This window comes from Calypte anna, chromosome 1 (genome assembly GCF_003957555.1).
Source record: "Calypte anna isolate BGI_N300 chromosome 1, bCalAnn1_v1.p, whole genome shotgun sequence".
Lineage (NCBI taxonomy): Eukaryota > Metazoa > Chordata > Aves > Apodiformes > Trochilidae > Calypte > Calypte anna.
Window position 1 is genome coordinate 182875345 of NC_044244.1, and position 288358 is coordinate 183163702.

The 288358-nt window shown below is 38.2% G+C and overlaps 1 protein-coding gene across 3 annotated transcripts; it reads right to left on the reverse strand.

The window, feature by feature from the left end:
* Positions 1-17158: 17158 nt before the first annotated feature.
* GRIA4 (glutamate ionotropic receptor AMPA type subunit 4) lies at positions 17159-234326 on the reverse strand. Of its 3 annotated transcripts, none has more exons than XM_008502357.2 (16): positions 234233-234326; positions 232943-233101; positions 160161-160400; positions 108823-109007; positions 91806-91859; positions 89719-89877; positions 87793-87960; positions 86068-86172; positions 79590-79700; positions 70878-71084; positions 64842-65212; positions 63351-63549; positions 57803-58050; positions 26995-27109; positions 24619-24753; positions 17159-18293 (listed from the first exon to the last, which is right to left on the reverse strand). In XM_008502357.2, the coding sequence occupies exons 1-16, from the start codon at positions 234318-234320 to the stop codon at positions 18129-18131; spliced, it is 2709 nt and encodes a 902-aa protein (XP_008500579.2). In that variant the 5' UTR covers positions 234321-234326; the 3' UTR covers positions 17159-18128. The 3 variants fall into 3 exon arrangements, with proteins under 3 accessions (XP_008500579.2, XP_008500580.1, XP_008500581.1); XM_008502358.2 differs by lacking the exon at positions 26995-27109 and adding an exon at positions 34015-34129; XM_008502359.2 differs by lacking the exons at positions 17159-18293; positions 24619-24753; positions 26995-27109; ... (2 more) ...; positions 64842-65212; positions 70878-71084 and adding an exon at positions 78239-78271 and having other exon boundaries at positions 234233-234320.
* Between the last annotated feature and the right edge of the window lie 54032 nt (positions 234327-288358).

A 288358-nucleotide genomic window follows, 5' to 3' on the forward strand; every position in this document is an offset into this window, starting at 1 on the left:
CAGACATTGGAATGGGCTGCCCAGGAAGGTGGTGGATTCTCCCTTCCTGGAGGATTTTAAGAAAAGACTGATGTGGCACTCAGTGCCGTGGTCTGGTAACCACAGTGGTAGTGGATTAAAGGTTGCACTTGATGATCTCAGGCCCTTTCCAGCTCGTCTGATTCTGTGATTCTGTGAATGTTGAGATGGCTATAGCCCTTATGGGTAAGTGAAACCCTAGTATTCTGAGGCTGCAACAGAGGAAAGTTTTATCCTAGTAGGATGTATTTACACTTTTCTCAAAAACATCTGCTGGGAACTAATGGAAGGGACAGAATTTCTGGCTAGAGGGATGATTTCTTTGGTTCGGTAAGTAGAGATTTATGTTCTTGTGTATCTTCACAACTGTACAGTATGAAAGCAAAATCTATAGGTGAAATATCCCTAACAAAATTCTCTTAATTTCATTGCTCTTTGACTTTGGCACAGTGCTGCATCTCAGATTTTTCCATCTTACCGCTTATCTGCCATCCTTTTAGTGTCTTATCCTTCCTCCAAAGGCTAGCAGTGAGATTTCACCAGTCAGAGATGACTGAATTAAAAACGCTTCAGAAATTCTGAGTTCAGGTACTTGGAATGGCAGTTGTCCATCTCACCATACATAATGGCAAAGAAAGATAAAATGGACATGTCCACAAAATGAATTAGTAACGTCCAGGTTGATTTATACTCAAAATAATGGAAAAGGTACGAGTTTCTGTGTTCAGTTGCAGAGTTGCAGAGGGTAGAAGTTCAAGAGACAGAGGACAGCAGGAGGACTAGAGTAGTCAAGCAGGTGCTACACACTCTGCTATGACAATGGAATTTAAAAAGCTGAAAGCAGTTAACTACAATACTTTAAAAAAATAGAGAGTGATGGAAGTGCAAAGCAGGACCAGGGAAGTGATCTTACCCTCTTAACCTTGTACTCAGCCTTGGTGAGGCCACACCTTGAATACTGTGGGAATTTTGGGTGCAGCAGTGTAGGGAGGACATCGAGGTACTGGTGAGGGTGTAGAGAAAGGCAACAAGGTTTATTAGGGGTCTGGAGAACACGTCTTATGAGGAGAGGCTGAAGGAGCTGGGGTTGTTCAGCCTGGAGAAGAAAAAGCTGAAGGGAGAGCTTATTGTTGGTTTCTTCTCCCTAGTGATTAGTGATAGGACAAGAGGAAATGGGTTCAAGTTGCGCCAGGGGAGGTTCAGATTAGATATTAGGAAAAATTTCTTCACCAAAAGAGTGGTGAAGTGTAGTGAAGTGAGGCAACCAGGTGCCACTAATTGCCAGGGAGTGAGCATGAGCTTGTGTCAAGCCCACCTGTGCCTAATTAGGGTGGGCCCCCACTGCACATGAGCAGGACCAGGGGGCCAATAAAAGGTAAGGCCTGAAGCACATGCTCAGCTCAGTCCTGAGCACACTTTGCAGAGAGGTCAGTCGCTCTTGGAGCACTGTATTACCTTCATTGCGCCACTAGTGCTCATCACCCTCAGGGTGAGGGTCTGAGGAGTCTTGAACATGGGGCCTACGGCATTGCAGTACTGTGTCTTAGCCAGCTGTGCCACCAGAGCCTCACCCTGTGGGCGACGAGCGCTAGTGGCACAATGAAGGTAATACAGTGCTCCAAGAGCAACTGACCTCTCTGCAGACTTGCTCAGGACTGAGCTGAGCGTGTGCTTCAGGACTCACCTTTTATTGGCCCCCGGTCCTGCTCATGTGCAGTGGGGGCCCACCCTAATTAGGCACAGGTGGGCTTGACACAAGCTCATGCTTACTCCCTGGCAATTAGTGGCACCTGGTTGCCTCATTTCACTACAGTGAAGCATTGGAATTGGTTGCTCAGGGAGGTGGTAGAGTCACCATCCCTGGGGGTATTAAAAAACAGATAGATGTGGCTCTTCAGGAGATGATTTAATGATTGAGGTGGTCTAGAACTGATAGTTGGACTTCATGATCTGTCAACTATGATGATTCTATGATTCTATGAAATGGGGAAACTGGACAGCAAGCAAGAGGATCCCAGGTCCTAGCTCCAAAGGCCTAGCTCCTTTACCTCCTCCTCCTCAAAAAAAACCCAATACAGAATCACTTTGGAAACAATACAGAATCACCTGGTGGATGAGTACAACCAACATGCAGGGCCAGCTGTAATGGTAAAAGACCAACAACAGAAAAGCAATGATTAGGAATCAGAGAATACAAGAGGAATCAGTCAATGAATACCAGGTGAAGGGAGAGAAGGACAGTGAGTACAGAATTTATAACATTCATAGCATCTTATGTGTCTTCTGTCTTCAGGACCAACACAATTTTATGTCTACTCAGGTGTTAACTGACTTTTAAGTGGACAAGGCACTACTGTTTTATACACATATTATTAACACAAAGGTCTTATATTTGAAAGACTCCAGATTGTTTATAAGGACAGAAAAGTGTTCCACTAAAGAGGATTCAGAGAAATAGTGTCAAGACAGATCAATTGATTATAGAACCATAGCATAATTTGGGTTGGAAGGGGCCTTTAATGGTATCTAGTCCAACCCTTTTGCAGTGAACAGGTACATCTTCAACTAGATCAGGTTGATTAGAGCTCCATCCACTCTGACCTTGAATGTTTGTGGTGATGGAGCATCTACCACCTCTTTGGGCAACCTGTTCTGGTGTTTCACCACCCTTATAAAAAAAAAAAATCTTCCTTCTATCTCATCTAAATCTTCCCTCCTTCAGTTTAAAACCATTGCCCTTTGCCATATCACTACAGGACCTACTAAAAAGTCTGTTTCCTGCTCCCATCTTTCTTATAAGCCCCCTTTAATCAGTCATTCCATTTCTGGTAGATATTTTTTGCACTATAGCAGCAAAATAACAATTAAGAAAGCAAAAAAAACAAAAAAACCCACCCTGAAACAAAACAAAACAAAACAAAAAACCCAAAAACCCAAACAATCCCAAACAAATCAACCATCAGATATAAAAGATATTATTCTTTCATATTAATTTTAACAGACAAAAAATCTCCGAGCAAAGGGCAGGAGACAAAAATGGACCAATCTAATGAGAGCATTAAAAAAATCTGCTTTTGATTTTATGGGTGTTTCTGTTGTCTTTAAAGACCTGCTCAGGCAGTAGGCAGCAGTACAACTGCTTTTAGGTGTGTGCAGACCTCCCTGTAGGTATCTCATAGACTGCTGGCACACCACCTGCTCTGGAGCTGTGCACTAATGGCTTTTTGAATCACTCAGACCAGACTATAAAGAAACTAGCACTGGTCATTTTACAGGCTGGGACTGGAAAGAGTTTTTGGCCTGGGAATATAGAAATTGTGGGCTAATCCAGAATGGTATCCAGGAAAGCTCTTACTGTTAATGACCAAGCTAAGGGTTATCCCTTGAGCTGCCACAGAGAAAAATGCATTTCTGTTGTGTCAAATATGCCTTATTTCATTCCCCTATAAGAAATTATTTGTATTTAACCTTATATATAAGATCTATAAATAGATCTATAATCTATATTTTTGGCCATAGATCACCTAGGTAATTAAATATTTTCCGGAAATGATTCTTTCAGAGTCAGAACTGAACACAAATACTTGCCCTACTTATTTTTTATCACAAAAGGACCCTTCCTGTGATTCAAAGTGCACGTCAGCTCTCCTCCTTCCTGGAGCCTGCCAGCTTCCTTTCCTTCAAATTCTTTTTCCATCTGCAGTATTTACAATAATTGCAATGTTTCTGCAAGAAGGAGAAAAGACTTTATTTAGGAGACTGTGCTTAGAAGCTTGTCCATTTAGCTGGACTGTTACTCTAGTAAAGAAAATTCTGTCTATTAGATGATGCCAGCTTTTATTCAGGATGAGCAAACCCATTCAGAAATAAGTTGTTCATGCCCTCTTCACACTGTCCCTTTTGTTATGTGAGTATTGTTAAGCCAGAGTAGTTCATATGTTTTTGTTGTTGTTGGTTGGTTGGTTGGTTGGTTTTTGGGTTTGTTTTTTTTTCGTAAAACAGAGTTATTTCCTGTAGGAAAAAAGTCTCTGTAGGAAAGACACAAATCAAGCTGTGGGAGCTCAGTTCACAGCTTTTCATCCAAGAGTTCAGATAGAGACTGTGGAAATGCAGAAACAGTAAAAGTAGGGCAGCCTTTGAAAAGCCTCCTCTGGACACCCCTCTGCCACTGCCAAGGAGAAGGGAGCAACCTACAGACAGGCAGGACCTGTCCCCTTCCTTAGGGTCAGCAGGACCCTCTACAGGCATGCACAGATGGTCCTAGTCCTGACTATCACTGTGATCACGTCCTCACTGTTGCCTGCATCAAGGGGAAGACCAGAGGACTCAGTTTCTACTGCCCCTCTGGCAGAGAGCTGGCCAGGAAAGTGTAAGTGTGTATGTGTGCAACCCAAATATAGGTTCTGATGGAGATGGACCCTGTGGTCTCCAGGATAAGAACTACCTCAAGCCCTCAGGTGATGCAGGTGAACACTTCTGCAGCATGTTGACACCATCTTATCCAGGTGCATACTATACACACGACAGTTTTGGTTGGGTGATTAGCAGGAAGGAAGGAAGTGGTTGTTTTTCTTAATTAGTCTTGTTTGTTTGGCACAAGAAATTAGGGTCCTGTGGCAGGGGTCCCCTCACCTGCTGCACAGCCTTGCCACCATCTCTGTGCTTCTCTAATGTTGTAATCTGGAACCAGAGAAGAAGAAAGACATGGAGAGCAATGACAGCCAGAAAATTCTGAGATACTCTCAAGAAGAGATGAAATTAACAATACTCACAGCTTCTGAGGAAATCTAAAGTGCTTAATCCTATCTAGTAACCAAGAAGACAGAATGAGAACTGGTTTAAAGTATCCTAAGGAAAAAAAAAATTATATACAGGATAGAAGGATATTTTAATCTTCAGAAAAACATTTAGGAAAAAGATGGAGCCAAAAAGAATGGAAAGCAGTTATACCAAAATCCCAACAGAGAAAAGGAGATATGGATACACACAGTGCTGGGGTGTTTATCCTTGCTGGTGGGAGCAAACACTTATAGCAGAATAAATTCAAACTGTTGCAAATGAAAATTAGAATCATTTAGGGTGGAAAAGACCTTCAAGATCATTGAATCCAACCGTACACCTAACACTGCCAAATCCACCACTAAATCATGAAACCCAAAGCTTTCTGGGTGTTTATTTTGGAAAAACACAAAAAATGTCAAGATTACAAGGAGAAAAGGAGCATCTATCAGCATATGCTATCATTTATATCATACAAAGATGACAGAGAAAATACTGATGGCAATGGGTACACCTACACTGGGGTGTGGGCTGGTCCTTTTTTTTCACAAGCTAATCTTTGTATGGTGCATCCTGACTCCCATATCACAATATCCACCTACCACCTGAGGTCTTTATTTTCTTGAGGAGCACAGACTGTGTTGTTTTATTATCACAGATAATTTGGGCAATCCATTGATCTTTTCAGAGGTTCATAGGTCTACATCTCAGGAGCCAAAATTACAAGAATCTGACTGGAGTGCACACACACCACAGCTGCCAGCACTTCCCGTGCTGGTGCTGGGTTTCAAACACCACTGAGAAATGACTTAAAGGTGTTGAATGAAATGAAATCCAGATCCCTCAGTGTTCAGTTGCAAGTTCTCAGAGGCAGAAAGTGTCTTTTTGAAGGTTCAACAAGGCTATTTTCTTCATTAAGGAATCTGACTGTGTTGATTTGCCTTTAACTATTAAAACACCCACAGACCTCTCCCATGTAGGTATTTCTAGATTTTACTCAAGCTCTGTCACCATCACTTGTTCTCTCAGATAAATTCAATTGAGGTATTACTTAAATTCTCAGTCTACAAGCATCTTTTTCCAACCTGTAGTCATTCCTGATCTGTGTATCTTGGGGCTGTGACAGCACAACCCTTCAGTCAGTCATATTTCTTACTCCTGAAAGTTTTGTCAAGCTAAGACCACTTTGGCACCAGTGACAGAAACCTCACCACAGCCCTACAAGATCCAGTCAGATGTGTGCAGGTGAAAAAAGAAAGATTTTCTGCCTTTGTTCAGCTGCAGATTTGTGTTTCCCTGTTTGGGGAACTGGCAGGTTTGCTGTCCCATATGTAACTCAAGGGAAAGGATCTGCCTCTACCCTTCCCTCAGCAGTCAGTGAGGGCACCTCCCAGGCCCTACCTGGCCAGTAGTCTTCAATGGAGAAGGATGAAGCCAAGACTGGTGGCCCAGACAGCTGCTTTCAAGCCAAGTTCCCCAGAGCTGATCCTGGAGCAACACAGCCACCCAAATCCAGGGAAGCTACACGCTGTTGGATGGAAGACAAGGTGGGATGAGAGATCGACCACGTTTGGCAGTGAGTTAATATCACATGCTGCAGCAAACATGTGCTGGCTTTTTCCCAGCCTACTCCTTGTGGGCATATGACCTTATTCTGTTCATTTCAGTGGGAACTGTGATGAGTAGGTGAGTATGTCCTCTGAGCTGGTATTTGAGCAAAAAAGATTATGTTTATTCGATAATTTGTGATGCATTTCTTAATTTGATTTCTTTTGGATGATTTCCCATATACCCACACAAAAAGATCAAAAAAAAAAAAAAAAAAAAAAAAGACAAAAAGTTTTTTGGCTGCTGTACTTTGTATGTATCAACAGCATGGTCCATTGGAGTTGGTGGGTGGTTTTCTCTGCAAAATATGTGAGAGCTGCTGAAACTTATCAAACAATCTCTTTGAAACTGAAATTTCATGTGTAACCCTGGGAAAAATATTGCACAGACAACAACAACGCTGGCTACACCTGGATCACACGAGTAAAGTTGTGGCATCAGCCTTTGTTTGCAGGGAAAAGCACATCCCAGTTCTCATTTTGCTTCAGTCTTTGCATCCTCTATTGTGTTTCCAGAGATGAACTGCCTGGTTTTTGTTTGATGAGGTTGCTTGTCCACTTGTAACCCTGTTGAGTCATCTTGGCCATGCTGACTTGGGTGCAGATGAATAGGAAGGGGAGTGTCCTGGGAACTGACTGGAGCCATTTTTTCTGCTGCTAACATAAATATGCTGAGCTCTTCAAAACCTGTTTGTCCCAGAAGATTCCTACCACATATGAAAAAGTATCTCACAGGGTTGCAGAGGTTCACAGGAACACAATTGAAGGTTAGTTTTCAATAAAGAACAAGCCAAAATGCTAAAATTGCATATCTGGGCTTTTGGATTTAGTTTACACAAATCTCTAGCTATTATTTCTTTAAAACATGTTTAAAACATGTTCCTACAATTTTTCCTCCTTTTGTTCAGTCCCTATTATTTCCCTTCCATCTCCATCTGTATATTTGGCAGAAATTATCCAGGCAGCCATTGTACCTGAGGTTTGGAAAACTGAGCAGGACACCTCAGTTGTACTCTGTCTCACTACACTGGTTTAAAAAAGAATTTAAAACTCTCAAAATGTTACAGTAAATGGGATTTCATCAGGGTGGCAAACAGACACCAGTATTGTTGCCCAGAGCTCAGTTTAAGGGCCAGTGCTCTGGACAGGAAGAGAAGGGCCAGTGAGAGAAGGAGAGAAGGAGATCCTTGATCATCTTCAGGGGCTGCAGCTCCCTGTTTGACACCCCTGAGAGGGACCCCGGGGTGTCAGCAGAGCTGAACCTCTTAATGTGAGGCAGGTAGAGAAGGAGGTCCTTGGATGTCTGCAGGGCCTGAAGGTCCCTGTTTGACATCTCTTTGCTGGCCCTGCACAGGAGGAGAGAAGTGACCATCCTGCACCCAGCCCCTCTCTTGGGACTGCCAGGCAGCCCCCCCTTCTCAGCTGGCAGGCAGAGATGTCCAGTGTGGGCTGGTTCAGGGCATGGGGTGAGGGTCTGGGTTAGTATCTGGGCTCTCACCCAGAATTCACCACATCTACATTGTCACCAGTGGTTCCTAAATTGCTCCATCTGCCTGGGGAGAAGCTGGTAAGGGAGGGAGGAGACAAAGTGAGCGGCTGGCAGCCCCCAGCGCATCTCCAGGTCAGGGCTGTTGTGGGGTGCTGACCATCTGTGGGCACTGGTCATGAAGTGTTTGCAAGTCAGAAAATTACACTCATCAAATGTACTTTTAGGGCCCTGAAGTCTCATATTGGACAGTCATGCCTCCTGTTTCTCTTTAACTTACCAAGCAGAAGCTGCTTGGTCACTAGACAGCTCTTTCTATTTCTCTCTAGGTTTTCCAGTGTAGTAACAGTACTGTTTTGTGTTGCAGAGACAGTATCAGGAAGGAAGCAATCCTCTACTGAGTAACATTTTCAGAATAGCGTCTAATTCTGGAGAAGCTCAAGGCCATTTCAAGTTTCTCTACCAGCTCCCACTCAAAGCTGGGACATTCCACCTCAGTGTTACAGCAGGTTGCTCAGGATAGTGTTCAGCAGGTTTTAAAAATATCTCCAAGAATGGAGACTTCACACCCTCCCTTGAGAAACCTGTATCCATGCTTGACCAGCATCTCTGAAAAAAATTGTTTACAAGTATCTAACTTTAATTTCTGCTTTTGGACCTTCTGCCTGCTGTGCCTTTCCCTTACACTGCCTGTGTGTTCCCTTCAGATTTTCGTACACAACTTTTGACTTGGTGTTTCCGGAGATGCTCTCTATGTTCTTGGAACAGTCTTCCATTGGATTTGGTTTAATGCAATATTTGGATTTCTGCTTCACCACTAGTAACAGCTTGGTATAAAAGATTTGGCCTTCCTACATCTCTCTGATTCCAAGGACTTTCTCCAAGTACTGTCCACTTCTGTGAATAGTCCTGTAGTTCTTTCTTTGTTCATGTCTCACTTGCCCATCTTTCTCTTTGACATTAATGGTAGCTGGAACTGTGGAGTTTGGCATTTTTTCATTATTTCATTATATTTATCGTGGGCTGACACCAGTTTTCACATTGACTGAGGTGTTGCTCAGCAGCATTTATTCAAGTATTGATTCCCTATATAAATTTTGAATACCACAGTTGGAAAACATACAAATGTTTTTCTTTCCCCTTCTTTCTTCTGACTAAGAGCATAAGAAAAGATGTTCTAGAAAGAGACATCTTTTGTCTTAGCATAATTTTACTGAATAATATATTTTTAAAAAAATTAATTTTAGCATTTCTCCAAGAGGGCTGATTAAAAAACACAAGAGGAAGTTTTCTGATCGATTACTTCATACCTAATCAGAAATTAAAAGCATGTTATTCTGCCTAGAAATTGTTTCTTTCTCTTCCCACCTACTGGGAAACCATTCAGATGTGTCACCTTTACTGACCTGTGGTGTTTATCCCATATTATAAACTACATGTGTGAGTATAGATCTTATTATCCTAATGGAAATTATAGCAAATATACCTGAAGACATACTGTTGAGATATTTATCTACTGTAGATGTAGTCACAGGGAAGTTATTTGACATTTTATACACAGAGAACTTTAGGTTTACAAATCTTCATCTGTCTTTTTTGTTCAAGGCCAACATCATAAATGAAGCAAGAGTTCCCAAACTGTCACTGTAATGTCACTTCCATGAAATCGTGCTATCAATTTTGTCACTAATGCTGTCTCTTGCTAATGTCACTTAAGCATTGAATTACCAAATTACCATTATTTTGAAAATAACTTTGAAGGGGTGACTTTAAATGCATCCCTTCTGCAATACTTTTTGCAGGAAATCACTATTTTAAAAAGAAAAATTTTGAAACTTAATTAACTGTATATGAATATTAATTGCACTGCAGCTGTAATAAAGCTGTAATAAAGTAATAATATTTCTCAGCACTAAGACATGTTCTGTTCTTCCTTTTCCCCCTTAATCTTTTCCAAACAGTATGAACTGTTGAAAATTTTTCTATGTTGCTAACACAGTGGATCAATAGAATAGAAAAATACTGAAAACAGATTCAGATGGACAACTGTAAAAGTGTTCCATAAAATAGGACTCATCTACTACAGAAACAATGAATGAAGGGCAAGTGGCTCTGCAGCTCTACTGCAAAAAGTCAGAAAGGAATTGCACTGACATCCTCATACTCTTGTAGATAAAACAAGTATCAAATTTAGGAATACACATGAAAGAATTCCTGTGCTTTAATTGTGCCTGCTCATCAGGCCTGAGATGGAGGCAGCTTTCAGTATGGGTCTCCACAATGGATGTGGTTTGGTTGGGAAGAGAACAGAGGACAACAGTAACCAGTTCAAGTTAGTCTGAGGTTGGCTGTCAGGGCTGCCTGGATATACTGTGTTGTATCAAAAGAGTGGGTTGGGTGGTGACAAGATCACAATCTTTTATGGGGAACAGAGGAGCTATTAGCTTAGAAAAGCTATTAGCACAGAGGAGCTACTCAGAACAGCTGCAACAGTGAAAGAAACCACAATGGGTGGGAGAAATCTCTGGGATTTGGTATGGAAGAGCATAACTTGGAGCAGGGGAGAAAATTTGTGACAGAGGGGCAAGCTGGGCTTTGATGGAGGGAGCTCTGGCAGGAAAATACCAGCCACTGGAGCTGTTGTGGAGTTTGAAATAAAGAAAGATAGCTGAGACGGTGTGTGGGACACCAGAAATGCTGCAAATAGGAAAGGCAGTCAGAGAGTGTTCATCAGATTAAATTCACGTGTGCCCATTTACATTTTCATTTTCATTAATCCCTTTCCTCCTCACACAGAGCCCCTGACAGGGAAGAGTGCTATTCTGTAGTCCCACAGATGGGGATAAGGGGCAGGGTAGCCCAGCAGGGTGCAGGGAGGAGAAAGGAAGCAGAAGCAGAAGCTGGAGCAAACCACCAGAGAAAAGGGATTTCTTCTCTTCTGTTTTGCTGATCCACAACTGGTCAGAGGAAATGCACACCAAGCGACTTGGGTGTGGATTGTGTGACCATTACTACAACTTGTAAGGTGATGAGATAATTTGACTCTGGTTTGAGAGGACTTCACTTTCACGGTGTTTACTGGTCTCTGTTTCCTCATGAGAATGTCAAATCTCTAGAGACCTTTCTTCAAGCTGACCAGAAATTGCTGGTGCTGTACTACCACAGAGTCTCAAAGAGCATTGGTGGTCTACACAAAATGACACAGTGACAAAAATGCTGAGGGAAAGTGTCAGCCTATGTCCTCTTTGGGCCTGGATTCCTATGATTTACATGTGTAAACATGTCACAAAATTTGCCAAAAGTAGAAGGAAAAGGTTAACATTTTTTCAATTTTTTAACTTGGTTAATTTAATGTTATGGTTACTTCTCATTTTCAAGAGCTGATAGTTGATGTGACAACTAGGTGGTCAGCTCTGAGTGGAGAAGGCAATAGATAAACATGGTAGACCAGATTCCATAATCTCTATGTGCTAATGGTTCAGAGGTCTTGCAGCCTTCTTTCAGGTTTGCATGTCCCCTGTGACCAAATAAAATAAGAGGAGAAGGAAGCAACAGAATTTCCACATAATCTCCTGTCTTGTGAGCACTAAGAAATCTGTCAAAAAGCAGTGACCTTAACTGCACCCACTCTCCTGAGCCTGAATTTGTCTGATAAAAAGTAAGAGAACATGGGCTAGAAATTGTGCCCACATATTTAAGAAAGAAACCTCCGCCTCTGCTCAGGAGCTCTGTGAGAATTTCAGACTCAATTGCATCACATTTGCCACTTCAAAGCCTTCAGCAACTGATCAGACACTTGGAAAATATCAAACCTGACTTGATCTGACATGGTTACCACTGTAACTCAACCTGTATGACAGCCTTCTTCCTGCGGGCTGCTACAGCTCCCTTTTGCTCAGAAATATCTCTAGAGAAACATCGAGCATTCCTTCTTCATATTATTCAGAGGGAAAATTGCTTGTTTTAAAGTGAAACTTTCTTGGTACATTTCCTTTTGGAATAGTTTCATACATTGACTTTTTTGTTGTTTCATATTAGGGTTAGTTTTAAACATTCCATATATTAAGAACTGAGGTGAACTCTTACACCTAGTCTTCTTATAAATGATCTAATTTGAATGTATTTTCAATGTATTTGATCTTTAATCTGATCCATGGTCTAGTTCCAGTGATGAGGATAGGAACTGTCCTGGCACAGGCTCAGGTTCCTTCTGCACACATTCTACTTAGTGTGAAGAATTAAGAATTAATAGAGTAACATGGAAACAGAAATTTCTGTACTGCCAATAGATGGTTAACTCATTTAAGATGTAGGAGACACAGGTTCAAGGTCCAGTTGTAAAGAAAATGTACCTGGTTAAATGTACAGAGACTGTTACTTTGTACCTCCAGGGATCCTCAAATTTGCTGTACCTCAGTCATCTTGATCCATCTTGGCCTGGCATTAGCCCTCTCAATTCAAAGCATCATGCTTTGTTTGAAGTGTGCTGGAGATACATTTATCATCAGGCCCAGAAGGAAGATATGCTCTCACACACCCCACACATACCTCTGCACTTAGAGAATTCTGATTTCAGGACATTCAGTCGCTGCTCTGACAAGAATTCCCACCAGCTCACCAGTGCTTTCTATCTATTAAATGGTAATTTTAATTAAATGGGTAGCAACCAACATAAGCTTTTGGAGTTAAGGGAAGCAGTCATCTCTATAAGAACAGCAGGGCGTCCAAAGTAGCACATCACATATAAAGTGGCAAATGAGACCTCCAGGCATCACATACTGTGAAGTTGAAGGTCATAAATATACATTTTGGAGGTGATGGCAGCAACTCTGTCCTTGTCTCCTTGGCTGAGTGATGTGACAATCAGAGCTACTCTCCCTCTATTTCACAATGTGGGCACTGGTTTTAGGATACATCTGCCCAAGTGTAAACATGTGTAGTGTAATTGTCAACATTTGAATTAGTCACCCTTGGTTGTCTTCACTAGCAAATCCCAGAACAGATTGGCAGGGCATGACTGTCACACATACAGTCATCTAAAATCTGTCAGATATGCTGTGTGCTGCAAGTTCCTAGAAACAATGGAGACTGTTAAAGTTAGAAATACCATCGGAAGTTTTTAGAGTGCCATTGAATATTCTGCTTTCCAGCAATTATTTCTTATCTTTTGGATGGAGCTTTTAACAGATGATTTTTTAAAAAAAACTACTGATTTTGTTTTGTTTTTTTTTTTCCTTATAATTGTTTTAGAATTAAATGTTAGGGAAATTCTAGCAATTGACTATTGCTGGTAACCAGAATATGTGTGTTAATTTTAAAATACAGGCAAACCCACATTTTTTTACAGTCTTGCAATCCTCTTACCAAAGTGATGTAACCTCTGTTACATTATTCTGGGCTTGATGACTACTGTAACGTGTAAGAAGGCTCTTTTAATGGAGTAACTGGATTTAAACTTCCACAGTCTCATGCCTTCCAAACTTTCTGAAACTTCTACATAGTTAGACCAAAATAGATTTTAAAATTGCATCTAGTGTATGTATCAATTTAAACAATGAAAGGTAAAGTTGTAAGGTTGGGTAGAGTCCTTAGTAGACAAGTCCTTAGAGGAATAGCTAAAATTCACAATAACTTGAAAAGTCATGATTTTTTCCAAGGTCTTAGGAAAATATACAATTCATTTCATAGTACTTTAAGGTCCACCTTAACAGTTTAGCCCTGTTGAAGATCTTCAGACATATTAGAGATGCATCACTCTAAAAAGAAATTTGGGGTATGGTCTTTATAACTTTTTTGTGTGTGGTGCTAATGGAAGATGGTGGATTGATGAGCTAGGAGATTGAATCTTATTTCTAGCCATAAGGAAAGGCTGATAGCAGTGTATGCTACTCTGGAGCATGTTGACAGTGTGCCTTAGATTCTTTGTTACACAAATAATAATACACATTTTAATTTAAGTAAGCACCATAAAATACATGTTGCTGCATTTTAATCCACTCTCAATGCATAGAAAAGAAAATTAGGCAAATTTGGAATTTAGGAAAATATTGAGGGTTGTCAGAACTTGGAAGAGGCTTCCCAGAGAGGTTATTCAATCTTAGCATTGGAGATACTAAAATTCTGGTAGGCCTAATCTTGAGAACCTTCAAAACTCAAGTTTTGAAGTTGGATCTAAATTCAAAGCTGAACCAGCTTTAAATGGAAGTTTGAAGCAGATGACCTCCAGAAGTCCCTTCCTTTCAAAGTTAGCTTATGATTCTTATTTATTAGTTTCAGCTTGCCTTGCCTTACATTCAATACAATTGTTATGAAATCAGTAAATTATTTGGAATATGTGATGCTTCTCTCATTTAGAAAAGGAAGTGACTGTAAATTTCTATTTATAATTCTACTGGTGAGTCTGGAGGCATTCCAGCTGAAGTTTAACTGGCTGCCTCATGCCAATTACATGTTTTCTTGTAACAGTGTTAATTAATCCACATTCCAACAAATCTGCAGCTTCATGCAGGCTGCCCTTCTATTCCTGCTTTTGACACTAGTGTAGTCAGTACATTCTGTCATCTGTGAGCTTTAGGAGCTTCCTCCTTCTGTAATTACCTAGGCATGGATGAAGGTCGGCTTATACTTTGAGATTACAGAAAAATAATGGAATTTCTACCCCAAATTAAATAATATTTGCTCTTCATTCTGGCAACCTATCAGAGCAGAAGCCAGTACAGAATTCTTAATGAACAGAGGAGAACAAGTACTACTCTCCTCTTTCAACATGCACAATAATACAACCAGTTACAGTTGTGCTTCTTTCTGCAAGCTCTTTTCCCAACTGCACTGAGACAAATTCAACTCAAAACATGTGCACTCATCTCCTAGGAAAGCCTCTAGATGAAATTCAGAAATAACAAGTGGTTGTGTAAGACTAATTTTGCATGTGAGGTCCTCTGAAAACCAAGAAAATCTGTGCTGATTTTTGATTTAATAGGTGTTTAATAGAACACACTACCAGTGTGGGGCGTTTGAATTTGTAGAATGAAAACTAATATAACAGTGAACATCAAAGCAAGCTTTTCCTATTTGCTATTTTGTTTATAGAGAAACAGCCCTTGAGTGTTGTTTCACCTTAATCTGATCAAGGGGTATTTGGACAGACCAAGAGGGCCCTCATCGTTTGGTTACCCTCAAAGGGTAACTTTTCCCTCAAAGGGAAATCCTGTCCTGGGAGATGGAATCTCTTTTGGCTGTTGTCTGGGTTGGGTCACAGGGCATGACAAAGGGGGAAAAGCAAAAGCAAAAGTGTCTGAGAAGCAGCTAAAACAGATTAGTGAAGGTGGTTGTAGCAGTCATGCAGCAGTTACCCCCTTGGAATAAGACAACAGTGACAGCAGGTTTAATTTTATGTCTGTAGTGTACTAGGATAGGCATTGGGCAAAGTCACAATCTCCTCTTCACCTCATCTGACCATGAATTCTTTGAGCAAAATAGTCCCTTGAAAAGGACAAGACTTGGAAGAGGTGACTGCTGGCTGCATGCCCTCGGCGGGTCACGCTGCTGGGCGGCTGCACTGCTCATGCTGCTCAACTCTGAGTCCTCTCAGTGGGGATTCTCAGTAGTTACTGACACTGGATAAAACATCTCAAAGAACTTGGGGGTCTTGTTGCCAAGTGGGAACCCAATTATGGAACCTTAGAATGGGCTCCATGGAGTGACATTCCTAACTGAAGTGATGGGTGATTTACTGAAGATGAAAAATAAATGTAATGCATTAAAGAGACAGGGTTGCATGTAAGAGGAGTAACATTGAAAGATGGTAAAATATCCCAGGACACTGGCACTGCTCACAGTCCTGAACAATGAAAGGATGAAGATGAGTTCCTGAAAAAACAGACATACATAGCGGAACAAAATAGACAACAGTCTTCACACTCTCTCTTCCAACATGTTGCTGTTTTCTTTTTTTTTTTTTTTTTTTTTTTTTTTAGAAAAAAACAAACTAAAAGAAATACAACAAACTAGAAGTTGATTTTTAAAGTCAGTTGTAAAAAGAAGTCTGAGAGGGAGCTCATAGCTGTACTCAGACAGGAGAAAAAGCGGATAGCTCACCATTCCAGCCACAGAAACATGAACAGTTTTCAGTAATTCATGAACTAGCTAATTCCAACAAAACAAGGAGCTAAAGTTTAGTAACAGCAATTCACTTCAGCGTTATGTGCCTTTTTCTCTAAGACCCTGCACACTTTACAATCATTGCACCTTAGGGGTATGCATCATCTTATTTTCACCTTTGCCTATACTGTCAAGCTCTGAATAAGAACAGGTTGCCTCAGCCTAGACTGTAGTCAGTGGAAAGATACAGACTTACCCTGCTGTGATTCAGTGGTTTGATGTTTTAATACCTACTTTAAGATAAAGTCATTCAGTCTCATTGATTATTTCTACTGTACTGCCAAAACCTCTTTTGAAGCTGTCACCTGCTTTGCTACTTCATATCACCCCAGTAGTGCTTCTTTCTCCTTTTGCAGTTGCTGAGGGTTGGTCACTGGCAGCATCAGGCTCCACTTCTCTTTGTGAGGGTCTGGGGGAGAGAAGTGCCAGCTACAGAGGCCTTGATGAAATTTCAGCCATCTGAACATGACCCTTCATGGGCCTGGAAAAATTATGAGGGCATTAGAAGCTATGAGTAATCCAACTTTAATCTGATTTGTGGTATGGGCTCTGCCATGGAGCTGCTATGCTGGCGGATACTTTAGATTTGGAGACCACTGCAATATCCAGTGTGGCTGGGAATGACCATCCCAGAAGAAATGACTTGCTTGTTGCAGCCACAGAAAAGCCTGCTCCTGTCAATATTTGGCTCTTATTCAAACAGTGCCTGCTAGCAGCATATAACTGCTGAAAAAAATCTAGCTGCAGCCTGGCTGAAGAAAATCTAGGTATCTGCTATATCATCCTGAAACATGGTAATTTTTGCTTTCCTGCTTCCTAGTATCTTGTCCCTTGAACTATTTGGAGAACAAATCGTACCACTAAAAGATTCTCTAACCTCTCAGAAAGCGTTTTACTGACTAGCACAAAAATAGCCAGTGAATAATCATGACAATACAGCCACATCTTTGAGTCCCTCCTCTCTAAGGCGTTAAAAGCACTTCACAAGAGTACAGGGACTCAGACTGTGTCTGATAAGGTCCTGAGTACTGTGGTAAGAAACAAACCACCTTATTCTATTTTGTAGGTGACATCCCTAATGACCAGAAAACAACTCGAGCTCTGTCAATATTATAAGAACGTTTGTTGTTTTATTCTTTTTGGTGGGTACAAAAACCACAGTTTCTTACACAGAACAAGATTATAAATAATATCTGTAACATGAGTGACCCGTAGTCTCTTTTGATTCTACACTGCAGACTGATGACGTACTCTAAACATTTTATCATTTTGTTTCTTGTATTAGACAGATGCAAATCTGCAGAACACGGAATAATGGAACAGAATGAAGGTAACGGCAAACAAGAGGATGACCAACAACTTTTATAAAAAAAAGTCTCTGAATTTTATTACAGTGATGGCATTTTATATCAATTATTGCAATGAATTGTTCCCTAAGATGGTTAGAAAAAAGAATTGTGTTGTCCTCTACCGAATTTACATCAGTTAAAAAGCAAGCATGTTTCAATATTCCTCTTTTTTTTTTTCAAACAAAATGTAAATAATTTCTTTATTTTTCACAGGATTTACATATTTATTATTTTCTTATCACAGTTTAGTGATTCATTTCTACAGCTGAGCAGCTGAGTATTCTTCCATTGTATATATTGATGTTCTGGAGACACAGGTTAGCATGTTCATTGACTTCTATAGCTATTTTTCTCTCTTTGTCAAGACAGAGACCAAAATGTTGTCCTTTCTGAGCATGTTCTTCACAGTTTAATGCGCTAAATTGGCAAGTCTTATTAGTTTTAAGTCCACTCAAGTGAAATTTGTTGCTGTTAATATACCCTACCCGGCCCCCTCCCCCCAACAAAACTAAATTATGAATTTTCCTGATATAAAATCTGAGTTTGGGTTTCCGAGCTGAGCTCATGCACACATTGTTGCTGATGATGTCTGGCGCATTTGGACGTACTTCCCTTTCTCAGCCAAATTAGTAGTTCATCAATGACACTCCCATGTCGTTACAGTCTGTGCTGTGTTCCCATCAGTCACCAACACAGTTTGATTAAGGCACTCAATTTTTTTTTTGGTTTTTATGGTAGGTCCGATGCAATTACAGCTAATCCTGAACTTTGTCTAATTGCAGTTCCAGTATGCATGGCCTTCGGGCAGTCGGGAGTCAATACGCGTCCATTTTCTCCAACACTCCCTGTGATGGATAATCTGGCTTTGTTTCTTATGGCTTCAGAAAAGGTAAGCTAGGTTGGAAAAGAAAGGAGAAAAGAGGAGAGTGTTACTTTGTTTCTGTCCTTCAATAAACCAGGACACAGCAAACACAAAAATATTAAATTTTAGACATCTGCATTTTTTCATGTTAACATTAAATGTAATCATAGTAATCATAATAAATATAATACATAGCATTTATGTCTATTGGAAGAAAATTAATGGCAATTCTTTGGGCACATTCTATTAAAATAAATCACTATTGATTTAAATATAAAATCCAAATTTGATCAAGTAATTAACAGAAAAGGCAATACCTTCATCTAAACTGCTTCAAACTACATTTATACACAGTGAAATGAGAATCAAGACTTTTGTAATCTGAGAGCATTACCATCTGTGAATAGAGTCATGCACAGGTGTTTATAGGCTTAGACCTCCAACTAGGAATGTCAGGATAAAATCTAACTACTGAAAATTGTTTATAAACGGCAATAGCAGCATCAGCTATCTTTGTGGTAATGACATAGATCAAATATAAAGAATTTATTACTTCTTTTCACAATGCACATTTTTAGTATCAGTAAAGCTGATAGCTGAGAGCTATCCTCAAATATGGATTTCCCTACAATCAGAGAAGGTGAAAACTTTCAAAGGAAATGTAATTTACTGAGATAAAAGACAGTTAAGTATTTTACATTAGGTTTAAATTGTCCATAAGATGTTTTATAATTTTGTTACTTTAAAATATTTACTTTCAGGTAAATGAGAACAAAATATCTTGTTTAGAGACTAACTGATTCAAGGAAAAAAATGAAGTTATTAAAAAGAAATTAAAAAAAAAATAATTCTGCCATCTAACTTTAGGCATCCAAAAATCAGTGACCGAATCTAAAAGAGCTCTCTCATGTGATGACAGAACAAGCCAAAGGGACTAATTTAGACTAAATGAATTCCCAGTGACTAAAGTTAGGGGAGATGTCTAGGCTCAACCCATGCAGCAAGAACACCTGGAACAATAGGTGCCCAAATGACAAATTTCAAAGTTTCTATGATAAGATATTTATTAATGGGGAAATCTGATTTCTAGTCAGCAGAAGCTATGGTATCTGCATCAGCAGAAGCTGGGGTATCTGCAACTAACTCATATAATTGGTGTGCAGGGATGCAATCTGAAATACCAGTTGGAGACAAGAGGTTGCATTGACATAGGAGCAAAGGGATGACAAACACAATAAAAAAATTTTATTTGACTTATTACTGATCTCTGCATTTAAAACTTTGTCCCTCTGAGCCTGCTTTCTCCTGGGGTAGCAGTAGAAAACTGAGCTGGTATTTAAAATACTGAGGTTAATTTTGTATGTGTGTGTGTGTAGGGAGGGGGGAGACTTTTTAGAACTCCCTGATGCTTCCAGTGCTTCTGGATGCATTTCTGTGAAAATGCACTGGTCTAATACTGCACTGCTGTCAGTAGCTCCTCCAAAAAAGAACTCTCAAAGTGCAGCTGCTGTTGTGTCACAGCTGGAGTTTGGATATAAAAGCAACTTTCCAAATCAATTACTCTAAAAACCTCAGACCCCACAAGCAGCTGAATTCAGGAAAAGGCCTCAGCTTACAGAGGATGCTACAGCATTCCCCTGGTGCTGAAAAACGTTGGCTTTGATAATCACCAACTGCAGTCTCCAAAGCCTCTCTGAAAAGTTTCCCTCCTATACTCTGTTGCAGCGACTGTTACCAAACATATCTTGACCTAACTCAACTGATGGATATAAAGAGAGAGACGACCTGGGCCTATACAGTACAAAAAATTTCAACTACTCCCCATCAGCAAACCAAAATCTAGGTAAGGAACAGACACAATGCATTGTGGTGTAGCTCCACACAGTGCATGTCCTGAGTCCCATTGCAAAGGGTTGTTGAGGACAGGTTACTCTCTGCAGAAATGCATAGAACATCTTTTGGGCAATGGCAAGAAAAAAAAAGGTGCTTTCCTTTTTGGGATGGTTGAGACTCCAAACCATATCAGGATGCAAACTTAGGTGAAAAAGGGACAGTTCACTCCAGATGCACTAAATTTCCCAGCAAGCTGTCATGATGTACCAGCACCTCTCCATCATTTTGATCAGCTATCTGTTCATGGTCATTCAGGGTTTGCCACTGGGATATCTGAGAACTCAGATTTATATGGGATATACAAGCTATGACAGAAGCTATGGTTTTGTAGCTGTCTGTAGAGCTTTCTGGCCATTGACAACACACTCAGGACAGAAAGACAGTAAAAAGGGATCCACCAGGAAAAAACAAAATCAAATGAGGATAACACACAATTTCTCAGCAGCCTTTCACAGAATAACAGAGAAAGCTGCAGTGAAACAACTCCTCTCTTCTCACAGCACAGATCAACAACAGCTCAGCAGCACACCATGGAAACAACCCAGACAGTTAACAAACCAGGAGGAGCAGGTCAAATTGTAATTGGGAAGGTGCTAGAAATCCAAATAACCTTCTGTGCTATGTTTGAAAGTATGCTATAGGTAATAAGCCAGGCTAATACTCTGCTTAACTCTAGTGTTGCCATTTCAGATCTATGGCCTGGCTGCAGAAACACTTTCAGGAGAGGGTGGGATTAGAGGGAAAAGTTTTGGTACTTACTGTGAATATTACAAAAACTGTGAAGGTCTTTGTGTGGTTAAGTGAGTGCAATTAATTCTGGTACTGTATTTTCAAATTCGCCATTAGTTTTGATTATATTAGTTGTGGAATTAGTCATGTGAAAACACTGACTGCCCTGTTCCTATCGGGAAATGGGAATTAAGGAAATTTATATCCTCAGACTAGATAATAAAATATTCTCACCTGTGCTGGTTGTTGTTCAGACTCCTTGAGTACCTATGTCACATGGAGCTGTCTGCCACAAATATTCAAGATGATTTTTAAATTATTTTTTCTATCTTGAATATAAAATTGGAAATATACAAGTCTAAGTAAATTATGTATCTACTGAGCCATCTATAGCATTTCACCTTTTTTGTAAATTATTTCATAATTTTTCATTGCTTTTTATAGATAGTTGTTAATCATAAATGACAGCCTGGGGTGGAAGAGCAAGAGAAGGCAGATGAACTGGAAGCTGGCACATGAGGTTCATGACCCACTGAGAGTGGCCATGGAGTGGGGGTGGTGCTGGCTGGCTGGACACTGGGAGAGTCTTTTTGAAAGGCTCTGGTTTGGTGTGAGGAACTCAGGAGGGCTCTTCCTTTGAAGGCTCCAAGGCTCCCTAATGTCCTCAGGGCATCAGCTCAAGTCATACACTAAAGCCTCACTACTCATACACAAAAAGGGAAAACTGCTGCCTCAAAGGAAGGTGAATTTCCCAGTGGCTTCTGGAAATCCCAAGTCACTTTTAACTGGATTAAATTTAAAGAAAACACACGATAATGAATGCTAATTGTCAGTCAGGTTATTTTAACTATTTTATATCAGTTTAAAATGTACTATTAAAACTATTTGGTATTAGCTTAAAAAGGAGACGTGTTGGTTACTCATGCAAGTTAGAACCACAAAGCACCTTTCCATATTAGTGAATTTTAGTCCAATACAATCCCTTTACTCCTTGGATAAATAAACATATAAAAGGTTTTAAAATGCATTAGAGAGACATATTTCTGCAGAAATATGTGTTACCAGTGTTGTGGGCTCTGTACTTCCCACAGAGGTTTATGACTAGCATGGGTATGAACAGACAGCATCACCACCCTGTGCAGAGCATGGCACACAGGCTGCCTGCTTAGCAAGGGATGGACAAGAGTTGCCAGAAAAGGATGACTGAACCTTGGCAGTCTTCCACATACAAGTATAAACATTTTTATAAGAAGTTCACATGCTAAAATTTATTAGGCAAAAAAGTAGAATGAAAGTCCATAAAAATATGCTCAAAATCCTAATTACTTCATTTTTTTGGTGAATTTTTAAATGTCTGCACCATAGAATATTTTTATGAGATTATCAGAAATTTTGGCTGACCCAAACATGAATTTTCAATACAATAAAATGTAAAGTCAACATTTTTTCTACTTGTTTTCCTATAAGAATTCATGTCTGTATTGCAATAAGTACCTACAAGGTACTTATGATTTTTTTTTTAAAAAAACCTCACTTATCCCTAGCTTTTATTTATGAAAACAGTAAGGCTAAAATAAGCTCTACAAGTATAGTCAGAGGTTTTTTTGTACTAGAATCAAAGAGCTGGGTGAGAACTCAGGTGATCATTGAGTCATGTGTGTTTATCATGCTAAGCCAGTTTGGGTCAGGTCAGTATTTGAATCAAAGCTTTGGGGTTTTTGGTTTGCTTTTTTTTAAGACCATATTTTGGATGCATTGCACCCTTTAAACTTTATAAGGAATATGTTTTCTGAGACTCTTATTAGGGACACTCTCAGCTGTGGGCACATCACTAAAGAATTTAAAGGAAAAATATCTCTGCATTTTGCACAAATACTTGCACAGGCTTATTGGTTTTTAAGGCCCTTATTACCAACAGCAGTGAACTTGGGAGATTAATACTAGCTTTTGTATGCTTTGGTTGCCTGTTCACATTAATGAACACTGGACTATACTGTCCAAGGCCCCCAACACTTACTATGCCTCACATTTTCACTGAGCACATCAAGACTTTTTTTTTTTTTTTTTATGTGGGGAGTTTGGTAGCTTTTTTACAATTAAAATATACCCAGGGTCATGACTTCTTGTACAAGAGGGGGACAAAATAAAACTACACAGCGACAGTATGTTTGGAACAGCTTCCCAGCCAGCGTATGCCAAGCCCCCACCCTTTCCCCCCCGAGAACCCACCTATTCCTTGCAGTGCTCCAGCTATCATGCTCAAACACCATTCTCTGCTCACTCTGTGTCTGCTCTGTACTGTATGGTTCGGTACTGTACCGGCTGGGCCTTTAGACTGTAAGCTCCTCGGGATAGGGACCTGCTATGTGTTTGGCACACTTCACCTACAGTACAGCGCCTGGTACTCCAGCGCTATATAAATAATAAATAGAAAGATAATAATTGTATCTCCAGTTCTTTCCTTCAATTTTTTTTTCAAGGTGGCAACATAAAAATTGTATTATTCCCCATTTTTTCCCTAAATTTTTGCTTCTTACTTCCGCTACTGGGATGGCTCAGGAAAACATAGGTCAAGGTTTTGTTAACAGAGGAGACACGTGGCTTGCTATTTGCAAGGAAAATCTAGGTAAGATGAAAGAGCAGGGTCCTAACTGCACTTTCACTTACATAGCAGCCAGTATATCTTGGGATCTATGTAAGAGTTATATTTAGAAGCTCAGTTTGCTGCTACGTGCCCTTTCTAAAGGTCAGAGAGTTGATTTGACTAATGATTAGTTGGCAAGATGCCCACTGAATGGATGAAAGGAAATACATTAGTAAGCCATCCCTGCATGCCTGCTCAGGGGAACTCTGCAGGATGCAGGTGGGTAACATCAGTGGTCCAGTCTCTTGCATCACTGCTGGAACATCTAAAATAGACCAGACCTGACCTAGGTAAGGTGGTTTGTTACTGAAAGCTGAGGATGATAATCAAGCTCTGTTCACTGTTTAGTGAATTTTTGTGGTTATTATAATGAGTAAAAGTTGACCTGAAGCAGGATATTGTGAAAAAGATGCCACACAATTAGCATAAAACATGTATCAAAGGGAGGGTGAAATAACATGTGGGGAGGAGGAAGAGAGGGTAAGACAACATTTAGACTTCTTGTAACAGTGCCTTGTCTTCTGTTAGGTTAACTATGGTTCAGTGACATTGCCTATCCTAAATCTTGATTATAAAGAAGACCCAGTTAGGGCCAACATTGAATAATAAAGGCTTAGAGAAATTTGTCACTAGTAGAGTGCAAACCTTTAGGAAAATCAACAGACTGGCCAATCAGATAATTAAACACTTGCGCTCTGAATATATATTTTACAAATAGTTGTCATATCTCAACTGATTCAACAAAAAGAGATGTTAAAAAATTTACTTTCATGTTAAAAATTCCTTGCAATGCAGATGTCTATTAGCAACATAGAATAGTATACTGTACATCTGCAGCCAAAAAAACTGAACCACTTTGCACTGAAGTTTTCCAAAATATAAAGCTCTGTTCAGAAGCAAGCAGCACTAGACAGACATGTCACAACACTGCGTTACAAGATGCATCACCCACTCACTGTAGATGGCCCTAAGTCCTACCCCTAAATTTTAATACTTTCGGTTCCATATACGTTGTAACCTTCTCTATAAGTTGCTAAATTCTGGGTATTCTGCGAGGAAGTTGGGTTAAAAGTCTGTGCACTCTTTGCCACCTTCATTCGTTTCGCCTCTGCCCTGGACTTGTAACAGAACTCTATCAAAGCCACCAGCATTGCCAAGCCCAAGCCTCCAACCAGAATGTAGAAGACTCCAGCAACGTTGCTGAGACTCAAGGCACTCGTCTTGTCCTGGGGAAACAGAAGTGACACAGTTAACCCTGGAAACCAGACCCCCAGGAGCACACATTAAAGCATTGGAAGTAGAAATAAGTAACAACATTCAGCTGAAACTAAATGACAGTCATTTACATACTTCTCACAAAATTTTACCTATCTGGATCTGTAAAATGTATTTTAAGCACCTCATTCTCCTGGTTGGCATAAAAAATATTATAAATATATTGCCAACATATCAGGATGTAATTGCTTGCTTACTGCAAAGCATTACTTCCACTAACTGGAGCATTAAGCAATGACATGTCTAGCCCACTTTAGGTGACATTTTAGCAATGATATGAAACTGTATTTACATAAAGCTCTTTAAAAGCTTTGGAATCCAGAAACCCATTTACATCAGACAAGACTCTTCTTGATCTTTATGAAAACAGTGATTGTACTTGCAGTAGGCATGGCCATTATTGTAAAAGATCCAGACTGAGTTTCTGATACTTAAGCAACAGGTGAAAATAACATGTGAGGCTTAAGTTATTTATTTGAACAAACACTTCCTTTGAAAGTGCACACTGTATCATACACATCAAGATATATTTGCCTCTTACCGATTATTTAATTTTGTTTCTGTCATATTATAGATACAGTTCTGGAACATGCCCATGGACTACTAAGGCTCAGTAATAGTACTATTTTATAATAGCAATTTATGAAATCTTACACGTTATACATAATTTAGCAGTGAGATCTTCCTTTAGCAAATTGTTAAATATACATAGTTTTACAAATGATTGCCTTCTTGGGCATAGTAAATAACTATTCTACTTTTTTCTGTACTTCACTGTTTGGTTATGAAACATGTATTTTTTTAAATTTGAAATCCATGTGCATTTCTTGCACAGTTCTCAAGGAACTCACTCAAGATGGACTTCCAGATACTACATTATGCACCTTAAGATATTTATAAAGATTTATTCTTATCAGACTATATGATCTTTACCTAAATTAAGAAAAGCACTTAATTTCCAATTGCAATGTCTATAAAATTTTAATTTATGAAGAACAAAAAACCACTTGGACCTTTAATTTAAAGAGGCACTATTTATTATATATGGTAGATTAGCACAGTAACAGGGTCAGATAAAGGTGTTTGGGGCTTATAGACAGGTTCTGCTTTGACTGTCTCTTTTTAGCTGGTTAAAGCACTCTGAATATCTTGGAGGTGATTGTGGTCCTACAGTGGCTATTCCTTACTGGGTACTTGCAAACAAGGAGGAGGCAGGAATGAGGAAAACCTGACCTGAGGTGGTACATGGTGGCTTGAGGCTTTCTCAGCTGTCATGTGCAGGTACTCTGCCATCCTCTTAACTGATTTTCACTGCTTTCTCCAAATCACTTGCCAAAAAATGTGTTGGAAACTTGTTTCCCAGGTTAATTTTACCTGCTATCCAGCAGGGTAACTCTCAGGATGCAGCAGCAAGCAGCTGTTGCCCATCACCCATTCCTTTTAGCTCTGGTCAGCAGAGCCTGGCAAAGAGACAGGCACTCTAAAGAAATTTCAGACTCCCCAAGTACAGTGCTGGCACTGGTTGTGGGGCTTCCCAGCCATCTGAAAATGTTCTTTTCTGTGTTTGTCCCCAGACAGAGAGAAATAGAGAAGCTTCCACTCCCTGGAGCTGTCAGGATTACTCTTTGAGAATGGACTAGGGTAAACACTGGCAGCAGTAGAAAGCTATTAATTATCAAAGCCTTTCACTTCAAAGCAAAAGTTAAGTATTCCTTGGCTCTTCAAGGAGCCAGGGGCCTTCCCAGAGGGAGACAGGCACAGCCACCCTGGGCAGCAGTGAAAGGCAATCCTTCCTGCTAGTCTTCCCTTTTCAGAAAGCCAGTGAGGGAGGCCAGCTGTGAAAAGAGAAGGCATGAAGGCACATTTCCTAAGTAGTCAATGAGAAAAGTTCACCCCCTCTAGGCAGGAAGGAAACAACTAACCCAACCTGCCTCCCCCAAAACCAAAAAACTGCCTTGTAACTCTTCACTAGATGCCCTGAATATGTAGGACGATGTTTGGGGATTTGTACCACTGAAGGCTTAAAAAAAAATAGTGCTTCTTTAAATTAAAGTGTGACCCTCACCAAGATGGGAGGAAGCTGTTTTTGCTCTGTATCTACAGCTGCTTATTTTATTTCTAAAGCATTTTGTTTATTACTTCCTTTACTGCTTTGTGAACACAACAGTAGGTCCCGAACTGCAGCGACTGACCTTACTTCCAGAGTCCTTGGGTCCACATTCACCTTTATCGTACCACCATTTGTTTTTCAGCTTGTCTAAGACGCCTGCCTCACTGAGTTTCAAAACGGCAAGGTTTACAGGAGTTCTTCACGTGGAAAATAACATAAATAACATTATATATGTTATTTTATGTTATTCAAGTAAAACTACATAGAATCGCATTGCAAAGTGACAGAGCAGAGGCCACAGTGGGTGCTATGTCATGTACTGTTGGCCCAGGTTTAGAGACAGACATACGACCGGGACCTGCTCCATCGCTTTAGGTAACAGGCACATACTGCTGGGGAAGATTTGTAAATAAATAGTATGCAATTACTGTGAACCCAAAACTATTGGCTTAGATATATTAATAACATGCTCTTCAGAAACATATATTAAACAACTGGATACATGACTTAGGAAACATATTCATTTGTATTCCTTGCCTTCAATCTGTTTTTAGTTTGTTGGCAACTAATAATATATGACTTGGCTATAGCTATTTCATTTACTGCCCTCAAAATTATCCTGGCAAAAAAAAAGGAGCTGTTCTGTGCACTTTGCTGCCTATAACCAGTTGGCACAGACACAAAATCACCCTCTGTGCAGAACACTGAAGGCATCAGGAGTTCTATGAGCAAAGAACTTAGGGGGAGAGCTGCAGTGTCCTTATCCCCAGATAAGGGAACTTGACATTCAGTCCTTAATTTTTATTTTCTGTTTCAGCATTATTTTCAAATTCAGTTTTTCCTTAAATCTCACTGATCCACATAAGTCTTTCAGGGGTCCCAGACATGATAAATTACCACTAAGAATCTTGTGATATTAGCTGTGGGTGACATAATGGAGTTTTAATATTGAGATGAAACCCAGTCTGATGCCTCAGTTATGAACCACTATGGGTTTACACTGAAGTAACTCTAACTCAGTGAGTAATCTCAGAGTATTATGGTAATGGCCTACTTCATGCAGTCATAACAGTTAATTTTCTAAAAGCCTATGGAATGTTTAAAGACTTATTTTAGGTATTTTTCACTTCAAATCAGTGACCAAATTCTAAAGGTGGTAGGCATATGGATATCTATTTATGTGCAGGTGTGTATGAAAATACAATATATATCTGAGGAGTAGATAAACAGAGATGGTGTGTGATAGATGGCCCTCTGATGATGTCATGAGGCCAAAACTGATCCTGGGTGTGACAGCAGATTCCTGTGGGAAAATTAATCTCTCATAATACACTGTAAGCCATACATTGCTAAAATGTTAAGTCATAAATTCAAGGTTTAAAAAATAACTAAATAAACAAACCAGTACAAGCATTAATTAGTATAGTGAAACTGAACCTATTAGAATAACTACTATGGAAGATAAAAGGAGGGTGTAGCAACACTCACTCTGTGATTGGTTTAACTGGATATCCCCAAATGTTTATGTATGAATATAGATGTACAGACTTGTACATCTATGTTTAACATATAGATAACAGCTCCTGAATCTCATATGCTACGATTAACTTTGGGGATTCTGTCTTTTTATATATTCTTCTTATTCTTTGTATATATAAATAAAAATACATATTCACCCTCCTCATTTTTTTTCATTCATTCACCTTCCCTCAGTTTTTCCACCCAGAAGTTATGCTCTAAGCTTGGATGCCTGTCTAGGCTTCCCTGCAGTTAAGAGAAGTTAGGTATCTCCAAAAGGTGGGCTTAGATACCTTTTACAAAGGATGAAGCAACACCTCCTACTATACCAGCTTGCTCAGAGCCCCATCCAAACTGGCCTTGAACACTTCCAGGGAGAGGGCATACACAAGTTTCTCTGGACAACCTATACCAGTGTTTCACCATCTTCACAGGAAAGAATTTATTCCTAATATCTCTTCATTTACTACTGAGGAAGACTTGGTGCCTTGCTGAAATGACAATCTTTTACAAGCTACAGTTGGGTGAGAGACCTTTTTTGGTATTGAAACTTAGATTTTGTCTCCAGGCTTTCTGGGAAGAGGTTGTGCAGGTTAATGGTGGAATATGAGTCGCACATTTGTGGAATATGTGGGTAGTAGTTTGGGATAATGGCAAGTAGCCTGTCAATATGATTTTCTGCTTGCTTCTAGTACAAGTATGAAATAATTCATGCTAGTTGGGTAGGCAGCATCTATAACATACCATGTGTTGGCACTCAGCCACTTTTCAGTGGTCCTAAATCCCAGCAGCGAAACAGGGCTGGTTATGACAAAGATACAAAGTCATAAGCCTGTGGAGTTTTTAAATATTAAACTGATTAAAATGATTATTAGAACTGTATATAACTATTAAGACCAGCAGCAATCTGGGACAAGTCAGTAAACAGATGTACCCCAGAGTTTTGCTTATTTTTCAGCAGTAAAAGTTTAGATACACAAAGCCTGCTACAGGCAGGGATTTCTTCTCCTTTGCAGTACTAATTCTTTTCATGTCATTCTTTCTGCATTGTCTCTGTCTCAAGTTTTCCTCTGGGAAAAGCAATCAATTTCATGCTTACAATTGGCATGCTGTCCTCAAGATATAACCAAACACAATGGCAATGGCCAGCTGAGATGAGGCAATTCCCACTTTTCACTGAAATGCAGCCACTGATGTGTCTGAGATCAGGCCCTTGTTCTCCACCCCACTATTGCCCTTTGCATCTCCCCTCAGGCAGTCCTAGGCACCCGAGGCACATTTAAACTAAATTTAGATATACTTTACACTTTCTGGACAGGATTTTCATCACACTTCAGATCAGCCATCTGTGATGGGAAATGCATAGACCAATATGAGAATCCCAGACTGAGGGGGTCAAAAGTTGAAAAGAAACACTTTTGCTTAAGCTTTTCAGAATAACAGCATATATATCTGTTTGCAGTCACAGTGAGTGACTGCAGGTGTAGTGACTTTCTGTGTATTCTAGATTTTGTTTTGTTTATTTTGTTCGTTTTAGTAGCTTTCTAACATCTCCCACGGGAGATAAGTGCCTAAATGACCTTGTCTTTCAGGGCAAGATGCAAATTGCAGCGTCTTTCCTTTCTTTGAAAATATCCTCTCCAAATAAGCATAATTTGACCATGTCAGTCACATATTCAGAGACTACAACTTGTTACTACACTGCCTACACAACCGGTTGGCAGTCAGTCCCATTCATTTCAGGGGATAGGAACTAAAAATCTGTATGGTCTGATGTACATGAGCATGAGCCATGTACTTAAGTCATGTGCAGAGGATAAATCCAGCACTGAGAATTAGATTTCCCATCAAATTCAGTCTTGTATACTCAATATTACAATGGAAACTTACTACAGATTTTTCTATATTCCTGAATTCCTAATATTGGGCTAAATCTTCTACTGGAGTAAATGGCCAGAGTCTGTGTAAATCAGTGTAGTTTTTCCAGTGAACAGATGCTGAGAATCTCCCTATTACAGGCTCCATTTGCCTTGAATGCAGACAGGGATAATATGTGAAAAATAATGTTATCCTTTATATATGGAGAAGAATCTAACCGCAGTGCAAAGCTGCTATGTGACAGCACAGGACACTCTGCTCTCCACCCATGTGCTGGTCACTGGTGGCACAGCTCAACCTGAGTGCAGGAACACTGCTTTCCTACTTTTTTATTGTGTTCTCAGCCCTTCTACCTCCCCTCTTGGCTTCTTACTGATTTCCTCCTCTCTTGTCATCAATCACTTGCTGTTGGAAGGGTTGGTTTTAAGGGCCTCAGGCCTGATCGTGCAGCAGCAGCATCAGGGAAATCACAGTGCTTTAAAATGGTGTTAATGAAGTTCTGATTTAGTTGTGCTCAGGACAACAAATGGGCAGTTATAACATTTAAATTACAATACTGAGCAATTCTGAAACCAATACAGAATTTTGGTGGGCAGAGATTTTAAAACTGCAATCATGAATATGCTTCAGGAGCATTTTTATTACCCACTTATGACTGAGCCATTAATTAAATGTAAGAGCAGCCTCATCTGCTGAATGAAATACAAAGGCCATTGTATTCTCCTGAGGGCTGCCACCAGAGACTGAAGGAGAGCTCCAGCAGCACAGCTTCTTTCCACTAACACTTTTAAAAAAACAATGGAGCAAAGTGGCAGAAGCTGTGTTTAAATACCTTCCCATGCATCACATGAAATGATGACATACAGTCAAATTCTGGGATAATACTTTCAAAAGTTCTCAAATTACTTGGGGACATTGAGGGGCCACCAAACCATGGGTGGTTCACAGAGGGCAACACTCTGAACCATCTTTCTGAATTTTGGAAGAGTGTTCCTAAAAGGGAACCATAAATGGGGAAGCTAGAGATGACCTTTTAAGAGTGCAGAAAGGAGGTAGAAGAAAACTTGTTTTAAAGAGCAACACAAAGCTTTGGAGAACTGCTGAGCTCTCCCTGATTTCTATAGGCCTCTGTTCTATCATGAAGGGATATTCTGTGTCTAGACTCACATTTTTTGACTAGTGAATCTCAAATAGTAACAGCACAGTTATCAGTGAAGTCTCAGGTGCTGTGTTTCTTTCAGCAAAAGAGAGATGTTATTATTCTTGCTCATGACAGTAGGAAGCCAGGTAATTTGGGCTGGAGCTGCTAACAAAGCTCAGAGCTTGTTCTTTTTAAATTCATAAAATGAAAAAGAGTATTAGCTAGGAATGCTTAAGAGCTTAACTCAGGACTTATTGGTAGCTGTCACATTTACAACAGTAGTGCATGGCATCTCTCTTATTCCACTAATTATCATTTGCTAGCATATAAATATTTAGAACTCCATTAATTCAACAGAAATGGTCTCACTGACTTTAATTGCTCACATTCTACAAGGCTGTTTCTGAACAAGAAAATGGATTTTGTAGATGGTAAATGACTAACATTTTGGGGAGCCAGAGTAACTCTAGTTTGGAAAAAACAAGCCCAGATGCTGATGCAATGCAGAATTTGAGAGGCAAGGTAATGCCTGTTCATCTCCACAATGTGCCTGGTGCTACTGAACAGGGGCAGTGTTGGGGCATGAGAGAGCTGGGGCTTCCCAGGAGCACTGAGCTTCTTCTCTACATACCCAGCCCTTATGAACAGATACTGCTTACTTATTTTGCTATGCTTGGGAAAAAGTGTGGCAAGAGACAGGCCTGAGATCAGGTGAATGCTCCTGGCAGGCTATTTATAGTCCTATAGACCATAAACTGAGGTCTATCACGTTCCACATCCTCTGCTAATGCTGCCTTGCCGATCATTATTTTCTATTCATCCTTAATGCCCTGTGTCATCTATTTTCAGTTTCCATTGGCAGTGTGTTCCTATCTCTCCCCTGCGTTCACAGATCCTCCTTGGTTCTCTACAGACTGCGCTACTTGCCTTTCTTTTACCATTCCCCCCCACAATCCTTTTTTCTGTCCTCTACCATCACACAAAACTTACTCCTTCAGTGCCTTCCTGATTTCTTTCCCTGCTGAAGCCCTCCCTACCTTTCCCTCTACCATAAGCTGCTGTCCTTTCCTTCCTTTGAAACTCAAAGTACCTGTGGTTGATAATCAGGGAAACTGAAAAGCATCCTTATCTTGCTAACTAGCTTTTATCTCATCTTTCAACCACAGCAGGTTTGTGAGGACTTTTTCCTAAGAAAACAGGTATTTTAAACAGGTTTTAATGATGTGAAAAAATTAAATAAACACCTGGCTCCCAGTAATGCAAAAGTTCAGGCATAGGTGGAGTATATAATAGTAGCAACGTGAGAGATTTATGGTTTTCATTTCCACTTTCTTACAAGATTTTGGTGTCTGCTCCACTTGCAGGTAAGTGCTATCAGGCCAACTATGCCTGAGCACTTTGAGCAAGCAAATAGAGACCACTTTTGAAACTGTGACTGCTGGCGAGCAGAGCGGTGGGGAGAAAATAGGTAGAGCAGCAGGACTGAAGGCAAAATGAAGAGGATTAGGACATCAGTTCTGGGTGAGTGCAGAACAGCCCGAGGAATGGTCCCTGCAGCCAGGACACAGCATGGAAGAGGAGAAGGAAGACTAAAGCAGGAGAGAAAATAGTAAGAAAAAAATATATGTAGGCAACTGTAAAGAGAGCTGCATGAACTGTGTATGACATATTGGTCAGTTTGATCATCTGCATCTGACTGGCTCTGGGGTTGCTCAGTTATCTGTGCAGAATTCTTTTACATATTGTTCACACACAAGCACATAAATAAATATTATTACATGCTGCCTGGCAGAGAAGGGGCATTGTTAGTATCCCCATCCTCCTCCACTTCAATATCTTCCACATCTTTGCTTCTTTTCAGCACAAAGAAGTTTCCCAAAAGTAATATGTGAGGAGCCACTGGCTGTGTGGAAGCTATGGAAATGCAGGAAGAATAAGCAGCTAAATTCAGCCTAAAAATCCTGAATGATAAATGCTGCCAATGTAACCATTGTGGATTTCAGTTAACTGGTAAGAGATCACAAAATGTCAGCATGAAGACAATCTAGCTGAAATTTGCCCTCTTATTTTGGATACTCCTGTGAAAATTGTAATTTGTACCAGTATTATTTGTGTCAATAGTGGATCCCTGAGTCTGGACCATGCTAGGAATCGTCACACTGATTTCCACCTCTTTCCTTTACTGTCACTGAAAAATTCTTTTGGATAGTACAATATAGCAGAAAAGAAGTCTGTGCTGGTAATGGCTCCTGAAGGTTTTAAACTACTTCTTCACAAGATCAAGCTTGGAAAAGGCCCATCATGATTTCAGAAGATGCAGTTTGCTGAAAGCTGGTGAAAGATCTCACACTTGAGACTTTTTGCGAGTTTGAAAGTTCCCCTTGGGACACTTAAATAAATGCAAATATTTTTGCTTTGACAGTAATTGCATACACCTAGATTTCAGCTACAGGTACCAGCAGTGTTGTCTTACTGGTGAAGCTGTTGTGTCGCAGGTAAAATCCCAGCAGATGCACCAATTACTTTACATACTGTTTACCCGCTTTTGGTGACATTGAGGCTAACCTTGGAGTCACCTCCCCCGCTGCCACATTCTCCTTTGTCGTACCACCATTTGTTTTTCAATTTGTCCAAGAGGCCTTGTTCATTCAGTTTTAAAACTGCGAGGTTAACAGCATTTCTTGAAACGATAAAACATATTTTGTAAGAAACTGCACAGCTGTTAAGATGTTAGAAGGAATGAGGACTTAAGCTGTTTATAAGCTTGATCCCCACACTAAATAAACCTCTCATTTCCATATTTCAAAGCCTGTGGCAGGACAAATAATTGTAGTTGCTTTCAAATGCGAAAAATGTGTTTCCAGTGTAGAAATGATTTTCATAATGGCTTGGATTTTAACAAGAAAATTCTATCAACCAACCAAAAAAATTTTTGCAAAATGATAGTAAAGCTCTGCCTGGAATTATATATTATTTACATGGATTTATTTGAATCTGTATTTAGAACACTTGTGTAGTGTGGGCTGAGGCTGACTTCTCAAGTAGATGGGAAAATGTACTCCCATATACTAAAGAGATGAGATCCAGACAGCCTACACTGTGTCATGTGTTTTTAATAACAGAATCATTGAATGCTTTGGGTTGGAAGGGACCTTAAAGATCATCTGGTCCTAACCCGCATGGTGCAGACATCTGCCACTGCACCAGGTTGCTCAAAGCCGCAGGTATAGATTTTTGGAGGTACAGAACACCAGTGACCCCATAGAAGCTGGGGCCTGAGGCTCCAGGAACAGGCGGTGTGAGACAGGATGCTCACAGCTTCCATGCTGCCTACAGCAGCCAACAGCCAACAATGCATAGAGAGGTGCTGGGAGTCCTGCCTGTTGGAATCTTCATCACCTGCAGGAGGCACACCTGTACAGGTAGGATGCAGGCTCTAAAGTCCTTTGCACAGAAGAGGCTTAGATGAAATGCAAGCCCTGGGGTCTGGTGTTGTGCCATGACTCCAGGCACTGCCTGGCTGTCCTGGGAATCACCCTGTCTCTCAGTGTGAGGGAGGAAGGTGTTGCTTGAGGGCGTCCTCTCTGGGGAAAATTGGGGAAAGGGCAGCCAAACAGAATCTCAGGTGCTGGGAACCGCAGCACATTTTGTGGGTGCTGAGGTACAAACAGGTAGTCAGGACATCCTGAAGACTTTTCACTGCAGGGTTTATACGTGTTATGCAAGCATTGAGTGAAAGACAAACCCTGCACTGCTAGCAGCACAGTGGCATGGGCAGAACAGATTGAGTAGGGCTCGGGAATCTGTTGTCCTCCATCTCATATTTAAGTGCTATTTTTTCAAATGAGAGAAATAGCTGAGAGAGACTTTGGATATGTGCAGTCAGAGGGAGGGTGCCAATACAAAGGCTCAAGCACAGAATCACTGCTTCTGGATGAAATCAAGGCTGCTGGAAGTGCAGCCCAGGCAAGCAAGGGACACAGCTGGTCCTAGGATGACATTGCTCCTGTGCATGCTCAGGGGTTTTCCTTTAGGTGCCCAGAGACCACTAAGACTGGATGGCAGGGGATAGACAGTATAGACTACCATACAACCCTAAATGTAAGGTTCTTGGATTTATGATAGGAACTACAGTCACTATATGACATTCTAAAATCAATTGATAACTCATCTGCTGAGGCATTTATGCAGCCTCCCAAGGATCATTTATGCTTGTTTAAGTTTACAGCTTCCTATTTTTATTACTAAGAGCCTCAGCAGTCACATATTCTAATGGTACACAACTACATTAATATCTACTCATAATAATATTTTATTATTATATAATTTTTTTATATTCCAAGGTCCCTAGTGCATCCATGCCTCTCAGACAAATCCACTCTTTCTTCTAGTGTGTGTCTGCTTAGGCTCGCTTGCTGATCTGCAGAGGCATGTGGAGCATCAGCATCTTTCCTTGAAGCACAATTCATCTGCAAAGAGTGAGGTGTCAATAGCTTAACTGCTGCTCCTCAGGAACAGTATGTGTCTCAGAAAGATAAAGCTTCTCTCTGGATTTCTTTAATGATGTCAGGATCTGTCTGGCATGGCTGAGGGGAATCTGTTGAGAGCTTTGTCTGTCAGTGGCAGTTTCCCACCATCAATCATGAGAGGATGAAACACCTTCAAAGCATTCAGAGAAGGGTTGGAGAACAGAAATCCTATACTGGCAGGGCTCCATCAGATCTTATGGCATCAGAAGCCACGGGGACTTGTGATTCACCCTCTCTATAGACAGTTGGTCTCTGGTCCCTGGAGGGTCCCTTCTGGAAATTTTTCTCTCACTCATTAGGAAAGAAAATGTACCTGGAAAACAGGTACAGTCAATGGTATCTCACAGCTTATGGAGGATTCCTTACAGCATTGACCCATTTGTGGGACAAATGCCAGCTTTAGAACACACCTTACTGTCTGGTAACAGCTTTTCATAGTTTCTGCTGGACCAGGAGAGGTCTTTGCTGGATGGTCATGAAGTTTGGGAACTGTCTATCTAGATCTGAGTTTACTCAGTCTCACTGGAGTTCCATTTAGATGAGATCTTCAATACAGATACAGTAGTTGCTTATCTGCCCCTCAAAGTGAAAATGAGAACTGTAGGCTGTAGTGGGAATGATAACAGACTACTCTTTGTGGCTAAAGTTTTGAGGGGAATTTAGCAGCCAGGTTGACAAATGCGATTCTGTTTAAGTGCTCTAATTAAGGTTCACATTCCAGAGGGAAAGGAGAATCACAAAATTGGAATGAAATTGCTCATTTGTCCCTTTTGGTCTTGGAAGCAGCTGCTTTTGAACCAGGCATAGTCACTACAAGTTTTTCCTGCTCAGCTTTTTCTGCTCAAAGCCCATACTTTTGGCCTGGTTGCCCTGTTCAGAAAAGTAACTATGTGGCCAGCCTTGCCACTTTATAGCCAAATTTCCAACCCACTAACTGTAGATTTTACATTGGTACTGGCCCATAGATCTTAGAAACACTATGGCTTTGATGCTGAGAAACATTATTCTGAAAATGGCTTAGATACATAGCTTGAGCCTGCTGACTACAAAGTCAATGCCAAACTCTTTCTCCCTTCAACAGGAACCAGAACAAGGTCTGATTTAGTGCTGCTATGTCTAATTGTCACACTGGGTAGCAAAAATGTAAACAGCTGCTTTGACAGTGATACAGATGTGGGCAGGAGTGATCACTCCCATGAAAAATTAGATTTATCTCAAGGAACAACACTAACTCTCAATTCAATGAGCCTTATTTTAAAGCAGTCTTATTTTAAAGCAGATGAGAAGCCCTATCAATCAGTCTGTCCGTAATACTTCATACTATTTCCTCCAAATTGTAGTCTCTCAAGTATGAACAACATTGAAACTCACTGAATTAGAAAAAGTCCTTATGCTAAAGTCCCTAGAGAGTTTTTTTCCAATCTCTATTTTAGGTGAAGATGTTACCTCATAAATTACAACTTTTTTTTTTCTTGAGCTTTTCAAGTGTCTACTTAGACCTTTTATCTGGCTATTCTAAGATGAATAAAAAAAACTAAGTGATTGTTTTGAGCTGATATGTTCTCATGTTTCCTACCCATGCTGAAAGAGCTTCTTCACTTGCCAAATATTCAAATTTGTCTTTCAAAGTATTAAAGACTATCAAGGAAAATTTTCACACAGTCATTTAGAAAAGCTGCAGCTGGTTGATAGTAATCCTAGAGTAATAAATAAACACATGAAACCCATTCATGAGAGGGTTATTTAGCTGGGGTTTTAGCCATATCCACAGACAGTTTCACAGCACAATCAAGAAATGAAAATAAAAAGGATGAAGAAGTAAATGTGGATTTAAGCTGCAATCGTTGCTCTGAAATTAAACTATTGTTTGTAAATGTAACACGGTATTGTCCTCATCATGTTTGATAGGCCATGTAAAACCAGGTTAGTCTCACACTGCTTTCTCTGTTGCTTTGTTATCCAGGTTCACCTCAACATGTGGAAATAAAGTTTCCTTCTGGTCAGCAAAAGATAGAGAACCTTTGATCAACACTGCTCTGTCTCCCACAGAAATGTAACTGAGATCTTGATAGGTGCAGGGGTGACTGCATTGAAAATCATAGACCTGGGACCTCAGAGCCAGGCTAGATCACTCATGTTCATCCAAGACAGTGATTCATTCTGCCACAGAGGAAGGAATTTTGAGAGTTGAGTATCTGTGGCAGAAAGCGTTCGTTCATCATTTAAAAATAGGGTTGTATACTCAATACCACACACAATCAAAACTCCTGCTGAAGAGCAATGTGTTCCTCAATAAAAGAATTGAAATATTTGCAAGAGTAAGCATACAAGGGCTTTAATATTTGACAGTTTTGCTGTCACTGCACCATCCTGCCTTTTCCATTACTCAGAAGAAAATGGAGTCCTCACATGAATTAGTCAAGCCAATCCATCCAGAACTACAGCCCTTGTGTTGCAGTGATTCTTCCCTTCATGATTACTTGAGTGCATGGACAGTGATTTCAATATATGGATCACAGATTTTTTTTTAAACTGCCTATAGAGTTACAGTGTGAAAAACGATGAGAATTAAATCATTCTCACTCATTTAAAATCACCTTCCATCTCCCCATAAATAAATAGTAATAAGCAGTTTAAAATGTTAATCAGTGTCACTTCTTTTTTTAAAAGAGCCTGTTTGTGCCCATTGCAGATAAGCCTTACACAGTTATCAAAAGATAAAACAGCAAAGACAGAAGGCAGTGCAAGTGCCTAGTCCTTTGCAAAACAACATCTGTGGCTTCAGACAGGGGTAACTCATCTGCCCCCCAAACAGAATCAGAGTAGGGTGCTTGCCCTAAGCACAGAGAAGCTGTCAGAGAGATCTGCTTTGACTTCCAGTGAGCCTGAGTCACTGCTTCATAGATGACCCATCCCTCGCACTTCAGTCCATACAAAGCACTGAGGCAGGCATTCAACAAATGACCTGAATGCTATGGCATACACCACCATGGTACGTAGTGACTACATAATAAACCAGAGGAGAGGCATTCCAAGGTTGGTAAACCCACACAAAGATCCCTGCACCATGAGGGAATGAGAAAGAGGTACAGGCTAGCGATCACAGCAGCCAAACTCATGGGCACTGCTGAGAAACCCCTAGGGGAACAGCATGGGACAGAGCACCACATTCTGCCTTGTACACCACTTCAAACATCTGTTTCAGAATAGAAATGCAGAATCTCTAAGAAACCAGAAACTAAAGCAAGAAATTTATCCTTCATGGTAAGATCAAGCCTGTTTTCAACAGCCTAATGCCTAGAGCATGAATGCTTGCAACAGGTAGAAAAAGTTTTTCCCAGCATAATGAAGACTTGAATAAGTATCCACACTCTGGCACAGCTGCGTTTTGTCTTAAGTTTTGCACCTCTCAAATCATTTGGGTGCACAGTGTTTCACAGGATGAATGTATCATCAAAGCTCAGCACTATCTGTGAATGCAGTTCAGGAGTCAACCTTGGTAGCAAAGGAGATTGCCTCCATCAAGTCAGGTCTCAGAATGTATGGTTTTGAATACTAAATGGTGTAAAAGCACAGACAGGTCCCTAAGTACTCATTACATCAGTGGCAGGATCTCTGCTGAGAGCATTTAAGAACAATCTTTCAGGCAATTGGTAGAGATTTGCCAGGAAAAATTAAATGTGTTCGCTATTTAAACAGCTTTGACATTTCCCTGAATCCCTTTCCTGAACTTAGCCTCATAAATCCTGTGTAACTGGCACGTTAGACAGCAAAACAGTCCCCTGAATCCTGGGCAGATTCTTGGTGAAATTCTGCTGTTATCTTTACAGACAGCGGCACTGTTGTTCCACTGCTTAGTGTCAGGGATGCTGTTTGTTGGAAAAAAGAACAAGCAGGATGTGCAAAAATACCATGACTCACTAATGAGACTACGTACACAGAGGCAGCTTTGTTTAAACTGCAGCCATAGCATTAGCACCCCAGAGTCCCTGGTGCCCCCACAGGAGTTACTGAGGCAGCAGCAGAGATCCTGTCCCTCCAAAAGGCCTTTCACAAATCCTTCCCACAACAATCTGAAAGCCTCAGAAATCCCTCCATCACTCAGAAGTCACATTGTGTGGTGAGATGCCACCTCTGTTTTAACCTTAGGTTCTCTGAACGTACAGCAGACTTCAAATGAAGAGTACCAGAATGTTATGTGATCAATGCACCAGGGGTGAGCCAGACACAAAGTATGGATCAACTGGCAAAAGGCAGTGATTTGCATTTTATTCCAGTAAAATCCCTCGCTCCTTTGTCATGCCAGTTGGTTGTATACATACTGCTATATAAGTTGTGTCTGGAAAAAAAGGGGGGATCAGCAACAACAGAAAGTGAAGCCATGGATGTGGAGTTGCACCTACAGAAAGAGTACATGGGAGGGACAAGCTTTCTCAAGATCACAATGTCACAACCAGAGATGTGTCAGCAATTGATGGTGCATCTCTAACAGCTCAAAGCTCATTTTCTTCCCTGCACTTTGGATGGCTTTCTCTGCAGCTACCTGCCCACCCAATTGTCTCCCAGTCAAGCTCCTCAGAACTCCTGGTGCAGCCTGGAGAGGCATAGTGTGAGCCAGGTAAAGCTCAGCTTAATGACCTTATTTCAGTGATGTGACTTGCAGTTAGCCTCCCATGATCTAATCTGTATCCAGCCAAGGTGGACTGAGGAGAGGAGGCCAAAGCTGCCTGAAAGCCTCCCTTGACCTCACAGCCCTGTGCTCCCTGGATGCAGCTGAGGATCTGTCTCAGGCACACCTAATGAAAGACAAGCAGGTGCATTTAGGACAGCTTGTTCATGTAATATCTTCAAATGATTTTTGATAGGGAAAATTATAATGCATCATTTCCGAACAAAAACATTAAACCTGCCCATCTTCTGACCTGTTAATTTTAGCCATGTTTTGAAAAGTGCTGATGGCAGTTTGGATCTTGACACAAATGCAGTGCAGTGTAAGGGTGTTGGACAATTCATCAAGAGAAATTAAATGTAAAGCTGTATGGCACTGGCTGAATATGTTTAATAAATTAGGAATGAAAGAACTACTCTGTTAATGAGGCAGAGGTAGCCAAAGCTTACATCATTCTATACTCAGAAGGCTTGAAGGATCAATAGCAAAAATTGATCTAAAAGAGAGTGCTAATGCAAGAGCATTTTTATGAAAAAAGCAACCTAAGTTTTCATGTCAACGTGCCAACTTGGGAATCATGTTTTTTTAAACACATTAAAAAATTTATACGAATTTTTTTACTGGGGTTTGAAAAGGTTTGCATGCTGTAATGCTGTTTGTATGAAAGAAATCTGTTTTTAAATCCTGAATCACTGACCATATCAAGACTTTGTCATGTGCAGATGATAGTTCAAGCAAAACAGAGTTCTTGGTATTTGCTCTGATAGCTTGTCCAGCATTTATACTAAATAAATATTAGTATTCAAGTTGTGAGTCTTTACAGCAATATTAGCTCTTCTGCAGTGGGTGTCTCAACCTTTCCTGCTAAACTCTTTCGTAACTATATACACGTTTATCAGAAAAAGGACATGAAGAGCCATATCAACCGGGTCTCCAGGCCCAGCTGAGGATCCAGCAGGACAGTGGGTGGCCTTTGATTTCCACCTTGCAAAATCCATGTATCTCTGAGGCCTGAAGAAAGCCAAAACTCTTGCAAAAAAGCCATGGGCAAGTTTTGTGGTGCATTAGAAGTTAATAGCATTAATAAATGTAGTTTAAAATCCCCTGTCCAACTGAATTTAAAACACCTCTTCCAGAATAATATCTCAAAATATTTTATAGTATGTATGTATTGTTATTCTTTGTAGAGACAGGAAGTTCAAAGCAGTGCTCAAACACATTTTAATTGTGGCTAATTAAAATAAGTATAATGCTGCTCATTTAGCCATCCAAATAAGGTAGTTAATTTCCAGGACTATTGAGTATTTATAGTTCCTATTGTATATCCTAAGTATTCATCTTAGTTACTTGAACTGAGCTTTGTAAACAAATATGAACCAAACTGACACCTTGAGGATCAGCAGGAGTTCCAATTAACAGCAGACCCACTGCTGCTAAAAATTGCCATAACTACTTTGAATTCAAATAAGTTCTGACAATTTACACCAGCTAGAGGTTTGATGACTGTAGTTTAAAAATATTTATATAAATTGAAAGCTGTTTTGCAGCAAGATATTCCAATTACAGTATGCAAACACTTCTTGACACCAGCAATTAAATATATATTTTAGTTGTGTAAAAACAACAGCAATTGACTAAGGAAGGCAACTCAGCTTGTTCCTCTGCTTTATGCAAAGCTTTACTGTAAATAAAAAACACATAAAATGGTCTCAAGAGTAACTATTCATATTGGTTCGGTATGTAGTTTTTAGCAAAAAAACAGCAGAAACACCACTTTCAACTCTGAGCTATTTTAATTTTTGTAATGACTACCTAATGATGTTCTCATTGAGCAATACCATTTTTTAAAGTACAGTTTTTCTTGCTGGTTGCAGCATAAACAGGATTTTGTGAATAGGCTGCTGCAGTCCAACACCTGAACTCAAAATACAAGTTTCAAAGGCTTGAGTGAGATTTTAGAAAGTGTTTGAGAACTGATGTAGCTCTGCCTCTGCCTCCACACTGCACAATTGATCTGATTATAAGCTCAGCCCATTTCCAACTGCCCCAAAACCCTCTCACCTTAGAAACATTAGGAATCTGGATGTCTTTACATTATTACAAATCCGCTATTGCTGAAAGCACTTAAAGTGGCATTTTTAAATTTTAAATGTGTGAAATGAACGTTTCTAAATACATTGTACATACTCAGTGCTTTCTGACAGGGTAATATACACCTTTGGTGTGGCTGGCAGAAAGTCTTTTGTCTTTTTACACCTTGGGCAAAGGAGATCTCATCTTTGGCTTTCTTGCAGCATGGTGTTTGGATGCTGTTTCACCTGTGTCTCCAGTAACTCCTAAATTTAGGGAGCCCCAGCTGAAAGAAAAGGGTATTATTGGCACAGACACAGCTTGGTGGCAGGGCACAGGATGTGGTTCAGTGCCAGGCAGAGTTTCCACCAGTGTTGGATTAGTGCTGCTGAAAACTGGGGAGTAATAGCATGTGGTGGGGGCCAGAGCAGTGGAGCTCTACCACATCTCTTGCTGTCTGTTGCCTCTCCTACCCAGACTGCAGAAGTGCAGGTCTCTAAGTGATGGTATATGACATTATCCAGGCATGTGTCATTGAGATTCCTTATGCCACTCCATCTGCACGAAAAGCCAGATGCTGCAGTTCATTCTCTGCACAAATGATCTACTTGCTTTTTGAATGGGTGAGTTGATTTTAATGAGTTTGAAAACATTATTCATCATTAATGATGTTATTCCATAGATTTAAATTTCCCTTTACATAATACTGTAGCCATATTTGTAAGGCATCTTAAGTTCATGCTTCTGAATGCCACAGAGTCACTATTTTCACCTAGAATGAGTCTAGGAAAAAACAAATCTCTTTTGGATGAAACTCAGTGCTTACTGAGTAGAAATAGGTGTGGTTCCTTAAAACTTGGAAAGTTTTTCCTTCTTTGTATGCACCTAAATTCATTTGATATGACTGGTGAATCACTAGAGAGTCTATTAAGATAAGAGACCCTGGACACTATGCACAGAGAAAGATTTTACTACATCTAAATCTTCCAGCACAAAGAAGGTGGCAGATGTTTCAGCAGCTTCTAATTTGTCATTCCATTCAACATGTCCCAGCAGTGGCAGAAATATTGTGCCTTGGACTGAGCATTTCACAGCTTTTGTCTACAGGAAGACCCAGCCTGAGGCTGAATTGCCTGTCTCCAGAAGAAATGTTGCTGTAACCTCCAGAAACAGTCAGGACTCATTGCTGACTTGCTACAAATCTTGGAAAGTAAAATATCCTATTGGACTCATTGCAAAAATTATGTTTTCTGATTCCTAACGACCACCATGCCTCAATGAGCTATAGAAATGTATGAAGCTACTATAATACACTCGAGGCATTTCTCAGTGTAGGATTGAATGTAGGCATTTTTGGAGACTCATTCAAATTTGACAGTGTTTGAAGAAACTGCACTACCAGACTGCTCCGATTTTCTATTATTCCAGGTAGGATCTCACCCTTTATGAACCTGTAATGATGAGATGAATAAGAGGAACTATATGCATTTGACATAGTCTTGTACAGTTATTCTGTTCCTTATACTGATGCTATATTTTCATCCTTTCAAGTAGCAAGACCTCATAGCAGTAACTGATCGGGGTAAGATGCCAGTTTAAGATCAAGACATGGTCAAAAACCCCAGCAGGAGTGGAGGGATTTATGCAAGTGAATATGTTAAACTGAGTACCCCTGCATGTGTTGTTTCATAAACTACTTTAACCATCAGCTTAAGATTCTCCATACAAAGTGATTAAGTCCCCTGTCCTAGCTGAAGTTTCTGAGATGTTTTCAAGAAAAGATTCATAGAAAATGAGTTGTGTTTAACTGTTCTCAGAGTGTCAGAGACATGGGTAACTGTAGCAGATCCACAGTGTCAGAAAAAATACAGTGTGAGAAAGTTTTAAGTCCCAGCTCAATGGGGTGCTGAGACAGCTCACATAAACAATATTAGAAGATTTGGTCCAGATGATCCTGAAACTCTATGTAACTTCTGCTATCTTCCCAGCAGCTGCAATTGGAAAAAACAAAAACAAAGAAACCCCAACAGCCACTACTTCAGAATATCTGCACAGCTTATACACTGTTACCACATCTGAAATTAGACTGAAAAGAGGTATGGGAGATTTCTGTAACACTACATGCTTCTTGGTGACTCCATACTGATTTTTTTCAGAGAGAAGGATTAGAAAGAAGGAATAAATTGAAATATTCCTGCTAAGAGATGGTTTCTTAAGCTTTGGTCTAATTATAATACCAGCACTTTGAAGTTCATTATTTTAATTAGAATCAGAGATCAAGAGAAAAAAACAGGGGGTCCATTCTCCAGGTGGGAATTCCAGCTGCCACTGCAATGCCAACAATAAATACTGCATAACTTGATCCCTAGTGAAAATCTGCCTTGTGTTTTGCCTAGTGGCAGATCAATACCATACAAATGAAGCAATTACAGTTGTCATGTAAAACCTTATTTGGTCAGTAGCCAAAATGAGGATTAGCTGGAAGAATTCCTAGGACTTTCTGTCTGAATATTACTGCAGAAGTTAATGAGGAAGATCTGATAGGCTGAGACAAACACAAATGATGCCAGCAATGAGACAAGATGGTCGGTGCAATAGACAGTGTTCTGATAATTAAAATGCCCTGAAGCCAGCTGAACATCAGTTCAAGATCAGGTGAAATTAGAAATCAAGGGCAATCCAACCCCTCTGGCAACCATCTGCATAATGTTGCCACCATCAGCAGGGCCATGTACACAGCACCAAATGCAAATACACCAGTAAGACCAAGAAGAGTCACATCAATACAGTAATACTCATCCTTGTAATGTTTCAAACACAGGCATCAAGGCTATATAGAAAACAAAGCATGGAGATGTTTGAGGGATATCCACAGTGGATATGGAGATCCAGCTACATGAACATATGCCTACATGACTATTTTCATTAAAAAATCTGGAATAGGGTCCAATGCTGATGGAGATTTCTACTATAGCTTTCTAAAGGGAAAACAGAACGAAAAGTGGTCATTGGCCACAGACTATTTAGGACACCATTAGTTGAAGTTACAGTTTCCAGCTTTGTCTCCAAAACTGTTTCTTTGATCAAAGACACAGAAATCTACTGTGGGTTTTGTTCTTCCATGCATTTAAAACAATATACAAGCATCTGAAATGGAAAAGGATTTTACATATTCACAGTACAATAAACACTACACTATTCATCTTCACTGTCCCTCTGAGGCTGAAGGACCATTGGCATTACCTTCAATTTGCAAAGGTGAAACTGAACCCAGAAGGTGAACTGACCTCCAAGATCAGGAAAGGGGGACAGGGTTATAATTAAGATCAGCAGTGCAACATGACTTCCAGCCTAGTGCTCAGTCATCCACACTTCATTGATGCTTAGAAATCTTTAGGCCTTTTCAGGCAAGTGTTTATAAATAATTTATCTTTCTGAGTTCCCAGTGGAAATCACTTCCTAGAGACAGACTCAGCTTAAACTTCTGTGCACATTCCTTCAGCTCAGGCTTTAAACATGAGACATTCCTGATTTTTCTCCATCCCTTTGCAAAAGTGAGAGACAGTCAGCCTCAGTGGTCTGACTCCTTTAACAAAAAATTCTTCCACCTTTTGATCTCACTCTTAGGGGTGCCACAAAGCTATCAGATACCCAGCAGCTATATAAGGCTGGTTGAGAAGTTGAGGGCTGCCTTTGCCCAAAGCAGAAATATGAAACACTGCCACTTCTTTCACTGAGTTCAGATCCTCTCACTCTCTTTTGCTTTTCCAGCATAAGAATGGGATTTAGGTTAGAACAATCTGATTGACTTTTGATTCACAAAAATCATAAGCAAAGCTTCATAGTCAGGAGCAGCTTCTGTACAAGTTGGGGAGAAGACTTTCTACTACACAGAAACCTTAAGCAACCCACAATGTCTTCTCTTGTGTCTTAAAATTTGGATGAACTAAAAGCTCTCTAATTGAAAACTGCCTTGTTTAATTGCCCACTATCTAAAAGAGATCCCAAAAGTAGCAGCCTGCTCATTTATTCATTATTTATTTATTTAAATTCATTATTTGTTTATTTAATATTTATTTATTTATTTATAGGAATATTTACTAAATCCTCAAGAATTATGTAATGCCTTTCTGTTCACTTTCTTCTACATTTTCATAGCCTGAGTTTGCATTATTTAAACTCTGGACAACCAGAAGAAATTGTCAAGTGTTCATGGGGATTAAAAGGAAAGAAAATATTAGCAGGTCAAGTTAGAATGTAATTAAAATAGCAAAATATTTGGACTAAAAACTGAGGTGATAAGATGTCAGAAAGTGCAGGTCTCACAGCCATGCACACAAAAGAACATAATATTTTTAATTAAAACCAATAACGAAACCACATCCTTCGTCTTACTGTTTTGTGTTGCAAACAGTAAAAAACTGATGTGTAAATCTTAAAATTCAAAATTTTTGTTGAAAATGGAAAAATCTGGGAAAATGCCTTGTAATGTTTGCATTTGAACACATGAAATGTGGATGATTTGACTGTGTAGAAAACATCCAGATAGGAGAGTAGGAAGTAGGTCACAGATGTCCAACCAGGTTTGATGAGTTTTTCTGTAGACTCAGAGTTTTGAGATCCAAGGTAGATCTGAATCACACAAATGATACAGTGAAAAATGCTATGAAAAAAATTTCTACTTTGTTGTCTGCTACTCTACTCCATTCCAAGTGAGCCAAAGGTCTTATTCTAAATGGAAAAGCCTGCTTTAAGAAACAGTTGCCAATTTTGGCTTCCCAAAATGGAACCATATAAGCCATTGATAGGAATGAGCCTAATGTGCAATCATGTACAGAAGAAGCCTATTCTGCAGGTAACAGATGGGCTGCCAGATGTTGGGGCTACTCTCACCTGCAGGACTCATCCATCCCTGCTGCTAGGTAATGGGAGATGCAATGCATCTGCATCTTCCTGTGCACAGATGTTATTCCTGGCCATGTTTGGGGAAAAAAATTCTCTGTCCTCTCTGAGCCTGGAGGCAGATTATTCTTTTTATGTGTTTTTAAGAGTAGAAAGAAATAGCTGAAGCAGAAAAATACAACAGGTCTCTGTATCAGGTCAGACTGGAACCTCTTTCATACAGTTGGCTTTTGGCTTCTAAAAAGCTCAGGGAAAACTATAGTCAAATTTGACCACAAAAATCTTTCGATCCTGCTAAAGTTGTTAAAAAGGGAGTCTCACACAGCATTGCTCAGTATCATGTCATTTGCTAAAATGTAGGGTTAAATAGGAGCCAAATAATTCTTTAGCCTTGTTTTAAGCTTTTGGTAACTGAAATGGGATGAAAAGCAAAGGAAGGAAGGCAGAAAATGAGAGTAAGTGTTCTTGCTATAAAAATACAGAGGGAGACTTGAATAAGGGATATCCAGAGAAAGCTGAGACAAAGAGCAATAGTTTTGACTCTGCTTCCTATCATATATAGGGTAGACCAGTTGAGAGGAATGATTACTGATCGACCCCAAGTCACTACTTTATCATACAGTCTTTAAAACTTGTATTGTTCTGTGAGATGCACATATGGCCCTTTTTGTCTGGAATCTGAGCACCTAGTAACATCTTGCTGATGTTGGGAAATAGCTGCATTTTAAAGGTATCATGCCAAGATACAGACTAGCTTAGGTTATTTATTAAAACTCACTTTTTTGCAGGTTTGTTTTCATATTGGCAGCATCTTTTCACCTTTCATTCTGGGACTTTCACTCCCTCCACAATGCCTACTCCACCACACACTGTGCCACTGTTCTCAGCTCAAAGAAACCATGAGAAAGAAAATAAACTTTCTTTCCTATTTTGATTTGGGATTTATCACAAGAGCCATGGCTGCATCAAGACTTAAATGGCCATTTTGTGTCTCTTGGGAGTACTTGTACTTACTGTCAATTGGAAGTGGTCAGTTAGTTTTTCAACAGCCACACACATTAATCTCAAACTGTTTTTCAGGTGCTATTTGTTCCCCAAATGTCAGTTCCATAGAGAGGTATTGTTATGAGCTGCTGAGATGCCTTTTAGTGGCCTGCTCCCTCGCTTTAGTCTACCTACAATTTACCTGGACAATTATTATCTTAGTGGGATAGGCCTTTTATTTGGCAGAATACTTCAAAGGGTAGCTGGCTTGTGCCCTTAATGAATACATATTCTGAAGCTTGGCAGTTTCCTGGGAATTGACACCTAAACAGCCAGAGAGTTGCAATGAAAGGATAAGAGAAATAATAACGAGCTGCATTGTTAAAATATAATGGGCTGCATCTTGCCCTCTGCTGAGCTGCTTTATGAGGGATCAGGGAAATGGCAGGGAAAAGGGCAGGAGAAATTTATTTCTGAAGTGCCAAGAAGCAGAGTTTGTTCCTCAGAGGATCTATAGATTGGAAACAGTGATAACCTTTTTGTATCCCACTGGCAAACTCTGGGGATTAATGCTTATAAAAACTCGACAAATGTCTGGGAAGTCAGTAAGATGTGAGCACAGCAATGGCACCAGTTTTTCTGAGAGATTCTGGTCTTCTCTGATAGTTTTAGGGAAGTTCTTTGCTTATACTTAAATAAAAGGCCTTTTTACCACACAGAGAAGTTAACAAACTGAAAAATTTCATTTGAGCAGATTAGATATCATGAAGCTCCTATTCTGTTTGCATTCAAATATTTCTGAAACAGACAAATAATTGTGGAGTTTTTGTTTGTTTGTTTGTTGCATGTCTTGATGCAACAAGATTATGTCTTGCTTTCCTTCTGATTGTAGAAAATGAGCCTGTTATAAAACTTGTCCTGGTGCTGACTACCACAGACAGAACTGAGCACAAAAAATTCACCTTTAGTAATCCCTAAATATCAGAAGGACAAAGCTCTTGTATAAATACCTTGTAAAAACAAAAACAGAGGGGGAAAAAAAGCCTCATTGTGCTGTTAAGCTTCTGCTAAAGGCTGGAGAGACAAAATGGAAGTTTCACCTTTAATACTGATTATACTGTTAATTTAAAAATACCTATTGACATTGAAAGGTTTAGATTAAAAAATTACCTTTCCAGACAAGATTTATATTGCTGTTTCCATGCTCTGTCCTTTTACTGCTGCTCAGAAGCTATTTATTTCTCATTTGTTCTCACTAAAATCCTGGGACTTTCTCTGGAGTAAGAAGCAGAATGATATTAGCAGAGAGGTACCAGAATGTCACTGTGCAAACAAAATGGGAACTGTGCAAGTTGGAAATGCTTTACTTTCCATCAGTTGCTTCTACTGTCATTTGTACTGTAGGAAAATAGAAAAAGCAACAGAAAAAAATCCTGTGACTTTTGCTTTCTCCTCCAAAACAAGGAGACTTTTGTTCAGTTATGAAGTCTGAGGGTGAAAACTTCCTGCAAGTGGCAATGAAGAAACAGCTGTGTGGGGCAACATGGGTCTCTGAAGTAAATGAAAGATATACTGATGTGTTGCCTTTTTTTTTTTTTTTTTTTTTCCAGGACAGAAAACTCAGTGAGTGCAGCATCATAGACACTAACAAGTTGTTTTCTTCTAAAGATACAAATACCAGAAAGTCTTTCTGCTTTCATTGCAATTTGGTGACTTAAGTCAGGATTATTACAGTTTCCTGCCTCTACATATAAAAATTGCAAGAAAGCTTCTCTAAGTAGATTTTGCTTAAATACATTTGCTTGTACATCTTGAAATGGAGCTCATTAGCCATTATAAAAACTTCTCTTTCTTTATTGTACTCGTATGTTGACTGAAAATTAGGAAATTAATCCAACAGGCATCACTATTCTGGATTCAGATCACCATTCTTAAGGTTTTATTATTTAGTTTTAAAACAGAGATTCTGTTTGTAGACAGATATGATCCAGGTAGCAAAACCAAGTATGCGTCCCAGGCTCAGCTGAAGGAACAACTGGCTAACATTCATTGCAAGGCTCCCTCTTCAATGATATTCTTTTGACCCCTGACTTTTTAAATTCCTTGACAAGCAGTGGTCCATCCTCTCAGCCTTTTTACTTAGTAAATGTTATTTCTAGTTGGCAGAAAACCCAACAAGCTCTGAAGGATCTGTCCTGCTGGAGAAATATGCAGGCTATAAGCTCTGACTCTGAATGGGTAATAGAGTGGTTATGGCCTCAGTGAAGGGAAGAATATTATGCAAAGTCCTGCAGTATGATTTATACCATCAGTCAAGCAGGATAATGTTTACAATATGCATAAAATGTTATGGATTGCACCTTAGTTTTCAAATAATTTTGTATCACAGAAATAACCTTGTAAAATCTTGGTAAGTGAAATTCCTGACTGAAATCCTGTTCTTGTAATTAACAACAGACTACTCCACAGCTTTGTAGGGATTTTTGTTGTCTCCACTGCCCCTTGCTTTAAAAAAGAATAAAAAAAAAATAATTGTCAAGACCAGCCATTCTGGCAGAATAGAAATGTAAAAACAAACTGAACTTGTTTCCTCTGCATCTCTCTTCACTGTGAAGGCTGCTTGTCTTCAGAATGATTTGGATGGTCTGGAGAGGTATTTGGAAGCCAGTGATGGCAGAGAGCTACCAAGCTGAGGAAATAACCATTCTTCTCTCTAAATTGCCAGAACAACACTCAGAAGCAGATAGGACACAGACCTCACCAAAGTGACCCAAGTGTACATTGCCTTTGCCTATTTATGTACCTTTCTAGAAAGAGGAACATACCACTGAGTAAACAATGCTGCTTGGATGCTTAGAAGGATCACATGCTGGAATAGCTACATCAAAGTTATTTAAAAGTAAACAGATCTATTAAGTCCTTTGAAAACTGAACAATATAGGGTACACCAAAAAGTGTCCAGGGAAATGCTTACTTTATGACACAACACAACTTGCACAAGGAAGCTGCACTCATGGAAGAAGTCTATTTTTGCGAAGATTCTTTCATGCCCTCATGTGAGCCAGGACAGAACCAGTTTTCTGTTTAGTAATTTTACTTTTCAGAGAAGTGTCTTCTAATTAACTGCACTTGTTGAAATAGAATGTTTTTCAGACAGTGTTTGCTTCTATGACTGATAATGCTTGATTATTTATAGTTACTTCTGAAGAATAGCATGCAGAAAGGCTCTTGCTTATAATTATTCCTGTAGAAGGCCAGGTTACTGCTTGTCTCTGGAAAATTTCTTACACACTGGAAACAAAAGAGAGGAAAGGGGTCACACCTGTAACACTCCTGTGGGGAGGAGAGGACCAGGCAGGTGACCCAAAACTGATCAAAGTATTCCACCCCATGCTCAGGATAAACTTGGGGGATCACAAGCATCAAGCTCTCCATCCATGCCTGGAGTCCTAGGAAGACTCAGTCAGTTCCTCTGCCTTTGATTCCGATCCACTCCCTCCTGAATCCATGCATTCCTGCATCCAGCTCCCATCTACCCCTGACTCCAGGAGCCCAGTCTGGGATTTCATTTCATTCTCTGCTAAGAGTTAAACATTGACAATCAATTTCCACATATAAAATCTTTGAAAACACCAGTGAAATATTTCCTCTTCAGTAAATAAATTTTGACTCTGCAAGTAATCTGGGTCATCATCTCAAATTTTTTGCCTACTATTCCTCTTACTCAGAGGGAATATCAGAATATCATACCTATTTTTTGGAATATAGAGAGTAAATTTTAGAGAAAACATAAGAAATCACGGAATGCAAGCGGTTTTGGTAGAAACATTTCCATCTAACCTTACAGGTTCCTACTATGTAATGTTTAATTCTTTACCCACAGAGCTTGGTATAAGTTTTCATTTCACTGATCTACAAAACCAGGGTAAAAAGAGAACTGTTATATTATCAGAATATTATGTTCACAATAAACATCTTTGACAGTGAATGATAAAATGGGAATTCCTTCCACAATAAGCTCTTTATACTCTGGTGTCTGAAAACATCAAGGATGGAACTTGGCAAAAAGTTTAATGATCGGATTGAAAGAAATATATCATCAGATTTACCCTTATTTTCCTAAGTTTTTGTTTGTTTGTTTGTTTTGTTTTGTTTTGTTTTTTTAAAGCAAAGGTAACATTCTTAGCTGATACATTCTGTAACACACTGAAACAAAGCAACGAAAGAATGGCTGAAGCCACTGAGATCAAGATTGTAGTTTATAAAGCCCATGCAAATAAAGACTCCTTTCATAATTGATTTTTACCTTACTCACATTGTCACAGGTTATCACCAAGAAAAGTTCCCTCTACCACAGACTGCATGCTTCTAAAGTAAATCTACTTCAAGTGTTGCACAGTTATATGCAACAGGAGACTCCATACAATTTTTTACAAGGCATCACTGCCTTTTACATCCCAAGCACTCTCCAGGGCACTCCTCCCTTGCAAGTGATGAAAACTACTGGATTCACTCATGTATTTTGCACTTCACACAAATTGCTAGAATGATCAGAAAATTGCATCCACATCACCTGCTTCACTGATGAACTTCCCATATTTCTGACCTCACGTTAATATAAACACAGTACAGAACAGATAAAGAACTGGCACCTTAGGTGTAAAGAGACAGTTTATGTCACCAGCTGTCACACTGCAAAGAACCAGCAGATATCACCATGTGGACCTTTTTGACTTCTCTACAGAAAATAAAGAATTCCTCCTAAAGTCCAACTGGAGTAATTTCTTTACTACAGAAAAAGAATAACAAAATAGAGAATTCCAGATTCCTATCTGTAAAGATTAACCATATCTGCAAAAGAAGGAATTTAAGAAAGCTCTGGATTTCATCAGGTTGGTGAACAGACATCACCAGCCTCTAAAATACATCAACACACCTACTCACAACAGTTTTTCATTATTTGGCTAGATCTAATCCTAACATTCTCATCTGGCTGGATACCCAAGTGTCTCACCAAACACTCAGGACCTGAAAAGGTTTCACTCATCAACACTGCATACCACTGGCTGCAGGACAGGACAGCCAAATGTCCTTAGATAAAGCAGTCACAGAGACAATGATGACAACTCCTCTTTTATAGCACAACCTGTCATTCAACTTTGCATCAAATAACTTCAAGGTACAAAGCCTAGAAAAATCTGTTAGTGTAACTTTGAGACAATATTGCCCCTACTTCCCTTTTCATTACCTTACTTAGAGTGGAGAACTCTTTTATGCTCATCACTATTGAAACTCCTTTTGATGCCTACATATCTAAAACAGAAAAGCAGAGGCATGCAAGGCACATGGGTTTGCACAGTACAAGATTTCCAGGTGCTGCCCTTATTACTACAAAAGGAAAGGCAGACGAGCCAGGGGTGATCCACAACGGCCAGAACTCTGGCCATGAGAATATCTTCTAATGGCAACACATTCACAAGCAGCACTCTGTTATCTACCCTTGAAAACACCACCTTTGAAAAAAACAACTCATTAATTCACACTGATTACTACACAGTAGTTTTGGAAGGATACCTACCGTAGAAGTAGTAGGAAACAGTTAGGACAACTGGGTAGTCCCATGAGAGAGAAACTCAGTCTTTGTAGTGATGAGAGCCTTTGCCCTCAACCTCATGTTCCTTCTCAAATATTGTCAGTCTTTTACAAGATTATGTAGAAATGAATATCACTGAAAGGGAGGGAAGGAAGGAGACACACATGATGCGTTACGTGGTACTGCCCAGTGGGCAAAAAAGAAACACACATCAGGCATTTCCCATTCTCCTCCATTCAGTGATATGCATGAATCCTAATACTACACCATCACTGAGAAGAAATTATTCCAATTAGCCAATAGGTACTGGTTGAACACTGCAGGAGTGTAGCATGGAACCCAGTAAAGAATAGTTTCAAATTAAAATCCACTACGCTGCTCATGTGTAGGGTCATGAGCAACAGAGAGACCAGACCCTGGATCACTCTGATGTGGATTTCATCTGCATGAGCAAAGTGATGTATATGGGCTCTGTAATGAATATGGACCTGGTGATGTGATGGCAGGAAACCATTGATAGCCCTGTGCTACAGAAAGAAATCTGATATACATTACCTTGCTGTCAGTGTTAGATGTGAGAAGAGACACGGTCTGGTTCTCATGTCAATTTTATGCAGCTGTTACTACATTTCCAATGAAAAAACTACTGATTAATAACCACTGTGAGTACGAGGAGGATTAAGATGAAAATATCTCTAGTGAAATAGGTATCCAAAGACTTTAGTGAATAATTTGACATGAATAATTAATTTTTAAAAAATGATATTTTTTCCTATCCTGGACAGCACAAAAATAGAGTGGGAACATTTAACATTGATATGCAACTTGCAATTATTTGTTAACTAAATCAAGCAATTTGTAGTCTACACATAAATCAAATAGGAAATTATGATTATTAAATAAAATACAGAATTTACAACTCCCTTAGCAAATTCTGTCTTTTGACTAATTTATGTAATGAGCTTAGCCAGTCTGCCCTTCATGGATTTCAAACTGCATGTTCAATATTTGCAATTATCTGTGTGGGCAGCAGTTACATAAGTCATCTGATACAGTAACAGAAACACGACCATGTGGGATGCAGTCAAAAGAGCCAAACCAGTGTACTCTAAAATTTCCAACCACTCAGAAAAGACTGAACCATGCAGTTAAAATTTACAGCTGTATTTTTTTGTTCAAAGGCAGAGGTGTAGGAATCTTTTCCCCTCTTCAGAAAGCATTATCACCTATGGACATAAATAGAAGAGGTGGTGTGAATGCAAAGTGTTGCTTGTTCTTTGTCTAGAACATTAAGTGTGTTGCTTAATGTTTTTAATGGGTAAACAGCACTGAAGTGTTGCCTGAGGTTGTCACTACGGCTGGAGAGGGAATGGAGTGCAGCAGGAGAACAAGCAGCTTAGCACATGTCAAAGAAAGGCTTGGGAAAGGAATGGACATCGACAGCCAGTCGAGACAGCTTGAAACAAGATTTTGTTCAATTTTCAGGTTGGGCAGAACCCCCCCTCTTCCCCTTTATGAAAAATGTTTGAAGGTAGGATGTGAAAAACTAAATGATTTTGATCCCATCAGTGATAATTGCCATCCCCCAGTTAGACCAAACTGTGGCCTCATTGAAACATGTGGGAGCTTGATCTTTAACTGGGACAGAACCAGGATTTCACACTCCATCCTTATAATAATGGTTTTGCTCTTCATCTCTGTTCATATTAAACTGTACTACTAGGCCCTCTCCCTTCTAACTGCTTTATGTCTCATCCCCATTACTTCTCAATATTTTTATCTAGACAACTGAACAAACCTGAAATAAGCTCAAATTTAAACAACCCAACTTCCACTGGCTACTACTGCTCATTATAACAGGCTGTCTCTTTTTGGTGTTGGAACCACTGCAGAAAATAGAGAGGGACTGAAGAGCACCTTAAAGCATTCTTAAAGCAGACAGCTCACTGCTAGGATATATATGACAGCAGCTAAAGTGATTCCTCAAAAGGTTGCCCTTGCTTTGGCACAGCAAAGCATGGCTGTGTGAGCAATGGGTATTTCCTTACTGTGGGAAGCATCTCCACTAAGATGCAGTGCTGCCTACCACTTCTAGCCTGTCTGAAACACTAAGGAAACAGCAATATATTAGAAACATAATATAAAAAGTTATTTGAAAATATACCTAGATGATAAATCATCCTTTCCTATTATCTGAAATCTTCTACCTATAATAAGCCTGTCAGTTCTGGACATATTTTTCTTTATAATTAATATTTTTATTGCTGTCATTTTCCCTCGCTCATATCCTTATGTTGTCTTGCTATTTTATCTAGCAATGGAAGTGGCAGTTTTTAAATCTGAGAGATGTTGAATCTTAAAGACCAACAATTCATATTCAGTCACTGAAATAACTGGCCTGATCTTCCTCTGCACATATAAATCTTCTTTTGCTGTGGATGAAAATGATTCTGATGACACTCCTACTTCTGCTTCCCTGTGTGCAATGAAGTTAAGGTTACTGAACTTTGTGGCATTGTGTGTAGGTTAAATTGGTGAATTAAGAGTGAGTCCAGTTATCTGCATAGTGGTAATGACGTCTCCTCTGTGGTCATAGATGTAGACAGGTAACTCATAATACCCTGCACAGAACTATGGCTCCATCTGTACTTGAAACTCCTCCCTTCACCTCACTTCATCTCTTTTGTCAATCTATTTCACTGGACCCTGCTCTTATACCTTACCATGAGCACATGGGTGAAATGAGAGAGGTGAGGTGCTGGTTGCCCTGTTGCTGTATGACTCCACAGGCCACACTCCCTCAGTCTGATAGCTGTTCTTCTGCTTTGAAGAAAATTGGCAAGTCTACCAGAGGAAAAAGGCAAGTTTTGTTTGCCTTAAACATTAAAGAAAACACAGTGGTAAGTACTGCCAATTTTAACACAGAACTAGTACCGTCACTTCTGTTTCCCTGACAAGCTGAATGAAAAACAAATTATGTTCTGTCTGTGAATCAAAAACTCTATTTGACTGAATGCATCTGATACCATGATAAAGAAAATACTGGTGAGTTTGAAGGCAGTACTGAAATGCATAATGCTAGAAAGACAAACTTTTTTTTTTTTTTCTAAATAAGAAAATGCTTCAATAGAAAAGTCCTTTAATGAAGGACTGATTGCCTCCAAGTGATGACATTTGAAAAAGATATTACAAGCAGCTTCTTATTCAGAAATTGGCAGCTAAGATCAATAAACAAAACATAAAATGTAGGCATATTATTGATGCAGATAATCTAGGCATAATACTGCTGTAAATGACTGAATTATGGTGAAAAAAAGCTGATGAAATAGAACAGCTGATGTTAAGTATTGAGTCTGACTTAAAGTAGCTAGTGTTCAACCAGTTTGGTTTTTATATGGCCTTGAAAGATATGCCAACTATAGCTGCTAAATCCATATTACAATTAGAAATGGTTACCTTTGTTGATCAAAAAAAAACAATGAAATGGAAGAAAAGAAAAATAACATACCATGTTCACACACAAAACAAAAAGAGCTATATCAGGGACATCAGGGAAGGTGGAATACTATAACAACACATTTTATATTGTTATACTATTCCACCCACCTTAATGGAGAACCCTTCGGTGTGGCTATGCCATAGCCTTTCGAATCCAGATTTCCTCCCACTTTCATGGTGTCACAGGGCTTTCGTTGCTCAATGTATTCATTCATGGTGGACTCCAGCAGGAAGGCAAACTTGCCCTTGGATTTGCGGACACGAGCTACTCCCTCTGCAGTAGTCCTAGTGAACACTGATGGCTCAGCTGATTTCATGTAGGTCCACATCTTTTCATACACTGCTATTTTTGATCTCTGAAGAAAATTAAAAAGATGTTAGAACAAAAGAACAGTGCAACATTTCAGAACAGTGCTGTTCAAATCAAATCAATCGTACTTAATTTTTCAAACAACTAGGGTTGGAATATCATGCTTGGATAAGGATTTTCTTTGAATTCCATGATTGTTTTAAAAGAAACAACAATAGGAGTACTATAAAATCAGATATTATTTTTAGGTACAGTTAGCCTCCAGCAGTCACAATAGAATAACTGAAAAGATAAGACCTGAATTCACTCTTAGAAAAGGCAGTTCACACAGTCAAAATGTTGTAATGTGTGTTTTAGGGTATTATATTTGAAACAGATATCCACAATAAACCTATATGTGAAAGACAAACAATAAAATAATCTCATAAATACTGAGATGAATCCTGAAGTATATCTCAGCTCTAACACCCACATCTATCACCATCAAAATCACAATGTTTAAGTACAATTTCTGCTTTCAACATTCAGAGTCCAGAATTCACTCAATTTACTTTCATTTCAAGGCATGGTTTACAACAAAAGATGGAAACAGTACTTGGGCCATTTATGCTGTTAAAGGAAACAAAATGCCTTAAGCATTTGTCTTAAACTAAGTATTAGCTATGTTTTTAGAACTGTGGTATCACTGGATGTATTCTAAAGACTCTGATCCTGCAAGTAACTGAGTAAGAAATGTGCTTGCTCAAAGAATGTGCAAGAATCAACGGCTTAGAGTGCATTACTTGGAAAGTTTCCTGTTTGGGAATGTATGGTGTAACTACAAGTCAAGATACACACAAAAAAAGAAAAAACTTAATAAAAAAAAAAATTTAATAGGAAGGAAGGAAGGAAGGAAGGAAGGAAGGAAGGAAGGAAGGAAGGAAGGAAGGAAGGAAGGAAGGAAGGAAGGAAGGAAGGAAGGAAGGAAGGAAGGAAGGAAGGAAGGAAGGAAGGAAGGAAGGAAGGAAGGAAGGAAGGAAGGAAGGAAGGAAGGAAGGAAGGAAGGAAGGAAGGAAGGAAGGAAGGAAGTGATGCTGTCAGGCTGAGAAGATTCCCATAGTCATTAGATCCATTCAACAACTTCTTTCCTTCCTTCAGCAACAGGAATGCATGCTGAACACTATACAATATGTTTATTGAATAACAGATGGTACTTGTTTTTGCATGTTGCAAAAAGGGTTTTTAACCCAAAGCACAAGTCAGCTCTTATCTGAGTCAACGGGAACTTCCAGCTAAGCAAGATTTGATCTGGGAGCGCATTTCTACACTGTGCTGAGCACTGAGTCAGGAAATAATCATTATTTTAAAGCCCCAAAACAAAAGGCCTTAGGATACTTAAACTAATATCAAAGCCTATAATCTAGGTATTATTTAAACTGACAAAGGCTTTAAAAAGCCTGTAACTGAGCCTTTGTATAGCTAAGAGTAATTCCTCTAAAACAATTCCTTCTTTTTGCCAGTTACTGAATGGAATGGTCTAACTTGGAAGTTAAGTGGCATTTAACCAGAAATGTTTAATAAAAATACCATATAACAGAACACGATAAATTATCCCTGCTTTTTTAGCTGGTCTGTGTACATGATTTTATCTTTCTGTTAAACATAATCAAATTTAAATTAAAAACAGCTGTGCATGCCCATAATCACATCCTGCCTTTACACCCTCTCCTGCCACTGGAGTCACAGCTACTTGTACATAATAGTGGTTAAGAACAGAGAGTCAGCTAAGGTAACAATATATCCTTTTTGTTTTATACTGATGTTGTTCCACAGATTGAAATTTACAGAAAGAGATATGATGGAAGAGAGCAGTAATGAATAAGGCTTAATTTCAAGAATATTTACTTGCCCTTGTCTGCTTTCACTTCCAACTATTTTTTGCATCTTAAAATGCATGTCATCAGATTCTTTATAAAGTAAATATTTAATAGGTCACTTTCCTTCAAAACTGAAAACTCGGGACACATAGAATAGCCCTATTAGTAAGAAGAAACAATGCTCTTTATCAACAGAAAAAGATTGCATTTAAATCTATTTGTTTAGGATCTAGTTTCCTTTGTTCATCAGGAGACAGAAAAATATGGCAAGTTTACAGGGGCATATGCTCTGCAGGAACATTTTCTTCTTCCAAGATTTCATTTGTTAACATTCAATTTCTACATATCAATCCAGAGTGAAAATTAAAGAGTGAACTGATAGACAATGCCTACTAATATAGAGGAAACATTTCAGCTTTCTCCTGCAGTCAGCCAGGATAGGATGGTTTTCATCCAGGGCTTTCCTGAGTGGGACTGGTAAAACTCACTCGTTTTCCTCTTGAGCAAACTGCTCAGCAAATCCAACTCTCACAGTGTCCAAAACATGAAAAAATTAAAGAGCTTATAGTATCAAAGTCTTTTCCTTTATGTTGGCCTTAAAATTACTTTTCTTTTTTCTGTTTTCAATCTTGAATCAAAGCAGACTGAATAGCTGTTCAGAATTTCTGACATTTTGATCAGAAACAATCAATGAGAAACGTGTAGATGAGGCACTTCAGGACATGCTCTAGTAATACTGTGATTTTTTTTTCTTTTTTTCAGCATGATGATTGGATGTGGTGATCTTAGGGGTCTTTTTCAATCATGACAATTCTGTGTAGTTCTGTGAAATGAGAAAATGGCCTGAGGGCCCATCTTCAGCCAGATAGTAATCACTGACAAAAAAAGTTACACATGACACTAATCCCAAAACTGATGATATTTGCTTCCAATCACACAAAGTGCCAGACCTTGGAAACAAGTCTTCTCCTACTATTATTTCAGGCTAAATGTTAATACATGTATTACACAAACAGAATTTGTGCAAATGCTGCATTTTCTTTTTCCCTGTTTTGTGAATTTATTTTTTTTTAAGAAATAGCACTAATGATGACTACACTGTTGCAGAGATTAGAAAGAATTTGATAACAGGTCCTCAATTACATAATCTAAAAAAAGTGACCAACATAGTGTAAATCATCATAGAGCTTAATATTTTGCATATGCTACTATCTTTAGTATTTGTCAGTATTTTTGTTTCCCTCTCTATTTTGAAATAAAGGAGGAAAACAATAAAGTGAATGCTAACTTTCCTTCTATTTCCTCTTAACTTTGTAAGACTGAAGTGAAACAATTGCTGTCATTATACAGGGACAAAGAATCTCCACTTTAGGGAGAGATCTTGCAAGAAATGTTGATTCAGACAAGGAAGAATCTGTGTTTATTGGTTGATTTAAACAGAAATGTTTGTAGCTGAGACTGGTTTTATATCAGAATACCTGTCCTCATTACTTTAAAAAAATGGCTTATAAAAGTGTTTGAAATGCTTAAGGAAGCAACTCCATTCCTTCATTCTTTATTATTTCCCTGGGAGCTAATTTTTGCATGATCACCTCAAAAAATTGCAAGCACTGGATACTCTTGAAAATGCAGGATTTTAATAAATCTGAAGTGAAATAAACCTGCCTGGTCCTCAGCATAATGTTTTTAACCATCATCACAGATTCATTCTAGTGGAATGGACTATTCATATGCAGAAATTGTAGTTACCACCTCAGCTTGTGGTGGTCTGAAAGTGGAATTCCCAGATTTAAATACCTAACTTTCCACAAACTGAGATAAAGAAAAATCTATGGGTTAAGCATTGATTAACAGAAATAATGAGTACTGGGGGATTATATTCTTTTCAAGGAAATCGGATATCTAGCCATCTTGGCATCAAAATATGATAATTCTTAAACAAGCTTCCTGTATTTTAATGCCATAATTTTTGTAGGCATCTAATGTGAAATATGGGCTTCTGGGGATGACAAGATCAGCTTCTACCACTTGGGGTAATACATAAGGCTCGCAGAGAGCATCTGTAGTGTCATATTAAGTGTATACCACTATCCCATCTACAAGAAGAAGAGAGGTGTAGTGAGAAACCTGTCAATGAAATGTATCTATTGAAAAATGAGGGTAGCAAGAAGCCTAACCATTTCAGTGAGATCCCTCTGAAATTGACACAAAGAGGATTGTACTTTAAACAGTAATATATTTCAACTTAACACACTTTTTCCATACATGATGCACAGAGATGCTTTTGCTTTTTCTGTGTCTACAGAAGAAATCTAGAAAGCTAGTTTGGACTAAACTCTTTGAACAGCTTCATCATGTTCAAGTTTAACCACTGAATGGTGGTTAAGTGCCATTTATGTCTCATAAAAGATCATCTCTTTACAGCTAAAAGAAAGTATTTGTAGCTTTTTCTGCAAGGGTATATCTTGCAATAAAAAAGGTTATTTCATTACTGGGCTCTGGCTGTCCTTGAATCTATAGTGTCCATAGTTCACAAAGCCCATCCATAATTTTGTTAATGATTCATTGAATTCAGTTTGGACAAACTGGAAACAGTCAAGGTGAATGGGAGTACCTAAGACGAACAGTTCCCTTTCCATTAGACAGCAAGAAGAAATTATCACTCCATCTTCCTTTTCTCTAAAAATGCCTTAAACTGCACAATTCAGATAAATAATGCTCCTAAACTGTAATTTCCAAGGAAGGATTACTGGCTGACAACATTTATTCAGAGCAATGTTCAAACACTAAACTCACACACATTCAGTCAGCAAGGCTTATTTTTTTTCTGCTAGAGACATGAAATAAAGCAGGAAGGGACTGTTTACTATGTACTCTTTGTGATGTCCAGGCTTCCTGTTTTCCAGCTGGCAAACAATGAGGGTTACATACCAACCACACTAACACAGGAGAGCAAATGAAAATTAAGTAATCAATACAGACAGCACAGGCACATGAACGACTATTTTAGGCTACTTCTTAATGCTCCAACATCATCCCCCTGAGATATATTTTCTCTTTATTATTCATCTGAAAGCTGGCAAATTAAAAAATGCATTTCCTGCCCACCACCCAAGGCCCTAAAACAAAATGCACGCAGCCAAATCCATAAGTAGAAACCAAACCTGCACTACTCCACGCTATCATCATAGGCTGCACATCATTTCAGCACTGTACCTTCAGATTAATCAATAGTGCAATGCTGCTTTAATTATCACTGGTTTTAGTATCCCTGGGGGCACCTTTTTTGCCCAATGTGACACGATCAATAAGCTTTCCTCAAATTAAAATAACAGAAAACTCCAGCAAATGGTGCTGAGGGGTAAAAACAGCTACGTATTGCAGAAGTTACAAACTATATTACATATCATTGCAAAGTAACACCATTTCACCCTTCCAAACTTTTTGTAGGAGCAGTCAGAGAGCTGTTCCAATGGACATGCCAACTTACTCTGAAGAACTCTTTGGTTGACCCTGAGTCCAGTGTCCCGTAAGCAATTTCAGTTTGCTTGGCAAGGTCTTCTGCACTTTCTATGGGTGAGACCATTCGCTCAACAGTCAAGAAAGCAGCGAGGTTAGCAGTGTAGGATGAAATAATGATGAGTGTGAAGAACCACCAGACACCTCCAACAATGCGACCTGAGAGGGATCTAAACATGAATAAGATAATGCACATTTTCCTGTCTCTTAAACCAGGAGGAGAGAGAGAGAAAGAGAGAAGGAACCATTATTGCTGAAAACGTATCATTAAGTAACAGTCAATGGGAGTTTGCATGTAAACACTGATAAATGCTTTTTCTCTTGAATCTTAATACGTACAGTACAGAGTCCACTGTGTTAATAAATATCATGCACACAGAGAAATTTGAATTCTCTTGAGCAGTAATCCCAGTGTTATTACTTCAAGAAATGCATAACAGCAAGAATTTTGTCTAAAGTACTGGATAGTTAATCTCTTTATGGATAAAGGAGTAAGGCATTGGTAGCTGCAAATCAGTAGCTTTCTCTGCTGCCTCTAGAAAGAAAAGACACAAATGGCTTTGCACATGGATTATGTTTGCTATAGGATTAAAATATTCCTGTCACCCAATTTCATTGAACATTCTACAAGCTACTGTAATAATTTGAACTTCCACATTTAAGAAGCCAGCATTTTGTGCTAACAGAGGTATTTATGTCAAGTAGAAAAATTATGTTTTCCATTTCATCTGTAATTTGATAAGAAGGCTATCGATGTACTGTACATCTGGTCTTAATTAGCAGCAGTTTTATTGCTACCTTCAATAACAGCAGAGTTAGGCCAATGCTGAACACTCAAAATCTCACTGTCAATGGCCAAAAAGAAGCTGTGTCTGATAGACTGGGACACAATGCTTAACTAAAAAATTGTAGTCACTGCACACTAAAGTTCCAGAACACCTTAAAAGGTTGAAAAATTCAGGACTGGGGTCATATACAACATCTGAGGGACCCACTACAGGGCATGGCTCAGCCATACTGCATGGTTTCCCAGAAACAGATGGTCAAATATTCTTTCTTATAGACAGTGATTTTCTGGAAGCAGCCCTGTAGAACTTAATAGGGAACATAAATGGGACACTCATTCATGCAAGGCAAATACTCATCACAATACTGTGCATTTCATAATTGTAATACAATGGAACTAATTTAGCAACAGCACAGCTCTTCTGGAATCAACTCGTTGGAATTGCCCCTGTGTATACCTGCTGTTTCTGAGGACTTTTTGTGGTTTATGCACACTGACATATGTAAAATAATAGTAATAAATAAAATTCAAAGCAGATTCTCTGCTGCCCTTGTCATAGCTATTAAAAAAGGAAAAAAAAAAATCAAATAGCTTCCTATATCAAAACAAATGAAAGAAGACTTTACGCTTCAGTGTAGAAGATAAAATGCAAATGTAAAAAGATTTGACACAAACCTTGGGGAAATATCACATCCTTGTTGCATAAAGGCACCCAGGGAAAACCAGAGGCTGTTGAATATGCCAAACTCATTTGGAGGCTGGTCACTGGGTCCTTCTTTCCCATCCTCTGGTTCTTCTGTGTGCCACTCATAGGGGCTAAATCTGCTAACTAGGAACAGGACCACACTGACACCAATGTAGGCAAAGACTATGCACATCCAGATCTCATACGCCAAAGGGTCCAAGAAGGAAAACACTCCTGGTTTAGATTTCTGGGGCTTTTTGATCATAATGGATATCCCCAAACTCATAAAAGGCTTAGAAAAATCAATGACCTCTTCTCGTACCAAAGTGATGGTCAGAGGCGCAACAGCAATCTCTGCTTTCTATAAAAAAAAAAAAAAAAAAAAAGAATTATAGATATATAGATTATTTTGAGTTGGTTTATACACTCAGCTAAGCAGCTAATTCCAAAGGCATGTCATTAACAACAGGACACTGTGGCTTAAATGTTCTTTATATAATATTTTTTGTTTCTTTTTATACATCTATATTTACTCAATGATTTTTACTATGCTTTTAATAAAACATATATTGCACAGTTTTATTTTACAGAACTGTAGAAACACAACTTTCTTTCTAAGGAGAAGTTTCATCTCTTATAGAGGTGGGCAACAACATAAGAATATAATTTTAGATATTTAGATTTAAAGTAAAGGAATTCATGGAAGAATGAAAAATGAGAATGACCCTGTTGTCACTGAACTTACAGACATTTTTTAATAAGATCCCAGAAACAGTAATTTTTTTATCATATTTTCATAAGACACAATCAATCTTTGAGGGAACCCAGTTCCTAGACTCAAATAAATTTCAAAGGTTATGAAGCAGTAAAGCTGATTAACTATTGCCATGATGCCACAAAGCTGCACGCAGTGGTCTTGAGGGAAAGACAGGCCAATAGGAATTAATCAGATTTTAAACAGTGAAAAAAGGCAAACATACAGAAAATAGCTATGCAAAAACATGCAATAAAAGGATAAAAACTGTGCAGAATCCATTCCCATTAGAAACAGGAATAATTTTTAATTTTTCTCCAATATGTTTTTAGAATGAAGATACCATTCTGGAATGAATTGTTTTCAATGATGATGGCGATTACAGCTGCTAACAATGATGTCTGCATGAACTAGAAGATATTACAGCTCTGCTAATGGGTCATTTTTGTCATTAGGGACTCAACATTACATTAAGGTTTGCTCCTTGACTTGCCTGGTTTGCCTTATTTTACACCAAAGCTGTCACTACAGCAGTACAGAGGAACAGAGACAAAAGATGCACCAGTGGGAGGGGAACAGAAGCAGAAGCTACTCAGATCTCTCCTGTTCATCTGTGTGATGCTGTACCTAGGCAGATTCACAGAGCAGAGCCCACAGAGCAGATTCACAGATCACTCTGTGATCAGGGTGGACTTGATACAGTTTATGGGAGACGAGAGTAATTCAGTGAATTTTGAGAACATTCGTTGTTGGCTGCTTGTAAGGGAGACTTGCAATATGCCTTCTGCAGTGGCATTGCCCTGCTTCAGGTCTCAATATATGAGATAATCGCCCTATATTTACCCCACCCAAGGCCCAGTCATCTTCACAGGCACAATTAAGAGCTATTCACAAATCTCCATAAGTGAACTGTTTAAATTTAATTTCCTAGACATTTAGTTGGCCCAAATTCATCTTATGGGGTAGCATCTTCAGAGGCAGCACATAGCCCATGGTTGAGCAAGCATTTTAGGCACGTTTATCTTTTAGGATGTTCTTAAGTATATCCATGTAAGATATACAAGGATATATTTAAATACCATAAAATTTCAATGAGTTTAAGCATGTGGAAATGAAGGATGTGCTTAAATAGTTTAATCTAAATGTTACATAAATAGTTTATGTGATAAAGAAAAAAGAATTTGAAATACAGGCATTCTCATAATCTCACAACCTTGAAACAGATAATTACCTTTAAAATAATATGCTTTTGATATTTTCTACATTGTTATACTGAGCTATATATATTTTATGGAATTTACTTTCAAACTAATTCAATGAAGTTGAAATTTAAATCCATTTCAAGTAGCTGTATAATTTTGAATAATTCAAAAGAACTGGCTCATTCCAGTGCATTTGCCCAAACATGCAAATTTGTATTGAAACGATTATGTATTAGTCATCAGATTATATCTGTCATTCTGAAATAGTTGTGATGCAAACACTTATCATCTTAGTTTTATGTAAAGATATTCTAGTTTAAGCAACACAATTAAAATTACAATTTTGCAAGCACACCAGAAATTATCTCTGTTGTTAATGTCTTGGGTAAACACTATGATAACGTTGCTAATTCTCTGAATTTTAATATAAATTCTGTAATACAAGGCTTTTTTTAGAAATTTGGCTTCTTGAAGTCTTGTTATTACATAAGTCTGAAAGATATTTTATGAAGACAGGAAATATATAAAGAAAAATATAGTGTGAAATATATTTTAAAATATGCTGAACATTGTCAAGTAAATTTGGTTTCTGTAGTCTGATGACAGTAGGATTGTTTGGTCTACGGATCTTGCTGCATATTTTTGTGTTTCATCTCACTCATAAACAGTTTTTCTAGAAGGAGGGTTTTCCTCCTTAGAGTCAATGTCTTTTATATTACTAAATTTCAGCTACTGTGAATGTCTAATGTGGAGTCCTTGAAATGAATTAACTGAGAGGGAAACTGCAATCTATTCTAGTCTTCTCTTTATTCATCACACAGTCACATGTCATTAACACAGTGTAAATTATAGACCTGGTCATTGGTCTTCAAAAGTGTCAGCAAATACTTCTCTTTCGTGTCTGCAGATTGCTGCAGGAGTTGAACTTTGGATCCTTAAGGGCTGTTAGCTGTGATGATGTGCAGTGGGAAAGAGACAGCATCATTTTAGTGTGAAAGGCCTAATTAGCACACTGCAAATTGTAGGTGAAACACTGGATAAGATTCATTTTACCAAAATTAGATACTTACAGATTAGAGACAGAACTAGAACTACACCAGAACCAGCTGCCTACACTACTCTATGGAGTTAGAGAGGAGAAATATTAACTTACACCATTTCATTGTGACAGTGATCTTATGTCAGATTATTCCTAACGTAGATAAACCTGTTTATGCTAATGAATGTAAAGGACAGTACACACTGAGGTCACAACTGGAGCTAAACCGGAACCAAATTGGACCAAATAATTGGAAAAAGTGCAGCCTCCTCAATTTGATCATATTATTTATTATTTTTGTAAAACTACTGTGTGCCACATTAAAGCCAAAGTAAGTTCTTTGTTGTTGAAACCTATACCATGGGCATTTGTACTTTGCCCAGTAATGTTCACTATATAATTGAGGATTTAAATGATTAACAATGTATCAATGGTGTAAACAGTTCATGATCTTGTTTCAAATGAAATCTGTTTTGAAAAAGGTGAATGATATTTCACACTTGAAGCAACTGCATCTTTAACAGCATTTCAATCAAAGATGCACCACTCCAAGTACAGATGGATTCTGGATCTTTATGATACTGGGTAAGATTAAGTCTGATGGCAAAAGACTTCTACTTTTCCAGAACATATTACTGTAACTACAAGAATAAAATCTATCCTTGGTACAAGCTGTAGGAAGGTGGTTAACCTAACTGAGAAAAGTCACACAGCAAGTCATTTCAACTTGAGAAGCTTAGGGCTCCTCAGATTTTAAACAGCAGTGAGGAGTGACCTTTCATGTTAGGCAGTGAAAGAAGAGCATGCAGGGTCAGAAGAATGAATATTTAACTGAAGCTGACTGTTGGTGTATTTGGAAAACAGTATTTCATCCCCACTCTTTTGGGAGGTTGATAGTGAGGGCTATACAACCCCACATGGACTACTGCACCAGGCATTTGGATAGACTAAGGAAAAATTACTTACATTTCCTGGTACTTTTTAATAAAGAAAACAGGAAAATAAGCACCCCCTTGGCCTCTGACCTTCTGTACAGTCATAGCAAAACTGAACACCACAGCACTTCACACACTATTTCCCCTGGGACACAATGGAGTGACAGCTCCAGAGTTTAGGTGACATCTGAGCTGCTCTGTGCATTGTCTGAAGGTGTCCAGTGACCAGAATGACCAAAGGTGTATATGGCTCTAAAATGGGCACACCTGTGCACTATTAGTGACATGGATGGGGATAAGCAGCTTTGGGGGGCAGTGTAAATGGCAGGAGAAGAGGGGAGACTTTTGTGTGGCACAGGAAAGGATCGACCTCACTGTCCAGTGTTAACTGTCTGTTAATCCTGTAATGTGGTTGGGAATTAGAATCTTTAAAATGTTTCCCCAATGGACTGTCTTGTTAACTTGCTAATTCAATTGCAAATTCTGTCCCAATCCTGGCTGCACACAAAAATCACTGCTTGAAGCACAGCCAACCACTCAGAGTACAGTGTTTATGATTTAGGGATCTACCAGAGAAGATGAATATCCTCTTATAACACAGCTTTGCAGGAAAGTCTTTGGCTGACTGATTTTTCTGCTTTCTCTATATGGAATAGGCCAGGGAACCTGATGTTCTGTAAATCATCTGGCAAGAACTCAAGGAAATTGCAAGGAGGATGCTCTTCATGGATTCCCTACAGAAATTTTAAGCAGCAAACTTTTATAAGTTAATAGGAAGAACAATTCTTTTAAAGCTACACCTGTAAAAGTATATTAAACATCCCTGGAGCTCTTGGCCTTAAGGTCAGCTGGCACAGGATGATGGTCTGTGTCACTGTCATGAAAGTTCTAAATCAGGATGGCTACATTCAAGCTGCTAATATGGAATGGTCTTTCCTCCATGCTGCTGTCCATCTGTCCTCCAGAATTATTTTGGAGAGTAATTATGGGTCAAAAATATAGCAGGGACCATTGTTTCAATTTAAGTGTTAGGCAAACAAGTTTCAGTGCCCAGGGACATTCTGTAGTACTCTGGTATACTGGGACAGATAAAGCCCAAGAGAGCCTTTGGACAGTACAGCAAATATAGTAAGTGACAGCAGACTTTTTTCAAGAAATAGACAAACAGCCACCTCCAAGAGCTTTGCTGGGATCATTTCCAGAGCTCAGTTCAGACTCACAATCAGACTGCATCCTTCCTAAATGGGTAGATGCGTAGAAGCTTTTAACATTGGCCATCAAAACTTTAAAGAGCCTTCATCTCATTCTTTTCCATGACAAAACCCAAAGTGTTGGCCATGTATTCCTGGATGAGTTGCAGGTGATCTGCAACAAGTTCCTCATGCCTGTGAGTTTTGCTGCTTTCAGCTCTGTTAACAGCTACAGTCCACATGGCTGCAGTGGCATGGAACTCTGTGCCAGCTTCCTAATGGCAACTGGTACTTCAGACCAGCACTGCAGCAGCTTGGGCTGGTTGAGGTGAATATTTTAAGATTAATAAAAGAGAAAGAAATCCCAGACTCGAAACTAAAGTGCAATTTCAAGTTGCCTCTATAGTTTCCAATGATTGTTGCTTATCTTAAAAGTCTGCCTTAATTCTGAATTGCTTCATTGTGTACTTGTCTGCAGTGGTTTGTTACCTATTTAATGAATGATGGAGGATTCTCTGTTTCTCAAACTAGACCTAGAGTAGACCTAGAGTCCTATCTTTTAAAAAACTATGTGTCCACCATTCCATGAAAACAAATAAATGAGTTATATTCTTCTCAACTAAATTTTACTGTGTATCAGGAGATGGTGTCTAACACTAGCTTTAACACTAATGAAATTTTAAGGGATATGCAAACTATGGATGTTCTAATGTTACAAGGTACTAGTTGAATAAATAGTAGACTTTGCATGGCACTATTTGATTTTCTCTTGAAAATAAATGAAAGCACAGAGATCTGAAACAGAATTCTGTTTCTTTTCTGTGACCCCAAAATGCAGATATACATCCTATTTTATTACTAATAATAGGATAAATTAAATCCTGCTTCAAAAATTGGTATGCTTACCCCATAAACAAGTTCTCCCACCATCCCATTCCAGATTTTTGTCTCTGGATCCCTTGCTCCATATTTTCCATCAGGAACAATGGCAATTTTGTACTTGATACCAATATGCTTTGCAATTTCTGATGCCAGATCTACACAGTAGCCTTCAAACTTGTCATTCCCTTCAAACGTATCATGGTTTTTCTTGAACATAACATATGGGGCTTCCTATAATGAAAGAAGTAGAACTGTAAAGGAGAAGTATAAAGCATAAACTCTGAAAAGCAGTATGTCATCTACTGACTAAACAACACACATTTTATCACAAGTTCATGTATACTATAAGAACATTTAAATTAAAATCTATGAACAGAAATCATTCTGGAAAGGTATACGATTGACACAGGAATTTGTCTCATAGGATTCACAAGATTTATCAACCTTGCAAATTATAAGTACACAATTTATTGAAAAATACATATAAATTTTACTTTGTTTTAAATCAAAACCTTAGAGCAGTATACACGAAAATTAAAGCATGAATGGTGGTTGAACCTATACTATCCAAAAGACTGTGGGATAAGGCAAGGTGTGATTTACACTTTTGACTTCAGTAAGTAAAAATGTCCTTTAATATAGTGTGACTACTGCCTGTGTAATTTCAGATGTGCAGCCTGAATGATTTGTTTTCTTGGGGGTTAGAATGCAGTTATTAAGAGGCTACATACATTTCAGTGAGAACATAGAAATATGTTCTTGAGGAAACATGTATCTTCCCCTTCAAATAAACAGTGCAGATTCTGCAAGGTCTTTCAGGATGAATCTAAGCCATATGCATGGACTAGGATGGACACTGACTACATGCTGCATGAAAAAGATTATATTTGGTTGGTGAGAAAACATCTGTCTTGAAAAGTGGATCTTACATTCCTGGTATAAACGATGCTATCACAATAGTGAACATTACGTGACTAGAAAACCAAGATAATAATGGGACAACTTTTTTGTTTTGTGTGGATTCAGACTGCAGAAATCATTACGTAAAACTTTATTTTCTGGCGTTATTTTAAATTGCTTCACACAGTTCAAATTCATAGCCAGTTCCAGACAATGTACTTGTCATTAATGTCACTCTTTGTTTGAATTTACATCACAAAATACTGGCAAATTAAGTTTTCTCTTTGCTGGCCCTGGAAAAAATTTTTTGACACTGATCTTGGTAGTGCTCTGCCCTATTTGCACCTCTCCTACATAAATAATTAGTGCAAAAATAAATATAATATGTTTAAATGTATGTGTAAGTCTGAAAATGTCTGCTTCATTGAAACTGTATCAACATCAGCTGTAAGCAACAGCAACTTTGTAACCTCTACTGGGTGTTTAACAATGGAGGGTAAGTGACATTCTGTGAGCAACAAGCAGACTGAATCAACCAATGCCAAATTTTTCAGTGTATCAGGTAAATTTTTCCTTTCAGATACCACTATGCATCCCCTCCAAGCAGGGTATGGATCCTCCCAACAGAACAACTTGATAGTGAGCCTGAGTAGTAGCTTTGATATACTATTAAAACGTGGAAAGGCAGAGAAATATAAAAGATATTATATGTAAGAAGCACTACTCCTTTTACTTATGTAAATTTACTCTTTGTGGTAACTACCAAGGATCCATCTCCATATAAGGATGGCAGAGTGAAGCTTTGTGTGGTGTGAATGGAGAAAGTTGTTCAGTTTGTTTATTTAAATATGAGATAAATGTCTCAGATTAAATTAAACACAGTTTGTGAATGGGGAAGTGCTCGTATTTCCTTAAAGACAGACTCAGGTTCCAAAGCACTGCAGGAATGTTTCACTCTCAGGTGTGTTCTCAGAACACCTTTCCTTTCCTCACCTCCTCCTTATGTTCTTCTCTGCTATGGACATTCCTCTTTAGGCCACAGTCCCGTAGCAGTAATTCAGTGTTGAAGACCACTAAAGCTTTATGGCCATTGCTTCAGCTAAGGAACCACACAACATAGAAAAGCATTCACAGTGATCTCTTCCAAAGTCAAACCCTGTCTGATGACCTGGTTCCTTCTATATATAAATGCCCAGGGAAATCTGAGGATCACAAGAGCACACTGTCCCATTCTTGAGGACATAGGTATAACCACTGCAGGGCTAAGGATGGCCATGGCCAACTAAAACTCAGGCAATCACAAGACAAGCAGTTACCATCCTGATGTGTGTGTCTTTAAGCACTGAGAAGACCACTGAGCTACAGCATTAACTACTGCTGTGATGCAATGAAATGCTTTTACCCATACAGCGTTCATATCTTCAAATGAAAACTGCTGAGTATTACTGAGTATTATTAGTACCCAGTACTGCTGAGTATTATTATAACTGCATCATATTTTTGTATTCCTATCCCCAGTTAAATCTCAACTTAATTTCAACTTATAGAGGGAGGGAGAAGAGCAGGGAAGGGGTCCTGCCCTCTTTTTGAAGCAGATCTTGATTTTTTGGCACATGAATCAAATGTTTCTCCATCACGTAGGCTTTTTGTTCCCATAAGAGGAAAACTCAAAATACGTGTTTTTCTACATATACTACTACATAAAAAAAAAAAAAAAAAAACAAACCTAAAAAAAAAGTTAGACTAAACAGAAGTTAAAAATGCTATTCTCCTGACTGTGATTTAGCCAACTGTTAGCTAGAAATGCAACCAAGCCTTGTCCAGTATGGTCTCTCCTCACATGCTTCAGTTACACTTTCTTGATGAATCTCAAAAGCAATTTTGTTTTTTAAAGACCAGAGTTAGTGACTGCTACCTCTTCTGATTCAGCCTTTCTTAGAAATCCAAATCCAGAGGCATTCAATCAAAGTCATAGCAGGATATAACAATTGTGGTGAGGAACACAAAGCAGACAGTCACAGAGGAGACCAGGTCACTCTGCTCCTTCTCCCAAAACTCAGACACTGGGCTTCTGCCCACCCCTCATCACTGAGACAGGCCTGCTACAAAAAAACATTTCAACTGCCTCTGCACAGCAAAGAAAGGTGACAGATGCCTTATTTTGCCTGCTACAGGCAAAATAAACTTTACCTCTCCTCCTTTGAGTTCTGTGAGGACATGCAGGGAGATTCAGCACTGCCCTGGGTTGTGCAAGCAGCAGCAACCCCATCCAGTGGAGGGACCACCAGCTGAAAACTGAGAAAACCTGGGTCCTGCCACCTATCTGCTGGGTGACTTGGAGGAGTGACATTGGCTCCCCCCACACCCACTTCTCTTTCTATGCATTCTGAGCTTACTGATCGAAATACGACAAGGCACATCTCTTATAATGCAATTATGTTATAGAGTTAAGTAGTTCCTCTTGCTGTGGCTGCTTTAAAAGAAGCAGAAATTGAGTGAGATCTGTCAGTGTGAAACAATACAATTCAAAATAATGGAACACCTACACATTTTGCTTACACATGTGGCCCTTTCCAGCCTACCTATTTTACACAGAATGCATTGCAGTTTCCAATAAATTTCTACACAACAGTTTCTACACAATTGCTAAATAATGAAAGTTGTATTTTCAAGGAACAATTAGATAGGGTGGATTTGAGTAGGACTGAATGTGGCTTTATTATACAGGCTGTTCCCTAAACAAAAACAAAAACAAAAAACCCCCCCCAAAACCCCGGTATAACTAATTTTACATTTTGTCCATTTCAGAATTTGAGGGTGTTTCAAACAAATATGGTGTGCAGATGTTATTATAATAACATCAGGACAATGAAAGGCAAGATTCACTTCTTTGCTAACAAATAACTTAAAAAGATGAACTTGCAAGGTTAGTCATGAAATATCTGAACTGATCAATAGCATGGTCTTAGCCATATCCTGATGCTCTTTTCTAGCTGTGGCTAAAAAATGTGTTGGGGTTTTTTTTTCTGTATAATCTATTAAAATAGCATTTTTCTAAATTAGTAGTACTGTCAGTGGAACCATTGTAATACAAAGATATCAGAGATGCAAGATACCTGTGGAGAGGTAATATCTTCTAGTAGATCAGCGGAAATAGCTGAGAACAGTAGGTATATTTTTTCACTGTTTCCAGTTATAGCATCTTGTCTACTGAAAATATTACTTCTCCCCACCATCTCTGTGTTTACTAAATTTTTTTAACTATAAACTCTTAATCTACTGATGTAAAGCACAGGTTTGACTTAACTGCTGAATGAGGTTTGATACCACAATATTTGCAAGATTTACACTGTGTAATAGCATTCTATGGTGTAGCAAATCAAGGGAAAGTCCACATTGAAATGATCAATGAGTAGCACAGAACAGACAGTTGAAATGGTGCAAGCTTTACTTATATAATTCACATTTTTATAACAATACTTAACATTTGTAAATACAAGTTGATGTCTGCAACAATTACCTTTATAGATGTAAACAAATCATTCCAACACATTGCCATAAATTCATGTGTACAATAAAATGCTCACAACTGATGGTTCATACTATAAGGGAAGCTGGAGAAGATAACTAACTCAAATACCAAACAGACCTATGTTTGGTTTTTCTAGTCTAACATTAATTTCCAAATCTTTAAACATTGCAAAAATAATTTGCAAAAGTGACAAATATTTGTGCAAGGAAATGTCTCATTTTTGAAGAGGAGCAGCACACATTATCACACTTTATTCTGAAAGAAACTTCTGTAAATATCAATGGAAGGCTTTTTGGCTTTTGTGGCTTTGTTTTGTTTTGCTTTGTTTGTTTGCTTGTTTGTTTGTTTTTTTCTGAATAAAGTGTCCAGGATTCGGTTTGAAGTCTTTATCCTTGTCATGCAACAAACTTGATTTTTTACTCCAGTATAGTAAATAATTTCATTAATAAAATTTCTAATGAAAAAATATCTTTCTATTATGTGAAGGTTATAGTCAGCATTTTTGAGGTAAGATTCAATCAAGAGTGTATCAGTCATAATAATGAGGGTGGTTCTGAGCCACCTATTGAGGGTTATTTGTGACCTGGGATACCCTACAGTAACCTGCTTGACTTCCAAGGGCCATTCTATATGTCCCTTGTGCTGGCCCTTTTTGGATGGGTCTGATACCCTCAGTGTTAGGTATCCATCTATATGCCATTGAATCAGTTTCTAAATTCTTGTGGACTTTGATGGGAAGTTACATACTGGGGGCACAGCTTAACTCTACATGCCTGAAACAACAGACAATGGCTGAGACTTCCAGATGGGATGGTCATATGTGTGTGAGAGTTAAGTGTCAATCTGCTAGTATAAGAAACGAGGGTAGACCAAATATCCTAGAGTGTCTTAAATGTCATTGAGTGCTTTTAAGTGGGCAACGGAATCAATACTCTTGGTAAAGTCATCTGTATTTAGGTGACTCAGTCATGAACTGGCTCCTAACCCTTGAAGCTTAATTTACCAACACCAAGACTCTTTCATTAAATTATTGAGCTGGAAGCCACAATGCAGCTGCAGCTCATGGACATCAAGCTTTTGTGCTAAGATGTTTTTTGTGACTTTTAAGTGTTGCACTCTCAGAGCAGATACAGAATTCTCTGTATCATTAAATTAATTAGAGAGTACTCCCCTGTATTCTACCTCAACAACTTTTCACCATTGTTCTGAACTTGCTAAATTAGAGATGACCATTCTTCCTAGTTGGTGAAGTCACCCACTGTACCTTAGTGTTAGAGAAGGGCTGCACATGGCATCCTTTCTCCAGTCATACATTGAGCCTATTGTACACCTGGAGGTCTCAATATCCTCTAAAGGAAATACTTCTGCATGCAGAGAGAAAATCTGTTCTTTCCAAAGAGCCAGATGTGCAGGAGGCTGTGTGCCACAAGAGGTGCAGGACACAGATCTCTCCCAGGAACTATAAAAAGCAGGGCTGCACAGCAGCTGGCAGAGTAAAATGCATCAGTTGCCCCTGCTGCCACCTCTCTCTATGTTGCTCCTCCACATGACTTATCAGAGGTAGGTTGAGTGTCTATGTAATAACCCAAAACTGTGAAATAATTTCTGCATGATCTCACTATATTACAAATGAACATAACATTTTGCCAAGTAGAAAACACTGAGCTAAGTTCTCTGAGAGCAGAGCTAATTCTTATAATGCATCTTCTGTGCAATAAGCCATACAGCCACATGACAGCAAAGTAAGCACAGACATACAAAAACAGAAGAACCAAAGCAACTTGTGCTATTTGGCTTCAGGCAAAAATTAACGTGAGCCATGCTGAAAACTTGTAAACTTTCTTTACTGCCACAACACCTGCCTTTGCAGACTGAAAAGCCTGACAGCACTGGTTGCAGAAGCTTTTCAGTTGGAAAATAGGCATGCGACCAAAATTATATGTGTCATCTACAATGGTTCAACTTCACCTCAACATGAAGAGGGCAATGGAGAGGTGAAAAAGTCTCTGTCTGGCATTTGCAACGCTACTATAATACAGACAAGAGTAAAATACCAGGATTCTGAATGGTATTCTATTTAAATGTGTCTTTTACTTTGATGCATGATCATAAGCTTTGGATGCTGAACACATTGCCCTCGCAGTCCAGTATCATGATTATAATCTGCCTTAAGCATCATGTGTGCAGCTCCCAATGGAGTCAAAGGGAGATGGACATGATAAGGCAGAAGTCACCATATATTCTTATTCAAACCAAATTCTGATATATTTCTCTTGCACTGTGATTTTGAAACACTGAGAGGAGATGATTTTGGTCAAGAAGCAGTGCTGCTTTCAAATAATTGCATTTATCCCAAAATGACATGCTGCATAAACACAGGGCATGCTTTGGAATATAAATCCAGCTTTTTGGTTTTGCAAATAATACTACCAGTCCTTTCAATACAGGGACTGGAAAAGTTCTTTTGAAGGTAACATTTACTATGCACATCAAAATGCTTCAATGCAAACAGGACAGGCAAGATAACACATTTTAAAAGCTTTCTTGTTCTCCTTTTTTAACTTTCTAGCAAACAGGAACCTTTTCTATTACTTTTATTTGTAACTTTTTACTTGCTTCTCCTACGTTTGGAGCTATATACGGAAATTACAGTATTCATGTATGGTAGCTTCAGTCAAAGATATCAGGATTGGTATGAGAGGAAAATTTCGACTGAAAGCTTGTTATTCACATCGTTCTCTTCTCAGCTTGGCAAAGTTGAAGGTTAACGACATCTGTTCTAGACATTTCAGATTAGTCACAGAACTTTGCTTGGTGGTTCATTGCCTGGTCATCCAGTCAGAGGAACAGAAATCCATATGGAAAAATTAGCTCAATGCTACTAGACTGGTGGTTAATACTTGAGCCTTAGTTAGGAATGTTCGCAGCATCTTGGGACTCTTTTCTTCCTTGATCAATTTCTTAAAATAGGATTCTTCATCAGAGGCTGAAAAGAGGAGGACTGCACTGAAGTATACTTTTTTCCATCACCAAGTCTTTTCTTTTTATTTTTATTTATTTATTTATTTTTTGGAAAAAGATACATATATTTAAAATGTCCCATGCAAAACAAAATGAAATAAAATGTTACACAATTCGGTTAGGAGTCACATTCTGAATTCCTGTCTACTAGTTAGGTTGGTTTCCATCCTAGAATGATCTTCAACAGATTTTTTAAAGACATACTTAATACATAAATGCTGACACACACTGATGGAAATAAGGCAACTATCTGCATTTTTTAGTAATAAATTGTCTTGACACTTCCCTTTGGATTATTTTCAGCTCTGTATTAAACTAGAAAAATTATTGCTTAACAACATGTACAGAGTATTACTACCCATTTGAGACACAGTTTATTCTAAAGGGTTAAGAAATCTTGTCTAAATGAAGCAGGTGAAAAGGGCAGTGAACTGAAATGTAAAATCTTTAAAGTGGTCAGGTAAAGGTCACCCTCTGCCAGTTGGCTTTGACAAACATCAGCTTAAAAGGGCACATCTGACTTCAGGGGGTAAATTGTTAAATATTTTGTTTAAAATACAGATTTGTAAGAAACAATGGTTTTGAGAAAATTACACAATAAAAATGTAAATTGATGAAGCAACTGCATTCTCCTTTGCAATCATTCTTTAAGAAGACCAGTAACACTGGAAAGTCAACCCCCAAATCTATTTAGATTTTATTGAACTGGAAATTCGATTGACATGTTGAATAATCATATTAAGAAATATGTTCAAATGTCTCTACTAAATTTGTGTTTTCATTCACAATTAAAAGTAGGTAATGCAGTTCTGATTGGCTGACTGAACTATACTACTTATAATTTTTTCACTTGCTGATGTGAATTTTGAATTTATAATGTAATGACAAAAAAGGACACTGGTATTGCAGCCATCTCATTTTATACCCTCAGTTCAATTCTGTCATTCAATGTTTCAGGTTTTTCTTCCAGTTTCTTGTGAGTCAAGCTTTGTCAATTAGAGGTTGAAAAAATTCACTTATATTTATGAAATTTACTCTAGTAAAAAATAGAGGACTGAATAAAGGAAAAAATAACCGCAACTCAATTTTAAAAACCTTATTGCAAGCGAATCATTATATTAAATGAATAACAAGAAACTCTGTGCAGATGTGACAGTCAAGATAATGAAGATATATTGCTCTCACCCTCTCACTAACCTAGGAACTGGCAGACTAAATTAGACCATAACTAAAAATGAGTTTGTGTCACACAACAATATAAGCATTTAAAAAAGAAACCTTACCAAAATTGTAGTGACAACTACGGTTCTATTCTCAATGGCTGAAGTGTCATTTCCAAGTGTAGGTTCATGCTGAATCAAAACTAATTTATCCATGTCATTCCAGTAACCAACCTGCAAAAAAAAAAAAAAAAAAAGTATATAATTTACAGTAGAAAGGTCTACCTTTTGTATAATTAGAAACATAAATGATTATAAGAACAACAGAGTGAGCTGAAGATAATTTTCTTCAGAGGAAGCACTGTCACACCCATGGATGGGTGCAGGGTGGTACATATCTAACACTTCGAGTATGCCACCACTACTATGCTGCACAGAGTCAGACTTGGTATTGCTGCCACTCCATGATTTGGGCTACTTACTTTGACCAGAGGCACAAGTTAAATTCCATTTTCAATAGTTTGAAGCCTTTCTGTGGAATAAATGAGATAAAAGGATTTTTGCTCTCCACAAGAAAATTTAAATTTACTAATCCTACAGATCTCCTGGTCTTAGATAGAGGAGTGCAAGACATCTGGATGGCAGATTTGCAATTCAATGGCTCCATCCTGGGCCTCCCAGGAGACTCCAACCTGGGGACTTACATCAGGCTTGTTCCACTTAACTGCTGGCACTGACCTTTAGTACCTCCATTAGAAGACCTGTTGATAAAGCTTTCTTTATTTCCTGGACAGATAGAAACCACCAGACAGAAACTCAGCTCATGCAGGATAAGCACCTCTCCTAGACAAGTGCTTGCTTTCCTCATTGACTGTAAAGCATGGGGAGGGTGACTTAGTTCTAAAAGCATGCCTGGTAAGTGCCTATAGCAGTGGAGAAAACCAGATTGTCCTCTCTGGCTGAATTTAGGCAGCCACAAGCCAACCCAGAGCAGCCTTACGGTGAAACAAATGCCTTTTTTCATTGCTGGCAATGAACCACTTTAGATCCAGGTTTTTTCCCATGAAAGGGGCAGACAGAGTCAATAATTTCAAAAGGTTCCTATCAAAGAGACACAATTCAAGCTGGCACAGCTCACTTTTCAGAAGCACCTGGGGACCAGTCAGCAGTAACTCCCTCTTCCCTCCTTCCTTGATTAATTAGGAATTCAAGACACCAAGTGCTGGGAGAGAGGAGCACCTTGTCCATCTTACCAGAAGAGGAAAGGGAATGTGGAAAGTGGAAAGTAGGCTCCAAACAGAGCTCCAGTGTAAGTGTCAGTGCTGAAGGACAGTCGGTGCCATGGATGAAAAGACTTCAGCACTATGGAAACTGGCTGAGTGATCAGATCAGTTATGCAGCCAATATTATTTCTAATATTACCTCAGAACCCATACTAAAATTCACCATAACATAGGGTTCTGCCTCCATGATGGGGAGAAACAACACGTTCAGATCAATGCAGTGATGTGATGTGATGTGATGTGATGTGACAGGAGAGTCTGGAAGTTCAGGGTGGTGGTTTTGGTTCATAATTCATTCATATGCATTAAAGAATTACATATATTCTTAAAAAATAGCCAACCTTTCTATTGATTTTTATATTTACAATGTCATTAATTTCCTTTTTTAAAAAAATAAAAAATTATGGAGAGCCAAATCATTCTAGTAGTCCCTAAAGCAAGGTGCAGACAGACCCATCACAAAGAATTATAAATACATTAAGTAATTCAAGAGGAGTGAGTTTGATTGAATACCAGTGAATATTTTTTTTTCATGTTTGTGGAGCAAACAAGCACAAACTCTTCCCATGCAGAACTTCTGGTATATTTAGTTGAAATGTTCTCTTTGCAATTGCAACTGCAGCATAGGAGCCTTGATTTAGGTGTCAGCAGCTAACAGAAAGTTACAGCATTGCTGATACAGTGCAGGGTGAGGTTTTCTTTCTAGTAGGATGCAGATGCACTGCTCACAGATATTCTTTTTCATCCAGACAACTGTGGAGTCACAAACACAACTGATAAAGGAAAATGTCAAGTTCTTGTCAAAAACTGTGACTAGCCAGGGGTACAATATGTATACCAAAAACTGGCAGTTTGACAAGATCATTAGAATACTGAAATTTTTTTTCTTCACTGCTGGGGAGTTCAGAAGGAAAGCAGAATATAAATTATGTACTGTATTATAAAAGTAAGTACCATATGAAAATGCAGACAGACATAAGAGTTTTTTGAGAACTGATGAGCATTTTTGAGAGGAATTTTAGCTTGAGCTTGAACACGTGCATCTCAAACCTGTGCTAAAATAATTCTGGAACCCGATTACTGAATACGTATATGATATATGATGACATTTTTATAAGTATATAGATTGACAGTCACATTGAGAGCACCAAAGAAAAATATGCTTTCCCATAAATCCCCTAGAAAAATAACTCAAAGGACAGGGTTAAATTTAGCTATTAAAGTACATCCAATTCTATTTGGATTGTGATTGGACCTTTAGCAGTTACATTCACTTATACAGAGGCTCTATTTGTCTCTTAGGAAACATTACTGCAAAAATGCTGGCCTCAAAGAAAACTTGTCACAACTGTTTTGAATTTTAATGAATAGTGTCATTTCTGAAGGCCTGTGAACCTTGTAGCAACTTGCTGGACTCTCTTCAGTAAGCCCATGTCTCACTCGTACTGGGGAGCCCAGAAGTGGACAGAGTTCTCCAGGGGTGGCATCACACAGCACCAAGGAGAGGGAAAGGATCATCTCCCTCAACTTCCTGGCAATACTTCATTTAATGCAGCCAAGAATACCATCAGCTTTCTTTGCTGCAATAGCACATTGATGGCTCATGTTCTACATGGTGTCCACCAGGACCCTCAGTGTCTTTTCTGCCAAGATGTTTTCAAACTTATCAGACATCTCCATATACTGGTGAGTGGGATTGTTCCTTCACAGGTTTAGGACTTCTTGTTGAACTTCATGAGGTTCCTGTTGGCCCAGTTCTCCAGCCTGTCAATATCTCTCTAGATGGCAGCACGATCCCCTGGCATATCAGCCACTCCTCCTAACTGGTTATCACCAGTAAACTTGCTAGTGGCACATGCTGGCATAGATCCAGACTATTAATGAGGATATTAGATGGGACTGGACCCAGTTTTGACCTCTGGGCTACATAGCTAGTTAATGACCTTTAATTAGACTTCAGATTACTGATCACCACTGTCCCTCTCAACCCCACCCCCCATCTCCCCCTCTGCCTCCCTATCTAGGCCTGAACCTTCAGACAGGTTTCAATCCACCTAATTGCTTATCCAGTCAATAGCTCCTCTAGGAGCATCTTAAGGGAAACAGGGGCAAAGGCCTTAAATCAAGTCCAGATAGACAACACCCACTGCTGTCCCCTCATCTAGAGGACAGTCAGGCCAGTCACTTCATTTTAGATGCTTATCAAGTTGATTAAGATTGACTTCTTCTTGGTGAAGTCAGCAATGCTGACTCTTCATGATAATTTTCTTGTCCTTAATGTGCCTGGAAATGGTTTCCAAGAATAGCTGCTCCATTATCATCCCTGGAATCGAGGTGTACTTTTCTGGGTTCTCCTTCTTGCCCTCCTTGAAGAGGGGAGTGATGTGTACTTTCCTCCAGTCTTTGGGTACTTCTCCCAGTTGTCATGGTCAACCAAAGATTGTTGAGTGTCTTTGCAGTGACATTCTCCAGCTCTCTTAGCACTTCTGTGTACTTTTCAAAAGGGCTCACGGATTGACCTCAGTCCAGTTTGCTTACATATTGCCTGTCCTGCTCCTCTTCCAGCAAGGATTCATCTTACTTTCTCCAGCCTTTCTCCTTAAGTCACTAGGTCCTGGGATTCTTCAAGTCTTGTTTTGCTAGTAAAGACTGAGGCAAAAGCATTCAGTACCTCAGCCTTTTCCATGCTCTGGGTACATAGGTCATCTGTTTCACTGAGCAAAATATATTTTTCCTAGTCGTCCTTTTGTCACCTGTGCACATATGGAAGCCCTTCTTGACGTCTGTGATATACATACTAAGGTTCAATTCCATTTGTGATTTAGCTTTTCTAAGTCTATCCCTGGATGGTCTGACAGTGTTTCTGTACTCCTCCCAGGTTACTCATCCGTGTTTCTACCCTCTGTATGCTTCCTTTTTGTGCTTGAGTTTGGCCTGAAGCATTTTGTTCACCCATTTAAGCCTCCTGGCATTTTTGCCTGACTTTTTATTCATTGGGATGGAACACTCTTGAGCTTGGAGGAGGTGATCCTTGAACATTAAGCAGTCCCTCATCCATCTCCAGGCAGAGCTCCGATCAGTCCAGCTGCTCTCTCGCAATAAAGGGCAACTCCCACTCCTAGTCTGCCCTGCCTGTCCTTCCTTTAGACCTTACACTGCAACACTCCACTCATATCTCTGTGACCCTTTCCTGCCATCAGCAAGTTTTGTTATTGTATTACAAACAAGAACAAAGTAAGAAATGCTGCATAAATGAAACTAATGTGAACACTGGTTACTGTTTCCCATTTCACTAGATTATATAGAAGCCAGCTTCTGACTAGCTGTGCTGTTTTTAATTCTCTGTTCCCATGCCTAAAGCTGTGGGCAACAAAAATCACTTTTCTAAAGATTACAGGCATGAGTTATTCTGTCTTGAAAGTCTAGTCCTGAAAAGATATTGCTAGGTGACTCATAAGTCATGTTATGTACGACATGAGAAGAAGACATTAAAAGTGAAGGCTTCTTAGTTCAATTAAGTATAGCCATTTCTCACATATTATATTGGATTTGTCAGGCTGGACCACAAAATTGGTCCAATGATCACACATAAAATACTATGTAATGCATGAGAAATAAATTCTTGTGAGTAGCCAGATCTGTCAAAGCAATTACAGCTTACATCAAAACAAGTAATGGATGAAGAGTGAGGCATGCCTGAAAAAGTAAGGAAAGCACCTTGGGACTCCAGCACAGCACAGACACAGCTCCTCCATTTGTAGCCACCCTGGCTTGAGGTTGCAGGCAAGATGAGAGGGTGGGGACTTCCCTGCAGTGTTGCCAACCAGATATGTCTCCCAAACCAGGTGATAAATGTTGAAAAAAAGAATAACAGGCCACTTGTGACAGTTTTCTGCCAAGCAAACTCCCTAGTGAGTTACTAAAGTTGTAACCTAGTTAACCATACCTTTTCCACATTGCCTTTCCCCCCATAGAACTGGGAATAGCTGATGGAAAGGTCATGTTTCACCACTTGATGCACCCAGCAATTCATGCATTCCCTGGGCTGCTGACACTGCAGTGTGCAGCCTGGAAGGGAGCAGGGTGGGCAGCAAGGTCAGACACATGGCCTGGCATGAGACACTGGGCTTCCCAGGAGAGAAGGAAGACAGACTCACCTTTCCTAATTTGTCCTGTCATACTTGAAAGTCAACTGCACCAATACAGCCAATACACAGGCACATACTTTGCTTTGGTCTGCAGCGCTATACTGTTTTAAGCTGTTCATCACAGTCTGTCATTCTACCCTGGGTCCATTGTTTAACTCAGCTTTCTCATCACTGTAGAATGTAACTGCCTCTGGGGACACACAGTGCACCTGGGCACCTGGGGTACTATTTATTGTGATTGTCACCTCTGGCCTGACAGCAGAGGATCATCTAATTCAATTCTGATTGCCTGGGCCCTACTCAAGCAGCTCTGATTCTCCTGTTCACCATCAGCTTCTCACTTTTTCTGGTTCTTGTGACTTCGCAAACAAAACAGGCAGCAGTGCCTGGGATGGAAATAAAATCTTTAAGCCTGAGTATATTCTCTGAACCTCATGTGTTTTATACTATGAAAAGTGGGCAAATTTCAGAACAGAAGAGAAAGAGTTAAAAAGTACCTATGCTTATATTTTCTAAGTGATTGGGATGAGTGATAAACTCTGTTCACTCAGATATGATGGATCTGCTCTGACATATAAGTCTGCTTAGAAGCAACCACTGAAGCACACAGGATTAAATACTGCAATTAATTTCAGAAAAACATATATATCCAGGGCATTGTCTTCCTCCTCTTTCCTCTTTTCTCCTTTTCCTCTTGAATCCCCTACGGTAGTTATGTCCTCATTCATGTTTACTTGGAAAATACAAATGACCCTAAAACTTCCAGTATTATGGAAGATAGAAATCTTTGGATAAAAGACAAGAAACATCTACTATCTGGAGTTATGACAATTTTCCATCACCCAGTAGCCTTGTAACGTGCCATCCATCTGTTTTTCATTAGTATGCTTGACTGACATCTCACCTCTCCATGACACACACTTATTTTTGTATTCCCTAATTTGTTGCACTGAATAATAATATCTAGTAGAAAATGCAGTTTAATCTGCTTTCACCAGATCTGTCCACGTATTCAATATATTACATTTTTAAAGACCCACAGAGTCCAGTTTAATGTAAGTTTGCACAATTATTTCATCACATATAACGAATAATGAATCATATAATGAATAATGAATATGCATAATGCATACATAGGAAATCAGGATAGTAAATACTGTCATCATGTACCTTCCGAGGGCCAGTGTTTTTCAGCTCAAAGACATCCATGGTGTAGTTGACTCTGCGACCATAGTGGTCAAACTGAACATTTCCTGTCAATCCTTGTATTCGCACCTAGAAATGGAAGAGAAATCATCATGAAGATCTAGCCTTATATTCTTTATTCCAAATGTCCCAGAACGGTGAAAGTTATCCCAGCTATGTCCTCAGATTACAATAACAACAATGCTGTAGAATAGCCAGGCATTATACAGCTGAAAAATTGGCTACTTATCCTTTGTATTTCTTTGCCCTGTCAAACCATGCTTGAAATAGGCTTATATATGCCTATATCAAAGTGTTAACAAAGACACACACAATGGACTTCCTCTTCTTCCCTGCTCTGCAGCTGAACACTCCCCAGCTGCAGGTCCTAAAGAGACATACATTTTTTTACCATTCTTATCACTCCTGCAGAATGTTTTGGATCACATGAAATAAACTCAAAGGATGTTTGGCTTGAGCTCATGTATCTTTTTATTTCACAGTCTGGTGAATTAGATATACAAATTAAATGTATATTGCTCATCAAGGTAAACCTGATAACAAATTTGTCCCAGCAAACCAATTTACTGTCACAGAAGAGGGGTGACATTCATAGAACCTGAAAACAGTGTTTCCAAAGCCTCAGGGTGGAGGACACATGTAAAGCTGTAACATAATGATCCGTGGCAGTATTTCACTACCTGTGTCTCAGCTGAAGTCAGAACTCTGTTTTTTATTTTCAGCCCTTTACTGCCTTACCAAAGGCTATCCAAGCTGTAGTCCTCATCCCAAAGAAGCCATAGTCATACTACTGCTGGCTTTGATTGTATCAGGATCTGGCCATGTAAACTTCTTTGGACAAATTGGAAATTCTGTCTTCCACTTGAAGACAGAAGCCTGATTTCATGTTTCTCACAGCTGTTGCAGATCTATGCACAGAGTATGTGAAGCACACAAAATGCTTAATTTCTGTCCCTAGGAATCAGGATGTGGGTTTAAACCACTTACTTTTTCCTTCTGTACATTTCTATCTCTGCCGACTTTTCTCCAGGACTGACTGTGATTTCTTCAAGGCACAGAGCTGCCAGCTCTGTCAGCAGTCACTTCTCCTCAGCAGTTTCTCCTGAGTGGAGCCTGCTCATTTGCAATGATTTAAATTCTACTGCAGGATTTTTATTTTCTTACTGTCCCATTCAAAGGAAAGGCTAAATCATCTTGACAGAGATCTGGAACTTTCTAAGCATCCATATTCATTAGGAATTCAAAATCTTGACATCAGAAAACAATAGCTCTGGGTTATTTCTTTTTAAAGGAAAAAATACTACCTATGTGATTTCCCTGGGAGAAATCTACTTTTATTCAAGATGACAGAAACATATTGTAAAGTTTATATTACGTAGCTATACCCTTTTACTTAAATGACAGTATCTGTACAGCCAATTTATATGCAAAACAGATGAGCTCACCAGTTCAGTGGAAGAAGTCCCAACTATCTCAACAGAACTCACAGCAGCTTCAAACAGCAGTAGTTCCCCTCTGCCTCCATTCCAAGTTATAAACCAGAACAGCCCCAGCTGTTTCTAAATTGCAAGTGAAAAATAAGTTTCCCTTCTCCCATTGTTACCATTGTGCATAATGCTATCCATTTCACACAGTGTACCATTAGTACCTAATATTCACAAAGATCATTTGAATAAAGCCTACATTTACCTGCTTTAATGTCCTTTCCATATCAATTCCTTGACCCCATGGGGCTGCAGGGTTAGCAAGACAATCACCAGCATTTCCTCTCCTTGAAATATCAATTTTCTGTCTTCTAAGATTACGGAAAGTTTCAGCCATCACAAGTACTCCATCATATGTTAATGCAGATGTATACTAAAGAGATGGACAAACACACTGCTTTAGAGCTGGCATGTCTTTATGAAAATAACCTTTTTCTTATATTTCCAGTTTGAGTCACTATGTCACAGTTTCTACACCTTCATTAAGAAAAAAACTCTCCTCAAAACCAAAAGCAATTTGTCTAAGGAACAAATGAAGATCTGAAAAGAGTACATTTCAGTAGCTCTGTCTTTAAAACTGTTTTCCTTTAGAGAAATCTGTCTCCGAAGGATTATTAAAAGAAACAAATACTCAAGTCTTAATTTTTTCCCCAGTTGTCTTACACATTAGGGAATAACCCCACCCAACTTACTCAAAATAAAAGAAAGAAAGAGTAGCTCATTGAGAAAATATAAATGAAAAAATGCACATCGACTGAGCAGACATCCAAGCTATTAGAACTGTTAAGAATGCTCAAGGATATGTTCTTCCTTCTGGAAAACCTATGCTGGCTCTCTGAATGGCATGGGGCGCTGAACAGCCTGTGTTTCTACATTAACTACAGTAACTGCTTTAGATTTAGAACATGCCAAATGAAATGTGTAGAGCAAATATTCAACAGATATTATCTGGAGCCAGACTAAGATAGGGACATTTTCTCAGTACAGTCCCCTGATGAAGATATTGTCCCAGAAGTTGTTCACAAGCCCAGGGCTGCTATCGATATCCCCTGTAACCCTCAAAATTTTAATTCACTTATTGAAGACTAATTCCTTTCCCTTCTTCTGGCATATTAGGAGCTGCTCAGGCCATGGTTTATCTCTATAATCTCAAATTTTGGTTATCCATAGGAGAATTATGTGTGATTCAGATTAATCATGCTGACTTCTCAGAAAGAGAAAGCACAATCCTGTCCATGTGGCAAGGAATCTTACAGGCTAAACTCTTACTGTCAAGAGTATTTGGAGCTGTCTGCACTCATAGCCCACAGAATCCTTGTTTTTTTTTTCCCCTCCAGAACATAAATTTCTTGAATATTCACCAAATTATGTAGTTATGCTTTGTATTGTCCATGTTGATATTTTCTCTAGACTTTGCCAACCTACCAACCTCCCAGCTGAAGGAAATCTGATGGTTTATCTTTGCAGTGCCCAGCATTATGGTGCCAAGGTTCAACTAGGTCTGATATGTATTAGTACATATAATAACAGAACTATTTTGATGAAGTCATATTTAAAGCTATGCTGTGATTTGCCTGCCAAGAAAATTATAGGTAAGAGAAACATTTTATTATCCATCTGTGAAGGATTAGAATAGAGGAACATCAGGATGTAATTTCCCTGTAAGATCATGCCTGAAAGTTATTAGTACACCAGGTTTTTATGTGGGTAGAATTTTTAGATGAAACTACAAATGAAAAGGCTAGTAAATTTACAATTGTGCTTGTATCTCATCTCCAGAAGAATTCAGCTGTTGGAAAATCCCTGCACTCTAAGGGAATCCAGATAATTAGACTAATCCATGCAAAATTTGTTGAAATTAATTTGTCAGTTAAGCATTTGATCTTTAATTCCTATCATAGAGGTGAAGCTGGAAAATAAGCAATGAAGGACATTAAAATACATCAGTGAAACAAGTTGCAGTTCTATCAAGCAATCACAGGACAGGTATAATTAGTTGCCATCAATACTATTATCAACTGTCTTCTCCTTTGCCTAAATATGAAAGTCTTCATTCATGTATTCATCAATGTTAATCAGAAATCAGAACACTTGAGTGGCATCTTTGTTAGTGCTTCAGATCAGGCAGTACCTTTGGTGGGGTCTCAGATCCTGGGTATTCTCTCTGATCCAGCTTCTTCCAGCGCTGCATCAGCTTTGTTACCATTGGGGTACTGAAATCTACCAGCTGAAATCCAGTTACATTGGCTCCACCATGCATAAATCTCTCCAGAGAAATATCCTTGAATCCCTGGAAAATCAATTTAACATTTTGTTTGTCCCCATGCAGGTTCAATCTGTTCTAGGTCAGCAAGGAAGCATAAAGGATGTACAGCACCAGGTTTTCACTAGAAGTCAAAACTTAAAATCAGAAAATAATGTTGAATCTTGGTTGATAATTTCCATTTATGCAATAAAGAATGAAACAAAACCAAGAAACAAATTTCCCATATTATTGCTAGGGTGGTTCTGCCATCTAAGAAACACCTTGCTGGGAATGGCAGACAGTTTTTGAAGAAAATGCCTTTGGTGAATCAACTGTAAAGTTCCTGGAGAATGCTAAAGCCTTAATCCATTTCCATCAGTTTTGGTAGATTTTAATGAATGCAGTACTAGTTCTTTAAATTATATCCTCTTTTCTTTACGCATTTGTAAAATGACCAACATTGTTCTGTAAATATATTTATTCCAGGATCCATTGTTTAGGCTGAAGGTGTCTGAGATAATAAGATAAAATAATGGATATTAGAAGGCAGAGACAGCACATGGGGATCCCATTGTTAGTGCATAGAAAACATAACATCATTATCATGCATTTATGAAACAGGATAGTGGTAACTCTCAGGTTTTCTATGTATTGAAAGAAAAAAACCCCAACATTCAAAGAAAAATAAAGCATACATACTTTCTGACTTAATAGTTTCTCAGGCTAATCTGTTCATCATGCATAAAGACAAATTCATTAGTAAAGACTGCCTGTAGAGACATAACAACTTCAAGAAACTGCATAATACAAACTGCTAAGGCAAGCTAAAAAGCAAACATCAATGTCTCTTCTTTCCTAGCTCCTGTGTTTAATGCTGTCTCAGAGGTACCTTAATTTTATTTTCTTAAATTCCTCTGATTGACATTCATCAGTGCAAACATAAGTGTACTATCACACAATTTAAAAACCAAAAGATTTAGGAAAAAATAGACAAGTGGGGTATTGCCCCAGTACACCAGGGGAGAAAACCTGTTAAGGACAGAGATTTGACTCACATCCTAAAGGATACTGACAGTAAATATAAAAGGTGACAAATCAGGAACTCGTACTACCCACATTATTGAACAGCCAGTAGAAAGCAATGTGTTTCCCTGCTGAAGCAGACGAATGGATGTGCCTGTTCCCACTGTATATCCCACTAGCAGCTCAGTGCAACATCTGGTTCCTTGTTTACAGTAACTATTTTTCATGGGGGAAGTTACTTGGGGAACTATAAATTTGTAATGCAGCAAATCTAATTTTTAAGACGTAAGAGACTAGAGATTTCTCATTTAAAATGCCTGAGGTCTTAAAAATAATCTGAAGTGATCTTAAGGTAAGGTACAAGTACAGAAAAGCATAATAAAATATTTCATGTCAACCAAAATTCCTTGAGGAAGAGTGAAAAGAAAACAATTTAAAGCATACATTAGGCTCTGTCCTACATTCTCTGTGCTTCTCTGGCTTGAAGAATGGGTTATTTTAAAAATAAAATATTGCATTTAGTCTTTTTTTTTTTGCTGTCTTATGGACATTATCTATGTGAATATGCAGTTTAGACTCAGAGTGAAAATACTGAACTAGTAATTTGACTGAAAATAGCTGATCTTACAGTAAAATAAGTGTTCCCTGGAGAATGTGGAAGAGTTTCCTCAAGAATTATGTTACTAATATTAAAAAAAATTAGTCAAAAATCTTAGTGTGGTTCTGTAAATTCTAATTCAGTCACAGACAGCAGACATTTATGCTACATTGATTTTAATAAATTTTAAGAGGGTTGCACTGTGCCCTTCTTATCTAGATGGCTGCGACAACATGTGCAACCACATACTACTGGCAAATTTCATGCAAAGTGCTATAACTCCAAAGTAAAACTGAGTGTTTCAAGTGTTTCACTTACCAAGCAGAGGTATAATTCTAGAAAAGTATCTTACCAGGTTGGCAACAATATAATGGTATCCTTTAACATGTTTTCCCACGCTCACGATCTGTACAGAAGAAATAAGACAAAAAAAAAAAAAAAAAAAAAAAAAAAAAAGGAAAAGAAAAAACAAAAACATCATATTGTTTTCTCTAGAAAGTTTTTTCCATAACCAGAGAAGTATAAATTCTAAATAGTATATCATCAGGAATATAGTGTTGACAGTCTTTCTCTAATAAGATAGATACAAATTTCCAGATGCTTAATTAAGGGAAGAAGTTAAAATGAAAGTGAGTAAAATAATGAATTTTTAATCTGAGTGTCTTACATGATTGATAATGTTACTGAGTATACTGTGTTATCAAATAAAGCAATTATCTATGGGATACAAATTCAGAATGAGGTGGTCACACATCGGCCAGAAAGCCCACCTTGAGGTGGCCAAGTACTAAAAGTGTTACTTAGCTCCTAGTAATATGTTAAAGACTTAGGGGACAGGCTCCTACAGCCTTCATATGGCAATATCCTACAGCCTTGATCAGCAATAGGATTTAAACAGGAACTACATCAACCCACACTTGTATCTGTATTATTGCCATTCCTGTGATGGAATGCCTCTTATTTAATGTACTAAAGCTAAAAAATGAGGGAAGAATATTTTGTCTGTAGAAAATTGTTAGTTTCATTACAGATTGAAGATGCCTTCACTAGAGTAAATTAGCAGTAGAACCTGTAACATGGAGCTTGCACTTAATAACAGCCATTTTAGACTTCTTTTAATTCTTAGTTTTGATAGGTTACTACCCATTTAGAAAAAGTCTGCTTACAGCCCCAACATGTGAGATTCTTCTCCTCACATAATCATCTCCACAAAGCATTTTATATTTCCTTTATGCAAAGATACAGGCAGGTTACTCGGTAAGTACTGGGAAGCTTATAGATCTGTCTGCTCTCCTGCTTTTAAATCTTAGCTCTAGGCCTTGTCTACAGAGCTGGTCATTTCTTGACTTCATGGATCACATTTCATGTTCAAATGACAGACCAGACATTCACTAAGCCTTGCAGCCCATTTTTCCAGTGTAGCAAAAAACCCCAAATATAACATTTTGGAGATGAGAGACAAGTTGCTGAAGGACTAAATAATTTGGCCAAAGACACCCAAGGATCTAGGATCTAAACTGGATTAAGATATGGAAATAGTTGATTCCTGTCTTTATGTCACAATAAGTCAATTTGCTTCTACAGCAGAGTAGAAGGGAAACTCAAAGGGATGTGTCATAAGCATCTTGTCAGAACAGTTTTAATTTCATAATTTTTAGGTAATAAAGTGAATAAACCATTTATATCTTATCCTTTTATTCTTCTTTTATATTTGCAGTCTGTAGCTAAAATGATTGTGTTTAAAAAGCAAAGCATAAACTGAAAAAAAGGCCCAAAAGACTCTGTCATTCCAAGCCATGACACTTATCCACCATTCATATAAATGAATTTCTTATTTTGTACTCAGCCTAACTCCCATTAGGACCTGTGGTTAAATATCATTGCTACCCCCATCACTGAGGGGTGGTAGAGGGAGCAATGACACTTTTCCCTGTTACCAGCACAACACAAGTGAGAAGGGGGCTTGTCAAGCCTTTTGTTATGCATTGAATGCAAGGGGTTCAAATTCCTGCTGGCAGAATCAGAGTTCAGTGGCTTCAATGGGGATGTGCTCCCTGACACCAATAATGCTTTTACATCTGTATTCCTTCAGCAATGCATGGCCATGAAAATATTTTTTCCTTCAGATTACAGGGAAACTTATACAGATCAAAATCTTGCATTTTTAAATCCTGACAGTATCATAGCCTGAATGTAAGTGAACTGACAACATATTACATGCTCATGACAACCAGATTCTCAGCTTGGGCAAATCACTGCATCTCCCTTCAAGCTCCTGAAAGCTGATGTAGCTTTGGTAATTTACACCCTTAGTGATCTACTCCCTGGTTTAATTTCATAACATTAATTGTGATGATCATTGAAACATACCAGTCAAATAAAACAAGCACATGATCAACCTGTAACTATTGAGGAACATCATATACTAGTCCATAGCTATCACAGTGGAAATGAACTTCAAATGATTAGCCAGATTTACTTCTGTGTTTGCTTCTAGCAAATGCATGCAGAAATAACTCCAGAATTCTTAGATTAAGTGTGAACAATACAGAATACTTTTTAAAATAACATTTTAATTTTTCATTCTGTTTTCTCAAACCTTGTCTGTTAGGGTGAGTGATAAAGGTATGTATTCATGAATCACCTAGTTGTCTTAACTTCCTTTATAAACAGTGGAAAAAGCATGCACTTTGAGGAAATGATTCATCTTATCCTAAAGCACACGTCTAAAATTAATTAGACAGTTTGTGCCTTGAAAGTGCATATTTTTCTGCACTGAAGAGAAAAACAGTTGATGATGATTAGGTCTGATGTAGACACCTTCATTTTATATTCCTAATGCTAACTGAGATGAATTTCACCCTAAGAATGTTGGTCTTGCAGACATAGGAGAGAAATGAAGCCATATGGCTTGCATTTCCAACGAAGACTGGATACAATTCAGATTTTGAATCTGAGAATGCTTTTGGTATTGATCACCCACAGTTTGCAAGCCAAGAATTGCTTATGATTTAGGAACAAAGGGTCTGTTTAGTGAGACAACTTTCTCATACTTCTGAATATCCAAAATATACATAATAATGTTTTTCTCTCAGATAATCAAACATGCAGATGCACTGAGACAAACCGAGTCTTTCATAGCAATAGAAGGAGCTTCTGACAGCCACTCAATCCAGAATGCAAACTCTCTCTTCTCTATCATTTAACTGTTTTTTAGTGACTGGAGTTCTAACAGAGATGAGACTTCAACCATTGCATACACAGAGCAGTAGATATTGCCCTGAACCACAAACTAAACAGATGAGGGCTGCTAAGTGAGGGAAGAATGTTTTACTTCTATGGCAGAGTGGAGAGGGTTGGGGTGGTAAAAGATGCAGCAAATCTGTTCTGAAAGGGAGAAACAGGACTAAGATTTTGACAGATGAGAGCATTCCAGGAAATCTTTGCTTTGATCTTCATTAAGCCTTGGGGCACCTTAAAAGTACAGGTACTTCCTCATGTACCCCTAAATTCAGACTGAAGGGCCAAGCTCAGTCACAGTGCAGAGACAGAGTAGAGTTCCACTGCCTAACATCATTAGCAAGCAGGGAAGATGATGGGACAGGATCTGGACACCAAAAGTGTTGGTAGCAAAGGGGTTGGCATGCATAGCATGTGTGTTTCAGGGTTTTACTCTGGACTATCTGTAGCCTGATCACTAGATTGAGCTCACACTGCACTTCAATGCTGCTTCTGCGCACATCTTGTTTGGCGTTATCCAAAAAACCCCACTGTTTGTGTATTTTGAACATCCCACTGATGTAAAATGCAGTACAGTAAATGTCTGTAATGAGGAGATTCACTTTGGAAGAGCACATTCCTGCCTGTGAGCCCCCATTCTCTTAGATAGACCCTGAACATCCATGGGACAGATGGCAGATCCTTGTATAGCACAATATTGAGCAGTGAGAATGGTCTTCATTTTAAAAGAAAGGACCCAAGGACAGGGTGATGCTGCCACAGGCACCCATGGTGGCTCTGTCTAAGGAAAATGTGGTCTAGCTAGGCTCTCAACCTGGCCAGCTGCAAAACCTGAGACAAAATGAATCAAATATAGGCTTTGCCAGTCACATAGACAGCTATACACCTTGAAAGTGCTGATACAGTAGGTCAGGAGGACCCTCTGCATGTGTAACTGTCCTCTTCTTTGCTTCAGGATGCTTCAATTCAAAACTGTCCTAGTGGCAAAATCCTGAGTGAACGTGATCAGACCCATTCCTCCTTCCCCATGTAGTAGTTCTTCACTTACACCTTTTAAAATTTTATTTTTGCTCTGTACTCCCACTGTGACATCCCCTTCAGCACAACACATAGGCATTGCACCTGACTTCTGATGCGTGAGAGTTTAAGGTGACCTCATCTTTCTCAGGAAAATTTTAGAAAAAAGGTGTTGGCAGGGGTGTACTGATTAGTGACTTCTTTGGGGAAGGATGAGAGGAGAGGGAAGCAGGATGCTGTACTGGCTTCTGTATATTGTTCTGAATTTTTACTTCAATGAACAAGGTGGCTAGAAGCTAGAGTTGGAGTTTTTTACACTCCTAGTTGTAAAAATGAAGAAATAATCAACACTGAAGAAGAATGAATCAGAAAACGCAATCTGCTTCCCAAATTGCCATGCACAGGAAAAAGAACAAGAGCCATTCCATGTAGTATCCAGCAGTGACACTATTAATGAACCTCCCTTGAGAGAGGTTCTCCCCCCACTCTCTATTCTGCCCTGGGGAGGCACCATCTGGAACACTGCAGCCAGTTCTGGGCTCCCCAGTTCATGAAGGACAAAGAGCTACTGGAGAGAGTCCAGCATAGAGCCATGAAGATGATGAAGGGACTGTAGCATCGACCATATGAGAAAGGCTGAGAGCTGGGTCTGTTCAGCCTGGAGAAGACTGAAGGGGAATCTCATCAATGACTATAAATATTTAAAGGTGTCAGGAGCATGGGACCAGACTCTTCTCAGTGAGATGACAAGGGAAAACACAAATTGAAGTACAGGAGATTCAACTGAAACAAAAGGAAAAATTCTTTACTGTGAGCGTAACAGAGCACAAGAACAGGCTACCCACAGAGGTGGTGGAGTCTCTATCTCTGAAGATATTAAAAGCCCATCAGAACATGATCCTGTGTGATCTACTCTAGGTGATCCTGCTCTAGCAAGAGGGTTGAAGTAGAAGATCTTCGGGGATCCCTTTCATCCTCTGACATTCTGTGATTCTGTGCGACTACTTAATTTCAGTAAGTGTAACAGGATAGAATCAAAGACAGGGAAATACTGAAGCCATTAGAATACTAGAGTTGTTCAAAAGCTGATGCAACAATTTTTCCAAATATTTTTCTGTATGTTAGTATTCTCAGAAAAGTGAACTTTGGGGAAAAAAGAGCCTTAAGCTCTATTGACATCACCAAATGCATTTACATATAAGAAACTGAGAAGAACAATATGACTTGAGAATTTTTAGTTACACATCTACCACACTGCAATTAAGAAAATACCTTATTCTGATTTCACTGATTCTACTGGTTATCAAGAATAATTAGAATTATTCAACTGACTTTGAAGTGTGGTAAAAGCAGGGGCAGAGATACCTGAATCAAACTTAGGCTTTAGCCACAACTCTGAACTTTATGACTTTAACACACAATATGTTTTTTCCATTTAGGTGAACAATAGCCAAGCCTAGGAAATTCAGAAACCACTCCACTATCAAATAGAAGATCTATGATTGTCTGCTTTGATGATTTTATTTTTTTTCCTTTTCCCCAGGAGTGACAAGTTCACTGACTTTTAAAAAAACATTTCCAGAATTACATTAGCATCTGAACAGAGAATCAGGCCCCAAGTCACCCTGTGTTCTCTACTCCTATGAAATGGATATCAGATACAACTCATTTTAAAAGAATGCTTAACTTCTGTAGCAGGAAATGTCCTCGTTATGATTTCCAGAAGATGGAGGTCAGTACAGCTGGAGTGAAAAGGACTTATTTTCATTTAAATCTCTTCAAAGGGTGATAGCTGTGCATTGCCAATGGGACCTTAACAAAGGTTTTCCTCTTTACTATTGTGTCACAATCCGCTGCCTTAAAAAAAAGAACACCTGCAATAAAATGAGGTCTGTCTAACACAATATAAAAAGTCTGGAGACTTGTTAAAGATGGAAGATTGACACCTGACCTGAAATGTTGTGGCAGAAATGGCGATGATATAAACCAGAACTGAAATGGGATTTTATACAATATCTGAAGCAAGGATAAATCTTTTACAAAGCCATAAAAAAGCAATTGAGAAACAACCTTAATTTTAACAGATAGTTCTCATGAAAGGGCACTGCTGTTGGGGAAAGGGTTATTAACGCCACCAGAGAGGATGTTAAGAAGGCAACAAAGAAAGCAGAAGTGGTTCCTTAACAAATTGGCATGTTTTCCTCTCTTGTGAAGGCAGGTGGGTGCTGAGCCGGCACTGATGTGCTGAGCAGAGGGGAAGGTGCTTCCCACACAGCCCCTACTCCCACAGCCAGCTGGCAGGGAAGGGCAGCTGAACATGGATGGTTGCTTTCTTCTGCTGCTAAAGTTGTTTGCATTCTAACCTGTTCCTGGGGAAGACTCACTCAGAAGTAAATGGGATATGCAGTCTCATAGGTGAGGGGAAAGAGAAAGGGAGTAAAACTTTGCAAATACCACCAACCATTGGCCTTCATCCTTCGTCTTCTACCACTTATTTCTTCTTTCAGTAGCTTAAAAAACCCTATTTCTCAGCTCCAAACCTCATCAGTTGTGTGATACAGTGACAAAATGTGTTTTTATTACAGTGCAATGTGGGTTTCTTGGTGTATACAATCCCAAATGCTTCACAGCAAATGAGCCTATGCAGAGAGCTCCTCCTGGCTCTGTGGGGTGAGGAAGATACTGGTGGTGGTGCCAACAGCTGGCTCCCTCTGAGAGAAGAGCTATCAGTTTGCATTAAAATTACAGTGTTGCTTAGAAGTAGCTCTGTGGACCTCTAGGGGGAAAAAATGGAGAGAAAGGAGTGATGAGGAAAAGGCACTTTACGAATCTCCCAAACCCCGTCTTAGAAATACACAGAGAGCTGCTACTGTGCCCTTTGGTAATGTAAGTCCAACAGTGCTGCTACTGGCCCAAATTACTGTGTTCCATGCACACACCAAATTCTTTGGCTAATGATTTGTTCCTGTGGTTCTTTGTGAGCCTTTTGTTCTGCAAATTAAAAAGAGAAAAAAACTGAGACTCTGAAAGATGAGGCAACTCCATGCCATTTCTGACTCAAGATAAAGAAATTCTTGCTATGCAATTAAAGGACATGTAAAAGAAATGAGATCTCTCAATAAATACTTTTCTGTGTTGTGGTAGTGATTCTTTGTGCCAATGCACTGCTGTGTTAATGAAAAAACAGGGAAGGAGAAGAAATTATGGAGGAATTATTGATTTAATAATCTTTAATTCATGTGTTTCATGTGTCTGGCTAATTTCTGATGTTTATTAAAGTACTATGTTGTTGTTATTGTTTTTATTATTATTATTATGAAACTAATCAAGGCCGTGATCTGGCCTGACATCTGAATGTCATTTGCAAAAATGCCAGCTGCTAGCTACAGTGAATAGAAATACTGGAAGTTAAGATGAGAAAAAAGCAGTTTTCTAAAAAAGCAAATTTTAATATTTGGTCAATTTAGAGAAAATAAACGCTAGTTTTTCAGTTTTAGCACTGCCGTGTCAAGGAGTGGAATATGTCAGTTTCAGTACTGTTCTCCATTTACAAATTTACTTACTTTAATTATTCTGCTAATAATAATAATCAGTCTTGCTGTGACAGCCTGCTCTATTTTAACCATGAGAGAGATTCAGCTTTCAGTGCTAGCACATAGATGGTACTTTTTAGCTACATATCTCAAGGCTCTTTAAGGCCAGGGAAGGTCAGCATCAGCGATGCCAAACAACACATTGAAAAATTGAGTTGGTTAGACAGCTATGAACATGGTCAGAGACACATTGTGCAGCTACATTCATTGATGTTGAAACATTTTGTTAGTTTTTATTAATCAGAGTTTATTGGCCTGTAATTTTTACAAGATAAGATTAATGATACTAATACTTTGTTATGTCACAACTTTACATTTGTGTTTATTTTTTAGTATTACAAAGTACATTATTTTTATTATTATGTATCAATTCATCTGTGTACATAAACATTAAATATGTTTTACCTCTGTGTTTAAAGGCAAATACAGCACTGGATGAGCAATGAAGCTTGATCTTTCTGATACACAACACCGACTGAGCTGAGTAAAGAGGTGCTAGTCTACTGGGAAGAATTCTGTTTAGTACTTACAGGCAAGGAAGGGCAGGGAGCATGAAAAAGACTGGAAACATCCAGTCTGGGAGACCAGGAGTCTCTGACAGCAAAACTGATTCAGTATAGAAAATTCAGAAGACAATGATGCTCACAGAGAACGCTTTGGAGGACACACAGAGTGATGGGGTTTGAACTTTGTCAGATGGAGATGGGTCAGAGGGGGTGGAGCTGCTACAGATGGAAAAAGAAAGGAAACCCACTGCCATTCTTGCAGAAAGGAGAAACATTTTTTTGCTGAATAGAGTTCTGTGTATGTTTGCATGCATGTGTTTATGTATGCATCTGTGTGTACAATTCTAGAAACAAATATTGCAAATGTTATTGCATATGAAAAAGCCTGAGAAAACAGAAATTAGGAGTAGTAATATGCTCTTTCAGAAAGAATTAAAATAAAGGTCCTAGGCAGATGCAATTACAGTTAGCTTGTGTTTTTCACATTGCTTTGCCAAGCTCTTTATGAAGGTCATTATAGAGACTCAGTTAAACTTTCTTCCTCTCAAAAATCTGCCCAAGAGGACTATCCAAAATTAGGAAGAACTAGCAGACTATTTAGTATCAGAGAATGAGGAACCAAAATACTGGAGAAGCATGTAGACTGGTTTAATGAAGGATTTTTTTAGATATCATCACCTGAAGTAGCACAGAGGTTGATGTGATCATGCTAGTGTTCCTTCTTGTTGTTTCTGGTGCAAGCACATTATAGCTTTGCAAGAATGAACACAAGCTGATACACAGTCCATTCAGTCATAAGGGATTTTTTTAACACAAGACCTGGCTATAGGGGTGCAAACAGTGTAATGAGAAACAAATGAGCTCATCTATGCAAATATGTGTCTTGTTTCTTGGCCTCTCAGCCTTACTCCACAAACACAGCAGGGCAGGCTAGGGAGACAGTGGACAGGAAAAAGCTTTGTAGGAAAGATACTTGGGGTTCTAGTAGAGAAGTTTACCAAGAGCCAGCCATGTACCCTCATGGCAAAGGCAGTCAAGAGGCTCTTGGGCTGCACTGACAGCATCTCAGGGTGATCCTTCCCCTCTGCTGGAATCCTGTGAGACACATCCAGAGCACTGTGTACAGTGCTGGGCTGCCCAGTGTAAGAGGGGGTGTTCAAAATTGGACTGGATGAGTAACCTGATCTAAGATTGCTGCCTTGAGCACAGGGGGCATCCAGATGACCTTCAAAGATGACTTACACCCTAATTATTTTATTGCTCTGTTTGTAGAATAGAGTTGCTCCTGTCACTAGTTTGCAGCCTGGATTTCAAAACTGGGTCCAAACTATGCCCTAAAACAAATCTCAGGGTTCTAAGACTTCAATTTTTTAAATTTAATTTAATTTAATTTAATTTAATTTTATTTTATTTTATTTTATTTTTATTTCCTGGCACATTCTTTGCTCTGCATTGCTTAATAGGTGCAGAGAATGAGAATCCTGGCAGAAAAACCATAACTGGACCATAACTATTAACTTCCGACTACAGCATTTCATGCTTTTGAAAGCTTCCTTAATTTTAATTTTAATTTTAATTTTAATTTAATTAATATTTTAAAATTTAATTAAAATTAATTTTAATTTAATTGTAATTTTCCTTTAATTTTAAATGTCTTTTTGATGTAGATTAACAGGAAAAAGGAAAAAAAAATGAGAAGCCAAAATAAAAGGGCTAAAGTATTTACCGTTAACAAAATTATCAATCACTATCTAAATGGTTCTTATATTCCACTTTTCAGCATAATTGTAAAATCTATTTGGAGCACTGAATTCATTGTGTAGCTGAACACATTTCAGAGCACTAAACAAACTATAAGTAATGACTGTGAGATCAGCTATAGTTGAACAAATGACAGTCTGCTTCTCTAGTAATAAGTGTTATTAGTGTCTGAAGAAGTAAAAAGAACAAATACAATGGTTGAACAAATAACCTATTTTCACTGAAATCTTAAAAATCATTTTCTGTTATTCCTCAGATCTGACCACAATTTCAGCATTTTATTGCACCTCACTCTTGCATGAAAGTTAGCAAATTGAGAAGTAACAAAAGAAAACTATGACACGTATTTACCAAAGATAAATTATTCCAACTGTCTAAATACATGTAAAACTTAGAAGGCAGTAAAATGGCATTGCTATAAATATGTGTGTTTTTCTATATATTTTTATATTTTTGTGTTACATTTTTTTGCATTTTTTGCCTGTGCAGGGGGGTTGGAACTAGATGATCTTGAAGGTCCCTTCCAACCCAAACAATTCTGTGATTCTATGATTTAGTCCTCTTTCCTAAGGAAATCATATTTGTGCTACTAAGCTGTCTGTAGGTACTATTAAAATAACTTTTAACACAATCACCTATTTCAAGTATATTTGAAAGGAAGACAATGCCTCTAAAACACTGTCTAAGACATCTAAGACACCAAAGACCTGAAGTCTGTTCAGACTTTATAATACTGTGTGTTGGGTGGAGAATAGAGATCCACATATTTTTTGCCTCCAAAGGGAGAAGAAGCACCCAGACACTACACCCCCTCTTTGACAGCTCCTAGTCAGCACATGGGTAATATCCAGTCAGTCAACTTGAACACATTTCTTGATTAGCCATAGTAAGTGCTATTTCTTGCTTGCATGGTGTATTTTTGGAGAAGATTTTTATGATGGTTGTAGTTGTCTAAGAGGAAAAATAAAAAAAGCCCACAAAACTCAGAGGTATCAGTCCTCACTTTCTACTGTTTTAGTAATTTTGCACACTACTTCATTCTGCTATACACAGCTTCTGGATTGCTTCAGATTGTATAGATTCAAATTAAACAATAAATAAATGTTTATGAGAATAAAATAATAGGAGGAACAAATTTAAAATAAGACAGTAATAATGTTAAACTTGGAAACCCAACCTACGGTTTCATAAATTCCACTTAAACAGATATCTGTTATATAAACTTTGCTTGGGGCTTCTCAGTAATAAATAAAAACACATTCCTCTTGTAGGCACACCTGTTTAGAAACATGAGTTCTGCATTTTAAATAGAAATTCAGAAAATATGTAATAGGATTATAGGAATGATTTTCTAATTTTGGTACATACATGTTGCAGAATGCTCCTGGAAGGTAGGGGGTGTGTCTTTCCTCCGTGTACACAATCCTGTATCTGAGGCCAATCAGACCGGCCCTTCATTCTGACCCCTATACAACTGGGATTCTCCTGTCTATAGGTAAACACACCGGGTGTCCAGTAGTATGTTATGTTGGTGTGTGGTGGCGGGGGCGTGGTCACAGAAACACTATATAAGTAAAAGTTACTGTGCAATAAAGTGGAAGCTTGTTTATCAATCATACTGGTTGCACAAGTCTTCCCTCATCCTCGCCATGGTAAGGGGATTTCCCTCGTCGCCCCCCGGCACATACACACTTTATCCATAGGCTGAATGGACTTCTGTTTTTTGGTGAATAATCCAGAAATTCAAGGAGATACACTATTTTAGAATGCAGGAAGAAAAATAAAAAATAAAATTAAAAGAAGGAGTAAGAAAAGAAGGAAAACTCCTAGTGAAAAGTGAGGTTAACACATGGGTCTGATTTGTGCTGTTTTATATGCAGGAAATGATTATTTTGTCCTGGACTGTTCAGATGCTGTAGTTGTTTGCTGCCAGTATTAGAGGATTAGTTGGTCAGAAATGGAAATCATTTTACAACATGTTCCAAGTATTCATTTCATCTTAAGCAAAAAGTTCTTCGTATTAAATTCAGGGGAATACTTCAGGAACATAGCTCAGAAAAAAGAGACAGAAGCAGAGAACTTTTCCATCTCTGTTGCTGACTTTCATCCTTTGATTCAAACAGAATATTTTATGCTTTTAAAAGACCACCTGCTGAAAGTGTTGTAAAAAAAGGAATGTTGATAAACAAGGACATAACGGTCCTTGACGGAAGAAAATGAATCACTGATAATGCATTCTGCTATATAAGCTGTATCTGTTATATAAAACCGTGGAGGTGACATTTCATCTTTCTGTGTCTTTGTTTTAGCTCCTTTTCTTCTGTCTTGTCCGGGTAAGATGGAAAGGTACTCTCATTTCACGCATGTAGGCAAATGGGGGTTTGAAACAGTTTCTATTCATTTACGCAATACAAAGAGAGGAATATCATAGTTTATTTTTTAAACTGAAACTGTGGCATTTTTATTGCAGCTGATGAAACAAAGAGCCAAATCAAACTGGCAAGACACTTTATCACACACTTTCATCAGATACATAAGATCTATTGAAATAACTTATGACATTCTAGAAAACCTTCTCTTAAGCATAGAGTCTTCTGTAACTGTTAAGGTAGATGTGCTTTCTCCAAAATGGAAATGGACTTTATGAAAGTTCTGGTGAATGCTGGTGAAATAGATCTTCAGAGAATCCCTGAACAAGAGAATGGTTTGAGACGGAAGCAACCTTAAAAACCATCTTGATCCAAATCCCCTTCCATGGGCACGGACACCTTCTATCTTCATTTTACTGCTTTTCCTGCTCATGCACGGCACTTAAACATATTGGTTTGGGTGTTATTTCTGTTGGTCAGCAACACTGGTCATGCTTAAGTACTGCATCCCCTGATGTCAAGGGAGTGTCAGGGACTTTGGAGCTGCTCAAAGAACCTGAGATGCCCTGAGAGGCCATGGGGAGGGAGCAGTGTATGCCCAGAGCCACACCACCCCTAGCCATATACCAGGTCTACACTGGTAAATTAAAAAGGGTCATTCTTGTTCTCCACAAAGGCATGTGCACCACCTAATGTGGGCAAGAGAAGAAAACACTTATGGGAAAAGTCTTGATGCTTGTGGTCTGCTTTTAAGAGTCTGGGATTGGAGGTCTGCTAGAGGGATGCAAAGGAGGCATGTTAGGCACAGGTAATGAAAAGGTTTTCCTCAGCATGGCTGCTATGATATTAAGGAGATTGGGTGTTCTTTCATCATCCTGAGAATAAAGTATAAGAAAGAGCTAAAATTATCTTGATTTGTCTAAGTTACAGAAGATTTTCAAGGGCAGGTGGAGATCTACCGACTTAGGTTGAAAATTCTGTCTGCCTTACTGATGGATCAAAGGAACAACTCTGTAACCCTGAAGAAATGGATGTGTTGCTCCAGTGTTTGAGATGAGCTACACCAACTGGAACTAACACAGAAATTAAGCAAAACGTTTCCAATCAACCCCAAGTATCTCCAGTTACTACTGGAGACTGTATAGTCTTGTGTGGGTGAGCATGACCAAAGAAGAGGAGCACAGCACTGTCAAGAAAACCATCACAGTCTTGTAAGTCCTGGCACAGCCTTGAGAGGTAAGATCTGAAAGCTCTTCTGAGGCTAAGGCTGTAGCAGGCAATCCATGCCTGGATATAAATTCTTGTGTGCAGGCTTAACACATCTCCTGAAATGAATGATGGCCCTTCTCTCCCTTTCTAGAATGAAAACCTAAAAATAAAACTCTCATGTCTCTAAACTCCACCCTTAAAAGAAGTACATGTTTAGTCCTTGCCCAAAAGATCAGTATTGCCATAGAAAACTAAAAAACCTGAAAGAAAGATCCTAGGATGAGAAAAATACATCCTGGGCTGTGCATAGGGGGAGCCTAGATTTCAGATACATCATTGGGTTCCAGGATTGGAATTTTCCCTGGAGACAAGCCTCAGGTAGGGAGTGTGGAGGAAGCTTCTACACACACCAAAGCACACAGAGAGGAGAAAATAAATGAGAAAAACTAATGAACTAAGAAAACTAGGAGAGACAAAAGGAAATAGAAAATGATAAGATTAAAGTTGCACAAGAAGTGAGGAAACAGCAAGGTGCTGATATATTCATCTGGGCAGCTTGGGAAGGACAGTGAGCAGAAGACAACACATCAGATAAGTGGGCACCAGTTAAGGGTAGCAGAGAGATGCATGAGTTCACTTTTCAAACTCAGAAAGCAAAAAAGTCTCCATTCTTCAGTGCTTGAGGTCCACAGATATGAGAAGTGAGAATGTCTATACATATGGCCAGTCACTTGAGAAGAAACCCAGAAGCCCACAAGCCAGATTCTTGCCCTTCATTAGCATAGATTTAAAAGCAAAGCACTTTGAGTTACCGTGTCATTACTGAGATTTAATTACTTTTCCTAAATGTTCTGCAGAACATTACTTGTACATTGCAAAGTATTACAGTATAGTCACAACTTAGGCTCTCAATTACAGGAGAACTAGGCAGGGAAGAAGTTGAGTTAATTAGAGTCACTGAAGCTTAATCAATTCCTCTGTGTATGCAGAATAGAGCACGCCAAATTTTAGTCCATGTGTGAAGCCACCTTACTTTTCTTGTATAGGTTATTAAAGCTTTCATGCAAAAGGAAAGGTCACTGGCTGATATTTTAAAAGGGCTGTTACTTTGCATTTCTACATTGAGCCAGAGTCTTTTTTGCTTCAATCCCATTTTTGGCAGGCTAAATGTTTTTGTGTCTCATACTGTTTCTGACTGCCCATCTTTAAGCAGCACTTGATCTTGAAGGCCAAGTGCTTTCATTTTGGAGCACCCCAATCCTACTCACAGATCAGTTTGTCTAGGAAGACTAGACCCTTCAAAATGGAAAATAAAGCTGCAGCTCTTTTGCATGCTTTGTCTGGACTGGCTATAATGGTATTTCTGTTTATACAGTGGGGTTCTTTTGGAAAGATGGGGAGTTTCTCCAAACATGCTGGGGAAGAAGAGAATTTTCATACAGATGAATTTCATTTAATTAGGTCAACTGCCAATATCTATATTTGTACTTTCATATCTGGGCAGTCACTACTGATAAAAGAAAACCCCACATGCCTAAAACACAATTTATCTTCCTTCACTAGCATAGGTTTAAGGGTAAAGTTTTTACACTCAGGCATGAATACTATGAATGAATTACCAGCAAAAGTACTGAAAAGATCATTTCCTGGGTAAAATTCATCTCACCCAAAATGAAACATTAGCCAGATGAATCATTTCCCAAAAGTGCTTGTGTGGCTGGCTAAGATACAGGCACAATGCAGGTATGGGTTAACTCCTACCGGCCACTTCTCCTGTGAAATAAGTCTCAATTAGTTTTTGGGCTTGCCCTGTAGAGATGTCAGCCAAGCTCACCACATCTAATGCAGTTTGTTGGGTCCAGGGACTGCATTTTTATGTCTTAACATGCCTGCATTAAGTACCTAATTTAAGCATTCAAAATCCAGACCTATATGAAGTCAGAGGAGTTCAAACCCTAATCAGATTAAAATCAATATCCAATTCATTTCTGCATGACCTGAATGAAAAGCACAGGTTATGTTCCTAAAAAGGAGCTTACTATGTAGGTGCCAATATGGAGTGAGAATGAATAGCACCTCCTGGAAGCAAATAAAATATACATGAGATCAATGAGATCTAAACATGTGCTGGATTACTTCATTTTTTTTGGAAACTCTCTGGATATTCAATAAATGCACCTATGCAGGATGCTGGGTGTACTTCAAGACTTATGGTAATGCAGTCTAATTTTTTTTTTTTGCATGCCATGTAAAAGAAATCAGGTACATACACCTGTGCACACACACAGAGCTGAGAGAAAAATTATTTTTCTAAACATATTTTAAAAGATCCTCAAGTGTGTGTTCTAATTTTACTACAACAAAGGCTGAGCTGGGGGAGGATTTCATCATAAGCTATAGAAAACATGTGTTAAAACATAATGGAATCCGGAAAAAAAAAGTGGCCAAATTAGTATCTACAGCAATATGGCATCATCTATTCTTCTCTTGGCAACAGTAACAGAAAAAGCTCTTGTTAAATCAGCCATAGTATTAATTCTCAGCTTCCCTCTTTATCTTCTGCCTGTAAAAGCAAAACTGACGTGTAGATCTCTGAGTACTGTTTTATGCATTTCTGTATCACAAATGACATTTCATATTTCTGTGACTCCAGTGACAGATGTATCAGGAACGTTTTTGCAACAAAATCTTCAAAATTCATTAATGCACTAGAAAAGAGCAGCAGCACGGCAGCGAAGGATCTGCCGCCAGCAGATGGCATCCACTCCCTGCAATTCCCGCAGCAGGAACTGAACCCTGGGCTTGCACCACATCAGCAGAGTATGTGGGATCATGCGAGAAGCAGACAGTTAACCCTAAGTTACTTTCTGTCATTTGACAAAATGCTCCTCTCAAAGTATTCCTTTATTGTTACCCTCATTTGAGATAGAGTGACAACCACTATATAGAGATATATTTGCCATATCAGAGCAGCAGGGGTTTATCTTCTCTTTATACACTGGTACCTATACCAGGTACTACCCAGTGCAACTCTGTTCAGTCTGTTTGGCCCAGTATTTTCTTTATGTAATAGCAGCTTTCTATGAATAACTTTTGGAAGAACCTGAATTTCCTTCCCATTTCAATAGCACGTTTATTCTACTATTCTTCATGTTCATAAATACTCTGTTAAAGTGATAAAACTATCAGTTTTAATATGTGTAATAATTATTTTAAAGCACTTTATGGCTAGAAATACATACAGTGAATAGAAAGTTAATACTGGACTCATAAAAGCCTTTTTTCCTCAAAAAAAAACCTGATTTTTACTGCCATAACAGTATGGATTGAGGGCACCTTGGCAATTTAGCAGCACTCTGATGGAAGATGTATTAGGCACTGAGGTATTCAGATGCAGGGTCAAATATGCAACTGCCCTGACTGCTGGCATCCTTCTACCACAGACCTGCTGAGTAGGAAAAGGGAGGGCTCACTGCACTGACCTGCTGTCTGTTACAAGAATTTTGTAGAAATAAAATGTTGCAGGTGAATGGACATACAAGTATAAATCCACAAAGAAACAAAGAGCCAGCAGTATCATTTCCATTGAGAAAATAAATGAAACACAATGACCAATGGCATCTCATCCAGAGTTCCAGTAATGTGATTACAGTGACATTAAAAGCAGGTATTACCTGTTCTAAAAGATTCTGCAGCCTCTCTATTTCACAGTCTATTACAAATTTCTTTTCTTGCCTTCGGTCCAGGTCTTCTAAAAGCCGCCTGTAGCTGGCGTCATTAAAATTCTCCACACAGATGGCACTGACTTGCCAGCTATTTTGTCCTGCTTTTTCCATAATAGCTTGAAGTATTGAATAACCTGAAAGAAAAGGATACAATACACTAGTAACACAATCATAGCATATTTTGAATATGAATTGTCCTTAAGCAATATTATGTCTCTTAACATTTGCTCCTGCAGTGAAAAGAAGAAGAGACTGAAACCCCACCTGTGCTGCTGGCCATGGTGACTGCAAAGGATGCAACTAATGAGAATTACTACTGCTCTGATCAGAATCCTGGGAATGATTCTTAGTGCTATGGATAGCTTAGTGCTATGATTTAGACAAACAAACTCCTCCAGTCAAATACTGAGCTTCTCAGATTGGTTTTGTGCAGGTTTCTACATCTAGGCATTTTGTGACACAGCAAAGAAAGGATCTGAGCCTACTCATTCTCCAGAAATTTTTGTATACTACACAAGCAGCATGTTAGACATTCAAATGCTTTACTTTTTTCTTGTTGAGTTTTGGGCTTTTTTTGGAAACATTTAATCCAAGTGGTTCTAAATGTTTCTCAATAAGAATTTTTTTTTTTTTTCATTTATTTATGCATATATATAAACACACTAGTATAGATGTGTGAACAGAAATTACATCAGACATTCCCACAGATTGCAAGAGGAATAGGTTACACTTCAGAAAAGATTTGTTTGAGTGTGCTCTTGCTAACTAATTAATTATCAGCAGACCTAAAACCCCACAAAAATCTGACTTTACCTCTGATAAAATAAAAGTATACAATAGTTTTAAAGGAATATGAAGATTTTAGGACTCAAGAAACTAATTCTCTTGCAAATTTAGGAGTAGCTATTTTTTCTATTGGCTCCTATGACATTTGCAGTCCTTGAAATATTAATTTTAAACCTGTATCTTTTCATTGTGATACTATGTACCTGCACTTTGAAAGAAACATTTTTTTTTCTCCAATTAAGATGGCATATCTAACATAAAAATACAAACATTTATAATTAATACATAAAATACACAACATATTTTATCATTTAAATGAGATTTATTTTATGGAACTATTTTATATTAGGAAATGAATTCAAATACTTGAGGTACTGAGTATAAAACATTTCTGTACTCAGCATATATTTTTAACCCAATGACTGTTTTTTGGTTTGGTTTTTTTTTTCAAAGAACGACACAGCTTTCCTCTTAATTGCTGCATAATTACTCTGCTTTTCCTGTTGCTATATTCAATCTCCTTTTTGCCTGTAATTATCTCAGCAAATCATGATGAGATTCTTTCCCAAACATTGTATTTCTTGCTTCATTTCCTATTCATTTCCATATATAGACATACATTAAAACTACTCCAGTGTTAGAAGGGTTCCTGTTTCATTTACACTGTAACTTTGACTTTAACTTTGATATAAAGGCAGTCAACATTTACTTAATTCAGCTTCCTGACACAAATTAACATTTTCTTTGATTCAGGATGAATGGTGTTTGAGATACCAATTGACATCCCCTCATTCCTTTTGTATTTTGCTTGGACAACTTTACTAAGACGTGTTTTGATCAAACCAGGATTTTATCCCAGCATAAAGCATGACAAATATCAGAAAAACACATATAAAAGCTTTTCTTCTGCCTTGGATCAAGGTTTGACTTGTCACATTTCATTAGCAGCTGCCTTCATTTAGGCATTTGAAGCTTCTCTAGCTTCCTCTCAGTAGCTGGCACTCAGACTTGGGTTTTCATGTCAGCGTGTCTAACATACAGAATAATCCATCTACTACATGGTAGTAGCTGCATATGGTGCAACATCTCTGACAGAAGAGTTCAGAATCCCTGTGCAAATAATCAGTGGCACAGTCATCTATTCAGTGTGCAGGAACAATTTTTAATGTAACAGAACAACAAGATTGGAGTTTACACAGTATGAATAAATGCATTCATAGGCTCAGCATAAAAATTGGACATGCTGAGGAGAATGCTAATTTGTCCAAGATAATTGGCTACAGCTAAAAAGAGAAAAAAATTCAGTTGTATGTAGTGCTGTAAGCATTTTTATAAAGGAAAAGACCTGAAATTAACCTGAGGTAGTTCTCAGAAACTCAAAGCAGCATCTCTATTTAGACAAAATTCTTAAACTTCAGAAACGTTTGCCCAGTTAAAGACAGCAGACATGAGTGACAGGATGAGCAGTAGCAGTTCAAAGCTGAAAGAGAGTCGCTGATATTCAATATTAGAAAGAAATTCTTCCCTGTGAGGATGGTGAGACACTGGCACAGGTTGCCCAGGGAAGCTGTGGCTGCCCCCTCCCTCGAAGTGTTCAAGGCCAGGTTGGATGGGACTTTGAGCAACCTGGTCTAGTGGGAGGTGTCCTGGCCCATTCAGGGGACTGGAACTACATGATCTTTAAGGTCCTTTCCAACCCAAATCATTCAATGATTCTATGGTGCTGTGAATTTTACAGCTGTTGTCTAAATAGCCTTTATTTTCTGTTTTTTTTGTTGTTTATCCTCAGATATGCTACAGACAGATGAATGACTCATTTTCTGGAATAAATTCCATTCCATGTATTGTAGAATAATGTATGTTGCTCTAAAGCAAAATTAAAAAAACCAAAACAAACTAACTCACAGCAGGTGAGCTAGACAATCAATGTTTTTCAAAACAACATTATTTAAAAATGTATTTTGTATTCCATCAATAAATAAGATAATTTCTCAAAAGTATATGCAGTAAACCTTATTCATTAACTAATTGAAATGCAGGTAAGTAATTTACCAGAAAATACATACAAATTATTGTGCCCAAACATATCTTGTTGAAGCCTGGCCTGGAGGTCTGTATCAGCAAACTTCTGGTTCTTTCTGGATATGTTTTGATTCCGTTTGTTTGTTTCTGTGGGTTTTTTGTTTGCTTGTTTGTTTGTTTGTTTAATTACCAAATCCATGAATACAATAAAATACAAATACAACTGCCTGGAAGCACAGATGAAGTCCTTCCAAATGCAAGGATGCTATAGGCAAAAATGGCTTCCTTTTCCTCTTCATGGATCCACAATTGTGGGGAATTATCCTTAAATGACCTGGGATGAGAAACCTGTCAACTGCTTTCTGTGTCATTGCTCAAATGTACGTGCTATTGACAACTGCTTAATATCAATTCTCCCTCAATATAATGGAACCAAACCAGAGATAGGGAAAATCTGCAAAGACTTTTTTTTTATTGATCCTTTCTTTTCTTGCTTCTCTGTTCTCTTGTCAGGTGCAAATGCGTGGATCTAACGAGCTGTTAATTTTTAATTTAAAAACCCAAACCCATGCAGTCATAATGTTGGAAAAAAAAACCCAAAACAAGAAACATGAAAATGAAGAGTTACTCTATTTCTTTTCCCCTGTAAAATAAGAGCTGGAGATGCCTAATGCAAAAAAAAATCTATGAATTTTCACTGATACCACAGCTCAGTATCTTACAAAGAAAATCTCAGATTTTTTTTAACCCTGCTTCTCTTATTCTACAATCCTCATTCTGCAATCAAACATTTCCATTGTAAAATGAATCAGCCAAACAAAAACAATGCCAGATTTGCACCTGGGCTTATATCTGTTTAAAGAGAGATTAGTACATCTTCAGAGAGACTTACATATCTTCTAGAGACAAAAGCATGTAAAACACTTCAAAAATTTTGGTATTTAAGATTACATTGTAAGTGCAGGAGTTTGGGAGACCAGGATTCTTCCTAGACACTACAACATTTCTATAATTGGAACCTAGACACAACCACCCTCCACCTTGATAGCTGAAATCATGAGTGATCTTTTGGATATTAGAAGCTCGGTGGTCTTTCTGGGTTTTTTTTACCTTCTACTGTGCTTTCCCCTATTCAATTTTGTTTCAGGACTTGGTAACTTAATTGAATTTATTTCCATTTAAATGGAAAGTAAAATCTGATACCTAAATCTCTTCAGTGTGTTCAGAATAAACTAAAGAGATAAGAGGAGCATTTTCTTGACTTATTTTTCTACTGGAATGCACTTGGTTTGGCTTGTTTTCTTTTTTTTCTTTTTTTTTTTTTTTTTTTTTTTTTTTTTTGTGTTTTTTTTTTTGTTTTTTTTGTTTTTTTTTTTGTTTTGTTTTTTTTTGGGTTTTGTTTTGGTTTTTTTGTGGTTTTTTTTTTTTTTTTTTTTTTTCTTCTTGCTTGCTTTCTCACTATCACAAAAATATTTCAGTGATCAATTACAGTTTTATAATTAAATTTCAATAACTTTCCTCTTGTAGCAGACTTTTCATTCTGGGAAACCATTTCCCCTGCCCCTCTAAGTGCAAGCAATCATTCCTGATGATCTTGCCAGGGCACAGAGAGCAAAGTAGCCAGATTAGCCCAAGATTAGCTATGATCCCAACAGTCACAGACACTGAAATGCTGGAGTTATTTTATGAAAGCTACTTCCATCTGTTGGAATTTATGTTAGGATCAGTAGAAGAAATAAATTTTTTATAAATCCAACTCACAGTAGAAGTGAAGAGTAAATGATCAGATCATTTGGTATGGAAAAGCCAATATTTTTGACATTCAGGATTGGATTCATGTCACTTAACTCTAGATGTCTCTAAAACAGTTGTCTGAGTTGATCATCCATGCTTTCAAAGGAGCGACATATATCCCATAAAAAAGCATTTTTTTGTCTAAGGTATCTATCTCAGGAGTGCTTTTCTTTTTCTCCAATGAATACTGGAGGAGTCTAGACATGAGGCTTAGTGAAAATATCTACCATTTATCTAGCTAAATCTTGGAGAGATGAATTCAGATAGCACAGTGATGAACGCCATACAAGAAATCGACACTGTGAAGGATGCTTGATTGTACACTCAACCAATAACTACAAATACACAAAATTCAAGCATATTTTAGCTTTCCTCATTATGATCAATACCTTTTTATTAACATATGGTTTTGTTTTAATTGTTTGGTCAGCATATAGCTTCCAGAACTTAAAGACAACCAGTAAGATTTATAAAGTCTATCATATGTGATAACTCATTTGCATGCCTGATTTTGAAGCCAGAACATTCAGCAAAAAGTACATTCAAAATGTTCAATTTAGACATGAAAGTGAAACTACAGGTATATCCTGAGTCATTTTGGGGTTTAATTCAGAGAAAAGACACATACACTGGAAAATAAGACAGTGAGGTAAATAAATAATCCCAACACTTCCTCTCTATTCCTCTGTCATCCAAGGAAAAATATATGATAATCATTATAGACAGATATTTTTTCTTAAAAATCTCTTATGAGGATCCCGCAGCTTCCTAAGTAATATATTTATTGCTTAATTATTCTTATACATATGAGATGTTTCCTAAAGTCTTACCTAAATCTCCCCTGTCACATTGCAAAGCCATTCTTTCTCATTCTCTCTGTTAGACCTGGAGAACAGTTTGTTCCCTCCTTCTTTAAAGCAATCCTTTACATAACTAAAGACAGCTGTTTCAGTTATTTTCTGTCTGCACTCCTCTTGCTGAAACAGTATTCTCTCAGGCCTTCCTTGTGGAATATGTTTTAGTCTAGATTCTGACAATTTTTCTTGCTTTCTTCTGGATATGTTGCAATTGATCCAATTTTTTACTGAAGTGCACTGGTGAACATGTGATGTGTTTTAAAAAAGTGCTCCAAAGTACACACAATCCTTTCAATTTTTTTATGTTCCACGAGTTTAACAAATGTACTCTATATTTCCTCAAGTCACTAACAAAGATACTGGAAAAAAATACAAGCAGAACAGATCATACCTCCTTATTTGACAGTGAACTTCATATACTTCTTTCTGAGTTAAAATACATGGACAATGTTCTATATATCTTCTAGAAAAATCATGAAGACAAAATTTCCTTAGCTCACTTAGCAAAACTTCACACAAACTGTGTGAAAAACCCTAAGAGAATGAGATGCCTATTTTTGATCTGTCTCCAAAACCTGTTACTTTGTAACAGAAGGAAATTTACTTTCTCTATTTGTTCCTGAAAAATCCAGTTTGAAGTTTAATTAGCTTTCCAAATTTTATATACTTTCAGATATATTTTTTGTGATGTAGGTTGTAAATTATGTCACCCATATTATCAATAACCAGGATAATTTCTACAGAATCACAGTTTGGTTGGGACCTTTAAAGGTCATCTAATTTTCTAACATCTCCAACTAGATCATGTTTCTCAGAGATCCAACCTGATACTGAATGTTTCCACCACCTTTCTGGGCAACCTGGTACAATCTTTCACCACCCTCATCACAAAAACTTTATTCATAGAATCACAGAATGATTTGGATTGGAAGGGACCTTAAAGATTATCAAGTTTCAACTTCACAACATAGGCAGGGACACCTTCCACTAGACCAGGTTGCTCAAGGGCCCATCCAACCTGGCCTTGAACACTTCCAGGGATCAGGGCACCCACAGCTTCCCTGGGCGACCTCCCAGTGTCTCACCACCCTCATAGTGAACATTTTCTTCCTAATGTCTAAGCTAAATTTATCCTTTCCCAGATTGAAACCATTACCCCTCATCCTATTGCTACATGCCCTTGTAAAAGTCTTCTGCTACAGGGCTTACTAAAAATTCTATCCCAAATTTTATCACATATGGTCTGAAACAAAAATGAGGTAATGATGGACCCAGATGTGCCATCTCCTCTGTTGCTGTTTTTCTGCAAAGATTTCAGAATATTTGATGTTAAAGGAATTTAGCTTTATGTTTTGGGTTTAAGTTTCTCATGTCCCTGAGATCTAAGACCTTGAATATTTTCTTAGTGTTGTGAGACACCTCCCAAAGAAGCTCTAGAAGTGGTTCATGGTCAGACTCTGTCCTTCTGTCCTTTAATCTTACAGAGACTGGTACCTGTGCAACACCATATGCAGTATCTGATAATCTTTTTACCTTGAGGAAGATATAAAGCTACAAGCAAATGCTGCCAGTTTATGGCTACCATGACTTTCTATTTATTTATTTATTTATTTGAAAAAAAGAGCGGTAAATAGAACAACGACCTGCAGATGACATGCTTTCAGTGAGCATATGGGAAGAGGTTTAGCTTACTCCACAATGGGAATTAATGATCAAAGATTCAGGCTATGTCAGGTCCCAATTATGCTACACCCAACCTGCAGCAAGATTTTGTCCCTTCTTTGCATTTCAGAGTCTGCAGCCTCCACATGAAATACACTGTAATGATATTTCATTAAAATGCCAAGTGATAAAGATGAATGGAAACTTGAGAGGAGCTGAAGAAAAATCTTGGTTCTAAAGATAGTCTGATAGCTTTGCTCATGCTTTATCAGATGCCATTACCCTTCCCACTTCACTAAATGCCTTCAAATAGGTGTCAAAGTCCAGTAACCTTTCTTGTGACTAGAATGTGTAGAGATTAGTACATCCAAGCACACTTGCAATTATTACATACTTTTTTATTGCCCAAAAAAACATTTACATGTCTTATTGGCAGTCTGTATTTTCTTTGCTTTTATTTGTCTATTATGTAGCTATAACAAAGGATTCAGCTAGAACTGGCTCAGGTGAGAAGTCCAACAACCCCTCTGAAATTTAAAAGCAGTACTGAAGCCACATCATTAGCAAAATTAGCTATCAGAAAAAACCTCAAAAATTATTAGCTTAACAATACAGCAATTAAGCCAACGAGTGGAAAAGAGGAAAAAACCCAAAACAAAGCAGGTGCTCAGCATGCTCTCTGTCAGACCAGCATTTTAAAGTAACTTCAGAATGTACATAGTCTCTCTGAATATCCACTTATCTGAGATGCAATCTTGGGTATACCATCAGGAATAATGCATATCAATATTTCAGAAAAAGGAGAGAAAATAGGAAAAACTTAATTTATTTCTGTAAAAAAAAAGAAGTATTTTCAAATATTTAATTTACTTTTCTTCTTTGTTCTTATAACCTTTTAATTTAACAAAAAAGCTGGCTTAGTCATAAATATTCCTTGATTTTAAACATTATAGCTTAAACTTTTCTTCTCTAGTGCCAGGACTTAAAGATAAAATTCCTCAGTTAACTAAAACCTATAGACAGCAATGTTGGTACCAATAAATTATCTTTCTTACACAATATCTTAATTGATGCAAAGCTATTTTCCAGAAATTGCTAGCTTCCCTACAGCTTCCAGTTTTTTTCCAGTTCCTTAAACTAACTCATTTCTCTTTTGACGTAGACCAGAATTAAGACATGATTCTTTTTTTTTGATACTGGTGCATCAGAAGATTTCATATATTGGTATTTATTGAAGTGTAATGACACTGAATTATCTTGCAATGCCCAGGCACTTACTCTGAGGGACTGCAAATATCACTCACAACTAAAACCTGAAAAAAGGCTTAGAATCTTAGTTTTTAAATAATAAAATCATATAAGGGAAAAAAAATACATGAGAAAACATTTTAGTAATTTCTTCTAAACGCTCCAATACATTATGAGCTTAAATATGTGTATATATTTAAATATTTTATACAAATCTGTGCAAACCCACATACAAATAAGTTACAGAATTTTAAAGGGAGACAAACAATAAAACAGAGATTGTTGCAGCTCCCTCTACCCTCTTTTTACTCCTCCTCTGAGAATAACTGGTGGGGCAAAAGGCACTTAATTAATAAGCTTGGCTCATTTGAGTATCTTCACAGACACTGTTCTCAGAGTATCAGACATGCAGAACTGATCTTTTCCAGTGATGCTATGTGCAAGACACCTAATGTAACATCTAGATACTTGAAGAGAGAAACAGGGAAGAGGAAGGCTAGAATTATATGATCTTCATATCATGGACATGGTCCTACATGATTAAATGTCTTCTTGGTGTCCTCATTAAAAAAAATAATGCTAAAATATTTGTCAGAGTTCGAAGTCATAAATCAGAATGATATGAGGCCAATATATAAAAGTGCCTTGGAGTAAGAGATTCAAAGGATAATTTATCTCAACTGAAAGTTCAGTGGCCAAATCTGAGTGAGTTACTCCACTCTCCTTCTGCAGGCAGGGGAGAGAAACAGGCACCCTCTGAAGGCAATCAATTAAAGCTTATCACCTATCTCATGTATTTTCAGGGGAGAAGAAATCCCCCCATGTTTAGAATAAAAAATCCTAATAATTATTTCTTAGGTTCAATGCCATGAACATTATTAACAGAGTATTGCTCATGTGTTAAAAAGCAGGACTAAAAGGAGCCTGGAATATTAGCAAAGTATCCGTTTGCTGCTCACATAACTTTTGATTCAAGCTCTATATTTTTATCTGTGTTTTACATATGAAGATACAGCTTTTCATTTAAGTAGAATTAAAAGTTAGGTTACTTTTATGCTTCTCTTGTGGAGGATGGGCATAGGTTTCCTTTGATTATTCTGGTGAAGGGATTTGCATACAATTACAGAGACAATTTCAGTTCCTAGCAGGAACAAACACAGGATGAAGTAAGTACTCACCATATGATTAGACTAATTTATTATGTCCCACTGAGGCAAGTTATATTCCAAGAAGTAATCATAAACCCGTGTTCAAAGCCCTGGTAGAATGAATATATTTAACAATTCAAATTATATTTCAGCTGTAGAAACTGACATTTAGTGAAAAACATGGAAATGGGCAAGGTATAATGAAAAGATAACAGCTAAAAGAATGCAGACATTAAAAGCTGTGATTGGCCTGTCTGAAAACAAGCCAGGATAGAAAACTGTGATAAAATCCTGGCAGGTTTCTCGTATTAAATATATGCTGATCTGGACTTTGGTTAGTTTTAACTGACCTTGACATTAATGTCTGAAGCTGAACACAGTGACCAGTCAATAACTGCTCCATAAAAGTTAAGTGCCTGTAACGTTTCATAATACAATGGCACTTGCATTGGCCATTTTGACAGCAAATCATCTTAAGAAATTTGTTCATTTTAGAGCTGGGTATCTTTCTTCTCCTGAACAGCTGCTTATTCACAGAAAAATGCACTCTGGTGACAGCCCAAGTCTTAATAAAAAGGAGTGAGTTTTTCTGCATAAGACTGGCCAGACTACAAAATTACACAGGTTGCAAAAAAGTGGAAACAGCATCTAATAAGCTGGGAGGAGTGGCTGACACACCGGAAGGCCGTGCTGCCATTCAGAGAGACTTAGACAGGCTGGAGAGTTGGGCAGAGAGAAACATGATGAAGTTCAACAAGGGCAAGTGTAGAGTTTTGCATTTGGGGAAGAACAACACAATGTCCCAGTATAGGTTGGGGGCTGACCTGCTGGAGAGCAGTGTAGGTGAAAGAGACCTGGGGGTCCTGGTAGACAAGAGGATGACCATGAGCCAGCAATGTGCCCTTGTGGCCAAGAAGGCCAATGGCATCCTGGGGTGCATTAGAAAGGGTGTGGTTAGTAGGTCAAGAGAGGTTCTCCTCCCCCTCTGTTCTGCATTGGTGAGGCCGCACCTGGAGTATTGTGTCCAGTTCTGGGCCCCTCAGTTCAAGAAGGACAGGGAAGTGCTTGAAAGAGTCCAGTGCAGAGCTACTAAGATGATTAAGGGAGTGGAACATCTCCCTTATGAGGAAAGGCTGAGGGAGCTGGGTCTCTTTAGTTTGGAGAAAAGGAGACTGAGGGGTGACCTCATCAATGTTTTCAAATATGTAAGGGGTGAGTGTCAGGGAGATGGAGTTAGGCTTTTCTCAGTGATGACCAGTGATAGGACAAGGGGTAATGGGTGTAAATTGGAGCATAGGAGGTTCAAGTTGAATATTCGAAAAAATTTTTTTACTGTAAGGGTGACAGAGCCCTGGAACAGGCTGCCCAGGGGGGTCGTGGAGTCTCCTTCACTGGAGACATTCAAAACCCGCTTGGACACGTTCCTGCACGATGTACTCTAGGTGGCCCTGCTCTGGCAGGGGGGGTTGGACTAGATGATCTTTCGAGGTCCCTTCTAACCCCTAGGATTCTATGATTCTAATAAAAATGGACATTTCTTAAATATTACTTCATCTAGGGCATCTCCATGAATAGAAACAAAAGGCACAATTTGGTGTCTGATTTGGTGTCTGCATAACTGTTACACAGGAGAGCTGTGGTAGCAAGATACCCTCTCCCCTTATTAAGAAAGCACAGGACTATGAATGTGTCACTGGATGTCCCTGAGTCGATTTTGTTATGATCATTAGGAGAGATTGTCCTGGGTGATTTAGTTTTCATCTCTCCATCTGGAACAGATCCAAATCACATAAACAATGCTAAAATATTCACAAAGACAGAGAAAGATAGAGAAAACTACTCTGCAGCGTGGTACAAAGTCTACCTCGGAGAGGTAGTAAAGTTTCTGCAGTCTTCATACAGTGCCTAAGCAATATTTAAGGAATACAAAAAACAACAACAACAAGCAAAAAACCCTGCAGAACATGAGGGAACTGACTGAAAAACCTTAAAAAACCTTAGAGAGGTCAAAAATAAAAATGCTACAGAAGGCTTTCTTCATCTGACATGAGAGACAAGTAAAACCCCAGTAACTGCTCAATAGTTATAAAATATTTTAGATGTCCTAGAACGTGTGTTTGGCATTTTACACTGTAACTTACAATGAAAATATAATAGTAAATGTGGTACAATTCAGCCAGAAAAATACCACTTTTACCAGTTTTTTTGAGGTTCCCATTTCTGTACTTGGAAACTAAAATCTATTTCTGAAAAACTGCAGGAGAGGATAATCCATTTAACTATACAATATTATTTCATTTATCTTGGATTTTCTTACAAACTAGTGCCTGGAACAACTCTATGATCATTGCTCAAAAATACTATGAAAAAACTGCTTCCCACTAATACTTTTTTATATTTTAGTTTGTTTCCACTGCCCTTCTTCATGTGACTGATATTATTTTATATTAGAATACCTTAAACACTATAAGTTATCTCAACTGTCTTATTTTCCTCAAGAGATACAATGTAGATTTGAATTTTCCAGTCTGTTTAATGCAGTTATGTCCAGCCTTTTCAACCCAAGGGCTGAAATGTTATTCCAAAAAGGTCAGTGGGCCACAATTAATACTTGAGGGGATTTTCTCTGGAAGCAGAGTGGAAGGGAACAGACACCACACCCAGCTCTTTTGCTGAGGATCCATAAGCATCTTCAGGACACTGGATAACAGCTGTACAGCTGTGAATAATTCTGGAAATGCACTGAAGTTTTGTCTATTGGCACACTGAAGGAACACTCACACAACAGCTTTGGGCTGTGACACCAGGCTGGGATGCACACAGTCCCAAGGCATGAGAGACATAGTTACCTCTTTCCTCTTGCTAAAGTTATCTGCTAAATCAAGTTCAAAATAATTGATCAAAGACTAATTAATTACAAATAAACAATCATCACCACTACAGAAACTGGACATTAGCCTGTGTCTCTTGAGAGATGGTTTTATGAGAGACAACTTGCAGAGACATGAGCACCAGGAGGAATTTTCCTGCTGACCTGTTAGCACTGGAAATGGTACGAGGGCACAGTATCAATATTTGCACACTGCAGGAGGTTCACACCAAACAGCTTTGTAAGAAGCTGCACGAAGACCTTGCTGCAGTTGGAAGGAGTGCGTGAATCTGCAAGATGCTCGTGTGTGTTGTTTCCAACCCTGTTCTGGGCTGGAGCTGCTCTGAAGTTCCATGTTTTAAGTGTTTCCCAATGTTTTTTGTTATAGACATAAAGAAAATTTTTTTCCTTAATAGAATAAAGCAGAGATAAAACATCTATTCATGGAAGAATACAAAATACCAGTTTTACTTCTATTTATCATTCCAGAGAAAATCACATCTTGAGTTGTGTATCACTGAATGAACTGAGGAATTTAGGAATCTTTTTGCACAATTGAAGTAGTTGTACCTACTTGACAGATATTTCTTTAAGGTTTTATTGCTGTCTGAAAAATTTATTAATAGAATCATAGAATCATAGAATCATAGAATCATAGAATTGTCTGGGTTGGAAGGGACCTCAGAGATCATCGAGTCCAACCCTTTTACCACCATTGCGGTTGCTAGACCATGGCACTGAGTGCCACATCCAGTCTCTTTTTAAATATCTCCAGGGACAGAGAATCCACTACTTCAGTGGGCAGTCCATTCCAATGCCTGATCACTCTCTCCGTAAAGAAATTCTTTCTAATATCTAACCTAAATTTCCCCTGGCACAACTTAAGACCATGCCCTCTTGTCTTGTTGAAAGTCGTCTGGCAAAAGAGACCAACATCTACCTGGTTACAACCTCCTTTCAGGTAGTTGTAGACAGTTTTCATCTTCACAGTAGTTTAAACGAGTAAGTCCTTTTTCAGTAAGAGTCTGGTGTTAATTTTCATGATTAGAAAGGTTATTCTGATCCTGAGACAGTTATCATTAAATATGATAGGCCTGTAAAATACATTCTGTTTTAGAAAACAGGGATAAAACTGTAGGCATCCTGCTGGGAGTCACTGTTTGCACTTATGTAAATCCTGTGCTCAAAGGCCTCATTGTCCTAGGTATTGTATAAAGTATGTATGCAGAAAAAGTCTCAAAAACCAAGACTTTGGAAACTAAATAGGTTTGGAGATAGGGAAAGTTATTTATTCTTATTTTTGTTTTTAATTAACTCAACAAGACATTTCAAAAGCATTTTTTCACATTTATCAGTCTAAAACCACTTGCTTTTGAATATTCAATATTTCACATAAAAAATGAGATAAAATTATGCAATATAATGCAAATTAGACATATATTTGAATATTTAAATATGTATTTTTATATTAGTATTTTTTCTTTTAAATTATAGCCAGGAGTAAATGATTTAGCTGAATTACTTGGCATTTTCCTTTCCATCATTTTTTTGCAACATTACAGATGACTCACTACACAGTCCGAATTCTAAGTTGCATTTTTACAGAATAAAAACTACACTAATACTATAAATAGCACTTTTTTAGAATTCCTAATAAAAGATAGGACAAATCCTGTTGTATAACTCCTAAAATATTCATATTGGCTTCAGTTGGAACTGCTTACAGAAGAAATCAGTCCAATATTTGAAATCTGACATAATGAAAATTAAAGATCATTTAAGTCTGAAACCTGTTTAATTCATTAACTGGATTTTTAAGTGTAAAACAACTAATTCTGTACCAAGTGAAAAAGTAATTGAAAAAAAGAAGCAAAAGCTAAAAATGAACAGACAGGCAAATGACACCCCAGTATGCAGGCAAAAACTATAGGTGGAAAGAAGGCAGACAGGAAGGGGACTTCTATTTGTAGCACTAGTACTGTACCCTAAAGCTGCAATCCTGTCACATAGGATACTAAATGCTATAGGTTACTAGGATACTAAATGCTGGGGCTGTTCAGCCTGGAGAAGAGGAGGCTCAGGGGAGACCTCATCGCTGTCTACAACTATCTGAAAGGAGGTTGTAACCGGGTGGACGTTGGTCTCTTTTGCCAGATGACTTTCAACAAGACAAGAGGGCATGGTCTTAAGTTGTGCCAGGGGAAATTTAGGTTAGATATTAGAAAGAATTTCTTTACGGAGAGAGTGATCAGGCATTGGAATGGGCTGCCCAGGGAAGTAGTGTATTCTCCGTCCCTGGAGATATTTAAAAAGAGACTGGATGTGGCACTCAGTGCCATGGTCTAGCAACCGCAACGGTGGTAAAAGGGTTGGACTCGATGATCTCTGAGGTCCCTTCCAACCCAGCCAATTCTATGATTCTATGATTCTAGGTGAATTTGAATAGTAAGCATCACAACTCACAGTTTGTCCTTATGTTACAGCTTGTCTTGATATAGCTGGGTTTTTTTTTCCATAATTAGATTTTTTTCAGCTTTTTAGACTGTCGATCTCTTCTGTGCAACTTGCTCTTGTATATTTATCACATATACCCAGTTTCACAACTTCAGGATGGTCACACCATGTGTGGCACAGTTTTGGCACACCAATAGTGCGTTTTAAAAAGTTACTGCATATGTTCTATGATAATTTCCAAAAGATATGAGGCAACAGATTTTGATTTTTGAATTATATGCCTTATTTGCAAACTGAACATTTAAAACATCACCAAACATGTCTACCATTGATTAAACAAAGGTTTTTTCCTCTTCAGAATCTGTGACATTTTTGAGAGGTCACTGTCAAAGAGAACTGCAAGGGTGAAGTGTATGATGCATTAAATGGGCAGCAATGGCAAAAGCTCTTTTCCACCCTGGGATGATCTCAGTTACTTTAATATCCAAGGTAGTCAATATTTGGAAATATTAGGAAATATTAAGAAAGAAACTTTAAAAGGTGCTACCATGCTTATAAACACTACAAAGAATTTACAAGGGAGATGTTAAACTTTATTAAGGATAACTTCCAGCAAACTGACATGATGGGTAGATGACGAGCTACAGTGGATAGTTTGACTATTGGATTTGATCTTACATGCCTTTTCCAACCTTGATGATTCTATGATTTTATTTACATGGATTTATAGATTCCTCAGTGAAATTACAAGAATCCAGATCTATATACTTCTTGTTACAACTGCTTATCTGATTTATCTGATTTATATTTTTAATTATTTAAATGCTTATTTTTAACAAAATCAAAGACTTAAGCTACAAATCACATGTATCTACACCAAAATGTAAAAATAATCTGGAAAGTGCCAAACAGGTTGGGAAATAACCCTACACTCTGCTTCTGTACAATAGAATTAACAACACTGAAAATCACATTCAGTAATTCTGTTTCCAGAAAACACTATATCAAGCTACTCCAAGTGTCTCCAAGGCTCAGATTAAGAATTAGCTGAAGAATGAAGTAATCAAGTTCAAAGATATTGATGATAATCATATAAAAAGTGTGACTGTTCCTCATTATGCAGCACAGGTATATAACCTTGAGTTAAAGCCTCCTCCATTTCTCTAGACAATTTTTATTGTTGTTGCTCACACTCAAATATCCTGAAATATGAAGAGGGAATTAAAACTTTTTAATGCTATTTAGTCCAATCTCATTGCTAACAATTCAGCAGAGAATTTCATCTGGTGTTTTTGCATGCAATCTGATAACTACAGAGGGCTTGTTTCTGGCAGCAGTAAGCAACTGGGCCCAATCCTGTGCCTCAATCCTTCCTTGATGCCTGCTGCATCCTCACCATCATTTCCCTGCAAGCAAGCCTCCTTACCCCACACACCATCCCACTAGGAGATGAGGATCCTGTGCACACAGTGGATGAAGAAATATGAACCTAAAAGCAGAATTATTTTTGTTGCATGCTCCCAATGAAACCCCACATACAGTTGTCTGCTCTTTTTGCTGGTCAAAACCTCAGGATTTTTTAAGCCGACAAGTAAAACATAACAACCCCCCAGAGGAAAAACCAAGAGAAGAAAAGGTCTGCCTGAAAATATTGGATAGGTATTGGGGATAGGATAAAATCCAAAGGGAAATAAATTCATTTCCTAAAAGCACTGTCAAAGACTGGTGTATCTAATAAAGAAGTGGAGTCACTTGACCCCAGCAGGCAGAAGACCTCCCTTCCAGACAGTGAGATACAACAAGAAACAGAGGGGCAAATAGTATGAAAGGGTCAGTTGACTCATTTTTGGAAACTTTCTTTTCCTTGACAAGTACATAAAATCCTGACAGATCTTGTTTTTTATCTTCTCAGTAGCCTGATCTTTCTTTTACCTCAGTGGTCTTTCTGGACAGACAATGTTACTGACCCTCAGTTTACAAAATTAAATCCTAGATGTTCATGGAGAATTTGAAAAGGATCACTTCGTATTTGTCTTGGATTCATCTTTGACTCTCCAGATAAAGTTTATTTTTCCTTAATGGCATTGACATTTGCAAAAGTAAAGCAATACAAAGCCTGGGACTAGGGAAAAATAAGTCTGGTAATTGTAAAACAGCAAAAGCTCCTATTTTGTACTATCAGTACAACAAAGCGTATTGACTGGTTATAAACAATGTTTTATTTATCCTCTGTAGTCTTTTCAAAGCATTCTACCATATTTATCATTACTACAGTGTTGAAGATAACATGTTGGTTAAATCCTCCCAAAATTAATGTTATTAATTTACAAATGACCAAGCATCTCTGTTCCCTATCTATATACTGCTGGATAAGGTATATTCTCAAAGAAAGGTACATATGCCATTTCAACAAGTTGCTACAGAAACACTGTACCAGGAGGGACATGATATTAGAAGAACACATATCTCCTTTTTCTAATACTGAAGTAAAATTAATTCTCTGACAAAACACTTGCACAAATTCAAAGTATAAGACAAAACCAATCAATTTCCTTTTAAAAGTATCTCACATTCCTATGTCCATACTGCCCACCTGGTGCTTCTTCTGCTTCTGTTAAATAACCTTCTGACTTCTGATATCAATTCACTGATTTGTTTTTGTAATTTCTACACTGCTTTGTGTAGAAATGCTTTGAGTTAACACTGTCCTTTAACGTAAAGAATTTCTTCCCTTCTTTCCTTACTTTTACTCTCTTAATAGAGTTATGAAAAACAATCACTCAATTTACAAAAGTGCCTTTTTAGTCTCCTCCCCTTGCATAGTGATGATCATCTTCTCAAAATCCCTCTTTCCTGAAGAGAAACCACAAGAACTGCTATGGTTAGAAGTCTTGTTGACCCCTAGGTTGCTTCAAGTTTTTCATTTAACACATCCTCCAAATAAAAAAGAAAAATTTTATGTATCACGGTTAGCGTTATTTACGTGAACACCAACAATATTCTTTTTAAAGCAAAAACTATTTAAGTTTTGTAAGTATTATGACACTGTAAACAATAGATGATGAAATCTCATTTTTTCTCTCTTGTTAATATACACAGACTTTAGTATTTCTGCACCTTGTCCACACCACAGAACTCCATTTTTTTTAGGTACTGAAAGTGGAAAGATTTCATACAGGTTTAGGACAAACCTATTTTTGCCAAATAGTTTACTCCTCCATTCCCTCCCATATGAGGGCAGGTAGTGATAGGATAAGGGGTAATGGTTTTAAACTGAAAGAGTATTTATATTAGACATGAAGAAAAAAAAAAAATTTATAATGAGGATGGTGAAACACTGGAAGAGGTTGCCCAGAGAAGCTGTGGATGCTGCCTCCCTGGAAGTGTTCAAGGCCAGGCTGGATGGGGCCTTGAGCAACCTGGTCTAGTTGAAGGTGTCCCTGCCCATGCAGGGGGGGTTGGAACTAGGTGATCTTTAGGGTTCCTTCCAACCCAAATCATTCTGTGATTCTGTGATTCTATAATTCAGGTTTTGAGAGAAAAAAAAACAACAAAAAAACCCCCAAAAGGCATGGAAAGGAGAAAAACAATTGTGAACAATCACAAAACAATTGTAAAAACAATTATTTAGAAGAGTCTTAAAAGGAAATGAGCACATTTGTAAAGTAAGAGGTTAATTAAAGCACAGGAAAATATTTTAATGGGTTTAATACAAACTACTATAGTTTTTTTCTAACACAGTTCTCTGGGGAAGTAGAGGAATGAAATCAGTAATGCTTATAACACACAATCTCATTACCAATATTTTATGTGTCCCTTTCTCCGTCTCCCCAGTTGAAACGTTAAAAATGTAAAAATTACATGGACTTCTGTAAAACCTTTGACACAGTCCCCTCACAGCATTCTTATCTCCAAATTGGAGAGATATGGATTTGATGTATTAACTGTTTGTTAGCTGGATAAGGAATTGGTTGGATGGCAGCATGGAAAGATTTATAGTCAACATCTCAATGCCCAAATAGAAACAGCAATGAACGGTGTCCCTCAAGGGTTGTAGTGGGACCAATAGTATTTGATATCTTCACTAATGACAGGCAGTGGGATTGAGTGCATCCTCAGAAACTTTGCAGATGACACCAGAAGACCCTTTGGAGCAACTGCATTCAAAACACCTTCAGCCTCAATCTCCTAGGGCATCCCAGATGGTTTCTGTCTGCTCCATGCCTCAACATTCAAAAGTAGTGATGAAGTTAAAGCTAGATATTTGCTTATGAACAGAGTTCCCATGAAACCTTGGCCTTCAGCTCTTCTATGGTATTGTTGTGAAGAATTTTTTGCATATTTGTTGTAGTCACAATCACAGAATCATAGAATAATTTTGGCTGGACCTCTGAAGACCACCTGATTTCATTTCACTACTCCAAGCAGATGTTCAAGGTATTTTCATTTGAAATCTGAAGATCTGAATTTTGATGGAGAATCTAGAATCTAGAAATTCTCTAGGTTACATACTCTAGTGCTTATAGAATTGGCTTGGTTGGAAGGGACCTCAAAGATCATCAAGTCCAACCCTTGATCCACTACTGCTGCAGTTACTAGACCATGGCACTGAGTGCCACATCCAGTCTCTTTTTAAATATCTCCAGGGATGGAGAATCCACTACTTCCCAGCGCAGCCCATTCTAAAGCCCGATCACTCTCTCAGTAAAGAAATTCTTTCTAATGTCCAACCTAAACTCCCCCCAGCACAACTTGAGACCATGCCCTCTTGTCTTGCTGAGAGTTGCCTGGGAAAAGAGGCCAACCCCCACCTGGCTACAACCTCCTTTCAGGTAGTTGTAGAGAGTGATGAGGTCTTCTCTGAGCCTCCTCTTCTCCAGGCTGAACAGCCCCTTCATCATATACACTGTGAAGAATTTTTCTTAATATCAAAAAAAACCCTCCATTGCTAAAATTTTTGAATTCAGCTTCCTCCTCTCCTTTTGCTGAGCACCATAAGGAAAAGTCTGGCTCCTTCCACACCCTCCCAAAAGGAAGATGAAGACTTCAGTAAGATCCCCCTGGAACCTTCTCTTCTAAAGGCTGAAAAGATCCAGTGCATTGCTGACTCACATTCAACTCATCAGGACCTAAGGTCCCTTTCTGCAAAGTTGTTTTCTATCCCATCAGGCTCCGGGATGTAGGGTTGAGGTTATCCTGTCTGAGGTACAATGTGTTTGTGTTGGTTGAACTTTATTTCTGTCCAGCATATCAGTCATAACCCCTTGCTTGTTATCAGCTGCAAACATGCTGGGGCATGCATTTTGTCACAGTGCTCAAGTACAGTCAATAGGGATCATTTATTCTCTTATTGACCCTTGAGGAACAACACCAATGCTTGGCTGCAAATTAGATTTTCTGCAGCTAATCACAACATTTCCAGTATGATGATGCAGCCTGTATTACACCCACCTTATCACTCACACACCCGAACTGTATCTCAACTGTCAATAGCATATGAGATAATGTCAAGAGCCTTAATAAAGTCAAACTAAACAACATCTACTGCTTTTTCCCTTGCCCACAGAGACAGTATTTTGGTTGTAATTTGTCAGGCACAGGTAAGTCTATGCTGGCCATTCCACGTCACCTCCTTGCCTTTCATATATGTAGGAACATTTTTGGTTTTTTTCCATTATCTTCGTGTAGACTGAGCTGAAGTTGCCTGCCTGTACTTCCCAAGACCCTTTGTCTTCTCCTGTTTGAAGATGTGCATGAAGGTTTTTTTTCCTGGTCATCATGAATTTCCCCTTGTGCACCAAGATCTTTTGAAGACCATAGACAACAACCTTAGATGATGTCAGCTGGTTGTAGTAGCACCTTTGAATGGAACCCATCTGTCCCATGGGTCTACCTAAAAAGATCTCTGATTCAGTCCTGCTTAGTGACTTGGGAGCCCTGAGGGCAGATCTTGTTAGTAAATTTCAAGATAAAAAGGCATCAAGACTTTTGTGTCCTTGGCCAAAACTTCCAGTGCCCAGTGAAAGGTGGATTCACAGGGTTGTGCTCCACATTTTCTAGCCAATATGCTTTCAGTAGCCCTTCACAATCCTTGTTGGTTTTCATTCTACTCCATAGCTGTATGTTTGAGCCATGTTTATGCAATCTTTCAAATACTCTGTCCCTGCTTCCATCTTCACTGGACCTCCTCTTTTGCATTTGAACTCAATCAGGACTTTACAATTCATCAATGCTAACTTTTTGTCATGCCTTCTTGACTTGCTGTACACCAGAATGTAACCTTTTGGTCCTTTCAAGAAACTGTCCTGGAAAATCAGTTGGCTTCCTTGTCCCCTTCCTCTCCAGGGTAAAAGTCTGAAGATCCCTAAATTACATGCTCTCCTTAAGGCTGGGATTGTGATGCTGCTATTTGTCTTGTGGCTTTAGCTTCAGAATCTCATAGTTGCTGATGGCAAGACTGCTATTGCCCTGCACATCTCCAGTCTTGGTCCTTGTTTTTAGCTGCAGATCTGATTGCTCCACTCTAGTTATCTCCTTCATCACCTGTTTCAATAAATCATCAGGATGATCTCCAGAAATCTCCTGCATTACTTCCCACTATTGGCCATATTGACTTTAGGCCAGACATCAGGGCGACTTAAGTCCCCTGTGTGTGCCAGAGTCTTGCACTTTTGAAGCTTCTTCCATGTGCCAAAAACTTTCCTCTGCTTCCAATTTCTGACTAGCCAGTATGTAGCAGAAATACTGCCACACCACCCCTGCTCACATGTCTGCTGCTCCTGACCCTTGTCTCTGGGCTAGCTTGCCCTGCAGGCAACTACTTGCACACTGCAGCCATCCCATTGCACAGATTTCAGCTCCTGCTCCTCACCTTCCCAGCCTATACTGAAGAGTCTGAGTCCATCTGCTCCATTCCTTGCAGCGCTTCTATCCTGTCACTCATCCCACTCTTACAGCTCTAACACCCTCAATATGCTCTCTGCAACTACCTTAAAGGAGGCTGTAAAGAGGTGGGGATTGGTCTCTGTCTGTTCGATGAAGTTACAAGTGACAGGACAAGAGGTGATGGCCTCCAGTTGTGCCAGGGGAGGTTTAGACATTAGAACTGTCTGCCTAGGGCAGTGGAGGAGTCACCATCCCTGGAGGTATCAAAGAGTCATACAGACATAGTACTTGGGGATATCTACATTGGACTCAATGATCTTGAAGGACTTTTCCAACCAAGGTAATTGTATGGTTCCTTTTTGTAATCCCACACAAGGTCTTGGTTTGGTGGATGTGCAGACCACCTAATCCTGCTTGTTCATTTCATGTACTGTTTTCGTAGGACTGATAGAACTGAAGTCATAATGCTTTCAACAAGTGAGAGCATGAAAGCTTCCTCCATCACCCTGTTTCCAAGGCACTTTTTCATGGCCTCCCATTTTCTACTGGGTGAAGTCCTGTGACAGTATAAATAAACAGCTATCCAGACAACTTTGATTTTTAGACCTAAATGCAACAGTTCGGTTTAGGAATCAAATTTAGTTTTTATGTTATTAGAACACAAATGTGCCTGAAATGATTACCATTGCTCTTTATTAACTTTTTTCCCCTTCCTGTACTGAAAACAAGCCAAGATTTAGCTTATATTTTAGAAGTCAATTCTTAGACTAAAGTGAGGCCTCATAAGCAAATTTTAGACATATAATAATATTATTAAGAAAGAAATGCTAGCAAAAATATTTACTACTGTAGTATAAATAACAAATAATAATGGTATCATGAAGCATCATAGCTGGGGAAACCATATTTGTTTAAGTTAAAATTCATTGCTCACCTAAGATCCTTATAAAAATACATTATTTTGCAACACTATATCCTCTATAATCCCTGTATATGGGATAAAGCAGAAAATCTGAATACTTGTTTAATTTGATTGGATTTTTTCCTAATGTAAAAAGACTAATAATAGGCTAAGATTCAAAATGTCAAAAAATCCATTATTTATATTCCAATTTCTCTATTTCCCCATTAATTTCTGTCTTTTCATTTCAGGGCATTAAAAGTGGTATAAAAAGATCAGTCAATGCAGCATGTCTCCAATCCTGCATTAGCTCACATAGTAGGGCCTGATAAATTGATTTCAGGACTTCATATAGCTCTTACTATCTTTTTCTGCTAGGAAGGTGGTTTAGAAAAGCAAAAATCTGTCTTCTTTCATATTGTACATGAAATGTAACATAAACCAGTTATATTAGCACTTACCTATATATTCAGTCAACAAAGCTCTTAATGGGACAATTTAACACAGATCCTGCTGAAATTAAGGCAGCGTTTTTCCTTTTTTCTCTCAATGAATTGCTAAAATCTAAACCAACCCACATATTTTCTATGAAAAAAAAAAGTGGCAACGCAGTTAGAGAGAGGAGAAAAAAAAGTAATGCTGCTTCTCTTTGGCGTATAGTCTTTATACTTTCTCACTTATCTGTCTGTATCAGCTAAAGTCTTTACTCACATCTTTAAAACATCAGAACTGTCTAGTAAGTCACCACTTTAAACATGCTAATGTACAATCTTTGCAGTTCAAATTCATTAATATGTAATGTATTGAATCAATCCTGCACTGTAAACTGACCATAGCTTCTATCCTTTTTCTCAGTTATTTCATAATTATTTTATTAATTTCTAACAAATATAATTTTTATTCAGTCATATCCATGTTACACAATGAGTTTCTTTTAGCCTGCTATTCTGATGATAATGTCCCTTTCTTTGTAGTCCATTACCCTGCTCTTCTTTCCTCATTGCATCAAATGTAAATATTTCTACCCACTTTCTACATTCTTGTTGACCTACCTCCACCATATTAACATTTTTTTTAGAGATGCTGATGATCAGTGATGCTAATCTCACGCCCACTTACTTGATTATCCAGCATTCAACTCTGATTTCTCCTTTGTGGTTCTGCAGGCTGAGCTGAAGCTCCCTGTGAGCATTTGCTTAGTCACCTCATTATCCTCCCTCACACACAGCTTTTCCATTACACCTGCAAGAAGCTTGACAATGATTAGACTGTCATGATATTAATAATACTTTTCATATCTCCCTATGTGAGTTATCCCTTATTTTGCTGTCTTTTTCCTGTCCTGTTTAATATGTAGGTGCAATCGCTTCAGATAACGATCATCTTTCTTTTGTAGTTACATGTGTAATTTATTTTCTTTACTATAGTTCTCAAGTGCTGTGCTGGAACCAACAAATAATACTACAATGAACATACTACTTTCATTTTGCTGGTGCAGTTTGTCCTTGCGAAGTTCTGTTGTTAATTCTGTTCTAAAATTGTCATTCTATTAAGACATTAAGGTTGTTGAGGAAACTTCATTTTTGGAATGTTGATTGAGCAATCAGAAAACCTGCCTACAATATGCCAAAACTGGTAATTTGGTCCTGAAAACAGCAGTTCAACAAGTGCAAAAAGCAACGCTCCTGATCAAAGTGTAACATGAACTATAGGCATGGTACACGTTGTCTTCATTCACTTCTTATTTTTAATGAATCACTTTTCAGGTAGCTGTGACTATGAAGAATTCTACATCTGAAAACTTGGAAGCTTAAAACCAAAGGCTTTAAATAACTCCAGCTGAAATGCCTGCTGAAATGATCACCTGGATATTGTTTTAGTAGCTCTCCTATCCTAGTGGAGGCAAAAAATAGTCATGACTGTATTACACTCCTAAATTAATCCTTCCAGCAATTCTGCCATGTGTAAGTTACTTCCATTTTGGGGAATAAATGCTTTTCTACAGACTAGAAAAATCAGAACTCTCTGCAACGGTCCTCGGCCATTTTGTATTCGGGCTTTGCTGTTGCCACCTTCTCAAAACTTCACAGAGACCCTTGGAAAACTCCGCAGGCACATGATAGGCACCTGGAGATGGTTTCAGTGATCCAAATATACAATAGAATGTAACATCATGCTGTTTTTTTAAAAACAGTAGATAATTATACAATAAATATATATATAATAAATAATTCCATAGTATGTGGGACTCACTGTAACAGACCAGACTGACACACTTCAGTATGGACTATTACTCCTCAACCTCCATCACTTTCAGTTTTCAACTTCACCCTGGCAGAATGACTCTAAATCAGATCTAGAACAAATATATTAATTTCAAAATTTTAACCTGGCTGCTGTTGACAAGATATTATTAATATAATTAATTTTTTCTTTTCCCTCTAGTCCTTTCACCTTGTCAGTGATTCAAGATTGTCAGTCCTTACATACAAAAGCTGCACACTAACAGTGGCAAATTGAGACTACCATGGGTCCAAGTGCTTCTGCTTCTTATTTCATTATCCCATCATAATGTGCATTTTTGCAAAATCACAATACAAATACATTGAAATTGGATGTGGATGTACAGTACAAGACCTGAAAGAAGCATCAGTTCAGGGATAGAATTTTGACACAATAGTGTCTGTCAGGAATGTGTTCTATTATCTATCTAATTATCTATCTTTTCCTTACTATGTTCCCACTCTCCCTTCCTTCCACGTTAAGGGCCCACAACAAACTTCCACATACAACACAATGGAAAAATTTACAGTGTGAACACATGAAACCTAGAAAATCAGAATAAACTACTCATGCAGTAATCACAGATTATGTGTATGCTGACTAGAAATAAAAATCAAGTTCAGTTGAGCATTAGTGAGAAATACCAAATACTGAATATACCCAGCAAGAAGTAATTACAGCATGCATGGGAAAAACAACTCCAAATTTTCTGACATTTGTACATTTATTATTGTCTGATGCGGGATGTTTTGCATTAATGTATTTATAGTTTAGAGAAGGTATACTAAGATCAAAAATGTTCATTCTGCATAGTAATTCCACCAGGAACAAAGACAATGAAAGGTATTTCTGTTGGAGTTTATAAAAACATTAAACTTAGTTATAAAGCCTTATACTGTGTAAGAGATACTCAGCTTTTCAAAGAAAAGAAGTTAAGAGCTGTCTCTGTTGGAGGGAAGGCAAAATGATACAAGAAACCTGTCATGAGCAATTATGCTTATTCACGTTGTAAACACCATTATAATGTATGCCCACCAGAAAATTCAGAGGTATGACATCTAATGCATTAAAATTACCTTTGTCATTGCCTTATCTATGAGGCAGAGAGCTTTGCACACATTTCCCAGAAGAGAAAAAAATATCAGTGAAAAATTCTTTCAAAACTACCCCTTATTTATAACTTGAAAACTGAATTTCAGTTAAAGAAAGTATTCTTTCATAATTTTCTTTTTGGCATTTCACTAGACTGCATACAGAGATAGAGTGCACTGCAGTTGTATAGAAGCAGCCATTATGCCACCTTATCTAATCATAGTTACATGAATTGAAGCTTTGAAATTTATTTAGATCACATAGTCAGCATGAGCCCTGAATAAGGAAAACGTGTAATTGCATAGCTCAGGGGCAGGTTTGGGTGTGCACTGTGACCCAGAAAGTCACATTTCAGTCCCCTGCTTCCTCCTTGCAATGGGAGCAGCAGGAGCCAGGCATGCACCAGGTGTACTTACATGGCCTCCTGACAGCTCAGCTGCTGTGAGGAGAATACTGGGGGTCAGAGCTTCAGTGGCCTCTCAGGCTTTCTCCATTAGCTCACAGAGGTGGAGCAGACTGGGGAAATAGTGCCTGAAAGATGGTTGCTCCTTTTCTCCTGTGGCTAGCAGACCCACAACACGGTCAGCCTTACGTTATGCCCCCATCTTCAGAGGTACTGAAGGAAAAAATTCAGCCCTTGGCATTGTGTATTTGCATATCTGAGAAGGAGGATATTTCCACGCAATTAGATTATCCCTATTTCTTGTGTGATTAATTCCTCATGTGCAGCCCACTGAAGTCAGGAACAATTTAAATCCTGACACTTACTGGCGTTCAAGAACTGTTTCTGCATTGAGTGTCACAGAAAAAAGGATAAACTGAGGTGGAGGGAGATGATAATCTACAGAATACATAATGGAGCAATGTCATAGCTTTTTTTTTTTCTCCCTGCTAAGGGGGCATGTACCCAGCAGAGTCTAACCTACAATGAACATTGTCTGTTTCTGGAGCTACTTTTACCTTAAGGCAGAGGAAAGAAATCTTCTGATATTATTATGCTAGTGACACCATAACTAAGATTGAAAAGGCTATTTCTGGTGTAAATGACTCCAGGTAAGGTTCCTTACTCTTTTCAAACTGCTACTCAAAATGTAGTATCAGAACAATATTAACTCTTTGAGGAACAATTGCTTTACCTATCTGAGGCTAAATATATTGGGCCAAAGCTTTTGCAGGTTCACGAAGTTCAGTGTAAATGGGGAGAACTGCATCCTTCACATGACAAGACTGGAGGCAGCACCAGAAGAGAAGGCTAAGGGGAATGTTGTTCTCTTCAACTCCATAATGGGAGGTTATAAAGGAGATGGAGTCAGATTCTTTTGGTGGTGCATGGTAAAAGGAAGTGGACCAATAGAGGCAAGTCATAAAACCAGAACTTCCAGTTCTCAAAATGAAAGTGGTCAAAGGAAGAGATTTCCTAGCGAAGATCTGGGAAAGTCATCCTTGGAGATACTCAAAATCTGATTAGACAAGGGATTGAGCAACCTGCTTTAAGGCTAAAGTTGGCCTATATCCAAGTGGGGGTTTGGTCAGATGACATCCAGAGGTTCTTTCCAACATAAATAATTTTGTGATTCTGTGACTTTAGCAGGGCTATTGGTATGTTTTTCTATTGACTAAGATGTGTGCTTCAGCCTGGTCTGTCCTTAGTTGAAACCTGCTCTCCAGACTTATCCCTCAGATCAGGCCAGCTCAGCTTTTGTGACTCCAGACTGCAACATCCCTATGCAGTTTGGGTGAGCTCACTTGACAAAGGTCATGCACAGACCTTTACTTATCATTGTTCAGGTGAAATCCTGTATATGCAGACTATATCCAGCTTTAGTGAAACTTCCTATGAAACAGAAATCTGCTGCACTTATTTCTTTGTTATAAATTTGTGTTGTGTGCCTGGTAAGCCATGCATTTGTTTAGTATGCATTTCTGACAGGGTGTTTCACTGGAAGTCCTCCTGGTTACATGCAATAATCAGAAAATCTACAACCCATGTATGGCAGAATGCCCAGGTAGATTAACACAGTCAACCCATCTGGCCTTATAACCCCTGAGCTCTCATTGAGTTGGACTACAGGAATGGTAGGAGGTACTGCATTTCTTCACCATTTATGTGCTCTCTGTCAGAAACATGCTGCTTTACAATGCTAATTCAAATAAAACAGAGGGAACTAGAGACAGAAAGAATGTCACGTCAGACATTCTGTTCATGTCTAATAACACAGATTCTCCATCTCTTTCCATCTGCGGTCCCGTTTTTAAAACTGTATCAATTCTGATGAATTAAAGAAACATATAAATAGAATAGGTAAATGTAAATCAAGATGAACAGACAATCCAATACTCAACAGGGGTGTTAATTAAAAACGGCAGGAGCTATGGTATTTTCTCAATGAAGAAGACGGAAGCTTCTGCTGTATACTAACTAAAGGCTTAAAAAGAATTTATCTCTATTAGCAAATCGAGGGATTTTTGTTCATTTGCAGTGTTTTTAATTTTTTTCTTTAGTTTAGGATATGAATTTTTCCTTTAAAGAAAATATCTTAATTTCTCATTTTCAGACTACAACTCTCACCATGTACTTTGTGCATGAGCATGTTAACAAATGAATGTGTGTTTCTAGACAAGGAGGTAAAAGTGATGACATGTCACATATCCCAGAACCATCTTTCTAGTTAATATTCTTCCATTTGTTAACAATAAATAGCAATTTTTTGCTGGCTCTTGACGTGAACTTGCTTTGGCTGTTATAATTGCATTATTCATTATTAAGTTGCTTCTACAAAGTGCTTTGTTGCACTGAAAGTCTGCAAACATATATTTATTATGTGAAATTTGTGTGTGGGATTCTTGTAAAGTTATTGTAAAGACCCACCATCACATGCCAGAGTGTCTCAAACCATAGCCTGGATGCTCTCTTGAAATCTCAAGATTTCACTCAGTGCCATGGTCTAGCAACTGCTCCGGTGGGTCAAGGGTTGGACTAGATGATCTCTGAGGTCCCTTCCAACCCGGCTAATTCTATGATTCTATGATTCTATGATTCTAATGTACTGGTTGTCAGCACCTCTTAAGAGAAGGCAGCGTCCACCATCTCATTTTCCTCTCTATTTCATTGTTTCCCCATCCTCTGTGTAGTTCTGTCAGTTCTGGTCCCTTGGTCCCCTGCTATGTGCAAGCCAATCTGCTCACTCCCTACACAATGGTGAGGAAGTAAGAGGGCAGCCCAGCAGGACTCCTTCTGCACAGAATGGATCAACACTTGTTTAAGAAAGGAATAAACCTGAGCCATGAAATAAATACCCACATCTAAAAAAAGTGTAGATAATTTAAAGTATCCAATTTATACACTAATAAACATAGTTTTGATAGGAAAAGACCAAAGACTTTCTATTGACCTAGCAGTGTAGCCCTCTCAATTTGCCTGTATTTGTCTGAGAGGATTTTGCCTTGTTTTAGCAAACATTTAGCAGTCAGCTGGCTACTGCCTATTTAGCTTCTGTTCAGCAGTGTGCAGCTGTGTGGTACAGCACCTATTCCTCATTATTTGATAGTGATAAAATAGTCTTTCTGCATAGGGTGAGTCCGTGAGTTGTAATAAAATTCAAGATAGAGAAATACAGGCAGAGATGAAGAGCAGGGAGGCCCAGCACTGTAATCACAAATCTCAGTGGTCAGTGGCAGGTCACTCAGTCAGCTGAAAGGCTTTTCAAGAATAACACAAAGAACAGAACAACTGCATAAATTGGAATTGGAGACCAACAAGGAAGACCAAGTAGAGGGTCTGAATTAGAAAATACAAAAAGGCCCTCAAGAGGACTGTGGAGGAAGAAACATTCAACAACAAGATACTCATCATAGTAAATCCCTCACATCTCTCATGGTCCAGCTCCCTTTGCTCCTCCCTTATGTGGAGGAGGATGAGCACTGCAAGTCCTAGCATGACTCTAATACGACGAATTCTAACTTAGATTTTGATTAGACTGTTAACACCTAAAGTCTTGTCTATGCAGGACAGCTATGTCCACTTTTGATCCTGACAAGATTTTTGGTATAAGTATCATAAATTCAAATTCACAAAATGGTTTGGGTTGGAAGGGACCTTAAAGTTCCAACCCCTCTGCTGTGGGGCTTGTTTGTATAAAGTCCCATCCCATCCTTGCAGGCTCCCTTCAGGGACTGGAAAACTGCTACAAGGTCACCTTGGAGTCTTCTCCTCTCCAGGATGAACAATCCCAGACAGGGGGACATAGGAGAGCTACTCCTGCCCTCTGATCATCTTCTGGACTTGCTCCAACAGCTCTGTGTCCTTCTTGTGCTGGGGGCTCCAGATCTGGACACAGATTCCATGTGGGGTCTAACAGGAGCAGAGTAAAGGGGTAAAACTGCCTCTGTTGACTTGCTGGCTATGTTTCTTTTGATACATACAGGATATGGTTGGCTTTCTGGGCTGCAGACGCATTGCCAGTTCATTTTAAGTTTCTCATCAACCACTGTTGGAACTAGATAAGGTTCCTTCCTACTCAAACCATCCTAAGATTCTATGCTTATACCTAAAACCATCAGCAACTTATTATAACTGACTGGCAATAGATAAGTCAGAATTATTTTTTTCCCAGGGGAACTCCTTTTTATCTATCAAACTGCCCTAAAATATTTTTTAAATAATAAATATGCTTTGAAAGCTGCATATTTTATTGCTTCTTATGCTATTAAAAACAAAACACATTAACATCAGGGCATGTTTAGCTTGTCTAAATATTGTAAAGTGTAACATAGATTCAATGCTCCATCTGAAGCACGTAACTGGGTTCTTTGAATGAAGGTTACATTAAGCCACTCATAAATTAAGGTCTCTTGGTAACAAGTGCATTGTCAAATTTGCATTAAAAATGAAAGGATATCAAAACATGAATGCATTTTAAAAACTGTAGCTCATATCTTTATATTCCACCAGATTTTCACTGGGAATACATCTGAACACAGTAGATAAAGAGTTAATACATGATTTGAAGATTTCTGAACTGAAAGTTATTTACTTCTCATCTTAGTAGAAGATGAGAAAAGGTTCAGTCTATAATGTACTAATATATAACAAAAAAATATTCTGGAAGTAATTTTTTTTTCAATTCATTCAAGCACTTTTAAGTGTTTTCTTCTAATTGTGATAATTGTCTTAGAGCAGTTTGGTAATTGGCTAATTGTGAGTTTGTCACTAATATTAGACTTTTACATAAATGTTAAGAATATACCACAAATACTCTTTCCTAAAAAAATAGAGATATGTAAAAACCTGATAAATACATCAGAGATACATATAAAAGCTTTTTTTTAAAACTTGACTGAAAGTCATTTTAGACCTTTAGGTTCATTGCCCTCTTTATATATATCTACGTGTTGTTATATTTGAAGTACAGCATTTTTAAGTTACCAGAAAGCAGAGGGATTGTCCACCTGCTTTAGGTTTTTTTTTTCAATTGACAGTATTCACAGAACTTCTATTGCTGTAGTTCAGCACATAAGATCCTATTTCTTCGAGGCCATCCTAAGAGTGATCAGAAAAAAAGCTTCAACAATGTTTTCTGTGATACAGATACTAATTAATTAGTTATTTTTAAACATAATTAAATAATTAATTAATTTTTTTCTGCATATTTGAATAAGAGTTTCACTGTGTGGTAAAAAAGTTTGCAGTAACTTAGACTGTCATAAGCACCAGATGTGCAAGCCTCTTCCATCATTACTGCTTAGGCAACTGGTCCAAACTAGAGCAACAAAATAACATATAATAAAGAAATGCCCACATCTTTATTCCACCACTCCATCATTTATATTTATAATTTATTGCTCCCGATTGTAACAATTTTAGCTGTCCGAAAATTAGCTTAGTATTTAGCTTGAAGCATGAGAGTTTTTCTGTTCTCCACACAAACATTAGCCATCTGTACCAGCTCAATGGCATCACCCGAAGGTGAATTTTGCAAGCTAGCAGCAGGAAAAACAGGAGCTTCTCTCTGTGAAGAAAGTTTATGTTATTCAACTTCAGAATCAAAATTAAATGTTGCTTCCCCTCAACAACTAAATTTTCACTTTATGCTGTTATTAATTTTAAAAAACATTTTTGAGTTTCATGGTAATTTTTCGTTCAGGAGTTAGAGTGATTACTTCTCAGTGTTTGTTTTGCTGAAATTTCTTTTTTTTAATAGGTTATCTTAAAGGTCTACTACCTACTGTCATCTGGGATAAATTACTACAGTCCTACCACACACAATTGGATAAATTATACAGGAGAAATTTGGGCCAGAGAATTTTGAGAGATGGGGTTTGTATAATTTTATTTGAGTGTAGTTTCCATTACTTTAACCTTACCACCTACAATTTTTTCGACACTGAACAAAAAAAAGTCCAATTCATCCAGAATCTTACCATATGCAACACCAGCTGCTTCACATAAAGGCCAAAAAGCAGCTTATATGTGTTAAACTCCTTGTTAGTTTTTATCGTACTTCCTAATCTTCAGATAGTTATTTAGAATCTGACACCAGTTGTCATCTCCCTTGCAATAGTTCCTTTTTGACTTTTCTAGAATAAATCATGATATTATTACTCATCTCCAATTGATAACTGCAGAATACTGTATTTTTGCCTTCACAATGTTCTTCAGGCATCATTTTCATGTTATAATTTCAAAACTGTACACAAAACTGTTCACAAGCTTTGAAATTGCCATTTTTCTCTGGCCATTTGAATCTATAATATCTATAGAGCTACAGATCTACTGTATCTTCATTCATGTGCACTGACATGAAGAAAGAGAACACCTGGCCTCTTGTAACAATAGGTTTATTTATTCCTTTCATAGACAGCTTCTGTATTTCCTCTGAATCATTTCAAATGCACTGAATAAAATCTAAAGCCATCTATCCCTTGTGGTTCCCTTGGTAGCTTCTTTTCCCTCCAGTGAAACCTTAGTAGTCCCACAGTTTTAATGGTTAACATTTGCTGATGTCTGGATTCATTACATTAGGTATTTTCTGAGCCTAGGACTTGGCTCCTTTACATTTATTATTTTTTTTTCTTTGAAGTGTTCTAAGTAATTTTCTTTAGAGCTTTTGATTCTTATTTCTCCCATCTTGTTAGCAGCTCTTTTTAAAATCTTCTTACCAAACAAAACTAACAGTTTTACTTTTTTTTTTTTTCCTTTAATGAAATTTATGTAAGTCCTGTTGGCTATTAAAATACTATCCTTGAGTGAAACTCCTGCCCTCTGCATTTTAAGCAGTTAGCATTGTCAGTCTGTACTCTGCATTATCTGATTCCTTAGAAGAGAAATGTAGTGGCTTTTTTTTTCTAAGGATCAAAACCAAATGTTAGATAATTTGTGGAGTACAAGGAAAAACAAGGAGAAGATAAATTAAATGGGTTATTAAATGCTAATAGCACCAGAACTTGCAATGTTCACTATGAATCATAACCATTGTACTAGCCTGTATGAATGTAAAGCTGAGGGGAGTTAACAGCAGTTTGAAAGAAACATCAGAAATTAAAGTCTAGATTGATGTTTTTAAGCAAAGTTATCCATCATTTATTACTAAAAAATGAAATAAGTTCCTAAGTCATTGAAAGTAAAATAGTTCAAACTGGCATACAATAAAACATCTTAATCTGAATGAGTCTGAATTTACTCAACTATTACTATAAAGAACATTCCATAAAGAATAATTCAGGAAGTCTCTAACATATATTTCTTTGATTTTTTTTCTATCAGAAAGACTTCGTCAGAAGTTTCTAGAACACGTACTTCCCTTTATAAAAAGGCCAACTAGTTCAGTTACTAAACTGAAAATATCTTCATAAAAGATCTTCACATCCAGTACAGTTTTTCCAGTACAGTACTTTTCCAGTTGTTTCTCTGCATAAGAGCAGTGGCAAACAATGTCTCTACCTGCAGTCAGCACTGAAATAAAATCAATTGCTTATAGGGCACTACTATTTTTTCTTCATTCAAACTGTGTCAAAGTCCATAAAGAAATAATCCATCACTGTTATATATCTGGTCCACAGCTGTGACAATAAATTCCTGGTTTTGTTCTCATCTTATCCCAGGTAGCTCCACTGACTTAGCTGTAGTTACTACCAATTTTTATCACCATTAGTGACAGAGGAATCAGTCTGAAGGAACAGCCATTGCTATGTGCACTCTATGAAATGCATCTGTGAATCACAAAGTGTTTTAAAAGGTTTGTTTCCCTAATTTTCTTGATTGAAAAGCAATTCAGCTAGGATTTAATTTTCAGCTCCAAATGGTCCTTTTAATTCAGAAGGATAAGACATGCACATACATTAGTCATGCATTAAAGAAGCTTCACGCTTGCTGTGCTGATATTAACTTATTGATATGAGTTTGATATGACATGGATATCAGTTACTCTAAACTTCCTGTCACATACATCAGAGGCAGAAAAAGCCTAGCCCTATAGCAGAAAGATAATGCTATAAAGAATACAAACAGGGCTAAGAGAATACACCATAAATATTTATGTTTGTATTTGTCATTTTTATATTTCCATTAGGTCTTACCAGAGATCTTTCATACATTATTTTCGTTACAAATACTCTATTTGAAACTTCAAGGATATGTATGATTCAAGTACAGCAGGGCTAAATATATTGTCATTTGTAATATAATGTCTGCTGAGAAAGGAGAAGGTCTTAACTTCTGTTTAGATGAGACTAAGATTTCACTATTTTAAGAGATAACATTGATCAACACCACTTGAAGGTGAATACACACTTCTGAAATGTACAGTAAATCTCAGTGGGTTGAAGAATGAGGAATCAATACATAAGGCCTCGTATTTTCATGATCATTTATGACACCTTAATGCAAAGCTGATGTAAAGTGTTTTAATTCAGACCAGTAATATTTTACCTTCCTTTTGCATTTGTTCTTACAGATATAATTACTGTTTGAGACTATGGAGATTAAAACACACAGGAAGTGTCACATGGAAAAGAGGTATATTCTTAGCCTGAGTTAACCAAGTCAAACTAAGCTGAGGTGAAATTCTAAGGAGTATTTCTGTTGCTGGATGTAGGGAAAAAGAAATTTGAAGGCACACACATGTATGCACACAGCTACTTGTGCACACGCACATACAGACATACTTTTTAAATGGTAAATGGAAGTGTCCCTGGCCTGTCTCCTAGGTCTGTGAAGCATCCTTCGCACAATTGTGATTCCCTAGCCTGAGGTTAGCAAAAGCTGCAAGCTCCTGTCACAGCAGTCATGTCAGAAGGGAGCCTTGGGAACTGGCCTTAGAGGATAAATGCATAAATGCCTCTTCTGTTGCTTTTGATGACAGCTGGGAATTTAGTCTGCTTATACAGTTATTTACTACTATTTTTAAAAAGCTAAAATACAGAGAAAAATTATTTATATAGTCAGTATGTACTTATTACTATAGATTTTTAATACATATATATATATGTATCTCATCTGCCAAAGACTCCCTTATAAGCTCTCATGTGAAGAACACAAGATAATGCTGAATTGAAATCCTTATTTTATTACCCAGCTCTTCAGCTCTGAAACACACACTGTACTTGCTCATAACCAGTAAGAGCTCAGTATGTAAAAGAGAGTCATGCTCTCTACTTGTGCTTAGAGTGCAGGATGCTGGAGAAAAAGGTGTTTGCTCAGGACCCAGAAATACCACCCCCAGCACTTCACAGAGAGAACATCTTGCCAAGTTTTGCCAAGGGTGAGTCTCTAAATATCTTTTGCTGTGAGTGTAGTAAGCAAATTCACTAGTTACGCCAGGCTGGGATGGGCACTTGTTTCTTTTGCCCAGGTTATGGAAATTGTGACATGCGAAGGAGGAACCAGAATTCTGGCAATGATGTCTCCAATTTACAGCAACATTATTATCTAAAAGATAAGAAGAAGTCAAAGAGAACAAAGGAGCAGGGAATGACCTCAATCAGCAGTTCTGGATTTCACATGATATCTTTTGAAGGATTTTTTTTGTGGGGGGAGGTTGGTTTATTTATTTTTTTGGTAGGGCCTTGTTAACCAAAGTTTGGCTAAGCAAACAAACTTTCAAAATCGTTGCTGGAAAATATAAGGAATTGCAAGACAAATAAAAAAAGGGATTTAAAGAGAACAATACATATTTGAATTTTTCTTTTGGCCCCTAGCTTCTGAGACACTTCAGTGTTTGGGGTCACAAACTTGTTTCTACACCTAAAGGGGATAGAAATTTCTTCTTTTGTATTTTCTTTTTGGAGAGAAAGGAGTGCTGAGAGCTTTACAAAACCACCTCACTCTTCAGCCAAGATACTCAAGAAAAAAAAATACTTGATACTGTTAGCTGTACAATAGAGACACACGGCTTTGCAGCATGGGGTGAGATGAAGCAGTATGAAGTCAAGAAAACATGGTTTTGACTAAAGCAAGCTAAAATGAGAACTGACTATTTCAAAGCTCAGAGTGGCCTCTAAGGGGTCCATCTTACTATGCCTTGTAACTAGTTGTGGCAAAAAATACTAAAGAGCTTTTTTCTTGTTGACAGCAATGCTGTTTATCAAATTGTAAGGTAACATATTTAGTGACTGACCACAGTGATGTCTTAAACTATAAATCCTATATGGATGAGGCCATATTTTGCATTGGTTTTAGCAAAGAAATCTGAAAGACTGAAGGAAAAATAACTTGGAAAAAATACATGGCAGCATTAAACAGCTTTAAGGCTTCAGGTCCCACTAAAGACTTCTGCTCCTGCTCTTCATATTCAACAGTCTGATCTCAGGGAGCAATGTGTAAATCTGTCTAATAGGATTTTATGTTAAGTAGGTCAAATTTTGTAACTCCAGTCTCTGACATATATCAGATTTTTCTTTACAAGCCAGATAACTTTTAGGCATTCAGAAACTCCCTCTTTACTATAAGTGGATAGGAGAACCAAAACAAATTTAGTGGTTTGCATTAGGTATTTCTTTTAGGCATGCTAATTTGTCATATTAAGGTATTAACAGTGAAACAAATGGAAGACAGTCCTGGAAAAAAGAAGATTCTTTTGAAGTGTGTATCAAGCCAGGTGACACTTATTGGCCTCGACAAAGAAGACATGGTATTTCAGCTATAAAGATGTTTTCTTTTTCTCACATCTCCCATTCGGGCTTTACACAGCACTTGAGGTCAGTTCACTGCCACCAACCACTCCGTTATCATCACAGCCACTGTGGAACAACCTCTTATTAAAAAAGCTGTGGGTACATGATATGGTGAAAGAGAATGTGATATAGGATATATATATTTATATGTGACTCATCTTCCTAGCATAGGACAATGCCAATGATTGGCCACTGAGAGGTGGATAGCAAGTATTAGAGCATGTTGACATTTCTATAAAGAGGTTTGCCTTTTACCACACTAAACTGTCTTAAAATCTCCATGCTGGTATTTAGGGATGTCCTTGCAGGCAATTAGTGTTGTCCTTCTTTCCAAAAATTAGGCAGGTGATGCAGGTTGGAGAATAAGAGAGAAAAAGCTGCAGAACTGCTGCATCAAAGGTTTCATACCCAATCCAAAAATTATAAGTTATTTCAAACTATAACACTGCAAAGAGCTGGACATAAGCAAGAATGCCATAGAAATAGGAAGTGAAGGTTACAGTTGACATGTGTAATAAAACAGAGACAGGAGAGAGGGAGGAGAGAAGAGAGGAGTATTCTTGATTACACTTGTGACTGTGCAGATGCTCCCCATAGCACAGGGGCAGGAAAGGATGACACCCAACCAAAGCAAGCCATCAGTAGTTGCAACAGGAATGATAACTGCTAGGAGCAAAAAGAGGCATCACAGCTGAATGGAGCAAGATCCACTCCTCTGCCCCTGCTCTGTGCACCATCATGCAGGTTGCAGAGGTGTCTGGAGACTAAAGGGTAAATTTTCCCTGTGAAGTGAAATCAAAACAATCTTGTTTTAAACCTAAAAGGAATGCTTGTCAGCAGCTGAAGGTATGACACTCAGTGGGCACAGCCATCCCAAAGAATCTTCCACTTTTGGCAGATCATCTTTACACTTTCAGATCTTTGATTCTGCTTGCAAATAGAGCAAAAAGGATGAAACAAAATTAAAGAAATATAATTAAATAAGTTTAGCCCAGATGGCAGTGGGAAGCTGCTGCTAAAGTTATAGTAGTCATGTATATTGCAGACATTATTAGCCATGATTCCGTTTTCGCAGTTTCTCCCTGTTGGTTTAATCTCCACTCAAACTCATTAATTTTTTTCAACTCTTGTGTTTTCCAGCATGAAAGCTCCACTCTAAATGTGAATGTCCTCAGAGAAGACAAGGTCAGCTATGTCCCCGCGTGCCACCTGGCACACGCAGATGCCGGGCTCAGCTCATCCCAGGGGTTCCCTCTGAGAGTGGTGGGGGCTGCGCCTGGAGCTGGGCTAAGGCTGGTGCTGGTGCTGGTGCTGATCCACCTTGTGCACAGCTCAGCAGAGGGGCCAAGAGGACATGAACCCTGCTGCCCTTTCCGGGCTGCCTCCACGGGCACGAGGGGAAAGGCTGTGGCCACTTGCCAGCTTTGGCTGGAGCTCATCCACTTCGCACCAGCTGAGCAGCATGACATGGGCTGGAAAATCTGGCTTAAAGGTTTTTAAACATTCAGAGCCACAAAGGCAAAAAGGGCAGCCTGAGTAAATGGTGTGGCCCGCCCTGACAGACTTCTCAGCTGGGGGAATATAAGAGATCCTTTTTATTATCCTGGACAGGAGGTGAAAAATGACATAATACTGAAGGAATAGGACACAGGGGCATTTGGGTTACTTTAGAGATGATTCAGATCTTGTTATTAATTCTCTCTACTTGGCAGAATGTTGAAAAACTGGCCAGGGAGCATTAGCATTGCTGGCAGAGCATCACTACAGCTGCACAGGTGGAGAGAAATCAGCAAGAAGCTCTTTCCAGCCTGGTGAGAAGGGATAAGGAGCAGGAGAGAGCACCAGTCCCACATCCTAGTGGCAAAAATACGCGACAGAACTCCAAAGCAGATTGGTTAAAAAACAGAGGCAAGTTCTGTCCTAGCAGGTTGGCACAAGGTAACCAAAGCATGTCATATGTTGGTATTTGGCCAATCTACATAGCAGATGTCTTTTTCACAGGTTGAGCAGAGAGGATGAACAATTGATTCAATGGATAGAAAATTGCTGAGAGAAAGAGAAAAAAAACTGGAAATATTTCATAAGTATGTGTAAAAAAGAGAGATTATCCTCTCCACAGTTCTTTTAGCAGGTGTTTATCCTTTTTGGCACTGACAGCAATATTTTGTAGCTACACAGCAGACATGCAGAATAAAATTCCTTTCCACACTTGCAAAAAATAATTACCTCTTATGTGACTTACAGCTGCTCTAGTAATTCATCAATGCTGTTGTCCTCTTTCTCCAAACCAACATTATGCTTCTTCTGGAATTTACTGAGAAAACTGCATAATCTCCATATTGACTCTTTAAAAGAGTGACCAGAGTGCTACACTGGCTTCCTTTAAACTTATTCGTTGCTAAGGAAGATGCTTTCCTATTAACAGAAATGGAAAATCCTCAGAAGAAATTCTAGGCAATGTTTTAATGCCTGAAAAAAACCAAAAAAAGTGGACAAGTAGAATTAAAACACTCCCTTCACTCACCAATAAGTTTTACTCCTGGGAAAAAAAAAAAAAAATTTTGTTTTCCTTCTGAGATGAAGACAGAAGTGTGAAGCCAGGACAAGGTCACAGCCAGCCTAAGCCAGTGTTTTCTCAGTATAGGTGAGGTGAACCTCCCACCCCAAGAACTGAAATAGCTCAGGTAACTCAGCATCTACCCTGGAGCTATGGACTTCCCTGCACGGTATCTTGAATGCAGCCCTACAAAAATACGAACCACTGAAAAAAGAGAGACAGTATCTGAGTGCTTGCTCTGAACAAAGTTGAAATTAGACCTGTCCTGGTAATAAATTCTTGCAAGAACAGATGGATTCATAAATCCTGAATGAGGACAGAATATGGGATCTGTCCTGTGGATCAGTAAATGTTAGACCTTTAAAAACAGTGGCCCAATTCCCTGGCAATGCAGGATGCAGTCAGTAGGTTACACCGAGCTGCTCTATCTGGGGTTCTGAGCCTGCATTTCCTTATACATCGTAGAGTTCTCACTCCTCTGCTGAAAGTAATATTAACTGTTTTCTATTATCCTGGTTTTCAATTTTGCCAGCACTATTTTACCTTCAAAAGAAATTAAAATATTGATTAGAAAATTAAAATATTGATTAGAAAATTTTACCTCTTATTGACGGATTTGATGTCAACTGTGAATCCACAAAAATCCACAAAAACTGCATCACTTGATGCTAAAATAAGTAACAATGCAGAGGCTGTGAACATGATACATTTCACACACCTTGGATAGACGAGGCTAATATGGAAAGTGAAATGGACACTTCAAACCAGCAATATTTTCCAGTGATCTCTAACCTCATTAGGGATTCTCAGTACATCCAGTAGAGTAGTGTAAATAAAATACACTGTTTTCTGATGAGCTTTGATGAGCAGATGTTCCGGGTTTTTGTTGATTCATGTCTGGGGTGTTTTTAAAACTTTTCTGCTTGTGTTCCATTTCCTGTTGGGGGAATTCAGAATGACCCAAATGAAAAGGGACAATTGTGACTGTGTCTGCCTGGATGCCGCCCAGGCCAGCAGCTGTGCGGTGGCCACCACAAGGAGCCTGACTTCTGGGAGGAGGGATTATGTAATTCAGCCTTGAGGCTACTTGTGAATTCAGCTCCTGGTGCCAATGAAATACTGCACCTCTATGTATTTCGTATTATCACTCTTGTTTGGTAGCCTGGACATGCTTTTGAGGATACGGATAATGAGGTGAATCTCTCTTGTTGCAGTTCAGTGATACAGGCATGTGAACTCTTTTACATACTTTTTTTAGCAGCAATAATGTAAGTAAAGCAAAACTAGAATTCTTTTCCTTTCTAAACTGTTTTAGAATTAAACTATTTTTTTCCTATGTCTTCTGTTTCATTCAAAGTGTAGTGTTGATGCACTGAAATATATTGATAAAATTTTGCTCACCTGGAAACACACACAAGCTTTGTCCTCCATGGAAGCCAGAAACACAGATTAATTTTAAGTCATGTTGCATGTTTTGGGTTTTTGTCAAGCTAAAAACCTTAATCTATGACAACTGTGAATGGCAAGATAAAAATGGAAGACAATAAGATGTTCCCATGTTCTCAAATAATGTTCAGGGACTGAAAATAGATCAGGCTTATTCGAGGGTCCAGATAGAACAGGAAAGTGTGGGAAAAGAAGTAGAAGGTGTAGGAAAAAAAGCCAGTGCTATGATCAAAGAGGAAAAGAAATACAGAATTAAGCATATAAATCTGGACAAATATGTGAAAGAAAGAATGCAATAATATGTCCTGAGGTGATTTATGAGATAATGTAGTTAATGTAATTAAATCTCCCTGGCAATGGGAGCAATAACATAGATAAGACATGTTTTTGGAGGCCAAATCAGACAGAATTTCTGAAGCGACAGAAGACGGAGTTGTTGCAGTTGTATGCAAAGTGCATGATGCAGAGACAGGATCAGCAGCCCAGCACTGGATTCCTCTGAAGTAGTTTTTAAGAGTATTTTAAAGAAATTAGACCTATTTGAAACTATGCTTACCCCATGAAAATTTCTTTTGTTTTTTTACAGGAAGGATATATTTGAATACAGAGATATCTTAATGCCTTGCATTTACCACGTTTTCTAATGAAGTAAACTGCTTCCTTTCCACTCAGTGTCATTCATAAAAATCAAACCATTTCATAACAAGCACCTGCAAATGCATTTCCCTGTTATGAAGAACTAGTTGAATATCCCACTTTAAAAATATTGCTTGTCTTTATGTGCTCAAAACTTGCTTACTACTGTGCTTTTTTTTGTACTGTGCACCTAAACTTGCCATTTGCTTTTACTTTTCTTACTGTGAACTCTCCACAGAGGAAAATTATAGAGCTCAAACAGCTTTTCTGAAAGACAAGTTTCTCTATGGGGCCTCTCAGAGTAACAACTGTCCCATGCTTATCAAGCTCTCTCCTAGGAGAGGGATCCCAAGCTTTTACTTCCAGGACAGCTTCTTTCTTTTTTATTTCCAGTGACTGCTTAGCATAAAATTCGTATTTGTACCAGAGATTGAGACTAGCAACCATAGTTTTGCAATCACAGCTCCTCTCTCTGGTGACACTTTTGTCACTTACTGTTCCCAGATGTCCAAAAGTACTTTAAATATCCTGTTTAAAATCTGCAGTCGAAGTCAAACTGCAACAAGATGTATGTTCCTTGGCCACAGGAAAATGTCCTGCAGCATCCAGGTGTGCATTAATATTAAAACACAGCAAATCAGTAGTACAAAATAGAAATTTGGAGTCCTAGGACTGAAGGACCTTTGGGTAATTCTCTTTCCAACGGCAAAATGCTAAGTACCTCAAACATTCACTGCAATTTTAGTAACAGAAGCAGCTGTTAATGCTATTATCTGTAAATACTAGTGCAGGAAATTCCCTGTACAGAAGCAGAAATAGCATCTGTAGTACTGTGATAAGTAGTCAATAATTTTAAAAGGATCTCTATACTTCCACCTCTCCTCTTGGCATTGACCAAAGACAAATTACTTATATAAATATGTATGCAAATAGAATTTAGCTGTAATTAATGAGGGAAATGCCTAACATACACTCCACTTACAAGCAAAATGCAACTCAAAACAGCGAAAATCTGAATACATTGGAACACATATTTTTCACAGAAGTAGTAAATGCAGAAAATTATAGATTGCATAGATGATACAATGACTGTTAAATCAGCTGAATTAAGAATGTGCTACTCCAGAAATGTCCTTCAATACAAACACAGTTTTACTTCACAACATACTCAAATGCTGAATTACCTTTACTTCCTGTTGCAGCTTCAGAGGAATAATTTGTACTCCGTAAGGGATAAATGTCTCACAAAATATGAAAAGGAATGATCTTGAAGAATTATATTAGTCTAATAAAGTTTGATTATTTTTTAAAATGATACTAAATAGAATATTTGTAAGTATATATATATATTTTTTTTTAAAGGTCTGCTTTATTCTGTATTAAAACTTGGAACATTCATCAACACATAGATAATGCTCTCAAAAGACAAGCTAATTTTTCTAACTAAAAATGCATTTAGAAACAAATTGGCACAAGTATTTGTTTTACATTCAGTATTAAATTGGCACTATGTCTGGTCTCTGGCAGCACTGACTATACTCCCCTTTGTTTGCTACCACCCTGTGCTCCAGCACTGAAGCCAACACCTGTGGCGATATAAAAGGCTATGTACAGCAGCTGCAGATTCAGATGTCCACACTGAAATAAATTTCTAAAGCATAAGCATTTGGATGAGTCTCTGGCTTCCTTGCCTGATTCTTTTCAAGGCCTCCTTTGGAGGTCCACACTGCTGGACGCTGTATCAATCAACTGTCTGCAGTGTTATTCCTGCCCAAAGTGTAGTGATAACATAGGACAGATTCATAAGAAAAGATGCACTTGGTTATGCTGATGTGATGGTTGCCACAGTCCCTTCACTCATCACAGTTTCTTCCAGGTTTGTCAATCATGGTACCATTGAATCAGATATATTAAGAAAGGGCAGAGCCTATCCTAATGATTAATATGAGTAAATATCAGGAAAGCACAACATGAATTTTCCTCTTACAATTTTGTTCTCTTGAAGTAATTTATTTAATTCATTGAAAATATTAATATATGCTGCATTAGCATGTATCTATATCACTAGCTCTTATTTGGGATCAAATTGTGACAAAACCAATTTTTACAGCATACGTTTACTCACGTACAGTATGCACGGATTATCTGTATGAGGCAGTATGTACTCATAGTCAGGTACAGCCTGTATTCAAAATGTGCTCAGAACTGCTGTTTATAACTCTTAAGAGCTACTGAACTTTGCCATTCAGGCAGTAAAAGTATCAACACAGGAAGCTTGGGTTTATTTCAGAAAAAACCCCCAACATTCTATACAATAAAGTCTCTTCCTTTCTTAACTGCACTATGACTTTCTTGTGTGGAATAGCTCTTAAATAAATGGAAACAGAAATGAAGAATTACAGACCCCTCTATCCTGCATTTAGAATGTGTGTGACAAACAGCTAAAAATGGCATCTTTCCATTTAAAGAAATGTGTCACATATGCAGGTAAAAACAAATTAATTGCTTGTACCAATAAAGCAATTTCTCTGGTATTATTAGAGCCATCCATTGGAAGCAGCAATGCTATTTACGTTCAGATGTTGGAATATAAAAGCACATAGAAGCTACAAGTGTACTCTTGAGCTACACATATGCAAAACTAAGATAAACACTACTGAAAAAAAAAAGCTTACCTCTAAGGAGTCTACAACATCATCACAAACAAATCACTGAAAATGGCAAAGCTGATTCATTGGCATAGCAACTTGAAAAGCCATATTGAAAATTATCACGAGTCTCTTGTTTTTTTCCATGGCATTAACTAACCCAAAATAGAAGAAAGCAAGTTGTTCAGATCAGGAATATAATGAGCAGTGGTTAATTTACTGGGATTTTAAGGGCATTTGAATGTTAGGCTGTGGTGCATATTTTGAGTGTTCAGCTAGATAACCAAAACACCCAGAGAAGTTCTGATGCAGCTTAATCTGATCCAACTCTTACATGAAACAGCAACAACAGGGGATGCATCTGTACACTTAATGATGAGCTGTAATTTCCATATTTGTATTTGGTGTTAATTTCAATATTGATCTAATGTTAAATGGTTTCCATCAACAAGAGGAGTGCTTTTATTTAATGAACTCTGAAAGCTCTTGGAAGATTTTCATATGTAGTGGATTCTGAGCTCATTACATGCTGACCATGCTAGTTTACCACTATTACTTTTCCCTGCTGGTAAAACAAAGGAAAGATGGACAGTGACAGTATCAATTTTACCAATGCTGATGCTAGGATCCAGTTGCATCTTAGCTTCATGTGTGCATTTACTACGTATACTTTCAAGCTATTGTTGACTGTTGAGAAGATAAGGACAAGCCGGCATACTACTGGTATAATTATTAATGAGGTAATACTGTTAAAAACTAATTTTTCTGCAAATCAATTATTGACAGAGAAAGCACATTAGTCCCTTCCATTAAAAACATGGAATTTACTGTTACTGAGTGTAGACAGCAGAAGATCACAAGATAAGAGGTTGACAAACTACAGTTTTCTACATACACTGATACTTGGTAGAAAAACTGCTCTCTTTATGTTTTGCGTGTCAGTTCAGAAGGCCTGCACTCAATAAAACACAACTTTGGTAAATAACAAACACAGTGGTACCTGGATCCCAGTATGTATGACATGATTTACTGCTCATGTGGAGACAAACAGCTTTCTAAAAAAATCTAGTGAGAACTTATTTTCTGTTTTCTTACAGCGTAACTGCCATTTGCCAAAGATCAGTAGGATGAAAAATGATTTTGTGACAATCTTTCCCAATACTTCCTGGTGATCATAATGAAAAAAAGGGCTCAAGACCAAGTGGATCACTGTAGTTGAACAATGCCACTTTCCCAACATACTCCTCTCTATGATCCAGCACATAACTTGTTTCTCAGGCTTACCTGAAACACTGTGACATTCTAGCAGTTTAAGGTAAGAGTGATGTAAGTCTAGGCTTATGCAGAAAATAATTAACACCTAAACAGCACTCAGTGGCAAAACATTTTTTTTAATACTCTGTTATAAGTTCATTTATTAGCATCACTTGGTCTTTTTAACTTAATTCAAGAATAAGAGCAGATAAATTTTAAGTCACCACCTCTGGAGATATTTAAAGCACATGTAGATGTGATGCTTAGGGACATGGTTCAGTGGTGAACATGTCAGTGCTATGGTAATGGCTGGACTTAATGATCTTAAAGGTCATTTCTAACCATACAGATTCTGTGATTCTTTGAGAAACATGTAGGCTACATTTCTACACTATTACTGGCTTTAGTATGTTTAGCTTTTTTGAGATAACTCAATAGAGATAACTATTGAAAAAACTTTCCAACTTTCTATTAGATTATTACTCTTTTCAATATTAATGCATTGACAAATCTGTTCAGAAGTTCAGAAAAATATCAAGTAAAGCTTGATATAGGGCCAATTCTTTCTGTTACTAAATGTCAAACTAACAATAATTTTTTGAGTGCCGTATTATAATTATAGTCCTTCAACCTAACTTTACAGTGTCCTTATCTATGTCATTTAGAATGTTTTTATATGATTTTTGAATAACAGAAAACATTAGATGTTTTACAAAGGTAATATATTAGTGGAAGTTGTTCCCTACTAGAAAAATATCATTCAAGTGTCCCAAGACCTGTGAAGAAGATATTCCCAGTTTCCTAGAGAAATAATGAAAATTACCCCCCCCCCCAAAAAAAAAATAAATTCTGAGGCGGTACAATGGATCATCTGAAGAAGGATGAAGTAAAGCAGATCACTACTGAAGATATTTTCTAACCTCTTCTTTACAATTTCCTTGGATTATGCTAAATTAATTGAAATATTTTTCCTAGTAACACCTTGAATATGCAAAACAATTCTAATTCTTGCCTTGATTTCAGTGTGGACAAAGTGTTGTTTGCTCCTTAACAACAAAGAATAAAAGAATCTCAATTCCTGAGGTTTTTTTATCCTGGTTCCTGATTTATTTTTGTTTTAATTTGCTATATACTTGGTATCTCTATGCGGAGGTCAGTGAGGAAGAGATATAAAATTCCTGTAGCTTTCTTTGACTCACCAGACATCTGAGACTCACCGATTCTTCACAAGTTATCCTCCACAAACTAAAAGCTACGTTATGTACTGTAGAATTAATTAAAACAGGCCACCAGCACTTGTGTAGCCCTTCTGCCAGGTTTAGATTGTCATAAAACAGAATGTTTTCAACTCTATAAAAACACTATCCAGAAATGTGGAAAAATTAAATTAATCTTCTGCACAGTAAGATGATTTTCCTCACCTGCAACCATGACTGAATAAGTTTAATGAACAATATGTAATTACAAGAAGCAAAGGGAAAACATCATCAAGGTACATAAAAAGGTTCACACATGATTTCTAGAGAACTATAACTATTTTACAATCACTGCCTCTGATGAGCCAACTGCTAGGCCAGCTGGTAGCTCTGCCCCTCCTACTACTGCTCTTTAGTCACAGTCAGGGACTGAAAACTCACTGGGAAACAGATGAATTCAAATGGCTGCTGAACTTTCCTGAAAGTTTCCAGCTTGCTGGCTGCCATCCTCCCTGGTGTCCCCCACTGCTCCACAGCCCCTCTGCTGTTCTTTCTCTTGTGATCCTTTGGCTCTGGGTAATCCTACCAGTTCTACTGGAAAATTTAGCCATTCCAGCTCTCAGTAAAGCTGTGCACAATGTAGAAAACTAGCACGGATCTCTTACGTGCTCTATTCTTGCACCTCTCAACTCTATATTGGATACTAGGAAAAATTTATTCACAGAAAAAATCATCAAGCACTGGAACAGGATGTCCAGGGAAGTGGTTGAGTCACCATCTCTGGAGATATTTAAAAGATGTGTAGACGTGGTGCTTAGAGATATGGTATAGTGGTGGACTTGGAAGTCTTAGCTTAATGGATGACCTTAAGGCTCGTTTCCAACCTAGATGATTCTATAATTCTATACTTAACAGCTTAGTCCTATTCTTAAACAGCTTCTCAAACCTCACACAAACTTCTCTAGCCTTATGTGGTTTTGGGCTCCACCTTTTGCTTTCTGATGCTTGAAAATATTGTCATCAACTAGCAGAATCATTCTGTGGGGATACCTGCACTGGGTTAAAATTCTAATGGATTTGTGGAAGCACAGGTCCTCTTGATTGTGTATTTTCTTTTAAAAGAAGCATCTCTTAGTCACATTAAAACAACTGTTAGATAAAGTTACTGTTCTTCTGGGTCACCCTTTTTTTTTTTTCACATCTGTCCCTTTAGAGGTGACATCAAATACTAACAGAGAACAGAGCACTTCACTCCTGCTGGACTTCCCTTTCCTTTGGATAACTCATAGAGGCATAATTTTCATTTCAACCCTTTTTTACTATGTTTTTCATAACTCAGGTAAGTGTTCTTCAGCCTGCTTTTTCCCTGTTCTGTCTTGTGTTCCTTGCATTTTGCTGTTAGTATTAATTGCATCAATCAGCAGGTCATAATTAAAACTTCTATTGGAAGGAGTGTAAGAGAAAAGAGAATATATTGAAACAAAAGGACTCCTGAGGCTTTAGCTTTCTGTGTGACATTACTTGCTCACTTTCTGTGTTCAATGAGCCAATTTTTCCTTCTTATTTCTCTTATGTCCAATGCCTTTTTGAAACCTGTTCTCCTTTCCTGTAATGTCCCTTGCTAGATTCAATTAATTTTGCATTTTAAACATTCTTCCTAGTATCTTTTTTTCTGTCCCAAGGCAGTGATTTTCCGACTGCAAGTTTGGCAGAACATAAGAAAGGGAGCTTTAACATAACAGCTGAAGTCATCACCTCAGCAGTTTGTGAGCTCCAAGACTATTGCATGGCATAAACCCAAGTGTGGTATGTGGGAATGACCTGGAGAAATAAGAAAAAAGTGGACTCCTGGCCAAAACTGAAATGCTAACATTGATGCCCGCAGTAGCAAAAAGGCCAGGCTTCTACAGGGTGCTGAGGGGCTACCGAAGACATTGATGGAGTGATACAGCAGAGAAACCTACCTTACCAATATGAATTATTCACCCTGAATGAGCAAGCAGCAATTGAGCCACGTGCAATAAAACCAAGAAGCAAGCAAGATGAGGAGGTTGGGAAAGCAGGTGTGAAAACAGCACAAATTTGCTCACCACAACACATTGAACAGCAGAAATCTGCTCACCACAACACATTGCCCCAGCTGCTGAAGGTTTGCCTAAGTTTATTCTGTCATATCACCTTCAGCCAAAGATTTCTGGTTTTTGCAAGACTGATAGCTGCTGAATGCTGCCTTCATCACAAACAGCTGGAATTCATGCCTGATGCTTACCTGCACACACACCCTCCTCCCTTCCCTCCAACCCCATCCCCAAGTTTATTTAGAGGTTTCCTGGGTAAGCTGCAAAGATCAACATGCAATCCCAGTATCAAACCCAAAAGGATAAGGAGGTTCCCCTTCCTTCAATGACAGAGAAACATCTGGCATGTAAAGTTAGGATCTTTGGCATAAATCTGGACAAGATTAAGTTCTGGCCTCACTGTCAGAGACCCTGTGACTCAACATCAATGATTTTTTTTTCTAGTTACACTGATAAGAGATGATACTTTTTTCTGATCATAGCTCCACATAAAAAATTTCCATTGTGGAATCATAGAGAAAATTATTCAGCAATGATGTATCTTTACAGTCTATCTTAATATCTAAAGATACATTTAATCTTATTTCACCTGCCTTAAACTGATTCACCTCTTCAGAATCTGAGACACTACCTAATGTAGCACCCTCTGCATCCAAGCTGGCAAATGTCACCTCTTTATCAAAGACACACTGATGAGTTCAGAACTGAGTTCAGTACCATAAGAATTGTTTAGTAACCAGACTCTTATAGATGATATTCTGAAACTGCCCTTGGTTTGATACTGCATGCTTAAAATGATGTCTCAATCTAATTAAGCATGTTAATTTAGATGAGAAAGGTGACTGCAGGTTGTGCACTTCTTCTCTTAACAATTTGTTGAACTTGTAGGATCACATCTGTAATTATGTCCTTGCTTTCTTGTTACTTGTTATTATGTCTTGAAAAGGAATACTTTTAAATATGCCGATTTTTTTCACTTTCCTGTTATCTAATACATTCGATAATGCTTCTCAAATTCTCTCTGTAGGTCCAAGAAACATTAAAAAAAAATGTCTATTTAAAATACAACTCACAATTATGGAGCTATACTAACCTTTTCATTTTGTTCCATTACTCACTTTGATTTAAATTCAGGTATTTAGGCAATATATCAAGCTAAATCCTCACTGAAATTCAGTGCGTATATATATGAGAAAATTGACTTCTATAGCCATAATCAAATAATGAAACAGATTTAGTTATGTCAGTATAATTCCCTATTTTTACTGCAGAGCAATTATACTGGAATAAAGCCACTTTAATTTCAGAAAAGACTGTCCACATGGGGAGCTATATTGAAACAGCTATAGTAAAATAATTATTTGACTACAGCTATGGCATTTGCCTCCCCCTGAAAGCAAGCCATCAACATAAAACTCTTGCCTCTTTCATAGCAACTCAGCCATGTTGGCTCAGTCCTATTCCACAAACAAAAGCAAAGGGCTTTGCCAGCAGAATAGACACACAACGTGGAGAAAGGGAAATCTTGCATCTTGGTTCAGCACTGAGTGTTGAGGTGCATTGACACACTTGCAGTTTTTACCACTTAAAAAGTTCTGAGATGCTCTGTCATGTGGAATGGAGAATGATGATGGAAAGAAAGCATAGGCTTTTATGCAATGCATTATATATGTTTTTTTTTAATTTTTTTTTAATGTGGTCCATCACAGAGATAGCTCCAGATGAAAGGAGCAGAAGATAGGCTACTGCAGCATTCCCCCCCTCTGCTGCCCACGGATACCTCTTGCTTGGAAGGTATTACCTCTTACTTCCACTTCTCTGCTGCAGCCCAACAGACTCACACTGAGTGAACCTCTCTGAGTCCTGACCTTCCAAAGCCTGGAAGCTCCAGGGGACTCACTCACCCCTCAGCTTGCACCAGTGCAGCTGCAGAGAAGTGACTGGTTCTCTCTATTTCTTTGTACTGTTGCCACTTGTGAAGTGAGTTTGAGACTAAACAGAGCTGCAAATTCTGCTTATTTAAGTGCATCTTAGTTTTGCTGACATAAGTTAAAATGTTTTAGTGTTTTAGACTTAAAGCACAGGCCCTGGCTGGTCAGTTACATATCACGTGCAGCCAATATCCAGTATTTGCAGATGAAGGAATTCTTTCTTCAGCCACACATCTATGCAATCAGAGATATTTCACCTCAAACACCCTTTAAAACTCTACTCCTCAAGCTCTCAATACGATGTAGAAATGCACAGCTCTTGAAGAAGTCACTTCAATTAAAAACTATCAGAAAGTTGGGTCACAACTCACCTCGATCTGTGTCATAGAGGAAGACAAAGCGGTTCCATTCATAGTGGTCCAGCAGGCTCAGGAGGGCTCCCCGCAGGGATGGCCGCAGCTGCAGCACAAACTGACTCTCACCCTCCGTGGGGAAACTTGGCGTGATGAGGGAGATGTGCAAAGCGCTGCAGAATGAGGTCAAGGTGTGTACTGATCTCTTATCATATAGTCCAAAAATGGCAAAAACTCCTCTAGAATACTGGGAGCAAACTGGAAGAAGGAAAAAGAAAAAAACCAAACACCACAGTTCAGCTTGTGACAAAATCTGTAAACACATATCTATACATTCCAATAGCCTCAAATTTTTAACTTGAAGATTTCCATTTCTGTCTGTGCTTAATTAAATGCAATTTCCACATGGGTTTTACTCTGGAAACCAATAAATAAATAGCTAAATAAGATTTTTTCACTTTCAGATACTATTCATAGAACATTACATTAATTGTAGCAGTTTAAAATAAAATATAAAATGAACGATGTAGTTTTGCACACCAGAGAAAAATCATCATATCGTGCTTTAACCATAGTTCTGTGTAATATCAGCCACTGATAACTTCCATTACCTTAAACAGCAAAGCATTCATGTTTTAAAATTATTACAAATATCTTAGTGACCTCATAAGTCAAATTTGGGTATTTTGTGTTGTAACATTGTAGAAGCTTCACTCTTTTTAAGCAGAAAGCCCTTGCTCTGTATTAAAAGTGACACTGAGTAAAAACCTGCTTCATGTATAACCTCCTTGATTTTAAGAGGACAGTTGAAGGAAAATACAGTAAGTCAATGTGACCAGACTTTTGCTCAAAACCCTTTTATTTATACTCTATCTCAACCTCAAAAACAGAAAACAAACAACCTAAATGCATATTCTGAGTTATGATTTGCTTTTGGACACCCCTAAAAGAGAGAGATGGATTCCTACAGACCAGATAAGGGCTTGTATGCACATAAAAGAAGGCATAAGGTTATTTTCTTGAGAAATACTGCCTTTCTAGCAACTCATACAAGTGCTTGATGAAAAACATCTCACTGTTTTTGAAGTAAAAAACAACTCACTAGAAACTGTGTGATCATTAAGAGTGTTACCTATCCCAGAATCACAAGAAATGGAGAAAGGAACAGTTAGGGGATCATTGTATGCATTTGCTCATAAGAATGCATTTCCTATGTTCTCTTGTCCCTCCTGCCTTGCAACCCATTCTCACATGTAGTCTGAACATGGGAAAACCTACGTCACATCTTCTTAACTAGATGAGACTCTTCTAGTCTGCAGGTCATAGTGAGCCTGTGAGAGCAGCACATTCAGGGTACAGCATAAACATTTACCAAATGGGCTGATTCAGACCAGTTCTGCTTTGATTCTTTCGTATCCCATTTACTATGTAAAGAGCAAAAAATAAAAATTGCACATTTTTCTGCTTAGACTTGGATGATTTTTCCAGTTCTGACGCCAGAACTGGAAAACTGGTTTGAGTGAAGTTCTGTGATTTTATGTGCTGCCCTGTTGTTACAGCCCCCAACCTAAGAATTTTCATATTCAGATTATACATTAATAAGATTTTTTTTTAAGCTTTCCTCTTCCCCTATATTCCCTTTCAATATGTTGATACACGGCTCTCACAAGAACTGTTAATATTTTTTTTTGATCGACCACACAGCATACCTTGTCCTAGACTTATCAAACAACTGCCTTGCAATTCCATCATTCTAAAAAGTTTTATTCTATGCTTTCCCAGTTTCACCTCATCCTTCTTGAACACAGATGGCCAGCATGTTTACAATGTCAGCTGAAGGCTTCCTGATGCTTGTTACATTACTTCCCCGTCTCTACTGTAGAATACTTCTGTGATCCTAAGATCACATTGTGGCTTTCTAAACATGCATCTCAGTGATCAGAACTGACAATCATCTCAGGATCAAAATTCTGCTCCTTCTTCCTTCTGAGCAATTTCTAAATGACAAATTTCTGCTTACAGCATAACATTTTTATCAGTCACTATTATTCTTCTTTCATTATGTCACATCTATTACCGTGTGCCTCAAAATTATTTACTTCCACAGTTACAATCTTGGCCTGCCCTGAACTTCTGTTGATGTCTATATCTGTGTCTCAGCAGCAAATTCCATCAGGGTACTCTGACTTTTTATATCCGTGTCTACTGTAAAATCATTCTCTTAGCATCTTTCTCCTGTAGCTATGCTTCCCTAGTCTGGCAGTTCTTATTCTACCAGCATTTGTTGCCATCTTAGTTTCATTTGTTGCCCTTAGTTTCATGACTAACATTTAACTCTCGTTTGTTTTCATAAATCATTTCTCTTAGGAGTACGTGTATATTACCTCATTCTCTTGGCAACTAGAAGATATGGATTAATCCCAAACTTTATAAGTTAATAACTTCCAGTTTCATTTTATGCCATTTTCTGTCTATAGCCATATAAAAATCTTTCCATCAAAATCTGTTCTATAACTTTACAGTCCACTGATATTAAGCTCTAGGGCCACAGCTGCCAGTTTCTATGTCCCCCTTGAAAAAGGTATTATACTTCTAATCACTGATCATATGTACCATGGTTCACAACTAAGAAGCACTTGTTATCTCATCTGTCATTCCCTAAACCAATTCTTCAAGAACCATGGAAGAAGGAGCCGATTTCCCTATTCCCATTAGCCATCATACTTCTTTTAATATCAGTATCCCCCTTGAGTGAAAATCAATATGAACTATCAGTTTTACAGCTCTAACCAGATTTTCCTACTTTTCTGTTCCATCATCAATATATGACAGCTTCAATTATTTTCCTATTTCCTGTCTCTGTATTTAAAGATGTAAATGACCTTCTACTGCTGTTTCAATGCCCTTTGCAAGTTCCAGTTTTCTCTGGCAGCCCTAGCTCTCATTTCTGCAACAAATCTCCTCTGTACCTCCCAATTTCTTCAACACAATTTATTACTTATAACTCTTTCTAAAAACTCTTGTTTTTCTATCTTGTATAATTATTCATTCAGTTCTGGAATCACACCTTGTATGTTACTTTCCCATGCCATGGGATTCCTCAGTGTTTTACAAGAGTTTCTGTGAGGAAACTGCAGTCCTCCTCTATTTTTAAGTAGAGTGCAGTTAACTTTACCAACTGAAATAGATGAATATAAACCTTGTGTATGCAAGGGTAGTTACTTAATGTGTTTTGTTTACAGAAAGTCCTTGTTAAAGCCCTACATTGCTTTATTTCTTTGCATTTTCACATGAGCAAAGGGTATTTTTGTAACACACAGTCCATACAGTAGCATTCTACAGGATGAAAAATTCAAAAAAGGCATGTCAAGCTGTGAAATTGTGGAATTTAACTTAGTGGAATTAAATCTCAGACTCATTCTCAGCATGGAGAAAACAAAGAAAAATGTCAAACTTAAAATGTCATGCTAAAATACTTTGAACTGAAATAACATAATAATAAATCTTCGCATTTTTAAACTATCCTTTCCACAGCCCAATAAAACATTATCTGAATATCATTTAAAATAACCAATCCGAGAAAACTTAGGCTTAAAATCAAGACCAGGAAGTTACTGAATAGTGTCTTTCTTGGCTCCTTGATAAGAAAAATGCTATGAAGGAGGTTATGAGAATTTTTTTTACTCAGTAAAATACCCACAGACAGGAAAAATGCCTGTGACACTTTGGAGATCAGGCTTAAACATATGCAGAGATGCTGCAGTGCCCCTGAATCAATTTTACAGTAATCAGCAGCGACCACAAAAATCAGCAAAGCCATGAGGATTTACTTTCTGACTCACTACTGTTCTCAGAAAATGCCTCCAGGCAAACATGACTACCTGGATTTCCCAGTTCTTTTAGTATGTCTCTTGCACTTCTACGAGTATTTTACATATTATAAGTGAGTTAAATTCTGCTTAATAAAAAGTCTCATATTACCATTCTAAAAAAAAATTGAGACCTTTTCCCTCATAAATAAAAAGCAGTGACAAAATCCACTTTCATGAGCATACTTCAAAATATATCGAATAATAATTTTTCTTTAAACAAGATATCCTTTTACACCTGAAAACTGAATTCCATCATTACATATAGGATTTTCTCCTACAAATTTTGCAATGTCACCAAACATAGGATGAAGGGGAAGGTCACGCTCCAGAGAATGCATTCCAATACACTTTAAGAAGCTGAGATAATGTTATTGCAGTAGCTGTAATATGAATGAGCTGTGTTCTATTCCAGTAGCTTGAACTATCTGATGGCACCATCACTATAAAATAATAGGTGACTTCAGTTTAGAAAAGGAACCCTAATGCCAAAATGGCAAAAATTGTATGCTGCAGGGTTTACTGAGATGCACAGTCAAGTCACATGCAGTCTTCTTTCTCTGTGAAGGACTTACCAAAGTCCCTGTTACTATTCTAAAGAAAAGTCCCATGCTTTAAACGCAAATCATTTCTTGAAAAGCAGAAAGTAAAAAATACCAGCTTCTCCTCATTCACTGATTTCCAGAAATTACTCCCTTACAGTTTAAATCCTCTAAACAGACATGGGGGAAGTCACAGTCCAAATACAGCTGGAATCATTACCATAAAAATGACCAAAAGAGGTCAAGTGAAAGTATTTGAGCAATGTGTATGTAGAAATACACATACGCATACACATACCTATACACATACATATACATATACATATCTCCACAGATATTTATATTATATTGGTCTTTTATTATTTGGTCACACCTAAAATTTTATAAATTCTTCAAGACACAAATAAAACACTAACCTAACAATTCAGAAAATCAAGTCTTGATAAGCAGAGAACAGCAGATCTGCCAACAGCATTAGTTTTGCTCAGCAGCCTGTTTGGTACCTGTAGAAGACCTGGAAGCTCCACAGTCTAACACAGAAGTAACATGGTAGATATTGCTTTAGAGCTATGATTCAGATCTTGAGTCTTCCAGGACTCAAGCTCTGGAATGAGCATTTAAAAATGTTTTTCTGTAACTTTTAGACTCCTGTGTGGGAAGCCCTGGCACAGTTGGCTGCTACAGCTATATTGACAGGCCCACTGAGCTGCCATAAATTCACAAACTGTGGAAGCATCAAAACTGAAAGTCTCAAGAGCAGCTTGCATTATGTAAGTTTTCCACATATAGGGACAGTCTTTTGTTGCTGTCTCTTAATTTTCCTGTGGACTGCAGTTCTTTATTAACTGCTGCACAGTAAGTACTCTACATGAGGTACAGTCCTTCAGGAAAAGTCTGTTCCAGTTTAGATCTCTCACAGGACACAGTTCCTGCCAGCAAACCTGCTCTGGTGTGGACTCTCCACAGGCAGGAGCTTCCCTAAGGGCTGCTGTACCTGCTGCAGCATGGGGTCCTCCAAGGGCTGCAGGGTGGGTATCTGCTTCACCACGGTTCTCCATGGGATGTAGGGGGAAAACCTGTGTCACCATGGTCTTCACTCTGGGAAATGTCTGCTCTGGCACCTGCAGCACTTTGCCCCCCTCCCCTTCTTCACCAGCCTTGCTGTCTGGAGGGTTTTTTCTCCTACATTTTCTCACCCCTCTGTCCCAGGCCACTCTGTAGACTGCTCTCAGTTGAAACCTGTCCACAGAAAGCCAATACACCTGGCAAACTCCAGACAGCAATAACTTTACATATATATAAATACGTACATATGAGGAGTTACATTTCCTTGCCACCAGAATAGTACATGAAAGCTTTTATTTGAGGTGTGCCTACAATGCTGTCAGTGACCCATCTCCTCACAGATCACAGTCATACTTTGTTCATCTGCTGTGCACTTACATTTGCCAGTACTGATGTAAAAGTACTGGGAGAATTTTCTCAGCCTGAAGAACTTACTCCAAGGGAACCAGCCTAGCCATACAAAGACATAAACTCTACAGGTCAGATGAAGCACAAGAGGAAAATAACAATATACATAAGGACAAAGTCAAGTGATTTATTAGCTTACATGTGTGAAAATTCCAACACTTGAGACAAGATTAAGTACAAGTTCTAAAACAGCTTTGAGATCAGTTCCTTTTAAAATGTCAAAACATATTTATTTTGTATTGAACATCCCAACATCCTTTCCTCTTTGTGTTCCCTGATACATCTCCTTCTGATTGCTCCTTTGACCTCCATCTCCTGGAGGAGGACTCAAGGCCAGTCAGAGCTCTAGAATTACAAGACAAGTTATCTAAATAAATTTTTCTGTAGTTTTCAACCATACTGCACCCAAATCCAGTACAAATTTGATACAAACATCCTCTTCCTCGGGTTTGAGTAAGAGACTGCTGATTTTGTGCTAAATTATGTTGCTGCATAAAAAAAATTCCCAGCAATAAGACCAACTTAATGAGGCACCTTCATGAATGAAATCACTGATATGACAGATAGGTTTACCTAAAGTAGCTAGATGAAAAACAAAATAGATGTGTTAGGACAAGTTTACTACTATCTTCAGAACTGTCTCAAATAGAAAAGGAAATTTCAAAATACTGCTATCCAAAAAGGGGAAAATGGGAATAAGGCATTTCTTACAAATTATATAGCTCGATTTTTTGGCGTCTAATGAAACAAGAACCCATCACAGCCCTCATAATTCTGTACTGTCTTCTTCAAGCAAAAGAACGTTCCCCTGAATACATGAGACAAGCATCATACTTCAGGAAGCATCATGCCTTAAGTATTGTAATTGGAAATTATATAACATCATTACCTTAACTAAAATCAACTAATTGCTCTACAGCTTAATATATTAATGATGGAGGTGAACAAAAAGAGAGTAAAGTAAGATTTTTTTCAGGAAAAAACCAAAACCAAAACAAAAACCTGAACCACAAACATTACTCTGAAATACTCATTCCTCTCAAACATTCGTTCTCCTACAATGTCAGTGCATAATGAGAAGTTTGGTATGCTGGGCAATGAACCCTTGAAACTAAATTCATACTCTGGAGCAAATCACTTCATATTTCCATGTCTCATTTCTCAGTATTTCAACTGCCTTGCCTATTTTGACACTTGACGAGAAGGCCAGAGTTCTATTCCATGTCTGTGAGAAGTTGAGCACAACAGCCCAACTGTCTCAGATGTGGATTCTGAGTGCTACCCAAACATGGGTACCTAACATGAGTTAGGTACATGACACCTAATGGAGCTTTATCATGCAATTCTATAGCAAATTCTGGAACTCTAAAAACATGTAAACACTTGACCTAAAGGTCACTGCGTTTAGTTGCATGCATAAAATTAAGAACACACTAATTTGTGTACAGGAGTATTTATCTGGAGATAACAGACGGATTCATTTAACTCAAAGCACAGAAAATTCACAAATGTCTTTTGTATTTAACCCAGCTACCACAGAGGGACTTGCCAGTTCATTTGATAATATTCTCCTAGGACCAATTAAAAGCATTGGGTTAACATGCTAGATCGAATTTGTTTTATTTGTGCAAGTGCAGATGTGAGAAGATATTGCAAAGCAAGATCCAAACTTGTTACATTTCTTTCTTTAATAACAAAGTTTCAAACAGCAATTTCTGTGAACCCTCTCTAAAAAACTATTTCTGCTCAAAGTCAATTCCTGAAACAGTAGCAGGACTGATTTCTTGCCTATTGAATGGAAAATGGAATTGAGTTAGCTTAGTTAACATGCACAGTATTTTCTGCTTTTAAAATCAATTCGACCATTGTATTTTGTGAGCGATCACTAAGTTACAGCACATTAACTTTAGAAGGTTACCCTGAGAGATGCCCAGAAAAACAGAAGAGAGGGGGGCCATAAAGACCAGACGAGTGTAGACTCAACTACCAAACTCTTCTCCATGCTTTATATGGAGCAAAATTTGCTCTTCACCAGATCATGCAATTACTTAGAAGTTTCCTACAAGCCAGTCCCCCTCAAAATTGGGAAAGGACTGTGTGTCTTTGGGTGCATGCATAGATAGTGTACAGGACTGTCTCATCTGATTCTTAACCGTGTGAAAGCTGGGTTTTTAATTATTTTTTTTCTCTAAAACAAACAAAAAAGGTGTATTCAGAAGACAGACCATCCCAGCTTCATACTGGTGATAAGTGTATTCAATTATCCACTGGATGTACATCTCTCTTCTGAGTGTAGAAGGAGCCTGTGCAACTACAAAAGAAACCTACATTTAGATAGCTGCATTTAAAATTTTTCTCTTTAAATTTTCACTATGCAAAATGTATCTCTGTATTTTTCTCCTGTCTATCCCGAGATTCAATGTGATTTGGAGTTGGCCTTATACAACAGGCATAGATCCCATCAAGCCAGAGATTGCAGGTATCTCTCAGATACAGACCGTGTATCTATTTTCCTGAAAAGTGCTGACAACTCTCATTTCTTAATGGAAAACACGAAGTAGATTGGCCTTTCATAAATCTCTATGAGGAAAACTGCTTAATCTCTAAGTGCTATCCCTCTAAAAACTTCTACACCATGGAAGTATTTTACTTTCATCAATATATAATTCCAAATAATTTAAATCTAATGGAACATTTTTACAACCCAGAAAAACATTTTCTACTGGGTTTATTTATAAAATTTCTCCTTCCGCTGTGCCTTGGCTAAACTCTTTTATAGAACTCTCCTCATGAATTTCATATTTGCTGAATGCCAACAAATCTTTTCTCATTTTAGAAATACTTTACACTCTCTTTGCAATAAATTATCCAGTCTTTGTGCTGGAGTCCTCCAGGCCTCTACACTCTCCATAGATCTGGCATTTGCATCTGTCTGACAATGCAAATACATATGCATTTCCATAACTCTGCCAAAACTTTCTCTTTGAATGCTTCCCCAGAGAGATTCCACATGCAGCATTTACTTTTCATAGTCATAGGTACAGAAGTTCTTTCTTGGCTGTTTGTAAAAATTGATAAAAATACCAATACCATGTGAGACTGACAGACAAAACCTTAAAAGTTTTTCTTGAGGACAAAATGTTTACGGTTATCCTTTTTTTCCCTTTTATTTTTTTTTTTTTCTTTCTGTCCTTCAGGATAGATGCTTAGAGAGGCATAACAGATTGTATGGAAATCAGATAACTGAAGCTAACATTTCAACTCAGACACTCATGAGGCTGAGAGTGGTTGAGATCTTGCAAAAATCCTATCACCTCTTCAGTATGCTAGCTGAGGGAAAGCTCGTTCTCAATAGATGAATATGTAGAGAAATAATGTTTTATAACTCACTTAGATTGTTCCTGTGATTAATGTTTTTGCATCTGTGATTAAACTTTTTTTCTGTTCTTAGACAGATTTATTTTCTTACCATTCCTTATTTCTTTAAGTTGAAATTTGAAATTCATCCAAACATTCCTTTGTAGAGAAAACAGATTTCTTTGCAGCTTGTTTCAAAAATGTAAGATTTTATAAAACCTGCCGCCATATCCCATTTTAGTGAAATAGAACAAAGAGAGTCTGAATTTTGTTTTAAGAAGTAATCCTTTGATGGCCCAATTCTCTACATTAGCTTTATTTTTTTTTCTTCTTTTTATCTTTAAAAGGGAAAAAATAGGCACATTGAAACAGAGATTTTTATTTCTAGAAAAAAAAGTACTTTTAAAAAATGTGTAATTTTCACTGGGAGGGTATCTTATAAAATCTGCAGCTGATTACCTAAAAATGGCTTTTTATGCATACCTACATAAGCATAGAGCTTTCTTATGCAAAAGAGGAGCTATTTATAGTTTTCAGAAAAAAATAGCAACAAATTTTTTTCCTTCATTTTTGAGAAATACAGGTTAATTTTGCAGTATTCCTGCCAGCAACACTTGTCATTGGTGGGAATTAACTGAATTTCACAGGACATATGAGAGTTGGAGCCATACAGTATGGCCCCTGACCTAAGTTGCTTTGATAGATACATTATCATCATTTATATCTCACACTTTAAACCAATGGTATTTCTTTATGTCAAACTTTTGTGTTGTAACTTAACTGAAAAAAATGAACTCTGCTGTAATTGGAGGAAGGTCAAGTAAAGCAGTTTTTAAAGTATTGGGGAAGTTTGATGCTAAACTTCCATATGACTTTTAAAGGGCTTTAGTGGTCTAACTGCTCCCTCTGACCTAGGAATTATCTCCCCAGATCTCTGAAACATGGGAACAAAGGAAGAGAAGGAAGGCAGGAAATCATGGAGGTCCTTAGGTGGTGGTCATTCAAACTTGGACAGAGACGGTTTGTTTTGCAGTTTTATGTTTAGAATTAAAGCTTATCTTGAGGGGATGAATGCTATTTGATCATTTTTTTTCCACTGCTCAGTCTTTCTCCAAGTTTCTTCCACCATCTTCCCACCAATATGGATTGTCCACTGAAGTGCAATGCTCCCTGTCTAGTCCAGGCTTTCAAATCCTGGCAGGGTCAAGGCTGGGATTTTTACTTTTTCTTTCCTCAGTAACATATCCTGCACTATCAAGAGTCTCCTCAACTGGCAACTTAAATAATTTATTACTTTGACTCATGTTATTGCACAAGGATATAACCTTAAATATGTTTTTCTACTTTTGCTATTTACCATTTATAATGAATGGAACCATGGATTCCTTTGGGCTTCATTAAGATCAACAGACATTCACCACATGATGTTGATGAAATAACATAAAATACAACCTTGGCAACTCTTAAATGTGAGTAACTTTTAAAGGGCTGACAAGACATGGTTTGCAATTTTTTTAAACATTTATGTCAAGAGGATATATATGCTGAAAATATCATGTTTTTCCCAATTTCCCATGGGTTAATGCAAGTTATCATCTAATTATATAAACCTTAACTTGAAAAAAACCAACCCTTTTCTTAATTTTTAATCACAATCAGGACTTCCATAACAAGAGTTCCTGAAGAATTTTGATAAAATCTGTTATTTGTATTTCCCTTCCTTCTTTTTGATGTTACAGAGCACACTTGGAAACTAGTATTACTATGAGGTAAATGGAACATAGTATGAAATCAAGAGATGATGTACAACTTGGTCAGAGAAAGAAAAAACTGCTCACAAGATCTACAAACAAAATTCAGCTGCTGCCTTCTGCATTCTGTGACTGTATTGTGGCAGAACAGCATTTGCTGACAAAGTGCAGAGGGCTCTGCTGAAGCTGTTAACCAGTCAGGGGGTATCTTCTGAGGCATCATTTCAGGGATCAAGATACATGTCATGCCAATTTTTCTATTAGTCTTCTGAGAACTTCTGGTTTTTTTACTGTGAATGAGACCCATGCTTCCATGATTTTTCTCCTGTGTCATAATATCTGTGCTGATGAGTAAATACATTTTTTAAATAATATGAAATTTACTTTGTCATGCACATCCAAAATGTATTTTTTGCCTGTTCAAGCTGTCTCCTCTTACACATCACCACTGGTAATTATGGCTTTCCCAGAACACTTAGGTGCTTCTGACAGCCTAGAATTACCCCATAAATAGTGTGACCTTATGGTTTTAGTGGTTTTCTTATCCTTTTTCTAATGAACTGGCAAAGGGTACCTAGAGAGACAGACACAGTCGAAGTGAAAGGCAAGAAGCTGGTAAATTTTATTTAATTTCCACTAGCTATAGACATGTCACTTAGCTTTGCTGAGTTTTCCAGTCTGAAAAACAAGGATTCGAACAATTCAATTCTTCACATAGTTGGAGTAACGAATAAAATATTTTCAGTGAGTGACTAAGATGAATGAGGACATTCTTATAATCAGTCACTGGCCTGTTTATCAAGAATTCTCTGAGATTTCTTTAATCATTCTGCAATTCATACTTCAGCCCTCCTTCAAACATCCTAGGTGTTATTATTTTTCAAAAACAAAACCACACCATGAGATATTCTCCCCCATTTTTAGCAGAAATTTGAGTCTTAGCCTTTTTTTGGGCTAACTATGTATATCTGGGAATTATGATTATTTAAGCCACCTCACACCCACATCTCAAATAAATTATGTTGTCATTACATTTATGTTGTCTTGTTGTTTTGATCATCTCACTGCACTTAAGTTCTCTCAGCATCTTGTAGCTTGCCTGTTTTCCCCAGATAATGCAATGATCACAGATAAAGAATTTTTCAGATGTAGATTCATGTCAAAATGACATAAGGGAATTACTGTCTATAGAGGGCCAAAAGTCCAAAGCTTAAGAAATCCTAAGCTATCTCTTTTCTTCATCCTCCACCCCAGCCTTCCTTTTTCCCCTATCAGCCTTGCAGTTTCTTTTTTATTAATTGTAAGAGAGCTTCTTCTTGGCATCCCAACATTTTGCTGGTGGGAACAGACCACAATAGTTGGGTGGCTATAAAATCAAATGTTTGGCATGCATTACAGGATATCCATCTTCCAATATCTTCCTTTTTTTGTTACTAATATGTTTCTTCTTTCTCTGAAAAATTAATCTCTCTGCTATAAAAGACATTATAAAAGGCATTTCTAAATACCTGTATGTCTCACATAATAATTAAAATAATGAGAAAAAGGAATTACCTTTCAAAATACAAAAGATAAACAATTTATTTGAACAAGGTTATTTAAAGTTTAAACCATTCAGCTAAATGGAAGAGCAGCCTCATTAGATCTGAGTGCAAGATTGATTCTGGCCATGTCCCCGTGTTTAATACTTCAAGCTCTAACTGCTTGATATGAGAAACAGGTTTCAGTATCAAAAGCCATGAATGGAGTATGCTTTCTAAATAATTCCTTTAAGCTAAAACAAGATTTTAGAAAAGGCTTAGTATGTGCAGGATTACATCTGTGTATATATCATAAGAGTATGTATGCATGTTTTCTGTTTCTGTGGATCACAAATTCTTTTTTTTCAAATGCAAACTGAATAGCTGTTTACTTTAAATACATATAAATCATCACTATGAAATGGGATAGATGTTAGCTTAGACATCTTTAAAAGAAGTGGGTAGATAAGCCAGATAAAAGTACGTAACTTTATAACTGTGACTGACACATTTGTCTTACTTACTTCTCTATGTTTAGCTTAACAAGGACAGTTTATTTCATTTCAGTTCTGTGGCAGGAGATACTTATGGAAATGAATGTAATATATTGTCTGTGAGCCTAACATTTCATGAGAGGAGAACATTTATGTTTCATAAAGCACAGTGCCCACCCACTAAACATTGCTACATGTGCAATTGCATTATTACATTGCAAGTTCTGTTATGAATAAATGTCTTTTTGTAACCCTGTATCTGTAAAACATCTAACAAAATTGTGTCTTTATCAAAACTAGTGGTTACCAGACTAAAAGCAGCCCACAAATGTATGCAAAGGGGTTGAATGCTTGTCATGACCTATCTTTCCTTGATTCACGTAGCCAATCTGAAACACAGCCCAACCTTTTAATAGGCAGAAATTGCTAAGCATATCGCATATTCTCCTCTAAAAGGAAAATTATTAACATGCTTTAAAATAAATAGATGTCACTAAATTGCATTATTACATCATTTACTGTAGTAATGACAGAATATTCTTTGCATCATGGTTCTCTTTCACAGTACTTCCCAATACACAAAAAATACAGAGGTCCAACCTTCTGGTTTAAATTCATAAATCCAAAGAAACCAAACTACATCTTAAAACCTCTCTTCCCCTTGTTCTTTTTAGGCACAATGTGATGCAGTTATTCAAGTTCCTTTACTTTCTCTTGGACAACAATGAAAAATGTTGTTTCCATCTCTCTTCATATGGCACTGTCAGACTGTGATCTTATAAATGAGAACAATGATCTGCAAGGCATAATGGAAAGGTGGTAAAACATATTCAGAACCACTTAAGTTAGAGCTGGTCAAAGTCTAAAACAGCTGTTAATATTCAGTTTTATGCACTGCTTCACATTTATCTACATGTGCTAGCTTTCCTTCCTTTCTCAAAAAATCTGCCTTCTCTAGACAGAGATTATGATTTCAGTACTTGGAAGCTGTCTAACAAAAAGAAAGCAGTAACAGAAATATGTTTTCCAGTTATCTTAATTTGTTCCTGAGTTTTCAGCTAATCCTATTTTCTCTATGCCAGTTTTTTTGGCATCATCTTAAACAAGTATTTCCACAACATCACTAATTTAAAACAGGACCATAAGCCCTCTTTTCATTTTGCTCTCTCATAGCTTCAGCAGGAACGGTGCTTCATCCATAAGGCATTTTGAAACGGAATATCTATAATTGGGATTTCTACAGAGTTGGGAAAATTGCTGGGGATAGTTTAAAAAAATAACACCGATAAGAGAGAGCTGAGATTGGTTGGCTGGCACACTATTATCTCTCTGAGTGGACCAAAGGCAGCTGTACTGTGGGGCCTGGGGGAAAAGGAGGCAGATTGTCAAATAGAAATTGCCATTACAGAAAATATTTTTCTTTATCATGGTTATCACAGGCGATTTAAAATAGCTGTCACCTTCTGTAAACTTCTTTTGCTGATCAAATAGTAGCTTCTCAAATGAAACTCTTGCTTTTAATTTTATTTTTGGACTGTAGGGCCCACCAAAGCAGAGTTCTTCACTTCACTGAACGGTTTGATTGACACAGTGAGCGATAGACGCTTTTCTTTTCTGTATCAATCTTACTCGGCAAGAAACACCCTTGAAAATCAGTAAAACATTTAGCAGCATGATGTAAATAATACAAGAACTTGTCTTTGCTGATGCCCTTAAATTAATTTGTTGTTTTATAAATAATATTGTATATACTACCCCAGGCATTATGTACGGCTAGGAGGCTTCTATGCTGGCACTTGCAGGAATAAGCAAAATTAGTTCAGTGCAGTTCACAGCTGTGATCACTGGAGTAAAGCTCAGGGTCTAAGGGCCTCTAGCTCTGACACTGTACTAAAAAGGCAGCTGTACTTTACTACTGGCCCACTGGGCCTGATGCTAATAATTTTTAAATGGCCTGTTAGTTACAGTAGTGGCCTCAAGCTACCTCTTATTTCAAAACCTATTAACATTTGTGTATCTTTGAAGTCCTTTATTGTCTTAATTAGCATATATATACTCATTCATAACTCCAGATAGTCTGTTGCTCTATACAGAAAAGAAAAGAAAAAAAAAATCATTAAAGAGTGTCTGAAGGGTTGGTGGATGAAATGTGACTGTAGAAATGTGCACCCAAACCAGATCAATCAAACACCAAAGTGCAAAAATGCTTCTGTACGTGTTGTTTTTCTCCACTCAGCAGGATCAAACTGACTGTCTCAGGATAATGGAATGATATTGCTTATAGGCATAATGGAGAAAGAGAGATGGCTGCTGGCAGAGTTTTTAAGAAAAACACGTTCAATCTTTCCTTTGAAGTTATAAAATTATATAAAAATATTAAAACCAGCTTTAAACAGTTCTAATTATTCGAGCAAGATATATTCAAAATAGTTGTTATAAAACAAGTTCTTTCTCTCTGAGACTATCTTGCTTACACTGTGTTCTGTTTCAGGAAAAAAATCAGCTAAAAGAAATGGAATTTTTTTTCCTGACTAAGTATTGCAACACTTTTTAAATGCATATATGCTAACATATTTATTAAAGGTACATCGACCATTAAAACATATTAATTTTGGTTAACCCAAAGCTTCCGTAACATATTTTTTGGTGACCTTATATTTGTCTTGAAATTTTTTTATCTTTTTCTTTCTACGATACACAAATCATATTAGTAATTAGTTAAGACAAACATTTTATTATATGCAATTACTGGCCAAAACCAACTTCTGCAATTAATCATTCTTGAACTTTAGAAAATGATGATCACAGTATGTAAAGGCCTTTTCAGCCAAAGGATTTAAATGGAATGTTGATACCAAATAACTAAACTCAATCAGTCATAAAGAATATACAGTATAAAGCATTTTTCTACCCTTAAGAAACATGCACAATCAAGCAGACTACCCTCAGCCTGATGAATTTCTTTTGCTTATGGGTATACAAAGGAACATAGGTGCTACTAAAGCTATAGAATCAAATATTTTTCCAGCTTGAAGGAGAAGAGTTGCTGTGAAAAAGAAAGAATACATACAAGCACATACAACTTGTATTTTTAAAACCTAACTTCCTCTACAATCTCTCTCGCATCCTATTTTTGTGGCATTTCTACTATAGTAATGCTTCTATACTTACACAACTCAGAAAATAAAGATGTTCACCAAGTACTCCTTTACCGAGGATCAAATATAATCTAGGAAAGGTAATTTTACTTCCTTCCAGGATTTAATATGTTTGATGTGTGTGTCACTGAAATCACACTGAGAAGCCACAAAAAACCCCAGTCTTACTAATGTACTTCTCGTATTTTCTTGATTTTCAATGTCCAGATCACCTACTTCACTTCCATTTTTTGCAAGATAATGCTTCCTCTATTTACAATACTATTAAAAGATCATTTAAACAAACTATCTGCTTAATTTGCTTTTCTCCTTTGCTCTAAACCAGAGAAAAGAGAGATGGGTCTCCCAGCTGGTGGCCTATGAGGATTCCCTTATCATGCTACTTTTTATTTCTGAGTTTACATGAGATTAAATTTAAATGAGATTAAAAGCAGAGATTTCAAGAGACTTGGCAGGAGGGTAGGAACAGGGTCAGAGGATGAGTCAGGCTGGACAGGACCTCAGAAGGTCTCTGGTCAAACCTCTTGCTCACATCTTTATCATCTCTGAGGCCAGACCAGGCTGCTCAGGACTTCACCTGGTCAAGGTATAAAATCTCCAAGGACAAAGACTGCACAGCATATCTGGGTACCCTTGTCACCACCTGACTGTCCTCATGGGGACATGGTTTTTTTTTAGAAAAATACTAAGTCTGAACTTGTTTCACTATTTTGTCTCTCATCTTCCCACTCCTCCTCACTTCAACAAGCCTAGCTCCATCTCCTAGATGACCACCTCAGAGGCACTGGGTGCTGCTGTTATATCCCCCCAAGGCTGTCTGCTCCAGGCTGAACAATCCCAACTCCTCTAGTTTCCCATCACAAGATCAATGCTAAAGATGGACAATAACTTCCTGTGGTCTACTGGCTTCTCTCCTGTTCATATAGCTGAGGATGCTGCTGACAAATAATCAAGTATTGGTTCATAAGCCCTCCTCTAAATATTACCTGCAATATGTCACAGATTTCACTAAGTAGTAATTACTGCTCAGTTATATTACTTAGTAATAATAATTACGTAATAATAAGTAATTATGATTAAGCAGTAATTAACTACTATGAACAAAGTCAGCACAGCTACTAGAAAAAAAAAAAAAAAGCAAGAAAATCTTAAAAACTTAGGCTATCAATGGTAATGTCAATGAAATTAAATGTACATAGAGTTCTGAAAATATGGCCTAACAAGTACCTCATGTTTGCACTTGATAATCGTATCTTCTCTGTCATGCCAAATTTGGACCAGAAGTAAGGCAACTGTAGAAACAAAAAGGAAATCATGCCTGCTTATGCATGGATGAGCCTATGACAAAATGTTACTAACACACTGAGGAACCTGCTTTATTCCTGATCACTTACTAAAACCATAAATCTGGACTGATCATTTATTATTGATTGGGTGCACTATGAGGTGGCACAAAAGCACAACTCTAATTGATTAAATAATTGCACAGCCATAAGGGCTGGGGGACAATATCCTGCTCCTGTGTGAAGTCACCTTGCTTCAAAGTCAGTGGGAATTGCTTGTGTACACGCAGGACAAAATCTAGCCTGAAGTCATCCCTCAGCATCAGAAAACAAAGTAACATATATCAATGAGTATTTTAAACAATGCTATTTGATTATTTGACACTACACACAGCCTAAGGCATTAGTCTAGACAAGTCAGAACAGGGCTTGCTCTAGAAGCTAAATTTTTTGTCATATTACTGTCTATCTAGTGTCACACCTTCATATTCATAGAATCATAGAATTAGCCGGGTTGGAAGGGACCTCAGAGATCATCTAGTCCAACCCTTGACCCACCGGAGCAGTTGCTAGACCATGGCACTGAGTGCCACATCCAGTCTTTTTTTAAATGTCTCCAGGGACGGAGAATCTACCACCTCTCCGGGCAGTCCATTCCATAGCCTAATCACCCTCTCCGTGAAGAAATTCTTTCTAATATCTAACCTAAGATATTGACACAACACTTGGGGAAATCGGCTCCTGCAAAGGCATAGCAGACTTCATTAACAAAATTAGGAGGCTATGTAGACATAGGGTTGGCTTCTATAAGCAAGCTGTACTGGAGTTGAATAAATTTCTCTCCAGAAGTAAACAGGAGACCTGCTTACCTTGGATATGTCAATAACTTTTTTCCTCAGTATTCATTAGCAAGCGGTCAAGCCACACCACCCATGTCACAGAGGGCAAAGAGTGCACCCTTAGCAACTTTGATTATCACACCAAGCTGAGTGGTGTGGTCACATGATGGAGGAAAAGGATAACATCCAGAAGGATGCTGACAGGCCTGAGAAATGGGCCCATGCAAACTTAATGAAGTTCAACAAGGACAAGCACAAGGTAAGGGACAATCTCCAGCACAATTACAGTTTGAGTAGAGAATGGATTGAGAACAGCCCTGAGGAGGACTTGGGAGTGATGGTTCACTGTGAGCCAGCAATGTGTGCTTACAGTCCAGAAAACCAACTGTATCTCAGAGTGCATCCAAAGAAGTGTGACCAGCAGGTCACTTGTGGGAAGTGATTCTCCCCTTCTGCCCTGCTCTTGTTAGACCACATCTAGAGCACTGTGTCCAGTTCTGGAGCACCTGTCCTCAGAAGACAGGCTGAGAGACTTGGGATGGTTTAGTTTGGAGAAGAGAAGGCTCTGAGGAGACCTTCTACTAGCCTTCCAGTATCCGAAGGGGGCCTACAGAAAAGATGGGGAGGGATTTTTTCACAAAGGTGTGTAGTGACAGGATAAGGGGGAATGACTTTAAACTGGAAGCAGGTAGAGTTAGACTAGCCAAAAGGAAGAAATTCTTTGATGTAAGAGTGGCGAGACACTGGATCAGGTTGCCCAGGGAAGCTGTGGATGCTCCTTCCTAGGAAGTGTTCAAGGCCAGGTTGTGTGGGGCATGGAGCAACCTGATCTAGTGGGAGGTGTCCCTGCCCATGCAGGGGGGTTGGAACTAGATGATCTTAAAGGTCTCTTCCAACCCAAACCATTCTGATTCTATGAGTTACTGGGAAGATAGTGAAAAACTAGATGCTGATCTTTGAAATATACTCAAGCTTAGTATTTAAAAAATATACAGGTGTATGTCAGTTTTAAGAGAAGTTTAGATTCACCAACATAAAAAACAGAATTATGATAATTTTTTTTTAAATCTGAAATTAATAAACATAGAATCATATCATAGAATCACTTGATGGTTTCAGTGGCTTCTTGAGCACTTCTGCCAGAGTTCCGAGCACCCTTGGGTGGATCCCACCTGGCCCATAGATTTGTGTGCATCTAAGTGGTGTAGGGGTTGCTAACCATTTCTGCTTGGATTCTGGGGGCTTCATTCTGCTCCCTGTCCCTTTCTTCCAGCTCAGGGGGCTGGGTACCTAAAGAACCAAACATACTAGTAAAGACTGAGGCAAGGAAGGAGTTAAGTATCTGTCTTTTTCTTATTTTTTGTCCTATTTTTCACCCCACATTGAAGCATGGAGATTCTCCTTAGCCTTCTTTTTATTGCTTACTTATAGAAATATTTTTAATTGTCTTTTATGACAGCGGCCAGATTAATTTCTAGTTGGGCTTTGGCCCTTCTGATTTTCTCCCTGCCCAGCCTGATGATATGTCTGTAGTCCCCCTGAGTGGCATGCCCCTTCTTCCAAAGGTCATTAACTCTCCTTTTCCTTTCCTGAGTTCCAACCAAAGATTTCTGTGCAGCTTGGCTTATCTTCCCTGCTGGCTTATCTCCAGTGTGACAGCCTGCTCCTGCACCTTTAAGATTTCCTTCTGGAAGTGTCCAGCCTTCCTGGACTCATTTTTCCTTCAGGACTGCCTCCCAAGACATTCTGTCAATGAGTCTCCTAAACAGGCCAAGATTTGTCCTCTGTAAATCCAAGGTTAGCAGTTGTGCTAAGCCTACTCTTTACTTCTCCAAGAATTGTAAATTGTCATTTTGTGACTGCTGCTCCCAAGATAGCCTCCAGCCATCACATCACCCACAAGTCCTTCTTTGTTTGTGAACAATAGGTCCAATGGGACAACTTCCCTTGTTGGCTCTCTCACCAGCTGTGTCAGGAAGTTATCTTTCACACACTCCAGGAACATCCTAGACTGTTTCCTCTCTGCTGTATTTGATTTCCAGCAGACATCTGGCAAGTTGGAGTCCCCCAAAAGAACACAGGCTAGTGATTGTGAGATTTCCCCCAGCTGCCTATGGAGTGTTTCTTCTGTCTCTTCATCCTGGTCGGGTGTTCTATAAAAGACTCCAGCCATGATGTCTGCCTTGCTGGCTCTCCTTCTGCTTCTTACCTATAAACATGCAACCCAATTATAAACCTCATTAAGCTCTGGACAATGCAGACACTCCTTAACATACAGAGCCATCAAACCACCACACCTTCCATGCCTACATCCCTTTTGAAGGGTTTATAGCCATCTATTGCAGCACTCTTGTTCTGCAAGTCATCCCACCAGGTTTCCATGATGGCAACTGTATCATAGTCCTTCTGCCACACAATAGCTTTCAAAAGCTCCAGAATTTTGGTGCTATTGCTGTTCATTAGGGTAGATACACTGCAACTGGGCTATTGATTCTGCCACCCTTTTGAGTGAAGAAGCATTAATCCCTTTGTGACCATTGTCAGATGCTCCCATGGTTCCTAACTCATCAATAACCTATGTGCTTTTACTGCCACGTGGATTTGCATCATCCATCAGACCAAACGACTTGAAAGCAAACCTCCCATCAAACATTGGTGTGCTGTCCCCAGATTTATCTCTAGTGAACCTGGTTTTATCCCTTCTCTCCTTCAAATCTAGTTTAAAGGTCTGTCAATGAGCCCTGCTAACTTCCTTTTCCCCCTTTGAGACAGATATATTCCATCTGTTGCCAGCAGGCCTGGTGTAGTGTAGAGCAACCCATGAGCAAAAACCCCCAAATTTCTTAGCCAGTGAAACTAGGCTAAGAGGCAGGTATTGATGTGCTAGCCTGTTTCTTCCTTCATCTTTCCCAGTAGCTAGAAAGATAAAGGAGAACACTACCTGTGCTCCTGCTCCCTTAATCAGTCATCACAAGGGCCTGATGTCTTTCTGGATTGCTCTGGGACTTCTTACTGCAACTTCATCACTGCTTATCTGTAAAATCAATAATGGGCAATAACCTGAGGGCTGTAACAGGGTAAGAAGCTTTCTCTTTGCACCTTTAGCCAAAGTTCAAGGGAGGCAGTAGACTTTGCTTAGAAGCTGGTCTGGTCCCTTCTGTTCCCTTCAGAAGGGAGTCTCCTGTGATAATAACCCATCTTTTTTCCTTTATGAAAGCAGTTTTGACAGAGGGCATAGGCTGACTTAACCTTGGTGACAACTCCAAGGTAGGTGAACCATCATTCTTGTTATTGCTCAGTTCCACTTGCAGAGCTGCATATGTATTACACAAGGGTAGCTGGGAAGGTTGAGCAGTCACAAAGGAGAAGCTTCTGCTGCATCGGGCATGAATTTGTCACCACTGTCCCCTGTCCCTTCAATCACTCTGCTGGGCCAGGCAAAGAGAGGACTGGGAATCCTCTATAACATGCATCCTGTCTGCTTGTTGGGCCTGTCCCAGAGAAGGTAAGGTGTGATTCCAGTAGTCTATCTCTCTCACAGTCCCTTATAATACTTCACCTACTCACCTTTTCTTGGATCTTTATCACTATGTGGAGAGTTCCTCTAGCCGGTCACAAATCCCACAGGAGTGCTCACTGTCACCACCCCAAACAGAATGGAATCTTTGCAGGGCACACCTGCAAGCTAATACCTCAGTGGCAGCATGTTTCATTCTGAGCTTTCTGTAAACTGCATTACTCATGGAGGATACATAGCTTAGGGAGGCCATAGCCTTCTACCAGGTGGATGCCCTCTCTCCCTGGTTGAGTTATCAGAGCTTCAGTGCCCTCTCTGCATGGTCCTCAGTGCAAGCTGATGTGCCATACCCTTACTGATGCCTCATGTCTTATATGCTCTCCTTGCTCACAGCTGGTTGCTGGCATTCCCCAGCCATCATTGTGTGTAGGAATTTAGCCATCATTTTTCCTGGTCCCACCCAGGTCCCATCAACCACTCTCAGACAAGCTGGGGGCTCCTGGTGGCTCTCTGAGCTCCCCCTAAGCTGAGATTAATGAAAAAACCTTGTGCTAAAGCACTCTGCTGGGCATCATGTGGCACTAAAAAGTGCAAGTTTTCTGTAAAATCCCTTCAGCAATAAAAATAGTAAATAATCTGTACAAAACAGTTTTCTTTTTAGTGTCATTCCAATCTTCTGCAAAATGCTGAGCAATCAGGAAATCAAGCAGCTAGTAAGGTATGACTTAAATTGTCTCTGATACTGAAGGCCCTCTCTTATCCAGAACACTGCCAACTTTTCTCCATCACCTATTGTATTCTGCATCATGTAGACAATGTCAAAATATCTTCTCTTTTTATCTGAGACTGTTATCTTTAAATGAAATTTACTACACTTTGTCTATTTTTAGACTCGTATTAGGTACAAAACCTAAAATGATAGAGCACACAAATAATGAGGAAAAAAGAAAGTTATACACGCACACACAATCCAATTATTATCTGTATACTCATCTTTGTTCTGTGTATTTTACATAAGAAAAAAGTTATTAGAAATTGTGACATTCGTATGAGTTGGATTTTGTAAATAGCATGAATTATTTTGATTACACAGATGATTACTTACTGACCTGTTTTTTCTGTAATTTTTCTGTTCATCTTGTGACCTTCCACATGTCAAAGAACAAGGGCTACCAAATAATGTCAAAACAATAGAAAATATTGTTTTCATTTTTCAATTAAAGAGGCACAAGGGTACTGTCACAGTGTACATTGTGATCAAAAAAGCTCTCTCTTTTTCTGACATCTCTTAATTAGCAACGCTATCAGGAAAACATAATTTGTATAAAATTGTGTCTCTGCCAACTGCTTCAACTACCAGAAAGCTTCTTCCATTTCGTCAGTAAAATCAACACAAAGTTTTACGTTTCAAATAAAATTATTTCCTTTTTTTAACTGCTACAGAAAATTTTGTTTCAGAAATGGCTGTTCTTAGTCATTTCCTTATTCAGTAAATTTTTCATTCTCACTTGTAGCTGACTGCATTTCCCACGACAACACATTTTCCCTGGCCCCTTAACCAGGTCATTACAAGAACTGCAGTCAGGCTAGAGAGGAGGAGAAACAGTGGAATCAAAATTTTTCATTCTCCAACTCAAGTTATCCATAAGAGATTTAAGCATATGCCATCTAGTATAACTATCTGATTTTCATAGTATCTACATTAGTTAATGTATTCACGGAATGCAGTATAAATAGAAAAAAAACACTTTCATGAACAAAGAAGAAATAGGTGGTTTGAATATGTGGCTTGGCCATAACTTACACCACGGCTACTCAAAAAACCACTACATCAATTGAGCAGTCATGTGAATTTGAGAATGAATTTGAGAGCTATGCAACTGAAAATACATCTGACATTTAATGATCATGAATAATCCATGTACTTTCATCGCTATCAGGAGTTGAAATAAGCACATCAAAATATAAAATCATTTTAAAAGGACAATGTCATGATTTTTAAAGACAAGAACAGTTGACTCGGATTTCACAAAATACCAATTGTTCTGCAATGAAGCTTAAGTGACTCAGGTTTTGAACAACTTGTTAAATAGAGCCCTGAAGTGATCATATTTTTAGACTTTGGAAGTTAACATTTCATTAGGATGAAGCTGGGTATTCACAGCTCAGTGTATATTTGTTTCACAAACTGTTCAGAGATATAGTAGTATCATGTGTATTTTTAAGCTTTTCTCAGATCAGAGAAGTCTGACGAGGTGCCCCCCACAGATTCAGCTTAAGAGTCTAAATATTCCCATTTTCAGTCTCAGTTGACAGAAGACTCTAATAATTAAATGACCTGTGGCTGTTCAAGGTGAAAAAGTGGAAATCATCATGTAGTAAAATCATACAGTAAATTCACGTAGTAAAAAGAATCATTTATAATTTTCAATGAACAGTTCAGTGTCAGAGTCTGGGTAAGACATTTTATGCTGTCTAATCATTTATAAATGTGGTAAAATGTAAGCAGAGGAAATTTAGTATATATAGTATTATACAACATATATATATATAATATATATATAATAAAGGTTACACATATCTATTTGGCAAGAACTCTAAGATATAAATATTTATATGAACAAGTGCAAAATGTAAAGCAGGTAGTAGCTATGCCAGTGCACAGCCAAATGCCCAGCGCTGAAGAAAGCAAAGTGGCCCAGGGAAAACAAACAAAAAAGAAGCCCATGAAGAAAGGCAAGCATCCTCCAAATGCAATGGACTATTAAGAAGAAAGTAAGGAAAGGAAGAGAAAGAAAGGAAGGAAAGAAAGAAAATGGTGATGCTGTCCAAAAAAGGAAAAGAGGTTCCAGTAGGGTCTGGGCAAGGATTTGAGCATCAACCAGGTCCATCAGCACATGAGAGAAGGAAGAAGCCAATGGACCTAGTGACACAGACCACCCTTTTTATACTTAAAAATAGCTATGGGAAAGTGCTAACAGTCCACCAAAAGGCAAAATAATTCTGATAAATACAGAGCAGTAAACCTTATTGAAGAGTTGACTGTGGGGGAAAAAATGTGGAGTGAACAACCAGGGGAAAAGAGAAACTTATGCAAGAAGCAGCTACACCTTATTAATCAAATCTCATAATTTGAAAAATATGTATTTATATCTATAGAGAATGAGTTTTCCTACATAAGCCCACACAGATAAAAGCTTAAGTTCAAAACTGCTGGAAAACAGAACAGAGAGAATGTACCTGGGGCTGGGAAGTATAATATTCCTTTCAGTGTTTTCACTGAATCATGTCTCTTTGTATGGGGTATTAATCCCCTGGCAGGGGGGGGCTGCTGTAAGAAGATGGGGCTGCCCTGGGCCAGACACAGCCAGTTCCAGCTGGTTCCAGCCAGTTCCAGTTGGTTCCAGCCAGCTCCAGTAGTCTGATCTGCCAAGATGTGTGCTGCCTGGTGAAGGGAAAAAGGACTCAGGAGGGAAGGAATGCAGCTGAGCCTGTGAAAAGGTGCTTAATTACATTTTCTCCAATTCAAGTGTTTTGCCCAAGACAGTAATTGGCAAGGGATTTCTCTTTACTTACCCCAACCCAAAACTTTTAAGTTCTTGCTTCTCCCACTGACTGACCTGTTAAGAGGCAGTAAAGGAGCAGCTGGTGGGCATTTGGCCCTTAGTCAAGGTCAATCCACCACACTTCATATAAGATTGTTTATTTGTACTTTTTTAATGCAAAACAATACAAAGGGGAGAAGGAAAGACAGGGAAGAAACAAAACTCAAAAGGAAAATTAACTTGAAATTTGCTTTCTCAAAGAGTATGCAATCAGAAAAACATTTATAAAGGATGGAAAAGTAATTGCTGTTAGTCTGTTATTCTGCATATACTTAAATAATAGAAGGATAGAAAAGATAATTAGGCTTGTTAAAATTGTACAATCAAATGGGACAGAATGAAATTAAGGCAAGATTTACGATTTATATGAAGGACCTATCCAGCCACTGCAATATGTAGATGAGCTGCTCCATAAGCAGAGGTAGAAGCTCTTTTGAGTCAAACACACTGAGATGCAAATTGAACCCTGGGAAAATTCTGTACAGTGGAGGGAAAACAACAACAAAAATATGAAAATACAATGAAAAATCCAGTCTGTGCACTGTAAAAATTCTGATTTGCACTGCAGTTAAATGGAGTAATTTCAAATATTCATAGAATCATGGAATAGTGGGGGTTGGAAGGGATCTCTGGAGATGATCTAATCCAACCCCCCTGCTAAAGCCGGTTCACCTAGAACAGGTTTCATAAGATCAGGTCCAAGAAAATTTTGAATATTTTAGTAAATGCAGAATTCATGAAAACAAAAACAACAAATAAACAAAGATATTAAAAAAAAAGATTAAAGATTTAAAAGATTAGAAAGCATAACTTTAGGTCACTTGTCCAAGGAAAACAAGTAAATACAGCTAATCCCCAATATACACAATTTTCTGCTACAGTAAGGATGAGAGCAGGAGAGATTAACACTCTGCAACTCTGAAGGAGGCCAAATGCTGTGTTTAGCTGAATAATGTCTTCTTCTACCAGTAGAAATTTGCATTAGCCCATATAAGAAATAAGCTACTATTAATCCAGATAATGCCACCTATACGTTAGCTTTTGCTATCACCCAGCCTTCCATGAGGACCTGAACAGACAGATTTTTATGTCAAAAGAAACCTCACTATGATCCTGTCTAAGCACTCCCATGATGTAGGCTACAGTATTTAATTTGCCCTATCTAAACTAATTTATTCCAAGTTTGATGAACTTTACTAAAGTGTGGTTTGGTTTTTTTTTGTTTGTTTTTTTGTTTTTTTTTTTTACTTTTGCCTCTTTGTTTTTAAATCATGACAAAACCTTAGGCTAATGAAGTCTGACAAAAGTAAGCAGATGTATTTCCAGCACTGAGGGTTGCTGTTTCAGAGAAATAATGGGCTATAAAACTGTGAAGGTCTTTCCCATTTCCAAAACTGCATTTAAAAGTAACACATACTAGAGTTACAGCTTCCAAGACCAGAAAATTATTGATCCAAAGCATAACCTCAGCCCACAGGGTTTAGGGAACCTGTGTATATATAAATGGTCCACTGTAGAATCCTGCAAACTCTGATTGTGACTTAAACCCTTTTCCTGTCAGGAACTACAAAACAGAAACAGATTTCTCCATTTGCTCTTGCTCTTTAGTGTCAATGTGGTAGTTTATATTGATAATTGCTTGACCTAAAATAAGTTTCCTAGGTAGTCCAGTATCAGTTAAGAACCTTGCACAAACAAGAACTTTAGATTATCTGCCTTCCAGCGACTGGAGCTTTTAAATCTTGAATACAAGGTCTTAAATGTAAACCATGTTTATGTTAATCTGTAGTAGAGAAAATTCAGGGTTTGGTTTTTTTCATTTTATTTTGGCACCAGTTTCACATAAGCTCAGTAACTTTCCGTATTAATTTATTTAAAATCTTCTCTAGGGTGTCACTACAAAGCTGCTTCATGTCAATAAGGCAACAGAACACACCACATCCTACTGACAGAGGTAAATCCTCCCATTAACTGGGCTTCCTTCCTTGCTTTCATCAGTAGCTGCTGCAGGCTGGTTATCAAAAATGGAAGGTGCTTAGCACTCTGCATACATAGCACTTTATAAATAATATATAAAGGTCAAGTAAGTTATTTATTGGATTTCTCTGTCCATTTGACATATGCTACCCTCTTTTAGTATTGAAGGTCTGATTTTCAGCTGCTATAAATTCAAACCAATTGACATATGTTAATTTACCATCAGTTGAGAAACTGGAAAACAATGAGAATAGTTGTTCTCTTTTTTCAGCTCAGTCTTTGCCTGTTCAAACACTGCTATGTAATAGTCTTGTGTAGGTGACTCAAAGCAAAGCTGCTCCTTCAGTGATGGCCTCTCCCCAGTTAAGGAAATCAATCATAACTTCACACAGTACCTGCTCAAACTCACCATGGTAAAACACAGCTCCTCTCTCTCCTCCAGGATCATTTATGCTTCCTGCTGCAGCTCTGACATAATGCAACATAATTGTGACCCCTTTTCCTCACCTACCTCACCTATACAATACCATACTTACCTCATATAATACCTATCTAACCCATACCTACCATACACCCATGCCTCTCACCCTAATTGTTTACACATTACATCTAAAGCAATTTCTTTTCTTTATCCTCCTGTTGCCCCAGCTTGATTCACAGAGATGCCTGCATACTAGCTTGACAGAATTCACACTCATTCCTTTCTGGTTCATAAGAATCGTATCTGCCAGGGTCTCCCTTGCTTCTTTTCATCACAGCCTGAGCTCTGAGCTCTCTCCAGCCTTCAGAGATCTCCAGCTTCAGAAAACTGAAAGCAAATAGTCATGAAAGCATTATTCACACCTCATTTCTTACATTTCTCACAGATACACCCTCACTTCCCTCGATGCTTCAACTCCACCTGCTCTGAAATGTTCCAAAAAACTCTTCATTCTCTGCCAGATCTCTTCTGAAGGCATTCTTGCCCATGACAGCTCTCAGATATGCATGAAAGGTGGGCACACATATGAAGCCCACACTGGAGGAAAAATGCTAGAGGCAGCCCAGCATCCTGATGTTACATGCAATATATCCAGAGATTCATGCCAGTGAAAGCAGAAGACAGAACGACCCCACATGGGGCCAGGAGGCAATGGAGCAGGGAAGAAAGTGCAAAGTGCTCAACAAGTTCTTACCCAAAGGATGACAACATGGGAGCATTTCCCACCGTAAAGCTGCAGGAGCTGGATGCAAGCGTGACCCTAGGTATGTGGATGACCTCTGGAGCATCCAGGAGCTTCCACAGTGGTGGGGTTTGTTTATGGCAGCCTCACCACGACTCTGCATACAACCCTGGGAGAGAGCTGTGTGCAGACTACTTAAGAGCCACAGGTTCCTCACCCCTGACTTAGATGGATCAGGGCAGACAGCTCTGGCTTCAACACAAATTTAGACTCAGACAGGAGCAAAACTGTAAATAATGAGACATTTGCCTAGCATCAATCTGACTCTCTGCATATTACATCTGTACTTGCTGCTTTATGCATTTTTTTAGGATGCAGGCTGTGCTACCCTCTGCATTCCTAAAGGGCTCAGAAAATTTACAATGATACTCAAACACGAACAGTAACATAATTATTACTCTATCCTTGTCTAAAATACTTACTGCATTAATAATTTTACACAGTATCAACATTCTGTAATAATGAAATTAATATCTTTTGTATAAATCATTAGCAATTAAATTTTATTTGTACACTATAATTTGAATCTCTAAGAAATAACACAGTATTAATTAGTGTATGCAGAACCTCTAAATAATGAGTAAAGGGCATTCATTTGTCTTTTCTTAATTAGGCCATATTTCTCTGAAAACACAAACAGTCCAATAAGAAATTAAATTGTATAGAAACAGTAATTTTCAGCACTATCCATTTTTTCTACAGTGTACCTTAATTTCCCTCTGCTTCATGAATACTAAATCAGCATTCTGCATCTAAAGGTAAGACCAGAAAAATCAGTCTGTGTACCAATTTGATAAGAATTGCAGGATATTTTATGTGTATCATCTTTTTAAGTGTAGTCCAAACCTGTATTGTATGTCAGCAACTTTAACTTAGCATATTGATTTCCCATAACAACATTACATTATAAATAACCTTCAAAACAGGTTTTGAATTTCAGAAAATTCAGAAAATTCCTCTCCCCTACTTTATGCTGGAAATCAACAAATGCATTACATTCAAAGAGACCACCTATACATAAACATTTTGGGAGTCTTACATGTTTTCAAAAGGACCTCTTTCACAGAAGTGCTGGCAATCACAGAGCTTGACTATGGCTATTACATCTGACCAGGGTTCAAATGCCACAAACAGATGACTATGAAGCAGAAAGAGATCTCTTAACAATTGGAGCACACAGGTTGCATTATACAACATCTAAATTAGGGATTAGCAATGCCTGGCCAGCAGACAAAGTGACCCAGCTCTGAGCTGGAGTTCCAGTTATGATTTCCTGGCAAATACATTTCAGGGTTTCAACCAGAATCAGTACATGTGTGAACCTATTTACACCAATGTTTTCCTGTTTTATACTCTATACTTGGAGCTGAACACAGGAAGGTTTCCCATGCCTTTTACTTGCTGTGGGCAAACCACTGTAAGCCAGCTGAGTGTTCCTGCTTTCAAATATGCCCAACTTTCATGACCAATGTCATGACCACCAGCCTGGTGGAAAATATTAGCATGTACACCAACCTCTTGATGAAAATATGTGTCTGGAGAGAGGGTGATTACAGAGTTTTTGTCAACACATGCAAGACAAAGAAACAATTTCTGTATCATAATGCAGTGCACTTCAAACACAAATAACCCATTAGAACAAACCAAAGCATCTCCAGCCAATATATATTGCAATACTATTTCTACTACTAGAAATAGTATTCTAGTACTTAGCTGTAGTTCTGTGGGGAGTATCTGTAGTGTGGCATGACCATACTAAATTTTTTATAGCAAAGAAAGATGTGAATTAATCAAAGTCCCATGCCAGTTACCCCTGGAGAATGCATGTGAAGAAAGAGAACCAAAAATATTTTTCATTCAGTGGGGTAAACTAAAAATTCTGGGTGATGATTAATTCACTGATTCATGAGACTAAAGTTCTCTGGGGAGCATCACCACTCTAGACTGACTTTCCAGGAATGCTGAATTTTATATCTACATCTCTGTATTATTAAAAACAGAGAGAAAACATACAAAGCAAAAGCACAGGTGATAAGGTGTCCTTGAGGCAGAATATGTTTGAAGGTTCAAATCCATATTTTTTCCAGAAAATGAAATGTAGTCATATGTTAGCTATACAATAATATATATGGAGAGCATCAGGATAACAGACTAAAATCCTGAAGATGGCTTCACTTCCTGCCATCATCTCATTCCAGACATTCTCCTTCTCAAAATAAAAATGTATCTTTTCAACCAAACACATTTAAGAGACAGGAGGAAAGCAGAGTAACTATTTTGGACATAGACTCCTATTAGCATCTCTGATACAGAGTTTATTCCAAATGTGGTGCTATGCCTCTGCAGCTCTCAGATCAGAATCAAGCCTTTAGGCATTAACTGAGATAAACAAACTATGATATGTCAAATCTAATTATGCTATAAATATCCAAATAAGATCTAGATCTCTAAGGTAATTCTAAAAAGCCTCAGTGATGGAGAGGCAAATATGATTAAGTTTAAACTGCAAACAGCTTGTGAAATATGGGAAATAGCATTACATGTGAAAATATCTGTAGGGAAATATTTTCCTTTAACTAATACAGCAGGAAATTTTGTGACATAGTAAATGATTTCTCCAGTTGCTTAAGGCATCTTAAAGAAAAAGCAAGAGATGCTAAATAAACTACTATACATTCCTGCTTTAAAGCCATCATCAATAATACTTGTTTTGTAATTACAAGGTCACAAATAATAGTGGAAAGCAAACCAGTTACAAAAAATTAATACAAAACAAACTTCTTATATGTTTGCATCAGTTATAATTATGAAATAAAAAACTAAGTTGTTTAATGCTTCTACTTGTTTGGGACAATTTAAAATGTACCATCCCTCTCCATTCAATTTCATATCATAGGAAAGTAAGAATAAAATGTCATCAGATTATTTAAATACAATCCTTTGCCAGATCTCTGCCATTCCATTTATTACCCATAGAGGCACCCATGGGTAAGTGCATTTAGCTATAACTATTTGAATATCAGACTGAATCTGAGCTTGTAAATGCAGACTGAACAACTACATGACTTTCTGTCTGGTCCCCCTGTGTAAGTTCAAGTCATAGACATCCACAGTGCTTTCAAAACTCCTCTCAGTGCTGTTTCAGGTCTCTAAATTGGAAAGATATGGATAAGGAGTATCCATAAGGAGTATCCATATATCCAGTGTATAAGGAACTGGCTGGAGGATTACACTGAAAGAGGGGTGGTCAACAGCACAAGGTCCAGGGAAAATGGATGTTCCTCAAGAGTCAATACTGGGAGCAGTGCTGGTCAATATCTTTGTTGGCAACATGGACAGTTGCTCCATCAGTAAGTTTTCTCTTCATAACGAACTGTGTGGGGAAGTCAACTTGCTGGAGGAAAAGGATGCCTTCCATAGGGACACTGAGAGGCCTGAGAGGGAGCCCTTGCAAACCTCATGAAGTTCAACAAGGACAAGGGAAAGGTCTTGTACCTGGGTCAGGACAATTCCAAGCAGAGTTACAGGCTGAGAGGAGAATGGATTGAGAACAGCCCAGAGGAAAAGGACTTGGGAGTCTTGCTTGATCAGAAGCAATGTCTAGCAATGCACTCTTTTCTTCCTATTCAATTCATCTATAATCAAGACAGCCTCACATAACTTTATTGGATGAAAAATGTCATCTAAGTCATGATTTAGGTCAATAATATGACATTTTGAAATAGCATCACCGATGTAAATGTACAGAGAAATTACAGTCCTGATTTGAAGACTTACCCTAAATTAGACCCACTGAATAGTGAAACATTGTGTTTGCTGAACAGAGATAGGAGGCTAATTGTATAGATTTATTTTTCAAGGACAGTTTTATGGAGAAAACTCTTATGTTTACAAGACTGTCTCTGCTGCTGGACCTGAGAGGACTACAGGATCTTAAGAGTCTCCCTGAGGAAAAAGCTAAGAACTGATATATACATTCTCAAAGCATGAACATGTGGTTACATTCCATACTATTAACTGCACTTGAATTAAAATATGATCCTATGGACTTAAACAAATATACATTTCAAAGGGTTCATTTTTAAATTTTTCATCTATTTTAGGGACTGAAATTCACCACTTATTAAAAAAATTTCATCCTATATTCTAAGGTCACAGATACATTTCTTTTTGCAAGCAGCTGGAACAGCTGTAAACGTTATTACTTCAGGCCATTTCTTACCACCTCCATCTTGGAGATCACCATGACAACAGCAATGCAAACTAAATGGAGCCCATGACTGCTTCCTAAACTCAACAGCCCAATGCAAAATCTTTTTATGTCTTAAATCAACAGTAAAGGCATTTCAGTATAACATAGTTGACTTTGCACTCAAACAAGGAAAAGGTCAGGGGAACAGGGAAGGCAGCACACACACAGACTGAATTGTATGAGAGCAGCCTTAGGCTGTAACATGGAGTTGGGTTACCAGCATTGGCACAGCAGCAGCTGGCTCCAGAAAAGAACACCTCCCACTCCCAGGGAATTCACTGAAAAGCAATCTGAGACCAACACTTCCCAATGCTACACACATCAAGTGTTCCAAAGCAATCTCCAGACCTATGCCAGGATCTGCTTTGCAATTTCTAGACCTTAACAACATGAACTGTTAGTTTAGAAACACAAAGTTTACTGATAAATATTGAAGAAAAGACAGCAAATTATCATATTTTCCTGCTATGTCATTCACTTATAATTACATACATGCATGTATGAATAGCATATATAATGAATGGCAGTTTATTTAGTATTCAGCTTTTGTTTCACATTTGAGATGAAATATAGATCTCAAGACTTTGCAGTAATGAATACAAACCTCAGGTTTCTCTTTCTTCATTTTATGTAACATCATCTTCTCTGTAATTAAGTGCAGATATCATGAGTTCTAATGAAAGTACTTTGTCTCTATAGCTCCCTAACCAAAACATGTCCCAGAGTCATAAAGAATTTGAAAGACTTTTTTTTTCTCTCTGTTATTATCTGGATTTATGCATACACTTAATTGTTCTGATATTTCTTCTCATGTTATCAGCCTTCAGAATAAACCCATAAAACTGTTGGTTGTAAAAGCTGTTATTAACATCATTGATATATTAAAGTTTAGGAAGTTGAAAAAATGTACTGTGATTTCTTTAATCTGAACTACCAGGTGCATCTTGCTATGTTTCCATATTACAAATGGAGACATTCAGTGATCCAGGAAATTTCTCCAGAAATACATGCAAGCAAAGAGCTTTTTTTATATATTTTTTTTTCACTGCATTTGAAATTTCAAAATTCCTCCACATCTATAGCTACAGACAACATTTCTTTTGTAGAATTGTGTTCATAGAACCTGCTTCATGCGTTCTACATGGTGAAGGAGGCATTCAATACATAGGTGTACTTTTTATTCAAAAGCAATGCGTATGAGAATGTAGCAATGGGTTATGAGAATAAAACCCAGAAATACTGGATTTTATGCATCCTTACATATAACATTAAATGCTATTTGTTATTTCAAAACTAAGAAGTTGGCTACAATATGGTCACACATCCTGAGCATACTCAGTTTCTTCCAGGAAGTAACACTTGTGAATGGTACCTGAAAAAACCCTTTCCTGACAGCTAAATAAGAACAAGCTTCTGGTTCATGAATCACCTCGAGTAATGTCTAACATCCAGATTGGTTTTAGACAACTAAAGAAAAACAAAGAAAACAAAGAAAAAAAAATACTAAGCCACACAATTATAAGACCATGATTTTCTAGAAGTAATTAATCAAGCACCAGATACTAGGTATTAATTGACAGCAAAACATCAACTCCCATTACTGTTTTCAGCTTTTCAAGTTCTTTTTTATTTAGTATATGAAATAATATTTATTTCCTATATATCAGTCCTCTTATTCCACTGTACTTTTCCTATTAGTCATCATTTCAGCAGTACCTAAGGAAATAACATAATTGTTGGAAAGTATGTTGATTTTAAATTATGAGCAGAAACAGCACCTCTGACTTTGCAGTTTATTCCTAAAATGTATGTTAGGATCTATTTTTCAATATATTTACAAATATGGAGCCATTGGAGCCACTGGAGCCATATGCAGCCACTGGAGCCATTTCAATGACTGTAAGGGCAACAAAATTATATGTAGGTTGAAGTGATCTTTCATTTAATTAAGGTTAGCCTTCAAATGTCTATTCAAAATGTGCTTTTTCTGGTACCACACAACAAACTGCCATTTCTATTATCTCTTACCTGACAACACAATATTGCATAAATGTGATGGTACAGAATGATACTGCTATTCAACACATACTGGCAGTCAGCTCATACTGGCACTGAGCTATTTGGATTGCTGTTATTCAGAATAGAACGGCTACAGAACCTTTTTTGTCTCAAGTAACTAAAATATAAAAGTGATGAAGTGTAGGTGCTCTTACCACCTTTTGATAGCAGATGAAATCTAGCTGAACTGTCTCCATGCTAGTGAGCTCTACTGAATTTATTTGTACAGTTTTGTTAGCTTTCAGATATAAAGTAAACCTTAATATTGTGGATTTCTCCCTGTCAGCTGTGGGACAATACCCTGAGGAGCTACCCTTTATAGGGTCTCCAAACACTAGTGATCTCCTATTATCTCCTGTTATTTAAACACCAATATCTCCAGTTCTTTACATTCTACCAGTCTCTGAGGATTAGCAGGAAAAGGGTAATACTTTCAATCAGCAGATAGATGAGGAGGGACTGGCACTGCTGAATTTCCAGTTTTACTCCCAAGTCTCTATCTGGGCTGAGTCAGCAGTTTCTTTATTTTAAAGATTCTCTTTATTCACTTGCACTGCTGCACATTGATAAGACCTATAAATTCCAGCTATTTCTTAGAAGGATGCTTTAGAGATTAAAAGTATACACTTACTTTGATACCACAGAGTAACTCCCAAATGGATTAAGAGGAGTTAAGGGCGTGCATGCAAAGCAGTAGATACTCCACGCTTCCCTCCTTGTAGAAGGCAAGAAAGGAAATGAACCCTGAATCCCCCATCAGGGGAATCAAAGGGTCATACAGGTGAATTGCTGACTAGACAAGCCCTTGCTCCCTCACATAAGATGTAGCAGACCTACTATTTTTGTTCAGTTAGCAGTCCAAATCAAAGTGTAAAACAGCGCTGTTAATTAGACACTAAAATCCTCTAGTGAGAAAAGGCCTCGCTGCACATTTACTCCAAACCAGTAATAAAACTTTAGATTTACTTGTGTACAAAAAATTGACATTTCTTTCTTTTACACTCTAATTGCTTCTGATTTCATTGCTGAATTGCATGTGTTCATAAATCAGCACAGGGTATTGAACCATTCTGCTGTTTACGTGTGCTGTGCATTTCACACTGGTAAATATAAGGTAGAAATATGACAGTGACTGATGCTATACAAATGTGGTAATCCATCTGGTGACAACTGGGAGAAAAAGTAACATCAGATCAATTCATATGCTCACTAATGCCACACAGGATACAATGCAACTCAGAAGTATTTCTGTCTGTTGCAGAGCTATTGCTACCTGATTCTGTATCATGTTCCACTTATGAGTACAATAAATCATTTTTTCTTTTAGATTGCACACACATTAAATAACACTAAAAATAATATGAAAGAAAAAAATTAATAAATAAAAAGGCTGTCTAGAAGAGAAAATACCTTCATGGAACACTATAGGATCAAGCTTATGAAGTGGGATTTAGAGTTTCTAACTAATGCAGTCCAAAAAGGACACCAGATTTTTTTAGCATCCTAGAGATACCTATTGCTAGTTCTCTTCTATATCAGAAACTTGTGTAGGCAGGATCATGACAAAACTTTTGTTTTAGCAGCTGCATTGAGAGTAAGTAATGAAAAACTGAACTAACATTTTTAGTAACCTGTATATATGATGGAAGGGATATTGTAACTTTTGAAGTGAATGGTATGCACTTTTGTTTCAAATGAGCATAGGTTTCATGACAAGCATCTTCGTAATAAACAATGGATAAATCAGTAACAGTAAACCAATAAATGTGAACAGTAGATTTTTTTTTTTATTCTCTAAGGGTATTTTCCTAAATAAGATGGGAAATTGCTGAGTACCAGGCACATTCTTGAACCTGCCTTCATATAAATATATTCTCCAGACATGAAGACAGTAGGACGCCAAACCTGCAAGACTGAAGATTTTCCAGAACTTTTTTATGCCACAAGTACTGTATAGTTATCTAGCATGAGTTTTAGATATCTGCCTCATATCCTATCTGCAATTATGGTTAGAAATTAAATAAATCCAGGAACACAAAAGCTCAGTGTTGTGATCAATGGTGCAGAGTCCAGCTGGAGATCTGTAACTAGTGGTGTTCCCCAAGGGTCAAGACTGAGCTCAGTTTTTTTCAACATCTTCATCAAAGACTTGGGTGAGGGGGCAAAATGTATCTTTGGCAAGTTTCCTGGTGTGCAAAACCAGGAGAATTGGCTGATAACACCAGAAGGCTGTGTGGCCATTCAGCACAATGTGGACAGAATGGAGAGCTGGGCAAAGGGGAACCTAATGAGGTACAGGCTGACCTACTGGAAAGCAGCTCCATGGAGAAGGACCTTGGAGTGTTGGTGGACAGTAGGTTATCCATGGGACAGCAATGTGCCCTTCTGGCCAAGAAGGCAAATAATATCCTGGGGTGCATTAAGAAGAATATGTCCAGCAAATCAAGGGAGGTTCTCCTCCTCCTCTACTCTGCCCTGGCGAGACCACAACTGGAGTATTGTGTCCAGTTCTGGGCTCTCCAGTTCAAGAGTTACAGGGATGTACTAGCCAGAGTTCAATGGAGGGCTGCAAGGATGCTCACGGGACTGGAACATCTGTCTTACGAAGAAAGGATGAGAGACCCAGGGGTGTTTAATCTGAACAAGAGAAGACTGACAGGGGATCCTATAAATGTTTACAAGTATCTGAAGAGTGGTTGTCAAGAAGGTGTCCCTGTGATAGGACAAGGGGCAATGGACACAAACTGTAATGTAGGATTTTCCACCTTAATATGAGACAAAACTTTTTTAGTATAAGGGTGGTTGTAGTGTAACAAGGCAACCAGATGCCCCTAATTTCCAGGGAGTGGGCATGAGCTTGTGTCTCAGGCCTCACCTTTTATTGGCCCCCTGGTCCTGCTCATGCGCAGTGGGGGCCCGCCCTAATTAGGCACAGGTGGGCTTAACACAAGCTCATGCCCACTCCCTGGCAATTAGGGGCACCTGGTTGTGTTGTTACACTACAGTGATAGAGCATTGGAAGTTGCCCAGAGAGGTTGTGGAGTCTCCTTCTCTAGAGACTTTCAAGACCCACCTGGATGTGTTTCTGTGTGACCTGCCTGAGGTGATTCTGCTTTAGCAGGTGGGCTGGACTTCATCTCTAGAGGCCTCTTCAAACCCCTATCATCCTATGATTCTAAAGTCCTCTGCCACTTTCTGCCTTTCACAAATTCAGTCTGGGCATATAGCACCCTTTTCAGTCCCTGAAGGCACACTAGCAATGTATAAGGTGCAAACATATCCCAGAAACATGATTTATATAATTTTATTCTGTTAAATGTATCTTTGAATTATTGAGATATTTTACATCCTTCCAAGATAACTCACATTAGAAAGAAGCCAGAAGAACAAGATTTTGTTATGACCTTATTGTATATTACCACATTTGTGGAAAAATATCAATTTTCTAGAGGTTTTGTGATGATGAGACAAATTCAGTACAGACTTACTTGGCAGAAGTGAGTATAACTACACTACATCTTTATTAGTGTTTTAATGTATTTCCTTACTGATTTTGCAAAGCTCAAAGCATAAAATCACAGGAATGTTTCCTGTAATTTAATAGACTACATTACCATCAAATTAATTTTTAATAAATGCATATAAGAAAGCTAAGTAGAGAGGCAAAAAGGAATATAGAGAAAATGAGAAGGGTGCAGCTTTGCTAAAAGTATTGAAAGCAATTTATATCCAAAAATACTTATGTCTGTCTTGATTTTCCCTCTCCATAGGTGCTAAAGGACAATTCACAGTACAACCTTTAGAGGAACAGACAGCTTCCAAATTTTCATTCTTGTAAGCATCAAGTCCTGAACACTACCACGTCAGAAATACCACAAAGCTGCTCTTGAATTTAGTTCCTAGAAGCCAGGGGCTTGCACTTCAACAGTAAAAGAATTACAGAGTATGTTGCAGAACTTTGTGTAGGGTTTATATATTCATGCTCCTGGCAAAACTGATCTGTTTAACTTCTATTTATGGAAATATACAGGTGTCTCCTTCACGCTTTCATTCATCTTTCTCTGCCTTCCTTCTGTACTCTTAGGAACATGAGAAATTGCTAGAATTCTTATTAAATGGCTGATAAACAACACTTACTGGACACAAAGTACATATGAGGAGGACAGAAAGGCCAATATCTCCCCATCTGAATTCATGAAGTCAGACCTGGTAATGAGAGCTGCCCTCAGACCTCTTCAACATTTAATTTCAGTGGGAATGGTAAGAGATTCTCACATCTCTCAAGTTATAATAATACTTGATATTAAATATCTGCAGTGAAAACTTTGGCTAAAATATCTCTTTTTTCCCTTTCTTATACCAGTATGACTGTTGTATTCATAAATACTGTGCAGTTTGGTACCATTAGTACTTTACCAGTACCTGTCCATACAAGCACTGATGATTTATTTTTTCTTTTTGGACCCCTAGTTTCTTCATCAGTCACCTCATGTCTTAGATTATAAATCTCCTTGAACTTTCTTATGCTGCTATAGTGCCTAGTGTGTCTTAGAATTTACCACCTTCAAATTATAAATATAGATCATAATAATACACAGTACACATGATGACCACAATCTGTAACTTGTCAAAATGAAATGGTTCCTTCAGACTGACTTTCTGGTAATGAACAACTGAACTAGAAAATCCAACTGTGACACATTTGTGATCTGACACCTTGCACTCTAAATCTTATTTGAGGACTCTCATAAGCAACTATCAGCTATCTACTTCTTTGCATACTTTATATTCTAAATTCTGTATTTTATATACTCAATACTTAATATTTTTATACCGAATTAACACAATATAAACATTAAACTTCTGTTTGAAAAGTTGATAATAAATGTTATACTTTCAAAATGGAATTAATGAATGGATAGTATTCAGGGATTTATACACTTACTCAGGTATAAGAAGTATCTACCAAGTCCACTTATAATAGACAGTAAATGGGCTCATTAAAAAAAACTCGTTTGGCTGCTATAAGTCCTCCAAGTAAGTCATAAATCTATGTGATAATTTCAGTATCTTAGTTTCCAAAGAGACAAAATACACAAAGCAACAAGAAAACCTCCTGACATATGTTACTTGTTTGGTTCGTTTTTTTAGAATAATGATTTACACAGTGTAAACATTCTTCCAAATCTCCACAGCACCTACAAACCAAGAGCTAAGAGTAGAGTCTCAGCCATACTCCCAAGCATAGTTTAAACAAAACAGAAATCTCATTATTAAAAGGATAGTCCTTCCAGCTCAAGAGTAGACAGGTTTAATTTCTAAGTATAATCCTTTAAGTCCCAAGAATCTATTGGGATCTAGCAAAAGAAATCAAAGCATCAGTTCCCCTATCCCAAAAAATCCTCCATAAAACAATCTTGCCTGCTGCATGCAAAGCAGTAATTGTTGCAATCAAGATAACAAATCATTTTAGGCCACATGAGCTCACTTAGATTCCTCTACCAGTACCAGCTCAAGCTTTCCCTGTAACAACCCTAGAATTTATTGTCTGGTCTCCAAAACAGAAATTCAGGCTGACACTACCCTGACCAACACTTCCTACAGGCACTCATATTTAGCCACCTCCTTAAAAAATACCCAACCTAAATTACAGATAGTTGCACACCACTGATGTGGCTCTAGCAGTGGTTTATACCCACCTTCTACATAGCAGTGCAGAAGACTGTCCTTCCTGTCTTTGTAAGGCAATGAAAAGCAGCAGTCCTCAAGCCTGATGAGGATGTGAGGTGACACGCCAAGACGGCACATCAGGATATTTTAGGACTTCAACCAGGAAAATACATCTCTGGCTTACACAGCAGCCACCAGCAAGGCTCAGGGCTTGCTGAGCCACAATGTGAGTGGCATCTACCAGGAGCCCAGGGAGCACATCAGGTATCAAAAGGATTCCATAGTGCTCCTAACTGCTAAATGAATCATTGCCGACAAGGAAGGGTGAAGCCAAGGTACTGAGTTCTTTGTTCATCTGCATTTTATCACAGACCATTTAATATGGCTGTTAATTACATAAAATAAAATCAGTAGAGGACACAAAGGTCACCTGGTCTGTTATGTTCTTCCAAAACTGCAGCCTAGTGTTACTTTTATAATATATTATCCAAGCAGATTATATTCAATTTTTAATACTATCACTAGAGCTTCTGTAACTAAATGGATGGATTCCTAACACCATATATTACAAGACTGAATCTTTTCAAAATACAGAGGAGGTCAAAAGACACCAAAAAGCCTAGGCATGTTGATGAATAGTGCGCCCAGGTATGCAAGACCATCACTCTGCAGAGCATATGTAACAGACATTTAAAAAGGCAAAGCAACTTTAATGATATCTTGGTTTTACCTAACTCATAAAGGCATTTTCTCTGATACTGTGTTTGTTCTCCAGACTGTGCACTGATGTTTTAATTGCAAATCTGATTATCTTCCCTTCCCACATGAAAATATTAATCCTTATGAGACTGATACTGAGAAGAGTCTAGCTGTGCTTTCTTACTAGGAAATATACATAATAAAACAGGATAAAAGCGGCTGGTATTTTTGCAAAAATTTTTGGAAAAAAGTTTTGGGTTTTTTAGTGGAAAAACATTGATTTCCTGTCTTTTATTTCTTTAAAATAGTATTTTAAAACAGGCTGCAGTAAAAATATCAGTTTTTCATCTCCAAAGGACGAAAACCATAGAATCATAGAATGGTTTAGGTTGGAAGGTATGTTAAAAGATCATCTAGTTTCAATCCCCTGACATGGGCAGGGACATCTTCCAAATATGTTGCTCCATGCCCCATCCAACATGGCCTTGAACACTTCCAGGGAGGGGGCATCCACAGCTTTCCTGGGTAACTTGAGCCAGGGTCTCACCACCCTCACAGTTTAGATTTTCTTCCTAATATCTATCCTGAATCTACCTTCTTCCAGCTTAAAACAGTTTCCCTTTGTCTTATTACTACATGTCCTTCTAAAATTCCCTCTCCAGATTTCTTGTAGACGCCGTTACAGTACTGGAAGGCTGCAAGAAGGTCTCCTCAGAGCCTTCTCTTCTCCAGACATAAGTACTAGCATAAAAATTTCTTAATCCAAACTAAATATCATCAAATTTAGTTGAACGTTTTAATTTTGCTCATTTTTCAAAACGATTCTCAGAAATCCTTTTCCTTTGAAAAACATAAGATTTTTTTTTACAAATCTCTTATCAAAAATAAGTTATCTGGAAAAATATCTCACTTTTCTAGAAACCCCTAGGGAATAAAAAAATCAAAATAGTATGGCTGGCACATATGAAGAACATAAGCATTATGCTACTGAAGAACTTTATCTCAAAGCTACTTACACAAGTTTGTTCACTTTTAAACACAGATACAATTCCTACTCCAATCCATCAGAAATACTAGAGGCTTCACTATGAACCTGAATCCACAGATTGTTTTCTCACTTCCATCTGGTTTAAACAATACTTGTATTAACTAAAAAAATCTTCAAGAAAGAGCACATATTTATTCATTCAGTTATATGCTATACATGTCAAATATAAAGGCTGAAAATTAAGCTCTCTCTTAGCTACTTGTGTAAAAAAAAAGTTTCCATCTATTATCCTCAGTGAAAAAACTCCACTGTTTAGATGTGGAAACCTCAAGGTTGTTGGGAGTTTATTCTCACTACAAAAAGAAGTCTCCTCCACAGTTAAGGCAAATGTTGGGACATCTGAAATACTAAAACATCATCATCTTCATTATTATTATTATTTGTTGTGTTGTTGGCAGTGTTTTGTTGTTGTTGTTGTTATAATTCTTGTTGCTATCATTGTTATTATTAAATGAATATGACAAATAATTTGGACATTTTCTGATTAAAAATGAGTGGCATTTCAGAATTGTTACTTGGCTATAACAATATTTTATGAGTCTGAATATGGCAGTGCAACCCTAAGTACAGGGTTATCACTCCAATACTATAATGAATTTAGATTCAGACAGCTGATTCATTTCGATTATCCCTTGTCAAGTCCACCATGTGTTTTCATGAACTGAGGAAATGAGCTGTCATGCAGTTCCAGCTTGGAAATTAATAAAAAAAGTTTTTTCATACTTCATGATAACGAGATTTTGAACATGATCCAGTATATTGATAGCAACACTTGATTTTCTTTCCCGTAAATATAATTACTTAAGTTATTATATTACCCAGTTTTGCTAATTTTATGATTTTAAATTCATCATCGATTTTAATTTGAAGTATAAATTTTCTTCAACGATGAATTCCTGGCATTATTCACTGGCAACACCACTGCCACCTACACAATGCTTTTTACCTTATATTGTAAAGCTAACCCAGCATCTTGAAGTAACAGTTTCCTTTCAGTCCACAAGGCCTGAGCCTGGCAATTCTATCTCTCCATGCAAGAAACACTTGTATGCATATTCAGCTCTTTATTCTAAAATATGACACTGACCTTCCTGACACTTCCTGGGCTTAGCTGCCTTCAACAGGATCTTGCATCTACATTTAACACTGTAAAAGGAAGATACTTCCACCTGAGGTAGCAGCAGTGAGATAACCCATAACCTGAATTTCCACATCCCACATCCCATCCCAAGCTGTTCTCACTATTCCTGGTACTGGAGAGCTATTGTTAGTCACAGTCTTCTTGTAAAACTGACACAAGTGGACAGTCTGAATTATTGCCCAGAGCTACTTATGCTGCCCTCATTTAGGAACTGTGTGTAAGCTTTTCTAATTTCTATGGAAAGCACAAGTACTAATAGCTTTTGGCAGTACATTTATTTGATAGCTGTTTGCAGCTATAGTTGTCATCATTGTAGAAAAATGACATGTAGCACGGCCCTGTATTTGACTTTTTTAAAAAAAGAAAAGGCCTTGTATTTACAGTGCAGTAAATATTGACTTCCTATTAATGATCACTTTACATAAATGGTATTTTCCGGATGAGAGCTTCCTCACTGATTGTTCTATCTTTTCATTAGCTTGTGGTACAAAGCAGACATGAGTAATGTTTAACGCCCACTTTAATTCCAGGGAAATCTGATGGAGCCCCATATATATATATAAAAATATATATTTTCTTGCCAGTCAGCCTGGTATAGTGCAAAGTTGTTAATGTTACAGGCTACAGGCACTGTGATGCATATTTTATATATTTAAATTATAATATTTAGCCAACAGAGCACCTTTAATACCCTATTACAACCACCTTCTAGAAAGGATCCATACAAGTTACAGAATATTTTTCCTAATTTCTAGAATTTGTTAGCAATGACTCCAGTGCAGTGTTCAGAGCCCACAGCAGGCACAGTCACAGCACCCACAGGGTCCCTTGGCATGGAGCTGCCAGGATCCCAGGCAGACACATGGCCCCACTGTGTGTCCTTCCTCTGCCTCACCAGGTATGATGTTTGCAGTTCAGCACTGCCCTCCTTTGGGTCATTTGTTTCTGTGCGTTTTACTCAATTCAAGTATCTTCCTACACCTCTCTAACTATATTCATCTAATAAATATGATTAGCATGCCACTCATGGCTTAATTTGGAGTGTACTGATGGGCACTGGTCCCAGTACTTTAGAACTTACTATTTGATTTGTCAGGCAGGACAAATCCTCAGTGTGCAGTCACTATGACTTTAACGAAACATAAGGTAAATTTTTAAAGCCCATTTCACAAAAATCATTATGCATAATGGCAAATTACATGAAAAGCAGCCCATGCAACAGTAGAACTCTCTGATGGTTAAAACTGCTTGTGAACAGTCAGCAAACACAATCATTTTACAACGGTCAAAAATTATTGTTGCATTTATCGCTCTCTAAAATGAAAATATAATATATTATAGTTTTCGTTAGTATATTACTAGCTCTTTTAAAGAAATGTTTACTAATTAAAGATATCACTTTTTCAGATTATTGTCAAAAATACTAATACAGTAAAATCACATATCACACATCATACAAATCACACAAAACTATATAATTTGCCTTTTATATTCGAACACAAGGAATAGTTTAGAAAAAAAAAAGTATTTGCATTATTTTTCTACTGGGAAAACATAGGTTTTACATACATATTTTATGACCCTGAATTACTTTAAGCTCATGAATGGTTCAATAAAAGACAGCAGGACTGTAAACTTGCTCAGCTGCTACAGGAGACCAGGAGTGCCAACCATCATCAATAACATCACTTTTCCTAGCTTGAAAATTTCCTATCACAAGCAACAGCCAAGGGCTTTCACTTCCTACAGGCTCCACAGTCCTGGATCCACCATAAAATAAGGAAATAATCCTTTCATCTCCATGCACTTCAGGTGTGGAGAATACCTACACGTGGGTAATGATCTGTATCTGAAAGGGAGATGTCATCCAGACCACTGGGGCTTCTGTTCCATCTTTGCAGTCTTCTGTATCAGACTGCAGATTACTGCATTCAGTGTCCAGAACTTGGGGGGCAAAGGGACCTACAGTCCCACAGCTCTCCATGCCATTCCCAGCACATCTACCTGGCAGCCAGTAAATGGTTTACAGCAAGAGAGAATTCATGCTCTGCATAGTTTGGTCTGTGTAAATGTTCCCACAGTGTGTTAAATTTTGTAAGCACAAACAAAAGAGACATGGGAGTTTGGATTGACAGGAAGCTGAACATGAGCCAGCAGTGTGCCCAGGTGGCCAAGAAGGCCAATGGCATCCTGGCCTGTATCAGGAACAGTGTGGCCAGCAGGTCCAAAGAAATGATTCTGCCCTTGTACTCAGCCCTGGTGAGGCCACAGCTTGAGACCTGTGTCCAGTTCTGGGCCCCTCAGTTCAGGTGCTGGAGTGGGTCCAAGGAAGGGCAACTAGGCTGGTGAAAGGATCCAGCACAAGTCATATCAGGTGAGGCTGAGGGAGCTGGGGCTGTTCAGACTGGAGAAGAGGAGGCTCAGGGGAGACCTCATCACTCTCTACAACTCCCTGAAAGGAGGTTGTAGCCAGGGGGGGTTGGTCTCTTTTCCCAGGCAACTATCAGCAAGACAAGAGGGCAGGGTCTTAAGTTGTGCCGGGGGAGGTTTAGGTTGGATATTAGAAAGAATTTCTTTACGGAGTGGGTGATCAGACATTGGAATGGGCTGCACCAGGAACTAGTGGATTCTCCATCCCTGGAGATATTTAAAAAGAGACTGGATGTGGCACTCAGTGCCATGGTCTAGTAACTGCGGAGCTAGCAGATCAAGGGTTGGACTTGGTGATCTCAGAGGTCCCTTCCAACCCAGCCAATTCTATGATTCTATGATTCTATGAAAAGGAGTACACCTTGCACACAGCCTTTATTAACCTTAAGAGACCTTATTTTCCCTAAGTATTGCCAGTCACTAAAAGTATGAAACCTGCATAAGAACTGACAGACGGGGAACTTAGGTATCACTTATACACACATGCATGCCTGCATGTGTACACATACATATGTATATGCATATCTTGATATAATTTATAAGGCATTCTTTTCTAGAGAAACCTGAAAAATAGATAAACAGAGGTAAAAAATCTCATATTCTAACATATATAGTGTAAAAACAGAAAAAGAAATGTCTCTCGCATTCCCCTGCTCTAAAATCTACAGAGTCATTTAGCAAAATAGAAGTACTAAAATTACATTACTTTCTCAAATAAAGTAGCATCCCCCAGTACAATAATTCAGCTATTTCCAATAGGCAGAGAGGGATGATATCCAGAAAAGTCATTGCCATAGTGATGAGAAAAGGTATCCAGTTTGTCTGGGTTTAAGTGGCTTTTCCGCATAGTGTCCAATCTCTTTACTGCAGTAGTTTAGATTAAAAATTCCTCTAAAAAATCTGAGAAAAACATAAAAGTATGTGGAAGTTTTCTCTTGAACAATCAAATCAAAACCCATAAAAATCAAGCTAAGCCTCTGTCCATCATCTTTGAGAGGCCATGGCAGTCTGGAGAGGTTCCCACTGATGGGAAAAAAAGGTAACATAGCCCCTGTTTTCAAAAAGGGGAAAAAAGAAGACCCAGTGAAGTCCAGGCTTGTCAGCCTTATCTCTGTGCCTGGCAAGATCATGGAAAAGATCCTCCTGGAAAATCTGCTGGGGCACATGAAAAGAAAGGAGATGACTGGTGACAGCCAACATGGCTTCACTATGGGAAAATCACGCCTAACCAGTTTGGTGGCCTTCTATGACAAGACTACAGATTTGGTGAATAGTGGCAGAGCAACTGACACCATCTACCTAGATTTGTGCAAGGCATTTGACACTGTCCCACACGACATCTGGCTCTACAAACTGACAAGACATGGATTTGACAGATGGACCATTTGGTGAATAAGTAATTGGTTGGATCGCTGCACCAAGAGAGTTGTTGTCAATGGTTCATTGTCCAACTGGAACTAAGTGCTGAGTGCTGCTACTCACATTGGGACCACTGATGTTTAACATCTTTGCTGGATACATGGACAGTGGGATAGTGTATCCTCAGCAAGTTTGCTGACAATACCAAGGTGTGTGGTTGACACCTTAGAGGTAAGCGAGGCCATCCAGAGGGACCATGATAGGCTGAAGGGCTGTGCCCATGACAACCTAATGAAGTTCAACATGGCCAAGTGCAAGGTCCTGCACCCGGGTCAGTGCAACCCCAGGCACAAATACAGGCTGCAAGGAGAATGGATTGGGAGCTGCCCTGAGGAAAAGGACGTGGGGATGATGGTAGATGAGAAGATCAACATGTGCCCCAGTGTGTGCTCATAGCTCAGAAAACCAATCACATCCTGGGCTGCATCAATAGAAGTATGGCCAGAAGGGTGAGGGAGGTGATTCTGCCCCTCTACTCTTCTCTTGTAAGACCTGAAACACTGCTTTGAAGCCCTCAGCAAAGGAAGGACATAGACCTGTTGGAGAGGGTCCAGAGAAGGGCCACAAAGATGATCACAGGGTTGGAGCACCTGTGCTCGGAAGATAGGCTGAGACAGTTGGGGTTGTTCTGCTTGGAGAGACCCCACTCTCATCTATCTTTGATTTAAAACTTGATGGGGATAAGATTTTGCAAACAGCAGCATTACTTAAGAAATATCTTGTAATCTCTTTAGATGTCTTTGGAGCTCCATCTTTGAATATCTCTGCTCCAAGGGCCAAAAAATCCTTGAGCAAACACAGCAGCCTTCTTATCCCATAGCATCTTTTTTCTTTTCTTACTATGGAACTGATTGCAATTTCAGAACACAAGAAGGGTTAAGTCGCAGCCTAAAGTACACAAAAATGAATTTCATCATGCAAGTATTGTTACCAATTACCACCAAATCACAAAAAAAAAGGAAGCAAAATGCAAGATCTGCTAGCATGTGTTAGAGAAGAAGACAGATGACAGTAATAAGCTGTTTGACTATTAACTCTGAGGTACCAGTGGATGACACAACATAAATGAGAAATGTATTTGCACTTCTAGGAAAAATGTTCATTACTTTAACTGAACATAGCTGTTCATTTTTAGAGCAGCTATCTGTTCATCCATATTGTAATTTAAATGGAAATATTTTTTCAGGTCATATAGTCAGCTTTTTCAACTGTTAAGCCAGGAATAATAATTTCCTGAAGCTTTCTACATTTTTCTAGAAAAAAGGATTAATTCCCTAAAAAATAAGGAAAATATTAGCTACACGGATCCAGCAAAGAAGTCCCTGATCTTTACTTTTCCCTAAAGTAAAGAAGCTAGAACATTATGTAAGTAACAAGAACAGTAAAATGCATTTATTTGTTCTAATTTTTGTATGTACTCTCAACTAATATTGCACATCCCTGTTCATTAGCACTCTGCAGTAGGGTCACATTGGAAAGACCTCCTCATTACTCATGCACTGCTTGTCAGCACACAGACTGGAGATTACTAATACATCTGTCTAATTTTACTGAGAATACTGATGTAAAATCAGGCTTATCCACTATCTGTACAACAAGAAGACTGTCCAGTCAGTAACAAAAATAATCTTTTCTTTTGAAGCATCCTAAGTGGTAATGAAGAAAGGATGTGAGTGCTGTATTGTGCTGTATTTGTAGTCTGCAATAGTTATCCAATACCTATTATTTCACTGATTACCACACGACAGTCTTAAAACTAAAATTTCACTAAAGGACATATGCTAGCTTTTTAGAGGAAAAAAGGAAGCGGAAAAAAGGAGAAAAAACCTGCACATCCTAGGAGATTTTCCTCCATGGTTTATATAGTTTTTAATACTTAAGACAGAGCCCTGACTTTTTACTGATTTACATTAGCAGTTTTCTCCCTCTCTTACCACTTGGTATGACATTAAAAAGTGGTGAGGTTTTTTGTGGGGTTTTATTTGTTTGTTTTTTAAATATCTTTTACAAAAGAAGTAAGTGTTAAATATTAGTTGGGCTGATATTTAGCATGGAATATCAACATGTATTGTCATTCTAGTTGTTTCCTGCTTCTTCAAAATAAACCAACAAAAACCCCACAGTATCCAAGGAATTTCCTCACTTACCATGGGTATATTCTTAACTGGGGAGATGGTGATAAAATACAGAGTGGAAAAAAGTAAAGACAAAATAAAATTTAAAGGATCTAATTACAATTCCTGTCATCAGGATGATTTCTTGGTCTTTATTAAGTGGTGGATAGGGTTGTGATTAAAGCAACCAAAGGGATTTCTACTCTTTCTACTCTTTCTCAAGGAAGGCAAAGTTCTAATAACTGGCTGAGCACAGCTACTTGTAACATTACAGGGTTAGACTTCTACATGTCAGTGCTGGCTGTTTTGCTTCACTGACATAACATAAAATATGTTTTTATGCCTACTTATTAAATCATTTGCATTTTTGATCATTCATAGAGTCACTGTAATATCCTTTAAAATTGTTCTGTTTAAATTATTATTGTTTATAATAAAAGAATATTTGCTAAAGGAAGTCTTGAAACAATTCTTTGTGTTTTATTATTTTAGTGCAATAATTTCAGGAAAAGAATCCAACAATATTAGACACTTTTACTCTATAATTTTGATCTTTTAAATCAAATCTCACCTCTTCAAAGGACTATGAAAAATCTAGAGTGCCTTCAAAAGTCAATTTTTCGTATGGATTTTGACTGAGCAGTCACAAAAATCTAAAGGAGACAGAGTAGTGTAGCAACTTCATAGCTTGGTAGAGTTTAATTTTGACAGTATGTTTTTGATAATTTAGTATGACTTGGTATTGTAGTGTTACTGCTTGGATTATTCCATATCATGCAACAAAAACATACATATTTTGATTATTTGCAAGACTGGAGTACACCAATGGCTACTACATTATATGTCTAAGTACTACAATATAAATGTCATCTGAGAATTCTAAAATAAAATTAAACTCTATGTGACTTTTCTGAACATCTACTATGGACAGAGATAATATCTCTTTTTTTTTTTTTTTTTTTTTTTTTTTTTAGTAATTTTAGAATTTTAGAGTTTTACATGGTTTAGTGTTGGATTTGGCAGTGTTAATGGTCAGACTTGATCTTAATGTCTTTTACATCCAAAATGATTCTATGATTTCATAACTCAGAGAAGGAAAGAAATCTACACATGTAGATCATGAACACGATGTGCCCTGGCCCCCTTCCCACTCCAGATGCTGTGGAGTTCAGGAGGATACATAGATTCAGAAAGTTATTAGGTAGGGTCATGAAGGATACATAAACTGGCAGAGTAAGTTACCATAGAAAGGATATATACAAAAATCTCTTAAGTCTGCCAGAAAGTGCACAAGTCATGGTGCAATGATCACCTTGTGTGTCTTTTTTTTTTTTTTTTTTTTTCTATAAATATTCTCTTGTAGCAATTGTTGGAGGCAGGATGGCACTTATATGGTGATTGTTCTAGCTTGTACAACTATTCTTGCGGTGCACTCCTTGGAATTGCTTTTCTAACTTTCCTGTGTGACTCATGGCAGTAAATCCTTCCCATCTGCTTTTTGCTTTCTTTTATTATCTTGATCGAAAGAGACCACACTAACAACAGGCTTCTCACCCCTGCCAGCACCTGTTAGCCCTTTTAATCATTTTTCATCTCCTCATTTTGCTTGTTTCTCCTCAAAATTTATTTATTTATTTAACTAGAGCAAAACTGTCTTCCTGATTGAGAAGCCTGCTTTCATTTCAGTTTCGTCCCACTTTTCTCTAAATGAAACTAAAATTTTACTTAATTCTACATCCTGTGCTATGAGTCTCCTACTTTTCAAAATGAAACTCAAACTACTGAAAATGAAAACCTGCTAAAAGAAAAGAGACAACATAAATTCAGATAAATGCAAATGTACCCAATGTACTTACATTTGTGAAAAGGTATTTTTCATTTTAAAAAAACAACAACAAATCCAACAACCTAAAAAAGAGGAATCTAACATAAAAATAACATCTTTGTGTCTTGTTTTGCTATTTTTGGGGGGTCTTAAAAAAAAAAAAAAAAAAGCTACAGCTTCCTCCCTGCAGCACAGGCAGAATTTTAATATTCTAGTCTGTGAGTGCAGCTCTGGTGTCAAATAATTTGAATTATGGCAAGGCAACAATCCCTCTTAAGAATTCTGCATTACTCAAAAGTAAGCTAATAGAGAGGGAACTGATCTAACACAACCCCAGACCTACATAAATGCAGGTTGTTTCAATAAGAGCAGCTGACATACCAATGCTCTTACCAGTCTGTGATAGGTGTGTTTAGGTTTCCTTGGGTTATTGCTCTCAGACCTGTTAACCTCTCTCTGAGCCCAGATTTTGCCTCTTACAGTCAAGATCACACTAGGGTTTTATTATTTTTTTACCTCCTACCTTTCTGACCTCATAAAGTGCAGTTTTCAGCTGCCAGTTATGCTAAAACCTTTTCCTGTATCACCGCAATTATCAAAAAGCTCAGATGAAAAATAATTCATCTTATTGATGCACCATTGAACTGTGGATGATGTTCTTGAGTTGCACTTTTGCCTTTAGTGGAACCATTAGAGTAACATATGGAGAGGCAGCAAAGAACTCAGATACTGCACTAACTCTCAGAAATTACTTGTCAAAGCTTCTTTGCTCCTAGGTTTTGAATACATAGGATGATAAGAGTTTGGGCAAGGTTAAAAGCAGGGAACTTTGTAAAAGAATTGCAAAGAGCTTCTGGTATGCAGCTGAAGTCTCTACTTACTCCTAGCTTTGAGGCTGGCTTCCTCACTTAATATTTAATGCAAATCTTTCATTTTTTGGAAGAGTACCCCAGAGTACATCTCACTTGCTTTGGTCTATATGCAGAAAAGTACCTTTCCTAAACGAAACCAAGGAAAATCACGTGCAGGTAACTATTTCATTGACACCTTCAGAGGATCACAGCACATGTCTCACCATGTCAGTTCTTTTTATTAGTTCCCTGAAGAGATGGAATATGGTCACTTCACCATCCTGCCATGTGGGATTCTTGCAAGAGTCTATTAACTGATGTTAAGAAAAAATGCAAAAATATGGTCTTGCTTTATGACAGCAGTCTGTGGGACTCAGTATTACCAGCCCAAACTAACAGTGAAAGCAAGACCCCAGAACACAGTGAAGTTAGAACTGTACCCTAATATCTACAGTGGACTTAGTGGAGTGCCCTCTCCAACTCTGGCATCCCATGGATGTGCTTTATTACCTATTGAGGGTAATGGGCCGTTAGCTGAGTAAAACAGTGCAATTAATGGGTTCTGTTACAATATAATGCTTCGTTAAGAGAGCTCTCAAAGAAATCAACAACTTCAAAATTCCCATAATCAATCCAATTTAATCTGATATATGCTCTGTCAAATTGCATTTCAAAAGGCTTTTGTACTACCAAAATTCAGTTATCTAATAACAGCATTAGTAATGTTAATTTTCTAATCAGAACGCAAAATCATTAATTACCCATGCCTTCCTTAAGTAAAAGAAGCTGCCGTTCCTAATCAGTAACCCTACAGATCCTTTGATGTTTTCAAGTAGAAAGGGTTTCATTCTCTTCTGGAAATACCTGTGAGGCTTCTGTTACTGCTGGTGTGTGCACTGAACCCATAATTGCTTCTCTGAGTCAAAGCCTCAAAGTCATCTTTGGTTCTCATGCCATCACCCTAAACCTGCATGAGGCTGGTGTTCAGCAGCAAGAGCAGCACCCTACAGTGGTCCCCACTTGCAGGACACCACATTCAGGGGCCAGTCTCACCAGTCCAAAGGTGCTGGTTTGACATCATGTCTAGCCTGTTCTTATATTAGCACAATGATGGAAAAGGAGTCCATAATTTTAAGAGGATTGGAAATATACCCAAAATTAAAACCAGCATTTTTTGCCTCAGACAAAGGGTAAAGGTCCAGGAGTGGCTAAAAGTGATTAATTCCTCTGAATATTCTCCCAACACTCAACTATTTACAGCTCCTGGTGGTTCTGAGAGGCTTGGCCTCATAGAACCCTTCAACCAGTGTACAGCTAATCTGTACTTAAATCCATACAAACCTTTTACATCACCAGTTTCATCAAAAAAGAGTTCCGTAAGATCAATACTCATCATACAAAACCCCACATCCATTTGTATACGAACTGCATTAAGGAAATGCAGTAAAAATGTACGAAATAAATTAATTTACACCATTATTTCTTCGACTCCGAAACTTCATTCCAATCTCTGGGAAAAAAAGTTATCTATATTTCAGTTGCTATTAAAAAGTCAGCATGCATCCAAATTTTCCTTTAAAAACAGCCCAACAACAGAGGAAGTATTTTCAAATTTTTTGCCAGACAAAGATTAATTTGTAAGAATTCTTTACTACATATTTAATAAATCATTAAAAAAACCCAAAATAAAACAGAATAGTAAAACAACAGTTCGGTGACTTGGATGAGGGTATAGAGTGTACCCTCAGCAAGTTTGCTGATGACACTAAGCTGGGAGGAGTGGCTGACACACCGGAAGGCCGTGCTGCCATTCAGAGAGACTTAGACAGGCTGGAGAGTTGGGCAGAGAGAAACATGATGAAGTTCAACAAGGGGAAGTGTAGAGTTTTGCATTTGGGGAAGAACAACACAATGTCCCAGTATAGGTTGGGGGCTGACCTGCTGGAGAGCAGTGTAGGTGAAAGAGACCTGGGGGTCCTGGTAGACAAGAGGATGACCATGAGCCAGCAATGTGCCCTTGTGGCCAAGAAGGCCAATGGCATCCTGGGGTGCATTAGAAAGGGTGTGGTTAGTAGGTCAAGAGAGGTTCTCCTCCCCCTCTATTCTGCATTGGTGAGGCCGCACCTGGAGTATTGTGTCCAGTTCTGGGCCCCTCAGTTCAAGAAGGACAGGGAAGTGCTTGAAAGAGTCCAGCGCAGAGCTACGAAGATGATTAAGGGAGTGGAACATCTCCCTTATGAGGAAAGGCTGAGGGAGCTGGGTCTCTTTAGTTTGGAGAAAAGGAGACTGAGGGGTGATCTCATCAATGTTTTCAAATATGTAAGGAGTGAGTGTCAGGGAGATGGAGTTAGGCTTTTCTCAGTGATGACCAGTGATAGGACAAGGGGTAATGGGTGTAAATTGGAGCACAGGAGGTTCAAGTTGAATATTCGGAAAATTTTTTTTACTGTAAGGGTGACAGAGCCCTGGAACAGGCTGCCCAGGGGGGTCGTGGAGTCTCCTTCACTGGAGACATTCAAAACCCGCTTGGACACGTTCCTGCACGATGTACTCTAGGTGGCCCTGCTCTGGCAGGGGGGGTTGGACTAGATGATCTTTCGAGGTCCCTTCTAACCCCTAGGATTCTATGATTCTATGATTCTATGACTGTTCTTGCACTTTACAATCAGAGAATTTTGCTGGGAAAAAGTGTACTCCATGCTCCAGGAATATACTATCTTAAACTTGATGATAAACCAACAAGCAACTGTACACCACAAAGTAAAATTAAATGACAGCTTCAATGGTACTAGGGGAAATGAAACAGATTGCTAAAGCTATAAAGTTGCTCATGACAATACTATAAGATGAAAACAAGAAAATATGCATACATTCCTTTTATATATATACTAGTAATAGATTGTCATATAGTCATTTTATTTGCTCTTTAAAAAATACCCTATTTTTCAAACAGAGCATTTCCAAAGAATAAAGACAACCATAAAATACAACCATAATGAAGTTTCTTACACCCATATCTAAATACTATAAAAAGCTCTCAAGCTGTGCTCTGGCTGTCAAGAAACTAGTCGGGGAATGTAATTCCTTCCAGTCCTGATGGTAACTGGCTCCTTGGCTTCAGGAAAACATTCCACTTTTTCCTCTCCATTTGCAAAATATTTCTGCTTTGGTCTGAAGAACACTGAAATGTTTTGAATGCCTTGTTCACCTAATATTTACAAAAATGCTTAACTTAATGCATACACATAATTGCAATGGCTTTGACTTAAATAGGTTTTTGTGAAAAAGCATGAAAACAGATTTTCTCTGAGATGGACCTTGAAGACTAATAACATGAGTGCCCTGTTTTTAAAGCAGAATCACTAGTTGAGCATTGAATGGATCATATAGAGACAATATTCACTTGTAGCTTGGCTGTCCAGTGCATTTACTTTTCATTTATAGTGGAAAATTTATTTCTGAAGTATTAAAGTGTGCCCTTAAACTCTCAGAAATGGGGAGAAGAAGCAAGCCCTGAAATAATCAATGATACCGATTTACACCGCTGATTTCTTTTCCGTAAAGTTTTTGTGTATTTTCAATTGTTAAAATTACAGATTGCTGCTGATTAGAAAATCTAGAAAAACTGAAATTTCTGCCTTTGGCATGTAGATAATCAAATTCTCAGAAATTGGACTTAGAGTGCTTTTGCCACACCTGTGAACCTACAAGATTCTATTGCACATGCAACATCTATAGCTGTACATTGAATCTTCCTGATATTTCCAGCTGCCCTAGGAACCGTACAAAAAGAGTGGTTGAGTTGGTTCTATTCATTTTTCAAACTAAAATTGAAACTGAAGCTGATAGTTGTAGTCACTTCATGTAATTACTGTTCTTGTAACTGGATGAACCCATATATATGCTCCAGCAGAAACGCCTTCTCACTTTTTTTCTCCAGACAAAATAAACTGCCTTTGACATATGGTGACTCAATTGGGAGAAAAATTGAGCCAAATTTTTTAGAAAAGTGAGCCACAGCATCTCCCATTAGCTTTCCAGCTGCTTGAGCAGGGGTTATCCTTCACACACCACTGCCAGAAAACAGTCCCCAAATGCCTGATCAGTAGAAAATAACCCATATCACTTCTGTTGTCTGTGCAGAATATCCTGAATGAATTCCGAAGAATATTCTGATGGGGAGCTCTCCTCATGCCTTCTAACTGCAGAACTTTGCTTGGTGTTTACAATCAGAGACCTTCCCTTCCATCCCACCTGCAGAGATGGAGGACACCAGCCTTGCTCTGCTGTCCTACTAAGTTACAGACAGGCAATGCACCTGAGCAGCAACTGAAATAATCTTTTCACCTAAATCACGAAACATTCAGAAACTTAGTCAAGGGATAATGTGAACACCTCTGAAATCCTCAGTTAAAAGACACTGAGGAGGCTAAGTGCCTTTTTTCTTTTTCCATTTGAGGAAAAATACCAGCTGTGGAGAAAAGTCTAAGCAATGTTTCTGAACATCATTTTGTAAATAGCTGCTTTCACAGTAGGCAATGGGGCATCCAGCTTCCATTAGGAACCAGGTATCTCATGCTCTTGACTTTTTGGGACTTTTTTTAAATGACAAGAAAGTTTTTCATTCAAAAATACCCCTTCTCCATACATGAATTATGTCTCCAACTACAGGGAATGATATAGAGTGAATAAAACTAATCAGTAGACCTGGGGGCTTTTTCAGTTCCCAGAGGTTTGTGGTCCTGCAGGACCTCTCAACACACAGGTATGGGGGATGGGCCAAAGAGTCTTCTGGTCCTACCCTGCTACACCCAGCCAAGGAAGCACTACATTTAGGAGCACTTTAACACCTATCTGCCACTAAGCCTATAAACTACTAGTAAATTGTATTAAATGCCATTTTCATCATGTGTCCGAAGACACCACCACAGGACAAAAAAGATGTTATGAACAAACTTTCATTTTCTGTCTCCCATTATGTATTTCATTTAAACTGACATTTCAAACCATGGACATTTGTACTGCAATGATGCCATTCATTTACCTGTAGGTTAAAAACATTGCTGGTTACAATAATTATCTCTAATAATACAAAATTAGTTACTCATCATTTTCTTATAATTGATGACTCCTCTGAAGCCAGCATGATGGTTAGGCAATAGTGTATTCTGCCATCTAGAATAAAGGCACAGTTGAGTATGTGATACATTGCATATACATTACATCTATCACATGCTATTTTTAATTTAGCCTGAAAAATAACTGCTGAAATAAATGACTAGATGTTTACAAGAAAAATAAAGTGAAAAGTTCATTACATAAACATGGTTTTATGTCATTGACTCAATGACATACCATCTATCACACTACCCAAATTGAAAAGCAGCTCCCAGAATATTTATCATTAGGTTGATTAAAAATCTATATTAAAGAATAGCTGGAAAGGACATAGTTAAAAAGATTTTATTCAGTACAGACAAAGTTTAAAAGGGTGCTGTTAAATAACAGGAGAAATATTTGCCACAGAATACAGCAAAACATTGCAGCTGCTTCTCTAGGTTTTGTGTTCAGCAGTTTACATTGTACTTAAAGCTCAGTTTCAGAATTCTGAACATTTGTGACGGATGTACATTTGTCCTATTTCCAGCTCCTCTTCCTGGAACAAATTTGAGAGTTCAAGCAAAATAGCTGCAGCAAGGCAAAATGGAAGAAAGAAAAATTCCACACGTTCTGCTCACCCATCTATTATCTATGCACCACCTTCCATTTATCTTTCTCGCACTGCAAAGCCAGCTCGGTCTATTTGTCTTCTCCTATTATAGGATTTTAAATACACTTGATAATTAAAATTTGGTATTTAAAACCCTAGCTATGTGGTGGCATGATGCGTGATGCAAAGCTGTCGCCCTGTGTTAAAAGCAAGGTATGCAGTTCTTCAGGTCTTCTGGCAGCATTTCAAGCCTTGCTACAGAAACACTTAACAGACATGCTCTTACAACATGATCACAGTGTATTAACCCTAAAGAGCAAGAAACTCCCCCACATAATTTCAAGGCATACAAACAAGCACTAGCTATCTTACTCATTAAAAGGTCTAAACATTTCCCTCTGAAATCAACTATTTTTGGAGTCACTTATATTCACCTCAGGGGTTGCAACTGAGATTGTAATGACAGTACTTGCTGCAGTAAGCCTGATGCTGGTAATCAGTGGTAAACCTCTATGGAAGAAAAGCAGATGCCCTCGGTCCCACTGCCAGCCCTCCTCACCTGCAAGGAGATGGGTGGGCAGGCACCAGGCAGCTCCCTGTGGGTACCCTAACCCCTGCAGACAGACACAGAGGTAGGCACTGGGTTTGAATGTGAGATAAAACATAAACCAACAACAACAAAACAAACCAACCAAAAAAAACCAAACCAAAATAAAATCAAAACCAAAGAAAAAACCAAAACAAAACAAAAAAGAAACAAAAAATACCAACCAAACAAAATAAATCAACAAAAATAAACCAACAAAGCAAAGCTATCATCCTAAGCATATATGAAAACCATTCATCTTGGTCACACCGGAACATATCACTAATCCACTTCTTATAAAGACATGAAGGTTAGAATAAGACTAATTTAAAAACATTTACTGCCCCTGCTACAGAAGAGCTTTCTTTCAGGTCACAGCCTGTCTATTTGAAAAAAGATTGCCTTAGTCACAAAACAAAAAACATTGACTACGACAGCCTTTCCCCTCACAAGAAAGCCTTTTGGTGTCATAGGTTTAGAGCACAGTTTGCTTCTTAGTCCTTGAGATAGCAAAGTTTAACTTTCACATTGCTTCAGTGAAAACATAACCTTAGCTTGAGGAAAGGCTCTTCTTTCTGTTGTCCTTGAGGACAAGTGCAGTAGAGATCTGGTTTTTATTCCCACTTTTTCTTAGGGAAAACTGTTTGCTTACTTGTGGTCTACATTCTCCTCCTCATTCCTGGGTATCAGAAGACATCACACTTTCAATAGATAATCATAGGAAAATGGAAAACACTGATTGCAGGTAAGACCAAATAAAATACGTTATATAAGAAATGCCTGATATCAATTCTGATTAAACAGTGCTGCTGGCAGGTTTCCTTCTTAAGGCTTGGTGGATGCGATGGCAAGAGAGGGAAGATGTTGCAGGGCAAAACTGTATCAGGCATTTCCCTGAGATGACTCTGCACATCTCCAGCTGCCCATTCTCATTTTTCCAGGTTGCCCTCATTACTGCCTAGCCCACCTGAGACCTTTTATAACCTCTTGAGATCCATCACATTCTCTGGGCAATAGAGTGGAAGACAACAGAACAAAGTAATGATGATCACGGTCATGCTGTGAGGATGGAGAGTGGGACAGAGACAACTCACTAAACTCTACTACAGTGTACGTGCACATCTTTGAATAGTGGAAAACAAATATTAGATGCAAAGAGATAAGCACAGCATCTAAAATAGTAGTTAAATATACAAGTTGCTGCTATAGGCCAAATTTCACTTTGGTTTTTTATCTCTGAAAATTCTGAAAATTGCCTAAAGTCTCAGAAATGTCTCTGGCTTCCACACCTTATGAGGGACAGCACAGCTATCATGCTTTGCAAGACAGAAAATTATCTCTATCCTGGCCCAAACCAGGACAACAGCACTGAGCCAAAGCTTTGCTACAGGAATATCCAGATGCTTGGTTTTTTTTTTTGTCCTCACACTTAGTGCTCTAAAGAAGCAATAGCTAACAAACACAACTTTTTCAGTCACCCATACCACAGATGCAGGGAGATAGTCTGCTGTATTACTATATTCTGACAGGTTTTGGATGCTTCCATGTCTAGCTTTATTGAGAAGTGAGAAAAAGGTGCAGGCTCCCACTAAAACCTGGAGTTGTTCTGTATTTTGAATATAGAAAGTTACATACAGCAACACCAAAAAAAAAAAACAAAAAACCAAACAAAAAACCCAAACAAACAAAGAAAACAAACAAAACAAACAAACAAACAAATTTTAAATCACTTTGGTATTTTTATCTTGGTGGAAAGAACTATGGAACTATGGCACCAGCTTATTATGGTCCTATACATCCTTAGGGAACGTATCATTATAAAAGCACTAATAAGAGGTACAATATTTTGAAAGAATGATGCTGAACTTCATAATTGTAATTAAGTGTGGAGCACATTTTCAGGGACCAAGAATAGGTTCCAAAGGATTTTATTTCAGGAGACAAAAACTGCCAACTTACTGTACCAGTAATCCAACAGTTTGCAGGCAACATCTGCACAGGCAGGACCAGAGAGGAAGGTAGTGCACTATCTTGCTACACTTCCTAAGCAACCAACAGGATTAAAGATACACCTGTGGATTTCATTTTTGGTTGCATGCATTTAGATCCCTCCAATGCTCCTAAGATCTGTTTGATGTGCAGTCAAGAAAGCAATATGCCTCTGAACTGGAGAGACTTTACCCTTTAACATTCTTGTCTTTCATAGTCACACAGGAAAAAACCTTCTTTGTGATGCTTGAGTCCCCTCTTTAATAACTTTAACGACTTTATTTGTGCAGTCAATTGCTCACAGATGTGATCAGAGGGGTGGCAATGCAGCCCTGCTAGACCATACCAAAGCCAAGGGAGCAAGAAGCTGAGGCCACGGAGAGCAGTTTCTCAAGGCAATGATGCTGGCAGGGGATATGCACACCTTTTCAAAGGGGTAATTTTATTCTGGATCTCAATTTAATCTCACAGATACTATATAAATGCAGGGAAATGCAATAATTATTACTATCCTATTATTGTTATTGCTCAAAGGATTTTCTGCTTTCCCTTTTAGCATAGTATGTGAAAGGGTGACAAAGAAAATATGATTAAAGTGTGAAGCTCTGGTGTCTGCCTGCTGTACTGAAGTGCAAAAGATTCCCATCACAAACAGCAACTGAGAGAATGATGGGCTTTCTGGGACTTTCATCAGGAAATAAAAATAGAGAAGTCCTTCAACATATGTCAGAGACACAGAGATGAATGGTAGAAAGCAATCCAATTCATCTGTATGAACTGTCTCTTGTGGTACGCCACCATCACTCCCTCCTTCTATTAACTTCCTTAAAACATTAAAATATTGACCATAGAATCATAGAATAAGTTGGGTTGGGAGGGACCTCTAGAGGTCATATAGTCCAACCCCTGCAGTAAGAACGAATACCATCAACTTAATCACGTTGCTAAGAATCTCATCAAGCCTCATCACGATGCAGTCTAAGACAGGATGAGGGGAGTGAGAAATAGATGGAAACAGACACAGTTCCTCTACGATTGTATTAGGAAAAAAAATTCTTCTCTGTTCATAACAAGTGCTCTGGCCTTTCCCTTCCTTTCCATACAGTAATTATGATGGCTCTTTGCAATCAGTACTTTACAGGAGCTGACAACACGTGCTGAATCCAGAAGCTGCACTGGCTTGTCTTTAGGTGTGGGGCAGAAAGGAGATGGGTGACAGCCCCTGGGACACCACTAACCCCCACTGCTTCCACTGGTGGAACTTCTTGCAGACAATTCTCATTTTGTCATAAAAAGCCAGGGCACATACCAGAAAAATGGAAAGAGAGAGAGAAAGATGTCTGATAGAAGAGAACAGAATTTTCCCTCTGTTTCTCTGAAAAGTACTTTTAAGTCTTATGGTCTTCCATGTCTCTTAACTCCTACTGTACACCACTGGAGATACACTAGTTGTGATTTCCCCTTCTGCACTAATTTTGCAGCTCAGCACCACTGTATGTCCACATTAAAGTTTTTTGAAGTTATGTCAGCTCACACCAGCTATAATCCCTAATTTACAAGCACCAGCCCCACTTTCCTGCTTGGTCTTCAGAAGCAGAGTCCCCTGTGCAGCAAGCAGTGCTGCACATCAGTCCTTCCTTGCACTCTCAGCAGCCACGTTCCTTCCCCAGCACTGAATAATGCTGTTTCATAATTAAACAGCTCCAGATGTATCTAAACCCTTTCTCTCTCTCAGCTGAGAGTGACCAGGGAGCAAACAGCAACATCAGGCACAAGGTTCAATTGTTACTCCAGGCACTTATGAGTGCCCAAGGGTCCCCGAAGAGCCAGGACACACTCACCTCCTGCCTGGGCTCCAAATCATTGCAGGCAACACCTGCTGAACCATGCCCATTATAGGCTGCTTACATGCATTTGCACTAACTGTGCCTGTTCTTTTTCTGAGTAAGTTATCTAAAAACACCTTGTCAGTTTCCAGCTGATTTTAATAATAACTGTGTAATAAATCATTTAAGCGAGCCATTTAACAGACAGAATGGTAGTAAACAGGATGCTGCAAGTACAGCTATTAGTATACCATAATTAATTGCTGAGGTCTTGTGTTACTATTTCTTCCTGTTTTAATGACTTATGATCCATGGAAATAAAAGGTTTGTCCTTTTTTATCCTCCTTCCATATGGGTTTGCTAAACACAACAGATCATCAAAGCCATGGGAGCTCTTCCTGTATTCCTTTATTGAGGGGTTTGCTTTCTGCAAATATTCTTGTGCATTACCTCTCATTCATCATCATCTCTGTGTTTAGGCTACCATCCCTTCTGACACACAAAGAAGTTGAAACGAGGGACTTCCAAAACTAAGTTGGTTACTCTTGGTATATTAAGCTAACAGCCCAAACCTTCCAAATGAAAGCAGTAACAGATTCACATCCTCTGTGGCTCACAGAAAGTGAAATATTCAAAACATATATGAACATTAAGTTGTATTTATAGGTAGATGAGTATGTAAATGCACATAAGGGGGATTAGAGTACATCTGCTAACAAAACATACTTAGCATAGAATCACAAATTGGTTTGTGTTGGAAGACACCTTAAAGATCACCTAATTACAAGCCCCCTGCATGAACATCTTCCACTAGACCAGGCTGCTCAAAGTCCCATCCAACCTGGCCTTGAACATTTCCAGAGAGGGGGCATCCCCAGCTTCCCTGGGCAACCTGTGACAGTGTCTCACCATCCTCACAGGGAAAAATTTCTTCCTAATGTCTGACCTGTATCTATAATCCTCCTGTTTAAAACCAATCCCCCTCATCTTATTGCCACATGCCATTTTTAAAAAGTCCCTCCCCAGCTTTTTTGTACCAGTATCCCCATCGGGTACTGGAAGGAAAAAAAGAGGTCTCACCAGAGCCTTCTATTCTCCAGGCTAAACAAGCCCCATGGTCTCAGACTGTCCTTGCAAGAGAGGTTCTCCAGCCCTCTGATCACTTTCACAGCCTTCCTCTGGACATGCTCCAACAGCTCCATGTCCTTCTTGTGTTGGGGGCTCCAGAACTGGACACACTGCTCCAGTGGGGTCTTGTGAAAGCAGAGCAGAAGGTGAGAATCACCTCCCTCAACCTGCTGGCCACACTTGTTTTGATGCAGTCCAGGGTATGACTGGCTGGCTGAGCTGCATGAGCACACTGCCAGCTCATGTTAAGCAAACTTAATGGTCTTTGAACATACTTACCAAGCTTAAATTACTGCTGCCTCGAACCACACTCCCTGCTGTGGGGCTAAGAGATGTTCTTTCTTAAGAGGTGGAAAAAACATACCATTTGTGTCCAATGGAAGTGATATCAAGGGAAGCTGAGAAAGGCCCAAATAAATCCTTACATGTCTAGTCACAGCATAAGCTTTGCTGTGAAGGATGTCCCACACTGCCCCTCTGGACAGGCAAAGTATTATTCCAACCAGCCAGAACAAACATCAGGGGGCTCTGGGAGCTGCACAACTGGGATGAGTGGATGCAAATCATGCTGATTATCATTATCTCACCAAGGTAAAGAATTAAACATCAACAACAAACCCTATAGGCTTGCGTTTTGTTTTTTTTTTCTGCTTGCATACTCTGTATGACTCCTGCATTCAGAACAGATAGACAGTAGTATGTCCAAATGATATGATTCTGACATGACAATTTACATATGATTCTTTCAGACTTTAATTCAACACTAGATTTATTTGGAAAAATTGAGGACCTGACCAGGAAATATTTATGAGTTTGATAAAGAAATGAATTGAGGCTGGCTGACTAGCATCTCATCGGTCAGACAGGGTGATTAAAATGGTCTCATCTCACCTTAGAAGACAATATTCTGTCAGCTTATATGATATTCATTCTTCCCCTTATTTTAGTAACCTTCTTTACTTTTTCTTCTTTGAAGCACTGATGCTTATAGTCATCAGATATTTGATCCCTCAGACTGCTTCACATCTTTCACATCTTTTCTGTATCATCCAGAAGGGTCTGCAACTTGTATCACTTCCATTTGGCACTACTCCTGACCTGACAGCCACACACTTTCCATGAGGCATCGGTAATCCTGCAACAGATGCAGGGGTAGGGATGTCCTCCCATTACACCATCATCCTCTCATGCTCTTTCCATTGCTTGTCCCTCCAAACAACCCCAATTCTAACCTGTACAACAATGAACCACTTAAACTATCACCCCACTGCTTTTACCACTCAGGAGAAGCACTGAGAAAGAACACTGTTTTGGTTTTTGTTTTGTTTTATTTAAAAAAAAAAAAAAAAGGACCTGAGAAAGTAAACTCCCTGACCAGCTCTCAACTGGAAGCGACAAAATCAGCAAGGTACAGAGACAGCATTACCAGGGGGTGCAAACAGCTCCAAGAGCCAGCTGCTTACCTGGCTTCTGCTTGCTGCTTGGAGTAGAAGTGAGAAAAACTCCTGAGTCAGCCAGAAGCACATGATTATTGATTTTCAAAGGAAATCATCCTCCTAGCTGCAGTGTTTTTGAAAAGTCTTAAACAATCTTCTTGGTTTAAACAGTTGAAAAAAGACCAAAGGCTGGAGGCCTTTGTTAGCAAGCCTCTCCAGGACAGATACACAGATTTTATTTTTCTTTTTCCTTTTCTCTCTGTATTATACCTTTTCTCCTGAATTTTACATGAAGGTATCTGTGGTTGATAAAGTGTTCTTCACTTTTACTTAATACTGTTTTCCAGACCGGAACACAGCACCATCCAGACCCATACCTCACATTAACTGGTAACCTGAAATATTGCTATGGTACATCAGGAATATTAAAGCAGAACAGGATGCTTTTCTGAACAAATAATATGCTACATGTCATATTGTCTCTGCTCTCCAAGAATTTCCTCTTTCCCCTGCCTTTATCTTGAATATGTATTATATAAATCATTTTATCCACTGAGGAAAACAGATCTGATCCTGACAGTGAAAAAAAAAAAAAAAAGGCATATGCTAGCAATGACAATTTTAACAAAATTAATCATAACATATAACTGTGAAAGAAATTAACAAAATCGGAATATTTCATACAGTAATTCCTAATTATATTTACAATAATTTATAATACTAGCATATGCTTTGCCTTTTGAACAAAAATGTGAAAATGTGAACTCCATATCCATTTAGACTTAAGTAAAATTTAAAGTGAAGTAAAAAAAGCATAAAAGTCTCAATTCTTCTCAGAAATCAACTCCCACTATCTGTGAACTTTACTAAACCACCTATTTGATGGATATTCATTGGGCATCCCTGAATTGTTTGAAAAAGTAATTTGTAAATAAAAGTGAAGCTCAATTTTTATGGGTTTGAGAGAGTATTATGCAAATACATCATAAAACAACAGGAAGAGCATGCATGCAGAAATGGCACAGAATCTGCCCTGTAGAGGGACTGCAAGTAAGAAACTGAGGAACTGGTATGCACAGTTAAAAGCTGTTATACTTCAACATCAGTCTTGAAAATGTATTTAAAGCCCTTCCCCATAAAAAAATCTAATAAACTGATGAAAAGTGTAAGTGCTTATGTTTTCTCCTATGCTCTATTGGCATTTATAGACAAAAAATCTGCAGTCACACTCTTGTTGTCCATAACTTTAGGATATAGAAAAGTACTCCACAAGAGTATATTTTTTCAAAAGCAATGGTTGCATACAAATACAGCACTGAAATAAACCTATGTAAAACAAAAAAAGAGTAGCCTAAATGACATTCTTTTAAAATAGGCAAACAGTCCAATTTCCAAACAATTTTCTTTTTTTCTTTTTTTAATAAAAGGAGATAAGCAATTTAATACTTAAAAAAATTGAGCTATGAGATGGAAGAATGGGAACCTGTTCACCTCTTGCTGTTTTCTAATTTGTACTATTCCTTCATTAGAATGGGTTCCAGCCTGCAATCCCTGCTCAAGTAGAGTCCCTGTTTTAGTCGCAGTTCTGCCTGGGGAAAAAACTGCAGGACAAAGGCCAAGACTTGAAAAGAAATTTGTTAATGTTGGCATAGCTGGCCAAACCTTACCAAAAATAGTAGCTTGTTACTAAGGATTCCCCCTTAAATCCATCATCAAGATCATCTATAAACTGAAGAAGCTCCTGAAGAAGAAGGATGGGCTTGGTCTTTAAGGTGCATTGCCAAGAAAAGGTGAGGGGTTTCCTATACTCTGATTCCATCCTCTTTCAATAAGAAGAAACCCAACAAACAGCTGTAATTATTTGAACAAGTCAGTCAGATACTTCATTAGGACTATGGTCAAAAGAACATGGAAGAATCAAGGAAGAATCACAAGTAACATTATTGAGACAATATGGTTGACCCACAGCTAAGGACAGATTTTCTGAAGTGATAAGCAATTCTCCTTGGGAAGGCAGGTGCTGCTGAGTACTCTGGAAAATACCAGAACATCTCTGAGAGCAAACATGTAAGATAGAACTATCTGAACTTGCGAAAAAAAAAAATATATGTAAAAACTTAAACTGGACAGAGATTAATGAACCTTTTGAGAAACTGGTTAAAAGTAAAGCAGCACAGAAATGTCCAAACAAGACGCTGTGATCAGATAAACTGATTGCCCCAAATCCAGAAGAACAGTTCTTGATTTTCACAGGAATACATTTTCTAGTTTGACTTTGTGTCCCAACATATAACTGTGGTATGGGTATGCCCACCCAAGTTGTGGAAGCAGACTCAGTGCTCTTCTACTCCAAAAATCTTTGCCTCAAGCCAACTACCCAGAGTAATGGAAATGCTTAGAGGAGGCCAATTTTTCTTTTCAATTACACTGGTGAAATCATACAGAGTTCTTCACATTTTTACTAGGACAAATTTCATCTCCTTGAAATCAGTCATATATTAAGGAATAAATACTATGAGAAAATATTATTTAGTCCAACATATTTAAATCCAGAGTACTTCACCTGCTCACAATCTGAATTTGCACAATTCATAGTAGGACCTAAAACCGTTAAGAAATCAAAGCAGACGGCTTCCCCTCTCATGCACAAGCAAGACTCAAAACAATCAAGACCTAAAAATGAAATGCATGAGCTATTTTGACTGGCATACAAACTTAGATTACAATGATAAAGCTGAAGTTAATCAATTTAATTTACTTGTTAAAGTGCTTTGTCCTACACAAGAATCACTGCACTGCATTGGCTTCTGCAGGAGGAATGGAGGGACGTAATATTTATTATTAATCCTCTTAAATGAAGATTAAATTATTCCTGTAGCCTATAATAAAGCTTTTGACTGTTCAGTTTTATCCTGTCCAGTAACATGCTAGGACAAAAGTCTAATTTCATGCCAGGGAAATGCAGAGTCTGAATTTTCACTGAAGAAATCTGACCATAATTCAGCAAAGACCAATCATTTCCCAACAATAACCTTGAAAATTAAAGCCAAACTCTGATGGATTTGAGCTACTGATGTTTGATTCTCTCCCTGATGTAGACCTATTTAAAAGGATCACATTTAGAGCAATGAAACTCTTTGAATATAGGTCTTTTTGTACCCTAAAAATATACAGGATCCTTCTTAAAGCAAATGACATCCAAGCACACATATATTCTTTGATTCCATCAGCATATCCTAATAAAAGAAATTTTAAGAGAAACTGCTTTCAGTAATTGGAGTCTAGCTTGAGATAAACTCCATGTATTAAAGCAAAACACTCACTTTAAATTGGTTTTTGTAATCGATCCTATTTTAGAAAGACACAATTTAATTCAGTTCCATTTTTCTAGCCAACTGGCACAATATTTGCTTTTGCAGTTCAAACCTGACCATATGATACACCTCTATGCTAACTCTCAATCCGCTCTAAACTGCATCCTTGGGAATACTGTATTGCTCTTGATGCAAAATGCCATTCAGATGTATGAAACCTCACCTTCTAAAAAAAGAACACCATGGCTTTAAGTGACACCTATTAAACTAAGGCTACACTCCTATTGCTAAATTGAGTTGTAATTATAAAGCAGAATTAATAACCAAATTTAATGATTAAATCCCATTATAATGCAGCTTGGTAAATCAAAGCTGAAACTGCTGTAAGTAAAATGACAGATAGTCACAACATAAAGGCAATACTACATTTGAGTCTTACTTCTTCAGCATTTGGGATGTCTGACAGAAAAGTTAACTCCAAAATGACATTGCTTCTCCTCTCGCTAGCAAGCAGAAGCCCAGAGACAGCCCCATAGAGAGGGCACATTGTTCAGAGAGCTTTCTGTCTGCCCTCAGGGCAGCCTCTGACCTCAGTGGATCTCACCCAGAAACTGCATTCATGCTGGTGAGGCAGAATCAGGCCCTTCATTTTCAGGTCATCAATCCCGCAATAATCCAGAGGAAGTAAAAGTCAAAGAGACTTACTATGGGAAACAGGGGAAAGTTATTCCAAGAGATGAAATTCTTAATTCCAGTGGGCATTTCTTCTTTTGATCTTTGGGGCACAAAATAAAGTTTTTTTGGTTTTGTATGTACTCAGATTAAAATCTGGAATGAACTAAATTATGCAAAAGATGAAGCAAAAGGAGCATCTGATTTACTCCAAAATATCCTTATTAGGAATATATTAATATTGGAATACATGTGAAGTCAAGCAGAGTCAAAGGGAAAAGCTTTATTTCTAGTGTGGAACACCGATGAAAGACTTGCACTGATCTCTTTTCTTCCCCATTTATCCTAATCCTGTACAAGAACTGCAAGACTGGTTATACATTAAAGATTTGAAACTTCAACAGAAGAAATCACAATCACGAGACAAGAGCTGGGAGGCAAATGGCTCTTTGTCAAATTATAGAGCTACCTCTCAGAAGTATTCAAGTATTTAATCTTGACTGCATTGCCAAGATACACTAATTTAATGTAGATGGTACATAAAGGGGAGAAGACTATTTTGTATTAAGCTACAAAAATGAATACATCGCTCCAACATCTGAAATCAAGCTGAAGGTAGATTTCTGATCACAAGCAAAATTTCCTGCTTACAACTTGCAAACCAATATATGCCAATAGTCAAAGGTTTCAGCCCTGGAGTAGTGTGTTCAGATGAGTAAGAACCTTGTACTATTCATGTTTTGCAATAATTCCAGCTCTCTCTGTCAGTAAGAAGAGATTCTCTGAATAATGTATGTAGTGCAAAAGAAATGAAGAGTTTAAATAAAACAGACAAATGGGGAGTGGAAAGAAAGATGACTATCTCCAAACTGACAGAAATCAGATCAATTTTTCAAACTTAAAAGACTGCCTGCTTAAGCAACCTGTTCATATACAATCCTGATTTAGAACAAAAATACTGATGTTTTGAGCCTCTTTAAAGAAAACAAAAATGCATAAGATAACAATTGCAAGAAGATATTAAACTAAATATACAAAATTACACCATTTCCAAAAGTACTCTGTGGTGAATATTTGGCTTTATGTTTTTATCTATTGAAGATGAAAACAATATTCAAGTTTTCCAGTGTTTGAGTGAGTTAACTGCTAATATGCCATCCATAATCCTATAAAATTCTGTTGATTGTCCCTAACACATGCAGCGGGCCAGGCCCTGAATCTTCACAAGTAACTTCTGCAGCAAATGGAAGAGAAGTAAGCGGTCATGTCTCAGACCTTTCTGCTTGAAATCACATGAATATTCATTTCAGTCCAGCAGCTCTAAGGCTTTTGTACTGTGTGCTGAGTAATTTCTACACAAATAGATCCAAAGCCACTGGTTCAGCAAAGAGTTACCATTTCATATTGCCATGAAATCACTGAATTCAGAGCTGATGGTGGGGGTTCTTTAATTAGGTTAGAAAATCTCACACATCTGTGCTTTAGAAGACTCTGTCAAGCCATCAAATTTAATCACATGGAAGCCGGTGTCCTCCAGCTATCAGACAATTGATTTTTGCAGGATTCTGCTCATATTTAGCTTAAGGGACATGCAATATGTTCACTCAGTTGTCGGTTTGCCTATATTTCATTAGGAAAAGATTTGTTCTTTAAAAAATATTCTTCAGCATTAAAATGTTTAAAAAGCCAAGCAGCAGTTGGATTATTGGCATGAGGCTGCAAAAAGTGAAATAAATACAAAGTTGGACTAATGCAAAAAACCATGTTGGTTTAAGTGAGAAGTACAGACCTAAGTAAGGATTTTGCCTATTTAATAGAGACAGGTACAACAGAATGATATGAGGATACACAAATATAAACATTTACTTTCCCCTTTCACTTAGCCTCCCCCCATACTGTAAAGTTTCATCATCTCTGAGTCATTAAACTCTTTGGCACTCAAATTGGGTTCAGTAAAAAAAAGAAAAAAAGGATCAGGTTGTGAATCACCAGTACTATAAATAATACCAAATATAAGGTTTTCCTCAGTTAAAACAATGCAAGGTAAACATAACTTATGGTAGTTAGAATGAGTAGTTTAACTCTACTGCAAGTAGTTTAAATGGGGAAAGTTTTGGCCAAAACCTCTCTGGATCTAGGATGTTAGTCTTCCCCAGAGAACTGGTTCAGTTTTAGACAATTTTAAATTTATGCAAATCAAAATTAATTCACTAACGTTCAAAAGGAAATACTGTGCAATATACCTAATCCAGAAAGTGACAATAGCCTCAGAAATTATTTCGTAGAACTGGATGGATAGGCAGAATCTGAAATAATTGATTTCACCTAAAAATACTGATTTTAATACACAGAAATTTTAGTCCTCTTCTCTTTCTCTAGAAATGGAAGTTTAAAAAAAGCTTTTGTGTCATTTGTCTTCATCGAATATATAATCACTACCTGCAAAAGTTGACATGCATTGTAATATTTTCTCAATGAACTACACCTGCGTAGATCTGACTCCTTCCAGTGTCAAAGCACCGTCTGAAATGTTTGCTCCTTATGGAATTTGCTATTGATTGTCACACTAAACACAGCTAATACATTGCTTAATATAGAATTCACACTTCATGGGACATCAATCTTTCCTGCATAAAATGAATGGAGCCATTTTGGCAGCTCGGCTGATTTTCCTGTTAAATAAGGTGGCAAGGTTATCTGAAACTTAGAGTATCAAAGATTTGTATAAATAAACTTAGCAATCATTCAATAAATTATGCATGAGAACTGCACAGTACATTGTATGTTTACATACTAAAAAGTGCCATGGATATGGCTGTGAGAAAGTGGAGAGAAACATAGTACTTATTTTAAAGGCATGATAAACAGACCTTCTCCAGTATGTTTCTATTTTAAACTCACTCAGCAATGTTGCTTAGGGCATCTACTTCCAGAGGCAATTCACTCGTGAATGAAGAGGATGGATTCGAAAACTTAAAGGCCACAGAGAAAAAACTACAGAATCCTGAAATATGGACATCAAAGTAACAATGCTACTACACTCTTCATTTTTGCCATACTATATCCCACTGTCTTACATAATAACATGACTTATTTTTTCTAAGCCTGACACATGAAGATAAGTAGAAATAATGCTTTGCCACTTCCATAGATTAAGCATGCATCCAGCATGTGTTCTGACCAAGGCTAGAGACCCTGAGGTGATCTAAATGTAGGAAGTTCAGCTAATTATACTCTGCTTTAAATAAAGATATATATAAATGCTCGCTTATTTGTTAAAGGCATTTTTTTTCTGTTTTCCTCTCATGGGGTATGTGCATCTGTGTGTGTGCGGTTGTGGGTATAAAATATATAGTAGGAAAAGAATATTTGTTCCAGTTGAGGTGGTCTGTGAAATCAAGTAGATCAGATACTAACTTGATTTGGCACCAATGTATGGATGCATAGAGACATATCCACAGGATGTATGCATTACGAGATGATAAGAGACATTTACAACCTAGAATATAAGAGCAGTGCTGCCTCAAGTGACATCACCAGATCAACTGCAGCGTCAACCAACTCAGATATATTATCCTGCACACCACTGCTTCCCTATCCCCTTTCCAGCCATTAGAAAAGCATTTGTGAGCTCAAATATTATTGTACATTTTCAAATACACACAAGGCACACCATATCTAAACATGAAAAGAATAACTATGGGGTTTACAGACTGATTGCAACATTCATAATTTTTCTTTACAACAACAAAATTCATCTCCATAGAAACCAGGAAGCAAGAAACTACAGTAATAACACTAAAATAAATGTCACATAAGGTTAGTCAGCAGAAGGCAGTAGAGGGGATTTTGCTCCAATTAGAAACCAACACGGATTTCTGCCCCTTTTGCTCTTCTGCAAAGGGTATCTATACTGAAGACAGACTTATTGATGGGTTTCCAATGCAAGATAATGATGTGGTTTCCAGTTATTTCCACTGCAATTTACTTGTAAGGTGGTCAGATCAATGGCATGTTTACTTACAGGCATTTGTTACAGCGAAGCTGTTAGCTGTTTCAATGTTGTCTACATGAGGAACCAAATTAAAAGGTGCTTCAGATGCATTTGGGCTGGTGTTATGAAGAAAAATTGCTAATCGAAAAGCAGTATATTCCTGATCTGTGTTCCTGATGAAGAGACCACCTACAAAAAAAAAAAAAAAAAAAAAAAAAAAAAAGGAAACGGTAATGGTGAATTATTTGCAAGCTACTTGCTATCTTGTACCACCAAACAACTGTCTCTACCAGAGCTACACAGGAAGGTAAGTCCTAAGACTTTAATGGATAGGGATCTAATCATATTCATAATCACAATCGCTGCCTTTAAATTACTGTCCTCAATCGATGTTAACCTCCCTGAGGTATTCACACTTCTTTTGACTTTTCAGTTTCAAGTCTTTCATACATAAATACCCAGATTCGTCATGATTACAGTGACCTTTAAAACTGTTTAGCCTCCATCTCCCCGATACCGAACACACTGGTAAATCAGCTACTCAACAGCCTCTTACATTAAGTGGTGGATTGATTAAGGGGAACGGTGCCTTCTGCATAAAAAAAAAGAAAAAAAAAAAAAACAAAAACGGAAAATACCAAACCAGTGTGGGATAATCTTCACTGAACAGGAATATAATGAACTTTGCTCCTCTGCAGCCATGTGCAGGCAGGGAGCAGCTCAGCCTTATTATTAGCAGCATCTCTACAAGTCCACGAGAAATGATGCAGTGATGGAGCTGAGCTGGAAAGAATTCAGATAGCTGCGTCCCATCCGAAACACGTCCTAAAGAAGGGAAGCGGGAGGCGATAGGAAAGGGTGAGGAAGGGGCGCAGGACTACAAGGAGAGACCTACAAAATCTCAAACTTTCCAACTGTGAGAAGAAAGGGCACGTTACCTTTTACCCCCCACTCCTGCCGGCTACCGCAACCCCGGTGCACATAACCCGGCACCCCTCCGGGAGCCAGGCAAAAGCGGGGGATGTCAGAGGGGGCTGAAGCAGCCCCAAGCCCCTTCCCTTCCTCCCTTATGAACCTACATTCCCCGGAGCTGAAACGAGTTCTGCACAAAACAAGCATCCTCTCTACCACACGCAGATACATGTGTACACACACAGGGAGGCATACCAACACAAACACGCGGATTTTTCGTGAAGGCAGGGAAATGAGATGAGTAGAGGAGGCGAAACCTGAAAACTGCGTTCAGAGCCTCCTTTCCCAACTCACTTTGCAAAGGATTGAACCCCTGGACACACGCACACAGCTCAATGCAGCGCTTACCTATTTGCACACTGCTAGGAAAAGCTCCCATTGCTAGTCCCCAAAAGCCAGAAAACAACAAGACAAGCAGTCTGCAAATTATCCTCATCTTCTCCTTTGCCTCTCTGTCTCGCCTTCTCCCGCTCGCTCGCTAGATGCTGCTCAGAGAGGCATTGAGGACGAGGTGGCTACAAATAAAATGAAGAATTAAAAGAAAAAAAAATAGGGAAAGGGGAGAAAAAGAGAGGTTTCCTCCTTTCTTTTTCTTTTCTTTTCTCTTTTTTTTCTTTTCTTTTTTTTTTTTTCTTTTTTTGTTTTGTTTTAGTATTTGTCGGCTATCGTCTGCCGCTCTCGCTCTGCCTCTCTCCCGGTTGCCGCTGCCGCTTCAGCAACCCATCCCGCCACGCCGGATTTTTCCCGCAGTCTCCATCGCCGGGGAGCGGTTTCTGTCCGGCTGCAAATGTTGCACATGCAGAAGATGGTGGTGAGTTTGGCGGCGGGGGGGAGCGTCTAGTGGCGGCACGGCACGGCGCGGCGCGGGCGGACATGCGCCGTGCGCCCCCCCCCGCTCCCCGCCGCCGCCCCAACCGCCGCGGGCGGGGAGCGGCCGCGCGTTCCCCTCCGCGCTGCTCCGCACCCCCGGCCCCGCCGAGCCGTCCGAGGCTTCGGCCGCGCACCGCAGCGCCGGCGGTCGTAGACACCGCGAAAGCGACGGGGATTTTAATTTTTTTATTATTATTATTTTATTTTATTTTCCCCCTATTTTTTCAACTCGTGCATCCGCGGGCGCGCAGCGGCGCGGCAGTTTGTGCTGCGGACGTTTAGGGAGAAGGCCCCCCAAGGTCACTGTCCTATGCTTTGCGCGGGGCGGGGGAGGCACGGCCGCTGCAAACCATCGTTCGCGCGTCTGGGGCTGGTGTTACTAAGTACCAATTATTATTAATGAAGGTGGCAGAGCGTATCGGCATGTGCTGAGCAGCTGCGGAGCGAGGGGAGATGTAGGGCACGCTGCGCTCCGCACGGGAGGAGCGGGACCCCCTCCTCGCTGTCGGGGTTTGCGGCAGAGGATGGAGCAGAGGGACCAGAAGAGGGAAGCGCTCGGCGCTTGTGGGCACTCATGCCAAAAGGAGGGAGAGCAAATGAAAGGAAAACTTCGCTGCTCCTATGCCGCCGGCTTTTCTCCCTCAATGTTTCATTTATTTATTTATTTATTTATTTTAAATAATGGAGCTTTTTTGTGTCTAGACTCTTCCTGGTGTCTTTGGATTTTTCTTCCCAAGCCTTGGAAGTTCCCCAGAGTGGCTGTCAGAGGATATATCACTTAATAATTAAAAGATATATATAATAAATGATAGATAATGAAATCATACAACAATAGTGTCTGTCAGAGAAGGCAGCTTCTAGCTTTACATGAGGCTTTGAAGAGAGATTTCTGTTAGTCATAGGGAATGACTTATTCAATAAATTAATTTTAAAATTATGTTAATTGGTAATTTAAAATAATACTGATTCTTTAGGTGAACTTTGTGGCTCTGTGTTCAAACATGCACATTTGCTACAAGACCAGAGTTTTTCCTTTTTTCGCTCAGATTTGCTTTCTGAGATTGCTACTGCTGCCTGTACTCACAACCTCTCTTATTTTGGGTTAAAACATGCCCTTTTTAATTGCTGGTGACAGTGATTTCTGAAGCATGCTTATGAGTTCCTTAGCATCAACCACTTACCACAAAGAGCAAGCAAAGAGCACTGAAAACATATATATATATATAATGTCCCTTGCATGGAAATGTGTGACCATGTGTGTGAGTGTGTCTGCGTGTGTGTGTGTGAGAGGGTGTAGTGCTCCTGTAAATGAATTGTCTTGGAGAGATTTCTTTGCAGATCAATGGCAAATTGACTTTGCCTGTATTTCAGAATGCTCATCCCTTTGTTTTTCAGTAAGTCTTCTACTTCCCTTTACTTTCCTTCCATGTATTCCCATCCTTCCTCTGTGAATCTTCAGGACTATGCTTCATATTATTTACTCATGGCTTTTTGTGATCTCTGCTTTTGCTCTTGCTGGTCTCTGTTTTTTATTTCCTTGCCTTGCCTCCTTCATGTCCCTAAATTGTCCCCAGAATTTGGTTCCTCCTTTCTTTCATCCTTAAGCATTTAAATTTTTTATTTTACAAATCCAAGTAGAAAGTAATGAAAGCAGAGTAATCTTTCCATTCATCAGTGACTGGATGGTTCTTCACCAGTAAGAGCGAGTGAACTTGGAAGCACATAAAACATTTCATAAATTTGGTAGCACTCACATGAATTCATGACAAATATGTATGAAAGGTTAGGATTTCAGCCAAATGTCCATTATAGTGCCACAGAAAATACTGCTTACCAACTGAGCTGAGGAATATCTTTTGGTCTTTTTTCAAATATAATGGTAGCATGTTAACTTCAGTTTAGCTTGAGAGTCCACAAGGAACCATTTCATACAATGGTCTAATCTGACCTGGCCACGAGTCTCACCTAGCAGTTCCTACATCAAGTGTATGATTTTGGTTGGAATTAGAACAATCATTTTAGTGAAATATGCAATCTTGATTTAAAGACTTCAAGAGATAGTAAATCCATCACTTCCCTGGGTAAGTTGTTCCAGGTGTTACCTACTCTCATTTGTTGCATTTGTCTAGCTTTGATTCCTCACACTGACGATCAGAGATGAATGCAATATTCCTGGCACAGTGCTATTCCTGGAAATAATCACATCCTCTACTTGACACTGTCTTGCTTAAACATATCAGGATCATTTTTGCAGCTATGGAAAACAGAGGAAAGAAAGGGGAAAAGGTGCCCATAGCAGATTTGTTTAAAAGACACAAGGGGGAAAAAAATTGCGGCATCAGAAAGGAAAAATCCCATTTCAGTAAGATTTGAGAAGTGAGTGGCAGATGATCACAACATTTATCTTACAGGAAAGCTGGAACGGGAAAGATAATGGGGATGCAATCAAAATTAAGTCTGTAAGGGAAGAAAGGTGAAATAGACTCACTCTTGTAGTGGTGGGTTAACCTTGGCTGACTGTTCATTGCCCACCAAGCTCCTCTCTCACTCCCTGCACAGGAAGAAAACAAGATGGAAAAGCTTGTGGGTCAAGATAAGGACTGTAAGATCACTCACCGGTTACTATCACAGGCAAAACAGACTCAACTTGGTAAAAATTAATTTAATTTATTGCAAATTAAGAATAGAGTAGGATGGTGAGAAACAGAGACAAAACTGCAGAACACCCTCCACATACACCTTTTTGTAGGCTCAGCTTCACACCTTTCACAACTCTTCTCCCTGAGCAGTGCGGGGGGATAAGGAATGAGAGTCCTTGTCAGATGGTAACCCTTTGTCTCTGCCGTTCTTTTCTCCTCGTACTCTTCACCCGCTCCAGTGCGATCCTTCCCAGGGGATGTAATCAGGAACAGAATGGTCCAGCATAGGCTTTCCACAGCCTGCACTTCCTTGCAAAAAACCTGGTCCTGCATGGACTCCTCTCCACAGGCCACAGCTTCTTTTAGGACCCTGCTCCAGCATGGGCTATCCATGGGCTGCCACTTCCTTCAGGCATCTCCAGCTGATGCAGGGTGGGATCATGTATAAACAGAGGTGTTGATACCTGCTCTGACATGGTCTTCTCCATGGGCTGCAAGGGAATCAGCTCCGGTGCCTGGAACACCTTATTCCCCTCTTCACTGGCCTTAGTAATCACTGGGCTGTTTGTTTTTGTTTTTTTTTTTTAATCCTTTCTTAAAAAAGTTATCTCAGAGGTGACACCAGCCTACCTTCTGGGCTCAGCTTTGGGCAGCAGTAGCAAGTCTTGGTGTCTTCTCACAGAGGCCACCATGCAGCACACACACCTCTTCCCAGGACCTTGCCAACATGAGCCCAGTACAGTTGTGTGCTGACAAGGAAGAGGAGACCAGATGGGAGAGTTTGTGCATTTTCCTGCTGGCTGCTTGGAGAGCTGCTGCATGAAGACACTTCTGAGCTGGGTCCCTACCTCCCTCTCATTCCCTTCATACAGCTTATGGAGATTGTAGAAGGTAAGGGAAAGAGGGACAAAACAAAAAATAGCAGACTTAAGATATAATTGTAAACTGTTTATTGAATGTATAAAGGCTATGAAGAGAATAGACTGCATAGGGTCTGGAGAGGGACTGCTGGCTGTTATTGAATGCCTGCTTTGCCTCAGGGCTCATAACAGTAACTGTTGACCTTGCTTAGAGGCCACCTCTAGAGAAGACTCACTCTTCAGAGCATCATCTGAGAGGCTGACTATCTGATGCTGCACCTGGATGAATTCTGCTGCAGAAGATGTATGATGGTTTTTACCTCTGGTAAGAGTTGGAAAGCTTTGGCTAGTTTCTTGATCAGATAATCTTGTGCTTGGGCTCAAAATAAATTTATGAAAATACCCTGCAGAAACCAGAAGAACATCTGAAGATCTGTATTAGAGAAGAAATGGAGGCTGTATGTTAGCCAGAAGGAAGAAAACTGCAGAGAAGATAGCAGAGGCATTTACCTTATGGGAATCCCAAAGGAAAAACAGGATATGAAGGAGACAGATGGCTTTGCTGTATGGATAGAGTGTGTGATGCATATGTACTGATAAATACCCACATTCTGAAGTAGCAACTTTGATTCATATTTATACATTCAAAATGTAAATTGCTATATAGTCTAGTAAAAAGGCATGTCATTATGTGTCAGGAGACATGTGACTTTGTGAGGGAGAACAGGATTTGACAGAGGAAGGAGGAAAGAGAAGCTGTGATTATTCTGAGGAGAGGTTGAGGCAATTAGGAGTACAGAGAACATGAAAAGAGAAGAGAGATTTCACTACCAGGAGACATAGAAATAAAGATCTGCCACCCCCCTCTCCACAAGGTTCCAGGTGCACAGAGGCAGTAACAGCATGAAAACCAGACAACACCTTGACCTAGCAGTGTGCCAGTGCTGATAAAGGAACTTCTTCAGCTTATGCACCACAACAGCTTCCGATGACATCTAAGTACAGAATTCCACCCCAAAACTGGATTCCATCAGTTAGATTAAAGCTTCTTCCAGTGTAACTCTCATTGCAGCTTTCACTGTGTGGTCACTGGAAATGTTTCAGCAATAAATGAATGATGGAGAAAACAATTGACTCAACACCCTGTCATTTCTTGGTCCTTTCCTGCCTTATGAAAAGTTGTAGCTCACATATCTGTCAAATAGATCTATTAGACTGTAATTCTGGGACAAGGCTATGTCTTTTGTGAAGAACCTAGCCCTTCTGGGCAATAAAAAATAAATAAAATACAAATCATCTATCTAGAATTCTTTACACTCCACCCCTTGGCACGGTCTCATATCACCCTTTGAAGTGATACCAGCATTAATGAATACATTAGCAGTGCAGCAGAGCAGGTACAGTTTTCTTTCAGTAGCAGAACTCATTTTCAGGAAATCACTTTACAGTGGAGTGCTGAAATTAATAATTGTCTCAAAACAGCTCCCCTGACAAACTGGGCATTATGCTTGGGTGGGGTCCTCATTTGATAAGCCACCTGGATACTGCTCTTACAAGGGGACCGTCTCACTCAGTGCCCATCCTGATAAACAAGACACTTTTCTTATTTGATAAGGAACAGTGGCCAGCAAGAGGGGTCCTGCAGATACAGAGTGCATTCTTGTGAACATCCTGTGTAAGGAAATGTTTCCCTGAACAAGGAGCATGCACAGAAATAAGCATGCTCAGTCAACCCAGTAAGGGGAAGTCAAGTCACAACCTGGACCCCTATGCCACACTGACTCATTTCCAGAACATTCACAAACTCAGTGACCTTTCAAACATCACTCAGGAGAGGCTGGGGCAGTTAGCATAAAAGAGGAAGACTCAAAATGCTGCATGTGCACCTGACATCCAAGCCATCCACTACAACATCATGCTGAGACTATCAGTGGCTGCTACAGTTGTAACATCTTTTCTATCCCTCTCTTTATTCATCTCTTTCTGTCTTTTTTTTTCCTCTCTCTTTCTCTGTTTCTAACCTTATTTTTAGCACATAAGGGTAACTATTTCTAATTTTGCTAAGTTTTTACTGGTTATCACCTGTTATTGTGAGATTACTTTGCTAAGTTTTGCTAGTTGTAACCTGTTGCCTTAAGAGTAATACTGTTGTGTGTTTCTTGACAAGCTTTGTAATCTTACCTGAATTTTAAGTAGTGTTTTGTTTAAGCATCCTGGTACTGGTCTTACTCCTAGAGTACCAAGAATTCAAGAGGTTGATCTCTCAGAATGGGTTGTTAAAGGACAGTAACTAAGAAAAGGTTAACCCTGTCCCAGAAGGAGTGAGAAAAGTTTAAGTCTAGGCATGCCATTAGGACCTTTGATGAGAGGGACAGGAGAGAGGAGGACTGGATCTAACCCTCTGCTCCCCTCTGTGAAGGAATCCAGTCTGAGTCTCCTTGAGCTGCCCACCAGAGGGGGCACAACAAGTGGTTTTTCCCATTTTCATTTCTATTGACTTATTTTTCATTCATCTAAATTCTAGGGTAGGCACCACAGGTAATTATTTTTAATAGCTCCTCATTAAGAGTGTTGATACTGAAATAAGTGTAGTACAGTGCATTTGGTTTTCAATAAATTTATCCACTAGTCCCACTCCTTTCCATCACCCTGTGTGCCAGTATCATCCTTCACAACCTTATTAACCTCCAGAAATTAAACTCATGTGGTGAGAGACTTTGACCATGAAAGGAGAAGTTATTGTGGTCACCCTGCAGAAAGCAAAAAATCCTCATTATGCTTTAAATCATGCTGATATGAGTCAGGATTATTTCAGTTTGAGTAAAATGTAGCAACACTGATATAATTAAGATCTGCCATATTACGTTCGATTTAATGTCAACCTAGGACAGCATCCTATGTCTAATATTAACTGCTGGTGGTTTTTTTAAGGAAGCATATGAGAAGCTGAGGACTCCTGCATTTGAACTTAAAGGAACTTAGGAGAGGTTTTTCCTTGCTGAGTGCTCAACCTTCTAACAGCCAGGCCTTTAAGATTTTTAACCCAAAGTTTTCATAGAGACCTTTGTGTTGAAGTTTCCGACAGTTCTTATTTCCATATATTCTGCTGTATGCAACAGCCTAAGCAAATGGACTTTATAATGTCATTCTTAGGAAGCAGTTTATTTAGTTGGTTTTAAATATTATTTAAATATTATTTTATATTAACCATTGCCTGACACTTCTGTAAGAAAAGAAGAGGTAAAAATCATTCACCCTGACATATCATCCATAGTTTTCTATGGATAACTTTTAATATTACCCTTCAGTCACTTCTTCAAATGTGAAGAATCCTGCACCATTTATTCTGTCCTCCTATATCTTTATAGTTTATACTATATATCTGTCCTCCTTGCCACTATTATCTCTGCTTCTTATGGATTTCTGAAAATTAGAACACAGAATAAGAGACGTTTTTCCAGGTGTAAAACTGGTTTCTGTTTTAATAATTTCCTTTCCTAATCATTCCTAAAATGCCATTTTCCTCTAAGCATGAAGACAATGTTTTCTGGAAACTATCTACAAAGTCTTCAAGATCTTTTTCCTGAGTTGTAATAGCTAATTTAGACACTTCTGTTGTGAATGCATAGTAAAGGTTATTTTTCCCACGTGTACTGCTTTTTCTTTTTGCCATTTTATTGCTCAGTGAATTAATACTGAGAGATTCTTCTGCAATACTTTCCAGACACCTTAAGTCCCTGAAAATTTGATAAAAGAAAAAAAATCCCTGAAAATTTGATAAAATAAAAAATAGGAATCTATGCCCTTTAATTTTTCTCTCATCTTTGTTACTTTTTAGTGGTAAAAGAAGTTTCTTGTGCTCCAGTTTTATAACCTGAGCTGCATCATGAGATGTACCTGCAAAACTATGAAAGTCTGAAGCAGTATTTCTTCCCTAAATGCAGCTTATTGCAGTAGTAAATGGCAGGCAATTCTGAAGGACTGTGTAATTTCCTTATCAATCAGAGGTGTGCATGTGGGGAAAATGCACCACCTTAAATGCATTCTGCCTAAGCCCACCTAGCCTTATTTGTACAGTGGAGAAAAAGATCAACTTTTGCTAATGCTGCTTTCTGTTTTGAAGTGTGTTATGCTAGTCTTCTAGGTAATGTGCAAGTGAGACCAACTGCCAGTAAGTTTACATGAAAAACTGTTTCAAATAAGTGTATTTCATTTCTGGTTTTTATACTTACTCACTTGACTACTTTTCTAAAGCAGCGAAGGAAGGGTTCCTCTGGATATGCCTGAGGTGTCTGGTTGCTAAACATCCACAATACAAACTCCAGCCAAGCTGGTCATTCCCTGAAAGGGAAAGTGCAGAAATAAAGGCTTTTCATCCATGGTTCCCTCTACTATGGATTGGAGGCATGTACATGGCTGTTCTGAATCATGCAGTTACTTAAATATTGCCTTTTTAAGTTGGGAGTAGGATGCTGATTATACAAATTCTAAGCAAACAATAGCCACAGTTACAATGAACACACACACACCCCCCAGTTAAAAACTTCTCAGTGAAACTGAGTTCCATGTGAAATAAGATGGGCAGAATGTGAAGAAAGTAATCTGGAGACAGAAGTTTGACTTAGATAATTGCAGATATTTAGAATGTGAATTAATTCTGAATAAAAAATGTTTTAAAATGAAAAGGCAGATTTTTCTTTTTTTTGTTCTATTGAGGAAAGAAAACAAAACATACCAAAACATCACACTATTTCCATGAAAAATTTCAAGTTTCTCACCTCAAACCTTTTCTTCCATTTTTTTTTACCAACTTATGATGGAAAATATGTTTCATTTTCCTACTATTTCTCACTAGAATGTTTTGCCATAACCCCTGACAAAATCTAAGCATCAGGGTGAGGAAGATGTCAGAACAGTAGGAAGAACAGCATCTGTTCACTACACAGAGTGGCTTTCTGTATTGTCCTAATTGTCATTTCCTATAAAAAACCCCAAAATTCACCTTTGTTTGAAGGTTGTTGTTTTTTAGCTCATTTCTGTTCACCTCCCTAATCCTGCCACACTCATGGAATCAGAAGCCTCTGTTCTGTCTTTTTAACTCCTGCAATTTGTTACACTAAAATGCTTGTAAAAACATTTTTAGTGTGGTTCATTGCCAATAAAAATGATATTTTCACCTATGTCCTGTGATCCAGTCTTACGTTTCCCAGTTCCTAACAGACCTGTATCTGCATAACTGACTGCTAAATATTCTGCTCTTATACCATCTGTACTTTTGCATCAAAACATTAATTACTTAGATGAAACTATTGTTTAGCTCTGGGAGAAAAAAAAACAAACAACCAAACATTCTAATACTTTTCTTAACATGATTCTATTTTCTGCTTAATTTTCACATTGATTGGATCTCATGCAATATTACCTGCATTAGAAGATGCATTTTCAGCCCACATTTTTGGCTTTTCTGTAATCAAACTTCTATTATTCTTTTCACAGAGGAGTTAAAGTCTGTCTTGAATAAACCTGTTCACTTTATGTCTAGCTGGCTTTCAGCAGTTGTCCCCCACATCACATAAGCTGCAGGTGGGATAATTGCTGCCATTCACCTATAGCCACGTGCTGTGTGTTTGTAGAACTAGGATCTGTTTACCTAAAAAAATAAGAACAGTCTTTGATGTCTTATGTGCTGTAAACAGAGCTAGTATTTATTTGAAATTCCTACAAGTATTCTGATAGACAAGACATGTCAAGTTTTATCCAGTTATTTGTTAAAAAAGAATGTATAGTAAAGATGAGTTATCTTTACCAACATCAAGATACAACATCATCACTACCAGGTGAAGTTACATGAAGCACATCAGTGCTGTAATGACCTCATCTAGCACTAAAATCCCTTAAAAGCAATCAATGTTAAAGCTGTTGATTTATTTAATATTTAATACACAGTGACTCATATTCTGTGAAGCTAGGGACTACACATAGAAAACTTACTCATGAAGCATCTTTTAAACAATTCAGATTTTTTCCTAATTCTTCACATAGACATATTTATGAAAATAATCCAAAATACATTTTATGGGAGCTTCCTCTGTTTTTAGCTGTCCTGAATAGCATTTTGGTCTGTAAATGTGTGCAGGGGAAGAAAGGGTGTCTTTTGGGAAAGAAAATGCTACACTGCAGAAGGGTAAAAATTATCTAACCTTATGTCACTTAGAGCACTCTCTTAAAAAATCCATAAGTGGTCCCTGCTAAAGTACATCATGTGGTCATTGAATTAGAAATGTAGGCATAGCATAGATTTCCAAAGGTTACATAGTCCAGTCCCCTGGCACTAGGAAAGCTTCAAATATGCTACAGCTTCCCACAGAGATTTTTATCTGATAGATTTTTTTTAGTATTTCTGTCAAAAGACTTTCTGAGAGTGTTCTTTCTGTTCTACCCTTTTCTCTCTCTTTTTTTTTTTTTTTTTTTTTTTTTTTTTTTTTTTTTTTTTTGTTTGTTTTTCCTTTCCACTAATATATGACCTATATAGTCTTTACTGCAAGTTAAACTGTGGGGTTTTTTTATTTTCTTTCTCATGAACAACTTGTAACAATCAATCATTGTCTTTCAGTCCTCCATATCCAGGAAGATTTATCAACTCTTATCCTGCCTGGACTAAAAGAAACCCTATTTCTGCAATCTTCCCTCATGGATAACGTGTTCTCAGCCCTATTCTATTCCTTGCTGTTTTCTGATATATTTCTACAGAGTAACTACAAGTGTCTGAGCACTGAAGACTGCTCTCACTGTTCCAGTTTCATTCTCCATGAAAAAAATAAGGAGAAGAAAATGATCCCCACCCATATCTTACCTGCAAAATTGCAAGATTTTTGCTTTCCATTCTTTGCAGTAATGCTGCACTGTTGACTCACAGGTCATTTCTAATGCACTTAAACTTGCAGGTCCTTTTTCCTCATTTAACATTTTAAGTGTTCATTTCTCCTTACAGTGCTCTGAACTTTCTTTATACTTGTTTATTTATTTAATTCTGGTTTACATTTTTATTATGACAGTTTTGAATTCTGAATTTTTTCTCGAGACTTCTTTAACACTAACATAACCTGATTTCATCTACAAATTTTATTAATTTACTTTGTAATGCATACTTTAATTAAAATATTGAACAACAACAGAATTCAGTCTCTGAGGGAAACAGTTTGAAAGAAAATCTCTGTTCACTACTGATAGCTATTCTTTGAGAAGAGTCTTTCAAGCAGCCACAAACAGTCTTTTTGGTTTGTTTTTTCATTTTTCATGTGAACATTTCCCTCATTTTCCTGTGAGTATTTAAGATGGAAAATATATTAGAAGTCTTACTCAAGGTACAGCAAAATTATTTTTCTTAAATTTATTCTTCATATTCCAGTTATCCTGTCCAAGAAGATAAGCTTGGATTGAAATAGTTGGTGCTTGAAAAATCCATAATGGCTCTTTTTATTATTCTTCAGGTGCTTGTAAGTTCATCATTTACACATCTTTTCCATTTCTCAGTAGTCCACAGTTAAGAGAAGTGTTCTGTTTTCTTTGGATTCCCCATTATCCCTCTTTTAAAGATAGGTAGTTTCTTGTATCTTCGACTATCCCCATCTAATATGACTTCTCATATATAACCACTGATGCTACAAATACAATGTTATTTACTTCTTTTTGAACTTGAAGGTAAGTTTAATTAGACTGTGAGCACTTTAGTCTATAAACCCATTGAGGAATTATTAGCTATTGTATAACTACTAAAATTCAGGTGTTAGTCCTGCAAATAGCTTGGAAGGTTTAAAAGCAGCTCGAAGGAATCACCGTCATAAAACTATGCTTACAGCTACACTAGTGGTGTTTGAAAATAACAAAAGCCTGTTTCACTGAGGTCAGCAGAACACATTTAAAGCTAAGGTTTTTTTGCAGTTCTTTGAAAGCATTCAGCTTTTCATTCCTTGAAATGTTTTCTAATTGCATTATCTTCTAAGGTAGGGAGCAAAAGCAATAGCTCAATAAGGAATGTAGTATTTCAGGAAGAATCTTGAGTGGCTAGAAGAGGATGTTATAATGCCCCAGGTGAACAGATTAATTCTTGTTAATTCTTAGTTATTTTGAACATGTTCATATTTTACATGCACCAGAAGCACTTAGCATGTGTAAATTTTGCTGAGAGCTTTGCATTCAGATCAGGTAAACTTCCAGACAAATACACTCATGAATACAGAAGTAATTACTGAGCTCTGAGGACACATTGCAATGACATTATCATTTGTCAGCAGGATACCAGTGACTGCTGTCATGGAAAATTTACAATAGCATCACTGTTAAATAGTCTGTTTACCAGTTTCTTAATGACCTGCAGCAAACAATGATTTGAACTACTTTATGAAGTTCAGCATGGCAGGCTGCAGTTATGCTGAGTGCATTTTCATAGGTTAATGATATTAAGTTAGAATCAACAGCAGCTGTCATGTCATATGCAGCCAAATCATCTGTGAGTAGGTTTAGGTGGCACTTATTTCTGTGGGACTGCTGTAGGTTAGAGTTACCAAGTTAGTTTTAAAATATGTACTTGAACTGCATGTAGCAGTTCATCTGTGCTAGCATGAAGCATAGGGAGGGCTCTGATAATCCATCTCACAGGTTAGAAAAAGCAGGATTTACTAAGCCAAGGAGATTTTACTGTACCATCCAGCCCAGATCAGAATTTTCCTGGATAGCTGTGTAGACAGGTCAAGACGTGCATGGGTTTCCTTGTAATTAAAGCCAAAGAGAAACAGTGAAAAGTAGTAGGAGGTTTTAAAAACAATGATTTTCTTAGATTTCACTGACAGTTATTAACAGTTCAGAATTTGGAACTTCTTTATGATTTGATGTGTAATCATATGTTTCTGGAAAGATTATTTAGACCTAATAATTGAAAAAATACACAGATTCTGATGATGCTTGACAAATATTACCTGTATTAAATATTTGTGAGAATTCTTTACCTGTGATGTCAAACAGGTTTCATTAGATTTGAGACTGTTATTGAGTACACCTTATAAGAAGAAAATATTCTTGGAAAGGTCAGTGTGAAGCATATTAGTGTATTTTTCTGAATCAAAACCAATAAAAAATATTGGGTGATTGAACTTCAGCGTGAAAAAAAAAAAAAAAGCCATAAAGAGAAACTTTTTAGAATGGGGGTAGTGGGGGTGGGGGTGTCCATGGTGGCAGCTTTCTTTGAGAAATATCCACCTGCTGTGTCCTAGGGCCCTCCATGACTGTAGAATGGAATCTCCTCCACCATGATCTTCACCATGGGCTGCAGGGGAACCTCTGCTCCAGTGCCTGGAGCACCTCCTCTCCTTCTTCTTCAGTCACCTTGGTGTTTGCACGACTGCTTTTCTCGGTTCTTTTCTTCATCACTCACACTGCCATGAAGCCTTTGGCCTTTCTTTAAATACCCTTCCTGGAGGCCTCACCAGCTTGGTTGGAGGGCTCAGCTGTGCCTTGCAGTGGGGCTATTGGAGCTGGCTGGAAGCAGGCAGAACAGGTCTGTCCCTGCAGCAGCCCCTGCAGCCATCCAGGGACTGGGAGCCAGCAGCAGGAGGAAGGCACAGACAGCAGCAGGAACCACAGCATCAGGTACAAAATGGGTGTTGGTAACTCCTCTGTGTGTGTGTGTGTCTGCTTGTCTGGTGGTGGCAGCTACAAGCTCTCAGATAATGACTTAAGGACACACAGAGAATGTTAAAAAGAAAACCCCTCAGAAAACTTTTGAAGTGACTTGTGCTTTTGCACAAGTTTGAGTACTGACAGGAACACACTTAAGAGTTTCATGAAACAGTACAGTAATAATGTCATTAATTTTAAAATATGTCATTTTATGTTATGTCATGTTACTAGAAAGGCTGTCAGGGAATCTTGCTAGCTGTTCTTCAGTCCTTTCATTTTGTAATTAAGGGTCTGTTAGAGTGTGTATGTAGGTTGTACTAACTTCATCCTCTACAATATCTGAATTCCTCTTCATATCTTCATTATATTCATTGGGCTTTCTACCCTTTCTAAAATTCTTTTGTAGATTTCACTAGATTATACAGAACAAATTGGTTTTGAAGGAAACTGATCCTAAAGGAAAATGTCTTTGCATTTATTATGAACAACTACTGATACTCATGTGCACCACATGGGATTAGGGGTTGCAGCACTGAGGGACACAGGAGCACTGAGCACTGGGGATTTACAGGTTTAGTGTCTTGTGACATTTTGCAATTTAGGCTGCAGTATAGTCCCAAAAGGAGAAACAGCAGCCCTAGAGAAAGGATGCTTGATCGGTCATATAAATAAATATTATATCTATTCAAGGGCACTTAATGTAGCACAATATTTAAAATTCTGTGTTTCCTAATGTTATTGACCAATGCATCATTGTAGCCTATTTATCAGGTCTCTGTTTCAATAAAGGTTCTTGTAGATAAAGATTGCTTGAAGTTTGCCACCAGATATTTACTCACTTGAGTAATGACTACACACTGTATCAGATTTACGTGGAAAATGTTCAAAGTAATAATGGAATGACATTTGATGATAATGTATATCTAAAAAGGAATAAATTTAAAATCACAAGTGCACCTTCAGTTTCTTGATTTTTACAATTCTAAGTGCTTGATTTTATTATTTTAGCTGCCTATATTGTAGGGCTCTCCTTTTGTAGTATGACACTTAGAATGAAGTAAAAAAGCTGCTCTGACAGTACCTACTGACTGTCAAACTGAGGAAAATTGTTTCTCAAGCCTCGGAATTGCTTACTTCAAAGTTATGTTAAAATCTGTACTTGTCTTCTTCCGTTACTCATAATGGCCAGTGCCTTCTGAACACACTCATATCTGCCTGTATGGAAAAATTGTTCTTTCACTGTTATCCACAACATGATTAAAGCTTAACTTAAAAAAAAAGAAGAAAAAAGAGCAAAATATTTTTTGAGCTCTAAAGGAACCAGGAAACTTCTTAGTTTAAATTATAAGCATATTTATCTTTAAGAATAAGAGTTGACGTAACAAATGTTTCTTTTTAAACCTGAAGAAGTGTGTTTCTATAGAAAGTTACTTGAAAAGTAACAGTGTCTGCTAAGAGAACACTCAAAAAACAGTAAGTTCTCAAAGAAAAAAAATTAGAACCTCTTTACTGAAGGTGAAATTTACTCTGCTGAGAAAAACTTATGCAAAAGTTTGAAAAATCCTTTTTTGTAGAATAAGGTGAGCCCTGATAAAACTAAAGAAGGAGATTTTGCAGGATGAAGTCTGAGTAAGGAAACAGTGAACTTAGTGGAAGAAATTAAGGGATTTGTTATGGAGCAGAGGAGGGAATAATGAGAACACCTGAAAACTTGTAATACAAAGTTAGTTAATCTAGGTTAAGAAAAAAAACTCTAATTGAATATGGAACATTTTAATAAATAATACTTTATTAAATACAGTTAAGATTTAGGAATTAGGGAAATAATAGGTATATTTAGCTTTTTTAGTAAGATAATTATGCAATTTATTTTCAATCTTCAGGCTTTTATATGACTTATCACCCCATATCTGGATACCTGCATGCCTGGCTTAAGTGTCCAGTTTAAAATATGTGATGTGAAAGTTGAAGGCCCTTTCAGAAATCCTGCATCAAGCAACATTCTCTCTAATTGTTCTCCCACTAACACATAGCTAACCTTTGAGGTATACAATGAAGGAACAAATATATTGAGCTAATTCTGAACCTAAACATGTAGTCTAGTTGCAAAACAAGAAGTCTTGCAATGTGCCAAACTTACCAGAAAAACAATAGAAAATGTCTGCAAGGGCATCAGTTTCAATCTTTAGCTGTTTTGCATGAAACTGAAATTGCTGCATTTCTACCTTAATTAGCTCTAGAAGAGTTCAGTAGTGACAGAGAGGAAGTAAATGTTAATGTATCTTATATATGCAAAACAACTGAAAACTATAGTAAACTGGAAAGAAGACTAATGGTCAGATAAAATTTCAAGGAAATTGTTAGTGTGTTTTTTCATTTGTTTTCTTTTTTTTTCAATTGCTAGTTTTCATAGTTGTTCTTTGGCTTTTAAACTTATAAAAAGTTGGGTGAGCTTTTAGAAAAAAAAAAAAATATTCTCAAGAGTTTAGACCTATTTCCTTAGGCAGAAGAAGAAAGAAATCTTGTAAAAATTCCATGGTCTGAATTAAAAGATATTTGAAGTTGCTCTTGTTATTAATGTTAAAGAGTTCTGAGATTCCTTCAGGTACTGTACGCATGAAGGAAACAGATTTTCCTGCACTGAATGTTCCACTGAAAAGCTTTATAATAGGAAAAAAAATTCAAAATAGGAAACAGAGAAGTGGGAGCTGGCTGAGAAGGATAGCAGTAAACACAACCAAGATGTATTTAGACATGCTTCAATGCTTTCCAAATGGTCAAGGCTTACTGCATTTGTTTTAGGTTTTTCTTCTTGTCACTAGATGAATCCCCAAAGTGTCAGTGCATCAAAGCCACCTACCAGTAAGTGCTAACAGGCATTTAAGAAAATACAATATGTAAGATTGAAAGGTTGACTGTGTATTATATTCTCACATGTACAACCGAGGCCAACCATACAATTTAAATATGAATTACATATAGTGCATGTCCCCAGTACTTACACAATAACCTCTTTATCCTCTAAAATGATATATATATATATAAATTCAGATTCTACTATTCTGAAGAACTCAAAGTTAATACAATGAAGAATGGGTTGCCATGTTTCTAATAATGAGATACTGAGATAATGTGAAGTATGAGGCCTAAGTATGGGGAAGGACCACAGCGATGGTGAGATGGACCATTGTGACAGCTTACAGCAGTAAAAGGTTAAAACACTATATTTGTGCAATCTGTGAAAAGAGCAATCTGTGAAAATCAATGGCAAAATCTGTTTGACTGATAGACTGAGGGATGTGGTTTGACCTCAAAGTCTCAGTGAACATTTACACACATTTATCATGTGGTTTATGGTTCATATTTTTTGAATACAGGTGTAAAACTAAGCTTTAAATGTGTTTATTGTGTGTTATTGAAATAACTCTTTTTATGGGGCCCAGCACTGACTTGCATCTCTAACTTGTACCTTGTGGACTGTGCTCTTGTCTCAGTTCATGATCAAAACTTATATTTGTAGCTTCCTGCTCAAAAGGAAGTTTCCTTGTTTTCAGGAAGTTAATGAGTTTGAAGTGAAAAGGAATTCTCCACTGAACATTTTCTCCCATTTCATGAATTTTTCAGAAGCTTCATCTTTTGGATTGTCAGTAGGCAAGAACCTCAAAAAAGTGAACAGACTTTTAAGAAAGAGACATATGTGCAAAATCACTGTCTTCTTTTTATTCTTGTACTGCTGTGTAAAATATCCAGGGGTAAGATGAGGTGTTTCAGTGACAAATGTCTATTTTTCTAGAAAAGTCTTTTTTTTACCCATAAAATTACTGTAAGTCTTATAGATGTATAGACAAAAGATGCCATACAGAGGGGATATAGACACAAAATTTATATTCATATATATGAATTTTACATAGATATTCCTAGGCAAATATTACAATAATTTATAAATCTAGGCTTGTCACATGTTGTAGCTCTAATGCTGATGGTATCGTTCCTCTGAAATGATGTTATGCTTGATAACACAACAAAATTGAAACTGGAGCTGAAGAAGGCTATGATTTGGGTCTCTGAAACGAGAGCGTCAGGTAATCTGACGTCCTTTGCATTGCTCTTTTTTTTTTTTTTTTCCCCTGAGCTACTCTACATTTCCCCTAGTCTGAGAAACTGATCTCATATAAATATTTCCAAAGTCAAAGCATTTTAGGCAGCAGCCATAATACATAGTGGGGATACTAAAATTTCAGAAATGTTGTTTTTTAGTTTTTTTTTTTTAGTTATTAAAACATATTTTGTTGTTGGGTCAGAAGAAGACCATGAGGCACAGAATGACTGTTATTTGCAAAATCTGTAAGGAAGTGAGATGCATGAAAATTAACTAATGGAAACTCACCTTTAGCAGGAGAAAAAAAGATAAGCTGTTTTCTAGGGTGGTACTGAACAATAACAGCTGAATAGTACTTCTTAAAAAGTTGATTGTGCCTGTATTTTAATCTGTGCTTAAGACTGAAATTAACACTGTTTACTTCTAAGTGGTGAGACTTATAGGCATCATTGGTTCAAAGGTGTTGTGAGGACAAGAAGTATCTCCGGGTAGAAGGTTAGGCTTAGTAAAAGTGTAAGTTTTTAGTAAAAGTTTATTAAATTTTCTTTAAACAACACGTATCACTTATAGAGGATTTTCTATATAGTTCCTGGTGCCTCAGCACAGGAAAAGTTTTTGGTTTTTCCTCTTGTGAACATTGCCCAGGAGTGATAAACCAATTATATTAAGTTAATGTCAAATGCTACTATAACTTAGCTGTTAAGATATAAAGTAGTTTATTGAATTTTTCCATCTAGTACGTATTCTTTTTATAAACAAACTTGATCATGAGCCTACTGATATATTGTATTTATAAATTTTATTACAAATACAGCAAGAAAGTAATAAAAGCTATCAAGAAGTAATCACTATCAACAAATTTCATTAGTAAACAGATAAAATTTCACACAGTCTTATTGTTTTCTTAAAGAGATTTTGATTATTCCAGGAGGCCAAAACTGACTGATGGAAGATGGGCTCTAATCATTTAAAAACAGAATGAAAAACCTTTTCTCTGACTGGTGGAGAATGGAAAGTTTTCCATACATGTTGATTTTATAGATATCTTGATTCACAAGCAAAACAACCAGCACATGACACAATAAACTGTAAGTGACACAGACAGATTATAGAATTATAGAATGGTTTTGGTTGGAAGGTACCTTAAAGATCCCTCTTCAAGTTTTAATCCATTGCCCCTTTTCCTCTCACTACATGCCCATGCAAAAAGTCCTACCTCAGCTTCAAATGCTGGAAGAATGCCAGGATTTCTTAGCTGCTTTTTAGGAAAATGAATTTATTTAGTGCTACCAGGAAAATGAAATAAGTAAGTACTGAAAGCAGACAAAACCGGTCTGCTGGAAAGGAGATGGATGCTGATTTAAGTTCCCAGTACAGACTGGATGGATGAGAGTTATAAATCAGAGACAGTGTCACCGTCTCACCTGAGCTACCACTGCAGCTAGCAGTAGTTAATGAGGCAATTTTAAGTATTCTGGAAATGCAAAACAGGATAGAAACCTTATTGTAGAATTTTCCTTAAGGCTCAGGCACCTGTTCTACTCTGTTTTCTTCATGGTGCTGCCAACAGGTCACATTATAGAAACACCATTGTTTTGATGAATTGTTTATTGTCCTGATGAGAGTGAATACTACTCCTGTTTTGTAAGATGACTAGAAAATGAGCAATTTTTAAAATCCATCAAGATATCTCTATTTTTAAATCCTTTGGAAAGCGATTTAGCTACATCAGAGTTTCATGGGGAAATGTGAAAACAATGCTTACACTGAGCAAAGCTTGCAAAGAGCAACATGATATTATTTGCAGCCCATAACTTTCCGTTTGCCATTTCTAAGACTTGCACTTTAGTTTGAATGATTAATATTTTTGTACATGATTGTTAGATGCAGAAGAATTTACCTTACATACAGATGTTGAGGTCGTGAAAGCACAAATAATCCCTGATGGCCTCACCTGGGACTGCCCCACACCTCCTGACTGAAGGCTCCATTTTGGCTTATGTTATGGTTTGACTGAAGACCCAAGCTAATTTTATGGTGTCAATATCAGGACATAGAGAGAGGGTGCCTCAGACACTTAGAGATCCAGGGGTAAGAACAGAGAGAGGTAAGTATTCCCTCCCATTTCCTGACATACTCTATAAAAGCCATGAGGACCCAAAGTCTGCCCCTTCATGCTCCCTTCTTCCTTTCTGCTTTGCTGTGCTTGGAGGTCTTGGAGAGAGGCTTCTGCTCTTTGTCATCATCTCACCATGTTCTCTACAGGATCAGCTGCTGGGAAGAGCCTTGGGCCCTTTTTCTGAGTCAGCTCTTCCACAAGGGGCTTTTGGAACTCATATCAGTGATCATAGAGATCGTGTTTTCTGTGTATTTGTATATATTTGTTCCTCATCCCACGTGTTACTATCCCTTACTGATTCTATTAAACCTGTTGTAGTATTGACATCCAACCTTAAAGTCTCTTCCTTAATCCCCTTTTGTCTTCCCCTGGGAGGGAAGAGAGGACTAACAGAGAGCAATTCCATTCTCTAGGTTTTGGTTTTCCCTGACCATTAAATTTGGACAGCCTAGTTCTAGACTACAAGTCTGAGCCCCGTTCTAGGGTTGTCTGTCTCTACTTTCATTCCTGGATTATTGCTTGGACTTGATCTTTGTGCTTGCCATTACCTGATGTTCCTGAGCTGTGGTCAGCACCCTGCCCTGCCTGGCCCTGGGACAGTAGCACTGCACCCTGTAGGTGTAGGCACTGCCTAGCAGGGACTGTGGCCCCTGGTTTATCTCCCCTAAGGCTTATCACTGCTCTTGGTGGTGTCCTCATCAAGCTGTTTTCATCCTGTTAAATAAACATATGGCATTGCCAGTGTGCCATCAAATCTTAATTTTTGGAGTAGCTCTATTCTCTGGAGTACTGTAGGCTATGCAGAGCTTTCTGGTGAGTGGGAGGGTGTAGCTCAAATTGGTCTCCTTCAAACTGACTGTTGCTTGAACCCTCTGCACTGAGCATTAGTGGCTTGTGGCTTATGACAAGCAGCCAAGAAGTTCTAGCTCTGTGGAGTGTTTTGAAAACCTTCGTGTAGCAAGACAAACCTCTTTTAGGGAACGGCGCTTCAAGGTCCAACCAGGTGTTCCAGCAGAGACTCACAAGCAATACTCCAAGCCTTCGGCTCTCAGAGTTGACTAGCCCAGATCAGTGCTGCTACTCTAAGAGCAACTAGCCTCTCTGCTGGCTAGCTCAGGACTGAGCTAAGCTTGTGTCTCAGGCCTCACCTTTTATTGGCCCCCTGGTCCTGCTCATGCGCAGTGGGGGCCTGCCCTAATTAGGCACAGGTGGGCTTAACAAAAGCTCATGCCCACGCCCTGGCAATTAGGGGCACCTGGCTGCCTTGTTACACTACACCTATGAGAGCTTTCTGCATAAGATGCTCTTCAAGCACATGGATTTTTGCATATTATCAAATCCTACTGCCTCTAGTACAGTACTTCTAGAAAGGTATTTGCAGTTATCCTAGCAACTGTTTAATGGACACCTGGTAACATGCAGCAGTCATGTGCTAAAACACAGAGAGATTTGGGGGCAGAGAAAAGGACCTGAAACTTCAAAATTGATGTTTCACTATTGAATGCATTAGTTTGGTTAGGAAGAAAGGAAATACTTGAGGTGTTTAGAGGTTGTCTGGATGATTGCAAAATCTTGTCCCTTCCTGGGACAATGCTTCAAGAAGCTAAAGGGATTTGTTTCTGTATTTTTCATAACATATAAGAAAACCCTAATACATTCTGTGCATTTAGTGTGGGAGGCTCTGATGTCTCCTGACAACAGTGCTCCATTGTATAAATAATTGATTATTAAGTAGGTCAAAGACAGAAACCCAGCTGAGTAATTTCTTAATATGACAGTTCACATAATAATCTGGAAAATGGAATCTTGCTAATCAAGACCTGTTTTGAGTCTGGTAGCAGAAAAAACCAAACCAAACCAAAAAACCAAACAAACCCAAAAACAAACCCAAAAACAAAACTTAAAAAAAAACCACAACAAAAAACCAAAACAAAAAAACAAAAAAACCCAAGCCAGAAGTAATTACAAAAAATACTCTCCTTTGTACTTCATACTTCCATCGTATTCTCCCTTTCCATTGTGTTCATCTGGAGAAGAGAGGACCTGAGGGAGAAGGGGGATTTACTAGGTCATTTTTATTTTCATGTCCTGAGGAAATGACCCTTGTTATTTTCTATAGTCCCAATGGAATGCCAGTGCACTCCAGTGCATGCCTTATTACTTTGGAGTGGTAGTATCAATCCAGCCTGTGACAGATCTCTCCACTTGGTTTTATCTCTGGTACACAGGGCAATGTCCTATCTCAGAGCAGAATGGGACTGGATGAAATGTTTTCCTTGTTTTTATTAAATTTCGAACTGTAAATCTAATTTCTTATTCTCTAAACTCCATAATATTTTCCTTCTTAGTGTATGCTACATGTCAGGTTATGGCTTTCCTGATGTATTAAATAGCACTTTATCCCCAATTAGTGGTCAGGGTGAACTAAAACCCAGAGAACTGAATTGCTTTCTGTTACCCCCCTCCACAGTCCCAGGAATCATGTCTGAAAGTCCCTGGTGGCAGAACTGGCTTGGGAAAAGGGTCCAAAGCTCTTCTCAGCACCTGGTAGATTCGGATCCTGCCGAGCAGTTGGCCAGCTGATGACAAAGAGCAAGAGCCTCTCTCCAAAACCTCTAGTTGCAACAAAGTGGCAAGGAAGAAGAGAATAGGGAGAGGCAGACTTTGGCTTTTATAGTGCATAGCAGGAAAAGATATGACTTTGGGTCCCTGCCTCAGGGAATACTGACCCCTTTCTGTTCTTCCCTCAGGATGTCTTGGCGTCCTAGACACGAGGGTGGGAGAGGTCTCATATTGATACCATAAAATTAGCTTGTACCCCCTCAAACCAAAACACATTTTTACCAATTTGATTCTTGTTTATTTTCCTTAAATGTTTCTGCATATGCCTGTGTTACTGGTTAGGAGTGTGCAGGCACTGACAGAATCACTGTGATGATGAGTGGCCAAGGGACCACTGGAGGTTGACTGGTCCAACCTCTTTGCCCTGAGGGAGCCACCAAGAGCCCAGAACAGGACTCCATCCAGATGGATTTTGAATATTTGGATCACTCCACAACCAACCTTAGCAGCCTGTTTTGGTTTGATGTTATCCAGTTTAAAGGCAAATTAAAACTGCACAATCATTCACTATATCTTCCTGTACAATACTGATGACAATAATATATGGCCAGGTAGTGGATCTCTCAGTGGTTGAAAATTGCTCTGTTGTTCCTTGTAAGGTAGTCTTCCAGTCCATTTGCAGGCTGTACCAGGCTATCTTGATGCCAGTACATGTACATTGAACTACTCTAAAACAAAGAATTGTATTTGTTCCTACTGCCTGAATACTTTTCATATTCAGGTAGTGCTTCATGAATGGATGAACTACTACACTTGTTCTTTCTATTTGCTCTTAACTACATTAATACTTTTAGCAAACATATTTTCTTTGGCTTTTTTTGAACATATTATATCTAAACAAATTCATTTTTCATCTAGACTGGACAGGTTGCTGGAGTAGCACCCTGAAGAATGCTAAACATGGATTTGGGTTTCAAGCAGGTGCTGTTACAAATACTTGCTCATAAAGACTTTTGCCTTTGTGAACCAGGCAGTCTTATTGCTACATCTGCAATAGGTGAGGTTACTGGTGACTATGCAATATTTCCTATTTCCAGGCTTTTAAAAGAGGACTGAGTTGTTGCCACTTTGATACATGTATCTGTCAAGATCTCCTTAAAATCCTTATTTCTTTTTATGCAACTAATCAGATACCCAGAAAGCTTCTAATGTCTCTGGAATTCTTAAGCTGAAATGCCAAATACTAACATTTCTGAGGTAAACAGGCATTTGAAATCTTGAAGAAAGCCATACTTTGAAAGTACAAGAACAGCCCAATTTTTTATTTTTTAATTTTTTTTAATGTGGCTTCCTGGTGTATTAGAAGCTACTGTGGAATTCTAAGTTAGTTGGCAGTGTTTGTTGAAGTCTGAAATTAATACTGGCCTCAGGATTAAATTATTCTCTTCTTACGAATTCTATTCACTTTGCTGTTTCCTGAGTAGCTTGTAAGAGCAGGAGAATTCCCTTAGCTGGGGGCAAGCAACTAATCAATCTGATGAGCTAGTATTAGCTGTGTCACAATTTGTACTATAAAGTTCAATGGAACAAATGCAGTATTTTTTTTTCTCACAATACCCATTAAAAGGAAAAACAAAATATATAACTGTGGTTTCTCATAGTTTGTGGACATAAGGTTACACTATACAGATAATAACATTGAAAAGAACCTATTCTGCTCGCTTCCTTTCAACCTCAGTAATTCTGAGTATTTATTCTTTGAATAAATACTTTATAATTTTAAGAGTTCCGTTTTATATTTCAAGGAAAACAAACTGTTTGAACAAGTATTTTTCTCTCACGCAGTTATATAGCCTCCAGCAGAAGCAAAAGACTGACATATTTGTGTCAAGTTATGTTTATATAGTTAAGAAGATGAACATGGTCTGGGTAGTGTACCACAAAGGCTTAAAAATGACATACTCTGTGGGCATATCCTATCTATAAATTTCTGATACGTTAGGAGGTACACAGAGAGCAATACTGTGACCAAAGTCTCAGAATGTCTTCCAAAGCTGTATCAAGAAAACTGAGGAGCTCTGTTGGAAGAAAGGAAGAGTCAGACAAGCCAGTGACAGACTGGCTGCTGATCATAATGTAATTGTGTCTCAGGTTGTTTTCTGCATCTTCATGGCACTGCATGTTAAACAGTGAAATTAAAATTAACCTCCCAGTGGGCTGTTGTGTTGCTGCCTCCTGGACAAGCTGATGTCTACCAGGAACCCCAGGTCATTTTCTGCAAGGCTGCTTTCCAGACACTTGGCTTCCAGAGTATCCTGGTGGCTGGGGTTGTTCCTCAGCTGGTGCAAGACTTGGCACTTCTCATTGCTGAATTTTAGAGGGTTCCTGTCAGCCCATTTCTGCACCCTGTGCAGGTCCTGCTGGATGGCACCATGACCCTCTGGGCTATCAGCCACTCCTAATAGTTTTTTGTGACCAGAAAACTTGCTGAGGATACGTGCTGCCCTGCCATACAGATTATTAACAAAGATTTAAAGCAGGATTGGACCCACTATTGACCCCTGGGGTACATTGCTAGTTACTGGTCTCCAGATATACTTTGTACCGCTGATCTGCAGCCGCTAGCTCCAGGCATTCAGTCAGTTCTCAATCCACCTCACTACTCATCCAGCCCATAGTACATCAGCTTTTTTTTTTCATGAGAATGTATGGAAGCCAGTGTCAAAAGTCTTACTGAAGTCAAAGGAGAAAACAACCACATCTCTGCCATCATCTACCAAGTTTAAGTTCACCCTAAGTGGCTACTCTTATTAACTGGAGGGTAGCTCTTACTATTGAAGAATACTGAGTTGGGATAAAAGATTAGGATTGGAAGAGCATATGATTCATTCTGGTGAGATGCACTTCTGTCAGTTGGAAGAAAAGCTGAGTCTGTTTTGTACAGTGTAAGGTCTCCAGCTTATGCTGTCAACCAACCATATGTAGAACCTAGCAACAGAAATACAACCCATGAGTATGTTAACCTATCTGAAGCCCACTCTGAGTTTCAAGCTTTCGTGGCACCCTGCAGTGACTTCCACAGTTATACTTCATTTTATTTCGTTTCAGTTTCATTTCGTGTTTGATTTACACTTACAGCCTGATAATTCCCTAGTATGTTCTCTAGTTACCTTGCCATGACATATAAAAAATGATCTTTCTTTTTCTTCCTTTTCTATGTCAGTAGTGGTTTTACAGATCTTTTTCTGTAAATACTTCATAAGTGTTTTCCCAACTGAAGCCTGCGTGGCTTCCTGTCATGCATATAATCATCTATACTTTTGTTTATCCTCTATTATTTTTTTTTAATGGTTTGACCCGATCTTTATGAAATATTCCATTATGGAAATTGTGAGGGTTCAAATGGTGACATAATGATTTCTTTTAGGTTGTTCTCAGTTCCTTCTGGAAAGACCCCCAACATCCATTTACTATCTGAACTGCCAACTGAATATTTTCTTGACATTTTCAGAGGACAATCTTAAGTTTTTTTTAGTGATAATGGTTGATTTGGAGTCCTCAGCATCTATCAATAATGATATTTTTTCCTATTTGCATTACTTCTCACTTTACCATTGAATTTCAACTGCCATTTTATCACTTGGTTACTGTAGTCTACTAAACAGATGATAACAACAAAAAACTATTTATTGTAGCTGGAAAAAATAGCTCACCAAAAAAAAAAGTATTTCAAATGATCTCTACCTAGCAGTGACACTTTTGGGCTTAAGCCTTTGCCAATAACTGTCACTAGGTCAGCAGATGTCACAGGACAAGGTAAATTTTGGAAAAGAAGTGTTTTCAGGTGTTCTTGTCAGGAATAGGCACACTGGTACAAAAATATCTCAGACCTCCACTAGATCCCTGACATGAAAAAAGAAGAGGCTAAGAGGCTTTTTACAGCAGTTTTCAGAGGCAGATCTTTAAATTCTCATGTAGTCTTGTCTCTGCAGAAATCTCTGGGCCCTAACTTACCAGGGGGCCATGACAAAGTCTGATTGTTTGCTTTCAACAGCAAGAAAACAGGGCTTAATTTGACTCTGATCACTGCATTTGTCTACGGACAGATTGACCAACTGAAACAGTGAGGAGGGAATTAAGCAGGTTTAATTCATGCTCTGGTTCTGTCGTTGTTTCTTCCCTTCATTATTAACCCCCCACCTCTTGCCCCCTGCAAAAATGTTTTCACAGATGGTTAACCTTGCTAGAATTACCTTCTCTACTTAAAACCATTTCCATTTAACTTTTTCTGGCCATTTTAAACATTCAGCATGAAGTACAACTGAAGAGCTCCCCACTTTAAAAAAGCAGGTCTGTAGCAAGAGGTCACAAATAGTTGACATTTTCAGTGTCCAGTGAAGAATATTACAATACCTAAATTACTTGCTTAAAAGCTTTTGATTTTTTTATATCAGATCAAATGGAATATTCCATAATAAAATAGACACTTTTTTTTTGAGTAATAGCTCCATTAGGCAGGATAATATGATATTTTCTCTATTGTCCAGTAACTTAATGCCTTGAAAATATTCCTAAGAAACCTAGAAAAGTGGACTTTGGGGATAGAAACTACTATTGAACACAATAATTGGTGTTTTTCCTGGACTCTTTGTACTGGTTTTGGTCAGGATAGAGTTAATTTTCTTCATAGTATTTAGTGTGGGGCTATATTTTGTCTTTGTGATGAAAACCATGTTGCTGACAGAGTTTTGTCATTGCTGTGCAGTGTTTAGACAGAGTTAAGGCCTTTTCTGCTTCTCACCCTACCCCACCCCTGTGTAGGCTGGGGGTGCACAAGAAGTTGGAAAGGGGCACAGCTGGGACAGTTCACCCCAAATATCCTAAGGGATGTCCCATACCATGTCATGTCATGTTCAACAATAAAAACTGGAGGAAGAAGGACTAAAAGGGAGACTTTAGGAGTTCTGGGGTTTTTTGTCTTCCCAAGTAGACATGGCAGAGCCCTGCTTTCCTAACAATGGCTGCCAATGGGCAAAGTAGCAAATTAATTCCTTAATTTGTTTTGCTTGTGTGTACAGCATTTGCTTTACCTATTAAACTGTCTGTATCTCAGACTATGAGTTTTCTCACTTTTAGCCTTCTGGTTCCTTTCCCTGCCCCACTGTGGGGAAGTCAGAGAATGGTTGTGTGGAGCTGAGCTGCCTGATGGGGTTAAACTGAGCAGACCCTTTCTCTGGGTGAGTCAGAAATCAAGGTTATTTATTCTATTTGATCATGCTGACCCTCCAGTTGCTTCAAAGACAATTTCTCCTGTTGCACAGTACTTAGTCTCTTCTGTCAGTGCAAATAGTTAAAAAGGAAGCTTATGTGTTCTTCAAGGAAAGTGCAAAATTAATTTTAAAGCACTCTAAACAGGTTGCTTGCATGATAAAGAAGAAATCTTTACTCATATTTTGTCTCTTGCTATTTACTTCATCAGGACCATATGTATCAGTTTAGGAAGATGCTTCACATAATTTTGTCTATATTTAGTATGCTGTCCACAGGATTTTTTAATTTATTTTTTAATATTTCCTGAAGAAAACGTCTTCCAATCAGATCAGCAAAGCGCCCACACTTAATTTTTTTGGTAACATTTTGGTAACTAGTATGCTGCTCCCCCTGATTACAGTCATCTTGTCTTCTGATAATGAAAAGATTGGAAAAAGGATAAGGAAATTTACAGCATTCTGTCAGGCTGGGATGACTTTTCATATCCTACACATAATTTGTCACCCCTTTTCATCCCTCAGTGATGTTCAGTTACCCACCGTTGAGATATTTTTATGACGAATTACAAGATTTTACTAGAAATTGCATCTCTGAAAATTCTGACTTATCTGTAAATAGCCAAATACACTGTTTCCTTTTCTCTAAGGATATTCACTGTAGATATAAGTGAAGTGCTGAAGTAGAAGATTCTTCTGTTCCTACAGCGAATATTTTTTTCCCCTCTCAATTCCTAAATTTCATTTGTAATCACTTGTTCTTTTTAAACGTCTATAACATTTTGTCAGCTATCAATGCAGCAGTCATCTTTCCGATGTTTCAATTATGCCTTCATAGAATATCCATAATTCCTTATCCTCTATAATCTTAGGTTGCTGTTACTTCAGGAGTGAAAGAAGGAAACATGGTGCATGAATAATACAGGTAATAGTTACCAATTTTTCCAGTTTTACTCAGCACAGTAGGCAGAAGTATGCAACTCCTGTTCAAACCAGGCAGTGGTTTCTGGATTACTGTATTCAATAAAAAAGAATGTCTTGGAGATGAAACGTAGTTGTGTTCAAAGAAATGCAAGCAGCATGTACACGTAGGCTATTTATGGAATAAAATTCTACTCTGTTGGAGAAAGGATGGAAGAAAATGATTTAAGAATATGGCTTATACTTTTGTAGAAGCATCATGTTGTGAGAAATAGAGATTTTCATAACACTCCTGTAGCTGACCTTTCCATTAGATATTTTTTGAATTAGGGCAGATATTTACTGAAACAAAGGCTTGCATTAATAACTTGGTTTGCAGTAGAGATGTGAATTAATCCTTTTCCTGGGGAAACACGTAAAAAAAAATTGAGAGATTGGCATGGCATTATTCTGATTTTTTTTTTCCTGGCCTAAACTTTTGTCGATTCCTTAAAAACATCTATGAAATTAACATTTGGTCTATATCTTGTCAAGATTGTCCTATCCATACATTTGAATAATATGAATTTTTTGTATTTCAATGATTTCAAATTATTTGTTATTCTTCACTATCTGCAAAGCCTTGGCATTAGGGATAGGCATCACCTACACAGGAAGGAAATAAATCAGTTCACAAGATCAACTAATTTTCTCTTATCAGACAGAGCAGTGAATTTACAGGTGATTACTGGTCCCTGGTCTTACATTCAGTCACATTGATCGGGTGGTACTTGATGCCTGTTCATGTCTGCAGTGCCATTAGATGTTGCAGCACTCAGGAGTGGTTGTACCATTTGCATTTATGTTGTGCAGTGAAAACCTCTCCTTATTAACAAATCTGTACACATAGCTCTCAGATCTACTACACATGCTGCTGAAGCTTTTCTCCAGTTTAATCTGAGTCATCCTGGAGCTATTAACAGAAAAAACCTAGCTGATGACCTTTTCTTCAAGATGAAGGAGCAAAACTAACATATTTAGCATAGTTAATTATTTTCTTCAGCTTAGATTTATCTTCACCAGCTTTTTCTTCGCATTTGGAATAGTTTTGAATATTTTAATTCAGCTATAGCAAGAAGAACAAAAAAATACAAGTGACTGTCTTTTTGTCTGAGATTGTATTTAACATCTTGGTAGATGTTTTGGAATATGCAATTGAGGGTCTGTCCTGGATCAATTATTTCAATTCCAAAATGAGAGAGTGTGCAAGATATATGTCCCTTGAAAGTTACCAACTCTATTATTGTAATATTTTTTGTTGTTGTTTTGTTGAGAATTTGTGCATCAATTTTTACACAGTAAAAATCATCATAAAAATTTTGATGCTTCTCTGGAAATCCATTGTGAGAGTGTTCCTGATCAAGACAAGTGTTTAGGTATCCCAATATAGAAAGTGTTGGGATACCATGGTGATTGTCTCTATAAAAATCTATACCCTGTCAAACTTTGAGGATTAAGAACAAACACACTCTGCAATATGTTTTATGAAAATTCATTAGCAGAAAGAAAAGACCACAGCACATGAATACTGGGAGTTTCTTCATGTGTCTGAACCCTGCCATGTCAACTGTTTTGAATGTCTCTGGAATTTGAATGCAGAGGTCAAGAGCTGGAGAGAAACTAACAAACCTGCACTAATTTCTGAAAGGTTTGTAATACAGTGCAGGGGTTTAAGGGTAACTTTTTCCCATGTGTCTGGTCTGTCTTTTTACCAGGGTTCATTGCTATGAAACTCATTGAACTCCCTGAAAGAGTAAGTGTTACAGAAGAACAAGCAAGAAAGTCCTGGTCTCCGACTCAAGTCCCCTGCTGTAAAGGTGACATCCTTAACAAGCAAACTAAAAATTAGATGTGGGTTTCTCTGTTCCTACCACAGCAGCTAGAAGTTTGTTCCAGAACAAATATCAGAATCCTTCATATCAGAATCCTTCCTCTAATTTTCAACCTGAATATATTTCTGCCTGCTTTAATTTTTTTCTTGTGTTACTCTGTCTTGCAGCTTATGTATTTCTTCTGCCTTCTCATTGGTTCTTCTTTTTTTCTGGCACCATCCTACCTCGTCTTCCCACACCATCGCTTTATTATGTAAAAAAATCAGTCATAATTCCTCTCCAAAACCCCGTCTTCACTTTGGTAAAATGAGCAACTCATGTTCTTCCACTACTGTGTAAAAGTCAGCCTTCCTCGTTTTCCTGTTAGTGCTATGGACCTCTCTCTTCTGCTTTTGCAATTTTAACTCCTCTTTTCTGAATGAAGATAGCTTGAACTTTATGGAGTTTCCAGATGAAATCTCATGATAGCATTAATATTTCCTGATCCTCTCCAAATACTTTTTCTGATACATTCTACTGCTGTACACTTTGAAAAAAAATTATTTATTTTATGTTATATTTCTTGGATGAGTAGAGATTGTAACATCTGTCTTTTACCTCCATTTTTGTTATGTCCAGTTCAGTAGCTGCTAGGAACTTAGGCCCTATTGTAAAGTTTAATAATATGTTTTATTAGTAGTATTGATGAAGTACATCTCATTATTAGAGGATATTGGAGATAGCTATTCTTGGCTACCTCATTTTTCCCTCTATTTTCAGTTCATTCACTTTTCATTCATCCTAAGTTTGTGTGCATTCATTTTAGCAGTTGTATGTGTATGCTTTATACCCTTTAAGAGATGCAAAACAGTTTACAAATCCTGCTGTTGTATATTCAGATCTTTGTGCAATACAATTGTAAGGTTCAGTCTGCACATACAAGAGAGTGTACAGATTTTTTACTGGAACTAAATAAGCAGCAGTCAGCATTACAGTAAATTCTTAATAGCAAAAGTAATGTTTATAATGAACTCTAATGAAGCTGCTATTTAGATGACAACATATTTATAAGTTACAATATAATTTCCTTTACTCAGTGACTCAAAATGAAAAATGTGGATGTGTATATATATTGCTACAGACTATCTAGAATGCAGCACTATACAAAAGGGAAAACAGAGAGAGGGAAGCAGAGAGAGGGAATCTTACTAGACTTTCTGATCAATAAAATAGACTTTAACTGTATATAAAATGTGGTCTTAGGATTTTAAGTTAGTTTAGGTATTAGAAGACACATCTTCACTGAATGGGTAGTTACACACTGGCATAGGTTGCCCATGCAGCTGGTGAATCACCATTGCTAGAGGTGTTTAAAAGATGTATAGATGTGGTGCTTGGGAACATGGATTAATCACTAGACTTGATAGAGCCAGGTTAATGACGGCTAGAGATAGGTATCTGTAGAGATAGGTTCTGGGTAGAATCGATTATTTTAAAGATCTTTTACAACCACAACGGTTCTGTGATTCTGTGATTTACCTAACTTGAAAATAAATAAATCTGAACATCTAATGCTAAAATTAACATATGGATCATGATCGCTTCTAAAGATCTGCACTACTCTAATCCTAAGCAGACCAGGGACCTCTTTTCCTCTTTTTAAGGGAACTGCATGCAAGAAAGATCAAGACTGGATGGTCTGTCTGATTTTAATGCCATTCTTGACATTTCAAGGCTGTAAAATGCAGCATTGCAGTCTGTGTAGAGTTCCTCAACGACAATCACTGCATGTGTTTTTTTGATGCCTTCTGTTAATGAAACACTTATGCAGTAACTGTGAGCTCTGGGGGAAGTAATTTACAATTATCAACTTTTTAAAAAATGGCTAGTGAGGCATTTAGGGTAGACCAGTGCAAATATTAGTCAGATAAATTTTCTACATATAATTTTTTTCTTGGAAAAAATGTGACTCTCTTTATTGGCATTGTAAAAACACTTTAAAAAGAAAAAAAGAAATCTTACAGTCACAGATAAATGATTACTGTAGTAACAATTTTGAGTGCAACTGCAGATTCATTTATTATTCATGTGTTGCTTTTTCATCTTAGAAGTAGATTAAAAGGAGTCTCAGGGGATCTACCTTTTTGTTTGGTTTTGTATAATGCATAGCACAGAAGGATCTCTAAAGAACTACATAAATAGCCTAGATTGTTGCCTGGACTAGGGATAAATTAGCAGAAAATAATATTTTCTATTAATCTTTTGCCCTTTGCCAACCAGCATAATGCTGCCTTTAAAAACATATATCTTTGAAGAATATGTCATATGTCTTTAAAGAATTGCTAGAGGAAGTAAAAATAACAATTTCATTAATGAATAATTTTAAAAGAAGTTCCACATTCAACACAAAGACATATAAAAAAGTACTTTGGCATAAATGTGATAGTTGCATTCACTGATGCAATGATCTGGGGTCATCATCCTGATGTTTTATGCCGGTGTCCACCTATGAAATTTAGAGCTGTAATTAAATAACCTTCCACTGCATGTCAGACTGACCTTGGAAGAGAAATATCCACAAATAAATAATTCCACAGATTAATTGTGCAAGAACTACCAACGCACAAAACAATTCAAAATCGTACTCTGGAGGAAGAAATCTATATCCAGAATAGAGTCTGATCGAAAAAGTGTTTGGGCAGATTGCTTTGATTTGTCAGAATGCAAAGAGATTTTCTGTAGATCGTTACATTTCAGAATATTTCTACTTCAGTCTGCCTGGGTTCAGGCCAAGCTCTGCTGTACTGTGATGGCTCCTGAGCTTGATAGCAAATCCCACCTCAGAGTAAGTGAACACTGGGGGAGCTCTGCTTTGGATAAGTGGTATTATTACATTTAATTTAAAAGAAGTCTTCTTGAATTTGTACCTATTGAGAATAAAATCAAACAAAACCATTAATATCTAAGTACTGAAGTGGGATTCTTTACCTGTTCTGATCTTTCCTGATTCTCTGGTAAAACTATGCATATTCATATAGGGAGAGCAAAGGCAAAAGTTCCTAGCACTCTGAAAAAAGAAGTGAATTGAGTTGGCTGCCAGGTTAATTGGCTTTGGTATGAAATAACTATGTGGTGAATGTGTGTTCATATGTGAAGAAAACTACAATGTCTTCTCAAGTACAATACCATCGGGACTTTCAAAACTTTGAAGATTCCAAAAGAAATTGAGACCACACTGCTCATAGAATTAATCCAATGTCTGAAGGGAAACCATCATGGTTTAGGCCCAGCTGGCATCAACCAGGCCTCCATTTGCTCACCCACCACCCTCAATGGGGGATGGGGAGGAGAAATTCACCCAAAAGGATCATTAATCGAGACAAAGACAGGGAGACTTTTATTCCTCAGTTGCAGTAACAGGTAAAAACCAGACACATTCAATTTAGGAAGAAAAAGCACTAATTTAATCAACAAGGAGAAAGAGAAAGCACAGCCTTACTACCTTACTTACTACCTTACCTACTCACTCCTCTCTTCCTCCCGGTCCCGGATCCCTTTCCCACTGCCTTCCCCTCAGGGCACAGGGGAGGGGCAGGGGGCATTCGGGTCAGTTCCCCATATAGTGTTTCTGCTGTTCCTTCCTCCTCAGGGGGAGGACTCCTCACAGCCTTCCCCTGCTCCATCGTGGGGTCCCTCTGGTCATGAACCCCTCTGCCATGAGTCCCTCCCACAGGTGCAGTCCCTCAGGAACTGCTCAACCTGGGCTGCCCACAGAGTCACGACTGCTTCAGGAACAGTCACCTCTGCTGACATGGGGCCCTCCGTGGCTTCAGATCCACATCTGCCCCTCTCCGTGATACCAGACAGGCTGCTGCTTCCCTTCTGCCCACCTGTGACACTGCAGGGGCTACGAATCCACATTTACCTCACCGTAGTCCTTCAGGGAAGAAAATTAATTGGAAAAATTTAAATAGAAAAGAAGGTAAAAGCTCATTCATAACATTAGGGTTATGTTTCAGCACTTCTGTATGTAAGAATTAATGGCCAGAGAGATATTAAACTGTGCAGCCAGAGGTACAGTCTGGCATCTGAAGGGACAATTATTATGCACAGAAGCTGATAAACTCTTAGCAGTAAACTCAGTAAATAAACAAGGACAAGCTGGCTGTCAGTGGAAGGACCAGGTATGGGCTGCTTCCTTCCAGGTATGACCTTAATACAGAGACAAGTGTAGTTATCAATCACCATAAAATATGTGATCCAGAAGATTTCCAAATGGGCAAAAATGACACAAAGCTATAACACTTTAAAAAATGTTAAAAAGTTATAAACTGAAAATATTTCATATATTAAGGATAATTTCAATGATATAATGCTAAAGTCAAAGATCAATATATCTTAACAGTGATCAATCATTTCACTTTCATTTCATGATTGCTTCAATATTAGTCAGGAATTCTCTACACAGGATCTTGGGCTTTGCCATATGATCATAAAGACTAGGATAATGAACCTGGTGAGAGAAAGAGCATACAAAAAACAGATGGGTTAACACATAGAGATAACTGAAAAGGAATGGAGGGAAAAAAATCTACTCTTTTAGTGAAAAATATAAGTACATCACAGGAAGAATCACCATCATTGTCTGCAATTCTATATGTAGCAAGGTTACTAGGCATTTCCCATTACCTTTTGTCATTTGTATTGAAATTTTAATCATTTGGGGTGGAAATTTCTTCACCATGGCAGTAACTTTAAGCCACACAGATCGCTATCTTCTTTAGATCTCAGGTAACATTATGTATTTTCTTTAAGTGCAAAAAAGTGGGAGAATTTTTTTTTTAACATAATAAATCATAAATACTATTTTTAAGAATTGCCAGGGGATAAGACTTGAAATCTTTTACATTTCATAGGGCCTTATTTGTTTTGTAGTTATTGGTAGTTTGCCATCATAAGAAAGATTTAAGCCTAAAAAAAGCTGACGTTCTCTCAGAAGTTCCTTCAGAGATGGATGGGAACAGAGGGTTCTCTAACTATTGCAAGAGTTTCCTAAACACTAATTTACATTCATTAAAAATATCTTCCTTCTACCATGAGTTGTATACGTGCACGGATTTCTGCAGAAGTGAAAACCCTTGGAGCCATGGAGAGTGAAGGATGAAGTAGAACATGACCCTGTTTTGTACTTCATCCATGACTGTGCCATGAAATGTAAACCAAAACATACCAACTCTCTCACTTCTTTTGAAAAGATGTTTAAACATCAGGAGGAGATAGAGGTTCAGTTTTTCAGAATTTTCCGAGGCAGTAACACTCAGGGAACCCTAAGGTTTGAAACAAACTCCAGCATTTGCCAGATTACCTAAAAAAGTTGAGTCTCTGCGTATTTATTAATATGGTTTTTGGAGGTACTTTCCTCATCCTACTGACCTAGAGATAGAGACCCGGCTCAAGGAAGGAGGGAAATCCCAGAGATCTCAAACTGAGCATTCACAATGAGCAAGTAATTGGAAATTTTAGCCTAAATCTTTCTGGAGCATTGCTCTCCAACTGTCCATTGAAGCTAGCCCTGCAGTCTAAGCATCCAGATATTGAAGTCTATAAATGTGACATTGCATAACCACAGCTCCTCATCAAGTGTGACCAAAAATATGTGCTGAAGAAGTGTGGGGAAGGGACTAGAGAGGAGGAAGTCATCAGAGGCTTGTCTGGGTAAAGTTTATTTCTATATATGAAACTGTTTTTTAATAAGATGATATATTAGAAGTTTCAGATTTAAATGTACTGATGTACAAGTGTTTTCATGTACTTTTCATGATGTATGAGACCTTAAAATTTGTTAAGCTGGTGTATTGATCATAACAGAGAGGAGGAAAGTGATAATGAAATAGCAATATTTCCTTTCTGAAGAGGAACAGTAGGTGAAACCTGGAAAGGATTCTGAATAGCAGAGAGATTAATCTCACAAAAATTAATCTGGTTTGCCTTTACATTGAATTAAAGCAGGAGCTCCATCCATACCTGAATCAGGAAGATGCAGAATAAAGAAAGAATTCCAGCAGTGATTAAGTGTCCAAGGTAAGGATGCCATGTGAATATGTGTTCAGAAGTTTTCTTCCTGAACAGTACCCTAAAAGTACATTTTGCACAAGATGTCATCAAACATATTGAAATTACATGTATCAATTTTACTTGCAGCCTGTTAATTTCCAAACTCATAACAACTCCTGTCCAAATCTGTGTCTAAAACCTCCATAAATACACCAGAGCTTTGTTTTACTGCATACCCCAATACCACAGGACAAGACTGATGAGGGTGAAACCAGAGAACTGAAGATCAAGTGCTTCAAAGTAACAGTAGATGAATACATGGAAAGAAATACTGTCATTCCGTAGGTAGCACTTCAAAAATGTGCTTTAAGAGCTCAGAGTTTGGGAAAGTAGGTGTTGATTGAAATGTACTGAGCTAAATTCTACAGAGCTGTGTTTAGAGGCTTGTGTCACTAGCAGATGGAGTTCAGGAAGGAAAAGACTACTCATTTTGTGATCTCTTTTGAATCTGCTTAGAGACATCTTGGTCTGAATTCCATGGGTGCAGTATGCAAGTTGGTCTGGTAGATGAAAAAGAGGATCCCCAGGATGTCCTTTCAAAAGCACAGCATTCAAAATGTGTGAAAACAGTAATTTTAGTATTTTCTTTCAGTAGTTATGTTCTCCAGCAATAAATGAAGTACACCCTGCAACCTAATCTCATAGGTATTGTCCGAATCTAATATTGTTAATAACTTTGAAATATTTACATGGTAAAAGAAACAGGAAGAAAATAACTGTGATACAAATTCTGAAAAGTATTTGATTAAAAAGGCATATGAACACACATTGGATAGGAAGATCAAAGCAGCAGATATGGAGAAGATATTAATGAAGAAGGAAATGACGAGAAAAAGAAATGAAAAAATCTGTCAGGACTGCAGCAAAATTAGAACAAGGAGATGAATTAAGACTATACGTGTTATGAGTATAGTTACAGTTGTGTTCTCCATCCTATAAAATCTACTACATATATACATAAAAATGCTGTTTTTTAAAAAACCATATTATTTGTGAAATCAAATGATTTTTTGTTAGAAAATGCCAGAATTCAAGATATTAATGAAAATTAAATGAGATCTGCTCTCAAAAAAACACTGTGGAAAAAATAAAAGACTTAAATTCAGCCTGGATTTAAATCTTATGCAGACATTTCCTGAAAGATTTTGCACAATATTAAGCAACAGATGTTGAGAGAAACACATCCTTATTGCTATACTGGCAGTGACTTAAGCTTAAAAGTTGGAATTTGGATGGTACTCAAGGGCATTACAGTAACCTAAGTAACAACTGAAGATGACTGCAAGCTTGCCCAGATTAGCAGTTAAGGGGCTTTAACCCCTTCACTGCAGTTAGCTACACTGATTGAATATGTTTCCAACACTTCCTATTTCTCCTGTCACCATCTATGGGATTTGGCCTTATTGGTTTTCTCATGTGTATATTGCCTATTTTTCCCCTATTCAAAAAGGGCAGAAACCAGGCATGAACAGAGGACATGAATTTATAAGAAGGAGGGCTGGCTTTAGAAATCTGGTTAACTTCTTGGACTAAATGACAATAAGAGATTACAAGAATCAGAGAAGAGATACAATCTATGTGGGCATCAAACAGTCCTTTCATTCTGTGCTATGTGAAAGGATTGTATATGGGGTTACTTAACTCCATTACCAATGGTCGAAGTTTTCATATATAGGAATGTAGTCAGAGAATGCAAGGATGCAACCAGGAAAGCTAAGGCCCACCTGGAACCAAATCTGTTAGGGAAAACAAGAAGCAAAGAATGTCATTGGGAGAAGTCAGCATGGATTCACCCAAGGTAAATCATGCTTGACCATCGTGATTGCCTTCTATGACACCATTACTGACTGGCTAGATGGGGGGAGAGCATTGGATGTAATCTACTGTGATTCAGCAAAGCTTTTGGTCCTGTCTCCTATAACATCCTTATTAGGAACCTCAGAAGTGTGGGCTAGGTGAGGGGACAGTGAGATGTATTGAGAGTTGGCTGTGTGACAGAACTCAGAGGGTAGTGATCAATGGAACAGGGTCAAGTTGGAGGCTTGTAACCAGCAGTGTCCCCCAGACGTCAATGCTCAGTCCAGTCTTGTTCAACATGTTCATCAACAACCTGGACAAGGGAACAGAGTGTATCCACAGCAAGTTCTCTGATGATGCAAAGCTGGGAGGGGTGGCTGACATTCTGGAGGGCTGTGCTGCCATCCAATGTGACCTTGACAGACGGGAGAACTGGGAAGAGAATAACCTAATGAGGTTTAACAAGAGTAAATGTAGAGTCCTGCACCTGAGGAGGAAGAACCTCAAGCACCAATATAAGTTAGGAGTGGACCTGCTGGAAAGTAATTTGGAGGGAAAGGATCTGGGGGTCCCGGCAGATAGTAAAAGATCCATGAGCCAGCAGTGTGCCCTTGCTGCCAGGAAGTACAATGGAATCCCAGACTGCATAAAGAAGAATGTGGTCAGTAGGTCAAGGGAGATCATTTTCCCCCTCTACTCTGCCATGGTGAGTCCACAACTGGAATACTGCCTCCAGTTCTTGGCTTGCCAGTTCAAGTGAGACAGGGAACTACTGGAGAGATTCCAGAGGAGGGCAACGAAGGTGATTAATGGATTATATCTCTTTCAGGACAAAAGGCTGAGAGAGCTGGAACTCTTTAGCCTGGTGAAGAGAAGGCTGAGGAGAGATCTTGTTAATGTCTGAGTATCTAATGGGCGAGTGCAAGGAAGATGGAGCCAGACTCTTCTCAGTAGTTCCTAGTGACAGGATGAGGGGCAATGGGCATAGGCTGGAACATAGGAAGTTCCATCTAAACATAAGAAAAACATTTTTTTACCATGAGGGTGATGAGGCGATGGAACAGGCTGCTCAGGAAGGTTGTGGAGTCTCCTTCTTTGCAGATATTAAAAATCTGCCTGGATGCAGTCCTGTGTAGTGTGCTTTAGTTGATCCTGCTTTAGTGGGAGAGTTGGACGATATTCTTTGGAGGTCCCTTCCAACTCTGATAATTCTGTTATTTAAGTTAACTACCAAGTTATAGCATTAAGTGAATAATATGGACTGAAAAGTAGAAGAGATGGACTGCATAGTTCTGAGGAACAATGCTTTTAGATTGTAAATGGTTATTTTAATTTTTTTCTTAAGCTTTAAGTTGCTCATTATTTGCCATAGGCCTTTTTTATTTGACAGGAGAATCCCTTTTGGATTTCAGAAGCATCTTTTATTTGTCTTGTGACTTGTTCTTATTTAGATAGTGAAATTTTAACAGTCTGTCCAAATTAATGGATAATGTGAGGAGAACCTCATACCACATATACCGCAAATAATAGCTGAAGTGAAAGATGACAGGATATAGGTAAAGGGTGTGAGCTTTCCCCTGGGGCACAAAGACCAAATGATGCATTTCTCTCTCCTCCAGGAGGGATTCAGAAAATCCTGCCTAAGAAAGAATAGATCCAGCAGATACATAACTCCTTCTCTGTAATTTCCCCAGGCTCAGAACTTCACACAAACAGCTAACTAAATTGAACACAGAAATTGAGGTTGGATAGAAAGAGCTGTAGCGGAAAGCAGGGCTTCTCTTAGCAGTTCTTCACCTGGTAACATCACACATTACATCTTTTGGTCATATATATCTGGTGTTTCCTCACTCTCTGGTGTTGCTTAAATTCACAACTTAATGCTTATTTAATAAGAGCCATGTAAGCATTCGTTAATTATAAGCTATACTGCTATGGGAAGCTATTGAAACCTAGTATGAATTTCAAAAGAAGCAATTAAGAAAGAATATGTTGTAGACATGTAATTCTAACAGGGTAATAGGAAGTAGATGTATAGAGTGCTTTGAGAGGTGAAAACTTCATGAAGAAGAAAGCATGCATTATGGTAAAAGAGGACCAGATATTTCATTATAGGTAATTATTATGTAAAAGAGGTAAGAAATTCATTTGAGTTCTTCTGGATTTAATATACTTCTAGAAGAATTCTGGATCCAGCTCTGAGATCTGTATTTGGTTTGCCTGACTGAAGGGGTAATCTGTGAGATGACGCCAAGAGCTGCCCATATTTAAGAAACAAACAGCTCCAGCCACCTCCAATAGAGCCACCACTGGCCAAAGCTGAGCCCATCAGTGATGCTGTTGATATCTCTGTGATAGAACATTTAAGAAAGGGCAAAAAATTCTATTCAGCAGCTGTCAGAGAAAGGAGAGGAAGAAACTTCTCTGCAGACAAGGTCCATGAAGAATGAAGGGCAGGATGTTCTCCAAGCATTGGAGCACAGATTCCCCTGCAGACCATGGAGAAGACCACAGTGAAGCAGGCTGTCCCCCTGCAGACCATAGAGGACCATGTCAAAGCAAATATATCAACACTACAGCCTATGGAGAATCCTGTCATGGAGCAGGTGGATATGCACGAAGGAAGCTGCAGCCCATGGAGGGCTTGTGGTGGAGCAGTGTCCTGCCAGGAGCCATGACCCATGGAGAGGATCTCATGCTGGAGCAGGATTTCTGTCAGGAACTGTGTCTGTTGAGAGCCTGTGCTGGATCAGTCTGTCCCTCAAGAATTGTACTGCATGGAAAGAACCCGTGCTGGAGCAGTTCATGAGGGACTGTATCCCATGGGAGGGATCCTAGGCTGGACTGGGAGAACAGTGTGAGGAGAAAGGAGCAGCAGAGGCAGTGTTACGAGCTGAGCTGTGATGTCCTGATGAGCCTCCTTCCTGGAGTGATGGTCCAGTCCAGCAGTCTGGTCCTAGGCAACAAAGAATGTGCACATCAGAGTTCCTTATATGCTCGTGGATTTTCCTAAGCTCCCAAATTTTCCTGCTGCACTTCTTGTAGATTCCAAAATTCCGGAATGTTGCTTCTTCAACATGTCTCCTCTGCAATGTATGCTGTTATCTGGAGTGGCCCTTATCTAGCCCAATGGTCACCAGTCAATCTCTACAGTGGAGACAGTTCACTGCTGGCTTTATTTGGGACCTGATCTTTTCAGTCTCTGTGCTTATCAGAAGTCAAGTGCCCAACATTCAACTTTAAAGTTTGTGGTTTGAGGCAAAGACAACTCTGCTGAATGGACCTACCAGTAGTGGACCTGGAAAACTTTAGAAAGTGAATGTATACAGACATTTCTTCTCTTGAAAGCAAGCAAACTCCAAATGAATGCATATAGCACTACTGAGTGACTGAAAAGAACCATGGCTTAAGGAAGAGGCAGGTTAGGAGGAAGACCCATTACCTTTCCAAAGTAGCCTGTAACATTCAGATTTTCTTTTTCTGTTGTTTGCCAGGAAACAGTGAGTAACTCTATCCATTTGACTGAGAAGGAAAAAATTCTTGGTGAAAATTTAGAACCAGTTATGAAAATCTTTTACAATAAATGGAATTATTGGACTGACAAATTTATGAAACTATATCAGGGTGTGTGGATGTGTCACGCATTTCAGCATTTTATTCAAACATACTGTATTTTCATAGTCTGCAGAATCAGGACTAGAGTAAAGCATGGACAAAAATTTTCTATAATATCTAGAGGCATGGACTGGTGTTAGTAGTGTATTATGGAAAAAGTCTCAGAATCAGGTGCTCTCCCTGGTATGGTGGATGAAAATCTGCAAAAGAAGGACTGGGAAAAATCTCTCTCTCACTGGGAAAAATCTCTCTCTAAGGTAATGACCACCAATAATAATGTATCCTTAGTAATAATAGAGTTTAAAATGTGAATATATTCATGCTTCTTTTCTGAAGAAGCTTTTTGAGGGAACACTTTTAACTTTCTGATGAAGTGCACAGTACTTACAGGTGTACAGGTGTGCACTCAATCCATGTTTGCTGACTTACAGCACAATTCTAAAAATCACTCCAGGAGAGAAAGAAAATGTATTTCAATACATTGTGACAGATACATTTAGTATTATAATTTGATAAAATTTTACTAACTTTTGGGGGTCAATCATAGAAAATTATATTTAAGAGTGAAGAGCTGTCAGTCAAGAATAAAGATCAGAGATGTTTGAGGGACAAAAAGATCCCTTGATGGCAAATTCTGTCATTGTTATCTCTTTCTCAGTTCTTAAAACATTGTCTGCATCAGGAAAAACTATTCTTTAAAATATTATTTCCTACCACACTTTACATCTAAGTCCTCTGGGTGAAGTTAGTCAAATTTACAAAAAACCCAAAACAACAAACAAAAAATCCCAGATTTTTTGTTTTATTGTTCGACTTTTTCACTTAAAGGATATGAGAAGCCTCCAGAAAAGTAGTAATGGACATTGAAATATGTATTTGTGCAGAGGACCAGAAAACATGTCTATCCTGCCTTCTGAGCTGTGTGCTACAAAGTGTCTGTTTTTATATAATGTCCTTTGATGATAGATGACTAAAGAAATGACCTTAAGGTTTCATTAAGGAAACCAAAATCCCTACTTGGGATTTTGGATTGCTGCTGGAAAGCATTTTTATATCCAACATGTTAAGCAGTACATTTTTTCTTTCCTCTGATACTCAGAAGACATGTACAATTTTCTTTTACTAGGTGTGTTACTATTATGCTCATCTAACAATGAAGTCTTAGTGCCTTGACTGACCTTGACAGTCCTCTATCAGTTTAAGTCTTTAAGTCCCAATTAAAGTTTTTAATTTGTTATACTCTTGAGTTGTTTGTTAGTTTTTTTGTTTGTTTGTTTTATTTTTCTTTCTTTTGTTTTGGGTTTTTTGTTTGTTTTTGTTTTTTAAAATGATTTAGGAATATAAGCTAGTAAGATAAAAAAATGTGTTGGAAGTTTAGCATGCAAATTTAAAACTCTTGCTGTCTTTTTAAGCCCATATCAGCAGTACCTGATAGGCAAGCATTAATATCAGAGTACTTTATTTTTCAAGTACTAAATTTTTAAAGTAACCATCTTCTTTTTCCTTCAGTATTTAGTTCCTCAAATTGCAGATGATTTTTGCAGTGATCAATTAATTCAGTCTCCATTAAGGCTTGAGTGTTGCTTGGGTAGTTCCTCTTACTGTAACCCCCACCCAGATCTGCATATATACAGAACTACTTGCTTATGGTAAATACATCTTTTAAACTTTTGCCCCCGGCCTGTTAGTCACCCCATGTTCAGAACATCCTGTGCTGCTGAACTGTAGATGAGGTAAAATACACAGAATATTTAGTGTAGTAAAACATGTGTTGCTTTAGCAGACGAGATTTGGGGAGCTTTACATTTGAATTAATCCACTTCCTTCCTTCAGTAATCTTCGTCTATTGCTGCCTATTTATATTTGTTATTCTATGGGCCTCATTCACTTAAACAGTTCAATGTCTTCTCCACTAAAACATTTGGAGGTGAAAGGGATATGCTATGAATGTTCACTCTGAAGTGGGAAGATCCAAAAGCCATTCTGAGTTCAAGAAGTGTTCGGATGATGCTCTCAGGCAAGGATTATTTTCTTAGCTCTTAAACCAGCACTTCTTATGAAAAATCTGAAAAGATGGGGTGTACAGCATTTGGGGATAAAAATAAATTTTAAATATAATGATTGTATTTTTGATTTTGGTAGTTTCTCTGATATTGCTATGATTACCCTAAGGTATTTCCTGTGAATTCAGAATAGGCATGTCTGACTAAACGAAAAAAGAATAGATTTATTTTTAATTTTTTCTTTAAGAATGGAAGGAAAAATAATTTCTGCCTAGTGAAGCATGCTAAATATTAAAGAAAAGTGTATGTCACCAGAAAAAGGAATCAGAAGGCTGCTTCTCAGAGAATTGTCCCTGTGTTTAGTTCAGATAGTGGTAGCAAGAAAGATGACAGAGTAAGTAATTATTTCATCAGCTAAACAATTTTTATTTATTCATTATATTTGCCTCAGACATTAGGCTCAGACATTAATGTCTAAAGGCAGAACAATATTTTTTTCATGCAGCTAACTTTCACAGTAAAAATGACTGGTTTTTATGGTGGTGTTGGTTCACCTGGATCCCAATGAGAAAATATGTATGCTTGCAAGACAGATGATAGATAGCTATTTACTAAAAGCCTAGAAAAAGCAACAGAAAGTTATATAATCACACATCCCTTTCTGATTCTGGGAGCCCTGAAATGATACATCGTTGGATAAACCTCATTAAATGATGATTTGATCAGGACATCACACACTCCACAGATCCCATCCATGGTGATGGTACCCATGCTGGAGTTTACTACTGTCCTTATAGACTCCTGTTCACAGTACAACTTCATCACTGTCACTGTAAGCAGTTAAACCTGGAATGCTGATTTAGCTTTAGAGAAGCCCTTGGACAGTATGGTGTGATACACTTATTAATAAAGCCACAGTTCTTGAAAATGTGCATCCAATATTTCAAGTTGGCAAGATAATATTATATGCATACTTTTTATTAAAGACACTTTGACTACATGTTCTTTGAATAATTTTGCATTCACTGTGTATTCATTGATTTATTATACCACTGATTAGCTGTGCCTTCATTAAGCAGAAGTAATGTGATACCCATGATACAGAAGGATGCGTGTGGATTAATCATTATGTGGAGCAGTAACTCCTCATACAGAAGTTTGTCAGGCTGACCACTGCATGAGTTCATATGCAGTCACATGCAGAAATTTCAGTGTTTAAATCTTAGGGAAAAGCCAAGGCCAGTCAAATGAAGCCTCACTTTATCAACACAGTATATACTATAATCAAAAGTTCAATGAAAGTTATATGCTTCTTCTCAGACACCCGATAAAATATCATGCTATAATACTTCATTGGTAAACTTCTCTCTAAAAGAAATAGTCAAACAAGCTCAGGAATAGAAAACTCTACCTCAAAGAAACTAAACAACTACAGAGTGATCAAAACAGTCCTAGGCAAATCCTAGAATAATTTTGGCTAGAAGGGACCTTAAATATCATCTAATCCCAACGCCACTGCACTGCAACACCTCCCACCTCCCACTAGACCAGGTTTCTCAAAGCCCCATCCAACCTGGCCTTGAACACTTCCAGGGAGGAAGCATCCACAACCTCCCTGGGCAACCTGTTCCAGTGTCAATCAAACCCTGTAGTTGTCTTCTCAACAATTTCATATTTACTTAGTTCATCACAGAATTAGTTGTCTGCCATGTGCAGCATCACATAGGTGAAGGTACTGATCTTGGTGCTCCAGGCTAAGTAAGCAGAATCATAGAGCAGCATGTCACCTGCAGAATAGATAAAATTCAGTTTCCTTTCAGTATGAAATCAAGTCTCAGAACACCACATATGAAGGAATAATAAAAAACTAAAAAGGACGTATTCTGGGCACAATATAAAAACTATTTCCTTCTACAGAAAGTAAAAAAATACAATTAAATTAAAAAATCAGATTTTAGAAATATGCCAGTAAAGCAGAGGAAGAAAACCAAGATCTCTGGAATAATATTAGCAGCAACACAGACCAGACATGCCAGAAGAATTTGGAGGGTTTATTTGCTTTCAGTGTCAGAAATCCAAATAGATCCTGTGATTCTTTTACTTTTTTAGTTGAAAGCTTTCATCATGGTTCCATTGGCGACTTCGGGGTGATGCTTTAAGGGTCTCTTTAAGCTTCAAAAATGTTCACTCTAAAAGAGCTTTGTTCAGCTACTGCACATTTGTGAACTGGACAAATTCTGCTGCTAACTCTGTCCCCAAAGAGGAAGATTTAAATAACTGTGAAATTTGCAGTAACTGATATTGTCCCTCTGAAAGGAAAGGTTTAGTTTTTCATCCAGCATGAAAAACAATATTTCAAGGGTCTCTGACTACGGACAAGAATTTTAGCTATGCATGTTCTGTGGCTGGACTGTCACACACGAGCAGAAGGCAGTGGACATAGTCACAAAAGCGTTGTCTCCATGATGTATCTCTAAAATAGATTTTTGCTGCATAGAAAGCAACCTTGAATAAGAGAAAGTCCTCATAATGTAGATTTATTTTTCTATGTTTTCATGAATGAGGGTCTTTGTTTGTTAATACCAAGATGTCTCTAAATTTTATTATCAGTCAAATTGTGTATAAGCCAAAAATGGTAGAATCTGAGACAAATAAAAAGTATGCAAATGAGAGGAAAAAAATAAAAATAACAAATAATATTTTCTTAATTTTGGTTTTGTTATTGTCAGAGTTAATTTTACTCCTCCATTCAAAGGAATCAACATTAGAAACAGTTTAAGAGTCCCTGAAAATCCCAGGTTATGGACACCATAACTGATTGTTACTCAGTCCAATTTTTTGAGCAAGCTTCAGCAACTTATTTTTACTAGGTATTGTTTTTTTGCTTTATTTTCCTTGTCTTTTTTATTCTCCTTATTGGAATGAAATAAAGCCACTCTGGGTTGTATTTATTTGCACATGGAACTCCATGAACTGTTCCAGTGGTCTTTGATGTTGAATTTGCATACAATTACAACTCATGGCTCTAACTGTTTGATCCTGGTATGTCCATTTTAGATTTAGCAAATTAAGATTTTATTCCCCATTCACAATAACTCAATTCAGTTTAATTAACTTGTAATACTGAGTGCTCAGTGTATTCTCTATGCACTTAAAATACTTTTGTGTATTATGCCTGATGTATTAATTGTGATTATTTAATGAAGTGAGTTATGTTAGCTTTCAGACTCTTGTCATTGTGATAAGGCAGGTCACACAGAGTTTATCAGGATGAATCCTTGCAGATCAACCTTATAGCAGATCAAGAGCTCATGTCTTACATATGACATGATGTCAATAGATCTGTTTCAAAATTCATCAATAACAAGTTCCACATAGCAAGAAACAGAAGCCAGAACTAGACAAGCACAAAGAGGCTGTGAGGAACATAGGTAACAAAATACTATTTGTAACCTGCTAAATTCAATGTAGACTATGTTAAATAAAGTTGCTCAAAACACTTCTTCACACCTTTTCACATTAAGAACAATTCCCCTATCATCCCTGGAACATGTAATTTCATTTTTGATAGGAGCCACTCTAAGCCATAGTTATACCTCAGGATTTTCCCCAGAAAAGAAAAGTGATTTTAACAGCTGTTAAAGGCAGTTTCATACTTTGGGAAAATAGGTCCTGTGGCATCTGATAGGATGTACATCAGAGAAATTTTCAGTAGCATTTGTTCCATGAAGCTAACAGTAACACAGCACTTCTAAGTCTAATTCCATTACTAAGATATAAATATATATATATAATCCCAGCATGTATTTACAGATCTTACTCAAGGGTATTCCACCCTTATTCCTGATGTTTTATCATTAACTGTTGCAGTCTTCTTTGCAGCAAAATTGCCCGGGAAAAAAAAAAAAAAGTTAAAAAAAGAGAAGTGTTAATCCAAAATGAAATCACTCAGTGAAGATCCATTCACATCTATTCTCCTCTTCTGCTTGTTGAAGGTAGGAGAGTAAAAATACCTGTCTGAACCAATTTTGTCTCCAAGGGTTACCTTTGTAAGCATGGTTTTACTTGGAACACAACTTCCATTCAATCAACAAACATGTACACTGGTCTCCCATGGGTTTTAGCTTGTCATGTCCTCCAAAATAGCTGAGGTATATTTCATCTCTGCACATTACTAAGTCATTGCTAGTGCATGTCAGATGTAATAATTAAACCTTTTTAAATGGCAGAGGTCTACACTTGCTAAGATGAAACCAGGGCTGTCCCATAGATATAAAGAGGCTGATTTTCCACAATTTCTTATACATTTCCAAATAGCTGCATTACCTCAAATTTCCATTTGAGGCAAGAGCTTACGGATGCTGATTTATAAACACTGTGACATTCTGAATGAGAAGTGAGAATCATAGAACCACAGAATCACAGAATGTTTAGGTTGGAAGAGACCTCCAAGATCATCCAGTCCAACCTTTGACCAAAACCATAATATAAATACTAAACCATGTCCCTAAGGACCAGGTCCAAATGCTTATTAAATACCTCCAGGGATGGTGACTCCACCACTGTCCTAAGCAGGTCATTCCAATGCCTGACAACCCTCTCAGGGAAAAAGTATTTCCTAACATCCAGCCTAAACCTCCAATGGTTCAGCTTCCATCCATTTACTCTGGTCCTATCACAGTTCACCAAGGAGAAGAGGCTTCTTCCCTCCTTGCTTCAACCTCCCATGAGGCAGAAGGCGAGAGCCATAAGGTCTCCTCTCATCCTCCTCTTCTCCAGACTACACAACCCCAGCTCCCTCAGCCTCTCCTCACAGGATTTGTGCTCCAGGCCCTTCAGGAGCTTTGTTGCCCTTCTCTGGGCACTCTCCAGCACCTCCATGTCCCTCTTATAGTGAGGTGTCCAGAACTGAACACAGTACTCAAGATGTGGCCTCACCAGAGCTGAGGGATGATCACAGAGGGATGATCACCTCCCTGTTCCTACTGGCCACAGTGTTCCTAATACAAGCCAGGATGCCATTGGCCTTCTTGGCCACCTGCACACACTGTTGACTCATATTAAGTCAACTGTCAATCAATACCCCCAGGTCCCTTTCCAACTCACAGCTCTCTAACCACACTTCCCCAGGTCTGTAGCTCACCATGGAGTGGTTATGATCCAGATGCCAGACCTGGCATTTGGCCTTGTTAAACCTCATACAATTACCCTTCGCCCGTTGGTCCAACCTGTCTAAGTCCTGCTGTAAGGCTTCCCTTCCGTCCAGCAGATTGACACAGCCACCTTGTTTGGTGTCATCTGCAAATATACTGAGGGCACACTCAATCCCCTCATCCAAATCATTAATGAAGATATCAAAGAGAACAGGCCCCAGAACTAAACCATGGGTGACACCACTCATAACCACTCACCAGGCAGATGTAGTTCCCTTTACTGCCACTCTTTCAGCCCAACCACCCAAACTATTTTTTATTCAACGCAGGGTATGTTTATCCAAGCCAAGTGCCATAAGTTTCTGGAGAAGAATGCTGTGACAGTGCCAAAAGCTTTACTAAAATCCAGATAGACAACATCCACAGCTCTCCCCTCATCCACTAGGTGAGTCATCTTGTTGTAGAAGGAGATCAGGTTGGTCAGACAGGACCTACCTCTTGTAAACCCATGCTGACTGGGCCTGATCACCTGGATATCTTGTATATGCTTTGTGGTGGTACTCAAGATGACCTTCTCCAAAACTTCTCCTGGCACTGAGGTCAATACTCAATGCAGAGAATACTGCTACTGATCTAAATGCCAGTATTTCTGACTTCTTTGCCCAGTGAAATTATCTTCAGGCCTCATTAGCACCAGAGAGAAAGTACCACTGGAAATTATGGTTGTTTTTAACTTTCTGGCTCATCTGTAATAAGCATGCAAAACATGATACATCTCTGACTTTTCTCACGATCCTTCGAAGTATTCTTCATGTTTCTTAAAAGTGAAACACTTCTAAATTATATTTGAAATAGGCAGCTTCATTATATACACGTCTTTCAAATGTCATACTTGGCTCTGAAAGCACACAAGAAAGCATGAGTTTTCATGGAAGTAATGCATATTAATATTAAAATTTTACACTGAAAAGTTTTATTCCTGCTTTTTTCTTTTTTTTTTTTCATTATTAATAAAGCTTTGCCTGTAAAAATGTGGTTTCCTATGAATCTGAGTAAACAATGACAACAAAAGGTTTTCTAAAAATTTTTCAAAAGTATCTTTTTAGTGACATGTCCAGCTGTAAATATATTTTTTCCCACATCTTCCAGAAAGAGTGGTTGAGGGTAGACTGCCATTACCTTACATTGTGTCTTAATGGTTTTTCTGAATGTGAACACAGCCTCCATTTTCATGCACAGTTCTACTTGCAAACTTTTTCTGTTTTTTCATTTTAGCTGCTAAATCCTTTTTTTATAGAATCATATCATAAAATCTTTCATATGTAGATATCACAGTAGTACCCAAGCACTCAGATCTTCAAAGCTAAGATCTTAGTTTCAGAGTGGTAACTGGAGAACTATGCTCATTTTGGTACAAAGGGGAAGAAGAAATACAAAATCTAAGTTACCCGAAAGAATATAAAAAAACTTGTCACCAAACAAGATCAAGAACCCGGTTCTCACTAATCTCTGTTCATCATAGTGATTGCAGTTCTGTTACTGATGCTTCAGGTACTGTAACTGAGTGTCTGCTGAACTTCATTGGTGCTAGGGATTATCTAAATGGGCTCACCTACAAGATAAATTTACCACCAGAGTTCTGTTAAACTGTCAGAAAAAAATATTTTCAGGCAGTTCACATCTCTTTGGTGTCTGTGTCTATATTACCCCAAGCTGATCTTATAACCCTCCATCCAAGACATTATTCTTTCCAGCTCTTTGAAGCTATCTCAAGTGTTTGCTCAAACACAGTAGTCCCCAGCCAGTGAGACACTAATAAATGGGAGAGGGATCAAGCTGGGATTACATGCACTGCTGGTCCCCTTACTTCAGACTCTACCAAGCTGATGTTCTGAAACATAGAAGATGAACCTCTGCCACTGCTATGTCCTCCAGTGACTTTCCCTCCAGTGACTTTCCCTTGGGGTTTTGCCTCTGGCTTTTTACAGCACTTGAATGTCTGCAAGGGAACCCAGATGGGGAGGTGGGATAGTGAAAAATAAAAATCAGCAGAAGCACAAAAACAAGAAGGATTGACACTCAGCTATATACATCAGCTTTAAGATAAGTAGAGTAAGAGCACAGGAGAAAAAGAAAGGCACCATTCTACCTATTGACTGAGAAAGAAGATAATCACCTTTTGTAAAAGATCCCTTTCTGGTTTGGGTACTCTGAGGTAAATGCTTCTGAAAGCAAACTGGGAAAATGGAAGTGTAGCCTCATGCCAGAAGGAGATAAGGGAGGCTGTGAAATGTTAAACAAGAAAGAAAGAAATTTTAGCTAGGAATAGGTCAATCTTCTTTCATAAAGAAATGACTATTATTAATTTTCTGCAGCTTACACTTCCTTCCCTCTCTGCAGAGCATTCACCTCTTCAGGTTACTGTTGCATAACAGTAAATTCTTAAAGGTTTGCTTTTCTGTAAGGTCACACAGTGCCAGATAGCTTTACAGCATGTCCAAATAATTCAACATCACTACAAAAAAAAAAAAAAAAAAAAAAAAAAAAAGGAAAGGTCTTAGCAGCTATTTATATATGTGGTCCTCAAGTTTAATATAGGAAAACTTGAGCCTTTATTATTTTTTTCATTAATTTCTAAAATGTGAGTTTGCTGAGATGGTGCATGGTGTAAATTTTTAAACAGTGGCACTCTCAGCAGTTATGCAGACTTCTGTAAATACAGCTTGTCTCAGAGGACTGCAATTTTTGAACAGTTTTCTCCATTTAACTAGTGCAAGAGAATTTTCCATGATTTTGTTGTGCTTAAAGTGTTCAGTACCTACTCACACCTTCCATAAAAAAACCAAGGAGCAAGCCTAACATCAACCATCTATCACAACGTGGATGATCCTTGGAGACAGTTATCTCTGAAATGAAAAAAATTGTACCTAAACAGTATATCCCCCTCTCCCAAGCTTATGAAGTAGAGGAAAGAATATAAGAAGCTGAGCAAGACTGAATTGATTATATGAATACTACTAGGAAAGGGAAACCAACAAATATTGTTAGTATTTCAGTGTTTTAAGGATTGAAAATGCTACTGAATGCATTCCTGAGCTGATCCTCCTGCTGCTTCAGCAATTGAGAGGGGCACTGCTTGCTCTCAACAGCTCTAACGTGGCTGTCATGTTGAAAGTACTTGTATGGGTTACACTTCTCAGTGAGTACAAAAGTGTTTGTTACTAGTGTTCTCCACATCTTAGAGAGGGCATGGTTTAATTTATGAGCAGTGCATCTGATGTAAACTGAGTGCCCAGTTTACCCCTGGCACTCTGAGTCAGCAGCAAGAAGTGGAAAATTCATGTAGATAGACAAGTTTCCTTTGGCTCCCAAGCAAAGGAAGTGCTTTTGCTGTTGTTTCTGGTCTTTTTATAGCAGAACATACATGCTAATGTTTTAATATTCTACAGAAGAGAAAACAAATAAAGAGTAAAAGAATTAAGTTAGAAAAAGTAAGGCAGTAAGGATAGGGAAGGGATATAGTAAATCTACAATAAGTGGTTACTGTGAGTGGCTGGGTGCAATTTTTAATTGCAATGGTGATGCTGCCTACATGCTTAGGGAAATGAAGTAAGACAGTAGAGACTGAAAAATTTTAACTGAGGTTGGCACTGATTCAAAAAGATTAATAAAGTTGTCTTGGGGATGGATTATTCTGGAAAAAAAAGACTTTAAATCATGGATCTGGTGGTCAGGAAATGGGAGATCAGGACATCTAGAAAGATACAGCATAGAAGTAGAATTGGAAGAGGCAAAAGAAAAATTTCATGCTGGCACTAAGTGAATACCTACTAGGATTACTGAATAGGTAACTTAGACTTATTTGGAGAACTGGAAGCTTTGAGTGAAAAAATAAGAAAAACATGGAATGGGATAATAAAGAACAGGTTTGCAAAAGAAGATTAGGCTAGACTGAAGTGACTTTATTTCATAAGATAATTGGCTTTTGGAACAGAGAGATCTTTAGAAGATCTAATCGATCTGGATCATTAGATACCTTGCCTTCTAATAAAGCACCCAATAATTCCACATGGACATTTGCTAGGAGAAACTGAGATAAATATAAAAAGCTTAAAGTGAGCACAGTTAACAGGAAGGTAAGATCTGGATAATGTTGAACCAAGAAGTCTTAAGCTAAGTGTTTGGAGGGAAAGCATTGAGTAGTTTTCAAGATGCATGTAACTTGACGCTGTGATTAATAAACTTCACTTAAAAAGCAGCAATGTTCTAATAAAATGTGTTGATTATTTGAAAATGACAGATACAGTTAGTATGGAGTATTAAAAGGATGCTATTCTGGGAGAATTAGTTGGCATTAGGATTAACATAATGAAATAGAATAGCATATAAAATGTTAAAGTACAAAGGACTTTAATTATTAGGGACTAGTAAATGAAATCAAAGACAATCTTTGTAATGAATTTAGAGCTTATCAATGAACTGCTGATGGGAAGGAAGTGTAGTTGAATTCATTCATCAATCACAGGATAATATGTGTGCTACCATTGTAATGTGACAGTGAAAAAAGCTAGAAGACTGGGATGTGTCAAGGGAGACATTTCCAGTGGAAGGAGGGAGAATATTAATGCCACTGTAGCAGCCTTGGATGAGACTTCATCTGGAATATTGTGTTCAATTCCTCATTCATAGTCAGGAGAGATGAATTTGAAAAAGTGCAAGAGACAGGCTCTTATGATTCTCAGGGGAAGGAAGAGTCTATTTGATAAAATGACGTTGAAAGAGCTTAGAAATTTTAGCAGAACAAAAGCAGAGAAGGGATAAGATTGCTGCCTTTGGATACATCAGGATGGTAAAGCTGAGACAGGAAGGAACCGTTTAAGCTAAAGAATACTGTTGGCTCGTGAACAAATTGGAACAAACTGCCCAGGAA

Bases quoted from the DNA above. Each gene is read 5' to 3' on its own strand.
- GRIA4 (XM_008502357.2), bottom strand. From the start codon at position 234,320: ATGAGGATAATTTGCAGACTGCTTGTCTTGTTGTTTTCTGGCTTTTGG. The intron at 86,173-87,792 runs GTAAATGTAGGC...TTCCATTTCTAG, and splicing joins TGGAAAGGACATTAAAGCAG to GTGCGAATACAAGGATTGAC. The intron at 65,213-70,877 runs GTAAGCATACCA...TTTTTTTTATAG, and splicing joins TGGGAGAACTTGTTTATGGG to AAAGCAGAGATTGCTGTTGC.